Source organism: Papio anubis, chromosome 16, assembly GCF_008728515.1.
Source record: "Papio anubis isolate 15944 chromosome 16, Panubis1.0, whole genome shotgun sequence".
Classification (NCBI taxonomy): domain Eukaryota; kingdom Metazoa; phylum Chordata; class Mammalia; order Primates; family Cercopithecidae; genus Papio; species Papio anubis.
Window position 1 is genome coordinate 89,334,396 of NC_044991.1, and position 273,746 is coordinate 89,608,141.

Genomic DNA, 273,746 nt, shown 5'->3' on the forward strand with positions numbered 1-273,746 from the left:
AGCTACACTTGGCTTCCCCAGGAGCTTCCTGCCTAGAAACAAATTTTTGCCACTCTGCTTCTCAAATGGGATATATGATTCATATACCACAAAATTCACCACTTTATATAATTCAGTGGTTTTTCATATGTTCAGAAGGTTGTGCAACTGTCACTGCTATTTCCAGAACATTTTCATCACCCCAAAAACCGACCCAGTCCCCGTAAGCATCAACCCCCTCTTCCCCCTCCCCCGGGTACCCACCCATCTACCTTCTGTCCACAGGGATCTGCCTTCCAGACAGATCCTGTAATTGGAGTGTACGCTATGTGGCCGTCTGTGCGGGTCTTTAGTAGCCATGCCTGAGGCGGCCGACACTGCGGTCCTTAGTTACAGAAGGGACCGCAGGTGAAGGTCAACCCCCCACCGTCAGCATGTGTGGGCTGCCTCGGACACAGGGTCTTTGTGTATCCCCAGTAGCCTCAGAACACCTGACCCAGAGACAGCGTCAGTAAGCACTGGCAGGGCAGGTGCACAGAAGATGGTGCGAGCACGAGGAGCCTTTAGGCTGCTCCTAGTTTGAAACTACTTTTTTTTTTTTTTTTTTTGTGAGACAGAGTCTCGCTCTGTCACCCCGGCTGGAGTGCAGTGGCCGGATCTCAGCTCACTGCAAGCTCCACCTCCCGGGTTCACGCCATTCTCCTGCCTCAGCCTCCCGAGTAGCTGGGACTACAGGCACCGCCACCTTGCTCGGCTAGTTTTTTGTATTTTTTAGTAGAGACAGGGTTTCACCGGGTTAGCCAGGATGGTCTCAATCTTCTGACCTCGTGATCCGCCCATCTTGGCCTCCCAAAGTGCTGGGATTACAGGCTTGAGCTACTGCATCCGGCCTGAAATTGTGTGTGTGTGTGTGTGTGTGTGTGCTGCCATGGAACTGGGCTTCTACAGGGGATGCTCAGGGCAAACTCCTCTTTGCCCGTGTCCAAGTGGAGGGTGGCAGGGCCCCAGGGCACCCAGACCCCACCCGAATTGCTGCAGGAGAACTGCTCGAACCCAGGAGTCGCAGGTTGCAGTGAGTGGAGATCGCGCCACTGCACTCCAGCCTGGGCGATAGAGTGAGACCCTGTCTCAAAAACAAAAAACAAACAAAAAACCCTAAGTGGATTCTGCCGTAGGGCGTGTGGCCTCTCAAGGCCAGGGAGGTCGTTCCTGCTTCGTCCTCGGCTGGCGGTGGCAAGGCTCCTGCCCCTGCCCCGTCTTCACGTAACTTCACCCCGTGTGTGTCCTCTTATCTTCTGGACCCAGTTGTGGGATCTGGGCCTCTCTCAACCCAGGATGGCCCCATCTTGAGATCTTCAGTTACATCTGCACAGACCCCATTTCCAATAGTGATATTCTAAGGTTCTGTGGATGTGGATGGGGGGGCATGTTGTTCGATCCCAAGCCACGTCCCTTTCCATCTCTTTTTTTTTTTTTTTTGACGGCAGTGGGTGGGGTGCAGAGTCTTGCTCTGTCACACAGGCTGGAGTGCAGTGACGCAATTTTGACTCACTGCAACCTCCACCTCCCAGGTTCAAGCAATTCTCCTGCCTCAGCCTCCTGAGTAGCTGGGATTACAGGCGCGTAGCACCATACCCAGCTAGTTTTTGTATTTTTAGTAGAGACAGTTTCACCATGTTGGCCAGGCTGGTCTCGAGCTCCTGAGCTCAGGTGATTCGCCTGCCTCGGCCTCCCGCAGTGCTGGGATTGCAGGTGTGAGCCTCCATGCCCGGCCCCCCTTTCCATCTTGCTGTCGTGTGTGCTTCCCGGCACACGTGCTATGCTGAGTTCAGTCTCATGTAGGGCCTTGGCCTCCTCACCTCACCAGTGCGGCGGCTCTGCCCTCGGGTCCACCCCAGGTCCCGCCATGCTTGTCACCTCCACCCCTGCCCTGGACAATGGCAGTGGCCTGCTAACGGCTCCCCTACTTGGTGCCCGGGCCCCTCAGTCTTCCCATGTGGCTGCGCCAGGGAGCCAGGCCCCTCACTGGGAGTCCGTGGTGCCCACAGCACTGGCCCCATCCCCCCTTCCTGTGTCTCGGCCACGCTGAGGCTGCTCCCCAGTGTTGCTGATCCCTGTGACCGCGTTCCCTGCCCAGACACCCCGTGAAATGCCCTCTAATCAAAAAGCCAAAGACAGCCACACCCACTCTGCACAGCTGGGCCCACCACCCTCTGTCTGTGCACTTTCCACGCTATTCACGTTAGCCACCATCCCCCACCCTCCCGCCTGTCCTGAGCTCCTGGAGAACAGAGAACTCGTTTGTGCCCAGAGCCCAGGTTGGCGCTGGCCCCAGGAGGGAGTCCTGAAGGGCAGACATGCTGAGGCAACTGGATTTTCTCGTCAGTGAACACACGGGCCAGGAACCTGTCCTGGTGCCACTAAAAAGGCAGCAGAGCCGTGGGGTGCAGCAGCACTTGGCAGGGGCGGGGGCAGCTCTGCACGCATGGCGTCTGCCTGGGGACCGCAGGTGTCAGGCCAGGGAGAGCCAGTGCTGAGAGGTCACACATGATGGTTCCCTCTACAGAGTGTTCCAGAAACAACAACGAGGAGAATGGATTGGTGGTCCTGAGGGGCTGAGGAGGGTGGCAGGGTGGAGGTAGCCATGGACAGAAAAGGGCCGTGCCGGGGTCCTCGGACCGTCATTCTGTGTGTGGGTGGTGGGGCCACGAGTCTGCACATGTGAAAGGATCCTATTGGCTTGATGTTTCAGGCTGGGAAGATGACCAGCTCTGGAGGTGGAGGGTGGCGATGGGCACGCGGCAGAGGGAGAGCCACTGAACCGCATGCTTCAGATAGCTCAAGTGGTCAACTTCATGTTTATCACCACGATAAGAAATATGACATAAAACGAAACATACACAGCCGCACGAGTGCAGGGGAGTGGGAACCTGCATGCGGCTACGGCGTGTGTGCTGTGGTCTTGGAGGGTGGCTCACCCAAGCTCCCCTGTGGGGGAAGCCGATAAAGGGCACATGGGGTCTCTGTAGTGTTGCATCCAACGGCCTGGAATCTACAACAACCCAAAAGAGGAAAGTCAAGACGTCGGGAGCCCACTGCCCTCTGGCGAGCCCCTGGAGGCTCTGTGGAATGTTCGGGCTGCATCCTCCCCAGCCCTCCTGGGACTGTCCCCTCCTGGTGCTCTTGCTCGGTCTCTGCTGGAAGAAGGCAGCATGAGGTCAGCTGAACACAAAAGCAAACTTTTCTGCAGGCTGCACACCCGTTGGCATTAGGCTTCTGCAGGAAACATCCCTCCTGGGCTTTGCCACTGCCGAGGGTCCTGGATCTGGGGACATCTCCGGCAGCACCACCAGGCAGAGGCCGTGTGGAGGGCACACAGCAGGCCCAACCCTGCCTGCTGTTCAAATAGTTCATATTCTTACCGCCAGGACTGGCTCCATAAACAGCCCCACCCCCAGGCCAGGGTCTCCACTTCTGAAAGGAGCCAGACAGAGAGGACCCTAGGCTCCTCCATGTGACATGGGGGTAGCCACACAGGCAAGACAGAGGCAGGGTCCCTGGATGTGGCCTAATGACCTGATGAACCTATGAGGTGCAAGGCAGACCTGCATGGGAACCACCACCCCTCCCCAGGAGGGGGTGCTGGAGACAGGGCTCGTGAGAGACAGGGCTACCTGATCGTTTTTTCTTTCTTGTAATTGTCTGGTTCCTTAGGGAAAAAAAATTGCTTCTTTGCAAAAAATCAATGGGTCCCAGTGGATCCATGATGTTCCCCAGAGCCAGGAAATCATTCTGCTTTCTGCCATGACCTCCAGGGGGACAGGCCTGGCCGTGGCCCGGCTGGGTGTTGAGGGTGGGGACCGAGTGTCTCACTCCCTCTACCGTGTTCCCTCCTCAGTCCAGTGGAGATAACAAGACCCACTGAATGAGCCAAGGCCATGCCTTCCCCTCCTGGGCTTGGAGCAGGCTCCCTTCACCCTGCCTGGGCACAGATGGGCACCTTCACTGTTCAGGATCCTCTGGGCTCACAGGGGCCCTGGGTGTTACCGGGGATCCCCAGCCAACAGTGGAACAGAGCCTCATGGGTCTGGTGGCTAGGCCCCCCAACCCCTGTGTGCTGGGCAAGCCACGCCCCCAATGCCCAGCCTGCCACCCCCTACCAGGCCCCAGGGTCCAGGTCCCAGGAAGCCACTCCCTCAGTCCCCCACCCAACCCCAGCGCTAGCGCTTTCTCTTCCTCGCCAAAGAACTTCGTGGCTCCTTAAAACTGAGCGCCCCGGTGGCTCAAGCCTGTAATCCCAGCACTTTGGGAGGCCGAGGCGGGTGGATCACAAGGTCAGGAGATCGAGACCATCCTGGCTAACACGGCGAAACCCTGTCTCTACTAAAAATACAAAAAAATTAGCCAGGCGTGGTGGCAGGCGCCTGTAGTCCCAGCTAGTTGGGAGGCGGAGCTTGCAGTGAGCTGAAATCGCGCCACTGCACTCCAGCCTGGGAGACAGAGCAAGACTCCGTCTCAAAAAAAAAAAAAAAAAAAAAACTGAGCACCCCACCCCACCCGCAATGTCCCTGTCAGTGGAGGGAGGGCCTTGGAGGGAGAGAAAAGGGAGTGGGCAGGTTTGCTCAGGCAGGCGCAGCCCACGCCGCTAGAGTGGAATTTTGGATTTACAATGAAGAGTGCCCTGCATGGGAGGTGCATACTGAAACATTATTCGTCCTGACAATGAAGTTCAGATTTTGAAGTTCAGGGTCCCACATCTTGTCTGGTGACCCTAAGGAGCGTCCTGCATCTTATCTGGTGACCCTAAGGAAAGGAGGTGGTGACCCAAGTGAGGAGGAGGTGGTGACAGGGAGAGTGGTTTTGACACTGATTTTCCTTAGTGGTGCCTGCCGGGAGGGGGTGCCGGGAGATGGGGCCACCTAGGGGAGAGGACGGCCAGGGGTTTGGGGGAACAAGGTACACCCTTCCCCGAAGCCTCCCCTGCCTTCTTCCAGCCCCTGAGGGAGTGGTCTGGAGGGGCTGTGGGCAGGGGCCGAAGCCTGTCCCTGCTGGGGCCACTCAAGGCAGGCCACCTAGGTGAGACCTCTCATGGATGCCTCCTGTGGACAGAAAGGATGGCACCCTCCTCTCTCCAGAGCCTGCTGTGTTGGAAGATGCCTTTCCTGCTGGCGACTATAACAAACAACACATTAGTATCTACCAAAAAATAATCTAACTTCCACTTTTCATTAATCAGAGCCACAGACCTCTCGTGGGTGGGAGTGACCTGTTCTCCCATGAGATAGAGGATGCCAGCCTGGACAGAGTCTCAGCGGGATGCCAACCTGGACAGAGTCTCACCCGGCAGGATTTTTCCCACTCCAACTATAAAAACGCATCTTGTATGGGCTTTAGGAGAGAAGGTGGACTTGGTAACTTGTAAAACATTAAGCCCCAGGGCTAGCTTCCGTCAGGGCTGGATCCAGGTGCTCAGACGACAGCATGGGGAATCCGCCTGCCCCAGCTCTCGGCTTGGTTTTCCTCCGTCTTGTCTGCTCCAGGCAGACTCCCTAGGCGGCCTCGGTGAGGGTAGCCTTGAAGGCAGCCAGGATGGCTTTTCCAGCTGGAGAGGGCACCTCCTTCCCGGGTTCCCAGCCAGGACTGCCACCCACTGGCGGGGCTGGGGATGTGATGTGTGTCACCCCAGACCCATTGTGGTAATGGTGCTGAGCCATGCCTGAGACTCACATGAACCCTGGAGCCCAGGGGTGGAGTTGGCCCTACCGAGCCCACCAGAGTGAGGGGGGAGTGGTTCCCCAGGGAAAACTGCATCTCCTGAGCAGGTGCCTGAGGTGTCCCCGAGAGCTGAGGGGTTCGGAAAATGGTCCCAAGTTATCTGCATGATGTTGACCAGGCCAATTAACCTCCTTCAACGAGATGGGTTTAGCTGAGGAAAGCGCTCAGAGCGGTAGTGCTGTGGGCCGGGAGCCGTTCTTATTACTATGGTCTGAGCGCGTCACATGTGCCTGGCAGCAAGATTATTCCTCCCAGGCGGGCGCCAGAAAAGGACCCCTGAACCTTGGGCCTGCCCCTCCCTGCTCCAGCCCTGCTGGGCTTCTACCCCTCAACAGACCCCTGTGTGTCCTCAGAGGGAAACTGAGGCCCCTCTGGAGCTTGATCCTTGACCCTGCCTCCTGTTCTAGGATCCGAAGACCCTGGATGTTCCCCCCAGCGCCAGTCCCTGTGTGTGCCATCAGGTCCAGGGAGGGCTTTGGCCCCTGAGGGCATTGGGAGCAAGACATCCCTCCATCCTTACCAGACTTCAATGGGGTGGGGTGGGGGTGGGGGGCTGTTTGGTCCACAGGGGCTGAGGGACCTGTCTGAGGTCACACCACTGGGAAGTGGCCCCAGTCAGACCGACCTTCCAGTTCAGCCGACTCCAGACCCCGTGCTCATTTCCAACCCATGAGAAAGGAAAGAGAGAGGGGGTGGGGAGAAGGTGACCCTCCAGGGACCTTGGCGACCTCCCCCAGCCTCCTCCAGCCGGCCACCTCCAGCCCTGCCTGCCGAGAGGCCCAGCGCTTAATGACGTTAGCACGGCACTATCCGCTGCCAGCAGGTGTGTGCATCACCAACAATGGAGCAATTTTCGGTAATGATGGGGAGGCCTGCAGCGGGCGCCAGAGCCGCTTCCTGCCCGCGGGGGCGAGGGTCCTGCTGAGCTGCAGCCAGACAGGGAGAGTGGTGCCAACTGGATTCGGAGGGCCAGGCAGAGGCCACTCAGCAACCGCTGCTCCATCCACCCCCGAGCATGGCCAAGCCCATTCTGCAGGGGGAAAAGCTGAGGCCCAGGGACCCCCGGCCTGGCCTCTTAGATGGACAGGGATGGGAAGGGACAGGGCTGGCATCCTCCCAGGAAGTCTGGATTCTAGTCCCAGCCTTAATGCAGACCTGCTGGGTGGCCTGGGGCGGTCCCCATCCTCCAGGCCTCAGTTTCCCTTCCAGATACACTTTCTGCCTGACCTGGGCAACTGGCACCTCGGGCTCCACAGCCTACCCCTTGCTTCTCCCTTTTCTTTCCCCCAATACCTGCCCCAGCTCGGCTGAGTGGGGCCTTGTGCCCAGCACAATGGAGGGACCCCAGTGGCACTCCATGGATGCTTCCTGTGAAGATCGGCGGAGCTGAGGTCCGGTTCTGAGGCCCACAGAGGCTTCCTGGATGTCCCACTCTGCTCTCCATCCCGGGGGATACCCCCACCAGCAACCACAAACAGTGGTGTCCCCCAAGAGGGCACAGTCCATGGGAGCAGGGGGAGCTGCTTACACCTGCCACACCGTGGTGCCCAGAACACAGTAGGCACTCAGGGACAGCGTGATGGAGCCAAAAGAGCATGGGCTTCAGAGTCACACCTGGCGTCCAGTCCTGGCTGCACCCCTGACTGCCAAGTGTGGCGTGGGACCGAGGTGTCACCAGCCTCCCAAACCCTGGTTCTCACATCTGTAGAACGAAGAGCATCTGTGCCTCCCAAGGTGACTTCAAGGGCATAGGGTTCCCCACCTGGACCTGGCACCCACCCAGGAGAATGCCAGTAAATGTTGGACGAAAGCTTCTTTTTTTTTTTTGAGACGGAGTCTCGCTGTGTCACCCACGCTGGAGTGCAGTGGTGCGATCTCGGCTCACTGCAAGCTCCGCCTCCCGGGTTCATGCCATTCTCCCGCCTCAGCCTCCGAGGAGCTGGGACTACAGGCGCTGCCACCACGCCCAGCTAGTTTTTTGTATTTTTAGTAGAGACGGGGTTTCACCATGTTAGCCAGGATGGTCTCGATCTCCTGACCTCGTGATCCACCTGCCTCGGCCTCCCAAAGTGCTGGGATTACAGGCTTGAGCCACCGCGCCCGGCCGGACGAAAGCTTCTTCTTCACACCTCCAGGCCTGGCTATAAGCACTGGTTGGGCTAGGGGCCCAGAGAAACAGTGCCAGGCAGCCATGTGTCCCCCAGGTCAGGGCTCCAGAAGCCTTGCCTGGGGCCCCAGTTGTCCCTTGCCGTGGCGCTGGCTCACCAGTAACTGGGACTTTCCTATAGGATGGAAGTGGGGTTGCCTGCTGGGCACCCTGAGAGCTCAGGGGCTTCATCCCAAGCTGGGAAGGATCCTCACCCAGCGTGTGCCCAGAACCTGTCCCAGGGACACCCCAGAGCCAGCACGAGGCAGGTGAGATGGCCAGACACACAGCCAGTGGCAGCCTCTGAGGGCCTGGGCTGGGGAGACCCTGCTGGCCTGAGCCCCTATTTCCTGAGGACCGCCCGGGGCCTGGCTGCAGCCCTGTCTTCTGCGGACCGAGGGTTTCCATGCTAGGTGGCTAGGCCGCCCACATGCACCAGGGCATCCCCCTGTGTCCCCGGCACGCCCTGTTCCTCGGGGACTCAAGGCTGGCTGTTTGTTGGTCCAATTCACAGAAGCTCAGGGACCACGTGTGTGCTTGCCCTGTGCAGCCCACTCCCCACCACCGTGCCTGTCATACAGTAGGTGCTCAGTAAACAGCAGTGGCCTGGGTGGAGAGACACCCAGGCAGCGGCTCCAGCTCGGGGCCCGCAGGCTCTGTCTCCCCTCCCAGAGGCTCACTGCTGGAGAGAGGCCCGCGTGTGTTTGTTTGTTGCAGAACTCGGGCCCAATAGACTCAGTGTCTTTCTTCTCTCCTCCTCCATCCCGCACAGGAGCTCCAGGGAGCGGCAGTTTCCAGAGATTGAAGGCAAAATTGCTTGAAAACCTGTGCTTTTATCCTCCAATTTGTAGCCATTTAGCAGGGCCGGGTGGAGGGGCAGCCGGGGCTCTGCTGGGCTGTCGGCACAGAAGCGCCCATCACTGCAGAGAACGGTTCTTTGTCCTTTCCCAGACAGCTCTCAGCTACGGGACCAACACCCGCTGCGGGGCCAGGCTGGGTGGTGGGGGGCCCGCAGGGGAGGCCAACGGCCAGTCTGCTGGAGGAGCCTCAGGGCCTCCCAGAGGCAGGAGGGGCACCCCACTCTGAAAGTGACATCTGCCATCATGGTTCCAGCTCCACTTGGGACTGTGCCCAGTCCCAGAGGCAGAGGTGCACACAGGCTGCGACAAGAATTATGAAGGAAGGCCCAGGTGTCCCCAGTCTTGTCTCTCCCTCTGTCACTAAGAGGGGTCTTGTGTGGCTTCTGCCCAGGAAGAGGAGCCTGCTCAGAGGGATCACTTGGGTGTCTGGGAGGCAGTCAGAGGTCCGTGAGCGGGAAGGAGAGCGGGGATGGTGGGAGAAGGAGAGCGGGGATGGGGGGAGAAGGAGAGCGGGGGTGGGGGGAAGGAGAGCGGGGATGGGAGGAAGGAGAGCGGGGCGGGGGAGGAGGGGTTGTGGAGGTTCAGATTCTGGGGAAAGTTTCCAGGGAGTTTGAAAACAAAAGTGCAGGTCTGCTTCCAGCTTCGGGGCGTGAGAAAAGGTCTGGAGGTGAGGCATTTTGCTGTTAGCTTCCCCCTCTGCAGTGCTGTGAACTCGAGTGGCTGGGAAGCAGTGCTTTGAGGGGGAGACGCAGGCCAGGCCTCCCTGCCCAGATGAACCCCCCACCCCACCCCCAGCACTGGCTGTGAGAATAGCCAGAAAATGGCAAGATGCTCTCCCTGCGGTAGGAAGGAACGATGTAAGTGCATGTCCAGCAAGGCTGCACTATTGGAAATACAGTGGGCTCAGAGATGTCAGGGCCCTCGAGGCTGGAGCTGAGGGAGGGGATGTTGGGGAAGGTGGTACCTGGCCCACCCAGTTTGCATCTCACCTAGCTTGGGCTTGTCTAGTTTCCAAGTGGCCTCTGAGTACCTGGTGTGGTCCGGCGTCTGCCTCCTTCTCCTGGGGCCCACGGAGCAGATGCAGCCGCCTTCAGGATTGAGGCTCACAAGCCGCAGCAGAGGGCACCACCTTCCCTCCCTCCATCTTCCTCCAAGTGTCCCCATCCTGCACCCTCAGTACCACCTCCAGGCCTTTGCCCAGGACAGCTCCTCTCCCAAAGATGCATCCGTTCTGGGGCTTATCCCTTCTAGCAACCCCTCCAGCCTAGCTCCAGCAGGCAAGCCCAGACCCTCCGCTCTGGTCACTGCAGTCCCTCTGCCACCCAGCCCCTGCACACACTGGGCATGGCCATGAGCCTCCCTGGGCTCCGAGTCTTGCTGGGGTGCAACCCTGCTCCTGACCAAGAACGATGAGGCACCTGTCCTAGGGGCAGGAAGGCTGCACAGGGCAGGGGCTGCATGTCTGTGTTCTCAGCACCAGAGCGGGCCCCTCCGGAGCAGGGCATGGGCTGCATCTCCTCACCCGCCAGCCAGGTCTTGAGAAGTGCAGGGGTCTGGCAGTAGGGCACATGAAACCCTTCTTGGGATTATACCCTGGTGTGGCAGGCTGGTCTTTCATCCCCACTGCAGCCCCCCCCCACACACTTAGAAGAAAACACAGAGACCTCAGCCTCACGCATGTCTCTGAGTGGTTTCTTATCTCCCTGGAGTCTCTCCTCAAAGCACGAAGGCTCTGATCACCCCACAAAGTCCTCAGGAATCAGCACCAATAAAAAAATACACTTTATTGTGACCTCACAGTTTGCAGGGCAGCGCAGCGGGCACAGGCAGAGGAGCATGCAGAGCGCGTGGCACGGGTGCACAGGACATGGCGAAGCGGCCCCTGCCTGGGCACCTCCTCTGGACCACCCCTGCCCGCCTTGGGACCCTCAGGCCCGGCCGGGCCCCCTCCTCCCAACAACCCCCAGAGGTCCTGGCCGAGCAGAGTGGCCAGGGCAGGCTTGGCCGCCAGGGCCAGCATGAGCCCAAAGGCGGGGTGGGCAGAAGCAGCTGGCACAGCTCAGCCGGAAGCCTTAGCAGCGGGAGGAGGGCGTGGGAGCCCACACCTGCCAATCCAGCCCTGAGCTCCTCAGCAATTTTGTCTCTCTTGATTAAACATCCCAGGAACATCAAGTTCACAGACATGTTTTCTCCTTCATCTTTCTGAAAACACCCAGAATGGAAAGCAGAGAACAGCTTCAAGGTTCCTAGGGCCCCTTGACACTTTGGGGGCAGAGAGAGTCGGTGGGAAGACAGGTGAAAGGGCCAGGGCCGAGGCTTATGCAGGAGACAGAAGGCAGCAAAGGCAGTGTCCTGGGCTTGTCCGGGGAGAGGGACGGTGTGCAGGTGTGTGCAGGGGTGTGCACGTGCAGAGCGAACTGCTAGGGCAGGAGGCCTGGAGCACACCCAGGCGCTTGCTTTGGGAAGAACACCAGTAACTGCGAAGGGTGGACACCGGCGGGGGGTGGGCAGCATGTCTGAGACCTCCAGACTGTCCCTCCCAGTGGAGCCAGAGTGTTGGGGGCAGGGCCGGCCACCCAGCCTCCAGTCCAGCCAGTGAGGGGCCCTCTGGCCAATCCAGGAAGGTGCCTCCATGGCGGGGCAGGTGGCCCAAGAGAGGCTGCTGTGGCATTAAGAGAGGGCCACAGACACGGCGGGGCTCACCCCTGGGGGAACGAGCCAGGTGGGGGGCAGCGGGGCCAGCTGCCCAGGAGACCTGGGCTGAGAGGGGCGTGGCTGAGGGAGGCTCTGGCAGGCCGCTCACTTCCAGCACTGCTCCAGGGAGCTGTGGGGCTGGATTTTGAGCTTCTGGGGGCAGAGCAGCTTGGTGAAGGCTCGGCGGAAGCTGTGATGGCACAGCGGGTAGAGGACAGGGTTGACTGCCGAGTTGGCCCACAGGAGCCAGAAGGAGGTTTCGTACCAGTAGTCAGGGACGCAGTGGCCGTGGCAGGCGGCCCGGATGATCATCAGCAGCGTGTACGGGGCCCAGCAGAGCCCAAAGATGCTCACGATGACGGCCAGTGACTTGGCCACTTTCCTGTCTCGAGACAGCCGGAAGCGCTGGGTGAAGCTCTGGGACACCATCTTCATGCGCTTCTCCAGCGAGGCCGAGGATGCCGACGGCTTGGAGCCCCTCTTGAGTGAGCGCGGCCTCTCAGTGCCCCTCGAGGAGCTGCCGGAGCTGGAGGTGGGTGAGGCCGCGGAGCCGCCCCCACCGCCACCCCCGAGGGCTGTCTCCCCAGCCTCAGCGCCTGCGGCCGCCTCACCCACCCCGTACCGATGCAGCGGCATGGCCTCCCCGTGCCCCTTCTGCCAGCAGCCCCAGCAGCCAGGCGGTGGGGGTGGCGAGGGCTGGGCCTCGGGTGGGGGCTCGGGGCCACCTGCCTCTCGAGCCCCATCCAGCCGGAGGCGGGTGCGCCTCTGGATGTTCAGGTAGATGCTGAGATTGAAGAAGGTGACGCTGAGGAAGGGCGTGAAGAACTCCAGGGTGGAGGCCGTGATGAGGAAGTACCAGTTGTAGAAGAACTCAGCGTAGCAGTGGCCCTCGGGGATGGAGCTGCCCCCGGACAGGTACTCCCAGCTCAGGATGGCCGGCCCGTACAGCAGGAAGGCCAGCACCCACACCAGCAGCATCTTCCGCACCGCCCGCCGCGTGTTGCCCTGCTGGGCCCTGTATGAGACCTACAGACAGGCAGGCTGGTCAGGGGCGGGGCGGAAGGAGTATTGACCTGGGTGTGCCCCTGCAGCCTGTGGGACCCTGTGTGGGCCATTCCCTCAGCAGGATGCTCCTCCCTTCCCCGCCTGTCCTCCCTCCCTCCCTCTTTCCCCTCTCTTCCCCTAACCCTCCCCACTGGGGTCCCAGGCTAGTGCCCTGCCACACTCAGTGAGAGTCTCAGAAGCTCCCTGGGACCAACCCAAATCCTCACTCTCTGTAGGCTGCCTGTTTACCACCCCCCTACGAGCTGTGAGCTCCCTGAGGGTCCTGTCCTTGGCCCCTGCACCCCTGGGACCAGACTCAGCATGGGCCCCAGACCACACGCGCACACAGCTGTTTCTGACATGATGCATCCTGATCCTGCAAAGGCCCGAGCCATCTCCAGAGGTTGGGGTGGGAGGTCCAGCCCCACTCCTGCGCAGGTGCTCACACCCGTGGGAGCTGGAAGTGCAGGAATGAAGCCACAAGCTGGCCCACTGCTGGGAGACATCCCCCGCCCCACCACAGAACAAAGCATCCCAGATCGACATCAGGGCCTCTGGGACAGAACAGGGAGGGAGGGCAGGGCCCTCCCCAGGGCAGAGAGCAACCAGCTGGTGGGGGCAGGGGGCAGGAGGGCCAAGGGATCCCATTGAGGGGTCCCAGGTAGGACAGCTGGAGTAGGAGGACCTGAGAACCCCTGCCACCCTCCCCCATAAGCCTGATGGCGTTTACCTTGGTGAGAGCGGGAGCAATGTTTACAGCTATTGCTAATGAGAGGTGGGCAGAGCACCCCCATGCCAGGCTCTCTGCTTGGCCGCTTTACCCTTCGTGGCAGCTCTCCTTGTGCCCCATGCCTGATGGCTCCAGGAAAGGAGGGAGAGACCACAGGGGGATGGGCTCAAGAGGACCCCAAACCCATGCTCTTTGCACCCTGTCTCTTGGCCTTTCTAGTCTAGAACGAAACAGCCTGCCCTCAGTCCTGCAGAGGCCCCATAAAGCCCTGTGGAGGTGAGCTGCCAAGGAGATGAGAAGGGGAAGGAGTGACTTCAGCAGCGGCTCCATGGGCTGCATGGCCCTGATACAGGAGCCCGGGTGGGGCAGAGTCCCTGACTCAGGTGGCCGCTCCCACAAAGGGAAATCTGTGGAGCCAGGATCTGCCGCCTGCCTTCCCGGGGCCTGTGTGTGTGTGCACGCTTGCACACACACACATGTGTGAGGGATGTCACCCAGGGCCTCTGGCCCCAGATCCTCCCTTAACTCTGGAGACTGTGGTCACCCAGGGCCTCTGGCCCCAGATCCTCCCGTAACTCTGGGGACTGTGGACCTGCCCCAGGGCGGGGGCTGCAGTGACAGCCCTGCCTTCAGGAACATCTGCATCCAGATTCCCTGCCTCCTGCCTGGGCCAGGACAGTCTGGCTGCAGCCATGGCCCGGAGTGGGCAGCTGGCCATGGAGTGGCCCATGTGTCAGCAGCAAAATCAGTGGGACCAAGCCCACTTCTGCCCACAACTCAGAAGCGGCCGTCCCCACCCTGATGCCTCCCATGGGCGTCCTGACTGTCCCTGCAGGAGTGAGCAGGGGCTCCGCAGCCCGGGACTCACGGCTCGGGTGACCGACAGGAAGCGGTCGTAGCTGATGAGCACGATGTTGAAGGCGGAGGAGGTGCACAGCAGGTAGTCCACCACCAGCCACAGCTTGCAGAGGCCCCGACCGAAGGTCCAGCGGCCGGTCAGCACATAGGGCACATACAGTGGGATGCAGAAGGCGCCTGTGGGGAGTAGGGCCACAGTGGGACCATGCAGCCAGGGGACAGGGGACAGACAGACCTAAGCACAGACACCACGGAACCTGGGCTGCTTTTCTGGGACCAGCCATCCTCATCTTACTGCCCCCTCCACCTGGTGTCAGCCACAAACTCTGCCCTGCCACCAGCCTTCACCCCCACATAGCTCCCAGCACCTCCGGTGTCCCCTGGGCCTGGGAGCAGGAGAGACGATCCAGGCATGGGGAACTCTGGCCACCACAAGACCCCAAGAGCCTGGAGTCGGGACTCCCTGGACTTCTGTCCAGCCCTCCCAGCCCTCAAAGGAGGAAAGAAGACAATTTCCTTCTCCCCTCCCCCCGCTGGACTCCAGCCCCTACCTTGGCGTTGGACAGCCCTCCCTCTCAGCTTAGACAACAGGAAAGGCTTTCCCGGCTGAAAGGGCACTTGGTTGCAGCCGCCAGCCGCCAGCCGCCACTACTACTGCCAAGCGGGCTTGGAGCGTCTGGGAGACGCACCTCACAGCCCCAACAGGTGTCTGGCACTCCAGCCCCCTCCGCGTGCCCCGCCCCCCCAGCCGGCAGCAGAGCCTGGACACGTGAGAGCGCGCTCCTTCCAGCGTCTCCCCCAACCCCCACCTTCCCTACGGTCCCCTCCCCCAACACAGCTCTAAAAATCCCCCTTCCATGTCCCCTCCCCCAGACCTTCTCTAAACCTCCCCACTGCGCCCTCCGCGCGTCCTAAGTCCGCAGCAGCCTTTGTTTGGCTACAGCGCAGGAACCAGGGCTGCACCCGCTGCCTTTGCGCCTCGCGCCTCGCCCAGTGCCTGTGTCCCCTCCCAGGGACATCTCTCTCCAGCCCCTGTCCCGAGGCCTGAGTGGCAAGGAACTTCGCCTGTGCCCCCCACACCATGGGCTCCGGACACCCCCTTCCCAGGCCGGGTCCCCTGGTGGGGCGTGTGCCTGCGGGAGCCACCCAGGTCCGTGCTCCAGTCCCCGCTGGCCCGGCCACGCTGGGCGCCCCTGGGTCCCACGGCGGCCGGGGGCTGGGGATTTACCCACGAGGAAGTCGGAGATGGCAAGGTTGAGCAGGAAGAAGTTGTTCTGAGTGCGGAGGCTCGAGTCGGCCACGAAGGCGAGCATGACCAGCGCGTTGCCCAGCACCGTGGCCACGATGAGCAGCGCCATGAGCGCGGCCAGCACCGCGGTCCAGGCTGCCGAGAAGCCGCGCGCCCCGCCCGCCGCCGCTGCCTCGCCCGCCAGCGCCCCCGAAGCGTTCAGCGGTCCGTCGGGCGGCGCGCGCTCCATGGCCCCGCAGGCTCACGCGGCTCCGGGACGCGGGGCAGGGCGCCAGTCGAGAGGTGGGCGGCCGGAGGGGCCCCGGCCCGGGAGCCTCGTCTTTGCGGGCCCTTGGCCGGGTGGGGTTCCCCGGGGGGCGCCCAGCGCATGGTCCGGGGGGCTGGGGCCGGGGCCAGGGCGGGCGGTGCCGAGGGGGCCGGGGCCAGATCAGAGCCTAGTGGGGCCAGCAGCGCTGCTGCTGCAGCGGGAGAGAAGCCGGAGCCTGAGCCGCTGCCGGCGCGACCGAGCACTCGGAGCGCAACGCGCAGCCGAGTGCGCCCCGCGCCCAGCCCACCGCCCCGCGCGCCCCGCGCAGCGCCCCCGCCATTGGCTGCCGCCCTCGCCCCGCCCCCGCCCCGCCCCCGCCCCGCCCGGCGCCGGCAGCACCACGGACAGCGCCGCGTGCCCGCCAGGCAGGCTGGAGCCCAGCCCCTGCGCTCACGGCAGCTGGCTGGGAGCCCGGCCGGGACTTGACCGGGTCTGGGGGCTCGCCTGCGGTCAGCCAGCCCGCGCGCTCGGAGTCGGGGTCTGGGTTGCTCGGCCTTTCCCGTGCCCTCGGCCCTGGGGACCCCTACCCAGTCATCATGGGGAGCCCTGGCGCCTGTGGGGACCCGGGGTGGGGGTGGGGGAAACGCCTGCACCTGCGCTCCGGGGAACTTGCCCTGTGGGGCATTTCCTCGGTGCATGTTTTGGGAATGTGGGTCTCCGGCGGAAGGAACGTCTGGAGAAGGGATGGGGAGGAGGGGGTCTTGGAAAGCCGGTGCCCAGACCAGGGGTCCGCTCCACCTCCCGTTTGCACGGACTAGGGGTGCCAGCCTCCCTGTGGACAGGGCCCAGTGCAGGGTCCAGGGTGACCTGCAAGGCGCAGGCAGATGTGGAGTTACATAAGGGAAGATGAGGCGCCGCGCGGACCCAGCCGGAGGGGAGCGCGTCTAGCCCGGGTTCCGGCAGCCTCAGGCTGAGGAGGGAGCAGCAAGCCGCTTGGAGCCCAGCCACGGACCCCCGTGGACAGAGGGGCAGTCGCCACTGCAGCGGACAGACGAGGTCACTGCGCTCAGGGCGCAGGTGGTGGCTGTGTCAGCGCCTGTGGGAAGTGATGGGGGAGGAGAGGAGAGGTGGCAGGAGGGAGCGCCCCCACTACCAGACACATGCGCTCAGATACACCGGGTCAAGGACAGATTCCGCCTGAAACACTCAGGGCAGACAGACAGACATGCCCACACTCAGATACACAGACACCCACAGGCCAGGGAAGCAGCCACCAGAGCCAGGCTGGAGACCCACCAACAGTAAGACACACATCAGACAGCAGGCAGGGAGGGAGCTGAGCCCCAGGAGAGGGAAGCAGCAACTCTGCTCTGTCGCCAGCCGAAGGCAACCCTGGTGCCTCAAAGATGGCAGAGTGCGCGTGTCTAGGGGAGGGGCTGCAGAGGGGACCCCAGGCACTGACGTGCACCGTCAATCCCCTACTTATAGCAGCTTCCCCATCCTGTGGGGACCTACCCCTTCCCCTCACCCCAAGTGGTGCTTCACAAACTTTGGGGAGAGAGGGGCTGGGATTCCTCTGTTGCCACCTCAGGGCTGACTGCAGAGAGGAACCCCCAGACCAGTGGCCCCAGTCAGCCCACTATTCCATGGCTTCTAGGAGTCTGCTCTGAGGGGAGGGGTTCGGCTTCCCTCTCTGACTACTCGATTGTACTCATCCCACTCCACCTGCAAACCCTCTCCTCATATTGGCTCCCCCAGGTTCCCTGCACCTCACCCTAACTCACCCAGTGAGGAGGGGCTGTGCCTGGACCAGGGAAAAGTTTTCAAAGGGAAAAGTTCATGGAACTGGGCAGCAAGAGGCTGTGGGGCCATCAGAGCTGCCACCCAGCCCTGCTGCAGCCCTTGACTCACTGTCCCCACCCAAACCAGCAACTTCTTGTTGAGTGAACTCCTCCCCAAGCCCTTCTCCTCCCCAAGTACCCACTGAGGCTGCAGGAGATGGCATTGGGTGGGGGTTAAGAGGGGGCCCTGGCTCTCTCCTTCCCTGGCTGGAGCCTCAGTGTCTCCATCTTGGAATGGGGAATATAAATTGGAGCCCCAAACAGAACCAAGGATGAAGGGGTCTGGAGGCCGGCCCAGTCATTCTCCCTCCCCACCCCTCCTCCCCTGTCATCCACAGCTGCCCAGGCTTCCCTGTGAACTGACCAGCCCTGGAGAGCCTGGGCAGTGCCGGCCTGGGCCAGATGACCCAGACAGAAGGGGCTTTCATGGTGTTTTCTCTGCCCCACAGCCTCAGGGGGGACAGCTCAGCCCACACCTGCCCCACAGCTGTTCTGAAACCCCTGCGGAGGCTGCACCAAGACCCAGGGGCCCATGGAATCTGGACCCACAGGCGGGGAATCCCACACAGCATGGCATCGGCCAGGAGACCCATTTCTGCAGCCCATCACCACAGTGGTGACACATATCCATCTCATGCCTGTGGGTCACCTCAGGGCACCCTCGTGGGAAGTCAGAAGGAGGCCCTGGGGTTCAACTCCTGGCAGTGGGGACCCAGCTGTGTGACCCCCGGTGAGTTACCAAACTTCTCTGAGCTGCTGTAAATGGAGGCTGCCTGGAGAGGAGAGGGCCTGGCTTGGCCCTGAGGTCTGATCATGACCGTGGCTGGCGGCCGTGAACGCCCCCTATCGACCAGACTCGGTGGGAGTGCTTGGTATCTGACCTCACCAGCCCCTGCAAGGCCATCAAGTTGGGCAGGACTTGCCGCCCTGCAGCGCTGGTGAGCCCCTTGCCCGAGGTCACACAGGCCCACCCCCTCCCATGGCCACATGTCCAGCCCAACCTGAGGTGAGCAAGTGCACCAGGGTGACCAGCAGCCATGTGAGAGGCCCATGTCCTTGCCCAAACAGGAGGGCAGTGTCCTCTGGGCTGGAGCCTGATGCGGCCACGGCAATGCAGAGTGCATGTGCTGGTCCCTGTGTAGCCTGTCTAGCCCTGGGAGGCTCTGTCCCAGGGAGTGGCTATGTTGTGTACCTTGTGATGAAAAAAGAAAGTGGCCAGGGGAGACCATCCCTGGATTCATGGGCAGAGGCCAATGTCCCGTCAGGCTGGTCCGGGCAGGGGAGAAAAAGGACTAGAGATGGAGACAGGAGCTCTGGGTCAGAGCCATGTGGATGGCCAAGTGACTATGGGCCTAGCTTGTTGGTTTCGTATCACAAGCAAACACCCACCAGAAGCCATCCACCCTGAAGACATGACATTAGCAAGCCGCTGTCATTGGCCACCCTCGAACTGGGATGTTCAAGGTGAGTGAGTGCAGTGAGGCCCCATTGAGTGCAGTGGCCACCCTGGAGGCTATGTGTGGGCCGAAGGGCACCGACCCCCACCTCCCAAGGCCCATCTGCTGCTGCTGCCTCTGAATGTCTGACCGCCAACAAGTGTTCAACACCCAGCCCCAAGTAGGGGACATTCTCTGAGGACAGCAAATAGCTGCTGGCGAGCTGGCTCCATGGGTCCCCTTCCCCTAGTCCTCATGGGCCACAGACCTGCTCTGGGTGTGGCTTCTCTTGCCTGTTGAGCCTACCCTGCAATCCAGGGGCCTATGGACTCCAGATCCACAGGCAGAGACTCCTACAGTGTGGCATCTGGCCAGGGGACCCTCTTCCCATGAAGTCGGAGCCAGCATGGCCCCCTGGCCATGGGCCCACCAGGGTCTGGCCTGCCACACCACCCAGGAGCAGCCTCTGGAGGCACACCAGCCTAGGGCACTCACCTTTGAGGCTGGCGCTGCCCTGCAGACAAGGATGACAGAGCAGAGACCTTTCCATGGTGCCACGTCTACCAACAAGAAGACTATAGGCCTTCAGGACCAGGGAAGGAGCAGGAGGGGCCCCGTCTGGCATCCATCAGGGGAATCCATGCTTTCCAAACTCTGGGCTCTGCAGGGCTCAAGCTTCTCCTCTCTGAGGGACACTGGGGATACACTGGGGATGGCTCACTGGGGATGGACCTGCTCACTGGGGATACAGCTGTGGATGGCTCCCAGGCACTTTGAGCTCCTGAGCTCCAGCAGACAAGATGAGGAGCCACCTTTCTGTCAGGGTGAGTGGTCCTGATCAGCAGGAGGAGGTGGGGCCGCTGTTTTCAGAAGAGGAGGGTGGGAGGGGCTGAGTGTGAGACTCAGGGCCCTCTTGGGCGCCATGGCACCCCCCGGCCCGATTGTTTCTGTGCGTGGACAAGTGCGGCCACCCCAGCCTGAGAAAGTCCAGTGGCCAGGGTGCAGGGAAGGAGCGTGAGCCTCCAGGACCTGCAGTGGCCACAGCCGAGGTGGGAGAGTGCAGGAGGGAGGGAGGGAACGCATGCCAGGTGGGGCCCCAGCTCAGCTGCCCCTGTGCCCTGACCCCCGATCCTTCACAGGCCCTTCCCCAACACATCTCTCTACCTCCCGTGCTGTCTCAGCATCTGCTTCCTGGAGGACCCACCTTGACACGGCCCAGGTTCCAATTTTGAAAGGGTGGCCAGGGAGCTTCCACTGAGGAGACACATGAGCAAAGGGGGAAGAGAGGGAGGTGGACATTGGAGGGAGCAGAGTTCCCGGAAGGGGAACAGCAGGAGTGAAGGGCAAGGGGTGGACCACGTTTGTGTTCCAGGGACAACGAGGAAGCTCATGCGGCTGGAGCTCAGGCGGGGGCATGGGAAGTGCGTTCCAGGGGCAGGTCTTGTAGCCCCTTGAGCTGCTGCAAGGATGCTGGTGTTTTCTTGGACAGGTGCTCCAGGAGGGCCTGGGGAACACTTTTACGGGACCCCCTGACTGCATTGGAGAGTGGTCTCTAGGTGGGTGAGGACAGAGAGACCACAGGGGAGGCGTTGCAAGACTCCAGGTGGGAGGCGATGGTGGCGGTGGCAGTGGGGGCAGGCAGACCTGGGCGGATTGTGACGTGGGTTGGCATGTGAGGTATGAGAGGGCAGAGGAGGCGAGGGGCCCAGCCCAACTCCATCATTTGGGCTCAAACGCCTCAAAGGAGGTGCTGACAATGAACCAGAGGGAGAGGTTTGGGGGATGAAGAGGTGCCCTGTTGAGGGTGTCGAGGTTGAACTGCCACGTGGATGTTCAAGAGATAAGACTGGTCAAATGGGCAGTCAGGGGCTGGGCTGGTGGCCATGCTGGTGTCACAGCAGCGGACAGCAGGATGCTGTCCCATCACCCTGTGCCGTCGGGAGAGCAGCTCTGCCACCAGCATCTCTGGTGCCCAGAAAAGACCCTTCTTTTTGGAGCCGATGGTGTGCCCAGGTGCTGTCCCTGCAGTGCTCTGTCTCTGCTGCATGGGGACACAGCTGCTGGTGAGTAATATGGGGGTGAGGCGCAGGGCCGCCAGGGCCAGTGCAGGACAATTGTCCTGCTGGTTACAGCCAAGGCACCTGTGGGGGTCTGGGGCCAGCACTGTGCCGCCTCTTCCAAGGAACCCATATTTGCTTTCTCTCTTTCTGCAGGAGCTCATTTGAATTTGGGAATGTAAATTTTTCTTTTTTTGTTCCATGCCTTTTTTTCCCCCGTGACATTCTGAGCCAGCTCCGGGTGCATCCTGACGAGCTCAGGGCCTGGGTGTGACAAGAATGGCGTCTGAGGCCACCGACTTGGAATAAAAAGTTGAGTCTGGTTTACCTGCCTTTGCAGACCAGACAGAATTGGGCTCAAGGCTTTGGTGGTGGGAAGGACAGAGAGAACGGGAGAGCCAGATATTAGTTGCTATAGTTTGGTTGAAAGTGACAGAGCCCAACTCCAAAGGGCCTAAGGACAAGGAGCATGTGCTGTTTTCTGTGCCCACGAAGTCCAAGGCAGTGAGTTTCAGGCACAGCTGCATCTGGGCTCAAGTACAGCTGCTCCCTCCGTCTCATCTTATCCTGTGTGCGCTTCAGCCTCAGGCAGACAGTATCTTCCTGAGGTCTCTCCCTGCAGCTCCAAGTGACTCCCCTGTCCCCTCCTCCATCCCCAGGCAGGAAAGGAGGCTGCCTTTCAGCTAACAGAACCCCAGGATCAGTCGCTTTGGCCTGGCACTGGCCTGACTCAGGCAATCGTGATGCCTGAGCTCACAACAGTGGAGTCAAACCCTGGCTGAGGATGCATGAGAAGTGGAGGGGGAGTCGTGGTGGTCATCCCTGCAGCTGCCTTGGGGTCCCTGTGAGGAGCCCCTGCTTAATCTCCTAGCAATGCCTCAGGGGTCCAAGTGCCATCCTGCTGGGACAGGGGGCCTGGGCACAGACAGCCTGGCCGTGGTGGGGGTGGTGGGGAAAGTGTGACTGCAGAGATGACCCTCTCTCAGGGCATCTGTGTCTCTCGCTGCCTGGCTCCTGTGAGAAGTGAGGCTGAGAGAGCAGGCAGAGGGGCAGTGACGGGTGATGGCAGCTTGGCAGGTCTCAAGGGGCCCAGGCAGGATGGCTGTAGAGCCAGCCGTGGTCCATCCATAGGAAGAAAGCCTGCAGGCCCCTCGGGGTCTGCTCCCTGCTCACCCAGGGCTGATACAGCCAGCTTAAGGGACAGGGTCGCAGGCTGGGCATGGAGGCTCATGCCTGTACTCCCAACACTTCAGGAGGCCAAGGCAGGAGGATTGCTTGAGGCCAGGAGCCCAAGACCAGCCTGGGCAACATAGAGAGACCCCGTCTCTACAAAAAATAAAGAAAGAGGCAGGGTCACACCCACACCACAGGCCAGGACAGCGGCCCCCAGAAAACCAAGCTCCAATCACACCTCAGCTCTTCCTGCTGAGCCCGGGGGCCTGCTGAGCCCCGGAGCCTGGGTCCGAGGGCAGAGGTTGGGGCAGGGAGAGTGAAGAACTGAATGGAGCCTGACCCAGCACTCTTCCCTCCTAAGGATGGCGCCTGGTGGAGACATCAAGCACGAGAGAAGGGGTGATCCTAGGAGGGCTCCCTGGAGGAGGTGGTGCCTGCAGGAGGTCTTGAGGACCCAGGTCTGATCCGAGGGTCAACAGCCCGGTGAGTGCAGAGGCTGCTGGAGAAACTGGAGGAATGAAAAATCTTTGCCTGAGGAAAGGAGCTCCTACCTCCCCAGAAAGTCCCTCCGTGTGAACCAGACTGTTGCTGGCGCGCAGTGTGCACCTCCCAGGGCTGGCTGAGAAGTATTTGCTGAATGAATGGAACAGATTGCATCTGTGCAGCCTCCCTCCGTGGGCTAAGAATGAAGACGTGATAGAGAAAACAGAAAAGAAGACAGAAAGCAGAACGGTCTCCACTGTGCTTTTCCAGAACCCTCCGAAGGACCAAGAGGGCTCCAGAGCATCTGGGACCTGGCCCCAAACCCAAGTCCAGCTGTGGGGGGCCCAGCCACAGCCCGGGAGCCCTCACCCCATCCCTAAGAGCATTTGGTGGGACCTCCTGTGGCTATAATCCAGCAGAGCAGCACTGCCTGGGGGTCTCCGAGCCAAACCCAGGCCATGAGCCCCCATCCCTGCCAGTGCCTGGGGGTGAATCAGGCCCTGAACAGTGGTAAGCGTCAAGCCAGGGGGCTGCTGGGCCAGGCCAGAAGTAGGGACAGGCCCTGGGGGAGGGGGATGTCTGGAACCTCAAATTGGTTGGCATCCAGCTCCTCCTGCTTCCCATGCCAGGGTGCCCTGAAACCCTGCCGGTGTCTGCCCCGAACACCTTGCCTACCCCCTCAGCCTACGTCCCAGCAGTGGGGACCAGGCTTGGTGACCCTGGTCCATCCTGCAGACCCCCAGCCAGGGCGCAAGGCTAGGCAGGCCAGCTAGGGGCCAAGTGCTCCCGACTGCTCCACACACGGGCCGGTGGGGCCCTCCCCTCCAGCAGCTGAGGTCAGCACAGGCAGGTGCCTGGTGGATCTAGTGGAGGGCGACAGACAAGAACGTGGGGTGTGTGGCCGGCACACACTGCCCAGGGCTGCTGGAGGGCTAGCCCCATCTCTGTCCACCCCCCTGCCTCCCGCCTGGGTGGGGCAGTCTGTCTGGGGAGGAAGCAAGGATGGCCACGGGGCGGGCACACTGGAGGCCCGGGGTGAGTACTGGGCAGGCCGGCCCCCGTCCAGCTGCTGCCTGGATCCACTCTCGGTGTAAGGCTCTCGGTGTAAGGCTGAGAGGCCGGCTTTACCCTGGAACCTGAAGCCTGGTGGGGAGGTGGCCCCTCCTCCTCCCTCTGTCCCCGCCTCCTGTACCTCCATGCCCCTCCCCAGACACACGCCCCTCAGGCTCCGCCCCACCTGGCACCTGCCCCCGTGGGTGCCTCCTTCCAGAAGCCTTCAGGGTTACTCCAGGTCTTCCCATTGCCTGTGCTGTTCCCGGAGCTGCTGACCATTGTTCCAGGTAGTTTATGCTCTCACCCCTAGGGCAAACACAGCCCCGACCCCTCCTGGAGCCCTAGGCCCTCTTCCCCTGCAGAAGGTCGGAAAGAGGCGCCCGGTGGAGGGGCTGAGCGGTGCAGGTGGGCTCAGGGAGCCTAGTCCTGGAGGAGGAGTCTGGGCCCTACGAGGACGAGGACGGAGATGGGGACAGGGACGGGGACGGCCCTCTCTATTGACTCCCTGGAGTCCTCCAGATCCAGGGCAGCTCCTAGGGAACTGGTGCCTGCTGGAAAAACTAACCCAGATTTGATCAGATGCTGGGGCTGGGATCCAGTGAATGTGGGCGTGCCCCTGTGTCCCAGGTGAGGAAGGATGGGGGCTCCCAAGAAGCAGGCAAGGGATGCATGCGTGTGCGTGCGTGGGTCTATGTGCCTGTCAATGTACACGACTGTGTGCATCCGGGTATGTCTGTGCGTGTCTCTCTGGGCTATGTGTGTGTGCACATGCGTCTGTGAGTCTGTGGGTGTGTCTGAGGGTGTTTGGTGCGAGCTGTGAGAGAGGTATTAGGAGGAAACTGACACTGTCCCCTTCCGCCCTGCAAGGGACAGGTCAGGGTGGGAGAAACAGTCCCTCCCTCCACAAAGCCCTGAGCCAGGGCAGGGGTCGAGAATTGCTCTAGAGGCAGACCCCTCTTCCCCTGGGTCTGGCACGGCCCACTGCCACTTGCCGCCCGCACACACACACTCACCACACCACACCCGCCAGCCCACACACTCAACACTCATCCCACACCCACACACTCACTCATCCCACACACACTCAAATACACGCTCATCCCACACACACTCATCCCACGCACTCAACACTCACACACACACACACTCAACACTCACACACTCATCCTATGCACACACACACTCATCACACACAAACACAGGCTCATCCCCCCACACACTCACACACATCCCACACACTCAACACACACTCATCCCACACATACACTCACACACTCAACACTCATCCCACACACATACTCAACACACTCAACACACACACTCATCCCACACACTCAAATACACACTCATCCCACACACTCAGCACACACACATTCATCCTTAATGCATACATCACTGCCACAAACACACGCCATCTCACACTCCACACTCTATCCCACCACCCCACACACTCCTTATCTCTCCTAAACACACTTTATCCTACATTGTGACTCCAACACATCTATCCCATACACACACTCCCCCATTCCTATACACACACACCCCCAACACACACACACCTCATCCCACACACCTACCTCACACACCTCATCCCCACTACCACACCTATCCCCACAAACACACAAAGACTCACACTCACATTCATACTTCCCTCCATTCCACACACACACCACACTCACACTCAAACACATACACACTTCCCTTCAATTCTATGCACACACTCAAACACATACTTAGACACTCCCCCCTTCCACACACACACACACATCACTCCCTCAATTCCACACACACATACACACTCCCCCCATTCCACACACACACTCACTCACACACACATCTTCCTCTTCCTTATATATTAAATATTTTCTTTGAGTTCTATTACTCTTAAATATATTCTCTCGAGTTCTATATTTCATTTCTTACATATTTTCTTTTACATATAACATTTCAAGTTCTCTCTGAGACTTATTTCATAAATATTCTTTATTCTATATTACATTTCATTTCTTATTACATTTCTTTTGATTTACATAACATTTTCTCTCTTTTGTTCTATATTCATAAATATAAGCATTTCTTTGATTCTACATTTCATTTACATATTATTTCTTTTAATTTATTATTAAATATTTTCTCGACACTTATTACTCTTACAGTTTCACAGATTTTTCGACTCATACCATGCACACACTTCCCTCTAATTCCCACACACACTGCCCATTCCACACCTCCCCACACACCTCCAAACACTGGCATCTCCCTCAGACTCCCACACACACTCACACACCACACACCTCAATTCCACACACACACATACACACTGCCTACTCTACACCCCACACTCTCTCCCATTACTTGTCCTCCCTACTCCCACACACACACACTGCTCCTATTCCCACACACTCTCACACAATCACAAACACTTCTCCCCATTACACACACACCCTCCCCTCACTCCTACTAAACACATACACATCCACAAACAAAAAGCATCTCTCTATTCCCACACACACTCCACACACCTCTTAATTTTACACACATATATTTCTCTCTCTATTCTACACACACACTTCAAATATACATTATCTTCTCTTTTCATTCCATTAATAATTTTCAAACATACCTTCCCCTAATTCTACACACTCTACCCCACACACTTCACACACACACATACAAACTCACTTCCACACTCACACTTCACAATCATATGCACACATACTCCTAATTCTACATATATTTCTTCTCACTTCACATACTCTGTACTCATTCCATTTTAAAGACATGCATACTCCTCTAATTCCCACACACACTTTTACATTCACATTTCTACTCACATTTTACAAAACACTTCATACCTTTATACCTCCCTATACATACATTCTCTAATTTTACACTTCTTCTTATTCACACACATATTCCATTCACACTCTACACATTAATTCTATTAATTTACACACACCACACATTCACATTCACACTCTCACCCACACACACTCTGCCATACACACTTCCACTCACACACACACAAAACCAGAAAACAAGGGAACAAGCTGTCCCGCCTGGGCTGTCCCCTGGGGAGCAGGGGAAAGTGCCTGGGACCGAAAAGCTTTGTAGGGCCTCATGTCGCTTTCCTTGGAACTCACCAATGTGGCATGGGTGCGTCCGGGCTGCAGCTGGGAATCCAAGGTCCCGGGCCAGACCAAGGGCATGAGCAGGGGGCAGCTGGATGCCCGGGCCAGACCAAGGGCATGAGCAGGGGGCAGCAGGGGCCAGACCCGGGCCTTGATGGAGGACGATGGAGGCGCAGCTCCTAGACCCAGGCCAGAGGCTGCCTTTGCAGGACATGGTGGGGCCAGCTGGGCTCTCCCCATGGCCCTGGGGGAAGGGCTGTCCACGTCCCCGGGGCGCTTGTTACCCTGGTGCGTCCCCCTGCCCCCTGCCCTACACTGGCCAACCTCACCTGGATCTGCCTCTTCCTGGTGTCCCATCATCCTCCCACTTTTTCTGAAGTTGCTTAACTGATCCAAGCAGAGATGGGAGTGCCCAAGGGATGTGCGGTGAGGTCACCGGACAACTCCTCCGTCCCCTGGGCTCTGTCCCACCTGTGCAGCACTGGACGAGCCAGTGGCACAAAGACCCTGGTGGAAACATCTGGGGCTCCCTGGTGTGCATCTTGAGTGCCCCCCTGTGTGCTCTTCTGAAGGGTGACCCCAGCCCAGAATGCCCTGATGAGGAGAGGAGGGAGTCAGAGACCGGTTGGGACAGGTGGCCGTCCTCTCCCTGTGCGGCGAGGTGGGCAGATAGCTCAGGATGCTTCATTTACCAGGATGGAAACCTTGCCTGCATCTGAGAGTACACTGGTGGTGCTATCTCCTTCAGGCATGGCTGGATCCAGGAGCCCGATGGCTACCATCAGAACTGGTGTCCCCACCCTGGGCTCAGCCTGCCGTCCTCTCAGGCAGCACTTACCCTTGGCATGGCACCTCCAGGCTGACATCCCAGCTCAGACCTGGGGTCCATGAAGGGCCCAAGTATGATCTGACTGATTATGGCCAGGCGATGAGTGATGCCCAGGCGATGAGTGATGCCCAGGTCCCAGTCACATGCCCTATCTGGGGCAAGAGATGGGCTCAGCCTAGTACCAACCTATGGGTAGTTCCCAAAGGAGGATTCAGGGCTGTTCCTAGGATATGTGGTGGATGCTGGGCAGAGCCCTGGCAATGCTCGCATGCCCTCCAAACAGCTTTCCCTTGCTCTGCCTCCTCTGAGCCTCACCAAGCCCCCAGGAAGTTGAGGCTCGAGTGCCTCTGTGGCCTACTTAGGACCTCCATCAGCACCTAGGACCTCCATCAGCAAAGGCCGGGTATAGACCCCTATGGGCTCCAGGTACCACCCCAACTCCCAGCCATCTGCCCAGACTGACCCACACCCACCTCCTGCAGATGCCCTGGGCATTACTGAACCCCTATTTCCTGAAGCCAGCCAGCTGGTGGGAGCATCGGCCAGCATGGTCCTCCCTGGCCCCAGGGATCTCCCAGCCCTGGGGCATGGGACTCCTGGGCAGACTGCCTTCCCCCAGCTTGTGCAGGCTGGCACCAGGCACAGGAGCCCAGCACAGGGCATCTTATCAGCCCCTCCATCTCTTCCCCAGAACAGGCCCAGCCTGCTCGCCTGGCCTGTCACCATGCCTGGATGGCATCACCTGGCTGACTGCATGCAACTGCTGAAACCCCATGGGCCCTGCTTGCAGTGCCGCACCCTCCTCGCCCAGGACGGCTGCAGAATTTACCAGCTACCCCACGGACCCTGCTTCCTGGGCTGCACCCTCCTCGCCCAGGATGGCTGCAGGATTCACCAGGTCCTCCGCACAGTGAAAATGTGAGCTCCTTGCCCCAAGATGATGAAGAATTTCAAGATGGGAATGGTAGAGTGGTAAATTAACCTCAGGTGCCATGGGACAGCACAGGTTGGGTGCTATGAGCCCTGCATGAAGCTCCCGGTGGGTATAGCTCCGCCTCATGGGTCACCCCTCTCTACCATGACCATGAGGACTGGGCTGGGCATGCAGTGCCCTGCTGTGACCCCTGACGCATAGACCGCCAGTCATCTCCTTCACCCACTCCCTGACCTCCTCTCCCAGGGGTGCAACTGGGGGAGTATACCCATCCCCAGAAGAACCCCAAATCTCTGGCTGGCTGTCTCTTACCCAACTCCCATCCCCAGCTCCAGCTGAGGGCAAGCGCGCTGCTGGGCTCTCCCGAGGAAAACCCATGGTGCCGCCCTCAGGCCCCCGGCAGCTCTTCAACCTGGGCCCCATCTCTGCCCCCATCTTGGCTCCCCAGGCATATTTAAACTTTGCCCCTCCCACCCCCGTGCCTGGCGGATCCCCTGGCACTGAGGCCCAGCCAGTGGCTCCAGCCAACGCACTTGGCTCCCGTAGCAAGTTAAATCTAACCCAGCCCAGCTGTCTCTCCTCCGGCTCCCACCTGCCCCTCCCATTCCCTGCAGGGATGTGCCCACACCCTGCCCACCCTACACAGGCCCTCAGGAAGGGTGCAGAGGTTCCCTAGGGTCCCCCACTTTCCCACGCTAGGAAAGCCCTTTGCCTAGCAGCCTCTGGGGTGAGTGCCCTGCTTCTGGAGGTACCCCAGCGCCCAGGGTGGGGCCAGCAGAGTGCAGCAGGTTTTCAACAGGTATTTCGAGAAGGAGCAGGAACCCACTTCCCATCAGTCAGGGCGCAGCCGGGAAGAGGGAAACTCCAGGGCCAACACTGAAGTGGCCACTGCAGCACCACGCTGGGGCATGGGGTCGGAACACAGCCCTCGTGCCACAGGCATGCCAGGGAATGTGTACCAGGCGCTCTGTCTTGCATCTGCGGCTGTCGGTTCTTCCGAGGCAGGGCAGTTATGGGTCACTTCTGGAGATGTCCACATTTCTGGGCCTGGGATGGTCTAGGCCTGGCTGTGAGGCCATCTCTAACCTGCTCCCTGTAGCCCCATGTTTTGTTTAGGCTGGCAATGCACTTAGCTAAAATGCTGCTATCCTACCAAAAGTGACATAGGATGGAGTTCTGGCCAGTGAGATGTGACACACCCAGAAGTGCTGGGTGTGTCTTCAGGGACAGATCCTCAAAGGGAGCTGACTCATCTAAGGGGCAGCACTTTTGCTCTTCCTCTTTTCCTTCCTCCTTTCTGGTCAGCTGTGCTTGTGATGGCTGGAGCACCAGCAGCTGTTTTGGGCCAGGAGGTGACACTGAGGCTGGAAGCTAGCACTAGGAGAGTGATACAGTAAGGTAGGAGCTGTGTCCCTGAGGATGCATGATACCCTGCCAGCCGGACAGCCTAGGCCTGTGTCACCTGAGAGAAAAGTACATTTCTACCCTGTCAAAGCCTCTGTTATTCTGAGCTTTCTCAGGAATGCAGCTCTAACCAGTCCTAAAGGGCAGGCAGCCATGTTGGCTCAAATGCTTCCCCCAGCAAGGCAGGAAGCCACTCCAGTGTCCTGCAAGAAACTTCATAGAGCCGGGCGCGGTGGCTCAAGCCTGTAATCCCAGCACTTTGGGAGGCCGAGACGGGCGGATCACGAGGTCAGGAGATCGAGACCATCCTGGCTAATACGGTGAAACCCCGTCTCTACTAAAAATACAAAAAACTAGCGGGGCGAGGTGGTGGACGCCTGTAGTCCCAGCTACTCGGGAGGCTGAGGCAGGAGAATGGCGTGAACCTGGGAGGCGGAGCTTGCAGTGAGCCGAGATGGCACCACTGCACTCCAGCCTGGACGACAGAGCGAGACTCTGTCTCAAAAAAAAAAAAAAAAAAAAGAAACTTCATAGAAAAAGGACTTCCATCCTCATATGCCGGGGGTCTGCATCAGGCCCTTCCTGGGCCCTGGAGCCTCCATGTGCCCCTGAGTGGGGCGGGTGCTGGTTCCTGGGCCCTGGAGCCTCCAAGTGCCCCTGAGTGGTGCGGGCGCTGGGAAGCCTAAGGCTGGGGAGGGCCCCTGTTCACTTTGTTTAGTTTTCTCAAACCCACTTGACTGAGGAACCCCTTCCTCCAGAAACAAGGAATTACAGCCGGAAAGACCTCTGGGAAGGCCGCCTTCTCCGCCCTTCACTGTGGGGTGGGGCGTGTCCCTGAGCTGCTGCACTCAGAGGAGCTGGGCCTGGCCCTGGGCATGCAGCAAGCACTCAGGAGAGGCTGCGGCTGCTGCCAGCTCTGTGAGTGGGAAACTGGGGGCCTTCTCCCCTCTCCCCAGCTCCTCATTCCACCCACTCTGGAGCTGTGGCCTGAGCCCCACGCTGGCCCTCTGCTCAGATGGGCCTGTTCCCGGGCAGGTCTCAGTGCCCAGGAGTGGAGAGGGGGGCTGCGGAGACAGGTGGGGTCACCCCAGGAAGAGTGGGTTTGCAAAGCTGCAGCAGCAAGGAAGCTGTGGGGTAAAAAGTTTATAAGAGGAACACTATTTTTTTCTTTTGGCAGAATTTAATGGGTGCAGATTGTTCAGGTCCCAAAGATATGGGGAAAAAAAAAAGAGAAAGAAAAAGCCCTTTGCTGCTGCTATTGATAACTTGTCTCGCTTCACGTGGTGGGTTCAAAACTAAAAATACTTCCTCCCAACGGTAGGGAAGCCAGGGCTGTCACGTTGCAGAGGAGACTGGAGAGCTGCGGTGGGGAGGGGTCAGCTGCGGCCACGTGAGGGCCAGGGCCAGGCCTCAGTGGCCACCCCTCTCTGGCTGCCCAGGCTGCATCCACACAGAAGATTCCATGGCTTTCCATAAAAGAGAGTGGGAGAATGTCCTCTCTAAAGGCCTGGGGAGTGCCTGGGGAGAGGAGACAGCCTCACCCGGGGCTCACCAACCAGCAGCTGCCAGCCAGGCCAGCAATGCCAAGGCACCCGGCGTTCCTGGAAGCCAACCCCTGTTTGATCTAATGGGGCAGCTGTGGGTGCAGACCTAGATAAAGAGATAAACCCAGACCCAGAAACCTGGGGGAGGAGGTAAGAGTGGAGCGGGGGAAAGGGCGGTGGGTCGTGGGCGGGACTGGTGCTGCCAGGCCCTGGGCAAGCTGCTTCTGTGCTCTAGGCCTCAGTTTCCCCATCCAAAAGGTGGGAGCAACAACCTCTCTTCCGCCTCCTTCACAGTGAGGGGAAAGGAAGCGGGATGACATAGATGTGGCTGGGACTGCTGGACCCCGCACGCCAGCCCTGGGAGGCATGTGGGTCATGAAATCCTCCCACTGGTGACCTGCCCCGTGGTGAGGGAGGGAGAGAGCTTCTCCCCTCCTCGGCTAAGAGGACAGAGGGAGGATCCTAGAAATTCTGTCAGGAAGCAGAAATTTGGTCTGAGAGCAGTGCAGGTGGGAGCAGACCCCCCCAAATCACCTGCAGGATGAGCATTTCTCAGGCTCTGGAGAGCATGTGTGGGGGTCCAGCAGCCACAGCCATGGGAACTCCTGGGCCTGTTGTTCATGCGTGGATCCCGGTCCGGGAGCCTGGGTGGAGCTCTGCCTTGTGGACAAGCTCCCGGCCAGGCCTGGTCCACCAGACCTCCCCATGCCTGGAGTCCCTCCTTGTGCCTGGAGCTGTGCTGGGCCCTTCCTCATTGCAGGGCTGGGGGAGTCCCTTAACCTGTCTGGGGCTCAGTCTGCTCATCTGTAAAGTGGGAATGATAGCACCTGGTACCCACTTGATTGGCTGCTGCAAACATGAAACGACATGGGCCTGTAAATCACAGGGCACTCGGCCACCATCATCATCATCATCGTCTTCATCATCATGGCCCCAGCTCGTCCATCTTTGTTGTCTTCCCCACTCCCATCTTTCATCCTTGCAGAACTGTGCCTCTCGAATTGGCCTCGTGACCTAGCAAATATCATGATGAAGATGCCTAAGTTGGTCTCAAGGCACCCTCCTTATTACCCACCAACCGAGGGAGGATCCTCGCCTAGTCCCAGCAACTGGCCCCAGGGAGGAAGTGCCCTTCCCAGTCGTGGAACGTCTCCAGCAGCGCTGGCTGATGGCAGACTACCCTTGGAACTCAGTTACTGCATCTGTGAAGAGGGGTGAAACCTCTGTTCCAGCCCAGAGGCCATCTGAGATCACATCCCCCACCGCCAAGGCCAGGGTGGATCTCCCTGCTTGGCCCTGGGGTGGTCCCTGGGCAGATGAGAGGGTCCTTCTACCTGGGCCTCTGAGGCTGCCCTCACTGGAGAGCTCATGGTCAAGGGGTGGACAGGCAGGTTGGAGTCCCTCAAGGGCACAGGGGTTAGAGTCTTATAGACTTAGGGTGAGGGGCATGGAGAGTGGTGGGCTTCTGGGACCCTGCACTGGCCCTGGCCAGGCCCACAGGGGAAACTGTGCAGTGCGGTCATCTCCGTGGCAACTGGCCTCATCGTCCTTGTCCTGGCTTGGGGGCCGAATGCCTTCCCTTCCCTTTCACCGGCTGGAGTCGCTTTCTTCAGAGGTAACCATGGCAACCCCTTTGTTTCTGAGGCCTGCCCGCCCTCCTCCCCGTTTTCTCTTCAGGAGAGGCTCATCCAGCTCCTTCCTAGTCCTGGCACGTCTCTAGTGGCGCCGGCTGACAGTGGCCCACCAGTGAGTGGGGCCAGTCCCTGGGGTGGGGGAGAATGGCCCTGCTGGGCCCAGAGATGTGGTCTGGACCCCGCCCCTGCCACAGGGGCCGCGTTCATTGGCTCACTCATGCCCTGACATTGATAGAGAGTACCCGCGTCTGCCACGGGGCCACAGATGGGGCGAAGGCCTGTCCCTGCCCCCACGGTCCTGCTAGGGGCAGCCTGGAAGTGGGGGGACAAGGCCTGAGGAGGGGGTGCAGAGGCCCAACGGGGGCTGGCTCTGCTGCAGAACGTGCTGTGGGGTCATGGGTCATTCGCCAGGGCTCTCAAGGCCACAGGGAGCCCAGGACTCTTGGCTCTACCTCAAACGGGCTGAAGCAGAAACGAGCATGTGGTTCACATAACTGAAAAGTCAAGGAGGGCACCTGCAGAGGTGCAGCAGGGTCCACGTGACCTGGCCGTGGTTGCTTCGGCTTTCCTCTGGGCTGGCTTCATTCTCGCGCAGCCCTGTTCTCTGGTGGTGGGATGTGGAAGAGTGGCCCCTTCGCTGTCTTACCTAACCCAGCTCTGGAGAGGTCTGTGGGCAGATGGGAGAGTCATTTGACTTCAGCTTCCCCTCTGGTCTGAACTCCGACCCTACAGCAAAAGTCCCAGGACTGAGCCTCTTTGGCTAGAACTGGGTCACAGGCTGACCCCTAAACCAACTGCTGGGACTCTAGGTAGCCAGCCTGGTTCATGCCACTCCACTCACCTCAAACCAGACCCATGACTTAAATGAGATGATGACAGGGGAACCCTGGTTTGCAAATGAAACTCCGGGTGCACACAGACTCAGAGAGGTTAATTAATTTGTCCAAATCCACACAGCTGGTAAAGAATGCAAGCTCCAGGTCTGATTCCAGAACTTCTGGGCTTAACCATGGAGCCACTGTAGGTCAGTGGGAGTCCAAAGGGCTTTAAGTATGGTAGTGAAACGATCAGGGATGCAGCTGGAAGGCTAAATTGGCGCTGGATTTTGGTTGGCGGTAAATGGCATGCAAAGGAGGCGGATATTCAGGATTTGGTAGGACAGTGGGAGCAGCTACGAGCCAGTTATCGCAAGGTCCCCAGCATTTGTGGGAAAAGGCCCCCCGGGCTTTGGGTAGCCGAGAGGTGGGCCTCGCAGGCCCGCACCGCCGCCAGGACGCAATGCACCTGCGGGCGGAGCGCCCACGCCCCGGGCCACCTGACTCACTGTTTGTCAACTCTGCTCTCCGCAGCCACGCCCTTTCCTCCTTCCCTCCCTCCCCTTTTGGCTCAGGGGCTGCATAACCCCGCCTCTCTCCTGCTGTGACTGGCTGTCCTCGCCGTCACTCCGCTACGTGGGCGGGGCACAGGTAGAGGCCCCTCCGCGAAGGGATTAGCATAGTCCCGCCCCCCGGCGCGAGCCTCGGGCCGGGCGCTGATTGGGCGGGCGGCGGCCGACGCGGCGGCGCCGGGCGCAGCCAGTGGCAGGCGCGGGCTGTCAGTCGGCGAGGCGGCGGGCCGCACTTCCGCCTCGGTGTCAGTGGGTCGCGGGCCTGCGGGGCGGGGGCGGGGCGGCAACGAGCTCGGCCGGCAACCGAGGGACCCGCGTCCAGGTGAGTGGCCCCCGCCGCCGCCACGCGAAGGCCCGGGACCCCGGCGAGCTGCGGGACCTGGGCCGCGGGCTGGGGCCGGGGTGGGGAGGGGAGGGCGGGCCGGACAGGACCCGGGTCCGCAGGCCGTCTCCAGCCCCGGCCCCGGCCTCGACCCCCACAGGGAGGCGCGCCCGGCCTAGGCCGCAGCCTGGCGCCCCGGGAAAACTTTGGGAGGAAAGTTGCGACCGGGCCTGGGGACTGGGCCTGGGTCCCGCGGCCCCCGCACCCCTCCCCCTGCGGTCGCCCGGCAACTGCGGTCCCGGGACCCGCGACCCGGCTCCCCGAGGCCCCCGGCCCCGCTGCTGCCCCGCCGAGCAGGAAGTGGGGACGGACGCACCTGCTGGCGGACTCGGCCTCTCTCACCAGCTCACCGGGAACAGGGAAGGATTTCGTACGCATTTAGGGCGATCCTGTAGGTGAGGAGGGCGAGTTCCGCCGGGAGGAAGGGCAGGGAGACGCAGCCCCACTCCGAGCCTGCTCTTCTTGTCCCGCAGGCCTGTGTCTTCCCAGGGAGGGTGCCCGCGGGCCCTCGTCCATTCCTCTGGGCTCTGTTTTTGTTTTTAATTTATAAACCTTAGCAGACTACACACGGTTGACAACTTGCTACCTAGCACCTATCTTTGGTAATGTAATTTTAAGAGGTTCCATCTTTCGTCAGTTATATTTTGGTACTCAGAAGAATACGTCTTTAGACTTTCCAAGTTTATAAGCCCAGGCCAAGACTGTTAGGTCGTCACAGCACCTCAGCCTCCCCGCTTCATCGGGGGATCGGCGGCCAGGTGGTGGGTGTCGGGGTGTTGCAGGCTCTCCTGGGGTGAGGGTCACCTCCCAGGGGCGTTTTTATCCGAACCGTCCTCTAGGACAGGCCCTGGCCTGGCTCCGGCAACTTTGGGATGATTGCCCGGTACGCCTGGAGAAGGGGTCCCGTTCGGTTTGGTTGGACAGACGTTTCTCGAATGCCTGCTGCGGGCCTGGCTGGGTGCTGTGCGGCCTTCCCACCCGCTGGATTTGTGGTGAGGACAGCAGAGAGTTGAGCAGCCCGAAACTGGCGCAGGGGCCACATGCTGGGTAGCCATGGCCGTCCCTGCTGCCCTTCCTAACTGGTGCCCAGGGCCCCTTTTCCGGCTGTCAGCCTCAACTCCTTCGTCGGACACGTAGCACTTTGCTGATAAGAGGAGCAAAGCAGATCATTTTCTTGTTTTATGTTTTGAGATGGAGTCTCGCTCTGTCACCCAGGCTGGTGTGCAGTGGTGCGATCTCAACTCGCTGCAACCTCCGTCTCCCGGCTTGAAGCCATTCTCCTGCCTCAGCCTCCTGAGTAGCTGGGACCACAGGCACCGGCCACCACGCCTGCCTAATTTTTTTTATTTTTAGTAGAGATGGGGTTTCACCAAGTTGGCCAGCCTGTCTCGAACTCCTGATCTCAAGGGATCCACCTGCCTCAGCCTCCCAAAGTGCTGGGATTCCAGGTGTGAGCCTCCGTGCCCTGCCACGAAATCATTTTCTACCTCAGTCTCTGACACCTAGTACATGCCCCGGAATACCAGTTCCCTTCCCCTTGTTGAGGACAGGAACTTCGTCGGAGGCACTTCCTCCCTGCCCAGCCCAGTGCCTGCCACAGTGTTGTCTTTTAGAATGTGGCGAAGAGTGAGGGAGTGACTGAGTCTCCCTCATAGACTTTACCTTGTTTTCTTCATGTGTCCATCTATTAATGACGGCTCTTACCTGAGCAGACAATAATATTTAATACTGATTGTTCCAGTACTGTTACGAGCATGTTGTATTCTCTTTCTTTGTGTGATTTTCCCACTCGACAGGTGAGCTTCCCACTCGAGTGTAAACAGCCCACTCGACAGGTACTGACATTATCGTTAGGTCATTCATGAGGAAGCTAAGGAACAGAGAGGTTAAGTAACTTGCCCAAACCACACAGCAATAAATTATGAAATATGAATTTGAACCCAGGCTCCAGGGTTCACACTCTTAAACACTACCCTGTACTGCCTTTTAATATCAAGATTTTCATTTAACATTTTTGTTTAGAATATTCTAATCATGCTGCATTACTGTGTGTCAGAATTTTGGTTTTTTGCTACATATAGAACTAACACACTTTCCTTTTTTGTGAACCTGAGTGTTTACAAAGCCATTTCATTTCTTCTGAAATACGGTAATTTACCGTTTGGCTATTCAGGATTTTGCCAGAATACCTTCCCTGCCACCCACCTCCTTTGTTACTGGCAGATTCAGTGGTGGTCTCTGTATGAAGAGGGAGGGTTGGGAGGCATGGGTGCTGACAGGTGTGCAGTCCAGAGTCTGAGGTCTCCGTTCTGAGTTCAGTTCCAGTGGACTTCACACATGGCCTTAGAGTACACACGTAGGACATTTTTCTTCCCTGCCTCGAGTGCATTGAGAGGGTCAGACTCTGCTGTGTTCCACATAGTAATGAGGGGTCCTGTTTGAATGTGAAAAAATGCCACTTGACTTCTATCCCAGTGTCTCTTCTCCGTGCCCTCCAGGAGGTACCAGCAGATGGGTCTTGGATTTGTCCTTAAAACTTGCTCGGCCGGGTGCGGTGGCTCAAGCCTGTAATCCCAGCACTTTGGGAGGCCAAGGCGGGTGGATCACAAGGTCAGGAGATCGAGACCATCCTGGCTAACACGGTGAAACCCCGTCTCTACTAAAAATATAAAAAATTAGCCGGGCGCGGTGGCCGGCGCCTGTGGTCCCAGCTACTCAGGAGGCTGAGGCAGGAGAATGGCGTGGGCCCGGGAGGCGGAGCTTGCAGTGAGCCGAGATTGCGCCACTGCACTCCAGTCTGGGCGACAGAGCGAGACTCCGTCTCAAAAAAAAAAAACTTGCTTGACTTTTAATGGAGTTTTAGTACATTCAACCAATTACAAAAGTGACAATTTGTATAAGAGAACTGTTGACACATTTTAGGTTCTTATGCTGTCTTCACACAGGGAACCTGCCGCCTCCTCAAGGTGATTTCTTTAGTGTCCCCGTGCAAGCCGTGTCTTGTCTGGCTGTGCCTTCCTGAGTCACAGCATCTTTGCGAAGGGTGTGCGCCAGAGCAGGGCTCTGGGGTCCTGTGTGGGTTCCCACTGGCTCCTGCCTTCAGTGTCTTTGCCTGCAAGACGGATTCTTGTGTGGAATCTGTGTGAAAATGTAGCATCAAGTGTCCGATGTGTCGTGGCTGCTTGGGACACCCTTGGTTCCACCACCTGCTGAACCTGGAGCCGCTCAGCAGTGCAGCAGCCACACCCTCAGGTGTCGCAGGGTCTTTTCATAAGTCTGCCCCCCGCTTGAATGGTCACTTCTTCAAGAGCGACTTGTTTCAGACAGAACACAGCTCTGTCAGGCAAGGGTTTTCTCGGCTTCCGTGCTGAGGGGCACCTGTGTGTGTGGTGTCAGTGGCGCCGGGGCCTCTGTGGGCAGTGCGGCTGGGCGTGGGCTGATTTTCTCCTAATCATTGTCATACTTCCTGTTTGGGTGTTGACATTTCGTTTAGTGTTTAGCACTGATTGTCAAGTACAAGGTTTAATTCCAAAATGTAGTACATTTTCAAGTTGATTTATAACCTTATCTACACTGAAAGGAAGTCAGTGTTTGAACATGACTGATTATTAAAAGGAACTTAAGTCCTGAGTTAATATGGTAGGTTCTGGTTTGATGGTTTAAATGTACTTTCCACATATGCTAGTTCATTTGTATCTCTGCTGTCACTTTGCTTTTTCAGAGTGTTCTTGCTGGTAAGTTTCAGGCATGGTGTCACGGCCTCTTGGGCTGCTGGTTTGGGCTAGGGTCCCACTGTGGAAGTGTGGCAGTGTCCAGGCCCACCCCTGCAGCTCTTGATAAGAAACATCTGTTAAATGGTTCACGGCACTGTTTCCGTGAACTTTTTGGCACTTCTTTCCTTTTCCTTCCAGATTCAGAAAAGAACTTGGGATCATTTAGCAGAATTTCACAGCATCCTCGTTCTTTCAACTGGAGCTTCTGTGGATGCACATCCCGTGACCTCTGAGTTGAGCTGAGCGGTGGAAGTGAGCTTTTATAAGGGACTGGATCTGAGACTTGTGCCTGATGCGTGTGGCTGTTTCTCTTTGCTTGCCTGCTTTCTTCAGTGGAACACTTGCTTGATTTATTTTGAGAAACAAACTCTGGGGTCAGTCCTGTTGAGCTAGTGGCTGGCTCCATAGTTTGGGGCCTGAAGAGGGGCCTGCACCTCAGGGCCTGTGGCGGTCGTCGGGCGTCTCTCCTGGGTGTAAGGTGTGTGCTTCTCACCTGCGCACTGCGGGCCTAGGCGCTGTGGCCCCGACGCTGAGGCAAGTCGGGTGGGAAGGGTCTGAGGGGCTCTTGGCTGAGCAGACACTGAGCACATTTCTTTATCAAAGGGGCTGGGACTGTAGCCTTCGGGGTGCGCAGAGAACGCTGCTGTGGGCTGAGACGAGGAGTTCTTGGGCAGCACCAGGCAGGGAGGACTGCAGCGTGTCGGGAGTTGTGTGGAGTTTTGGTTCCAAAAAAGACGGAGGCAACTGTAGAGGAAGGAGGACTGTGGTGTGGAGGTGAGTGCCTGTGCCTTGTACTGAATAAACCTAAGGCTGATCCAAGGCTGAGCATGAGAAAGAGCCCGCTGTAACCTGGGACCTCCTGCCGCTGTGCTGGGCCGGACAGCGGCTTCCGTTATTGCCTTAAAACCAGGGTGCCTGTGATTCAGTGACATTTCGGTGACTCTGATAATGGTGGCGATAATGATGGCAGGTGTCAGGTGCGCGCGGGGCGTGGGGCTACCCTCTTCTTGTGAAAGAGGACATGGGCTGGATTTGTGGTGGTGAGCTCCTGCGAGCGCCCTGGCTCTGGCTTGGCCTCTCTTGATGATATGGCAGAGCCAGGAGTCTCGCTGTAATCATCACCTGTCTTCCAAGTAAGTGTCACCTGTGAGAAATGCTGGAACACCTGAGTGGAAGCAGAGCTGGGGCGGTGCCTGAGCTGGGGCCGGGGGAGGGGCCCCAGTGTAGAGGCAGCTGAGGAGCCCCAGCACCTGCCCCACAGCTCCCGTCCGGCAGCTCCGCCTCTGCACTGGTTCAGCCGTCAGGGGAGAAGGCTCCTGGGTTAACATCATGGAGTTTTCACCCCTGCTTCTCATCAGAAAAGCCGGGGGAACTTTTTAAAAGTGCGGGTTCAAGGCCCAGCCCCAGCTTCGCTGAGCTTGGGTTTCCCTGGAGGGGCCCAGGAAGACATGTGTTTACCAACCTCAGGGGTTCTGGGGTGGGTCCTCGGCAGGGAGTCCAAGTGCTGGAGGCCCACTGCGGGGTCAGGACCCTTTTTTAGATCAAGGACCCCTTTGAGAACTTCATGAATATGAATAATCTGGGTCATTGTTCTGGGGGAAAAAAATGAACACAAATTTTTTTCCTGTTTTTTTTTTTTTTTATTTTTTAATTTTTAAAACATTTTTTATTTTTGCAGAGGTTAGGGGGATTAGAGATTCATGGTTTTCCCTGACCTTGATTTGCAGCCCAGCCTGTAGGTGCTCAGGAAGTATAGTTGGCAGCCGCGTGGGCAGCTCTGATGTTAGGGTGACAGTTTTCTCAACACAGTGGGACCCGTTAGGGCTGTGCAGGATGAAGATGGGCACGATGGTGAGGAGGGCCTGGAACTGAGGCCACAGAGAAGGAGGCGGCCAGCGGGCAAGGAGGCACTTTAGCCAACCAGCCACTCCTTGGCTGGGCAGGTGCTCTGGGGATGGCCAGGAGCCCTGCAGGACAGCATCCTCTCACCCAGCACACTCCCTTCCCTCTGCTGTCTTAATTTTCCTCCCGCTCCCTCACCGAGTCCGCTGCCCACTGTGGCCCCTGCTGGGATGTGAGATGTGGGTACAAGGCGTCTCCTTCTCCTCTAGCCACAGCCGCAGGCTGAGCTGCTCTCAGGGCCGTTGGTTTTGATCATCAGAGATACACAGTGGTGGCTGGTGGGGGGCTGACCGGCGCTGCTGCTGCCCTCGGAGTGCCCGCTCTGCCCTCCAGCGTGGCTTTCTGAGAGCAGGGTGCCTGTGAGCTGTGGGGCATGTGCCCTGTCCATTGCCTTCCAGTCTCGTGGGCCACATTGGAACAGTTTTTTATTGTGTTGCATAAGGAGGAGGTTGATTAAAAGAAATGTTTTTGTACAGAAGAGCTTGCATTCATCTTGTGTGTTTGGAAATACGTTGTACTACATTACAAGGTAATGTTCCTCGAGGTGCGTGATGTATTTTCTTCTGTTGATATTCCACAGGAAGCAGTTAAGTCAGCGACAAGACTTGAGGGAGTTGACTGTGGTGAGTGGGGTGCTAGGCGCCACTTCCGGGATGTCGGGCCACATTGGCCACGAGGCCCAGTGGGAAGAATTGCCACTCCCCATCGCTGCTTTTTGGGACCAAGCCGGGCTCACCTTTGCCTGCCTCTCAAGGTCGCCCTCTTGGCGTGGAGAATGGTAAACAGTGGGCTGCTGCCGTCTGCACAGTGTGAGAGGTTCGCCTACCTTTCCCCAGTGTAGAAACTGTTCCTGCATGAATTGCAGACCGATTCAGAGCCTTCAGGTACGCCTGGCAAGTTTGCCTGGCTGGCACGCTCAGCACAGGGCCTTCCTGAGTCAGCGTTGGGCCATTTGTGTGTACACGCTGGTGTCTTAGGATAAAGGGCTGAAACCTGTTCTTTTTTTTTTTTTGAGACGGTGTCTTGCTCTGTCACCCAGGCTGGAGTGTAGTGGCACAATCTCGGCTCACTGCAACCTCCGCCTCTCGGGTTCAAGTGATTCTTGTGCCTCAGCCTCCCCGAGTAGCTGGGACTACAGGCGTGTGCCACCTGTAAGTTTTTTTATATTTTTAGTAGAGATGGGGTTTTGCCGTGTTGCCCAGGCTGGTCTGGAACTCCTGACCTCAAGTGAACCGCCCACCACGGCCTCCCAAAGTGCTGGGACTACAGGTGTGTGCCACCTGTAATTTTTTTGTATTTTTAGTAGAGACAGGGTTTCACCATGTTGCCCAGCTGGTCTCAAACTCCTGACCTCAAGTGATCTACCTGCCTTGGCTTCCCAAAGTGCTAGGATTACAGGCATGACCCACTGCCCCCAGCCTGAAACCTGTTCTTCAGCTAAGAGATGTTCCATTCTGTGTGGTGTTAGGTAGCTGATTTTGTGATGAGCCACATATAGCCTGACACTAAGAAAAACCATACAGACCTGAAGAAAGCGGAGAGGTTGTTCAGGTTAAACAGCGCAGACCTAGAGGCAGCTGGTCTGCGCTCAGAACGGCTGTCTCCTGGAGCTTCGGATGCAGTTGGACTTAACCTTATTTGGCTAAAGGATCAAGAACCAGTGTTCAATAAAGGTCACTCTTGATTCCATCCCATTGCCACCAAAACACAGTGCATTTAAGGGCAAAGGCCCGAGCGGCCAGTCGTGCGTGCCTCACTCGTGACGGGCTGCAGATGGTGACGAGGACAGACAGCCATGCACGTCTCCCTTTTTAAGAAAGGTTATTGTTGTGAATGGCATATGACTTGTTTATTTGATTCTAAATTTACACAAAATCTGTAAAAATAACCATTAAGCTTTTACAATGACAGGAATATTAAGACTTGATTTTTTTTTCTCAACAATTGGCAGAAAGCGTGTTTCAGTGAGCACAGACGGAGCAATCCAGGGAGGTCTGGGAAGGAGGAATGGGGCCTGGCCTGGCGGCATCCTTGACGGCACTCCATCGTTGTGGGGTTGGTGTTTGAGAGGTAGCTGTGGCACGGGCCGGCTGTCATTCCCGCGTCTCCTCACAGAGGCCTGGACCTGCGCCTGAGACTGGCAAAGCCCCTTGCTCTTGCTGCTGCCGCCGCCTCCATCTTCCTCCACCCTCTGGTGGGGCTGGGCACAGGCAGGGCAGGGTCTCGTGATGGCTGAGCCCCATGGGGCCCCGAGACGCTGTGTCCAGGATGGATGCCACTGCCGTGGGTGGCTGTTGAAGTGAAGTCAATTTAGCTGATTAGCATCGAGCATTCACTTCTCCCTCCCCTCACACCCGCCACATTTCAAGTGTTTGTAGCCACCTGTGGCCTGCGGGGACTACACTGGACAGATGACATTTCCAGTGCCACAGGAGAGTCTGCAACTCAGCTCTGAAGCTGTGAGATGTTGAGTCTTTGTTTTAGTTAAGTTTTGTTTTTTTGCAAAAGAAACGAGATTGTGGCCTGGTGGCCAGCTGGGTGTCAGTGGGGCGAGGGCCTCTAGGCATTCGGGTGGTGCGTGGGCTGAGTTTGCAAAGTGGGTGTGTCAAGGCTGAAATACTAGCTGAGAAGCGTTGCCGACGCAAGGCTTGGACACTCAGGGAGGGATGAGGTGTCAGAGAGGCCCTGATTGGTCGCTCCTGCCCCAGGGCTCAGAAGGTGCTGGGTGAAGAGAGCTGCGCCCCTGCCCCTTAGCCCCTGCCCCTCAGCCCCTGCCCCTCCTCTTCAGTGCCACACGGAGGCGCAGGTGTCTCACACCAGCTTCTCCCTGGGTGTGTTCATGTCACAGCAGGCTTTGTCTTGCCCTCGGTGATTTCATGTTCCCATCCTCCAGCCTTGATCTGGGAGACCTTCTGTTCTTTAATTGCCACAGAGAGCTAATTCTGTCCATTATGTTAAACTTGGTGACTCTGATGCTCGTAGGTGACACTTGTTTCCCTTCCTAGTGCTCTGGCAACCTCGCAGCGTTATGGGAGCATCTTTCCAAGCGTTTGAGTGGCCAGGTTAGGCCCTGCCAGGTGGCCGACTGCTCTGGGGAAGGAGAAGTCCTGCAGGGATGTGACAGTGGCTTTGGTTTGCTCCTTGGCCGATCTCAGCCTGACCTGGTTCTGCTCTGCACTGTAGTTGGGCTCACGTGTTAGCCTTGACCTTGAGCGGATGGCAGGTGCTCTTCAGTACGCGATGCTGCACCGGGAACTTTGGCCCTGGAAGCTGGTTTGATGTGCACATTGGCTTAAGCGAGTGTCGGGGTGGCCAAGCTTACCTCTTGGCTGAGACACTGAAGATCTTCCTGTGGGTCCTCTGGGGTCGCTTGCTCTGTGGCTGTGCTGGATGTGACCTCTTGTGGGGCAGAACCGGGCCTGTGGAACCCATTCCCTGGGGCTGCCCTGGCACCTTGGCTTATGATTGCTGCCCCCACGCCCCAGCTGCCTCCCTGCGAAGCTCAGCGGGGCCATGGGGACCGAGGGGCTGTAGCTCCCTGGCCGTGCCTGACCACAGTGTGATCCCCACAGGAATGAGTTTGAAAGTTTCTGACACGTGGCTTTGAACTGTGAGGAGGAGGAGCATTCTTTGAAGTGGAAGGTTGGATGGTTTCCTTAGGGTCCTTTCTTTATTTATTTTCTTTGTTTTCTTTCTTTCTTGAGCTGGAGTCTCACTCTGTTGCCCAGGCTGGAGTGCAGTGGCGTGATCTCGGCTCACTGCAACCTCCTCCTCCCAGGTTCAAGCTGTTCTCCTGCCTCAGCCTCCCAAGTAGCTGGGACTACAGGCACCTGCTACCACACCCGGCTAATTTTTGTATTTTTAGTAGAGATGGGGTTTCACCATATTGGCCAGGCTGTTCTCGAACTCCTGACCTTGTGATCCATCCACCTTGGCGTCCCAAAGTGCTGGGATTATAGGTGTGAGTCACCGCCCGGCCCCTTAGGGTCCTTTCTAAGACAGAACCTGTCCTTGCTAATAGTGGGAATGTTTTCCCTTTCAGCAGAATGCCACATGGGGCTCTGTGCACAGTTGTTTGTTTGTTAGCTCTGCTTGCTGATGTATTTTTAAATTATTAAATAAAACTTATATTTTCTTTTTTTCTTTTCTTTCTTTCTTTTTTTTTTTTTTTTTTTTGAGACAGGGTCTTGCTCTGTTGCCCAGGCTGGAGTGCAGTGGCTAAATCTTGGCTCATTGCAACCTCTGCCTCCCATGTGCAAGTGATTCTCCCGCCTCAGCCTCCTGGGTAGCTGAGATAAAAACGCGTGCCACCATGCCTGGCTACTTTTTATATTTTTTGGTAGAGACAGGGTTTCACCATGTTGGCCAGGCTGATCTCGAACTCCTGACTTCAGGTGATCTGCCCGCCTCGGCCTCCCAAACTGCTGAGATTATAGGCGTGAGCCATCGTGCCCGGGCAGAACTTACATTATTTTCAATAATTTAAACTTAGAGTTAGAATCTTCATGTGATCAGTGCACTCTCTGTGTCCAGCATATCCGGGGTGCCCTGCCTATTTCTGATGGGCGGAGTAACAACGTGTAATTGAACTTTCAGCAGGTTGCCCGTGGTAGTCAACACCGGATCCCCAGTCTCATTCACCGACTTCCTGAACCTTCAGATCTGCTTTGTTTATTTATTTTTTAAGAGACAGGGTCTTGTTCTGTTGCCCTGCCTGGAGTGCAGTGGTGCAATTGTAGCTCACTGCAGCCTCCAACCCCTGCGGTCAAGTAGTCCTTCTGCCTTAGTCTCCCAAGTAGCTAGAACTACAGGCACGTGCCACTGTGCCCAGCTAATTTACTTTATTTTGTTTTTTGTACAGACAGTATCTCACTGTGTTGGTCAGGCTGGTCTCAAACTCCTGGGCTCAAGCCATCTGCCACCTCGGCTTCCCAAGGTGTTGGAATTATAGTTGTGAGCCACCGCGCAGAGCCCAGATCTGAGAAAAATATAGAGATGGGTTTGTAAGACTTGAGTCCAAGTCTTCATACCAGTGTTAGGATATTTTGAGATCCTGGTGGGATGGGGACGGCACCTTAAAGAAAGCGTGCTGGGGTCCTTTTCAAGGGACTGGTGGGTCCCCTGGGTTAGGGGAACTGAGACTCGCTGGGGCCTGCAGGGGTGGTGCCCTTGGGGCCGAGGAAGTGCCCCCTCTCCCCGCAAAAAAAAAAAAAAAACTCTTACTGGAGAAGGAGAAAGGGCAAGAGGCCAGCAAAGATGCTCAGCATAGACTCAGGCCCCGAGGTTTTCTCTAGAAGTAGAAGAGGGAGAAGTTGACCAGAAAAGAGCCCATTGAAACAGACAGAAAACCCCAGCAAAGGTTGTTCTTGAAATAGTTTCTCCGGGGATGGTTTTCTGAGTGCGAAGTGAGATCTGCGCGTGGAAGAGCATATTCAGGAAATAAACTCTGCCTTCCGAATGCTTGTTTTGTTTTGTTTTGTTTTAGAGACGGAGTCTCGCTCTGTCACCCAGGCTGGAGTGCAGTGGTGCAATCTTGGCTCACTGCAAGCTCCGCCTCCCGGGTTCACGCCATTCTCCTGCCTCAGCCTCCTGAGTAGCTGGGACTACAGCCGCCCGCCACCAGGCCTGGCTAATTTTTTGTATTTTTAGTAGAGATGGGATTTCACCGTGTTAGCCAGGATGGTCTCGATCTCCTGACCTCATGATCCGCCTGCCTCAGCCTCCCAAAGTGCTGGGATTACAGGCATGAGCTACCGTGCCCAGTCGCTAAACATTTAACTTTCTGTATATTCCTCAACTTTTATAGAGTACTCAATTATGAAGCCTAACTTTTGCTTTTTAGAATTATTTTATTTTACTTTTTAAATTTTTATTTATTTATTAATAAAATAAACAGCCTCTGTTGCCCAGGCGGGAGTTCACTGGAGCGATCTCAGCTCACTGCAACCTCTGCCTCCCGGGTTCAAGCAATTCTTCTGCCTCAGCCTCCCGAGTAGCTGGGATTATGGGCATGGGCCACCACGTCCGGCTAATTTTGTATTTTTAGTAGAGAAGGGGTTTCTCCATGTTGATCAGGCTGGTCTGAACTCCCAACCTCAGGCAATCCGCCCGCCTCAGCCTCCCAAAGTGCTGGGATTTCAGGCCTGAGCCAGTGTGCCCGGCCCTACCCAGGCCTCTGAGAAGTCCAGAGGTGGGCAGATGGGAGGAGGGTCTGAGGTCCTGGCTGGGGCAGGCACTCCTTGACCCCATGGGGCCATCTGTGTTTTCCAGCACGCCCTGGTCCTCCTGTCTTTTCTCCCTGCCCCCAAGGCTCACTCTGAGCTCAGCCCCAGGGTTGCCCCCTTAGAGACTTGCCCAGGAAGGGCTCTCCTGGGAGCACCTTCGTGACTGGCTTCATGAGGGCAGGACCACCACAGTTTCCACTTCAAGGCCTGGCGCCAGGTCAGCTCTCTGTGAATGTGTGTTGAATGAATGAAGAGGATCATCGTTGTCCTGCACTGATCGCCTCTATAGTTGGGTGGTTGTATGGGCCTGGATAAGGCCTCTTCATTTTTCTGGGCCTTGGTAAATATAGAAGGAGACGCAGGGCATGGTGCCTGTTACCGCAGCTCCTTCAGGAGTGACCTGGAGGCTGTGTTGGAATTCACTGTCGCACGTGCAGATGTGGGGGTCGAGGGCCCTGTGACCTCTGGGTGCTTCTTCGGAGGTTGACGGAAAAGGCCTCCCCAAGGGGGTCTTCGGTCTTGGTTGGGCCACGCAGCACACACACAGAAACAGGCGATGTTGGTGTCTCGGTTGGCCAGCCACGCTTGTGTCTGACATCTTGATCCTCATTTTAAAGATTTTCCATAAGCTGTGATTGATTTACCTTTGACATTAGGACTTTTGTTATAGGCAGGGAAGCATTTCAAAAAAGGCAAGCGGGCCAGGTGCGGTGTCTCACACCTAGAGTCCAAGCACCTTGGGAGGCTAATTTGGGAGGATTGCTTGAGTCCAGGAGTTCAGCACTAGTCTGGGCGAAATAGAGAGACCTTGTCCCTACAAGCGGTTTTTTAAACAATCAGCCGGGTGTGATGGTGCGTGTCGTGCGTGCCTGTGGTCCCAGCTACTCGGGAGGTGGGGGTGGAAGGATGGCTTGGGCCCTGGAGGTCGTGGCTGCAGTGAGCTGTGATTGCACCACTGCACACCAGCCTAGATGACAGAGCAAGACCCTGCCTCAAAAAAAAAAAAAAAAAAAGCAAGCAAAAGGGAGAATAAAATGGTTTCTAATTCTAACTTGCTTTCTATTCTGGGAGGCTTTTCACATAGTGCAGAGCAGTGGATTTTTTTTTAGGGTTCTCTCAAAAAGATATTCATACTATCGTGCCTTTTTTTTTTTTTTTTTTTTAAAAGACAGATTTTTGTTCTTGTTGCCCAGGCTGGAGTGCAATGGTGCAATCTCGGCTCACTGCAACCTCCTCCTCCCGGGTTCGAGCGATTCTCCTGCCTCGGCCTCCCGAAGTGCTGGGATTACAGGCGTGAACCACCACGGCCGGCCTATTGTGACATCTTAAAAATGAGCAGGAATCCTCCTACCATCAGATACTTACTCTATTCAGATTTCCACTGTCTTATAAATGTCTCCATCAAATCTTATCTGCCTATACGTAGGCCTTATTTGAATCCTGCTTCAAACATCATTTTAATTGGTATGCCTTTTTTTTTTTTTTTTTTTTTTTTTTGGAGACAGGGTCTCACTCTGTCGCTCAGGCTAGAGTGTAGTGGTGTGACCATGGCTCACTGCAACCTTGATGTCCCAGGCTCAAGTGATCCTTCCACTTCAGCCTCCCATGTAGCTGGGACCATAGGTGGGCACACCACCACACCCGACTAATTTTTGTGTGTTTTGTGGAGATGGGGTTTTGCCATGTTGCTCAGGCTGATACCCGATCTCTGGGCTCAAGCGATCCACCTGCCTAAGCCTCCCAAAGTGCTGAGATTACGGGCGGGAACCACCGCACCTGGCTGGTATGTCTTTTTTTTAAAGATAGCTTTTTTGAGGTATAATTGGCATATGATAAATTGCTCATGTGTAACATGTATGATAGGTTTTGATACGCATGTGCACCCATGAAAACATCACCATAATCAAGATGGTGAGAAGCCTTCCCTCTCCCTCTCTCTCTGTCTTTGTAATTGATTTGTTGGAGACTCTGGGCTTGGTCGTGCGTGGGTTTTGCTGATTGCATCCCCATGTTGGCATGTAGTCGAACATGGTGTGCCCACGCCCACGAAGTAGCCACTCGGTCAAGGTCACGAGGTTTCCTTTCTCCTCCTGGGTGCCTGCTTTTTCAGTGTGGTTGATTTCCTGCGGAGGCCGGGTCTGCTGGGCGAGGCACCCGCGGTCCAGGTGCTGCTGCCGTGTCCCCGTGGCCTCTGGTCTCTGTGCTTCCCTAAGTTGGGAGGTGTGTTAGGCTGTTCCTGTGTTGCTATAAGGAAATACCTGAGACTGGGAAATTGATAAGGAAAAGTAGTTTAATTAGGTCATGGTTCTGCCATACGGGAAACATGGCGCCGGCATCTGCTCAGCTTCTGGGGAGGCCTCAGGGAGCTTTTACTCGTGGTGGAAGGCGAAGTGGGTGCAGGCGCCTCACGTGGCTCGAGGAGGAGTGAGAGAGGGTGTGGGAGGTGCCAGACGTCTTTAAACAAGCAGATCTCATGGGAACTCATCCTTGCCCAGGACCAGGAGGACGGCACCAAGCCGTGAGGGATCCACTCCCGTGACCCAAACACTCCTGTCAGACCCACGTCCAGCACCGGGATCACATCTCAACAGGAGGTTTGGTGGTGGGAACACATCCAGACCACGTTAGTAGATAAAGCTAGAAACTGGGCAAACCTGGGCTCAGTGTTCCTGGCAAGACTGTTTCAGCAGTGGCAATGTGATCTCTCCCCGGGACGCACCCGAGGCTGTCTCTTGGGGGTCAGTGCCTGGATACATGAATTCCCCAGTGTCATGTAATGATGATGGTCACGAACCTGTGTGCCTTGTTCATCTGTTTGCTGGGGTGCTTCCATAAAGCGCAATTTCCTCACCTGTTAGCTGGCGACAGTGGCACAGCAGTGTGTGTAGGGAAGGCAGGATGCTGTCCCCTTGTTTGCCAGTTTCAAAATAACTTGTGGACTTACTGGCATCATCCAACATGACCAGTTAATCTCCTTTTTAGTATCTTAGGAACTCTGGACTTGAATGTATTCACTGTGTTTCAGCCTCTTCTCGTATACTGGTGCTCAGATTGTCTCCTCTTTCTTGTGGGAGCTTCCGTAGGTTCATCCTGCGTCATTCAACGAGAGCCCCTGGCATAGGCTGTGTTGTGCTGCTACAGCAATGCCACAGGCTGGGCAGTTTAGAATGAGCAGCATTGTGCAGGCGCCTCGTTCTGGAGTCTGGAAGTCCAGTTCAAGGTGCTGGTGTCTGCTGAGGGCTTTCTTGCTGTCATCCCATGGCAGAAGGTGGAAGGGCAAGAGAGGAGGGAAGAGAGGGAGGGAGGGAGAGAGAGAAGAGAGGGAAAGGGAGGGAGAAGGAGGGGGAGGCAGAGGGAGGGAGGAGAGGGCACACAAAAGGGGGCCAAACTCACCCTTTTATTTATTTTTATTTATTTATTTATTTTTTTTTTTTTGAGATGGAGTTTCGCTCTTGTTGCCCAGGCTGGAGTGCAGTGGTGTGATCTCGGCTCACTGCAACCTCTGCCTCCTGGGTTCAAGCGATTCACCTGCCTCAGCCTCCCAAGTAACTGGGATTACAGGCGCTTACCACCATGCCTGGCTAATTTTTTTGTATTTTTTTTAGTAGAGACAGGGTTTCATCATGTTGGCCAGGCTGGTCTGGAACTCTTGACCTCAAGTGATCCGCTCACCTTGGCGTCCTGAAGTGCTGGGATTACAGGCGTGAGCCACCACGCACGGCTGACTCACCCTTTTATAACAGACCCTTTTATAAAACAGCATTAAGCCATTCCTGAGGGCAGAGCCCTCACAGTCCCACCACCTCTCAAAGGCCCCACTTCCTAGCCTTGTCACATGGGCAGTCAGATTTCAGTGTGTGTTTGCAGGGATGCACATTCCAACTCTACACCCCAGTCTTCCTGGGCAGCTTCCTTGCTACCATGGCAAGAGGAGCCCAGTCCTGGATTCAGCCACATCTCCTCAGGGAGCCCTGGCTCCTCTGTGGCTCTGAAGAGGGAAGCACATCGCTGCAGTTGTGAGGGGGACCTGAGTGAGAGACAGCGACTTCTCCTGCCTGCAAGGGCAAGCACACCTTGGCCGTGAGCAGGGCTGTCTGCACCAGCCTTCAGGGGCTGCCTCAGGCTGGCTGGGAGGGAGAGAGGAACTGGGAGACACCGGAGAGTCTCAGGGGAGGTGGTAGCCGTCCTGTTGTCTGGAGAGAAGCAGCTGCTGCTGCCCCGTGCGGCTATGGCAGGGCTGCAGGATGAGCTGCTTGGGGGGTTGCCCAGCACTGGGGGTCGTTCTCGCCCCTGGCACCCTCACCCTCAGAACTGTGCAGAGAGCTCTGGGCTGGTTTTTGTATTTCTGACACAAGTAAGGATGCTGATTTTGGCCTCCTTCTCTTGTCGTTCATCCAGCGCTGCTTTTCCCGATGGGAGACACTAATAGGCATGAGTTCTGGAATATTGAGCTAAGGTAGTTGTGAGAAAATGTAAGTTTACTTCAGTTTATCCTGGTAGCAGCTAACTTACATAGCAGTCTCAATTCTCTAGAATTGATGTTGGTTTCAGGTAGATGTGAAATTTTCGACATAATTTTCCGTTTACTTATACAGCCATTTGTTCCAGCCTCTGGTGAATGTTTGCAATGATTTTCAGCAAAACTTCCTGAGCTGTGTTTGAACCTCGGATGCTGAACACCTCGCTGAAGCTAACCTGCTTTCTGACTGCCCCCATGACTTTTTTTTTTTTTTTTTAGATGGAATCTCGCTCTGTTGCCCAGGCTGGAGTACAGTGGCGTGATCTTGGCTCACTGCAAGCTCCGCCTCCCGGATTCAAGCGTGTCTCCTGCCTCAGCCTCCCGAGTAGCTGGGATTACAGGTGCCTGCCACCATGCCTGGCTGATTTTTGTATTTATAGGAGAGACGGGGTTGCACCATGTTGTCCAGGCTGGTCTCTGAACCCCTGACCTCAAGTGATCCGTCTGCTTTGGCCTCCCAAAATGCTGGGATTACAGGCATGAGCCACCACACCCTGCCTGCTCCCATGACTTTTCCCAAATTAATGTTTTATTGTTTTCTTACATAACTGTAGATAATGCTTTTAATATTATTTTAATTTTATTTATTTTAATTATTTATTTGTTTCGAGGCAAAGTCTCACTTTGTCACCCAGGCTGGAGTGCAGTGACACAGTCTCAGCTCACTGCAGTCTCCACCTCCTGAGTTCAAGAGAGTCTCCTGCCTTACCCTCCCAAGTAGCTGGGACCACAGGCGTGCGCCACCACGCCTGGATAATTTTTATATTTTTAGTAGAGACACGGTTTCACCATATTGGCCAGGCTGGTCCCAAGCTCCTGGCTTCAAGTGATCTGCCCACCTCAGCCTCCCAAAGTGCTGGGAGTACAGGCGTGAGCCACCATGCCCAGCTGATAATGCTTTTTAGAAACAACTCTTCTTATAGGGGTGACTTATTGGTCTGTTATTCATTGATTGATCTTATGTTATAAATGCTTCCTTTCATTTACTTTTTGAAGTCAGGTTTGTGATGTGATAATTTATTTTACTAATTTGCTTACATGTAATTTAGATTGAGTTTAGGATGGTGAATGGGTATTTTTAAAATGTTTTTAAACCACGAAACTTCTGGAAGCTAAGTATGCCCAAATTTTGTTCCCTTTAGAGCTTCAGTGTCCGCTGGATTTTTCCAAGAGAAAGTCCGTGGAATTCCTTACACTGTAGATGTGGATCAGATACGATGATTCAGTAGAAGAGCACATGTCAGGGGCAGTGGAGGCTGGCTGCTGAAGGATGAACGGAGAGGAAGAATTCTTTGATGCCGTCACAGGTGAGTTGAAAGAGAACCAACTAGGGACGTACTGGAAGGGTGAGCATCCCTGGATTTAGATGTTGGGCCTGGCATTTGGGGTGTAAAGATGCTCAGTAAAGCAGTGCGTGGAGCATTCAGGATCCCAAACGCGGACTCTTCAACAAAATCTAACGTCCATCCCAGAGGTGGGAAAAGCCTTGCCTTCGGCTGACAGGATTTAAGTCTTCCCAAGAGTGTCCTGGGGTGCAGATAGTTTCATTGGTTTCCTGAGATAGCCATCTTTTTCTCTTATTCCTGCATCATGATGAGAACATTCTGGATATGATGGCCCTGTCTTGCCTGGCACTGCTTGACGCTCCCATCAGACAGCAAACCCTGGCTCCCTAGCCACACTCATAGCCGCAGAGCACAGTTATTGTTCTGTTTCGCACGATGGTTTAAAGTGGCGGCCTGCAGCCTGTGGTCTAAATGAAATCCTGTGGCTTGATTGAAAAGAATGTATTTTGGCATCTAGTCACTCTCATGGGCATGTGACAGGCTGGCTAGAGGGAAGGGCGGGCAGGGCGGGCAGGGCTGGCAGCTTGGCCTCCCAGAGCCGCCCCTTCTCCTGGCACAGGGAAGAGCCTGAAACCCTTTGAGCTTGTGTCTGTCAGGTTCTCACATTCATTCTCCACTCTTCTGTGCCTCAGAGTTGGCATCTGGAATTCTGCTTGTTTTTTCTGGAAAGGACCATTGCTGGTGGGCAGGGGCATCAGGAGATTCCCTTGGATGTTCCCTTGTCCTTAGGTGTCAGGATCAGAAAGGGGAGTGGCTTTGGAAATGCGGCCACAGGCCGGGAATTAGTGACCATCTTTAGAAGCACTTCTGCAGTTACTGCCGCGCAAGGATCTGTCAGGGTCTCTGTGGCCACGCCCCAAGGACACGTCGGTGGCTCCGTTGGCACCTCCAGTCTGTGGCCCTGCTGGAGTGGGTGTGTCAGGAGGGTCTCTGTGGCCATGCCCTGAGGACACGTTAATGGCTCTGGTGGCACCTCCGGTCTGGGGCCCTGCTGGAGCGGGCTGAGTGTTCCGAGGCTGTGCTGCTCCCATACCTGCGCTGGCAGCCCAAGATGGTTGACTTACTCTTATTCAAAACCCTAGGAGAAGGGGATGCTGCACTCCTTACCGGCTTCAAAGTCTGAATTTCTAAGTCATTTTCCATGATTTCGTAGCCGGATTATCTGCAGCGTGTTTTCCTCAGATGCACTCTCAGAGGAGGGTCTGTGGAGCTTGCACCTCATCCGTGGTTGTTCTGTGTTCTCTGCTGAACCCCACACAGTGGAGGGCTTGTCAGGCACTCACATCCTCAGGTTGCCCTTGAGTGGGGTGCCTTGTCTGTCACTGAGAGCGCAGCTTTGAGGTCCCTCCTCTCCTGGGAGTCTCATAGGATGTCCTTTTTGTCTGGGGTCTTGGTGTGACTGATACTTTCCCAAATACCTCTGAACTGTTTTTTTTTTTTGAGCCAGAGTCTTGCTCTGTCGCCCAGGCTGGAGTGCAGTGGCATGATCTCAGCTCACTGCAACCTCCTCCTCACGGGTTCAAGCAGTTCTCCTGCCTCAGCCTCCCGAGTAGCTGGGATTGCAGGCGCCCACCACCACGCCCAGCTAATTTTTGTATTTTTAGTAGAGACGGGGTTTCACCACGTCGACCAGGCTGGTCTTGAACTCCTGACCTCAGGTGATCCGCCCACCTCGGCCTCCCAAAGTGCTAGGATTACAGGCATTAGCCACCGTTCCCGGTCACCTCTGAGCTTTTTGAGTCAGTTTGCCGTGACTTCCCAGAGGCCCCAGCAGTGTGTGATGTGGTGCTCAGATGGACTCCACTGTTCTAGGAGCCACAGGGTGTACAGGGCTGTGGGACACTGCTCCTGCACGGCAGGGCCTCTCCATGTGTCCCCAAGCGTGAGATGGAAGGGACAGATATCTAGGTGACAAGAATTTCTCCCCTCAATTCTTGGCCTTCAAAACAAATAATGGAAGGAAAAAACCACTTCATCTCTTAATGCAATGGAATACCTGTGTTAGAGGCAGACTCTTGACTCCTTCACCGCCTATAATATCCATCTGACTTTGTAACTCTGATTTCAAAAGTATGTAAACTAAGCAGTTATTAAATGAATGGTCTCGTTAGGCATTTAATTTGTCTTAAGAATCAGTGCCATTCAAAGGAAAGGTTTGGAGGACATGAACAGTGTGTATGGGATTAAGGGCTATGAACGCAGAGGGACTAAAAAAAGCGGGGTTTCCGAGGGAGCCGATGATAGGAGATCTCAGCTTCCTCCTTTGCTCGTCTGTATTTTCTGTTTTTCTACAATAAATGCATGCGGTGTCTTAGAATGTTATTAGGCCATCCGTGTAGTGTTGGCTGAGTCAGAGGCTGCAGTGGCTGCCAGGGGTGTGCTGCTTTATTCTTCTGGACAGGGGCAGGTCCCACCCCCCGGAATTCCCTTAAGTAGGGAATGTTTTCAAGATAACTTCAGAGTGAGGAGTTAGAGATGTTGCTTTTGGGACAGAGCGCAAAACATGAGAGGTGGCAGGCTATTTCAGACACCGTGGGCCATTTCAGGATTCCTTTTTAACCCATTCTCTCAAAATCACGATGTCATCCACCCCAGCACTGCCTTTATGGATGAACTCTGCCGTGTGGAGGGATAGGACACAGCAGCTTTGCTTTGTTCTCGTGGAGCCTGTAGCAGGCTTGTCCGCATGTCGGGTCCGACCGCAGTTGTCTGCCTGACCCTCCTGGGCCTGTGCCCCTTACGTGGAGCCCTCAGCCCCTGGAAGCATTGGGTGGTCGCCGGCTCCTGCAGGCCCAGAGCCCCCACGGAATTGACTCATCGCGGGGCCCCAGCCCCCACTCCACCCGGCTCTGGTGCAGAACTTGGCCCTTCCAGCGACTCAGACTGACAGGGGTTGAAGGGAGATGTATGTTCCTGTTCCCTAGTCGCCCGTTCTGTCCTGGGGAGGGGCCCACCCCACCAGGGCAGCGGCCGGCCGTTCTTCTCCAGGACTTTTGCTCCAGGAGCACGTGCATGGCTGGATCTCACGCAGATTCTACAGAGCTCCTTCTCCAGAGTCCCCTTCATCTGGAGTCCGCTCTGAGTCCAGCCACATGTGTGGCGCTTCCATGACTGGTCCCTAGCTGGGTACGGGTTCGTGGTGCCTTTGCCTGCCACGATGGTCTCCCTCGAAACATTGTCAGCAGGCGTTTCAGACCAAGGTGCAGAGCTTGGTCACAAGCCCTGAGCCACAATGGGCACGTTGCAGCCTTGGGGTGGGTTTGAATCCGATAGAAGTGCCCCACCCAGAGCATGCAAGTCACAGATAAAAATGACGAAAGGTTCCCGTGGGAGATGAAACTCGTGGCCTGGAACTGGACCTCAAGTCACAAGTGTGGGAGGAGCCTGGGCGCTGGAGCTCGCTGGGAGTGGCCTTTAGGTGGGAAGCTCCCTGGTGTGCCCCTGTTCTCTCTGCACCCTGTCTACTTCTGTCTACTTCTGGGGAACCAGAGTTAATTCTTCCACATGTGTCCATTCAAACAACTTAGAGCTTTAGTCATCTGCTTGCATAGTCAGAATTCTTGGAGGCAGGCTTTTAAAAAATCTTCCAGGTCCAGCGAAAATTACCATTTTCTTGTTTCGCACAGGCTTTGATTCTGATAACTCTTCTGGGGAATTTTCAGAGGCACATCAGAAAGTCACGGGAATGATTGACTTGGACACCAGCAAAAATAATAGGATTGGGAAAATTGGGGAGAGGCCCTCTCAAGAGAATGGAATTCAGAAACACAGGTATGTTCTCTCACATCTATTGTTTCTAAAATGCGTCTGTAATCACCCCAAAAACACTCTTCAGGGTACCCTCAGCCCTCACGAGCATTGAGCTGGAGCGGCATCCCCACAGCTGCCTGGCCTTCCCGTCCGGACAGCCTCCTGTGCCCGGCCAGCCTCCTGTGTCCGGCCAGCAAGCGTTCTGAGAGACTCCATGCCTCTCTCGGCTCCGGGAATCAGCAGATGGCAATTTTATGAGCAGTGCCTTTCCCCATCTAAGAAATGCCGCAAACAGTACATGGCGTTTTGATCATCAGACCCCTTGCTGATTTCCTACAGATACTCCTGTTCTTCCATGGGCAGCCAAGTTCATTCTCTGTCTCATCGGAGTTCTGTTGCGGTGTGTTCAGCTCTGACCCCTACAGGACGAGAAGGGTTTCATTTGCTTGATGTAGCAAGACCCCATTCCCTTTCCTCCTCCACCACGTTCGTTTTCATGTAGGTAGAGTCCGATGACAGTGGCCATCATGAGAAGTCTTCAGTCCTTGGCTGGGCGTGGTGGCTCATGCCTGTAATCCCAGCACTTTGGGAGGCTGAGACAGGTGGATCACTTGAGCCCAGGAGTTGGAGACCAGCCTGGGCAACATGGCAAGACCCCACCACTACAAAAAAATTAAAATAATTAGCTGGGCGTGGTGGTGCACGCCTGTGGTCCCAGCTACTTGGGAGGCTGAGTCAGGAGTATCCCTTGAGCCCAGGAGTTTGAGGCTATGGTGAGCTGTGATGGCGCCACTGCACTCTAGTGTGGGCAACAGAGCAAGACCCTGTCTCAAAGTCTCAAAAAAAACAAAGCAAAAAACAGGAAGAAGTCTTCAGTCTTTGTTGATAGAAGCATGAGCCGGGCGCGGTGGCTCATGCCTGTAATCCCAGCCCTTTGGGAGGCCGAGGCGGCCGGATCATGAGGTCAGGAGATCGAGACCATCCTGGCTAACATGGAGAAACCCTGTCTCTACTAAAATACAAAAAATTAGCCCGGTGTAGTTGTGCACATCTGTAGTCCTGGCTACTTGGGAGGCTGAGGCAGGGGAATCACTTGAACCTGGGAGGCGGAGGTTGCAGTGAGCTGAGATCACGCCACTGCACTCCAGCCTGGGTGACAGAGCGAGACTCCATCTCAAAAACAAAAACAAAAAAGGCCGGGCCCGGTGGCTCAAGCCTGTAATCCCAGCACTTTGGGAGGCCGAGACGGGCGGATCACGAGGTCAGGAGATCGAGACCATCCTGGCTAAAACGGTGAAACCCCGTCTCTACTAAAAATACAAAAACTAGCCAGGCGGCTGACGGGCGCCACTGTAGTCCCAGCCTCGGGGAGGCTGAGTGGGGAGAATGGCCTGAACCGGGGCCGAGGAGCTTGCAGTGAGCTGAGATCAGGACACTGCACTCCAGCCTGAAGCGACAAGCCGAGATCCCGTCTCAAAAACCAAAACTAGAAGTCAGGACAAGTGTCAGGTGGGGCAGGCAGTGGCCCTGGAGCTGGTGGCATTGCGTTGCGGGCTCCAGCCACAGCTGCTGATGTGTGTCTCAGCTCCAGGGAGCTGCTCCAGCCTGGCCTCAGGCTCTCCTTCGAGCTGCAGGCCCACACCCCTGCTTGGTGGGTCCACTCGGGCGCCCACGTGTGCATCTCACCTGTTGTTTGTTCATTCTCTCACCCCACAGATATGGGAGCCCCCACCCCTGCTCCTTCTGCGTCCCTGTTTTCTAGCCCTGACTCTGTGGCCATTTTCAGTGCTGTTGGGTCCTTCAGTTCTTCTGTCTTCTCTGCCACATGCCTGTCTATCCAGCCACCCGTTTCCAGAGTGACCTCTACATCCCTGCCTTTTATTCCAGCTGTTGTGCAGAGGCATTTGTGTATATATGTATTTATTGTTTTTGAGACGGAGTCTCACTCTGTCACCCAGGCTGGAGCAGCTCCAGTGGTGCGACCTCGGCTCACTACAACCTCTGCCTCCCAGATTCAGGTGATTCTCTTGCCTCAGCCTCCCAAGTTGCTGGGATTACAGGCATACATCACCATGCCTGGCTAATTTTTGTATTTTTAGTAGAGACAGTGTTTTGCCATGTTGGCCAGGCTAGTCTCGAGCTCCTCCAGTGATCCACCTGCCTTGGCCTCCCAAAGTATTGTGATTACAGGTGGGAGCCACCATGCCCAGCCCAGAGGCGTTTTTCAAAAGACAGATCTGAACCCCCTACTCCATCACCCTCTGCCTAAAACTCAGGCAGGATGGCCACATGGCCGGCCTCACACTCCTGGTCCTACAGAGCTGTGAATGGTGCCCTGTTCTACTGGAAGAAATGACCCAGCTTGGACAGTGCACCATGTGGTCACTCACCTCTTAGGATGAAGGCCAGCACCCTCACCTAGGCCCTCGGGCCCAGGCCTGAGCCCTGTTGCCTCCTGCCCCAGCTGCAGGGGCCTCTTTCAGGTCCTCTGGTGCATCAGCTCCCTCTGCTCCCTTGGCCTGGGGCCTCTCTTCTCCTCCTTCATGTCTGTAGCTCCTGTGCATCCCATCTCCATGCAGGGTTATATCCTTGGGGGATGTGACCTGGCCCTCTGCAGAGCCACATTCCCCTCCTGGTAGCACCCCCGAATCACAGAGTATTCCCTGAATGAGTGCATGGATGATGGCAGAGCAGAGCTGGGTGCTGGCTTCCAGCAGCCCGGGCCTGGCACTCAGCAGATGTTCATTTTATTTTCCACCCTGCCTCACAGCTGCCATGTCCTCTCCCTCCTGCCCCCTGACACCAGTAGTGTGTCCTGACCCAGCTGCCCTGATGTGGCATTCCCGGGGCATAGCTCAGGAGCAGAGCAGGCAAAAGCATGTGCTTTCATCACTCCAGAGGTCAGTGTCGGTGTCAAGGTTTTGCTGGGTGCGAGGCAAAACACCCCTCAAAGCAGCTTCCATGAAATGGGAGTTCAGCAGGAGAGCCCTGGGGTGTCCCTGGAGGGCTGTGAGCAGCAGGGAGCCCTGGGCCCCCACTCTGCAGCACCTTCTTTGCACCCTCCTCTGTGGTGTCCTGTGTGGGTTTGGCACGCCTCTCCCCAAATCCAAGTTTATGTCTCCATTCAGGCACTCCCCTCCTAGATGGAGACAGTGTCTCATTCCAACTCCATGTTCCTGGCGGGGAGTCCAGGGCCCCGGGTCAGTGGTCCCCAGGTCGATCAGCGGTGAGCAGTGGTGGGGGTGAGGGTCTCCTGGTGCAAGCGTGATGGCGTGGGCTTCCCCTTGCAGCCGACTGGAAGATTACCTAGAAAGAAATGCTCCTCAGGAAGGCAAACACGAATCTAAAGGACTGAAAAGCTTTTAGTTTGGGTCACTCTTGGTGCCCTCGTGGCCTGACCTCTGCCTATGGTCTGGCTGCTGCCCCAAGGACCCACCAGGAGCCCCCAGAAGGCTGTGAACTGTGCAGGCAGAGGGACTCCCTGCTGCTGCCCTGTCTCCCAGCTCTGGGAGGAAACAACAGCACGGCCACTGTGGGGCCAAGACTGCAGAGCCAGCCATCTTTGTTGTCATGACCATTCCTGGGAGGTCCTGGGAACATGGGTGTGGAAGGCCTCTCGCAGCAGCCATATCCGTGTGTCCCTAGGCATGCCAGAATGCAGAAATGCCAATGTTTAAGTGTCAGAATTAAAGAGAAATGGTCATTGAGTGCAGCCACCTTGAGTGGTCGGAGTCCTGTGTTGAATTCACCCACACACACCCCTTTCATGCCCCACAGGACGTCACTGCCGGCTCCCATGTTCAGCAGAAGTGATTTCAGCGTGTGGACCATTCTAAAGAAGTGTGTCGGCCTGGTGAGTCCGGGGGCCCATGCTCACGCGTGGGGCTGCACCACTGACTCCTGGGAAGGTATTGCAGTGCTAGTGATTTAAGAAAATGCGCTCTTGCCGGGCACATGCCTGTAATCCCAGCACTTTGGGAAGCTGAGGTGGGTGGATCACCTGAGGTCGGGAGTTTAAGACTGGCCTGGCCAACATGGAGAAACCCCGTCTCTACCAAAAATACAAAATTAGCCGGGCATGGTGGCGCATGCCTGTAATCCCATTTACTTGGGGGGCTGAGGCAGGAGAATTGCTTGAACCTGAGAGACGGAGGTTACAGTGAGCCGAGATTGCGCCATTGTACTCCAGGCTGAGTGACAAGAGTGAGATTCCGTCTCAAAAAAAAAAAAAAAGAAAGAAAAAATGCACTCTCATGTTTATAAACAGCATGAGATTAAGACAGTAAAACAGGCAAAGAACAAGCACGTCAGGGGAAGAGGTGTTCTGTAGGTGAAACGGGACATAAGAACCATCCTGCAGGTACCCGTCCAGCCCTGTGTCCTGTGTGAGGTGGGTGGGGCTTCCGTGGCACCCTTCATGGCCACATGCTGAGCTGCAGGAGGGGCGTCAGCCTTTGTCAGGAGCTCAGGGTTTGGGACAGAAAAACTAGCTGGGTAATGAGGGCCCAGAAGTTATAGACTTTCCCTTTCTTTTTTTTTTTTGAGACGGAGTCTTACTCTGTCGCCCAGGCTGAAGTGCAGTGGCCGGATCTCAGCTCACTGCAAGCTCCGCCTCCCGGGTTTACGCCATTCTCCTGCCTCAGCCTCCCGAGTAGCTGGGACTACAGGCGCCCACCACCTCGCTCGGCTAGTTTTTTTTTTTGTATTTTTTAGTAGAGACGGGGTTTCACTGTGTTAGCCAGGATGGTCTCCATCTCCTGACCTCGTGATCCACCCGTCTCGGCCTCCCAAAGTGCTGGGATTACAGGCTTGAGCCACCGCGCCCGGCCAAGACTTTCCCTTTCATGATCTTTCCTGACTGTGAGAACAAGCGGTGCCTCACGGGGGCGGGGAGTGTCCTGCGTCTTCTGTACCTTACTGGGTCCTGGGCCGGCGCTCAATGACTGAAAACTCAAATGGCCTGGGGATACACGATGTCACTCTTGCTCAGACCACGTCTTCTAGTGCCGGTGATTTTTTGCCCTTATGTTTTAGTCCTTTTTTTTCCAGAGGGAACTTCATTTTTTCTCAACTTTTTATTTTGAAATAATTTTAGACTTAAGGAAAATCACAAAATAGCACAGAGCATTCCTGTAAACCCACCACCCAGCTCTCCTGATGCTGCCATCTCTTGGAGTAACCATAGGTCAGTGACCGAAGCAAGAAATGCATCTTAGCTCCACGTGTCACTTGTATTTCCTCAGTGTCCCCAACGTCCTTTCCTGTCCCAGGACACTCATGGCATTTGGGCTTCTCCACTTGGTGACAGCTGCTCTGGTCTGTTACTTAGTGGACTTTTCCTTAATTTGAGTTTGTCTGATGTTTTCTTCTTAGAATGAGGTTCTGTGTTTTTGGCACACACAGTAGTGAGGTACCCTTGCCAGGCCTGGTCTGAGGGGCTCTGTGATATCCACGTGTCTCGTTAGGGGGACTGTTAACCTGATCACTTGGTTAACCTGATCAGGGCCTGGTCTCAGGGGCTCTGTGATATCCACGTGTCTTGTTAGGGGGACTGTTAACCTGATCACTTGGTTAACCTGATCAAGTGTCTCCACTGCAGAGTTGCTGCGTTTCTCTTTGTAATCAGTGTTTTGGGGGAGACACTTAGATTCCGCTTGCTAATTGTGGCATCCATTGGTGGGTTTTATTGAAATCATTCTAATGGGGATTTTCTATTCTCATTCTGTCTTCTACCTTTATTAATTGGAATTGTTCGGTAAAGGAGAGCTGTCCCTTCTCCCCTAATTATGTATTTATTCAGTTATTTATTTGTATTAGTATGGACTCATGAGCATGTATTTTCTGTGAGTTGAATTCCAGTATAGTCCTTATTTATGTAATTGCTCAAATTGTTCTACCTTTGGCATTGAGAGTTCTTCCAGGTTGGTTTTCCCGCTTCTGCTGAACCCCCATCCTTTTCTGAACACTTATTTCAGGCACGAAAGGGTACTCTAGTTCAGCTTATATTTTCCCTGCCTTAACCCTGGAATCAGCCACTTCCCCAGGGAGCCCATTCACTGGGTAATGGTGTTTAGAAACCACGACCTGGTGCTGGGTGAGCTCATTGCTGCTGAGGTATCATTGCCTGCAGGCCCTCTCAGCAGATGGCGCTGGAAAATACGAGTGTGCTAATGCTCATGCATACACATCTGTATTTCTGTATATATCTGTATGTTTCTTTTAAAATAAACCATTTGAGATTTTTTTTCTCCTTCAGCAGTGTTTTTTGTACATTTTTGACTATGTGGCTAATTCAGGTCTTGACAAAAATATCTGTCTTGGTATAGATGATGAAAGTCTTTTTGTGAACTTGACAAACCACCTAATTTTGACTCTTTTAAATTCTAAGACAGGCTGGGTGTGGTAGTAGCTCATGCCTGTAATCCTAGTGCTTTGGAAAGCTGAGGGAAGAGAATCGCTTGAGGCCAGGAGTTTGAGACCAGAGCCTGGGCAACACAGTGAGACCCCATCTCTACAAAAAAATTTTTAAAATTAGCCAGGTGTGTTGGCACATGTCTGTAGTCCCAGTTACTCAGGAGGCTGAGACAGGAGGATGGCTTGAGTCTGGGAGTTTGAGGCTGCAGTGAACCGTGATTTCACCACTGTACTTGAGCCTACATAACAGAGGGAAACCTTGTCTCTTAAAAAAAATAAAGATTCTAGGACCAAAAGCATCTTTTCAACAACATGAAATGATGTAAATTGCATTCCCTAGGTGAGGGTTGTGGAGGGATTGAGGTGAAAGTTGCATGTGAGCGTGTAGGACTGGCAGGCGTAGTGGAAAGGTGCTGGGAGGGGCCTTGCGGGGTGGCTCCACCCCTCACACTTCACTTCGAAACACTCCCCTCTGGAGGTTTTGGTGGCACTCCTCTCTTTTTACTACTTCTCAGCTTGTATTGAAAAAACACAAGCACACTTAGCAGCATGGACAGTCCCAACACAGACAGACGTGGACAGACAGTGGCGAGCCCATGTCCTCATAGCTGGATCCACAGTGATTGGCTGTGGCTCTTTCTGGATCTGTACTGATTGGCTGTGGCTCATTCTGGATCCGCAGTGATTGGCTGTGGCTCGTTCTGGATCCACAGTTATTGGCTGTGGCTCATTCTGTTTGGTCCACACCCCCCTGCTTCTCTCCTCCTCATATTTTAATTCCAGACATCTTATTGTTTGTAAATATTTCTTACATATACTTAAAGGATAAGGATTCTTTTTTAATGTGACTATGATATTATTATACTTTAGAAAATAACTTTAGAAAGTTATTTAATATCATCAGATACTTGCTCTGTGTTCAAATGTCCAGTGGTCTCACGTGTTGCTGTCTGCTGTTTGCAGTCCTGTGTGGACCTTGTTTGTGTCCCTCTGTCAGGAAGCCTTTTTGTTGCTCTTTCTCTGAATTTAAAAGCTGTGGGCAGGTCAGGCGTGCGGCAGCTCATGCCTATAATCCCTGTCAGAGGCTGAGGCAAGAGGATCGCTCCAGGCCAGGGGTTCAGAACCAGCCCGGGCAACAAAGTGAGATCCCATCGCTACAAAAAATAATTAGCCGGGCATGGTGGTCCATGCCCAGGCTCCCAGCTACTCAGGTGGCTGATACAGGAGGATCGCTTGAGCCTGAGAGGTTGAGGCTGCAGTGACCAGTGATCACGTTACTGTGCCCCAGCCCGGGTGGCAGAGCGAGACCCTGTCTCTAACAAAAACAGCTGTGAGCACTCAGAGCCTGGGTCCATTAACTCAGGAGGACATGCTAGTTGGAGCTGTGCCAACGTGATCACCCTTTATTGATTGCCAGGGATATTTCTGTGGTGAGAGGCTCCACTTCCTTTGCTGTAAATGCAGTTTATGTAGGAAAGTCAGGACCAGTGAGCGATTCTTCCTCCTTATTGAAGTTTTCACATAATGTGTTCTTTCACTGGTGTCATCCAGTGTGACTCATGTAACCAGCTAGTTTGTCTTTTGTTTACCTCCTAGCATCTAACTTATTGATGTCTTCCAGTCCACAAATTGTTCCATCTTTGGTCAGTGAGAGTCTATTCAAGGTGGCCTGGAGTCCTTTACAAAAGGAGCTTCAGGCCTCTCCTGTGCATTTACTGTCTGGGGTGTGGAATCAGCTACTTGTCCAGGGAGAGAAGGAGAATTCAGGACCACAGCCAGGCTCTGAGGAGGCCACTGGGGTGGTCTTATTTCGAGGGCTGTTCCTACAGCTAGGAACTGTGTTTTTGTTTGTTTCGGTGATGCTTCCAATTTGGGCCAGCAGGCTCCACCTCACCTCTGCGGCCTCGTGTCTGCATCTCTTTTCTCCCTCACTGACAGTCCCAGTTTTCGGCAGCCCTGGCGAGGATAGATTTAGACCAGCACGTAGTTGTGACTCACTCACTGCCCCACATACCTGCGGGACCAGCTCTGCTGCTGACAGTGTCTTTGCTGAGATAGCGCATGTCTGTGGCTCCTGCAGTTGCCAGTTGTCTTTGTCCTCAGGGCGTATCTCAAATGCCTGCTTTTTTTTTTTTTTTTTTTTTTTTGAGAAGGAGTCTTGCTCTGTCACCTAGGCTGGAGTGCAGTGGTGCAATCTCAGCTCACTGCAACCTCTGCCTCCTGGGTTCAAGTGATTCTCCTGCCTCAGCCTCCCGAGTAGCTGGGACTACAGGCGCCCGCCACCATGGCTGGCTAATTTTTTTTTTTTTTGTATTTTTAGTAGAGATGGGGTTTCACCTTATTGGCTAGGCTGGTCTCGAACTCCTGACCTTGTGATCCACCCACCTTGGCCTCCCAAAGTGTTGGGATTACAAACGTGAGCCAACTGCGCCCTGCCAAATGCCTGCATTTCCAAACCACCTGGGTGCTTCTTCTCTGGGTGATTGTGCCACCAAGGGAATGATGTAAGTTCATTCGTTTCATTTTTGATATTGAGAGATGACTTTTTTTTTTTGAGACGGTGTCTTGCTCTGTTGCCCAGGCTGGAGTGCAGTGGCACAATCTCGCCTCACTGCAAGCTCCGCCTCCCGGGTTCATGCCATTCTCCTGCCTCAGCCTCCTGAGTAGCTGGGACTACAGGTGCCCGCCACCACGCCCGGCTAATTTTTATATTTTTGGTAGAGTCGGGGTTTCACCGTGTTAGCCAGGATGGTCTCGAACTTCTGACCTTGTGATCCACCCGCCTCGGCCTCCCAAAGTGCTGGGATTACAGGCATGAGCCACCGCACCAGCCCGAGAGATGACTTTTTAAAATTTAATTTTCTTTTTTTTTTATTTGAGACGGAGTCTCGCTCTGTCCCCCAGGCTGGAGTGCAGTGGCCAGATCTCAGCTCACTGCAAGCTCCGCCTCCCGGGTTTACGCCATTCTCCTGCCTCAGCCTCCCGAGTAGCTGGGACTACAGGTGCCCGCCACCTCGCCCGGCTAGTTTTTTGTATTTTTAGTAGAGACAGGGTTTCACTGTGTTAGCCAGGATGGTCTCAATCTTCTGACCTCATGATCCACCCGTCTCGGCCTCCCAAAGTGCTGGGATTACAGGCTTGAGCCACCGCGCCCGGCTTAATTTTCTTTTTAAATTATGGGTCCTGCGTCAAATTTATCACGTAAGGTGTATTCCAGGAGGGTTGGGTTCCTGTCCCTGTGCCCTCCTGGTGCTTTCTGCTTTCCCCACAGGTGACCAGGAGCCACGTTTAGGGCACATCTTTCATGCATCACACAGCTGATTCTGTGTGTATCTTCTCCCCACTTCTTTATGTAAATGAGAGACTTTCTCCACCTTTTCAAATTCGGTGGTATATCTATAGCAATATGCAGTGACTTCTTAATTAATTAATTAATTATTTCTTTTTAGAGACTGAGTCTTGCTTTGTCACCCAGGCTGGAGTGCAGTGGGAGGATCATGGCTCACTGTAACTTCAATCTCCTGGGCTTAAGTGAACCTCCTACATGAGCCTTTGGAGTAGCTGGGACTACAGGCACCCAACACTATGCCCAGCTACTTTTAAAAAAATTTTTGGCAGTGGCTCACGCCTGTAATCCCAGCACTTTGGGAGGCCGAGGCAGGCGGATCATGAAGTCAGGAGTTCGAGACCAGCCTGGCCAACACAGTAAAACCCCGTCTCTACTAAAACTGCAAAAAATTAGCTGGGTATAGCACTGCATGCCTGTAATCCCAGCTACTCGGGAGGCTGAGGCAGGAGAGTCTCTTGAACCCAGGAGGCAGAGAGGTTGCAGTGAACTGAGATCGCGCCATTGCACTGCTGCCCAGGTGACAGTGCGAGACTCCAACTCAAAAAAAATTTTTTTTTTTGTAGAGACAGGGTCTCACTTTGTTGCCCAGGCTGGTCTTAAACTCCTGGCCTCAAGTGGTCCTCCCCGCTTTGGCCTCCAAAAGTGTTGGGATTACAGGCATGAGCCATCTCGCTTAGCTGACTTCTTAATCTTTTAATGGCATGGCGCTCCCTCACATGGCTGCCCCCTCGCTCATTGGACTGGTGCTCTGTTGTTGGACATACGGGTCATTTTTGGTCTTTCATGGATCCAGTCGTGCTGCAGCAGAGAGCCCTGCGTGTGTGTTTGGCCGAGGCTCTGGGGGGTAAAGAGCCCTGCGTGTAGGTTCCTAGAAGTGGGGCTGCTCGGTCAGGGGCAGATACCCATAGAGTTTGCTGGAAGCGGCCCGGTCCTCTCTGTGGGGCTGCATCACTGTGCATTTCCACAACAGCCAGGGGGCTTTCTCCAGGTGGGAGCTGCACGCAGTTGCAATACCATCTCTCCTGCCTGAGCAAGGCAGCGTCTCCCCAGTGCTCAGGGCCGCCGGCCGCACTTCCTTCCTGGCCTCCCTGGCCCCATCTCTGGCCGCTGTGGACTGTGGCTGCTTCTAGTTCACCAGGTGTTTAGAGCATGGGAGGGCTGTTGACCCTGGTCTGGAATGTAAATTGCAAATGCTCCTCCATCTGTCTGCTTTTCTGCTCATTCTTTCGGGGCTTCTTTCTTTCTCTCCCACGTGCTCCTGCAGTGCTGAGCTCTGATCATGAGGGTCACATCTCTTCCTGCTTTCCTCAGCAGCCACATTCCCTTGTGCAGTCTTGGCCACACCCACGTGCTGGGGCTGCCTCAGTTGGAATCCAGTTCTAGCCCCTCCTAAGCCCACAGTCCCTGTGTGTCCGGTGCCATCTGGGGCCTGCTCGCCCCTGCAGCAGCCTGAGCTGCAGGCTCTGTGTGTCTGCCCTGTACTCTCAGCCTCGGTCCCTGCACTTGTCTTTGACCCAGCGTCTGAGCAGAGCCCCCCTCCCAGCACGGACGCTGAGTTTTGGGAACTTGGGTCCTCTCCTTATCCCTCTCCCTCTGCCTCTGCTTTGGCCACCCCAGACCCTGCTCCTTCCTGAAGAGCCTGCCCTGAGGTACACAGCTATGCCTTCCTGGAATGCATGCTGCCCAGCTGTTGGGATCCCTTTCCTAGAAGCCCAGCAGGAAGAGTGGCCCCTGTGGGCACTTGTCCCCTTGGCACCTTCCCAGCTTCCACCACTAAGCCATGCACCTGCTCTGTGCTGCCCGGGGCCTGGGAGCAGACACCTGAGGCACCTTTGCCAACTTGGAAGGCCTTAGGGGAAAGCTGCATGGAGCCATGTTATAGGAGACCTCATTTGCCAGGTTCAGGCATGTCCGTGGCGTCCTGGAGGGGATGGGAAGCCAGGGACGATTTTTAATGGCGCGGGTGGCTCTACTTTGGGACCACTACTTTGTTTTTTGTTTGTTTGTTTGTTTTTGAGACAGAGTCTGGCTCTGTCTCCCAGGCTGGAGTGTAATAGCACAATCTCGGCTCACTGCAACCTTCACCTCCTGGGTTCAAGTGATTTTCCTGCCTCAGCCTCCCGAGTAGCTGGGATTACAGGTGTGCGCCATCATGCATGGCTAATTTTTGTAATTTTATTATAAACGGGGTTTCACCATGTTGGCCAGGCTGGTGTTGAACTCCTGACCTCAAGGGATTTGCCCACCTCGGCCTCCCAGGATGCTCATATTATAGGCCTGAGCCACCGTGCCCAGCCTGGGCCACTACTCTGGAAGTGGGGTGGAGAAGATGTGGAGTGGGGGAGGGGGCGTGGGTGGGCCCAGGAGCCCCTGTGGCAGTCTGTGTGTCGGGAATGGGGCAGTGGGCTGGGGAGGCAGAGAGGATTCAGGGTGTCACGCCAGAGACCTCTGCAGGCTCAGCGCAGATTGTGAGTTAGGTCTGATGGCAGCGAGGCTCACAGGGCAGGGCTGATGGGGCAGGGAGTGGCTCACCTATGGGGGGTTTGAAGATCCGGTTCAACCCCAGAGTCTGTGGCTCCATAAAGGAATGCTCAGAGCAGGGGCATGGACCAGCCCCGCGGTGTCAGGAAGGCAGCAGTAACCAGCGGGTCTTCCCATCTTTTCAGGAGCTCTCCAAGATCACGATGCCAATCGCCTTCAACGAGCCTCTGAGCTTCCTGCAGCGGATCACAGAGTACATGGAGCATGTGTACCTCATCCACAGGGCCTCCTGCCAGCCCCAGCCCCTGGAGAGGATGCAGGTGGGCCTTAGGAGTGCCAGGCGGGAGTTTGTCACGAAAGTGACACCCCTTGAATGTCTGGCCACACAGTCTTGGGGCCCCGGGCATCTGTGAGAAGGGCTCGCACAGCTCCCCCCAGTGTTCAGTGCCATCCTGCCTGGCAGCCGTGGCATTTGTCCAGGTATGTGATGACAGAACTTGCAGGAAATGCCATTGAGCTCTCAGTGGCCCCAAGAGCTCCCTGCTGCCGCCTCCCGCCGGGAGTCTCCGCCTCTTGGAACGGAAGGTGGTGGCGGGCTTTGCCCTCAGGCTCCTCTGGGGTCCTGTTGTACCACCGCGCCCCGTGTGTGTGTATGTGTGTGACTGTGGGCTGGGCATGCACGGTGGCTCATGCCTGTAATCTCAATACTTTGGGAGGCTGAGCGGATGAATCGCTCCTGGAGGTTGAGACCAGCCTAGGCAACACAGTGAGACCACATCTCTACAAAATTTTTTTTTCAAATTTAGGCGGGTGCAGTGGTGCATGCCTGCAATGCCAGCTACTTGGGAGGCTGATGAGAGAGGATCACTTGTGCCCAGGAGCTAGAGGCTACAGTGAGCTATGATAACGCCACTGCACTCCAGCCTGGGTGATGGAGTGAGACCCTGTGTCTAAAAAATAACAAAATACAAGTGTGTGACTGTGGGCGCACATAGTGCGTGTCCCTGTGCGCGTGTGTGCGCATGCCTCTGTGAATGCGTGCTTGGGGTGTGCGTGTTGAGTGTGTGGCCTTGTGTGTGCATGTGAGACAGAGTGACTGACATTGTTGCAGCGTCTGCCAGGAAGGGCACGGCCCCGGGGGTGGAAGGCAGCACCCAGTTCCTTCTTTCTGTGCTGTTGACGGAGTGGCGGGTGATGAAGGGCGTTCCCTGGAAGTCCTATAATCTCAGACACACTGCTTGGAGAAAATTGAAAAATCACAGGAACAAATAGTGACAGAAACCAGGTGCCCACCGCCCTCCACGAGAGGCCGTCTTCTCCGGCGCATTTCCTAACTGAAGCTGTTCCTGCCCGTCCTGTGGATTGTTTACAGTCTGTGGCTGCTTTTGCTGTTTCGGCCGTGGCTTCCCAGTGGGAGAGGACCGGCAAACCATTTAATCCACTCTTGGGAGAAACGTATGAATTAATCAGGTAAGGGAAAAAGGCCCATCATAAATATCTTGTAAATGGAATTCCTTGGATGACAGATGAGTTTGATTCTTTCACTAGCATTGATTCCACTGCTCTGAGAATAAACTGTTTGAATTAAGAGCTCACTAAAGCGTTTGGATGCTGTAGGCGAGATGTTTCACACACATGGGGTGTTGTGCTAACAGTGCCACGGTGTCTGAGTGAGTGTAAAGCATTGGCAATGAGATATTTTAGTGTGTTTGACTCAAGCGTGGAGACAGCGTGTACCGTAGACGCTTCCGTGTGTGTGCAACGTCTGTGAAATGTGTAGGATTGTTGTGAGCTTCACCGAAAATGGAGATAGGTACTAATGAGCAAAACTAGGCTGTTTTACCAAAGTATTCAGTGAATGCTATTGAAAAAGCAGGTAAATCCAGAGACAGGAATGATTGCAAAGAGGAGTTTCACTGCCAAGGCCATGTTTGCCACCACACAGCCTCCCCAGAGTTTTAGCAATGGTCAGACGGCCCTGGCCAAGGGAGAGTTAACCAGACCACGCCTCATCTCCAGACATCCCTGAAACTTCTTCCTGTGGAACTTTCTTCTAGGCAGCGTTGCTGTCCCTTCCTAGAGTCCCCTCAGCTTCCCTCTTGTCTCTGGTGGCCCTCACCTTACAGACCTGAGACTGACTCCAAGTCCCAGAACTCTGACCCCAGAGGTCCAGCCAGGCCCCATATCACGTTGTCTGCGGCTGGGCCTCTGGAAGGACTGGTTGGGGTTCTCTTCACCCACCTGGTTGCCCCGGGGACTGCTGTGGTTATTCACAGAATCATCCTGGGATTCTGCCCCAGTGACAGTGCCTACCCAAACCAACAAAGGAAGTCAGAAGCAGGCCAGACCGCAGCATGAGTGTGGCAGTGTGGTAATTCCTCAGCCATCGAGCAGCCTGGCTGGGACTCCGGGTGGCTGTGGATGAGAGAATAGATGTGTGTGGCTTCCTTCAGGGCCGTTTGGTGATGTCTAAAATGATTTTTATTCCACTGCCTGTGGACCCCCTCATTCTCTTGTAGATGCATGCGGGTGCCCACGGGCAGATGTGTAGGGAGAGTCAGCGGAGCACAGTTGAGCCCCTGTCTCTGTGACAGGGCTAAGCTATGGTACTGAAGGAGGGAGGGGCAGGGCACTCTCAGCTGCACCCTTCACTCCTCCGACTGTCTGGTAGCCCAGCACACAGAGCTCGCTCCGCCTGCCTGGGGAGAAGGAGCTTGCTGGTGGGACGCCCTTCACTCCTCCGACTGTCGAGGTAGCCCAGCTCACAGAGCTCGCTCTGCCTGCCCGGGGAGAAGGAGCTTGCTGGAGGGGCGTGGGTGGTTATCTAGACAAGCCTGCTGTGCAGAATGCAAGCTGTTTGCTACAGGGTGCTGGGCTGCACGCCTCCCTGCCCAGGAACAGAGTGCAGACAGGAGGGAAGGCAGGCTCCTTTATCATCTTGTTTTATTATTTTTCTATGAAAAAGGGAGTTGAGCCAAAACAATTAGCCTCTTATTTGGATTCTGGTTTAGTTGATATTCTGTTGGGTTATTTTATTATGAAGTCTGTTTGTTTTTTAATTATAAGAATGTGCTCTTTATAGAAAATGTGTAACATTGAGAAGGGTAGAAAAGATAAATCAGGCATAATCCCATAAAAGACAATAGCTGACTAGGCTCATGCCTATAATCCCAGCAACCTGGGAGGCCGAGGCAGGAGCATCACTTGAGCCCAGGAGTTCAAAGTTACAGTGATCGTGCCACTGCACTCTAAGCTGGACTACAGAGCCAGACCCTGTCTCTTTAAAAAAACAAAGATAGCTGTCAGCATTTTGTTAGACTTTCCTTTGTGTGTGTTTCAAAATATGATGTTAATTTGTATCCCTTTTTATTTAACAGTATGTCATAATTTTTCTGTGATATTAAAAACTTTTTCTAAATTACAGTGTTTCATGGATTCTAAGACACATTTTTCATGTTGCAGCACTTCAACATGTCAGTTTCGTACTCCTTTTTTTTTTGAGATGGGGTCTTGCTCTGTCCCCCAGGCTGAAGTGCAGTGACATGATCACGGCTCACTGTAGCCTCAACCTCCTGGGCTAAAGTTATCTGCCCATCTCAGCCTCCCAAGTAGCTGGAACTACAGGCATGTGCCACCATGCCCAGCTAATTTTGGTATTTTCTTTTTTTTTTTTTTTTTTTGAGACGGAGTCTTGCTCTGTCACCCAGGCTGGAGTGCAGTGGCGGGATCTCAGCTCACTGCAAGCTCCGCCTCCCGGGTTCATGCTGTTCTCCTGCCTCAGCCTCCCGAGCAGCTGGGACTACAGGCGCCCGCCACCTCGCCCGGCTAGTTTTTTTGTATTTTTTTAGTAGAGATGGGGTTTCACCGTGTTAGCCAGAATGGTCTCGATCTCCTGACCTCGTGATCCGCCCGTCTCGGCCTCCCAAAGTGCTGGGATTACAGGCTTGAGCCACTGCGCCTGGCCAATTTTGGTATTTTCAATAGAGATAGTGTTTTGCTATGTTGCCCAGGCTAGTCTTGAACTCCTGAGCTCAAGTGATCTGCCTACCTCCGCCTCCCAAAGTGCTAGGATTACAGGTGTGAGCCTCTGCGCCCAGCCCAAGTCATAGTTTCATTTGCAGCATTTTTTTCTTTCTTTCATAAAATAATGGTGTGCAGTGCAATTAGTGACATCTTTGGTTCAAAGAAGTGCAGTTCCTTTGAAACTTCAGGTCACTGTATGGGACCCTTTATTGTATTTTATGTGTTATTAATGATTGAGAATTTTTTTTTTCTTTTTCTTTCTTTTTTTTTTTTTTTTTTGAGACGGAGTCTCCATTGGTTGCCCAGGCTGGAAGGCAGTGGCATGATCTCGGCTCGCTGCAGCCTCCGCCTGTGGGTTTAAGCAATTCTCCCTGTTCTCCGCCTCAGCTCCCCGAGTATTTGGGATTACAGGCGCATGCCACTATGCCCGGCTAATTTTCTTGTTTTCAGTAGAGACAGGGTTTCACCTTGTTGGCCAGGCTGGTGTTGAACTCCCAACCTCGGGTGATTCGCCCACCTTGGCCTCCCAAAGTGTTGGGATTACAGGCGTGAGCCACCACGCCCGGCCATGGTTGAGATTTTTATCAATAGTGAGCAAGTGGTTGTGGGATTTGGTTTGCTTCAAATGGGCTTTCTTCTGGTGTGTAAAGAGTTTAAAAGTGTGGCCAGGCGTGGTGGCTCACGCCTGTAATCCCAGCACTTTGGGAGGCCGAGACGGGTGGATCACGAGGTCAGGGGATCGAGACCATCCTGGCTAACCTGGTGAAACCCCGTCTCTACTAAAAAAAATACAAAAATCTAGCTGGGTGAGATGGCAGGCACCTGTAGTCCCAGCTACTCAGGAGGCTGAGGCAGGAGAATGGCGTAAACCCGGGAGGTGGAGCTTGCAGTGAGCTGAGATCCGGCCACTGCACTCCAGCCTGGGCAACAGAGCGAGACTCTGTCTCAAAAAAAAAAAAAAGTTTAAAAGTGTGTGCCCATGTTTGTCCTAGAAAGTGTGAGTGTCAGCACTGGCTGTCAGACCATTTGGGGAGGAGCTGTTGTTAGTAATACAGGCTTTCCTGTACTTCTGTATATAAATCACTATGCAGTTTGGAGAAGCAACATAAATGTCACAGCTTCAAATTCTAGTGTTTCTGGCTCATCCTGGCTGGGTCAGCTGCTGGTCCTTACCCACACGCTGCCCATGCGTGAATGCCAACTTTGTGTTTTTCGTCTGATTTAGAAGTTGGCTGGCGCTGGGCAGCCGAACACCTGTTCTCTAGATGTCATTGCCTTTGAGCAAGCAGGATAGTTTGGACAGAGTGTGGCGTGGTGACAGCAGGGTCCAGCAGGCGACTGTGGGTCTTGGCACACACTGTAGGGAGCAGCCCTGCTTCTGCTTCTGGGAAAGGGGAGGCTGAGGCCTGGACAAGGGAAAGACTGGCCACGAGAATCACTTGTGCGGGAGTCTTCTGTTCTGAATTCATGCAGAGTGTGCTTCCTTTTCTCGATATTTCTCTTGAGCCTGTTGCTGCTGCCAGCCTTCCCGTCCTCTGGTCAGCGTGCTGTGCCACCGTCGGAGGCATTCACGAGATTGGCTCTTAGAAAATGATTAAAATGTCTTGAAGAAGATAAATCAGGCTGGGCGCGGTGGCTCACGCCTGTAATCCCAGCACTTTGAGAGGCTGAGGTGGGCAGATCGCCTGAGGTTAGGAGTTCGAGACTAGCCTGGCCAACATGGTGAAACCTTGTCTCTACTAAAAAATACAAAAAATTAGCTGGGCATGGTGGCATGCACCTGTCCTATCTACTCAGGAGGCTGAGGCTGGAGAATCGCTTGAACCTGGAGGCAGAGGTTGCCGTGAGCCGAGATTGCGCCACTGCACTCCAGCCTGGGCGGCAGAGATTTTGAGATTCCATCTCAAAAAAAAGAAAAAAATAAATCAGAATAGGAAAGAAGTTCTAGATGATAGAGAAGAAGCCTTGTGAGTGAAAGGAATGCAAGCCACCTGGGCTGGGTGGAGCGGGGCGTGCCACCAGCAGCCTTCCCCAGGGGCTGCACCCAGGCCGGAGCTCTTGCTGCACAGCCGGAAGCAAGCTATGCACCTTCTTCATGCCGACACACGTCGTCTGTCACGCGTTCACTTCCAGATCGTCCTTGCCAGTGTCTGCCATGTGCTGTGCGTCTGTGAGACCTTGGCAGTCTGTCAGGTTAGGGGCCATGGACGTGAACCAAGTCCTTTCCCAATACCCTGGATCCCTACAGATTCCCTGTTACAGCTAAAAATACACATTCCTTTCTTAGACAAGTATTCATTTTGTAAATTACATACCTTGGTAGTCAACCTTTTAAAATCTAATTTTTCAACTTTCCTTCCTCTGTAATGGTTGGAAATTCTGATTCCAGTTAAGTTGGTAATTATGTGGTTTAGCTTTTCTAATTTTTAATGACTACACCTGTAGGTGTATTCACAGTTCCGGAACAATTAAAAGCTGACATTTTGATTGAAAAAGAGAGTATACTAAAAATCCTGTTTCCTGGACAGGAATATTTTGGGGTATGAGCCATTCCATCTCGGAAATTTCAGGGGCCTGGTAGAAAGGCGAGGAAGGGGCACCCTCTTCAGAAAGGGTTTAGTGTCCTGAGTTCCTAGGCAGTGGGGGTCCCTCGGGGTTGAGGGTTTGGAGTCAGGGGTCTGTAAGGGTCACTTATCGACATCTCTGGGCACCTCTGGCGAGACACCGCTGTGGCTCGGGTGGTCCCATGGAGAGCAAGCGGGGCGTTGGGGTGGAGGCCCCCTCCTGCACCATTGCCCTCTCTTGGTGGGTCAGATGTGCTCTGGAAGCTGTGTTTATGTGTGTGTCTGTTGCCAATGTTAGGCCGAGTGCAATGTCGGAGAGGCGGTGTTGGGTGTTTCTGCCACATCTTGTGGCACGGAGGGCCCCTGCTTCCCAGCATCCCGTGAGGGGCTCTGCACGATGTCTGAGCTGCCCTTTCTTTTATTTTGCTGCCATTAATGTGTCTGTTTCTTTTTTCTTTTCTTGGACCTAGGGAAGATTTAGGATTCAGATTTATATCGGAACAGGTCAGTCACCATCCCCCCATCAGTGCGTTCCACTCGGAAGGCCTCAACCATGACTTCCTGTTCCACGGCTCCATCTACCCCAAGCTCAAGTTCTGGGGCAAAAGCGTGGAGGCGGAGCCCCGAGGCACCATCACACTAGAGCTGCTCAAGTGAGTATTGGTGCGTCCTGCCGAGAGCCGCCTCCTGCAGAAACTGAAATGGGTGCTGGTGGTGTGGGGGAGCCTTCCTTCCGGAGGAAACCCTGTGATTTTTCTCCTGAGGTGGTGACCTCACCACAGCAGAAGCGTCTTCAGATGAGCTTCCTGACCAGGGTCCCGTGTTGCTGGGGGGCGCCCTCACCTCTGCAGCTGGAATTCGCACCCCTTTCAGTCATCATTCATTGTATTCCTTGTCTTTTACTGCCTAACAGCCCCAAATGTAGCAGCTTCCACACCAGTCTGGCAGGGTTTCTGAGGGCTGGGGACCGTGAGGTTGCGGTGGGGATGAGGGTTCGGTTACCCATGGTGCCTGTGTCCCGGCTCCCCTTCTTGCCTGCTGGCAGGGCCCCTTCAGGGCTGCTTGCTGCAGGGTCCTGCCTCCCACGGGGGAGAGAGCTGAGAAGGAAGCCAGGGAAGTGGCCCTTTGCACACTCCCCCATCCTGTGCTCATGTGGCAGGGGTGACTTAGGGTTGGAATTTGAAACAGCATTGGAGGGGGCCCTCCGAGAGGCCGCTCACTGCCGCTCTTCACTCTCAGCCTGAATGCTTCCCAAGCCAGTGTCCACCAAAGACACCTCAGAGCAGAACACAAGTCTCCAACAAACGCCGGCCCCTAAGACCTGGCAGACACAGACCGGATGCTGGCGTCCTCCTGGGCCACCAGTCCGGAGATGCGAGTCTTGCCAAGCCACTGCCTACGGTCTTGTTGTAGGCACCAGGTCCTAACAATACATACAGAAATAAGTAATAAACGACACCTTGCCTGATGAAGCATTTGATGTGGGTTTTGCTTCACATTGGCCCTGCCTGGATGGTGGCTAGAAGGTTCCACAAGGACCTGGAGAAGCACCTGAGAGTGTGTCCCGGGGCTGGTGCAGCCTTGTGCCTGTTGTGCAGTGGCCTTGCTTTCTTAGGAGGAGGCGTGCAGAAATGAAAAGTTGCACACCTTGCTGATAAAGTTGCACACCTTGCTGATGAACGCATTTGGGTTCCACCCCCAGGAAGTTCAGAGAATTCCACACGTGTCACACACTGCCCTGCTCTGAGTGGATTTCTGCCTTCACTGTGGCTCCTCCACATAGCCCCTTAGAACATGGGGCTGCTGATCTGCTGCCTCACATTTGTGGGGTGTTTTCTTCTTGGGCGGGGCCATTTGGGAGGATGAGGAATAAAAGAAACAAGTATGTGGAGTGCGGTGAAAACCCTGCACCCCTCCACAGCCACGTGCCGGCTCCTCAGATAGCCAGGGCCGCATGCCCAGGACCCTGCATTACTGCCATGTGTGTTTGGGGAGGTCGCTTTTCTTTTGACGACTTCACAGGAAAGCCATTTCTCTTTGTTCAGTCTTCTTTGATTGCTTATTAACATGTCTTGACATTTAAGTAGAAAGCTTTGTAGATGCTACAAAGGAAAGAAGAAGTACATTTCAAACGCATGCTAAATACACGGCCTCCGTCGCAGGGGCTTCAAAGCAGCATGCTGCTGTCCTGCGGGCGCCAGCTGCTGTGACCCAGCACTGCCTGGTTGTTGTGTCTTAGGTCACGTCGTGTCTTGCCTTTTCTGCGCTCTGACCGCTTGTTTTCTGGTGTCTTCACAGACATAACGAAGCCTACACCTGGACCAACCCCACCTGCTGTGTCCACAACGTCATCATCGGGAAGCTGTGGATAGAGCAGTATGGGACAGTGGAGATTTTAAACCACAGGTGACAGCACCCCACTGTTGGGTGAGAGTGCGAGGCTCCGGGTGGGGATGGTGAGCCAGGGAGCGTGAGCGTCCGGCTCCTGGTGGGCTTTAGCTCAGCCTCAACGAGCTGCTGCCGTGTCCCCGCCCGCCCAGGCATAGCAGCTGCCTGGACTTGACTCTGACCGGTGTTGGCCATGGGTGCTCCTCGTTCACGGCCTCATTTGTAGTCACGGTCGTTACTTGAAGGCTTTGAGCTATGCCGAAGAGCTGTGTCATTGCCAGGTGCAGCGCGGTGGCCGTCCGCAGCCATTGGCCACTGTCCAGGCTCGAATGCCCTGTTCCTGGAAGCTTATGACTAGTGGGCTTTGCCTTTTCACCACTTTAGTGAGGTATAATTGATGCATCATACGATTCACCTGTTCTGAGTGGACACTTAAGTGATTTTTAATAAATTGACCGAATCATGGAGCTATCCCCACAGCCCGTTTCAAACACTTCCATCGCTCCAATTTCCAACATTTCCAGTTTCAAACACTTCCATCGCCCCAAAGGCCCACCGCACCCATTTGCAGTCAGTCCCTGCCTGCTCCAGGGTCCTCCATCGCGCTTCTCCCGTTACAGAGTTGCCCTTTCTGCCTGTTTGCTGTCTTGCAGCAGAAACCTGTGTTTGTTTTTCCCACAGAACTGGACATAAGTGTGTGCTTCACTTTAAACCGTGTGGATTATTCGGAAAAGAACTTCACAAGGTGGAAGGACACATTCAAGACAAAAAGTAGGTCCTTGCCAGGTGGTTCATGGGGCAGCACTGCAGCCTGTGTGTCCACGTTAGAGGGCTCAGGTGCTCCTGGGCCTGCATGTGCCGACGTGCACGAGACGCGGGTACACCATGCCATCTGTTCATGGTCCAGAAGTATGACTCCTTTTTGTTTTGGAAAGACATTTTGTTATTGAGCATACAAGGAAATGAAGGGTATTTTTGAATGTAGTTTCTAGGTGGCTTGTTACTGGGGCCATCTTCTTTTGATAACATTGTCTCGAGAAGTCAGCCGTTTTCACTGGGAGATGAGACGAGACTGCGTTTTGCGGCAGAGCTGAGGTGGGAAGTGTGGCCTTGCGCTTTCCCTCCCCCGGCAGGGCACCCCATGCACACTGTCAGGGAAGACTCAAATGTGTTAGCTGGTGGGGTGTCCGTGTCACGTGACCGGTTCACTCCAGTCTGAATCAGGGACTTTCACAAGTTTTTGTGAGCAGAGAAATGGTCAGTACTGTTTTAGCAAATTTTTCAGTTTTTTTTCTCTCCATTTGGGTTAATTACTTTGTAATCTGGGTCTCAATTTTTTTTTTTTCCAGTAAGGAATTTGAGCCCATAGAATGTCATGAAGTTCCTTCTAGTTCCTAAAATTTAGACATTTCCCGTTAGAAACTAGCCCCCAATGTAAAACAGGGCCAGGTGCAGTGGCTCACGCCTATAATCCCATCACTTTGGGAAGCCATGGTGGGCAGATCACCTGAGGTCAGGAGTTCGAGACCAGCCTGGCCAGCATGGCTGTCTTTACTAAAAATACGTCTCTACTAAAACCCGTCTCTACTAAAAATATGAAAATTAGCCAGGTGTGATGGCGCACATCTGTAATCCCAGCTACTCGGGAGGCTGAGGCACAAGAATTGCTTGAGCCCAGGAGGTGGAGGTTGCAGTGAGCCAAGATCATGCCAGTGCACTCCAGCTTGGGCGGCAGAGCAAGAGGCTGTCTCAAAAAAAAATAAGACAGTTGGTGTTTCTGCTCTGTCCACCCTCTAATATATACCAGAAATGTACCTGTTTCAACAGCCTTTAAATAAAATGGCCAGGCTTATGACTGACCATTTCTCCCATAAAACATGTGAGAATCAACGTGTGGACCTAGAAGGGACAGCAGTCTTTCAGTGCCTTGACGCCTCTGCCCCTTGGAACTCAGCCCAGGGAGCAGCTGGCTGTCTGTTTCCAGAAATGGGTGGGCGCGCCAAGGCCAATACTCGCTGACCCTCAGTGAGTGCATGTAGAGCGTGTTTTTCCAGAACTGGGTGGGGGCCCTGAGGCCAGACTCGCTGACCCTCAGTGAGTGCATGTAAAGTGTGTTTTGGTTTTCCGGTTTTCCATCCTAAATTTAAGGGTGCTCTGTCCTTGGAGACAGAGAGTTGTCCCCAGGTTGTCTGCTAGGTGAGGCCTGGCCCAGTTCCCCGTGTCTGTGTGCCGACTCTGTAAGGGCAGAGAGACACCCTCCCCTCCTGGGTCCTGAGCCTGTCAGAGCTGCACTTCCAGGGGGTCTGTGGTCGCAGTTGACTCTTCCCAGCAAGAGGCGAAAAGAGAAAGAAAATGGAGCCTGGCACTATTTGGCGTCATCCCTTTTGGAATCGAGAGCTCTAGTGGCCACTCTGCAAAGGTCTCTGGGTTGTTATTGATGAAAACAGGCAGGTGGGGAACCAAAGATCAAGCAACATTGACTGCACCGATGGATAGAAAAGGGCTGAAGGACACACACAGCACGTTCAGCATGTTGAAAATGATCAGTGGGTGCCTGCAGCTTTACATTTTAAAACACTCGCTCTTTTTTTGCCCCTTCCCATCTCCTGTAGCCCCGAGGGCCGGCTGTCCTTTGGGTTTCCATCCCTTCCCATCTCCTGCAGCTCCGTGGGCTGTCCGTCCTTTAGGTTTCTGGCCCTTCATTTTCCTTTCCATGGTGTGTATCAGGGCTCGGAATGGTCCCAGAATGCAAATTTTCATCTTTGCATTTATGTCCAGAGATGTCCCAAAATGCGTAAGAAAGCTTGCCTGAGGGGGATTTATTCCAGGGTCGAAATTAAGGTCCTACGTGTTTAGACAAATGGTTTGTAATGACTAAAACTTGGCTTTAAAAATCCCATTTAATTACAGCAAAAAGAAGCTCTTTGTGATCTATGGAAAATGGACGGAATGTTTGTGGGGCATAGATCCCGTTTCGTATGAATCCTTCAAGAAGCAGGAGAGGAGAGGCGACCACCTGAGAAAGGCCAAGCTGGTAAGGGCCGGGGCATCCCCGGGCAGAGCTGAGCCCTGGGCACTGAGGGCTGTCAGGCCGCTGCTGCCTTTAACTCACCTGCCAGGGGCGCAGAGAGCCTTTGGGCCCCAGCAGGAGAGATGAATGTGCAGAATTTGTCCAGTTGAACCACATGTTGTGGGGTCCAGTATCAGTGGGGGTGGGTTATCTGTATTTCTTTCCGTTGTTTTTTTTTTTTTTTTTTTTCCAACTCAGGGTCTTCCTCTGTCACCCAGGTTGGAGTGCAGTGGTGTAGTCATAGCTCACTGCAGCCTCCAGTTACCAGGCTCAAGCGGTCCTCCCTCCTTAGCCTCCCAAGTGGCTAGGACTATAGGCATGCACCACCATGCCTGACTAATTTTTATTTTTTTGTAGAGATGGGGTCTTGCTATGTTGCTCTTGAACTCCTGGGCTCAAGCAGTCCTCGCACCTCGGCCTCCCAAAGTGCTGGGATTACTAATAGGCATGAACCACAACACCCAGCCAATTTATCTATATTTTGGTTGCACAGAGGCTGCTGCTATAAACTGTGGGCCCCAGTGCCCTAGAGTCATACATAGTCACTGGCCCCCATAGCTGGAAGTATCTGAGGGAACCTCAGGCAAGGCCATTTCTTTGTTTTTTTTTTTGAGACGGAGTCTCGCTCTGTCGCCCAGCCTGGAGTGCAGTGGCCAGATCTCAGCTCACTGCAAGCTCCGCCTCCCGGGTTCACGCCATTCTCCTGCCTCAGCCTCCCGAGTAGCTGGGACTACAGGCGCCCGCCACCTCACCCGGCTAGTTTTTTTTGTATTTTTTAGTAGAGACGGGGTTTCACTGTGTTAGCCAGGATGGTTTCGATCTCCTGACCTCATGATCCACCCGTCTCGGCCTCCCAAAGTGCTGGGATTACAGGCTTGAGCCACCGCGCCCGGCCAAGGCCATTTCTTTTCTGGAAACTCCAGGTTCTGGGTCCTTCTTAATAAATCTTCTCGCTTTCTTTGAGTTAGCCTAGACATATTTTTAAAAATCAAGTGAATTTCAATTTTTTGTTTTTAGTTGTGAGTACCAGATAATATATTCAACAGCCAGAAAGTATTGGCAAGGCTTTTCCCCCTAGAGCTTTGGAATACTTATTACCTTAAAACTAGTTGTTCTTGAACTTAAAAATAAAAGCGATAGTTCAAAAGAGGTGTCATATTTTCTACATAATGAATTGGAATGTACCAAGCCTGAAATGTTCGATATTTATTTAACGGAAACGTTCAGCCTCCTCCGGATCCCAAGTGTTTTTTATGTTGTAGTATTCATGTACTGTTAGACACCTTTTCTAATCACCCTCTTTTATTTAAAAAGGAAACTTCTGCTTACACACTAGACAGACCTAGAAGGGTAAATCCATTTAGTGATGTTTTTTGATGCTTTCCTACTCCTTGAGGTGACCTAGAAACAGGAGAGTTTTCTGTGAAGGCTTGTCCTTGAGCCGCAGCTCCCCCCCGCCCAGCCTCGGGCCACGCGGCCTACAGCCAGTGTGAATACAGCCCTGCTGGTGCAGGAAGCCCTGGGCTTGGACTCGCTTGTTTTCAGTCATCTCCTTGCACAGCTGCATCTGGAGTCATTCTCTCCCTTTTCTAGGACCCATTGATTTTGAGAAGCGATGTGGCAGGTTTTTTCTTTCCATCAGGATGTAGAGAGTCTGAAACCCCCACACAGGAGCCATTTCTTGATGGAGGCAAAGCTGCGCCATCTGGAAAGCTCTCAGTCCCAGAACCTGCCTTCTGGAGAGGTGCCGTGCGTGAGAACGAACGTACTGCTTGGAAGCACCGCCGCGTAGTCGCGCTCAGACTCCGTGAAGTGCCATGTCACGTGTACCGCGTCTCCCGAAGGGGAACACGCCTGGCCACTGACCTCCTGTTGTCTCTGCTTTTGGTATCAGTTAGAACACACAGCACAGCCCCACGAAGGGAGTGTGAGCTGCTTTAGGGACTGGGGTCCAGCTCCTCTCCATACAGTGATGGACAGACAGTGTCATAGACTGGAGAGGAAATTCGATTTTGTCCTTAGTTTAGGGAAAAAAAAGGCCGGGCGTGGTGGCTCACGCCTGTAATCTCGGTACTTTGGGAGGCCGAGGCAGGTGGATTGCCTGAGGTTAGGAGTTCGAGACCAGCCTGGCCAACATAGTGAAACCCAGTCTGTACTAAAAGTACAAAAAATTAGCTGGGTGTGGTAGTGGGTGCCGGTAATCCCAGCTACTCAGGAGGCTGAGGCAGGAGAATCTCTTGAACTCGGGAGGCGGAGGTTGCAGTGAGCCGAGATCGCACCACTACACTCCAGCCTGGGCAACAGAGCGAGACTCCGTCTAAAAAAAAAAGGGCCGCCTGGCTCTGCTCAGGCATGGTGAGTGGTCTGAAAGGTGCTCTGAGAATAGCTGTCCTCCTGGCCAAGAGCGGCCTGGCCATGGGCAGCCACCCAGCAGGGTTCTGTGTTTCAGGATGACAGCTCTGGGAAGGCTGACAGCGACGTGGCTGACGACGTGCCTGTGGCCCAGGAGACCGTGCAGGTCATTCCCGGCAGCAAGCTGCTCTGGAGGATCAACACCCGGCCCCCCAACTCTGCCCAGGTCTGTGTCCCTCTGTGGCCTGACGCCCCCGCTGTGAGGCCAGGCCTTACTGCCTGCCCACATCAGACCTGCCCCTGAGCCCAGCACCTCGGCTCTTCCCTGTCGTTGGGTCCTTGTGTGCCACCTTGCCTCAGCCTGTTGTCCCAGAGCAGACGGAGGGGCCTCTGCCCGTGTTGAATTGGCTTCTGTTGTCCCTGGAGCTGTGTCCCGGCCCTGTGCTTGCCTGCCTTGGGGCCCGCTGTTGGGGCCAGCACCGCTGCTCCAGACACACATGCTTGTGCTTCCCCTGGGAACATCAGACAGACGCAGCCATTGCCGGCCAAGGCCCACACCGAGTGCATCTTATCAAAAGAGCCTTCCAGACCTGTTCGGGAGATTGCTTTTCTAACTTGTCAATTTAGATGCTTAAATGCATTGTGATATTTATTTTTGAAAATTGCACTTATAATTTTTATTAAATATAAACTACATGTCTTATGACAAAATGTGATATATGGTTATATGATAAATATCACATGTAATATTTTAGTATCTTTTATAAATTCTTATTTATATATAAAATATATGCAACTTACGCAATTTTTTATGTCCCATAAACAGAGCAGAACGTGTAAAATACAGAAAAGGAAGCAAAATCTTCACTCTAAACACGTTATCTCAACAGTCGCTGTTATCATTTGATTAGAGTATGAACTGCTTTAACAATGCTGTTTTCTTTTTTGATAGAGGCAGAGTCTCGCTCTGTCACCCAGGCTGCAGTGCAGTGGTGTGATCTTGGCTCACTGCAGTCTCCAAGTTCTGGGCTCAAGTGATCCTCCCACCTCAGCCTCCCAAGTAGCAAGGACCACAGGCGTGTGCCACCATGCCAGACTAATTTTCTATTTTTTGTAGAGAGGAGGTCTTGCTATGTTGCCCAGGCTGGTCTCAAACTCCTGGCCTCAAGCAATCTTCCTGCCTCGGCCTCCTGAGTTGCTGGGACCACAGGCATGAGACACTGTGGCCTACCAACGATACTATTGGTATTTTAAATTTATTATTAGGAAAATTGCTTATGTATCTTTTCAGGGAAGTCTCTTTAACGATAACTTGTGCTTCCAGCCTTTGGCTCAGCATATGTGTTGAGTCCTTCTGCCTGCCAGGCCCTGTGGGCCTGGGCTCTGGGACCAGGCGGATGAGGTCCCAGCAGGGAGGTGGGGCAGGTGGTTGACTCACACCTGAGAGCCAGGTGGTGCCTTGGGTGCTAGGGAGGGCATCTGAGTGCTGTGGCTTCAGTCATAGGGTAGGGGTGGGGGTGTCTAGGGATTGCATTTGGGTGGAGGGGACAGCCAGGGCAGAGCCCCCTGGAGTAGACTAGTGTATGAAGGCTAGAAGGCCCAGGGGGCCATGAGGATGAGGGTGGGGGGAGTGCAGGGGTCTCCAGATGACTTCAGTATTTGTTATGAGTGACATGGGGCACCATGAATCATTTGAACAGGGAATGACGGGTGCGGTTGATGTTTCCTGTGGCCTTTCTGGCTGCTTGTTGATATGCTGTGAGGGCAGCAACAGAAGAGGGAGGACACGGGTGGCGGCTGGAGGGCCTGGCTGTGGCAGGAGGACCTGAGTGGAGCTGGGGCCCTGAGGGCTGCAGAGGCCGGGAGGCTGTGGTGCAGAGACCGGGAGGCTGTGGGTGCAGGGTGCTGCTACAGGCCTGCTCGGGTGTGCTGTCCACGAGACACTGAGCAGACAGCTGCAAGCCAGAAGTCAGGCAGAGCAAGGCTCTGGTTGTCCTAGGCACGAGGGGACTGTCATGCCCTAAGCATTCCGGTTTTTAATGTGACAGATTAACTTGCTCCCAGGGCTGAGGCTTTGGCAGCTGCAGGGGTAAAGAGGAGGAATCGGCCGGGCGCGGTGGCTCAGGCCTGTAATCCCAGCACTTTGGGAGGCCGAGACGGGCGGATCACGAGGTCAGGAGATCGAGACCATCCTGGCTAACACGGTGAAACCCCGTCTCTACTAAAAATTACAAAAAACTAGCCGGGCGAGGTGGCGGGTGCCTGTAGTCCCAGCTACTCGGGAGGCTGAGGCAGGAGAATGGCGTGAACCCGGGAGGCGGAGCTTGCAGTGAGCCGAGATCTGGCCACTGCACTCCAGCCTGGGTGACAGAGCAAGACTCCGTCTCAAAAAAAAAAAAAAAAAAAAAAAAAAAGGAGGAATCTGTGGGCAGGTGTGGCTGAGGGCAGGGAAGGAGCAGGTACAAGCTGAGGGTTTAGGAGTGGGAGACAGCGTGGCCGAAGTGTTTCCAGCAAGCTGGTGACAAATCTGTCAATGAAATTGTGAAGATAGAAAAAGAAATGTGTGTGAGTTTTGCTGTTACACCTCAAAATGCAAACATTACAGCCACAGTGCATGATACGCACTTAGTGAAGATGGCAGAGGCATGGAATTTGCGGGTGGAAAACGTGAGTGGAAGTAGGTTCCCATGGTGGCAGTCAGGTAGCACCTGTGGGGTTTCAGAGGCCCACTGGGGGTCTTGGAGCATCGTCCATGGTTCAGAGGCCCTGCTGAGGTCGCATCTCTGTGCCTGCTCCACAGATGTATAATTTCACCAGTTTCACTGTGAGCCTCAACGAGCTGGAGACAGGCATGGAGAAGACCCTGCCGCCCACGGACTGCCGCCTGCGCCCTGACATCCGCGGCATGGAGAATGGCAACATGGGTGCGTCCCTGCAGTCAGAGGAGGGAGCTGGGGCCAAGGGCGCCCTGGCTAGGGTGGGAGAGCACAAAGCACTCGCTGGCAGAAGCCAGGCTCTCCCCTACAAGGGGAGCCTGGTCCCTCTCCCTAAACAAACAGGCAGGCTGCAGGCCTTCCAGCTAGGCTTCTCAGACCATCTGCGGTGATGAGCTTTAAAGATCTCTTGCCTGCCTCAGACCAAACCTTTTGTAAATAAATTAAAATTACATTACTAGAAAATGAAATGAAAAAGAATACATACAAAGTACAAGTCCTAGGCCAGGCGTGGTGGCTCACGCCTGTAATCCCAGCACTTTGGGAGGCCAAGGCTGGTGGATCACCTGAGGTCAGGAGTTCGAAACCAGCCTGGCCAACATGGCGAAACCCTATCTCTACTAAAAATACAAAAAATTAGGCAGGCACGGTGGTGTCCAACTGTAATCCCAGCTTCTTGGGAGGCTGAGGCACAAGAATCACTTGAACCCAGGAGGTGGAGGTGACAGTGAGCCGAGATTGTGCCACTGCACTCCAGCCAGTATGACAGAGCGAGACCCTGTCTCATAAACAACAACAAAAAACACAGTAAAAACAAAGTGCAAGTTCCTCATTTTTTATTATTAAACAAAAGTTAAGATTACATTTTGAAAACTGCAGGTGTTCCACCGTGAGGATCCGTGTAGCCCTCAGTGCAGTCACTGGCCCGTGTGTGGCGTATCCTGCAGCCTCACACTCTCCTGGTGGGCTCTGCATGCAGCATTTGTCTGTAACGTGGCTGATGAACAACTGTCTCTCTCACTCACTCATCTCGATGGAATCCGCAGGGAACCTCCTGGCTGAGGAGGCATATCTAAAGTGTCCTGGGTTTTGAGTTAGTGATGTTTCATTTATTTATTTTTAGAGTCGGGATCTCACTCTGTCGCCCAGGCTGGAGTAAGGTGGTGTGATCTCGGCTCACTGCAGCCTCAACCTCCCAGGTTCAAGCGATCCTCCTGCCTCAGCCTCCCAAGTAGCTGGGGCTACAAGTGCATGCCACCACACCTGGCTAATTTTTGCAGGTTGTTTTTTAGACAGAGTCTCGCTGTGTCCCCCAGGCTGGAGTGCAGTGGCGCGATTTCGGCTCACTGCAAGCTCCACCTTCTGGGTTCAGGCTGTTCTCCTGCCTAAGCCTCCCGAGTAGCTGGGACTACAGGCACCCACCACCACGCCTGACTGATGTTTTATATATTTTAATAGAGATGGGGTTTCACTGTGTTAGCCAGGATGGTCTCAATCTCCTGACCTCACAATCCACCCGCCTCGGCCTCCCAAAGTGCTGGGATTATAGATGTGAGCCACTTCGCCCGGCCAGGGTTTTTTTTTTTTTTTTTTGCCCAGGCTGGAGTGCAATGGTGTGATCTCGGCTCACTGCAACGTCCGCCTCACAGGTTCAAGAGATTCTCCTGCCTCAGCCTCCCGAGTAGCTGGGTTTACAGGTACCTGCTACTACGCCCAGCTAATTTTCGTATTTTTAGTAGAGGCAGGGTTTCACCATGTTGGCCAGCCTGGTTTCAAACTCCTGACCTCAGGTGATCTACCCGCCTTGGCCTCCCAAGGTGCTGGGATTACACTGCACCTGGCCTAATTTTTGTATTTTTTATAGAGATGGAGTTTTGCCATGTTGCCCAGGCTGGTCTTCAGCTCTTGGGTTCGAGCGATCCGCCTACCTCAGCCCTTGGAAGTGCTGGGACGCAGGCATGAGCCACCGCACCTGGCTTGAATTAGTGATGTGTTCGGAGAGAAACCCAGCTCACGAGGAGTGTGACTTGGGAAGGGATGTAACTTCTCATGCTTTGTATTCAGAATATATGGCCAGTCCTTCACAGAAGCCACATGGCAGTTACCCTGGAAGGTTAAGGCTAAATGGAGCTCGTCTTTGGTTGAAAGATGGGCTCTGATTTGCACAGCCCGTGGTGGGGCTGGCTTCCCGTCCTGAGCGCCTGCTTGCACACTAGGGCATCAGGTGGTGCTCAGGCCCTGCCTGTCCTTCAGACTCCTGCACCCGCAGACTTTGAGTCGCGCTGTCGTAGAACGTGCAGCACACGCAGCCCCCCCACTCTGCTCAGCTCCATTTGGGAAGGGCCCCGTTGGCGCACTGGCAGCTGGCCTCGGCAGTTGTGATTGTGTTTGGTTTCCCAATCACAAAAGCTGTTGTCTGTGGCATTCCAGCCACAGTGAGACATGCCATCTAGAGATCTAGGTGCACGGGGGGTGGCAGGGTACGGTTCTGAGGTCTCTGTCTAACCTAAACTGTTTGTTTCTATCCTAGATCTGGCCAGCCAGGAGAAGGAGCGGCTGGAGGAGAAACAGAGAGAAGCGCGGAGGGAGCGGGCCAGGGAGGAGGCGGAGTGGCAGACGAGGTGAGTAGGTGGTAGCCACGCAGGCTGGGGCAGCAAGGAGTGAGGAGGCCCCACACACACCTGGGGACAGCCAAGAGGCCCCACACACACCTGGGAATGGTGGGGAGCACCTTCTCTCACCCCCACACCCCTGTGGCTGGACAGTTGCTGTTCCATGGCTCCATTAAGGTAGTGACACCATTGGTTGCCCCTGACCCATGTGGTTCCCACTGCCCAGGTGAGAGCCCATCCCAACTTAGTGCACACTTTGCCGAGACCATCCGGCTGGGGGTGGCCTGTGCAGAGTGCCTGTCACCTCAGACCTGGGTCTACTGCCGGGCCTCATGGTGTGTTGGCCCAAAGCTTTCTTCTCAACTGTGGCAAAGTTAAAGAGAAAATGTTGCCTGAATGTGGCTGCTCCCTTTAGGAAAACACAGCTGGTGAGTGTATGGTTGAGGTCCCCCAGGGCCACAGCCCCTGTGGGTCGGGAGGTGGCACCGTGTGGAGGCCGCGCCTGTCACACCAATACCACATCTTCCTGTCAGCGCCACTCAGGCTGATCTTCACACTGTGACCTGGAAAGGTTTTGTGAAAATTAAATCCCGTGTGCTGTGCCGTGGCATCTGTGCACACGGAGGCTGGGACGATGGCATGGGCCCGCGTGGGTCTCACAGAAGCATCAGCTGCCAGGACATGATTCCTGTTTCTGTAACTGTCCTAAGCTGGCTGTAGTTTATTCTTTAATAGTCATAAGAGAAAAGAACCATCGAATAAGGATTCAATCAGTAATGTACTGTAATAAGTATAATTTTAAATGTATTTATAAGTAAAAGGTTTTAGTTCGTTAGAACAATCTTTGGGTATTTGTGAAGCATCTTAATTCTGTTAGGCCACCTACTTGGTAGGATTCATTTTCAAGGCCCAATAACAATGGTATCCAGTGATTTACTTGTGGCTGGCATTTTGAAACCAATTCTCACTGTTTGGGCTTCCAATTTAATTTAATACTAGGCTTTGAATGGTTTGATATTTGGAATTTGCCCTTAATCCAGAGAAAAATCAGCTTTAAAATAGTTAACCTTTCCTCATTGTTTTGTTTTGTTTTGTTTTGTTTTTGAGACGGAGTCTCACTCTGTCGCCCAGGTTGGAGTGCAGTGGCGCAGTCTTGGCTCACTGCAAGCTCCGCCTCCTGGGTTCATGCCTTTCTCCTGCCTCAGCCTCCTGAATAGCTGGTATTACAGGCATGAGCCACCACGCCCAGCTAATTTTTTGTATTTTTAGTAGAGACGGGGTTTCACTGTGGTCTCGATCTCCTGACCTCATGATCTGCCCGCCTAGGCCTCCCAAAGTGCTGGGATTACAGGCGTGAGCCACTGTGCCCAGCCTCTTCATTGTTTTTTTAAAGTGTTAAAAAATATAATGTGAAAATAATGATCTTTTATCCTTTGAAGAAAATGTCTTCTCCTTTGTGAGTGCCGGCCCCCCACCCCACCCCCAACACTAAGGACACCCCTTGGGCCCTGAGTGCCAGTCGGGCACTGTGGATGGCAGCTGAACCAGCCCCAAGGACTCCCCTTGGGCCCTGAGTGCCAACTGGGCGCTGCGGATGGCAGCTGAGCCAGCCCCAACACCCGGGCCCTGTGCTACCTTCTCTTTGCCTATAATGTCTTCCTTTGTCCTCAATTAAAAAATCAAATACTTGGTTTGCTTCAAATGAAAGCAAATATGAACAGTGTAACTGCTTTTGCCTTGAAAAGGGAGAGGCATTATTTAGGCTCCAGTAACTTCTCTGATAAGCGCCCAGTGTGAGGATTTTGTGTTGAGTTAAACCCTCCAGATTTTGTTGGGAAGTGAAATGGACATGGGTGGCTGCATATCTTTAGGTTCCAGCATTCACGTGACCGCAGGATCAGTAATCCTCCATTGAGGTTGTTACCCTGGGCTGCATTTTAAAACCCATGGTACTGTGATGGTGCTGAGTTGGGGGAACACACTCCTGCCCCCAGAGCAGGGCTGCGTTTTCCTTTTGGGCTGAGCATCTTCTGACCCCTCCCTTGTGTCCGGCAGGTGGTTCTACCCAGGCAATAACCCCTACACTGGGACCCCCGACTGGTTGTATGCAGGGGATTACTTTGAGCGGAATTTCTCCGACTGCCCAGATATCTACTGAGGGCCTGGAGGGGCCTGGGGCCCGGGACCGGAGGCTGACGAGGCTGGACTTCCTCGAGTGGCCACTCTGAGCCTCGTCACAGCAAAAACCAACTTTTCTAACGACTGTGTTCGCGGCGACAGCACCGTCCCTGATCAAGGATGTAATTCTAATTCACTGTTGATTGCCAAACATTTCACTCTCTGCTGTACCGTCTCTTCATAAAGCTTCACTTGGGATCATCGTCTTCATTAAGGTTTCAACAGGGAAATTCTTCACAGCGCCCTTGTATGTGGCAGAAATCAGCTGGGGCTTGTTTAGCTTCCAGCTCACTCTCAGTCATAGAATGTGTAGCTAAAGGAAGTAGTGGGAAGGGGTTCATGTTCTCCTTATAATGCAGTGGCAAAAGCTTCTGAAAGTCTTTTAAACTCGAACCAGTGGGGGAAAGATGGATCTTGAAAATAATCCTGCAGAGAGCTTGATAAAGGCCAGGGATTGCCTTCTAAATTATGGTAATACAGAAGTGAAGAGTTTCAGAGCATCAGATTGAGTGAACAGTTGTCAGATTCTGTATTTTTTAACAATCTTCAATAATGTAAAGATTACTTTTAAAATATTTAAGTTAAAACTACTTGAATAGTATTTTGCTGAAGAGCAAGATATGCATTAATCACCGGTTTTATACTGTCCAAAATGAAGCATCACCGTGACAACCCAGAGTGGGCAGAAGCATCAAGAGCATGACAGGAAATCCTAAGACTGCTCCCGCCTCAGAGGCGTCCTGGCTCCAACTTGCGTGCCCTGTCGTCAGTGAGGCCTGGCTGTCACCGCACACCATGTCCATGTCTTCAAGGGGTTCATTTCTTTTTACACGTCGCGTGTACCCATAGCACTGTTGTGTTTCTGTTTTTCCCAGTATGCATGTTTAAAATAGAAGTGACAAGAATCACATCCGGTTGTGTGCTGTGGGACGGTCAGAGGCAGAATCTACTTACAGTGGTGTAATTAAAGTTATTTAACCAAAAATAGGTATGTGTCCATCTCAGCATTCACCTTTATCAAGTGACTGATTTTCTTTCTTTTTTTTTTTCTTTTTTTTGAGATGGAGTTTCGTTCTTGTTGCCCAGGCTGGAGTGCAATGGCACGATCTCGGCTCACCGCAACCTCCACCTCCTGGGTTCAAGCGATTCTCCTGCCTCAGCCTCCCGAGTAGCTGGGATTACAGGCATGCGTCACCACGCCTGGCTAATTTTGTATTTTTAGTAGACATGGGGTTTCACCATGTTAGGCTGGTCTCGAACTCCCAACCTCAAGTAATCTGCCTCAACCTCCCAAAGTGCTAGGATTACAGGCATGAGCCACTGCGCCTGGCCGTGACTGATTTTCTTTATGTAGAATTGTCAACACGAGAGATCACAGTGGAGCACTTTGAATGAAGGACTGTCGGTTGTGTGCATGCACACACACTCAACGCACAGCTGTTTGGAGTCCAGGTTACTAAGGCCGGCACTTCTGAATGACAGGTGCCACCTGCGTGTGTCTTGGTTTGCACACCACACCTGTGATGGAAACACTTCTAGAAGTGAACATGTGTTTTGAAAGCTTGATTTTGTAGCTTTGGAAGCTGGAAGCGATGGTGTTTGGTGCCAAGTCCTGTGTGGCTTTGGAAGCTGGAAGCGATGGTGTTCCGTGCCGAGTCCTGTGTCATCCTTGGGACCTGCGAGCTCTGTACCAGCCACTCAGACGTGTCTGAACAGAAGCACTTGGTGACTTGTAACTGGGTCTGAGGATTTAGGATTGTGGCATTTTTCAAAGAGGAGACTTGGAAATCCCCAATGGCTGGAAGGTGGAGCCCATGTGCCTCTGGTGGAGGTTACCTGCTTTTCCACACTGCGGCTGTGAACCAGCTCATTCTCCAAGAAAGATTAAAAGCTGAGAACATCCAAAGGTGAGACTCAGACACATTGAAGGTGCTGCATTTAGGGAAGTTTAACGGCTTCTTACTGATCGTTCCAATTCTTACTGGTTAAGATAATTTGCCAACAGGTTTGTTTCCAAGTCCTCTCCCAGCACCAGGCTCCTGGTATTTCAGGGGCTCCTTGGCTGCATAGATAGCCCCTCTTCTGCTGTCCCTGAGCACAGACACCAAACCAGAGGTGGAGGAAGAACGGTAGGAAGGCTGATTGCAAAGGCAGCTGTGTGTCAAAGATTATTTTAACTTTTTATTATTTGTTATTGTTTCTGCAAATGCTAACACGTAAACTATGACCTAACTTTTGTCACCTTTGATATCTATTGAATGTTAAACATCTCTATTTAATAAAGTTGGCCAGCACTTAATGTGTGCAAAGTGATGGCCTTCTCGTGGGCCACGTGTTTGACTGTGAGTATGGCCTTGACCAAGGGTCTTGGTGCTTGATTCACTTTTAGAGATAGGGTCAGTTGCCCAGGCTTGAGTGCAGTGGTGCAATCATAGCTTATTGCAGCCTCGGCTTCCTGGGCTCCAGCGGTCCTCTAGCCTCAGCCTCCCAAGTAGCTAGGACCATAGTCGCATGCCACCAAACCCAGCTATTTAAAAAAAATAATTGTAGAGACAGGATCTCACTGTGTTGCCCAAGCTGGCCTTGAACTCCTGGGCTCAAGCAGTCTTCCTGCCTCAGCCTCCCAAAGTGCTAGGATTACAGGTGTGAGCTACTGTACCAGGACCTTGGTTCTTTTAAAATTAATCTTGTTATGTAGGATGTCCTTACAGAATGAAAAACCTAGCAAGTTTATTCCCCAACAGAACCTAATACCTTGATTGGATTCTATTGCTAATTGAAATTAGAATTCATTTCCATGGTCATTGGTTCAGGGTATATGTATTGTGAGCTGCTGGAGACAGAATGGTGAACAGGCGTGCCTCCCGGAGAGCTGTATGTGAAGCACATGTTGGCATCGCTGCTCACCAGGCTCACCCGGGATGATGGTGTGGATCTGAGTCGCTAGCCACCTGCGACGTCTGCCCTGCCCTAGTGTCCGAGGCCGGTGAGGGGTCAGGTGTCACCAGCACCTGTAGCCTTCTCACTGGGCGAGTCTGGGGTTGTGGGAAGTGAGGACAGCCGGCTCTGGTCCCGGGCCCTGATGGGCATCCAGCGTTTTGCTGATGCAGGCTTCCCTGAGGCCAGACCCTCCAGAGACTGCTGTCTGGGCGGAGATTGAGCCAGCGTCCCAGAGGCCTTGATCGTGGGGAGGCGCCTGTGTGCGCCATGTGTTTCCCAGCCTCTATTGGCAAGTGGGAAAGCTGGCACAGAAGAGCGGTGCCTGCAGGTGCTCCCGGTCACCACCACCGCTCCCAGACACCATCTCCAGAACTCACGGCATCTGTGCTGGTTGGAGGGTCAGGGCTACAACTCTGCCCGACAAGCAGTCTGCTGCAGGGGACGCAAATGTCAGACCCAGCAGGGCCCAGCACTTGAAGTGCCACATGCCACCCTGGTGGCCTCCGGGCACCCCACTGTCCACGTGTCTGAGCATGGAGCTGTCCATCTGGGGCACTGGCCTTAAACACCAAGGACCTGCCACGGTTTGCCAGACACATCCGAACACAAGGTCAGGAGGTTCGAACAGGACGAGAGAAATTCCTGGAGGCCCCCTCACAAGGCGTCCTGCGTCCTGCTCTTTGGGGAAAATTTCTCCCCAGCAGAAATGGGAATTTACAAGTTTTAAAGGTTCTTGTCATTTCCGTGAAGGAAAACAAAGCAAAGACAATTACAGGTTCCGATGAGCTTCCCACTGCTGGGCGACAGAGTTCACAGGGCGTGGGCAAGGGGCACAGCTGGACCCAGAGGAGAGTTCGATCCATCCGAGGGAAGTCATGATGGTCCCAGTTTTCTCTGATGGGCACGTCTGGACTTGCCTGTGTGTAAAGTGGGCACAAAAGACGGGGCCCCTGCGGTGGCTGAGAACTTGGCTGTGGCTCCTGCTGCTCGCCAGGCAGCGTGGGAGCTGGGTCTCCCTTGGGACCCCTCAAAAGATGTCCCTCGGCCGGGCGCGGTGGCTCAAGCCTGTAATCCCAGCACTTTGGGAGGCCGAGACGGGCGGATCACGAGGTCAGGAGATCGAGACCATCCTGGCTAACACGGTGAAACCCCGTCTCTACTAAAAAATACAAAAAACTAGCCGGGCGAGGCGGCGGGCGCCTGTAGTCCCAGCTACTCGGGAGGCTGAGGCAGGAGAATGGCGTAAACCCGAGAGGCGGAGCTTGCAGTGAGTTGAGATCCGGCCACTGCACTCCAGCCTGGGCAACAGAGCGAGACTCCATCTCAAAAAAAAAAAAAGAAAAAAAAAAAAAGATGTCCCTCATCGTCCTCTACAGGCTGATGTAAAATTTCTGGGAGGCAAAAGCCACGTTTGCCAATTCTGGGTACGAAGTTCACTTTGCAGTCAGTCCTTCGCTTGGTGAGCTTTGGGAGCCAGGCTGCTGTGGCCAGATGTTTAGAAGCACGATGGTGGCTCTGCAGAGGGCGATGGCATGCAGCCGGGCGCTCCTGTTGCCCACGCCTCCCAGGCCCTCACCCCTCACCGTGCCTGCGCCTAGCTGCTCCTCCAGCGCCATTCATCCCAGCAGGCAGCATGGACACGGCAGCTGAGAAAAGATGCCAGCAGAACGCGCTTATTTTATAATATTTAATAACTCAGTGCCAATCTGCATTAACACAGTCATCCTCAGGTTTTTCAGAGGGCTGTGTACACATCTGTGAAAATAAATGTTAGCCTCTAAGTTTTGAATGAAGATTCTCTGAAGACGGGCAGCCGGTGACCTTTGTTTTACATTGAGCAATTTTTCACCATCTCAGCCGCTCTGGCCATTTTGAAAAGGGCTACAAATCTGCTATGCATGAGTCCTCATGCCCAGTTATCAGATGTTTGGACCGTGTGTTCCTGAGGATTGGCCAAGCAAATGCTCATTTTCAAAAACTGCCCTGTGGGGAGGAGACTGGGGAACACTCGTGAGACCTGTTGGGTGGCACATGCAAGGGGTGGAGCGCCCAGGTTCTCCAAGCAGCAGGAGGCTCTGATGGACTCCCCTCCGCTGGCAGGGGGAGGCTACTGCTAGAAGCAGCGAAGTGCCTGGTGCCACAGGTTTCAGCTGCCTGCCTTCTGCCGTAAGTGGCCCCAGCACCTCCGTGCTTTTCAGGAGTGTGAGCTGAGCAGACACGGTCATCCCAGTGGTCACTGTGGCTGGGGCAGAGGGACACACGGTCCATGAGACGTCCATGCTCTCGGAATGCTCCAGGTGTGTGGCCGTGGGGCTCCACCATCATTGCCTGAGCCTGGAGCCAGAGGCTCATCCCACACTGCCTGGTCTGCCCCACAGAGCATCAGCGCCATGTCAGATGAGGAGAGCAGCTCTTACCAGAAACCAAGCCTGCCACCCCACTGACGCTGACTTCCTGCCCTGCAGAACTGTGCAAAATTAGTTTCTGTTCTTTGTAAACTGCCTGGTCAGTGGTGGTGGTGTGGCAGCACAGATGGACCGATGGTGGACCTCGATGCAAATGGCAGACTCTGGGTGCTGACCTGGTGTCGGTGCAGCTCACCGAACACCCAGGGGAACCAGAACTGTTCGCCCTCTGCTCAGTTGTGACTTGTCTTAGACATTTTTAAAATGTTAAAAAAAAAAAAAAAAAAACGCAAGGCGTGGTGGCTCACACCTGTAATTCCAGCACTTTGGGAGGTCGAAGTGGGTGGATTGCTCAAGCTCAGGAGTTCGAGACCAGCTTGGCCAACATGGTGAAACCCCATCTCTAATAAAAATACAAAAATTAGCTGGGCCTGGTGGCTTGCACCTGTAATCCCAGCTACTCAGGAGGCTGAGGTGGGAGAACTGCTTGAACCCGGGAGGCGGGGGCTGCAGTGAGCTGAGATCAAGCCACTGCACTCCAGCCTAGGGGATAGAGTAAGACTCCATCTCAAAAAAAAAAAAAAAAAAAAAAAAGTTTAAAAAACCCTACCCCTGCCTAACGCTTTTCCCAAGTAGCCGTGCCATTGGCGTTCCCAACTTTGCCTGGCACCTTCTGTCGTTTGCTTTTAGCCCCAGCAGGTGTATTTCTTTTTTTTTTTTTTTTTTTTTTTGAGACGGAGTCTCGCTCTGTCACCCAGGCTGGAGTGCAGTGGCCGGATCTCAGCTCACTGCAAGCTCCGCCTCCCGGGTTCACGCCATTCTCCTGCCTCAGCCTCCGGAGTAGCTGGGACTACAGGCGCCCGCCACCTCGCCCGGCTAGTTTTTTGTATTTTTTAGTAGAGACGGGGTTTCACCGTGTTAGCCAGGATGGTCTCGATCTCCTGACCTCGTGATCCGCCCATCTCGGCCTCCCAAAGTGCTGGGATTACAGGCTTGAGCCACCGCGCCCGGCCAGCAGGTGTATTTCATTGGCATTTCTCTCATGAAGAATGGTATGGAGCAGCTTGCCACAGTGCCTTTGCCGCCTGTGACCTCTTTGGTGAAACATCCGGAGGTGTCTTCTGCTGACATGGAGGCGCGGCCCGGGCTTTCACCCGAGGAGCCTGCAGCACGTGGAGAGCGTCAGGGTGTGCTTTCTTCACAGTTTGGGGCTTTCTTGGGACAGGGTCTCGCTCTGTCACCCAGGCTGGAGTGCAGTGGTGCCATCACGGCTCACATCACGGCTCACTGCGGCCTTGACCTTCACGTCAGCCTCCCAAGTAGCTGAGACTACAGGCGTGCACCGCCACGCCTGGCTCTTGTTTCATTTGTCTTTTTGTAAAGACGGGGTCTCACTGTCTTGGTTAAGCTGGTCTTGAACTCCTGGGCTTCGAGGGACCCTCTCACCTTGGCCTCCCAAAGTGCTGGGATTACAGGTGTGAGCCATCGTGCAAGTCCAGGGCTTGTTTTTTTTTTTTTTTTTTTTTTTTTGCTAAACAGGATGAATAGAAATCTCCTTTAGGGGATCTCTTAATCCAAATCCTTGAGTTGAATGCGCGTGTCCCGGTGAGGCTGTTCCTCTAGATGATGCAGGCATTTTGCAGACGTCCTACCAACTGCCATCAGCGACCAATTAGATAGCGACAGCTGCGCCTGTCACACAGCCCTTCCAACCTTGCATGTGCTTCAAGTCCGAGATTCCAACCTTGCGTGTGCTTCAAGTCCGAGATTCCAACCTTGCGTGTGCTTCAAGTCCGAAAGATTTAGCGTTGCGTGTGCTTCAAGTCGAGATTCCAACCTGCGTGTGCTTCCAAGTCGAGATTCAACCCTAGGTGTGCTTCAAGTCCGAGATTCCAACCTTCGCGTGGTATTAGCTTCAGATCCAGAATTCCAACCTGCGTGTGTGCTTCGTCGAGATTCTGACCAGAGAAGCGGCGTGTGCCCTGCACTCGTGGCCACAGCTGGAGTCCTGGGCTGCTGGATGGTCCAGGTGCCACACCCACCGCCCTTGAGCCACCAATGGCTGGCAGCAGGCACCCACAGTGGCCTCTGCGATGCCTGTCTGGCTGCGGCTTGTTTCCTCACTGCGGCGTGCTCATAGGAATGTGTGAATTTCACTTGAAGTGTAGGTAAAGCGTTCTGGGGTTTTTTGTTTTGAGCCGTCCCAGGCCACAGGGCCACGAGGAACTGGAGGAAATGGTAAATCCAGGGCCCTCTTGGCCACTTCGTTGGCCTCTGCACACTTGGCCCCTGCGGACCCTGGAGCTGCTGCTTCACTGTCTGTGACGTCAATAAGTGACACTTGCCTGCCACCCTCTTGCCAGGAAAGCCGGGTTGGGTTTTCTCATTTCCACCTTTTCCCTGTTTTACATGAGGGCACGAGGACGGGGCTGCAGTATCAGTGGCGCACCTATCACCAGCGGGCCCCAGAGCTTTGTGTTAGCCCCTCTCAAGCCCTTTAGCCTCTGGACCCCTTAAATTCTTAAAAATTATACAGGACCCCAAAGAGCTTTTGTTTATGTGAGCTTTATTGACATTTACCATACTAGGAATTAAGAGGACATTTAAAATTATTTAACTACATAAAAATAACAAACTCACTACCTGTTAACACACATTTTAAAATGAAAAATAGCTACATTTTCCAAAACAACATGAATGGGAGCATTATGACAGTCAAAAGCTGGCAACTAAACGTAACTGGCACAAGCTCTGCCACTGAGACAATGGAGGGCTGAGCAGTAGGCTCCCTGCAGAATGAAAGGACTGGAGCTGCCAGCATCAACACCAACGCATCTCCCAACAAGGGTGAGTGAAAACATACACCTAAAGACCTCAGAGAGCTGTGCATCCACTCGGAGGGTGAGCCACCAAGCACACGCTGACCCCGGGGAGCGCCTGAAGTGAGCAGAGTATCTGAAGGAAAGAAGGAAGTGAGCAGTGGGCAAAGAAGAACCCGAGGACCCTGGCAGGGTCTCAGCTGCAGACATCTAGTCCTCCTGCTTAACGGGTGCCGAGGCCACTGCACCTCGGGGGTCTCACGAAGCTCCTGACCTATTTTTATTACTATTATTATTTATTTATTTTATTTTTTATTTTTGAGGAGTCTCCCTTTGTTGCCCAGGCTGGAGTGCGGTGGCACAATCTCAGCTCACTGCAACCTCCACCTCCCGGGTTCAGGCGATTCTCGTGCCTCAGCCTCCTGAGTAGCTGGAATTACAGGCATGTGCCAGCACACCTTGCTAATTTTTGCATTCTTAGTAGAGTCGGGGTTTCATCATGTTGCCCAGGCTGGTCTTGAACTCTTGGCCTCAAGTGATCCGCCCCCTCGGCCTCCCAAAGTGCTGGAATTACAGGCGTGAGCCACCGCGCCCGACCCCTCTAAGAGCCCCCGCCTGGCGTCGCTGTAGGCAAATCCCAAAGAACGTGTCCCTCTTCAGCAGCCGGCTGGGGCGCCACAAGCACTCTCTGTTGTCTTCGCTTTAGTTTGTGTCAAAAGTGACTCAAAGTTACACAACACTGGAGAGCGACCTTTCCATCCAGGCGCCCAGAGGATAAGCCCCTGCCCTCCGGGACCCCTGCCCTCCCGGACCCCACCCCTCTGGGACTCAGGCCTTCCCTGACTCCTCCCCTCCCGGACTCACCCCTCCCAGATCCCTTCCCTCCGAGACCCTCTTCCCTCCCGGGCCCCCTCCCCTCCGGGAACCTCTCCCCTCCCGGACTCACCCCTCCCAAATCCCTCCCCTCGGAGACCCCCTCCCCTCCCGGGACCCCTCTCCTCCGGGACCCACCCCTCCCTGACCTCTGCCCTCCCCGACCCCTGCGGGACTAGATGTATGCAGCTGAGACCATGTCACGGTTCTCACCCCTGCTCTCCCTTCCCGGACCCCTGCTCTCCTGGACGCCTGGACTGCAGCTCCTGCCCGGGTGCCCGAAGCGCTGAACCATGGTCACTTCGGTGCGTAGCCCTGGTGCCTGCCGCCCAGAGCCGGACCGCACTCCTCGGCTTCCGCCTATCCCCTGGCACAGTCACACGAGTGACAGCTCTGCCCGCCCGGGCTGGCGACGCCGAGGGGTGGGCTTGGCCCGACCTCAGCAGGTCCCCAGCGCGCTTCTGAAACCCGCCTGCGGTCCTTGGCGCCGCCTCTAGGGGCCGCCGCCGCTCCCCTATGACACAGCAACAATAGGGGCCGCTCTGGCCCACGCGCCTCCCGGCCCGCGCTTCCGCCGGAAAAGAGGCGCCGGCGCGGGGGCGGACCGGGGAGGAGCGAGTGCGATGGACGGTCGCCCTTGCCAATCGGTGGCAGATTGGGGCCGGCCTCGAGGCCTCCGGGGCCCAATCGGTGGCGAGAGCGGCAGGCGGGGCGGGCCGAACGCGGGCTTCCGGCGGGGCCCGGCAGGCGCCGAAGAGGAAGAGCCCGGACGGCGCCTCTCGTACGAGTGTGGGCGCGAGGCAGGTGCGGGGGTCGCAGGTCCTGGGGCTGCCAGGGGCGACCGGAGGCGGGGGCAGGGGCTGCTGGTCCGGGGATGGGGCGGGGTCAGCCAGGACGAGAAGGTGGCCGGCGCGGCGGGCGGGGCCTGCGGGGGCCGGGCCGGGTGGGGGCTCTGGGGTTCGGGCGCCGCCCCGGTTCCGCCTGCGGCCCTGAGCGTGGGGCTCGGCGGGAGCTCGGGCGGGTCTACCCCGCGGAGCGGGTCGCCGGGGCGGCGCGTCGAGGCTGGTTCCCCGCGGAGACGGCGTCACGCCTGGGGCCGGCCCCATTAGGCTCGGCGGGGCTGCCCCGGCCCAGCGCCGACTGCGGGCGGTGCGTTCGGCGGGCGCGGGGGAAACGCGGAAAGCAGCCCGGCGTGTCAGTGTGGACGGGGCCTGCGCGGCCTTAGGCAGCTCTAGGCGCCGGCCCCCTGCTCCCAAACACCCCGGGGGGCGGGAGCTTGCCGGACCGCAGGCGACCGTGACCGCCGCGTCTCAGCGTCGTCTCCGCGCTTTCAGGATGACGACCTCAGGCGCGCTCTTCCCAAGCCTGGTGCCAGGCTCTCGGGGCGCCTCCAACAAGTACCTGGTGGAGTTTCGGGCGGGAAAGATGTCCCTGAAGGGGACCACCGTGACCCCGGATAAGCGGAAAGGGCTGGTGTACATTCAGCAGACGGACGACTCGCTTATTCACTTCTGCTGGAAGGACAGGACGTCCGGGAACGTGGAAGACGTGAGTGTCCCAGAGCCGCAACAGCGGGACAGGCGACTTCTCGGATCCTCGGAGTCCTCGCTTTGGAGTTCGCGGTGGGGGCTTGGCCGCATCTGGGGAACGCTCGTGAGGCCGTCATCGGCTGTCGTGCTGATGGCTCGTCCTGGTTTCCGCGATGACAGGGGCGTCTCGGCCACTGTGTGTCTTGAACTTTCCGTGTGAGGTGCCTGGGGTTGGAGGTGTGGCCCTGGAGAGCCTAGAGCTCTCTGCCTGGCCGCTTCACTCAGTCTTCTTTGTTCTTCAAACTTTAAGTTGTTTTTTGTTACATTGGAGAGCAGTTCAGAGTTGACCTTTTAACTACTCTAGGAATGTTGTTCCCAACACGTCTCAGAAACCCTGTTGCTATCTGAAAGGCCCATTTCCCTGCTCTCTCCCCCGCGCCTTGCCTTTCATGGGCTGTCTCTGACCCTGGTTTCTCCGCCTGGTGGAGACCCTGCCAGCGAGGGATCTGGCGGCTTAGCTGCCTCTTGTGCACCCCACCCCGTTAGACCTAGGGCCTGGCATGCTCTCCTGAGACTGGGCACAGTGGTGCCATCTGCACCGCTGACTCTCTGTTCCTGTGGCTTGCCAGGACTTGATCATCTTCCCTGACGACTGTGAGTTCAAGCGGGTGCCGCAGTGCCCCAGCGGGAGGGTCTACGTGCTGAAGTTCAAGGCAGGGTCCAAGCGGCTTTTCTTCTGGATGCAGGTACGGGGCAGCTCTTGGGGTTTTGCCTTTTTGTTGCCCTGTGATTCAGTTAGGAACTTGCTTGCAGTGTGGTGCAACTGGCTGTTACAAACCAGTGGGCACCGGCCACACGGCCTGAGATGCCACCCCAGGACTGTGGTGCATGTTCCCTGGGGCCGAGGTCCTCTCCCAGAGTACAGCGGCTCCAGGCTGGGCTCCGGGTACCCAATTGCGGTGTGGAATTTCCAGCCAGACAGGCATGCTGACCCTGGTTCCAGCGATGCCCAGTGCCCTCTCTGCCCCTTGCTGTGGGTCACTGAGGCCCCCGCAGCAGAGGCAGGGGCTCCTGTGTGGCTCACAGAAACGAAGCATTCTCCTCTCCCTCTGCACAGCCCTGCCCCTTCCCTGGCAGTGTGTCCTGGAGGCCAGGGGTATCAGCGCCCAGGGCTTCTCTTACCCACAGCTGCAGAGCGTCCGTTGGGTCCAGAGGCCATTGCTCATTCTGCCATCTGTCAGTGACCATTGAGCTTGTTGCTGTTTTTTGTGCTGTTACAGGCAGTGTTGCAAAGAATTGCCTGGTACACAGATTATTTTTCATAAACCAGTATAATCTGGAGGTGAAAACTGGTGGCGGGCCTGTGGTCAGAAAGCGTGTGCATGCGTTTGCAGTGTGGAGAGAGAATGCCATGCCCTCTGCCAGAGGTGGAGCTGCTGTCCCCACCCCCAACCTTGGCCCTTTCGAGAGCAAGGGTGGCCCTGTCTGAGAGGCCTCTGGGGGGCAGATGGTCCGTGTTGCTGCTCACCTCTGCAGGTACTGTGCACGTGGCCTGGGAAATGAACAGGCATAGCCGAGTTCCAATTAAACTTTATTTGCAAACACAGATGGGGAGCACAGTTTGCCACCTGCTGGTGTAGAACGTGTTTTTCCACGGTTTTGCCAAGAAGTAGTGTCCAACTGTTACCACCCTCTCCCCTTTTTTTCCCGGTTTTCCTGTTGATGACTTTTAAGTCCCTGTCCCCGCTTTGCCATGAGGGCAGGGACTCCCAGTGTCCCTGGCGCCCTGCAGCCTCCATAGCTGTTGGAGGTGTGCGTGGGTGCTCTGCTCCCAGCTCTGTGTGCTCGCAGGTTGATGCTTCTGACCCTGGTCTGTGCACGTGTGGGGACACACACGTGTGCTCGATTGTGAGGGCCTGCCGTGGCTCTGGGCTGTGGTGTGCTGAGCGGGCCAGTTCGCTGCCTTCCACTGGTTGAAGGAAGGAGACGGGTGTATAAAGAACCACACCCCAGAGGGCAAGAGGGTGAGAGGACTTGGCTTGGCTTGGCAGCAGCCAAGTGCCTTTGGAGCCCTAGGCTCCCCATCTGTGAAATGGGTGGAGGGGGACAGGGCACACCCAGCATTGCGGCAGACTGGGACAGGGCGCGGAGCATTGTGCTCAGAAGGCACCACTGCCGTCCCCTCACCTGCTGGGCTGAGTCCTGTCTCCTCAGCACTGTGTAGCCAGGTACACGCGCCTGTGCCTCTCAGGTCCCTCCTCACCTGTAAGCCAGCTCAGGATGGCTGTGGTGGCCCTCAGAGTGAGCTGGCACCGGCTCCTGCCCTTACGTGTCCTTTCTCTGCAGGAACCCAAGACAGACCAGGATGAGGAGCACTGCCGGAAAGTCAACGAGTATCTGAACAACCCCCCAATGCCGGGGGCGCTGGGGGCGAGCGGGAGCAGCGGCCACGAGCTCTCTGCACTAGGCGGTAACTGTCAGCTCTGTCACATGAGCTCAGGGTTTCCTGGGAGGCCGGAGTCTACTGTGGATGACTCGCTCCCTCCGCACAGGTTGTTTGGAAGTGGAAATAGAAGATTCTAAGTTAGACACCCTGTTAGCTCCCTGGGTCACTCCCTAGTCCCATCTTCATGGGGTAGGACGGGTCTGTGTCCCACCGTTGCCTCACTTCAAGTGGTGCCGCCTGTAGAGTTCAGAGGCAGCCGAGTGGGGTGCTCAGCAGAGGCCCAGGCAGCACTGTGGGGCCGGAGTGGGGCTGGCCGGGGCGGTGCTGTGGGGCCGGCGTGGATCTGGCTGGGGCAGGCCCCCCTGAGGTGCAGTGTTTTCCAGGTGAGGGCGGCCTGCAGAGCCTGCTGGGGAACATGAGCCACAGTCAGCTCATGCAGCTCATCGGACCAGCCGGCCTCGGAGGACTGGGTAACATGCGCCACCCGGGCTCTCAGGCAGCTTCCGCTGGGAATGCTTTGAGGCCCTGTCTGTTTCCTTTAAACTTTTGCTAGCTGTCTGCGTGGTGTCGGGGAGCCTGTGTGTCCGCAAGCTGGCTCCCCTTTGGGAATGCGCTTGTTTGCCTGTGGCTAGAGCTGGGTGGGCGCAGGCTTCTGGGCCCCTGGTAAGGACCCCGGCTGGGTACTTCCGAGGAGGACGGCGGCTGAGCGGCGGGGCTGGGGGACTGGAGGGAGCTGGGGTTCCTGCCCTGGGTCCCTTGGCCCCATATGGCTGTCTGCCTGCTGCTAGTTGATGGAGTACAGACCCGTGTGCTTGGCCCTTCAGAAATACTTGTCCCTTTGGGTGGGATCTGGACTGAATCTGCTTTTAATCCAAGCACATGAATTGTGTCATGGGATGGAACAGAAGTGACCTTGCTCCCAGAACACAGCTGCACGTGTCTGCCCGCCCCCCGCCCCGCAGCTCCTCCAGGCCTGTGGTCCCCACCGCCCCGCTTCACCCCGCGGCTCCTCCAGGCCTGTGGTCCCCACCGCCCCGCTTCACCCCGCGGCTCCTCCAGGCCTGTGGTCCCCACCGCCCCGCTTCACCCCTTGGCTCCTCCAGGCCTGTGGTCCCCACGCCCGGCCACCGCTGGCTCAGGCCCAGGTCCCCACCGCCCGCTTCACGTGTCAGAACTCATGGGGTGCCTTTGCCCGGCTCCTCCAGGCCTGTGATTTTACCGCCCAACTGCCCAGCGGCTCCCTGGCTTTGATGTTGGGAACTCCTGCTCCTCTGGCCTGGGAAGGGGCAGGCTCTTCCTGATGGGCTGGAGGGCATAAGAGCTCACATTTCCTTGCCCCCGCAGGTGGGCTGGGGGCCCTGACTGGACCCGGCCTGGCCAGCTTACTGGGGAGCAGCGGGCCTCCAGGGAGCAGCTCCTCCTCCAGGTGAGCGCCATGGCTCCAGCCCCGCCATGCGGGCGCCACGGTGTTATGGGAGGGACAGCGGGGAATCCTGGCCTGGCACCTTGGACCCTGTGAGTAGGCCCTGCTGTGTGGGGGCGTGTCCGCTCCAGCGGTGCCCTCTGTCTTCGCAGCTCCCGGAGCCAGTCGGCAGCGGTCACCCCGTCATCCACCACCTCTTCCACCCGTGCCACCCCAGCCCCTTCTGCTCCAGCAGCTGCCTCAGCAACTAGCCCGAGCCCTGCGCCCAGTTCCGGGAACGGAGCCAGCACAGCAGCCAGCCCGACCCAGCCCATCCAGCTGAGCGACCTCCAGAGCATCCTGGCCACGATGAATGTACCTGCTGGGCCAGCGGGTGGCCAGCAAGGTAACGTGTGCTGTCGCCCGGAGCTGGGGGGCATGGAGCCTGCTGTCCCTGGCAAGCTGACCTTCCAAGGCGTCTGCCTCTTGTGCGCGCCTGGGGTGCTGGGGCCATGGGCTGAGCCCCTGCTTGCATACCCTCCATGTGGGCACTTAGGCTGCAATCGAGCTGATGGCCGTGTTCTTGTGTCCCAGTGGACCTGGCCAGTGTGCTGACGCCAGAGATCATGGCTCCCATCCTCGCCAACGCGGACGTCCAGGAGCGCCTGCTTCCCTACTTGCCATCTGGGGAGTCACTGCCGCAGACCGCGGAGGAGATCCAGAACACCCTGACCTCGCCCCAGTTCCAGCAGGTAGAGGCCGGGCCCAGGGTGCCCTCCGCTGTGTGCTCAGGGAGTGGGCAGGAGGGAGGAAGAGGCCCTGCCCCACCTTCACCGTGGCTGTGCCTCGTGTGCCTGACCCCCAGAGCTGGCAGCTCAGCAGTGCGGCTCTGGGCCGCAGCCCAGGGTGGAGCTCAGCCCTCGCCTGGCTCTTCCTTGCAGGCCCTGGGCATGTTCAGCGCAGCCTTGGCCTCGGGGCAGCTGGGCCCCCTCATGTGCCAGTTCGGTCTGCCTGCGGAGGCCGTGGAGGCCGCCAACAAGGGCGGTAAGTGGCTGTGCCTGCACCTCCGGGCCAGAGCCAGAGGCAGGGTCCATTCCTGTCCCCCTGGATTTGCGAAGTGGGGCTGAGGGGGCGAAGGTCACAGCCCTTCTGCCCTTGATCCCACTGCTTTGATCCCCAGTTCTGGGCAAGGGTTAGACGCCACCTTGTGTCTTTAACGTGTTCTAGATGTGGAAGCGTTTGCCAAAGCCATGCAGAACAACGCCAAGCCCGAGCAGAAAGAAGGCGACACAAAGGACAAGAAGGACGAAGAGGAGGACATGAGCCTGGACTGAGCCACGCGCCGTCCTCCGAGGGACTGACTCGGCGCTTGCAGTGCGTTGCACAGCCTCACCTCCCACCCACTGATAATAAAGTCTTTTCTTTTACCCGCCAACGCCTCCTTTCTTTGCCCAAAGGAGTTTTGGCTGGACAGATGCTAGCCTGAGAAGCTGCTGTAGGATCCCAGAGAAACTTACTTGACCTAACGATGGAAAATGGTCACCCCAGGAAGAGTCTGGTGCCTCTGTCCAGGCCAGTTCCAGACCTGTCTTGAGACTCCGTATTTAAGTCAACATTCAGTTACACAGAAGTTACTTTTTAATTTTTAAGGAGGAACCAGTGATTACAAATCTCTCACAATTAAAAATCGGTGGAAGGGCCAAGTATAAAAACATTTTGCAGTATTTTATTCTTTCATTTAAAAAGATATAATTTAAACCATCTCCAGAAACAAGATCTGTCACCCATAGAGCCTAGAATCCCAATAAACACCTATGAGGTGAGCACAAAGGGCAGTGAGAGGAGTCACCTGCAAGGGCCTAACCAGAGGCCAGGGTTGGCAGTGCCCTAGGCGGCTGGGCAGCCACTGGCCCCCACTGCCCCGTGGACCTCTGCAGAGCGAGTTATGGTGACGGGGGCCCGGTTCACTGTCAGCCGCCTCATGCAGCCACGGTAGGCGGGGGGCCAGGGCTGCATGGCCGTGGGCTCTGGGGGCGCAGGGAAGATGGAGGAAGGCTGGTTGGAGGGCAGCTTGGGACCCACAGCCCCTTCCCAGACATATGTCCCCCACCCAGCCTCTGTCTTGTTCCACACCACAGGAGGGTGGGAGGGGGGTGGGTTACCCAGCCTCTAGTCCTGAGGGGCAGCTTCCCCACGCTTGATCAAGGCTGCACTCACCAGGCAGGCCCCCGAGGTGCAGAGGGGCTGGGGCACCAGCCGCAGCCGCCAGCGAGGGGCCCACGGTGTGGTTGCTCTGTGCGTCCACCTCTAGCCGGAGCACGTTCCCGCCTTTCATCACTGTGGGAGAAGGTGGACTCCTGAGGCCAGGTAGTCCCTAGCCAGGCCTCTCTCCAGCCCTGAAAGAAGCTGCCCCACCCAGAGTCCCGCTTGACTCCCTCTCTGCAGAAGGGTGGGGGTGGGAGTGGCAGAGTGCCCTGGCCACAGGAGGGGCCTCACCTGCCAGCCGGTGCCACTGGCCGTCACACAGCACTGAGGGGCGGGTCACTGATGTGGAGAACTCCCCTGCTCCATCGTCCGCCCGCAGCAGGACCTGGCGGGGTAGGAAGGGAGGGTCAGGGCATGCCCCCAAGGTCACCAGAATGGAGAGGCAAACCCAGCCCCGGTGTGCCACCCCTGCCAGGCTTACTTGCTTCTCAGTCACCTGCAGCTGCAAATAGGGGGGTGTCCGGGCCTGGCCCAAGTGGAAGATCAGGCCGGTGACTGCCAGGGGCCGCACCTCCAGTTCCAGGCCCACGTCAGGCAGTGTAGCTCCTGGGAGGTCTGCAGGGAGAGGTTGTGATAGAGAAGGAAGGGGGGGCCCCTCCCCAGAACCTCCCGGAGCCCGCTGCCCTGCCCTGCTGGGGCCTGGGATGCCAGCACCCACAGACCTAAAGTGATAACTCCCCCGCTGCCTGGGAAGAACAGGCCCGCCTCCAGGGGGCCCGAGATGCAGGGTGTGACCCCTGCCATCCGTGTGGGGGCCCCCAGGGGCCTCCCGTGCAGCCTCAGTCTCTTCACACAGCCGCTAAACCCGACGGTCACCTATAGGGAGCAGACGGGGCAGGGATCAGGGCCCAGGGCAGCTGAAAGGGGTGAACAGTGGGTGGGGAGTGAGGGCCGGGGCAAGATGGTTCTCACCGGAAGTTTGGAGCTGTGGTTGCTGGCCGGGAGGCCCCCCACAAAGAGGGTGTGGGGCTGGGGGTGCTCTGCCCCCTGGTGCTGCCAGCGTGGCCCCTCCTGGCTCCAGGCCCGGGCCCCGTCCGTCACCAGCAGGATCCGGTTCTTCTCCCAGCGCACGGAGACCTGGGGGCAGGAGGCGGGTCAGGGTAGGGCCGCCAGGCCCTGCCCACCTTCCTTCTTCTTGGCCCATACCTTGTGCCAGTGGCCAGGCCAGGAGCGCTGGCGGCTCTGGGCGCGGAGCCGAGTCCCAAGGCCTTCCATCTGTGCGACGAAGTGTCCATTGCTCAGGAAGAGTGCCAGGGAGGGGCTGCTGGGCCTCAGGCTCGCAGCGAAGAGCAGGAGGCCTCGGGGGCTTCGCGGGAGGACGCGCATGGAGAGGCTGGGCCTAGAAGCGGAGCTGGCGTCAGCCTGCGCGGCCCCTCTCAGCCCACCCCAGCTGTATCTGGCCTTACCAGTTTCTATGTGGGGCCAGGATGCCCACAAACTCCAGGTGACTGGACAGGGAACCCCCAAACTGGTAGGTGTCTCGGGTGGTCCTGAGGTGTGGGGGCAGCATGCAGGCGGGATCCTGGGTGGGCTGACGACTGCGGCGGGAAGCCTGGGGGCATGGATGGTGAATGCAGGCGCTGCCCGCGCGGGGGCCACCCTTCCAGCCACACCAGCTCTGCCCGCTCACCCCTGGGGCGCCCACCTTCCGGGCGGTGGTCCGCAGTCCTCTAGGCCCCAGGTCCACGGTCTGGGCTTGCAGGGTGGGTGCACAGCCCGTGCTCACGTTCACGCTGCCCAGGTTCTGCTGCAGGTCGAATACGCGCTGTGGGCCCAGGAGCCTGTGCAGGGCGGACAGGCGGTCAGCACTGCAGAAGGCCAGCTGGGGCCTTGCCCCCCAGTGCCCACCGGGCTCACCGCCGCACGAAGATGTTGCTTATGCAGCCACTGAAGTGAAAGGTGTCAGGCTCAGGCAGGCCTCCCAGGAGGAGACTCGGGGGCCCCTCAGGCTGCGGCTGGGGCTCTGAGGGTGGTCCCCGGTGGGGCTTCATCTGCTGGAGCTGGTCGTCGACATAGAGCCAGACCCTGGGGGGCGGAAGGCCGGAGGTTCGGTTCTTCCGTACCCTGCCCACCCCCACCTCAGAGGAGACAGAGGTCCGGGCAAGTGCAGGCGGGTGTCCCTCCAGACCTTCATATGAGGGCCCAGCGGCCAGGCTCACCCTGTGGCATTGCTGTAGAAGGCGACGTAATGGGGGGCGCCATCGGCGAAGCCCCCCTCAGCTATCACTTCAGTTCTCAGGAGCTGTAGGGTCACATGGCCCTGCCGCAGGGACACCTGGCATGGCCCATCCTGGGGACAGCAGCCAGGTCAGCTGGCCAGTCTGGGGACCCAGACTCATTCCAGCCACCCCAGTCCCGACTGCCCCGATGGCCACTGCGGGTTGGGGAGTGGGCACGGGTGTGAGGTCTCACCGGGGATGCCCGGTAGTAGAGCAGGGCACTGTCCTGGGCACTGTGGAAGCCAAAGCCGGAGTAGACGTCGCCAGTGAGGGGCGCCACATTTGAGAGCGCCAGGTGAAGGAAGCCGTGGCCGTGGAAAGTCATGGCGCGCCCCACCTGCGGGGAGGCCGTCCCTGAGTGCCCGCAGGTACCCCTGCATGTCCACAGATGCCACCCCCAGCCCGGGAAGGGCTGCTCACCAGCAGGTCAGCGGTGCAGCCGGCGCTCACGCCTGTCGTGTTCAGCCGCTTGAGGTCCACATACTTGCCCAGGGCCTTGATCCCTTTGACGCAGCCACGGACTGAGCCTCCCATGGGGAAGAGCCGTCGCAGGCTGTGGGGATGCGGGGATGCGGGGACACGGGGACACGGGGACACAGGGATGTGGGTCAGGGCGCCGCCTCTAAGCCCAGCCTCCCACCCCGACAGCCTGGCCTCGGAGCCCCAGCTGCAGAGTGCTCACCTCGGGGGCAGCTGGTCGGGCGGCGCGCCCCCCAGGTAGTAGGCGTCGGCCAGTTCCAGAGCATTGTCCTGCTCCACGCTGAACACCGTGGCCCGCTCCACACGCACCAGCACACGCTTGCGGCTGCCCCCAAGCAGGAACACCTGGATCTGCAGGACCAGTGCGGGCTCCAGGGCCAGCTGTGTCCCTGTGGCCTGCCCCGCCCCCATCGTCCCACCTCCTCTCCCTGCCACCCTGGCCCCACCCTGGCCCTACCGCCTTGCTGGCCGAGGTCAGGGGCGGTGGGGTCTGCAGCGGGACAGCCTCTCTCAGGCCAGCGCCAAAGTCATACAGCAGCACAAGGCTGCCTTCTCGCACGGCCAAGCACAGGAACTGGCTCTGCAGAAACAGGGCAGGGTTAGTGTGGGGCAGGATCAGTGCAAGTGGGGACAGTGGGACAGGTGTGCCTGGCATACCTGCTGCTTCAGGAAGAAGAGGACCCCACTGTAGGATACGAGTCGCAGCTCCTGTTCAAAGCGCTTGGTGGTGCTGATCTGACCATCGAAGCTGATGCGGGCAAAACCGGTGCCATCCAGGTAGGAGCCGTCTGTGAGCCACGGGTCCCCGGTCGACTTGGAGCTGCAGGTCAGAGGTTCTGGGGTCAGCGGAGGGTGGGATGGGTGGAGACGGGGAGGGCAGGCCACACGCACCGGGCACAAGGCCTGTCCACAGCCGTGTCCAGCTGGAAGGTCCTCTCGAAGTTGTAGAGGCTGACCACCTCCTCATTCAGCGTGTCCATCTCGATGCAGCCCCGGTAGCCAGGGAAGCGAAGCAGGGGAGGGGGCTGTGGGCACAAGGCTGGGTCAGGGCACCTGGCCTGAGGCATCTCCCCTCCAGAATGGACCAAGGGGACTTCAGACTACAGCAGGATGGACTGAGGCGAGATACCAAGGGAACCCACGGCTCTCCAGGACACAAGTGACTCGGGGCTGTGGAGCCCCTCCCAGGCTGCCCCCGGCCAGGCGGGCTCACCGTGAAGGTACTGGGGTAACCCCCGACGTAGAAGACAAAGTCGTCTGGCCGCAGGTTGAGCAGCCCCTCTGCCCCAGGGGCCACCGTGTCACCCTTGGTTTCCTGGATCATCTGTCTCTCCACTGTGACAGACATGTGGCCAAACTGGAGAGTCCTGAGGGCAGAGGCAAGGGTTGGTGAGTGAGCACAGAGAGGCGAGGGGTGGCGGGTGAGCACAGAGAGGCGAGGGGTGGCGGGTGGGCACGGAGAGGCGAGGGGTGGCGGGTGGGCACGGAGGGGGGGGGGGGGGGGGGGGGGCATGGAGAAGTGAGGGATGGCGAACGGGCATGGGCCCTACAGTTGGAGGCATCCGGACTCTCTCCAGGGCCTCCCACCTGTCCAGGCTGACAGCTGCAAACTGCTCCCCAATGTCCTCGTCAATGCTTAGGACTGCAGGGCCCGCCTCGCCCAGCCGATACACCCAGTGCACCTTCTTGTCACGCAGAGACACACCCATGTAGTCCCCAGTGGCCTGCAGCAGTGACAGACACACAGTCGGGACGGGGACCAGGTACCACCCATTTCCAAACAGATGCTGAGCTCGGGCCCCATCCACCCAGCCAGCCTGGTACCTGGCGGCTGCCCATGTACATCACAAAGTGATCCTCAGTACCCTGCCCAGGCTCAGGCTCTGGGCCCTGCAGGTAGAACTTGAGGGCAGTGTAGGCAGCAAGGTCGGCAAGATCCCGTGGGGTGCGCAGCTGCACCCCTGAGCGCCCGTTGAACTTCATGGGCACCTTGACCTGCGGGGCACAGTCCATCAGCATTCATCACCACCCTCCCTGATGTGCACCTTCCCCTGGGACTCTCACCCACCTTGCTGGCAGCCCCCCGGGCCTGGGCAATAAGCTGCCGCACACGGCCGATGCTGGCGGACAGGACCAGGCTGGCGTTGTGCGCCCCACGGTTCTCCAGGACACTCAGCTTGGCCAGCAGCTGGGGCAGCGTCTTCTCCAGGCTGGACACTGCACAGAGGGAGGGGTGGCCCTGAGACCTTTGCCCCCCACCCTGCCCCGCCTCCCTCAGGGGCACCGCGAGGGCCATGGGCACACCTGAGCGGCCTGCGTCGAGCACCGCCTGGCCCAGGTCCTGGCCCCGCAGGCCCTCATACTGGCCCTGCCACCGCTCCACGCTCTCCTGCATGGCCTGCAGCTGCGACTGCACACGGGCGGCCATGTCCTGGGCTTCAGCGGCCACAGCCTTGGCGTGTGCGATCTTCTTGCTTGTCTCGTCTGTGGTGGGCAGAGGGCAGGCTCAGCAGAGGCCAGCAGGGACCATTCTGGCTTCATGTCCCCAAGACCTTTTGTCGGGCCAGCAACAGGGACATCCAACCCCCTACGGATCGTGTGAGACCCTCACACCCCGCAATGCAGTGCAATCCAGACCCATCCCACCAGACGCCCCCTCCATGCCAGGACAGGCACCCAGCCTCCCAGGCCACAGCTGGTCCCTGGACATGTGCCCTGTGTCACCTCCCACCGCCTGGCCCCACCATCTCTCCTGGGCTTGCTGGGAACAGCCAGCAGCCTCAGGGGTCCCTCAGAAACCGGGTGAGGCCACATCATCCTCTGCTCCAAGCCTCGCAGGGTGGGAGCCCTGGTCCTCCCCGCCCAAGGTCTTGCCAGCCCCTTGGTTCCAGCCACGCTGACCACTGTGCCCTCCTGGGCGCTCTTCCTGCAGGGTGCGCCCCAATACCCCCGCCCCAGGCCTACAGGCTCCCACCTACACCTCCACTTCTACCCAAAGCACTTCCAAGCCTGCCAGCCTCCCGACGGCTGGGGCTGTTGTGTGCTATCTGCAGCCCTGGCACCTCCCTGGCAGGCGTTCTGTGTCTGGCCCCAGCTGCCCACTGTGGGGGTCTCTTCAACAGTACAGTGAGCGGTCAGCAGCCATGTGTGGCCAACGCCAGTGTCACTGAGCCTCGTGGTCGGCCGGCTGCGGGAGCCGCGCCCAGGCTCCGCGTACCTGTGTCCATGGCAAGCATGGCCTGCGCCGCCTGGATGCGCGCCTCCAGTTGGTCCTTCTTGGCCCGGACGTCTCGGAGCTGGGTCCCGGCACCCTGGAGGGCAGCCCACACTGCGGGGGAGGCAGCTTCAGCTCCCAGGCAGCTTCACCCCCAATATACAAGTGCAGCCCACCTCTACCTTTCTGACCCCAGGAGGACCCAGGCTGACACACAGGCAGACAGACGGACAGGGACACTCAGACATGGAATCCCTTGGCCTGTGGGGAGGTGTTGAGTCTCAGCGCAGCCTCCGTTCCCACTGCAGGCATAGCTGTCCCCATCGCACAGATGAAACAATAGAGGCTCAGAAGAGACAGCCCTCTGGTTCTGGCAGCTCACACCGTTCTCATTGCGCAGCTTGGCACACATGTGGCCCTCGAGTCAGCAGAGCAGAGGCCACGTACCATCTTGCCCTGTGCCCTGTGCCTCAGCTGGTGCCTCAGTGGCAGCCAGTGCCTTGCAGGAGGCTGCTCCTCCCTGGGCTCCCCTGCAGGGCTCCCTGGGGCTGACACACAAGCAGCTGGGGAGCCACCTCCAAAGCCCTCCCACCCCGAGCCACGCTGCGGCGACCCACAACCCCACGCATGCATGTGGCTGGGGGCTGAGGGTCCCTGGGAGCTTAGATGCCCAGCAGGCCCAAGGGCCCCCATCGGAGCCCAGCACTCACCGAGGCCCAGCCTCCGCTGCTCCCGGAGCACGGCCTCCTCCAGTGCACTGCTGTTTGCCAGGAGCTGCCGGGCTCGGTCCACCAGGCCCTGCCGCACCACTGTCTGTGGATGCAAGGACAGACCGCGGCTCAGACGCGTGGGCCGGGGCTGCGGGAGGTGCAGGCGGTGGGGGCGCTCCTGCTGGGGCTGAGAGGAAGGTAGGGGCCTCACCGCCCACGTGTGGTCTGCCTGCTGCAGGGCCTGGCCAGCGGCATCCTCGGCAGCCTGCACGGCCTGCAGGATGCGGCTGTAAGCGCTGGAGGCCTCGATGGCCCTCTGGGTAAGGCGGTCCTGGTTGATGTCCAGGATGATGCTGTAGTGGAAGGGAAGGTCGAAGGAGCAGGTAAGCACAGGCTAGCAGACACGCTCGGCCTGGCTCTCCAGCCTCCTGCGCTCACGGTCAGCCACACCCACGCCCGCCTGCCAAGTTCCACCTCCAGGCCTTTGCCCATGCCTGTCGTCTGCTGGGTGTACTGCTCCTGCCTGCTCCTGTCACTCTGGGCCCCAGCTTGCCATGAAGCTGAGGAAGGCCTGGCTTCTTTGAGGACAACGGCCTCAGCCCCTAGGAGCGTTCCCAAGGCCCTGGGCCCTCCCAAGGCCCAGGCTGCATCCCCAGGGTGGGCGCAGGGCCCCTCCTCTCCTGGCCACGCACCTGGACAGGTTGAGCGCCAGCTGGTCCAGCTGCTGTGCGTGGGCCTCGGCGGCCTCCACCAGACGCAGCTTGCTGCCCGCTGGGGAGAAGCTCTGCATCCTCTGCAGCAGTGGGGTCCGAGCCCCGTCCAGGCTGGCGGCGAGGCGCTCCAGCTCCTGGAAGTTGAGTGGACTTAGCAGCCCCTCATCCTGCTCACAGCCACCTGATCCACGACCCTGAGGGTGGGCTCTGCACGCAAGTGCGCACACAAAGCTGCCCACGGGCCTGGGAGGGAGTTGGCCATGGATGGGGTGGTGACAGGGGTCAGGGGCTGCACTCACCTCCTTGGCCTGGTCCAGGCTGTGCAGCAATCTGGAAGACCGCCGGCCAGGGTGCTCATTAGCCAATGCAGAGGGCTCAGGGTGGCATTTGTTCCTGGGACAGTCTCTTGCCTTTGGTTGAAGGCAATGCAGGGGAGTTGGGGACAATGAAGGGTAAAAAAAGATTAAAGGATATGATAGGGTGGATAGGGAAGGAGAAGGAAAGAGAGTGGTGGAGGGGTGGAGGGAAGGAGGGGGGAAGGATGGACAAGGAGGGGAGGGAGGGGACAAGGGTGGGGGAATGATTAAAACGATCTGACGGACGGACGGTGATGATGACCATGACAACATGACGATGATGTAAACGATGGAAATGCGTGATGATGCAACATGATGACAAAGATGAAACATGATGGTCGATGACGATGAAACATGATGATGGCATGATGCAAAGATGACCCGCCATGATGACTTTGTCGATGGCTGATGATGCATACCTGAACGATGATGATGTGATGATGTGATGTGATGATGATGCATGGCGTGACCCGGCACGATGATGCGATGCTGACCGAATGATAAAAGATGATGATGATGTGATGATGATGATAAATGAATGTGATGATCTTGATGACACGAACTACGATGTGATTACACCTGCCGATACTGATGACATGATTACGATGAAACAGGAGGAGGAGCAAGGGCAAGTCCGGGGTCCTCACCAGGGCTTCCTCCAGGCGCTCCTGGTTGCGGCTGTTGAGCTCCTGGGCCTCCCGCGTGGCGTCCACTGCCCGGTTCAAGGCCTCTCGAAGGTCCATGAGACCGGCCTCATGCTGGGCCAGCCGGTCGCGGGTGTGTATGGCCAGTGCCTGGTTCTCCTCCCAGAGGCTGCTCAGCTGCTCCTGCACTCGGGCCAGCACTAGCCGAGACCAGGGTGAGGTTGGTCACTTTGGAAGCCAGGCTCCTTTGTGACCCCTGGTCTCCACTTGGTGACCACCAGTCCCATCTGCCCTGTGATACCCACCTGATGCCACTCCACACTGACCTCCCCCTTGGAGCTCCCAGGTCCCTGCCTCTCCTCACCCCGCCTGCCAGGGCCAACACCACTCACATCTCTGCGCTGCAGCCAACTCAGCCTCAGCAGCTGCCCGCGGGGCCCCCAGGTCCCGGGCCCGCATCTCCCAGAGCAGCCGCTCCACCTCGGCCAGCGTCCGGCGCAGCTGCTCACCTGACAGAGCCGAGGCATTGGCCAGCCCCAGGTGGCCGGTCTGGGACATGAGCTCTGTGGGGCAGGGGGTCGTCAGAGCCTGGGGCCACCCGTACTAGTGCACCTGCCTGCTGGCTTCCAAGCCTAAGACCCCAGCCCCGCCACCCTTGGCAGGCCAGCGGCCCAGAACCTGAGTGCACCTGGGTGGCCCCTAGAGCCCCTGGGCCAAAGGCCACGGCTGCCCCAACACCCTGACACCACTCTGCTCAGCTGGCTTCCGAGGCCTTCTCGTCCTTCCCCTCGCGGCCTGGCCCACCCTGCCCCCTGGTCATCTCTCTCTGAAATGGCACCCCCTGCCAACCCTCAGGCTGGGCCAGCAGGTCCTGTTAGGCAGGCTCAGGGAACCAAGTCTCTCCTAAGTCCTGTGTCTCAGTGTGTACTACGGGACATCTGTGAGCGTGAACATCTAACCAGCACATTTCCTGGGGAGGCTGTCGAGGGGTCTGATGTCTCCTGGGGCCACCTGTTTGGCCACATGGCTGTGTTGCCGACCTCCCGACCCTGCCCTACTGTTCACTCGAGGCGCCGTCTCCCATCTAAGCAGACAGACCCTGCCTGTTCTTCCAGGCCGAGCTTGGCCAGGCACCCCCGCCCCTGCCCCAGGCAGCCCTCCTGGCTCTGAGCCCTGAGCCTGGCTGGGCTGGCCCCTACCGCTCAGGGTGCGGTCCACAGCCCGGATAGCCGCCAACAGCGTCTTCGCCCGGCCCAGCGTGGCCTCGGTGCCGGCCAGCAATCGGCTCGCCTGCTCTCGGGTCCCCGTGGCCTGTGGAGGCAGAACCCACTAGCCCACGCCGCTGGTAGGCGAGGGTCAGGGTGGCAAGGGAGGGCCTGGGGTCTGGGGGCGCTGAGGGTCCCAGGGAAGAGGGACTTCTTATCTATTTAACTCTCTGTCTGATGACTTGTTATTTATCATTTGTTACTTACCTAAAAAAATTAGTTATTACTTGCCATTTATTACTTCTTGTCAATTTAATGAAACAGTTACTCATTAAGACATTTGAGGCCAGCCACAGTGGCTCATGTCTGTAACCCCAGCACTTTGGGAGGCCAAGATGGGCAGATCACCTGAGGTCGGGAGTTCGGGACCAGCCTGACCAAAATGGAGAAACCCCATCTGTACTAAAATACAAAATTAGCCGGGCGTGGTGGTCCATGCCTGTAATCCCAGCTACTCAGGAGGCTGAGGCAGAAGAATCGCTTGAACCCAGGAGGCAGAGGTTATGGTGGACTGAGATTGCACCATTGCACTCCAGCCTGGGCAACAAGAGCGAAACTCTGTCTAAAAAAAAAAAGACATTTAAGTGATATTATACACTGTAAACAACTGTATTAAGTAGTTTAGATAGTAATTCAGTGACCTGGTCAACCCCTAAGATTCTCGAGCTCCTGTCCCCTGCACTGACACATGCACAAGGCATGAAGTAACATCTGCTGAATGAGGACAAGCGAACCACGGGAAACACAGGGGAAAGCCTCCCAGGGCCCTGGGGGGTCTTGGGGCTCCTGCCTGGCTGTCCAGCTGCTGTGCATCCTGCCCAAGGCTTGTGCTTTGCTGCTCCAGCACCTCCAGCTGCTGTGCCGTCTCGTGGCGGGGCCCCAGGGGGCTCCGGAGCTGGCTCTGTGGAGAGTGGAAGGTGAGGGCATACACTGGCCCGGGTTGGGGAGGGAAGGCCGGGACGCTCAGTACCTGCAGGTCAGTGATGGAGGCGTTCAGCCTGTGCAGACGGGCCCAGGCCACAGAGCTGGCATTGATGCCACGCAGTTGCTCGCGGATGGCGGGGAGGAGGGTGCCGGCCCGTTCCAGGTCGTCCAGGAGCAGGACCACACAGTGGTCACACACTGCAGGCAATGTGGGTTCACAGGTCAGTGTCATGGGGTCAGGTCAGGGGAGAATGATCAGCTGGGGCCCTGGGGTCATCCGGGTGGGGAGGGCTCAGCCAGAGGGTCATGAGGTCAGCTTAGGGACACAGGACCCGTGGGGAGGTCCCAGGGTTCTGGCAGAGTCATGGGGTCAGGTAGGAGTCTGATAGGGGTGAAGGGCATGGGGTCACCCAGGGAGAAGGTAGCACCAGCACAAGGGGTTGGGGCCGGCACCAGGGTCATGGGGGAAGCCAGAGGAATGGGTCAGGGTGGGGTCATGAGGTCATCATGGGGTTGGCACAGGCGACTGGGCTGGGATGAAAATGAGAAGGTTAGTGGAGGTCAAAGGACAGCATGGGGCTTCCTGAAAGGTCATTACAGGAGTTAGATCAGCAGGGAACTGAGTGGGTACCAGGAATCCACAAAAGGATGGGGAGAATATACAGTGGGGGGGGGGGGAGGGGGGCGGGGCCAGTGGAGGGGTGGGGCCAGTGGAGGAAGTGCAGCCAGTGGAGGGGCAGGGCCAGTAAAAGAGGTGGGGCCAGTGGAGGGGTGGGGTCAGTGGGGGAGGCAGGGCCGGCAGATGGGGTGGGGCCAGGGCACACAGGAAGGCTAAGGACAGTAGAGGGGTACAGCCAGCATTGGAGCCACAGCGCTCCTCAGCATGGAGTTGGACAGGCATGGGTCTCTTGGGAAATGGAAGGCAGCTGGGACCACTCTGGGAGGTTGAAGTTAACACAGGGGTCACCAGGCAGTGTAGGACTTCGATTCCCACTCCACCCAGGTGTGGGGAAGTGGGGTGTTGAGGACGCACCTTCACAGTGGACGCTGTGGTCCCCAGGCCCACCTGGAACAGGCACCTGATGCTGCTGGCTGCAGGTGTCACAGCGTTCCCCACTGAGCCCTGGGGGGCAGGTGCAGCGGCCCGTGTGAGGGTCACAGCGGCCCCCAGGGCACTGGCAGCCTGCGGTGGGGGGCTTGGGTGAGCATGGCCGGCCTGGGACCTTGGGGCGTCCCCCATTCAGAAGTCCCCATCCACCCTCCTGTGACCTGCCAGCACTCACGCCTGCAGCCCTGCTCAGGGAGCCCCCAGTAGCCAGGGGCACACTCGCGGCATTGGGGTCCCATGGTCCCTGGTCGGCAGTGGCACTGTCCGCTCTGGGGGTGGCACTCGGAGCCCTCGGCGGCCGGTCCACAAGCACACGGGCGGCAGCCCCCGCAGCCTTCGAAGCCAAAATGTCCCTCCTGTGGCACAGGCTGTAGTCACTGCCCTGCCCAGCCCTCAAGACTGTCCCAGACCAACCAGGAGGCCAGGGGTCCTGCCCATCTGGCCCTGGCCCCTGAGGCTCCGCCCATCAAACACCGCCCCTCAGCCCCACCTATCAGCCTCTCCCCAGGCCCCAACTCCAGTCCCCAGGCCCCACCCACCCAGCCCTGCTTACCGCACAGCCTCACCTGACAGCGGTCACAGCGCCGCCCAGTCACACCCGCCTTGCACAGGCATTGCCCGCTATGGGGGTTGCAGGCCTCTGTCCCACATGGGGCACAGTCGCACCCTGCAGAAGGGGTCCATGACTGCAGCCCTGGGCCCTCTCACCCCCTAGGTAGCCCCTATGCACCCCACTAAGCCCTCACTTCACTGCCTCCTGCTCTGCCGGTTCCAGGCCGCCGGACCACCCAGCTACCCACTCCTGTCCCAGCCTGGCCCCACTCCCCAGCTGCCTCTGCTGGGCCCGAGGGACCTGCAGACTCCCCACCACGGCCTGCTCTGCTCTGATGGCTGATGGCTGGTGTCCGCTGCCAGTGGCAGGGCATTGCTGGTGGTGTCTAACCGTGAGGGGACCCTGATTGTGGGGGGAGAGGGGATGTGATCGTGAAATGGGGGGGCCTGATCACAAGTTAGGGGGAGGGTCTGATGGTGAAGGGAGGGGCCTGATCACAGCGGGGTAAAGTCTGACCATGGGTCGGGGAGGGGGGATGTGATCCTGGTATGGGGAGGGTCTGACTGTGGTAGGGAGAAAGGGTGTGATGGTCGGGGGAAGGCCTGATGGTGAAGGGGCCTGATCGTTGGGGCGGGAGAGCCTGATCATAGCGGGGGAGAAAGGGTTGACCATGAGCACAGAAGGCTGACTCCATCTTGTCCTGGCTGGGCCCCAGCATCAGGCACACAGCCTACTTCTGGGGTATGCCCAGCAGGCCTCCCTCCTCCCTGCGCAACCCTCCCCAGGGTGCATCCCTCCCAGCCCGACGCCTACGGGTGCAGTTGCCGGGCAGCAGCGCGTTGCCATAGAAGCCGGGGGCACAGATCTCGCAGCGTGGCCCAGTGGTGTGGCGCAGGCAGCCACGGCAGGCACCCGTCAGGGGGTCACAGTCGCTGAAGAGCAGGTTGGGGTCACCATTGCCGCTGCAGTCACAAGGCTGGCAGGAGCTGCCCAGCACCAGTGGGTTCCCGAAGAAGCCGGGCGCACACCTGGGAGCAGGGTGGGGAGGGGCCATCAGTGGTCAGTGGCCCGTGGCCCCCACCCTCGTGTATCCTGGGGTCAGCACTCAGGCCCTGCCCCACTGCCCTGGCCCCAGCTCACCGCTCACAGGAGGCGCCTGCATAACCAGGTTTGCAGAGGCACTGGGTGCGGCCACCTCGCAGGACACAGCCCTCGGCAAAGCTGCAAAGACCAGCAGCATCAGTCACTAGGAACCTGGCAGTGCCCGGGCCCGGGTGAACACACTGTGCCTAGGCTGGAACACACGCCAGGCGTCTGGGGTCCAGACCTCACGGACACCCCCAGCTGTCCAGGCCTCTGCAGAGGGCAGTGGGAACCCATCCCGCTGCGGGGTGAAGGGAGCGTGGCACCGTCAGGGCCTCATCCCTGGAGGAGCTTACTTGTTGGAAGGCACTGAGAGGGGGCAGGGGCAGCTGACACAGGGGGCACTGGGGTCCTCCCTGCTGCTCACAAAGCCAGCCTGGCAGCGCTCACATTGAGCTCCTTCGGTGTTGTGCTGGCAGTCCTGGGGCAGAATGGACAGTCAGTGCTATGGTAGACACACACATCCTACTGCCAAGTCTGTGCAGCTCCCACCACCCCTGCCTCGGACTCTGTGCCCAAGGCCAGATGGTCCTCCGCTGGGCAACACCCTTCCCCAGACCTCAGCTGACCTGGAAGTGCAGTCCCTAGTCTTCCCTGGCACGCCTGATTGTGCCTTCAGTGAATGTGCCCCCCGCCGGCCCCGCCAGCCCCCACTCACCACACAGATGCCAGAGCCAGGGAGGCAGCGGTCTGAGTGTCCGTGGCACTGACAAGGGACACATCGGCCCAGGAAGAGACCTTTGACGTCCCGATAGAAGCCGGGGGCACATTCCTGAGGGCATAAGGGGACAGGTGGCATCAGCGATTGAGAGGATGAGGGGCCCCACCCTGCAGGCTCACAGGTCAGACCCTCAGGGATCCTGCAGGCACAAGGCACTGGGAACCCATGGAGTGTGGTCACTGGTGGGTCAGACGCTGGTCAGGAACTCCTGGCCTCAGCTGGCTGGAGGTAGGCCAGCACCTGGCTGCTGTTTGAGGACACGGCTCTCAAAGTCACACAGATGTCCTGTCTCAGGAATGACCAGGCCTTGGGGCTGGTGACCACCCCCTCCACGTGGACCAGGACCTGCTTTTTCCACTCCTTCTAGGAGATGTCCAACCACAAACCTCCTCATACAGAAGGAGCAAAGTTACAGCAGACAGACAGATTAGCAACTGGACGGACGCACAGTGGGCAAGGGACAGACAGAATGACAGGCAGACGCCAGGATGACAGGCAGTGAATGACAGGCAGATGCCAGGATGGTCAGTGGGGGATGTCCAGGTGACCCAGTGGGTGGGGCCTGGAGTAGGTGGGGAAGGGGTATGGAGGGTGTGTGCATGGAGGGGCAGTCGGATGAGCAGCAGGCAGACAAGGGGCAGGCAGATGGACAGCAGGGGATGGGCAGGCCCATGAGTTGGCCAGCAGCCTGCAAAGGGCAGGGGCAGGAAGAGAGGCGAGTAGGGAGACAGGAAGTAGAGGCAGCAAGGAAGGGAACACAGGGAAGATGCTGGAGGGAAAGGCGTGCACAGGTGAGCCGCCTCACAGTCTGGTGTTGTCCTGACCTCACCTGGCATGAGTCCCCCCGGTAGCTAGCGGGGCACAGGCACAGCTCCACATTGCTGGCCAGGGTACCCTGGCCTGCTGGGCTGGCCACCTCCAGTGCCACCCTGCGCAGGGAGACAGCCGAGGAGATCTGCGAGAAGAGGGCACGGATCTGCAGCTGCTCCAGGCTGGCAAGCACCATCATGAGCTCCTCACGGGACACAGTGTTGCGAGTCTCCGTGTGCCGGAAGTTCCCCTGTGGGTCCAGGATGGCACCTCAGTGGGGCCACACTCAATGGGACAGAACAGGAAGCCTACAACAGACCCCCCAGCCCTGTAAGGGATGGAGGGGCACAAAGACCACGGGGCAGGAAGAGGTACACACAGGTAGAAAAATCAGTCTCCCATGTGGTCAGAGCATCTAGATCCCTGCCTCACACCACACACCAAACCAGCTCCTGATGCCTTAAGAATTGAAATACGGCTGGGCGCAGTGGCTCCAGCCTGTAATCCCAGCACTTTGGAAGGCTGAGATGGGTGGATCACGAGGTCAGGAGATGGAGACCATCCTGGCTAACACGGTGAAACCCTGTCTCTACTAAAAAATACAAAAAACTAGCCAGGCGAGGTGGCGGGCGCCTGTAGTCCCAGCTACTAGGGAGGTTGAGGCAGGAGAATGGCGCAAACCTGGGAGGCGGAGCTTGCAGTGAGCTGAGATTCAGCCACTGCACTCCAGCCTGGGTGATAGAGCAAGACTCTGCTTCAAAAAAAAAAAAAAAAAAGAATTGAAATACACAAAGAGAACAGTCAAGCTTCTAGAAGAAAATACAGACGGGTCCTTTCTGATCAAGTAGTGACAGATACTTTCTCAAACAAGATGCAAAAACGCTTGCTGCCAAGGAAAAAAGGATAAATTCAAGTTACATTAACTATAAGACTGTTCATCAAAAGACAGCTCAGGCTGGGCATGGTGGCTCACGCCTGTAATCCCATCACTTTGGGAGGCTGAGGTGGGAGGATCACCTGAAGTCAGGAGTTCAAGACCAGCCTGGCCAACCACCCCGGCAAATCCCCGTCTCTACTAAAAATACAAAATTATCCGAGCGTGGTGGCGGGTGCCTATAGTCCCAGCTACTTGGGAAGCTGAGGCAGAAGAATCACTTGAACCTGGGAGGTGGAGGCTGCAGTGAGCCAAGGTGCACCATCACTCCAGCCTGAGACTGACAAGAGCCAGACTCCATCTCAAAAAAAAAAAAAAAGCAAAGGAAAACCAGATGAGCTGTGAAATGGGAGAAGACGGTTGTTACTCTGAAGTCTGACAGAGGGTAAGCACCAAGAATAACAAAGAACTCCTCTAAAAGGATGGAAAAAGACCCACAAGTCAAAGAGAAATGGGCAAAAGATGCTAACGAGCAGTGCACGGAGGAGGAAGCCAACAGCGGCTGAGCAGCTGCTCACCCCTCAGGGATCAGGGACTCGCAAAGCAGGTGGGAAGACGGCATCACACCCCAGGGTGACCCTAGCGCGGAAGATGTCTGACAACAGGTGTGTGCACTCCCCCAGCCCCCGCCCGCTTCTGCTCCTGGGCTGTTTTCCACCACAGAGAATAGGCACAGCAGTACTGGGACCCCTTCCGGCCTTCTCGGGTGTGCTGAGGTCTGGGAGGGACCCGGGTGCCCAAACCAGCTCCCCTCACCTCCACCAGCTGCAGCTGCCCACGGTGAATGTGGCCAGGCATGGGGTATGCCGGCTCCAGGAATGTGATGCTCATCTGGTTGCCCTGGGGAGGCACATGGGTAGGTGAGGGTCGGCCCGGGCCTGGACCACGGAGCCGCTGGGCCACGCCCACCACACCCACCCAACCACGTGGCTGAGCTGCAGCTCCCTCACCTGCAGCACCACATCCGGCCTGCTCTCCGTGGGGACAAAGACGTCTCCCCGCTGGGTCTCCGAGTGCAGTTCATAACGGAGGGTCCCACCATAGGATGAGACCTGGAGGCGGGACAGACAGAGGTGACCCGGCCAGACCCTGGCCACAGGCTCAGAGCCCATCAGCAGTGGTCTGGGCACCCCAAGCACAGGGCCCCCGAGCTGGGCCCGGATACTCGTCCTACCTGGGACAGGGCCTGGGCACCCTCGTGGACCCTCATGGAACTCCCCCTCAGTGGACAGAGCCCCACTCCTGGCTCCCAACCCTCTCAGGCGTCCTGGCCATCCTCAAAGTGCCTCCCCCAGACCTGATGCCCTGCTTACCCGGTCCCCCAGGTAGGAGGGTGGGGCCTGCCAGTACAGCTCGGGGAAGGCCTCAGGCACCGCCTCGGGCACGTGCCGCAGGTCTGCACGGAGCATCTCCGACCCTGGCCGCCGCTCGTGGGGCACCACCTGCCGGTCAATGCTCAGCAGCACCCAGCCCTCCATGTCCACGAACTGTGGGCACATACATGTGGGTGCACACGGGTGGACGCCCACACATCACAGCACCCCATCTTTTTTTTTTTTTTTTTTTTTTGAGACAGAGTCTCGCTCTGTCGTCCAGGCTGGAGTGCAGTGGCCGGATCTCGGCTCACTGCAAGCTCCGCCTCCCGGGTTCATGCCATTCTCCTGCCTCAGCCTCCCGAGTAGCTGGGACTACAGGTGCCCGCCACCTCGCCCGGCTAGTTTTTTGTATTTTTTTAGTAGAGACGGGGTTTCACCGTGTTAGCCAGGATGGTCTCGATCTCCTGACCTCGTGATTCACCCGCCTCGGCCTCCCAAAGTGCTGGGATTACAGGCTTGAGCCACCGCGCCCGGCCTACAGCGCCCCATCTTGCGTCCAGTCCCACATACGCCCTCCCCGAGAAGGCGCTGCCCTCAGTCCTACAGACGCACCTCCTGGCGGGTGTAGGACGAGCTCCGGCAGCGCTCCGTGGCCCCAAAACAGAAGCAGCGGGTGCAACCTTTGGGGTTGGCAGCATCCAGGGAGAAGGTCCCAAGGCTGCACTGGTCACATCTGGGGCCCTGCACATTCTCCTAGGGATGAGAGGACAGTGAAGGTGGTTGGCAGGTGCCAGGTGCCTGACCCCAGGTTCCTGGTAACCACTTGCCCGTGGGGATGACTCTCCCAAAAGCTTCCGGGAAGCCCCAGCTGCCCAGAAAGGCCCATAAGGACACTGTTTCAGCTGAGGCCGGAGGCAGAGGCCAGATCCGGGCCCAGCCCTCACTCACCTTACAGTAGCACTGTCCTGTGAGGGGGTCACACACACCAGGCGCAGTGCCCGCCTCGTGACAGTCACACGGGCGGCAGTGGGGGTAGCCATGGAAGCCCGGAGAGCAGGTATCACAGCGGCGCCCGGTCACGTTGGGTCTGCACCTGCGGCAGGGACAGGAGCTGAGCCCCCTCCACTCCCGGTCACTCACACCAAAGTGAGACCTTGTAGGCACCCCCCACCCAGGCAGCATCCTCCCAGAAGTGGAGGAGAGGGCACTGCTGCACCCAGGGAGCACAAATGGGAGCAGGGCGGGTGCCAGGACCTGCTGGCGCAAGGAAATGCTGTCCTTAAGGCTGCCAGGGGCCGCGGTGATCCCGCTCTGGGCTCTCACTTGCACTGGCCGCTGTCTGTGTCACAGGTAGGGTCTGTGAGCTCCTGGACGCCGGGCCCTGAGCAGTTACACTCCTCACAGCCGACCAGGGGGTGGCAGCCAAAGGTCTGGGGCTGGCACAGCAGGCACTCAGGCGGGACGGTGCGTGGTGGGCAGATGCACTGTCCCGTGAGCTCGTCACAGAGGCGGGCGCCGCAGTCACAGGCTGTGGGATGGGCACAGGGTTTGCTGACCCGTCTTCCCAGTCCCGACCCTCTCAGAGGCTCTGAATGCAGCCCTAGGGGATGTGGTGGTGTGGCAGTGTGGCGGGGGCGGGGGACAAGAACAGGGACCCCTGCCCTGGGAGCTGAGCCTTGGACAGCTCCTGACGTGGGGGCAGCTGCTCAGAATCAAAGTCGTCAGGGACTGTGGACCACCTGCTAGTCTCTGAAACCTTCTGCACAGCCCACAAGCTGGAGTCCTGGGCCCAGGCCTGCAGACGGGGCAGCAATGCTGCCCTGCCAGGCTCTACAACATTCTCCTGACCTCTGTGCCTTGCTTTCTGGTCGACCCATCCCCCTTGGGCTCTAGCACCAAGTCCTCGCCACTGGGCACCCAAGGACTGGGGTACTCACGCCTGCAGTTGGGGAAGCCCCAGTATCCGGTGGCGCAGCGGGAGCAGTCACGGCCAATGACGTGGGCACGGCAGGGACACTGGCCCCCGAAGGGCTCACACGTGGGGCCTGTAGCACCTACTTCGTGGCAGCCACATGGCCGGGCTCCGTTGTTATAGAAGAGGGAGAGGGAGGCAGCAGCATTTCGGCAGAACAGGGATGAGCTGCTGGGGCTACATGGAGGGGCGAGCGGTGAGGCTGGCTGCCGGGCCAGACCCCCACCCTGGACCCCTGACCTGCCAGAGCCCAGCCCACCTGATGTGGTAGCCCTGGGCTGCGCAGTGGCTGATGAAGTCATAGGATTTGTCCAGGGGCTCCTCCCGGAGGTAGCCAAAGCTGTAGACGTTCTCAGGGACCACGAGGACATAATCCTAGGGGGTGAGGCCTGGTCACTCTCCCGTGGGCCCAGAGCCTGCAGCAGGGAGGCCCCCAGAGGCTGGCTAGGACCAGGGTCCTGGAGGCAGCTCAGAGTCCTGGCAGCAGCAGCACAAGCCAGCCCCGGGCCCTGGCTGCCCAGGGGAGGCCACTCCAAGCCAAACAGCAGCTTTGGGGGTGTGAGGAGGCAGCAGCATTGATGAGACCTCCTGGTGTCTCCCACATCTCTGCTGGTCACGCCTTCCTCCTCCCTCTCCCTCCTGGAGGCCCCACCTCCTCCAGGAAGGCCACCCTGACCAGCAGGTTGCAGGGTGCAGGGTCCAGGGCCCCTCTGGAGCCTCACAAGGTGGATCAGGAGGTCCCCAAAGGCACGAGCTGCTTTGCTGGGCACAAGGCTGGGCCTCAGCAGGCCCAGGACGGACCCAGCCCAAGTGTACCAGAGTGGTATGACAAGTATAAGAACAGCTGGTGCCTGAGCAGGACACCAGCTGGGACTCACCAGCCAGAGCCAGCGGCCCTCGGGCACACGCACAGTCACAGTGAGCTCGCTGTGGGTCACGTCCAGCAGGGCCTGGCCCTCACACACCACCAGCGTGCGGCAGCCGTAGCCATGTGGACAGAAGCTGGCGTTGGCATGGCCTGGGTGGGGGAGAAAGACAGGGTCAGGCGCCCATTTCCAGTGCCCCCAACACACCCAGAGGGTTGAAGATGGCAGCGTCTGGGCAGCCAAGGAGTGCCCGCTAGCCAACGGCCACAGGCATGGGATGTGCCCAAGAGGTCTGCAAGGCCAGCTCCTCATGTCAGGGGGGTTGGCCGCGTCATGACCTACAGATGTCACGCAGGACACCTCTAGGTGCTGGTCAACTCCATGTGCGGGACCCCAGGCTTGGCCAAGCCAGAAACCAGACAGACACAGGGCCGCACGTGCTGCCAGCGGCATCCTGGGGCAAGTCCTCAATTCGCCACGTGCCATGGAGCACAACGGGGCTTCCCAGCGCACGAGACAGAGGTGAGACCCAGGCTTTTCCGGGAATGTGGGGGACGGGTGGGGGCTGCAGCCTGCAAGGGCAGCTAGTTTGAGAACTGACAGCAGGATAGGATCATGTTGCCTGTCGCTCAAAGTAGGCAGCACAGGTCACGCTGTGGCGCAGGCGTTCCAGCCTCATGGTGTGTGGTAGCCCCTCCAGCCCATACCCCAGACACTCACCCTGCCACACGCGGCCGGCGTTGATAAGGACTTCCACGGGGAAGGTGGGGTGGGCTGGCTGGTAGCCGTGCAGCAGGAAGGCGTAGCGGCCCAGCGTGGGCACATGGGTGGTGAAGACCACGGTGGCCTGCAGGGATGGGCCCCAGTGAGCAGCCTGAGCTGTGAGCCCCGGCTGCCCCCTGGACCACCTGCCCTGGGTTGGGGCCCAGAGTCCTGCCCTGACACCCCCGTCCCTCTAGAGACCGTGGCCCTCACCTGGGGCTCACGCAGCAAAGTGGGCTCCACATCAGGGTCCACGGCAGTGGGGGGCCGAGGCTGGGGTCCGGTTGGGGATGTGGCTGGCGTGAGGTCCTGTGCGTGGGTCAGCGGGAGGCCAGGCGGCAGCGGGATCACCTGGCAGTCCCTGAGGATGATGGGCTGGGGCGGCTTTGGGAAGCGCGAGGGCAGACAGGCAGCACTGGTGAGAGCAGTGGATGAGTCAGAGCCAGCCCTGCCACCGGGCCCTTGGCCACGCCCCTCCCAGCCCCACTACCTGCTGGGACCAAAGGCTCCGTGGCTGCTGATGCAGCGGACCCGGGGCTCCACGAACTCCGGGCTGAACTCCTCCATGGGCACCAGAGTGACCCCGTGCTGCAGGCAGAGGAACGAAATGCTGCAACGCCCGTGGGGCGGGGAGGATGGGGAGTGCAGGCGGTACAACGCGGGGGCCGGTCACACAACTCAGACCCAGGAAACTGCAAACCCAGGCACCCGACCGAGCCCGGCTCTTTGCAAGAAGCCCTTGCCCCTGTTCCGGCTGCACAAACCCCAGCCCTGAACCAGCGTGTGGGCCAGTTCCTGGGCCCACAGGCCTATGTGGCTCCTCCCACGGCCCTCTTCCTCCCCCTCGTCCTCCCATCCACCACTGTTCCCCCACCCTTATCTCAAGTGCTGCTTGGTGCCACCAGGCCGGGACAGGCCTAGCTCTCCCAGGACCCAGCCCAGGCCAGCGCTCAGTAGGCACAAGCCGCGAATAGGTGCTCCCTCCCCGTGCGGCCACACGAGGTTGGTGTCTCGGAACACAGCAACTTATCCGCAGACACAACAGTGGGAGACGCGGCTGCACAGAACATGTTGTGTGGCATTTATAGAGAGTTCCAGGCCAGGTGCTGCGGCTCCTGACTGTAATCCCAGTATTCTGGGAAGCCCAAGTGAGCAGATCACCTGAGGTCGGGAGTTCGAGACCAGCCTGGCCAATATGGTGAAACCCCATCTCTCCTAAAAATACAAAAATTAGGCCGGGCGCGGTGGCGCGAGCCTATAGTCCCAGGTACTTGGGAGACTGAGGCACGAGAATCGCTCGAACCCAGGAGGCGGAGGTTGCAGTGAGCCAAGATCTTGCCATTGCACTCCAGCCTGGGCGACAGAGCAAGACTCCATCTCAAAAAACAAAAAACAAAAAAGAAAGTTCCAGAACAGGCAACCAACCAATGCTGTCTGTGCCAGGAGGTGGCTGCCCTGGGACCTGGGGGCATCTAGAGTGGGGCCACGTTGTTCCTGGGCCTGGGAGCTGTGACTGGGAGCTGTGACTGCAGGTTCTTTCCTGGGCACATGGAACAGCTCGGGGGGACATCAAAAGGGACTGAATCCACAAAGCACTTGCAGGAGGGGTTCCAGAAGAAACATGCTGGGCACGAGTGGGTGCAGCTGCCAGGGGGACCTGGGACCCCAACTGTCCTCTCCCCTGTCATGCATGTTTCAAATCTTCTGAAAGAAGCTGACCCCTCGGGGTGGGGGTCTGAGAGGTCTTTACCAGGTAGAAGCGTGCCTGCTCAGCTGTGAGCCTCACGCTGGCCTCTGAGTCCAGGTGGAAGACGGCCAGGCGGTCCTGGGTATCCCGGGCAGTGCCCCGGCACAGGGTGCTGTGGGGGGAGGGTGGTCAGCAGGTGGGGCAGCCCCGGGCGTGCCCTTACTCCAGCCCCACCGGCTCCTACTCACCTGTACAGGCAGGGGTGCAGGGAGAGCAGCCCCTGCTGGGGCGCCCGCTGTGGGGTGTGCACGGCCACACCCACCTCCTGGCGGGCATCCTCATTGGCATACTCCACCACCAGGGCATAGCGGCCCGGCTGTGGCACTGCCACCTGAAGCTGGACATCCACCTGCAGGGAGGGCAGGGTGACGGGCGGCCCACAACCCTTTGCCCTTCCCATCTCCCTCCCCTCCTACTCCAGCACCTCCCTGACCTCAGGGCCTGCCCCTCAGCTGAGTCCCGCCCTGGCGATGGGACAGCTCCAGGCAAGTGGTGGGGGCTGGGCTGTATGTAGAGGCCACAGCCGACCCCATGTACAGACAGGCACCGAGGTCACACACGCAGGAGGCAGGAGGAAGGGGCGCCCTGCCTGGGTGCTGGGCTCCATTGCCTTAGGCAGTGCCCTGCTCCTATAACCTGCCACCGCCACAGGACCCCCAGCCCCTGGGCCAAGGTCCTACAACACCCATTGCTCCGTGGGGTCCCAGGACACTCACATCACTGCCTGTGCAGGTGACCAGTGGTGGGTGCGATGGGCTGAGCTGCTCCGTGGGGCAGGGCCGGGGCAGGCTGTTGTCCTGGCGACACAGGGCCTCCAACCCCGCAGCCGAGGGGAAGCCATCCAGGGGGAGGTGTGTGTAGAGGAGGCAGCTGGGGGGACACAGGCTGTGGTCAGCCCCAGGTCCCCAGAGAGCCTGAGTAGGGGAAGCCAGGCACAGTGGGGGTCCAGGCAGCCCTGACCCCGGTCCCACCGCACGCATGAACCTCACTTGTCGCCAGACTGCTGGGTAGAGGGGCGGTACGTGCAGGCCTCGGTCACCCGCAGCTGCAGGAGTGCCGCCTCGTAGTATGCGCTAGGCAGCAGAACCACGTAGTCCTGCAGGGTAGAGGTAGCGCTAAGAGTGGTGGGCCCCACCCCCTGCCCCTGCTCCCAGCCCTCACTCCAGCCCCTGCCTCACCAGGAGCACCCCTTCAGCCTCCACAAGCAAGGCCCAGGTGCCAGGGTTCAGCACGAAGGGCTCTCCGAAGCCCCTCTGGGGCACAGTGACGAAGGCAGGTTCTGTGCTGGGCGGGAAGGCCACGGGCTGGCTCTGCGCTGTGCCTGGGGGAGGTAGGGGGTGAGACTCCTAAGCCCAGCCCTTGGGGCCACCCCAGGCTACACCCCGACAGGGTGGGGGATAGGCTGGTCCTACCACCTACATGAGCCAGAGGAAGGTGGCGGGGCTTGGGAGTGGGCTGGGCTGGGTAGGGCAGGGCAGGGTGGGGCAGGGTGGGGCAGGGTGGGGCAGGGGCTGCGGCCCAGGGACCCCCACTCACAGTTGGCGCAGGCGGCCGACCTGCCCTCCTCTCTCACAGAGACCCGCCCGCTCACACTCATGGCCCCCCGGTTGACGTATCGGAAGACAAGCCAGAAAAGGTCGGGGGAGGTCAGGTTCAGCCTGGCCACGATCCTGGGCTGGGTGGGCATGGAGTGTCAGGTCACTCTCCCTGACCACCACCAGCCTGAGGTCCGGGCCTTCAAGGGGCCTGCCCACCCCTCCCTGCCAGCCACGCCTGGCTCCACGTCTATGCTGAGCCTGGGAGGGGGTCACAGCGCCCACCTGGACAGGTGCCATTTGCGCGTAGCCCCTCCAGCTGAAGTTCTCGAACTCAAGGGGGTTGAAGCCGAAGCGCACAGCGTGGCCCTCAGGTGTGGCGGCCTCCTCCAGCTCCAGGCGCAGGTGGTGCAGGTCCGGGACGTAGTGATCCCTCACAGGCCTGGCCACAGCAGGGGCTGGTTAGGTGCAGCCTGGCTATCCCACCTGGCCCTGCACAGCAGCCCCGAATCTCCAGAAAGGGCAAGGCCTCACGTGGGCCCATGGTGAGGGACACAGAGGGGCCTGGAGGATAAGCTGCCTGCCCCGCTCCCCGCCATCCAGTGGGGAAGGGGTACCCACCGGCTGCAGGTGGGGCCCTGGGTGTTGGGGCGGCACCGGCAGGCACCCGTCCTCGGTTCACAGCTCTGCCCCAGGGCACCGCCAGCGTCACACCGGCAGCCTGCGGGGAGAAGGTGGGAGGTGAGAGGCTGCCCAGCCCCCACCAGCCTCAGGGGCCCCTCACAGCCAGACTGAGAAGCCTGCCTGGGGCTCTCCGGGCGATGGAGAGTCCAGAGGGCGAGGGTGAGGGCGAGGGTGAGGGTGAGGGCGAGGGCGAGGGCGAGGGCGAGGGTGGGGGCGCTGGGATCCGTTAGTGCCATCTGCCCGGGTGCAGGACAGGGGAGAGGAAGCCACGCATCTGGGTGGGAGCTGCGCCCCCTCTCCCACACCCTGGCACAGGCTGGCACCAAGGGGCAGCCATTCATCACCCAGGCCTCATGCTGCCCAGGCTGCACTTGCCCCTCCGGGCCTCGGGTTCCCCAGCATAAACTGAGGGAGGCAGGGCCGTGGTCCGGGACGAGCGACGAGGCACTCACTGCGGCAGCCGAAATAGTCAGCCTGATCCAGTCCAAAGAAGCCGTCCCTGCAGGCTGCACAGGCCTGGCCACACACGTGGGGCTTGCAGAAGCACTGGCCGGTGCCCTGGGGGCCAAAGGAGGTGGTGAAGCGGGGCAGGGGAGGGTCCTGATCCGCGTGCCCCCAAATCCCCCACACCTTGGTCCTCAGACTCACTGGCTGGCACTCAGCAACTCCACCCAGCGTGCCCCTGGGGTCGCAGCTGCAGCCTGCGGAGAGCAGAGCGGGACTCAGACGCTTGGTGGGGCAGGAGAGCCTGGCTCCAGCCCCCCGAGGAACCCCCGTGCACTAACACCCCTCCAGAGCACACTCATGGGCGCAGCCCCCCAAGGAACCCCCACACCCCAACACCCCCTCCAGGGCACACTCATGGGTGCAGCCCCCCAAAGAAACCCCATACCCCAACACTCCCTCTAGGGCACACTCATGGGTGCAGCCCCCCTGAGGAACCCCCATACCCCAATACTCCCTTTTAGGGCACACTCACAGGCTCTAGCCCAAGGAACCCCCGAACCCCAATACTCCCTCAGGGCACACTTGCACCCCCCTGAGGAACCCCACACACTTCCCTTCAGGGCACACTCATGGGTACAATCCCCCGAGGAACCCCATACCCCACCACTGCCTCTAGAGCATACTCAGGGACTCTAGCCTCCCCAGGAACCCCTGTACCCCAACACTCCCTCCAGGATACACTCACGGGTACAGTCCCCCAAGGAACCCCTATACCCCAATACTCCCTCCAGGGCACACTCACGGGTGCAGCCCTCGGGGTTGCTGGGGCTTAGTCCCCAGAACCCAGGTTTGCAGCGGTCACAGCTTGGCCCCTCCACGTTAGCCCGGCACACACAGGGAGCCTGTGCCTGGGAGAGGACAAGACGGCAGGTCAGAGTGGCTCCCTGCTCTCCCACCCACGAACCTCAGCCATAGAGCCCGGAGAAGGGGTAGTAAGGGCTGAGAGCCCTCACCTGCCCCCACCCCACTCACAGGAGTCACCTGCAGTGGGGGCAGAGGACCAGCCTAAGCAGCAGACAGGCCCTGGGGTTGCCATGACAACTGAGCAGCAGGCAGGAAGCCCTGGTCTCACCCGGCTGGGGATTTTTAGCTTGACCTGTGTCCCCACCCACCTCCCACACACGAGCAGATTTGGGCTCACCTCAGGAAGGGCAGGATCCACCAGAGCCAGACCAGCAGGATGGCAAGAGCCAGCTGTGAAGAGAGGACCAGGCCTTGGTCATTCCCTGGTGACCGACCCTGAAGGCCAAGGGAGGCCCAGCCAGAACCCACAGTCCCACGGGAGCTGAGGACCAGCACAGGTGCCCCTCATCCACATGGACAGCCTGAAAACACACACCTCCCTGCTCCCTCTGCAGCAACAGACGTGCCACCCCACCACACAGCACCTGCTCATGGACACGCACGCAAACGTGGATACCCGTGGACATTCCACACACAGTGTGTGACACACATCTGAACAAGCACACAAACGCACGTGAAAACGTGCCTACTACACGTGTACCAACACATGCACACACCTGTGAAAGGACATGAACATGCACACCCACACTTACGAGAAACGTGACACGTGCACCCACTTACACGACACACAAACCCACTTAGGCAACACGTGACACGTGCACCCACACTTACGTGACACGCAATGCGCACACCCACTTATGCGACACACAAACCCACTTAGGCAACACATGACATGTGCACCCACACTTATGCAACACACAAACCCACTTACGCAACACACACCCACACTTACGCAACACATGCACCCACACTTATGCAACATGCAACACATGCACCCACACTTACATGACACACACACCCACTTATGCAACACACACCCACACGACACACACCACACACACCCACTTAAGCGACACACACACCCAGACTTACGCGCCTCACGACACATGCCCCCACTTATGCGACACACAACACATGCACCCACACTTACGCGACACACAAACCCACTTACGCGACACGCACACCCACTTATGCGACACACAACACATGCACCCACTTACGCGACACACAACACATGCACCCACTTACGCGACACGCACCCACACTTACGAGACACGTGACACGCACACCCTTACGTGACACATGACACACGTACCCACACTTACAAAACACAACACACGCACCCACACTCACAAGACACGAGAGGAGATGCACAGCACGCAGACACGGGCAGTACACAGACACTCCCGCACAGCATCTGAACAAGGTACGAACACAGAGCATGGGGACGTAGTCGCAGTACACACAGCACATAGATGCATGTGAACAGCATCACAGGAAGGCAGGCAGCATGTGAACAGCACATAGACCCACAAACAGGCCCGGCACCTGGTGCACACAGCCACCTGCCCACTCACCTTCGCAGTAAGGGAAGTTGTAGGCACCTGGCACACATGTGTCACACCGCAGCCCCGTCACGCGGGGCCGGCAGCTGCACTGCCCACTCCGGGGGTCGCAGGCTGCGTGCAGGGAGCCTTCGGCAGAGCAGTGGCAGGCTACGGACAAGGATAGTTGTGGGCATGCAGTGGAGACCGCACCCGTCTCCCCCCACTTCCTCCCTAGGCACTCACGGACACAGCTGGGGAAGCCATGGAAGCCGGGGCTGCATTCCTGGCAGGCAGTGCCTGTGTAGCCGGGGCGGCAGCGGCACAAACCTCCTGCCCCGCAGAGCTGGTCCAGGGCTCCCCGGGGATCGCAGGTGCACGCTGCGGGGGAACAATGGGGTCAGGCCCTGGCGTCATGTGGGTGGCAGAGCCCCTTCCTGCCCTGGCCCTCTGCTCACGTTGGCAGTTGGGGAAACCGTGGTAGCCAGGGTGGCACTGGTCACAATGAGGTCCAGCAAACCCAGGCTGGCATGGGCAGCGGCCGGCCTCGTCACAGCCCTCGGGCAGGGTTCCTGCAGGGCTGCAGCCGCACACTGCAGAGTGGAGCAGATGTCATGGTAGGCCAGGCCCACGGGCCTCCCCTACCCGTGCCCACATGGAGAGGTGCCACTCACACTGGCAGAGAGGGAAGCGGAAGTAGCCAGGGGCACAGCGATCACATGTGGCCCCCTCAAAGCCCTCTCGGCACCTGCACCGTCCTGTGTCAGGGTCACAGCGGTCATCGGCCACTCCAGGGCTGGAACACTGGCAGGCTGCAGGGAAGGGTGGCCCACATGTTTGGTTAGAGTCACCAGGCCCCTCGTATCCGCCTCGAGAGCAGGTGGAGGTTCAGCGGGGACAGGGGACTCACGCTGGCAGCCGGGGCCATAGAACCCTGGCACGCAGAGCTCACAATGGGTGCCTTGGAAGTTGGGTTTGCACACGCAGCGTCCCACTCTCGGGTCCTTCCGGCAGGCGTTGCCCTGGGTCCCTGCCGCACTGCAGTCACAATCTAGAGGGTGGGGACAGGCAGGGGAGTCTCAGATGCCCTGTAGACCCCAGTACGCCCCTCCTGGCAAAACTTTCCTCTCCACAAACTCATTTTCTTACACTTTTACACGACATTAACTAGAAAATAAAAGAATAAAAATCCCAATAAGGGAGAGGCGTGTTTGGGAAAACAGTGGCATGCAACAAAGTCAGGCCAACTATCAAAACGCTTAATGAGTTATTTGTTATGTAGATTCCAAGTTAGCTGCAAGCATTAACACAAAGAGAAAATACAAACAAACCAAAACAAGCTGCAAAGCAAATTATAGTTTCTTTAGAAACAATATCGGGCGTTGAGAAGAAGGTAGAAAGAATGCATCAAATGTCTTAGGCATGAAAGGAGAGTTGTGAACATGCTTCAGTTTTTGTACTGATACAAAAATAAAGGTTCAATACTTGTCAGAAGTGTAAGAGTAACCATTGGTCAGACCAGAACACAGAGAGCTTGCAAACTCTCCCCAGAGAGGAAACGGTAGCAAAAACAAACAAACGCACCAAAATCAAAGCACATTTTCTTGCTCTAACTTGTGAGAGTCAGGAAAAGAAACATTTCAGCAGAAAAGGAGAAATGATAAGAGGGCAGGCGCAAGCCCGAACTGACAGCGGCAAGGAGGATCGTGGGGCTGGGCTGTCTCCTTCAGAAGATAAAAACCGAAGACGTCAGCGTGACCAAGAGGAAACTCCAGTCATAGCCTCTTGAAAGAGAGTACCTTAAAACAACGCCTCAGGTGGTAAACCGAGAGCTCTGTGCAGGGAGCTGGGGCGGACGCAGACACGGAGGTGAGTGAGGATGGAAGGCATGGTGGTAATGAGACAGAGGGAAGCTCGGGCACACCACCCAGTGGGGCAGCAGAAACCAACCTCTAGGAGCAGGTAACGTGCCGGTGTCCCGGGGGTGAGGGAAGCTAAAACTACAAAACGGCAAGGAGAATTTGGCAAAACCGAGTCAGAGAGAGACAAAGACTGATGGAGATACATAGTTAGAACGGGACTGCTCAGAGGGACAGAAATTAAGCATGGCTACTGTGGGTTTGAAGAGCATAATGAACAAGCCTGCTTTGTTTTTTTGAGATGGAGTTTTGCTCTTGTTGCCTAGGCTAGAGTGTAATGGTGCCATCTTGGCTCCACCTCAAACTCTACCTCCCAGGTTCAAGCCATTCTCCTGCCTCAGCCTCAGAGTAGCTGGTATTACAGTCATGCGCGACCATGCATGGCTAATTTTGTATTTTTAGTAGAGACGGGGTTTCTCCATGTTGGTCAGGCTCGTCTCAAACTCCTGACCTCAGGTGATCTTCCCACCTCAGCCTCCCAAAGTGCTGGGATTACAGGCGTGAGCCACTGCGCCTGGCCACAAGCCCGCTTTAACATGCCAAATCGGTACTTCATAGAGAACACACGTTCCTGTCCAGTGTTGCTGGAACAATCGAAAAGTGGTCACGCTCTAGATTAGAAACAAAGAAAATCTCAAATTCCAAAGACAAAAGGCAGAAACTGCCAGGTGCAGTGGCTCACGCCTGTAATCCCAGCACTTTGGGAGGCTGTGGCGGGTGGATCACCTGAGGTCAGGAGTTCAAGACCAGCCTGGCCAACACAGTAAAACCCCATCTCTACTAAAAATACAAAATCTACCCAGGCGTGGTGGCGGGCGCCTGTAATCAATCCCAGCTACTCAGGAGGCTGAGGCAGGAGAATCGCTTGAACCTAGGAGGCAGAGGTTGCAGTGAGCCAAGATTGCGCAACTGAATGCCAGCCTAGGCAACAGAGACTCTGTGTCAAAATAAATGAATAAATAAATAAAATTTTAAAAAGTCATCACATTCTAGGTTAGAAACGAAGAAAATCTCAAATTCCAAAGACACAGGCAGAAACTGCCAGTGTGCCAAGTCTACCCACAAGGCAGCAAAACCAGAACTGAACGCCACGCAAAGGACAGGAGGGAAACCTCAGCACCTTCAACAGTGACAGGGCGAAAGAAAATAAAACCCCAAACGATAGACTATTAAAAAAAAAAAAAAACAGCAATGAGGACACCCCACATCTCAAACTACAAGAAACCTAGCCAAAGCTATACTCTGAGGGAAATTTATAGCTTTAAACTTAAGTTTCCCAGCCTCAGGACTATGGACATTCTGGGCTGGATAACTCTTTGTTCTGTGAGCAGGAGTGGTCCCGGGTTGTAGGATGCTCGCAGCATCCCTAGCCTCTACCCACTGGATCAGTTACATCCCTCAATCATCACAACCAAAAACGTCTCCCGACATCATCAAATGCTTCCTGTGGATCAAAGTCACCACTGGCTGAGAACCACCGCTTTAAGTCTTTTTGTTGGGAATGAAGACAGACTAAAAATAACAACTCAAGAAGCTATATATATATAAAAAAAAGGAATAAATCAAAGAAAGTGGATTAAAGAGACTGAATATTAGAAAGGAAAATCTCTCCTCCCAACTAAAGAAAGAAAAACCTCAGCAGGTCTTAGCAAGAGAACTGCAGCTGTACTTCAAACAGACCAATAAACTCAACGAACCTCTGTTAGGTCTGTTCGATCAAAAAAAAAAAAAAAAGAAAGAAAGAAAAGAAAGAAAATAAAAATAAAAATAGACAAGAACAGAAATGAACAGAAATTTTAACTTTATAACAGGCCACTGTGCGTAACTTTGTGTCAATACATTTAAAAATCAAAACAAAATACACAATTTGCTAATACAAATAATCAAACCTGACTTAAGATAAGGTAGAAAGGCCGGGCGCGGTGGCTCAAGCCTGTAATCCCAGCACTTTGCGAGGCCGAGACGGGCGGATCATGAGGTCAGGAGATCGAGACCATCCTGGCTAACACAGTGAAACCCCGTCTCTACTAAAATACAAAAAAAAATTAGCCGGGCGAGGTGGCGGGCGCCTGTACTCCCAGCTACTTGGGAGGCTGAGGCAGGAGAATGGCGTGAACCCGGGAGGCGGGGCTTGCAGTGAGCTGAGATCCGGCCATTGCACTCCAGCCTGGGCGACAGAGCGAGACTCCGTCTCAAAAAAAAAAAAAAAAAAAAAAAAAAAAGATAAGGTAGAAAAATGGCTGGGCATGGTGGCTCACGCTTGTATTGCCAGTACTTTGGGAGGCTGAGGCAGGTGGATCACTTGTGGTCAGAGTTTGAGACCAGCCTGGCCAACATGGTGAAATCTTGGCTCTACTAAAAATACAAAAAATTAGCCAGGCGTGGTGGCGGGCACCTGTAATCCCAGCTACTCGGGAGGCTGAGGCGGGAGAATCACTTGAACCCGGGAGGCGGAGGTTGCAGTGAGCCAAGACTGCGCAACTGCACTCCAGCCTGGTGACAGAGTGAGACTCTGTCTCCAAAAAAAAAAAAAAAAGATGAGGTAGAAAACTGAACACAATAGCCACAGAATACATTAAAACCTTAATCTAAGATCTCTGTTGAAAAACAGGTATCAGGACCAAAGGGTTTTGTAAGTTTGACCAGACTTTTAACAAGTAGATAATTTCTGTGATTTTTAAACTGATCGGGAACATAAAAAAGTGTGGATCATTTCCCAAGTATTTTTCAAAACCAAAACAATCTCACTTGTGAATTTAGACAAAATAAAATATTTATGTTCAACACTGTGTCCCCGTTAGGAAAGACAGTACAGTTCATTGTAATGAACACGTTGAAAGTGAATATTATACAGTCACAGGTAATTACTGCGTGCTTACCATGGCCCAGTAGTGAAAAGATACATTGTCAGTAGTTTACACCAGGGATTAGCAAACTAGTCTATGGACTCCTCGCTCGCTCGCTTTTGTAAATAAAGTTGTATTGGAACGCCACCAAGCCCACTGGTGAATACATGTTCTATGGCTGCTTGCAAGCTACAGCTGGCAATGGTAGAGCTGAGGAGTTTCCCCACAGGGATCACACAGCCCTGAGTCTATGACATTTACCGTCTGGACCTTTTCAGACAGTTTGTTGACCCCTGGTTTACACAACTGATGAAAAACTAAACATTTTCACGTAAAAAAAGAAAACCATCACAGAACCAGCAGACAAGACAATTCCTGGGTAAGGGAGCAGAATCTAAATCCGACCCAACCAGAGATTCAGTAGAACAACATGGGCAGATTCACCTAAAAATTTACAAAATCAGAACACAGAAAAAAGCTCCCCAAAAAATAAGGAGCAAATGACCCATCAGGAGAAAAACACAAATCTTATAAGAAATAGGTGATACAGGCCAGGCGCAGAGGCTCACGCCTGTAATCCCAACACTTTGGGAGGCCGAGGCGGGCAGATCTCTTGATGTCAGGAGTTCCAAACCAGCCTGACCAACATGGAGAAACCCTGTATCCACTAAAAATACAAAAATTAGCCAGGCAGGGTGGCGCATGCCTGTAATCCCAGCTACTTGGGAAGCTGAGGCAGGAGAATCACTTGAACTCGGGGGCAGAGGTTGCGGTGAGCTGAGATTGCAGCATTGCACTCCAGCCTGGGCAACAAGAGCGAAACTCCATCAAAAAAAACAAAAAAACAAAAAACAAAGCAGTAGAAAAGTCAAGAAGATTCAAGCTTACAGAGTAGTCAAAGTGCAGCTAAAAACAACGCAATATCGTGCCAGGCACGGTGGCTCATGCCTGTAATCCCAGCACTTTGGGATGCCAAGGTGGGCGGATAACCTGAAGTCAGTTCGAGACCAGCCTGACCAACATGGAGAAACCCTGTCTCTACTAAAAATACAAAATTAGCCGGGCGTAGTGGTGCATGCCTGTAACCCCAGCTACTCGGGAGGCTGAGGCAGAAGAATCGCTTGAACCTGGGAAGCAGAGGTTGTAGTGAGCCAAGATCACGCCATTGCATTCCAGCCTAGGCAAAAAGAGTGAAACTCCATCTCAAAAAAAAAAAAAAAGACGTAATATCAAATACAATCTAAGACCCCACTCGCTGGGAAAGATGCCATGCTTTTACGTCCTGTCATGAAAGGGAAAAACCCTACCAACTAGACTGTGATATGCCATCAAGCAAAAGACGGGTCCCAATTCCAGAAACACTAAAAAGCGAGGGAATGTGGCTCTAACTTGAGAATATTTTTTGTCTATCAAGCTGACAGTGATAGACTCTGCTATGCGGTAATGGCAGTGATTTGGTCAGCAGGTGCCGTGCTGCTCTGTGACTGTGACTGTATGCTGGGAGACTTTTTTTTTTTTTAATTTATTTTTTGAGACAGACTTTTGCTCTTGTTGCCCAGGCTGGAGTGTAGTGGCGCAATCTCAGCTCACTGCAACCTCTGCTTTCCGGGTTCGAGCGATTCTTCTGTCTCAGTCCCCGAGTAGCTGGGATTGCAGGCATGTGCCACCACGTCCGGCTAATTTTTGTATTTTTAGTGGAGACATGGTTTTGCCATGTTGGCCAGGCTGGTCTCGAACTCCTGACTTCGTGATCTGCCCGCCTCGGCCTCCAAAAGTACTGGGATTACACGAGCCACTGCACCCAGCTGACTTTTTTTGATTTGGTTTTTTTTGTTTGTTTGTTTTTGTGTCAGAGTCGCCCAGGCTGGAGTGTAGTGGTGAGATCTCGGCTCACTGCAAGCTCTGCCTCCCGGGTTCATGTCATTCTCCTGCCTCAGCCTCCCGAGTAGCTGGGACTACAGGCGCCCGCCACCATGCCCGGCTAATTTTTTTTCATATTTTTAGTAGAGACGGGGTTTCACTGTGTTAGCCAGGATGGTCTCGATCTCCTGACCTCGTGATCTGCCCGCCTCGGCCTCCCAAAGTGCTGGAATTACAGGCATGAGCCACCACACCCAGCCTTTTTTTTTAATTTATTTTTTGAGATGGAGTCTTGCTCTGTCACCCAGGCTGGAGTGCAATGGTGGATCTCAGCTCACTGCAACCAGGTTCAAGCAATTCTCCTGCCTCAGCCCCCCAAGTAGCTGGGATTACAGGTGCACGCACCACCACGCCTGGCTAATTTTTGTATTTTTAGTAGAGACAGGGTTTCACCATGTTGGTCAGGTTGGTGTTGAACTCCTGACCTCAGGTGATCCATCCGCCTCGGCCTCCCATAGCGCTGGGATTACAGGTGTGAGCCACTGTGCCCGGCCAGTTTTCTACCTCATCTTAATAATGCTTTATCACAGCATTATTTTTTAAAAAAAGAACCTCGGGCCGGGCGCGGTGGCTCACACCTGTAATCCCAGCACTTTGGGAGGCCGAGGCGGGCGGATCACAAGGTCAGGAGATCGAGACCACAGTGAAAACCCGTCTCTACTAAAAATACAAAAAATTAGCCGGGCGCGGTGGTGGGCGCCTGTAGTCCCAGCTACTCAGGAGGCTGAGGCAGGAGAATGGCGTGAACCCGGGAGGCGGAGCTTGCAGTGAGCCGAGATCGCGCCACTGCACTCCAGCCTGGGCGACAGCGCAAGACTCCGTCTCAAAAAAAAAAAAAAAAGAACCTCGATTTCCAACCACTGGGGGTTGTTTAAATACTTAATTAGTCCCTATGAAACGGACCATAAGACAATGTGTTTACAGGACTGTGGCTGGGACATAATCATAGGACAGGGTGCAGAGCATGACGACGCTTGTGAAAGAGAAGTGCTTGTGTACAGAGAGCATTCAGGCGCTGTGCAGAGGTGGTGGAATTGTGGATAACTTTTTTTTTTTTTTTTTTGAGATGGAGTTTTGCTCTGTTGCCCAGGCTGGGGTGCAGTGGTGCAATCTTGGCTCACTGCAACCTCCGCCTCCCGGGTTCAAGCAATTTTCCTGCCTCAGCCTCCCAAGTAGCTGGGATTACAGGTGCCCGCCACCATGCCCAGCTAGTAGAGACAGGGTTTCACCATGTTGGCCAGGCTGGCCTTGAACTCCTGACCTCAGGTGATCCACCTGCCTTGGCCTCCCAAAGTGCTGGGATTACAGGTGTGAGCCACCGCGCCCGGCCACCAGTTTTCTTTTTTGAGACAAGGTCTCACTCTGTCGCCCAGGCTGGAGTGCTGTGGTGTGATCATGGCTCACTGCAGCCTCAGCCTTCCAGGCTCAAGCAATCCTCCCACCTCAGTCTCCAGAGGAGCTCAAACTACAGACACACACCACCACGCCCAGCTAATTTTTGTATTTTCTGTAGAGACAGGGTTTCACCATGTTGCCCAGGCTAACCTTTTTCTTTGGCTTTATGCCTACCTATATTTCTGAAAGTTTTCCAGTGTGAATATGCATAATTTGCATAAGAAGAAATAAACCAAAAATAAAGTGACCAAATGAAAATTCTCCTTTTCTCCACGAACTTCCTGTGGGGCTGCCCCATGGCTCCAGAGCAGGTCAGGGACCTGGGGGCCTCAAGGACACTTACTCACAATCTGGCCGGCTGGCAGCACCTGCTCCCTGGTGTCATTGGAGGATGAGGGTGTCACTGAGGGGAAGAGACACGCATGTTGGCCAGGTCTGCTTAGAACCCCAGCACCCCACACCCCCTGCCACCCTCGGTCTCTCAGCACAATCAGAGATGCAGGCAGGACAACAGGGTCCATCCCAGGGAATCCCCCACCCCCCGCAGGGCTCCTGGAGTCCAGCAGGCAGTGGTGTCTGTTCAGACGCCCCTGGCAGGTGCTCACGGTAGCAACTTGGGAAGCCCGTGAAGCCCTCGGCACACACGTCACACCGCTCCCCGGAGAAGTTGGGCCGGCAGTAGCAGCGACCCGTCAGGTCCTCGCAGGTGCCATCCGTGAAGTTGGACTCGCAGTTGCAGCCTGGGCAGGGGCAGGAGCCGGGTAAGCCTGGAGCTACCAGGACCCAAGGGGTGGGCTCCAAGATGGGGCAGTCTCTACCTCCCCGCCAGGGCCGTGGGGACGAGGGCTACAGCCAGGCCCCCTGGGGGGACATGAGGGCTGGGGACCTGCCCCGTGGCCTGGAGGTTCCTTCCTGGGCTGGCCTGGAAGCTCAGTACATCCCCTCCAAAGCAGCCCCAAAGGCCCAAGAACGCCTCTTTCCGGGCAGACCCTAAGACCCAGGACACTCGCCCGGCTGAGCCCACTCACGGCGGCAGACGTGGGGCGAGTCAAGCGGGTGGTCAGGAGAGCGGTAGAAGCCTGGCAGGCAGCGCTCACAGTTGACGCCGGTGGTGTGGTGCTGGGGGTGCAACGGCCATTGAGTCCAGGGAGGTCCCTGCCTCGTCTCAGGGCCAGCCCATCCCCAGCCCTCTAGCCCAGCCCACCTGGCAGTCGATACAGACACCCCCGCCCTGATAGGTGCCATCCAGGCTCTGGCTGGCACGGCGCTGGTCCACCTCAGGGTCGTAGTAACAGTCGGTGGCGTGGCCGTGGCAGTTACAGGCTAGAGAAAGGGGAGACCAGCTGTCAGCATGCCCACCATGGGCCCAGGCACCGGGGCACTCTCATGGGTCAGGGTGTGGGCAGGACACGCAGGTGCGGGAGGAGGTACTCACACTGGCACTCATTGGCACTGTTGGCAGTCGCAGGCTTCCACGGCTGCTGGTTGAAGCCGGGGCAGCAGCGGTCACAGGTGCCCCCGCAAGTGTTGTGCTGGCAGGTGCACTGCAGCCTGTGGGGTACACAGGAGGGGGGCTCAGGCCCATCCTGGAGGCAGGTGGCAGGTGCTTAGTCCCTTCCCCAAAGGGGCCTGGGATCCCCTCGACGGCTTGGCTTGCCGAACGGACACGGCCCCCCGCTGCTCTGTTTCTCCAGCTGTCAGGCAGGAAGCGCTGGCCCAGACTCGGCATCCCCCAGCCAGTGGCTCTGGCGCAGCTCTCCCAGGCTGGGGTAATGCACGCAGGGAAAGAGGCGGTGGAGGACAGGGTCTCACAGTGGCAGAAGCTGTGCAGGACCCAATCCCAGGGCACACCAGAAGCACAGAGATAAACCCTGCTAAGGATCTTGCAGAGAAACAATGTGGCAGGTCAGCAAAAAGAGCCCTGAGAACCTCACAAAACAGAGTAATCTAGTAGAAGCCAGAGAAAAATGTTAAAAATGGTCATAAAGAAATCTAAAACATAGGCCGGGCACGGTGGCTCACGCCTGTAATCCCAGCACTTTGGGAGGCCGAGGCGGGCAGATCACAAGGTCAGGAGATCAAGACCATCTGGCTAACAAAGTGAAACCCCGTCTCTACTAAAAAAAAAACAAAAAACAAAAAAAACAACTAGCCAGGCATGGTGGCGGGCGACTGTAGTCCCAGCTACTCGGGAGGCTGAGGCAGGAGAATGGTGTGAACCCGGGAGAAGGAGCTTGCAGTGAGCCGAGATCGTGCCACTGCACTCCAGCCTGGGCGACAGTGTGATACTCTGTCTCAAAAAATAAGATATATAAAACATAATAAAAAAAAATAACACTATGGAAAACAGGCAGATGTGAAAAAGAACCAATCAGAACTTCTAGATATGAAAAATGAAACTATAAAATTAAAGACTCAATGGATGGGCTAAACAGCAGACCAGACACAGTGGAAGAGAAATTTAGTGAAGTGGAAAAGGAGCTAAAGAAGCCATCCAGAAGACCACTCAGAAAATAAAGAGAGAGGAAATAGAAATTATGAGAAGGAAACCAGAAGGTGTTCCTGTATCTAACTGGGACTTCAGGGAAGAAGAAGTAGGAAAGGGAGCCAACAGTCAGAGAGAAAGAATGGCCAAGGATGGTCTTGAATTAATAATGAACGCATGGCCAGGCACAGTGGCTCATGCCTGTCATCCCAGCACTTTGGGAGGCCGAGGCAGGTGGATCACGAGGTCAGGAGATCAAGACCATCTTGGCTAACATGGTGTAACCCCTGCCTCTACTAAAAATACAAAAAAAATGGCCAGGCGTGGTGGCTTATACCTGTAATCCCAGCACTTTGGGAGGCTGAGGCGGGCAGATCACGAGGTCAGGAGGACTGAGACTATCCTGGCTAACACGGTGAAACTCGCCTCTACTAAAAAATACAAAAGGCCGGGCGCCGGGTGGCTCAAGCCTGTAATCCCAGCACTTTGGGAGGCCGAGGCTGGCGGATCACGCAGGTCAGGAGATCGAGACCATCCTGGCTAACACGGTGAAACCCTCGCCTCTACTAAAAAATACAAAAACTAGTCAATGCGGGTGGCGTGGCACCTGTAGTCCCAGCTACTCGGAGGCCGAGGCGGAGAATGGCGTGAACTGGGAGGTGGAGCTTGCAGTGAGCCGAGATCGCCGGGCCACTGCACTCCAGCCTGGCGACAGATGGTGACCTCGCCTCAAAAAAAACAAAAAAACGTAAAAAAATTAGCTGGGTGGAGGGCGGATCGCCTGTAGTCCCAGCTACTCGGGAGGCTGAGGCAGGAGAATGGCGTGAACCCGGGAGCCGGAGTTTGCAGTGAGCCAAGATCGGGCCACTGCAGTCCAGCCTGGGCAACATAGCAAGACTCCATCTCAAAAAAAAAAAAAAAAGTGAGTCCTGGAGCAACAAAAAACTGGACCCCCTCGGCTACCAACACAACAAATCTGCAGAACGCCAATGGCAAAGACCATAAAAATCCTGGAGAGGAAGACGCACCCACAGAGGATTAAGAACGCAAGGACAACGACCTCCTGGGCACCTGGAGAGGTGAAGACAGTCAAATCATTTCCAAAGTGCTGAGAGACAGTTGTCAACCACGAATTTACAGTCAGGGGCTCAACTATCATTCAAGAGGGAGGACAAACACTGCTTTCAGACACCCGATAGGTTGTCACAGAATAAAAATTACAGGGTGCATTTAGAAGGAGGAAGCAGCAACCCAGGGGATGATGATGGTGATGGTGGGGATGACGGTGGGACGGTGATGGTGGTGATGGTGGGGGACGGACCCGGTGACGTGCAGTGGAGGATGACTCCATGGTGGTGGCGGATGGTGGGGACGACGTGATGGCGGATGGTGGGGACGATGGTGGATGATGGGACGGACGATGCAGGGGTGGATGGATGGTGGAGGTGGATGGACAGTGGATGGAAGGAAGGATGGATGGGGTGGATAAATGGATGGATGGTGGATGGTGGATGGATGGATGGTGGATGGATGACGGGATGGATGGATGGATGGGGATGGTGGGGGTGGATAATGTTGATGGTGGTGATGGTGGGGGTGATGACAGTGATGATGGTGATGGTGGGGTGATGACGGTGGGATGATGATGGTGGTGGTGATGACGGTGATGGTGGGGTGGTGGTGGTGATGGTGATGGTGGGGGTGATAATGATGATGGTGATGGTGGGGTGATGATGTTGGGGTTGGGGTGGGAGTAAGGTGATGGTGGAGGTGAAGAGGCAGAGAGGAGCTGGCTGAAGACACGGAGTCTCCTTCCCTGGAGGAGAGGTGGGGTGGTGGGTAAAGGGTGCAGGGAGGACACGGGCAGGCTGATCTTTTGGGGCACTGGTGTGTGACCAGGTGCTGGTAACAGAGTCTGTGGTTCCAGGAAAGATGCCCAGTCACCCCTGTTTGCACCTGCAGGGAGAGCTGAGCTCAGTCCACACCCAGGTGTGGTGAGTCAAGGGATGGCAATGTCTTCCCTGCAGGCCCATGCAAGCCCCGGCTCCTGCAACCTTCCTCTCCTCAGAGGCCCATTTGGCTGCCTGGTGGGTTCCACTCCCAGCTGTCACGAGCTGTGTCCCCACTTGGCACTTAATTTCCCAGGACAACTTAGCTCTGCTGAAGCTCAGCAGCCTGAAGCCATGCTGGCAGCAACAGGTGCCCAGGGTGGGTTCCCAGGGCCCACAGCTCCTGGAAAACAGCCCACGTCCTCCAGCTCAGGAGACTGTGCCACTCCTCCCCTCAGCCACATCCGAAGGGGCCAGGGCTCCCGCCTCTGCTCGGCACTGGCCATGGGAATGGAAGTGAACCTGTCCTATCTGAGCTCCACCCGCCTCCCCACCTCCCCTGTAAACTGGAGCGTGGACAGAGCCGTAAGACCCCAGCAGAAGGCAGGGGGCAGGTCCTAAATCCAAGCGCATGAAATTGGGCTGCACGGTTTCAGGAACTAGATGAGCCCTGGCGGCTCTCTGCTGGGGGTCCAGGAGCCTCGTCACACGCTCAGCCTCGGCTGCACCACTCTGAGTGGCTTCTGTCCAGCCCCATGCCTGCACTGCCACCCTCGGGTGTTACACCCTCCAGGTTGAGTACTGGTTTGCGTGTTTCTCAGCTGCCTCCCAGAACAGGTGCTCCTGTGGCTGGACTGGGGTCCCACCCTCTGTTCCCATTCCCAGGAAAAGGGCCCAGCATGTGTTAGGCGCTCAACACACAGCTGCTGGCTGAAGGAACAGAGGGAGGGAGGAAAGGACGGATGTGCCCCAAGGCTGCTTCTCCGCAGAATGAGCCCAGCCCTACCTTACTGAGGATTCTGGGTGAGGCCCAGGAATGTGCAGGTGCCAGCACCAGGGCCGCTGCCCATTCTGTGCGGGGTTCCCGGGAGGTAGACGCTCTGTAGTGCCCTTGGCTGCCCCCGAAAGCAGGCACACAGGGCATAGCAGACGTGGGGTTTTGGCTACCCCCACCCCGCCATCCCCATCCTGGGCCTTGGTCCCTGCTTGGTTGGAGTGAAGGTGAGGGCTGGGGGCAGCAGGGAAGTTGTCTGTTGTGTCCTGAAAGGTTGGGGGAGCTGAGTGGGCACCCCTAAAGTGAATGAGGGCTGCCTCGGCAGGTAGTGGGCACCTGTCCATTCCAGAGCATGCAGACGTGGACTCGGGAATCAATCATCCTCATCACTGACTCTCCTCACAGGGCCCCGGGGGTCCGCCATTGTGGGAAGGCCAGCTGGCCTGGGAGTCCGGAGAGCCCTGCCTCTGCCAGCAGCAGGGCAAGGCTCCCCCAGACCAAGATGGGGCACCCTGGGGAGGCTGCACACGCCCTGGCCTCCACATCGCCTCACAGATGAGAAACTGAGGCCTGCGCAATGGTGGTCAGTTCAGGTCACACAGAGAATAAGGTCGTGGTGGGCCATGGAACCAGGTCACCCACCCTCAGGTTAGGCAGGGGTGACAAGGACAGGTAGGGAGCTGAGAACTGCACCTGAACGGGGCCTCCCCTGAACGGGGCCTCACCTGAACGGGTCTGTGGGGTCTTTGGCATCACAGGCATCCGCGTGGCCGTGGCAGACACAGCGGCCTCCGATGCTGATGTCCTTGATGCTGTAATAATACTGCACCCGCAGGCCCCGTGAGCGCCAGGCAGGCAGGCCTCACCCACCCCAAGGCCCGGGTCCACCCGGCCAGTCCCCCTCCCCTGTCTGGGCCACGGGCAGCTCACCCGGCGGGTGACCGTGGGGTCTCGCAGCGCCTTCCCCATGAGGTGGCCCAGCAGCGTGTTGGTGCGCAGGAAGCGCAGGCGGACGTTAGTGGCCTTGGTGAACTCACGCAGCAGCGGCGAGTAGGAGAAATTCATGGCGCCTGGGCGCCCATTCACCAGGGACACCACGATCTGTGGGCGGTACACGGTGAGGCCGGTGTGGCCCCAGCCCCCAGCCCCTGCTCGGCACTACCCATCCTCGGCCCACCTCTCCCTTCTCCAGCCCCTGTACCGCGCTGCCCTTCCCCGGCCCACCTCTCCATTCTCCAGGGGCACGATGCGCGAGTACTCGGTGGTGCAGATGGCCGCGTCGTCCCGTGTGATGCGTTCCAGAGTCTGTGGCCCAAACCGCTCCAGACAGTCCCTCTTGGAGGCTGCGGGGAATGGTGGGAGGGGAGGGCGCTGGATCACCAGGAAAGCCTGGGCCCCCGCAGTGCCCCGGGGCCCTTGATGTCTCTGGCCCTTGCCACTGAGGCTCCCATAGGCCAAGAGGCCGTGTGACAGAGACCACAGCTCGGGGGCTGAGGGGGCCTGACCCGTTGGACTGCACTGCCCTCCACCGCTCTGCCTGGCATGCTTTGAGAGCGAGTGACTCCCCCAGTGACTATCCTCACTCCCTTCCTTGGGGACAGACTGCCCATCACTGACCTGCCCCTCCCCCATCCTCAGGCCAGGAAATTTTTGGTGACACGTGACCAGGCCTGCCAGCACTCATTCCCACCAGCATGACTGGTCAGGGTGGCATGGGGCCAAGGATGGCCAGCGTACGGGTGCTCGGACACCAGTACTCCTGACAGGTGGCTGAGCTGGCAGGAAGTGAGGTGGGAGCTGTCAGGGCCTTTCTGTCACCACGGGGAGCAGCCAGCACATGAAGTCATCCAGAGGCAGCCAAGAGATGGCACCAGAGATTCCTGGCGCCATAGCCCTTGGACCCAGCTGTGCCCGACGCCAAGGACAGAAGCCAGTAAATCCCCATGAGCCTTCAAGTCCTTGTCTGACAGTCATGACCACAGCAGCTGGGTGTGAGGGCAGGGCTGGGTGTTCGGAGACCTTCAGAAGCCTGGTCATGGAGGGCCTGCCCAGGGACCCCCCTGCCTCGCCCCCCAGGCCCCGTGGCGGCAGAGACTCACAGGCAAAGAACTGCCAGGGCTGGTAGGTGCGGCCGAAGTCCATGGACCGCTCCAGCACCCAGAGGTCCGGCCGGGGTGAGTTGGCAAATTTGATGAGGACGTAGGCCACGTGGAAGACCTGCGGGCCGAGAGGGCGTCAGGGGAGCCAGGAGCACCTGGATTCCCATGCTGTCAGGGGCCTGGCTCATTTTCTGCCCCTCAGGTGAGGCCACAGCAGGGGATGTGGTACCCTCGCCACACAGGGGGCAACTCTGGGTTTGCCTGCATGGGGCAGACGAACCCAGGGGAGAGGGCTCCCCAGGGATGGAGATGAGCCCCCGGGAACCAGCCCTCCTGGAAGGGCACCCCGCCTGTGCTCAGGACCAACGCACTACCTCCTCCCCTTCCCTGCTGCAGGAGCCTGGGGTTCCCCATGGTCCTGCAAGCTCTGTGGCTGCAGATGGAGCAAGTTAGGGAGTGGCCTACCCACGGCCCAGGCAGGGACTGGCCAGGGTGGGTGCAGGAACATACCCCAGTGTCCCCACAGCCCTCATGTCCAGCCAGGCCCAGTGGCCAGACAGTGGTCCCTGCCACCAGGCAGGTCCAAAGGTCTAACCCCCTAGTCCCTGACAGGTCAGCTGCTCCTAGGATGGGGCCCCTGCTCCCACCTCACGCCGGGCACCCCTCCCCCAGGCTCCGCTCACTCCCCTGCTGACCAGTCCACAGCCAGGGGCCCACTGAGCCCCCGGGGACCGGGCTGCAGGGAGCAAGCGGGGCTCAGCCTTGCAGGCAGGGGGCCCTCTGGAAGTTGAGCCTGCCTCGGAGACTCCACCAGCCCAGGCACTGGGGCGGTAGCTCTGCTGTGGCCCTGTGAGTGTCAGGGCAGCCCTGACCAGGGCAGAGGAAAGCTGCTCCTTCTCAGGCCCCCGAAACCCCAAGACCCTGCCCCAGCCCCGCCCTGGCTCTGCCCATTCTCCCCGTGTGTCAGTTCGACCTCCACCAGGGACAGCCCACGTGTCTGTGTCCCGGGGTTGGGGGAGAGCCTGGCTCAGTCTTCACAGGGCGCTTTGTACACCTCCTCAGAGAAGGCTGCCCTGATTGCAGCCCCTCCCCCTAATCCTCAGCTTCGGACACCTCCCCAGGCCCAGGCCTGTCTCTCCGCACAGGCCAGGCCTGCTGGCTCCCCTCAGGCCTCTGATTAGCCTGGGCCTCCCTCCCTCCCCTACCAATCCCCCACCACCCTGCCCTCAGGACTCCAGGCCTGAGCCTCCCCTGCCCCCAGCAGACAGTGCTACCCAGCCTCATCTCTGCTCCCACCCAACATAACCCTGGGCCTCCATGCCTGCACCTGGGGGTGCACACACACCCGCTGGCCCAACAGTGAAACACCGCGGGGGCGGCTCTTCCATGGACCCAGGACAGGCCCCCTCTGAAAAGGTCTCTGGTCCCTAAAACAGCCCATGACCTCATTGGTAAGAGGCTGCACCCAGGAGCCGGGGGGTTCCAGAGGCACACAGGAGGGGGCAGTGCCCAGGCAGCACCCCACCTTCACACTCATGCAAGCCAGGGCTCAGCCCCTGCTGTGGCCAAGTGCTCCCACCCGCCATAGCCTCTGAGGGGAGCCCTAGGCACCCCCTACGTGGGGGCAAAGGAGGGAAGGTGTTTCCAGGCCCTGTCACAAGCCTGGAGGCTCCAAGGGAGGGTGAGCCCCTCCCCAGCCCCTCTCACACAAAGGGGAAAGGGCTCTCCCAGGCAGATCCCAGGCAGAGGCTCCACAGGGACCTGGCAGGGAGGCGGAGGAAATACGAACCTCTTCCCCGCCTGTACAAAGAGGCCCAGGTGCTGGGGAGAGAGGCAACTCACGGACCCACGGCACAGGGGTGGCCTGCCTGTCTCAGCCCACACCACCTCTGACAGGCCCACAGGGTCCGCGATGGAGACCTGGGGAGACCTCAGTACTCAGCCCAACTGTTTGCGGGCGGCAGTGGGAACCAGTCCCTCCTCTGCTCACAGGTGGGCCCCCAGGTAGGCCCTGAAAAGGCCAGCAGGCCTCCGAGGGTCACGCCACACCCCAGGGCCACCCACTGCACCTCTTCAGGACCCTGACCCGCCGGTGCCCGCTCCTCTGGAGGGTTTCTTGCCACAGCAGGTGCGCCCGGGAACAGCTGGGTGCTGTTGGCCAGGTAGGCCTGGGAGCCTAGGGCCCCAAGCAGGACAGTAGGGTCCCCCAGAGCTGCACAAGACCTACAGTCACCCCACCGGACTGAGCTGGACTGAGACTGCTGTGAGGCCCCCCTGGAAACAACACAGACTCCTCATTGCTTCAGCCCTTGGGGGCACTGGCTGCCCAGACTCCAGGTAGGGGGCAAGGCTCCAGGACTCCAGGCACACCAGGTCCAAATCCCACCCTTCTCGGAGGGCTTGGCGCTGCTTCCGAGTCTCCTCGGAGGGGGACTGTGGGAGCCAAGCGCAGCCTTCCAGGGTGGGGGCGGAGCACAGGCCTATTCACCGGCTGCCAGGCTGAGGTCATCGTCTACCTCCCTGTGGCTGGGGGGGCAGGGAGACATGCCCTGTCCAGCAGGGAGGGGTCTGAGCCTCCTCAGGGTCAGACCCTATACCCAGCCCCACACCTGGGCCTCAGCAGCCCCATGGGCCTGACCACAAGCATTCCAGAGAGCCCCAGGCGGGGGCCAATGGCCCCTGTGCCTGGACAGGGAAGGGTCCGCTCGAGGTGGACGGGGCACAGACACAGGCAGTTCTCGGGGAGCTGGCAGCACAGCCCCTCCCACCAAGAGACTAAAGGTCCGGACTGAGCCCCCTGGGAGCCGCCCCCGCTGTTCCCTGAGCGCCTGGAGGCTGCGCTCTCCTCAGGCCCATCCGTCCTTCCCCCTCCCCTTCAGCAGGCCAGTCGCATTTTTCCCAGCTGAGAGCACTTGCACAAATATTGACTCGAAGACACTGATCAGCATGATGAGGGGGACACAGAAATTTCGCCCTCTCCACCCCTGGGACGCGCAGGAAGATCCTGGCCTCCTGTCTGTCCCTCATTCCAACCCCCCGTCTGTCAGACGGGGGCCCTAGACAGCTGTCCTCGAGGGCCTGGTGGCTGCACAGATGCTCACAGGAAGGGAAGCCCGCACTGGAGGGCTCCCATCTGTCTCTGACCTGGTCGCAGCTCCCAGGGCCACACTGGCCGCCCTCGCCATGACCCGGAGCGAGCGCAGACCCCGGGCTGCGGGACCGCCCTTCCCCCTCCACGCCCCGCTCAGCTCAGCTCAGCTGCCAGTGCTGACCTTTCCGCTGCTACATAGTTCTGTGCAAAAGGAAAAAAAAAATTCTTTTAAAGCAAAAGCCAAACAAAAGCCGCCTGAGTTATTTTTAAAAATCTGGCTATTTTGGGGCAGGCACGTCTCCAGGACAGCAGCCGGACCCGCCTCTCAGCCACTGCACCCCCCAGTCCCCCCATACCCGACCTGACCTGGGAGGGTCATGGCTCCCAGAGGAGGCCTCTGCCCAGTGACCACTGTCTCACAGGGGGTCGACGAGAGCCCCAGGACCACAGGGCCCGGGGCCCAGGCAGGCTCCAGGTTCAGGGGTCGTGTGGACCTGGGGCGGACACTTCCCCTCCCTGGGCACAGGGCAGTGGGAAAAGCTGCAGAGAGGGGCATCAGGATAAAATGCCTTTCATGAGGGCATGAAGTCTCGAGCGCCCTGGGAGGGAGGATGCCAGCTGTTCCTGGAGGGCAGGCAGCAGCCACTCCGCAGAAATGCCAAGGCCCCCACCAGAGCTGCACCACACACTGGCGCTCCAAAGGCAAAGCTGCGGAGGGGACTGGGTAGGTGCTGGGGTCTGGGCAGCACGGTGAGGACTACAGAGAAATGCTGGTGGGGCTTTCGGGGGCCCTGGGGATGGCATGGGGCTGTTGGCCAGCAGTCTCCTAGGCTGAGGCACCCACCTCACCATAGGGAGGGCTGTGGCTGGAACCTCCAGAGGAGGGGAGGGGGTGCTGTCCTGTGCCCAAATCCAGCTCTGCCCTGGCCCATCTTGGGTTGGGGAGACCAGGGCCAGGCCCAGGTACCCACTGTGCCGGGTGAGGGCCAGTCCAGCCTTCCCCGGCAGCCTGAATCACAGAGGTCTGTGACTCAGCCCAGGCCCTGCAGGAAGAAGGGCATTGTGCCAATTCCCGGGGCAGGAAAAGTCCCTCCTAGCCCCAGGCATCCGGGCGAGCACCCTGACCACGCCGCTCGGACAGGGCACCGGGGCACCCAGCCCCCTCGCTACCCAGAGTCCAGGGCCAGCCCAGCCCTTGCCCGCTCCCGTCATGTGCCTCCCCTCGAAGAGACCCCATCTGGATACACAGATAAGCCCCACAGCAGGGCGGGGCGGCTCCACCGACCCCCAGCTGGGTGAATAAGCACAGCGGCCACACAACCTATCAGGGGTCCGGAAACACGCCCCACGCAGACACCTCTCCCAGAGGGACGTGGAGTGGAAAAGCCGGGGGTTTCCACAGCAAGCCCACTACTGGGAAGAAAAATAAAAACGCCAAGGCCAGAACCCCGGACGCCAGGGTTGGACGTCGCCATGCCCAACTACAGATGTGCTACGCAGGACAGGGAAACTTCCAGGAGTGGGTGGGGGGACAGGAACTCCACAGCTGGAGGGAGGGCATGGGGTCCCAGCCAGGGGGCTGCCTGCACCTCAACAGAGCTGGGCATGGGGTGGATTCAGGGACCCCAACCACTGCAGTCCAAGCTCAGGGCTCCCTCCCTGCAGCCCGGTCCAGGTCAGGCCAGATGGTCAGCCGGGGACACAGGAAGTGGAGATTATCCCAAGGGGACCCCTCGGCCTGAAACCCAAACAGTTTAGTCTCCACTGAGCTGTATTACCAGAGGCTAATGTGGTGGCTCTTGTTCAGAAACAGAAAACAGGAAGCCTTTGGGGGCCGCCTGGGGTCTAGGTGGGCGCTGGGGCATCTCTGTGCCCTGAGTGCCAGGTCTGGCTGTGCAGCCACCAAGGGCAAGCATGACAGCGGGGGTGCGGGGAGAGGAGCAGCCCCAGCCCCACCTTGGCATGGCAGCCCCTTGGGCCGCGTCCTCCTTCCAGGACAAGTAGAGGGAGGGTCTTGCTGTCTACCCTGTGCCAGGGGAGGGGAGTGGTGCCTCCCAGGACTCCCGCCATACCCCCAGGGAGCCCCACTCAAGTGGCTGCGTCCGGCCCAGCCAGTGCACCTGTCCCGGCTGCCGAGCTGTGTAACTAGAGCCTAGAGCCTGGCCGCGCTGCACTTCCTGTCCTTCCCTGGACAACCCACTGACCGTCCTGGGGCACTGGCCACATGGCTGAGTGCCCGACCAGGCCCAGGGAGCCAAGCCAGTGGCACCCTGGACCAGAAGGCCTGCCCAGGGCCCCAGCCGGCCAGCCAGAGGGCAGGCAGTCCTGAAGGGTAAGGCAGTCTGGGTGTGCTGGGCCTCCGGCAGGCATACTCACCGCATTTACAGAGGAGGAACCAGCCTGGGAACCCAGACTCCAGACGGCATGGCCAACCCCACAGTCCTCAAGACTCCAGCACTGGGACCTTGGGCACTCCACACTGGCCCTGACCCTCTCATAACCCCACCTCAGTTTCCCCAAGTGCCTAGGGAAACTCACACTCCAGCGGCCAATGACTTCAGCAGAGCTCTGCCTCCTCGTACCCCCACTTGGAAGGGACAGCTGACTGCCTCCCCTCTCCAGCCCTACCCCAGTCCACTCTGCCCTCCCATGGCTCTCCGCCATCCCCAGGGGCACAGGCCCTCACCTGGCACTGCTCACCCCCAACCAATACTAGACTCATGCCCAACTGTCCCCCCAATACCCTGCTGGCCCCAGTTCCCCTACACCTTGACCCCTACCTGGTCCCCACCTAGGCCTCCCCATTTGCCCTGCAGCTCTGGGCCTCGGGGGCTGGGACAAAGCCGCTGCCGCACCTGTGGCACCTGCACTGTGGCCTGCTGTGCAGAGGACAAAGCAGGGGTCTCCCTGCAGGAAGGAGGCCCCCCCCCCATCCTCACTCCTCATCTGAGGGAGACAGGAGGCATGCCCTCCTCTGCTGGGGAGAGCCCCGCCCCCACGGTTAGACCACCCAAGGGCCGAATGGAGAGGGAGGGGACACAGGCCAGAGCCAGCCCCACTCACTCTGCCCAGCTCCTTACAACCTGGGCCTGCTGGGCTAGCATGCTGGTGTAGTGGGCCAAGGGCCTGGATCCTGCAGCAGAGCCAGGGGGTGGGGGCGCTCAAGCCAGGACCTGCTGGCCACGTGCCTGGGCAGTCATGAACGTGCTCACCCTTCCCTGGGCCTGGGGCCTGGGGCCTGGGTGTGGTTCTCGGAAGAGGGAGCCTGAGGTCAGTGATGTGACCACTCAGTTCTAGAAGCTTCCGGAGGACGCAAGGAGATACGCAAGAACCCCCTAGAAGGACCCCCCGGGGAAGGTCACGTCTGGAACTCGGAAACTGCCCCCTGAGTCACCAGTGACCAGTGCTGGAGCCTCTTCCTGAGCCCCACCCTTGGGGGGAGAACCCTCCACGGCTGGGCGCAGCAGGAACCAGGCCAGGAGCCCAGCTGGCACTCCTGGGGCCAAGGCTCAGCCACTCCTGGGTGGACACCACAGGGACTAGTCTCCCCTCCCCTGCGCCAGCCCCTGCCCCACCACGCAGCAGGGGCGTGAGACCCGAACCGTGATGCAGCCCACCCCGCCCTCCTCAGCCTTCCAGGAGCAGGAAGCCTTCGCGATGCCCAGTGCCAGCCACCCCCACCCCCCTCCCAGGGCATCCGCTCCAGATCCCAGAACAAAGGCTGCTGGCAGCTACAGGGGGAGTGCCGGACCCACCCGCTGCTCAGCCTGGCTTCCTGATGGAAGCCCCAGCCCCGCCCAGGGTCCAGCCCTGAAGCCCAGGAAGGACTGTTCTCTCCACCCAGCACAGGAGTCCCTGCCCCACCCCGACCAAGGCTGGCGGCCCCCATTTGAACAGAGACCTTGAGTGACCTATCCACTGCCTTGGTCTTGACTGACTGACAAGGAAAAATCTCGGCGAAAAACGCTAAAACAAAGAATGAACTCGTCAACTCAAAAGCGCGTCAATCTCGATATCCACGTCATCGTCAATCAAAAATAAATCAATAAAAGATCATCATCAAAAATAAAATCAATCGTCGTCATCAAAATAAAAATCATCAATCACGTCAATCAAAATAAAAAATCGTCATCACAAAAATCAAATCGTCAATAAAATCATCATCGATAAATCGATCAATAAAAATCAAAATCATCATCCATCAATCGAAATCAATCCAGGAGTCATCGTCGATCGATCATCAGTCATCAATCATCCTCATCACCATCGTCATCAAAAATCGAAAAATGTCAAAAAAATGAATCGGTAAAAGAAATCATCGAAATCGATAGAAATCGATCGATAAAAATAAAAATGTCAATCTAATCAGGAATATCAATCATCTAAATCGTCGAAATCATCCAAAGTCAATCAGTCGATCATCAATCGGTCATCAATCCCGATAAATATATCGATCAATCAAAAATCATCGAAATCGATCAATGTCCAAAAATCAATCAATCGATCAATGTCCATCGAAATCATCGATCAAAAAATCAATCAGTCTCATCAGAAAAATCAATCAATCGAAAAAATATCAATCATCAATCCCGATCAATCATCCAGTCGAAAACTCAAAAATCAATAAAAATAATCGATCAATCCGTCATCATCAATAAAATCATCAAGACTCATCAATCAATCAATGGGTGGATAGGTAGGGGGTGGATGGGTGAGCAGGCAGAGGGATGGGATGGGATGGATGGGATAGGTGGGGGGGTAGGTGGAGGGGCTGCTTCCCAGGTGGAATGGAAAGGGTTCCTTTTCCCTCCATATCATTTTACAGTTGGTGAAACTGAGGCTGGGAGGCAAGATGCTCACATGGTGGAACCTGATTTCTGGCCCAGAACAATCTAAAAGCAAACTGGCTTCAGGCCTGAAGTCTCCAGCCCAGTTCAGAGATGTGCACCGAGGCTGAGAGAGCCCCAGAGCCAAGGGGTGGTGAAGCCCACACTTGTGGGTCTGAGTGTCAGTCCCATCTTCCCTGACCCCACCCAGGCATATCAGGCACTGTGCCCACTGGCTCTGCAGCCACCTTGGGGTTGCCGTGGAGACCAGGCCATCTCCCCTCCCCCAGCCGCGCCAGTTCCTCAAAGGAGGAGGGGTGGGAAGAACCCAGTACCCAGTTCCTAGCTTCCCACCAGAGCAGCTGAGAATTCACATCCGCTGCAGCCAAGAGGGGGCCTCTGCTGCTGTGCCAGAGAGATGAGGGACCCCCAGGCTCCAGCGGACAGGGGAACCAGATGCGGGGAAACCCATTGAGATGAAGGTAAACAGGCAAAGCCACACCCAGACCCAGGTCAGGTCAGGCCCAGGGGCCTGGCAGGCAGGCAGGGAGCCCAGGACAGGCAACCCCTCCCCAGCTCCCCACCCTTCTCCATAGGGCCCTAGAGCAAGTTCAGGAACCCCTGGAAATTCCAGGCCACCTGTTGGGGCTTGAGCCCTCCCCTCACTGCCTGCCCACCCCCGGGCCAGGCCTGCAGGTCACCAAGGCTGTCAAAGGTGCCTGCCCCTTGGGGCCAGCCCTCCAGCCAGGCTGCAGGGAGACCTCCTCTATCTCCGACACCCTCGGGACAATGGCAGGGACAGAGACTCAGACAGGAGTGAAGACCCACGTGTCACACACTGGGACAGCGACCAAGCCAGCCGGGACGCAGACCTCTGGGTCAGCCCTGGAGCCCCCACTCCAGGCACTGGCTGCTCTCAGGCCCAGCCTCCTCCACCTGCCCCATCACTGTCCCTGACTCAAGAAGCACAAAGATTACTGGCCCGTTTTACAGGCCAAGACCTCAAGCCCGGGTACCTAGGCCAAGTCACCCCTTATCTGGGGCTGCTCAGGGCTGGCACCGAGGCAGGCCCACCTTAAGGGGTTCACTCTTCGCTTGGAGGCACCCAGCTTCAGCCTCCTGCTTGTACAGGGGCCTCCAAGGCCAAGGAGAGCCCAGAGCTGGGGACCAGAGAGCAGACACCCTACCCCGCCTAACCCTCAGCAGCCGCCACCTCGGCACAGGTATCCCAGGAATGTCCACTTCCCTCAGCCTCCTCTGCATTCCTGCGGCCCCTCCCGCACCCGCCAGGAATTCCTTAAACAGCAGGGCGCCTGACGCAGGGGGCACCACCGCACTGCTCACAGCACCTCTGCCCTCCTGGCCCCAAGCTATCTACTCAGCACCCCCACCCAAACTCTGTGGCCTCTGGAAGCACCCCCATCAGCACCCCCTTTCCCTGGGTCATGGGGATGCTGAAAGCACAAACGGAAGGTGACCACTGTCATGCCTTTGTCCCCTCCCACTGAGTCCAGCCTCCCAGGCCCCAGATCTCGCTCAGGGTGGAGACCTCGCCTTCTGGTCCAGTGGCCCAAGGTAGGCCCGACAGCCACAGACACAGAGACGGGCGCTGTAGCAGGCAAAGAGGGCCCCTACCTGGCCCAGGTCCAGGGTGACGTTGACCTCGTTGTACTCCAGGCCGCGGGACAGGGGCGGGCTCTGCCACCAGCGCTCTGTGCCATCGATGGCGTTGCTCGCGGGGTGTGCCCTGTTGCTGTTCGCAGCCGTACAGATGTCACAGTACTGGCCCTGCAGAGGGAACAGAAGGGTCAGACAGCTGAGGAGGGCCGGGGACCCCCTTCCTCCTCCAGTCACCCTCCTGCCCTGAGACGAATCCTGGCCCCACTGAGCGGGTTCCACGCCCAGCCTCTGCACCCCCCTCACCCACTTGCTCAGCAAACGTGTGCTAAGCACCTGCAGCTCCTCCGACTCAGGGCAGGTGGCTCATGTGAGCTGCTCATGGCACGAAGGAGGAAAGAGGAAGAACAGGGACGGAGCGGGGCATCTGCCTTGGGTGGGAAAGTCTCGGTGGGCCTCTCTAGGGGGGTGGCGTCTGAGCCCTACATGGTAAGTGAGAGTGTGCTCTAGGCAGAGGGGGCGCCAGTGCAACGAGCCCTGGGGGCAGAGGCGTCTCACAGTAAACCGCAGGTGGATCAATGTGTCTAGAGCCAAGGGGGCAAAAAGGGGCAGGGGCGGGGCAAGGCATGGCCACCCCTCCCTGCTGGCCCTGCCAGGGGCTCCAGAAAGGCTTGGACAAAATGCAGCGAGGCAGGGGGCAGAAAGGGGAGGAAGGTAGAGCTGCAGACAGAAGGACCATCAGGGTGGGGATCCAGGCGGCCAGACCCCGCCCCACCTCCAGATCCTGCCCACAGGCTTCTGGATTAGGGTCTCCAGAGAGACAGAATTAAGCTGTTGCGGCGGCCTATGAGGACCGGCCCCAGGGTGGAGGTGTGGGCAGCGGCAGGTGGGCCTGGGCCTCCTGGCTGCCGCTTCGGAGTCCTGGGAAGAGGCCAAGTCACAGCAACCGCTGAGCCTCAATGTCCCCATCTGAAGAGTAGGGACAAGGCTGCACCTGCCTGGGGCCACCATGAGGATGAATGGCTCACACACACAGCCTGGCAGCTGCTTCTGTCCCGGGCCTGCCCTGCATGGGTGAGTGGGGAACAGAGGAGGCTCCCAGCAGGGTCCTGGCCTACATCCTGGAGGGGAGGGGTAGTGCTGGGAGCCGGGGCGGGGACCAGGAGAGGGGGCAGAGCCGGGTCCTGGCTGCCATACCCCCCCAGGGAAACCAGACCTGCTGTTTGTTCACACAAAGGCATCCTCCCAGGCTTGGGGTTGAGGCCCCTGAGTCTGCAGCCCCCAGTGTGGCCACTGCTGTACCTCCTTTACTGCATGTCTGAGATCTGGAATTATCTGGGGACTTCGCTGGGGTCCCCCAGAGCTCTGCAGTGGCAGGGTCCACACCCGCCTTATTCCCACTGTGTACCCAGCTCACCACCTAAGCAGTCTCGTGGATGGGGCTAGAGCAACTGAAGACACACAGTTAAGCACCACGAGCCCTACCCGCAGGCCGCACTGCCAAGCTTAGATGGTGACCCCCAAACTCAAGAGTTCACTGACAGCACGGCACACACAGGTCCTGCTCAGGGTGGGGCCGGGGGCGCCTGGAGAAGGTAGGTGTGGGCAGGGCCCTCTGGCTGGGGCAGCCAGGCCTTCCAGGGAAGGTTGCTTGCTGGTCAAGACCCTCCCAGACACACAAGCAGCAGAGGGAAGCGGAGTGGAAGGCTGCGGGTCAAGGGTCAAGGGTCAGTCTCTACTCTTCCAGGAGGTCAGGGAAGAAACTGCTCAGTCCCTGCCAGGGCCAGAGTTGGTCCAGTTATTGGGAGGCAGTTCCAGTCCCCATTCGGCCGCTCACTGAGCCACAGAGGACAGGGCTGGGAAAATCAGGCTCCTACCACCTCCGCTGCGGAGGGTCCCATGAGAATAGAGCTAGGAAACAGCAGAGGGGCTGATAAGGACTTCGCCCTCCAATAAGTCACCACGCTGGCCTGGCTGCCCAGTCCCCACCTTCCCAGGCTGGGCCGGCCGGGGATCCCCTGATGCCCACCTGAGGCTGCAAGGGCCACCACCTCCCCCTGTACTCTGCCTGCACCAGCTGCCCAGCAGAGTTCACCCCAACCCCCATCTGGGATGCCCAGCTAATGTGCGTCTCCTGCAGAGGGTCCCTGAGAGCCCCTGGCCTGCAGCCTTGAGACCGCCCTGCCCGGCTCCAGGCCCCAAAGCCTTAGTGAGCCCCCTTGGATGGAGCTGCAGCTTCATCGCCTGGGCACCTCCTGTGCCTGCCTGCCTTGCCCCACCCGCGGCTCTACTCCAGACTGGCTGGCAAGGCCTTCTCACATGCCCAATCCGCGGCCAGGGCAGTCAGCAGACCTGTGGCTCTCAGATGAAGAAGGCGTCCAAGGTCACAGGCCATCCAGCTTACGTCTACCAGCCAATCTTTCTACATATCTGGCAGCCTCAGAACAGGGGCACTCACTGCTCGGGGCTCGAGACTTTGGAAGAGAAGGGTTCGCCTCTATTGTTAGAAATGAGCTGGGCGAGGCCGGCTGGTTTCTCATCCACGTCGGCTCTGAGGCGTGGAGCACCATAGCCCATAGCTGCCACTGAAACTGTGGCCGCTTCCCAGGCTCCTCAGGCCAAGCTCACAGTCTCAGGTGATGGGGGCCGGCACGCTGTGCCCATTTAAAAGACAGGGAGCTTGAGGCTGACAGAGGGAAGCCACACAGCTGAGGCAGAGGAGAGGGGCGTTGACTACAGGCTGGCCCTTTACTCACGAGACGGGGGTAATACGCCCCCACAGAGGAGACAGATCCGGGAGGGGGCCTGTGGCCCCCAGCCATGCAGCACAGGCAGGTGGTTGGGGGTGTTCTGAGGTTCAGAGGGCATCTGGAGCCTCCCCTGCCAGAACGGCAAAATCTCAGCTGGGGACGCTCAGCCAGGCCCTCTGAGGTGCAGTAGCAGGCAAGGAGACAGCCACAGGCCCTCCCTCCTGAGACCCGGCCCCTCTGAGTCGACCAGATAAGGGGGCAGCCAGGAGGTGCCCAGATTCCCACAGCTAACCCCCGCTGGACCCTGTTCTGCCAAGTGGGCTCCAAGAAAGCAGCTTTCCCAGCCCAGTTCCCCATCTGAAGTGTGGGCTTGAGACCTCCTATCTCAGAGGACTGTGCTGGGCTTAAGGAGAGAATAGTGATTCAGGAGGCTCCTCCTCAGCCCCCAGGGCCAAGGTGGTGGGGCAGGCAGAAGGGGCAGGCCCAGCCCAGGCTCCTCCATTCATCCCCACAGTCTTGCTCCAGGGCCCTCTGCCCCCACCCGGCAGATCTCCAGCTACTCGCTCCCTGCTCCCAGCCTCTCCCTTCCAGGACATGGAGGTACTCAGGGGAGGAGACAGCTCAGGTTACACGAGCCCTCTGCCTGCCCCACCACCTTGGCCCTGGGGAGGGGGGAGGAGCCTCCCCGGACTCCTGGGCTCACCATTCTCTCCTTAAGCCCAGCACAGTCCTCTGAGATAGGAGGTCAAAAGCCCACACTTCAGATGGGGAACTGGAGCCCTGGAAAGCCGCTGACACCTGCTTGGAGCCCCCCAGCCAGAACAGGGTCCACCGGGGGTTAGCTGTGGGAATCTGGGCACCACCTAGACTCTCCCTAAGGTGGGGCTGAGGTGGGGAATGGGCCTAGAGCGGCCGGTTGGGAGCCCTTGGAGCTGACTTTGCTGCTCCTCACCCAGGGCTGACCCCAGGCCCAGCCTAAGTCTAGAAGGCCAGGAGCCTTGGTTTCCAGGTTAGGTGTCCATGCATGGAGCCTGCCAACAGAATCTGCCTACAGGTTTAAGGCTTCTTGGGGAGGAGACATGCACCCCAGGGGTTCTTCAGGGCCTGAAACCACATCTCCTAGGGAGAACGAAGCCCCCCGGACCCTACCACCTGCTGGGCAGAGATTCTGCCCCTCCTGGGAGCCACGTGTTCCCAGCCCCAGTTAAAACTTCGCAGCTGGCCCTACCCTATTTTGGAGGTCTCGCCGAGCCCTAGACCCCTCTGAGAGGGGGCCGTGGGAGCCTCAGGTGGCTGGCCCCTCCCACCCCATCCAGAGGCCAGCAGGTTCCAGCCTGTCCCGGGTAGGGCGGAGCTGCGCCCCCTCCCCACCGGCAGCAGCCGGCGGAGGCCAAGTCCCGCCCTCCCCGGGATCCCGGACTTGGGGCCGCCAGGGACTGGGCCCGGCCCCCCTCCCGCCCCGGTCACCGCAGCCGAACTGGACTGGCGCCCGGCCGCCCCCGGGTCCATGCCTGGGACTTGAATTCCGCCTTCCCGGAGGGACGCGAAGTTTCCCGGCCGAGACGGAGCAGCCGGGTCGGGGTGCCTTCTTGGGCCCCCAAAATGCGGAACCAGAGAGTCCGCACCTGGACTCGCCCTGGCCCACGACGCTCCCCCTGGGGTCGGGCCGGCGTTCCGGGTCCGAGTGCCCCGGGAGGATGCCCCACGGCCCGCCCTGCGCTCACCTGGATGGTCTGGTTGGGGTCGCCGCCGGCCACGGGGCCCCCCACCAGCTTGCAGTAAAGGTCCTCGGTGGGGCGCGGGGAGCCGCGCGCCGGGGCCTCCTCCCCGCAGGTTGCGGAGGCGGCGATGCGGGCGCCCTCGGCCAGGTTGAAGTAGGGCGGGTGCAGGCTGAAGCCGCCGCCCGCCTCCTCCCGCGCCCGCGCCGTGCCCAGTAGCGCCAGCCCGACCAGCAGTAGCGGCGCGGGGCCCCGGGGGCCGCGGACACACAGTGCGCTCCCCGCGCAGAGCCGCTTCGCCATCTTCCCGGCTCCGGGCCGCGTCCCCGCGCTCCAGGGACAGCGCGCGCGGCGGGAGCCCGGCGGGTCTGAAGCCAAGCAGCCGGCAGGGCTCGCTCCGCCTGCGGACGTCAGGCCCCGCCCCGGCCCGCCCGAGCGCCCGAGCCCCGCGCCCCGGGGAGAGGTCCGGGGAGGCGGAGGGGGGGGTGGGTAAGGAGAGAGGAGGGGGAGGGGCGGCCGGGCGGCCTTAACCCTTCGGACCCCGGCCCGGCCGCCTCCCGGAAGGGGCACCTGCTGGCCTCGGGCCAGGCCGTGGGACCACGGCGCCGCCGCGCCCCCAGCCCAGATCGTAGCTCCGGGTCCCGGGTGCGACCCTCGCGCTCCCCACGGCGCTCTGGCCCCCAGCGCGCCCACCAGCTCCTCCCAGCCCAGGGGCCCGCTCTTTGTTCCCCTAATTTGGTGCACCTCTCGGCCTCCCCGCTCCTCCCCCGACAGCGTCTGTCCTGCTGGTTGCTGGAAGGTGCCCTCTGCAGCCGCGAATGACCATCTGCAGAGGAACAGGGGGAGCCTAGGTAGGGACCCCCTGCTTCCTGGGGTGATCAGGTCAGGTTCAACTCGGCCTGGCTCCTGCCTGCCCCAGCAGGGCTTAAAAATACTCTCCGATAGGGAAATGGGGCGGGAGGGGCTGGCCTGCAGCTATAGCCCCCTTTAGAGGACGGGGGCGGTGCTCATGGCCCCACAGCCTCCAGACTGGCTCCTAAGAAGGTGGGGGGACTCTGGTCACAGCTGCTGAGCACCTGTGCTCCGGGGCCCCGTGGACTCCACCAGCTCTGTCGGCCTGGCCTCCAACCCACTGCACAGCCGCGCACACCTTCCTGCCACGGTCGGCGGCTCGAGGACGCCTGGCAAAGGGCACAGGACCTAGAGGCCGAGATCAGGTCTTCGTCTGCCTTTGGGTGCCTGCGGCCCTGGGTCTCCTCCTTCCCTTGGGCTCCGGGGCCAAATCTGCCTCCAGGGAAGCCCCGAGGGGGTGGTGGCGGGGTGGGGCTGCAGCTGCCGAGCTGGCAGCAACCCCCCGTCTCTGAGCCAGGCCAGCTGGGCGGGCCATGGTCCCAGATGGGCTGTGGGCTCATCTCTCACTGGGTTCCCTGGACAGTCCTGGGGGGCTGGGTGGGTTTGTTGGGCACTGGTCAGCGGTTCTGGTGGGGGTTCTGAGCTAGCAGCTGTCCCTGGAGGGTACACCTCCTTGCACACCTTCCTGGCGCCCTGGCCTCCTACAAATCTCAAGTCCCAAGAGGGTGTGTGGCTTTTTCTCTATGGAGTCGGGAGGGCGATGTGACCCTCTCCCTTCTACTTTCCGGCCTGGCAATTCTTCCCTAACTCCACTGTTAGTTCTCCCACCTGGGGGAGTGAGAAAGGAGGCGGCTCCCCTTGGCAGGAGAAGCTCTGAGTGGGGGAGGGGCTAGCCGGAGAGGGGGCGGGAGACATCGAGGAATCGTCAGTCCAGGTGCAGAGTCCAGCTCTGAGCTGCTTTAGATCCCGTGTGAGGCAGAGAGCGGCCTCTGGGCAGTAGCGAGTCCCCACATGGGGTTTTGACCCCAGGCAGTGTGCTCTGGCTCTGGGCTCCCCCTTGACAACTTGGGGCTCTGACAGCCTGGGGGACTGGAGACTCCTGAGACCCTGAGTGCTTCTTGGGATCCCTGGAGGGTCCTGTGGTTGGAGGGGTGGGATTGCGAGTGGTGGGGGTGGGGGTGGGGTGGGGTGGGGTAGGGTGGGGGTGGGGGGAGCCCTTTAAGCCCCCTAGCGGCCAGACCAGGCCAAGCCGCCAGGCCTCTGCCGTCCCCCGGGCACTGTCCAGGAGGGGAGCGGGGGCCGGCCCTGAGAATGCGCTGTGTCAGTCAGAGCCGCCAGCACCAGCAGAGTTAATCACCGGGCTCACTGCTTCCCGGCAGACAGCTGCCCCAGGAGCAACTGGCAGGCAGGCGGGGAGTGCAGTGGACAAGAGAATGTGGCCAAGGGGCTGGATGAAGAGCCCACACTGCCCCCACCCTGTGCCTGCTGCTGCACGTACTGGGGAGGGGGCAGCTGGGGCAGGAGCTGAGCATATGGAGGCCTGAGGGGCTGTCCCAGCCGGGCTACACACAGGGGGTTGGGGAGGGGCAGTTCATCTCTGCCCACCCCCACCCCCTGCTGTCTTTGTCATGCTTCCAGTGAGTCATCACCAAACGGACCAGCGAGCATCTCTCCTGTCTTTCTGAGTCCTGTGCAGCCCAGGCACCTCTTCTATTTACAAATGGGGAAACTGAGGCCAAAAAGGCCGGGGTCAATCAAGAGCACACAAGTTAGTAAGGCGAGAGGAAGCTTGTCCGTCATTTACTTCTTACTCCTATTTACTGGGCATCTTTCGGGCACCTGTCCCTGATATAGTCCTCCTCCCTGCAACAGGTCAGACAGCACCCCACCCCCAAACACGTTCTGTCCTGAATCCACAGGAGGGAGCTACCCAGTCTGGGAGTGGAGGGGAGGGGAGCGTAAAAGGAGGCGGCTCACCAGGGGAGGGCCGTGGAGGAGCCTCTGTCCCACCAGGCTCTGGCTGCCCTCCAGGGACAATCCAAGATCTAGAGCCCCTGCCCACCCAGCTCCAGGGTGACGGAGCCCCAGAGGAGGTGGGTCGGGGGCAGGGGTCAGTGGCAGCCCGAGCGATGTAGGGGCACTCCTGGCCCTGGTGAAGGGGTCTCAGATCCTCCCCAGCCCCGGGACAAGGCCCACTGAGGAGCCCCCAGTGCTACTGCAGTGGCATTCCTGAGAGTCCCTTTCTCAGGGCTGCTGGGATGCCCTTCGAGGGAACCAGCCGGTAAGAACCTCCACCCTACTCAGCCACACCTGCAGGCAGCTGTGGGGGACCCTGAGGGCCAGGCCACAGGCACATCTGACTCAGCCGTGAGTCTTGAACTCCTGACCTTGGGAGCCTCCTGGGGACACAGCTGTGCTGAGGACATGGGGTGCCCCCTCGCCCACTCTCAGCTGCGTCACAGGCAGCCACAATCGCTAACAGATGACTCTGCAGATCCTCCTGTCCCAGAGCCCAGGGTGCAAGTGGGTGCTGCACCCTCAGGAGAAGCTCCCAAGAGGAAGCGGGGGCTGTGCAGGGCTGTACAGGAAGGAGGGCTGGAGGCTGGGCTCCTGCTAGGGCAGGGCCTGCGGGTGAGGCCCTTGTGGCTCCCTCTAGAACTGGGAATGTTGTCTCAGCGGGATGAGGTCTGGAGGAATGCCAGCACTGTGGTTTGGGATATCAGAGGCCACAGTCCCTTTCTCAGGGCTGCTGGGATGCCCTTCCAGGGAGCCGGCCGTTAAGAACCTCCAACCCTGTCCATGAAATTGAGAAGCTGAGAGCAGGCAGCAAGGCTGGTTCGGAACTGTTTGCATGGGCTGGCTCAGTCCTCTGGGAGGAGGACACAGACCAGCATGTGCCGGGAAGACAAGGATTCATCAGGATTGCTTAAACCCAGCGGACTGGGAGAGCTTCTGGGCCTCTTGGCCTAGGAGGCCCCCACTGCCCTCAGCCGGGACAGACTACTCTAAGAGCCAGCCCAGAACTGCAGACCCTTGGGGGCTGGCCTCAAAGGAATGGAGGCAGGGCCCAAGGAGGCCCTGAGCCATAGCCAGACCCCTGCCCCAGGCCTGGAGCCCGCCTTCCCCCAGGGCTGCCACCTGCCTCCAGTCTCCGAGGGTCCACAGGTTCCTGCTGCCAGAGGGATGGGGCCAAGGGAGAGTCGGGCACTCCTAGGCTGGGGAGGGTCTGGAAACGGCCGGTTTGGAAGGAGTGGTGCTTTTTCCTCCCCGGCTGTGACCCCAGCTAGGCCACTACTGGGTTCCTGATGGCCTCTGGGATACGTGGTTGTTGGAAGGCACAGAGGCCAGGCTCTGGGTTGATGCTAGCCAGGAATGGAGGATTATGATCCACCGCTGCCCGGCCCCTGGCCCCTCTGCCACTTGCTGTGTGTGCCCAGCTCACGGGCCACACAGCCCCAGGCACCACTCATGGGGAGGCCCCTCCACAGACTTGGGGCTCTTCAGAGCCTTCCAGGCCAGGCACCATGCCCGGAGCATGGCCACCACCTTAGTGCACCAGGAGACAAGTCACCCATGCAGGTCATATGCCTCATGCCTGCCCACTCCCCAAGACCCCTGCAGGCCCGACCCAAAGGCCGCCACTGGGTTCATACATAGGGGATTTGAGATGGGCCCCCATGCAAGAGGGGGCACAGACAGGCTTAGGTGGTGCCCAGTGTGGGAGACCTAGACAGGGTCAGCATCCTGGCTCCTGGGCTCTCCACATATGCTCCGAGAGGCTCCTCTCGCCCACCCAGCTCCTTTTCTTCCCAAGTGGCAAGGAGAAGTGCTTGGACCAGTGCCCTGTGCAGGTGGGCCCGGCCCCATGACAAGCAGACAAACCTGGGGTGCTCAGAAATGGGGGGGCCTCGTGGAGCTCTGTAGGGTGGTCTGCCTGGCAACCGCAAGTCCAGAGTCCAGGATCCCACCTGGACGCCCCTGCCCCGGCCTTGGCGTGTGTAGCTGGGTGTAGGGGAGCCTCCACCCCGCCAGCCTCTAGGAGGGAAGGAGCGGGGGGCCCTGGGAACTCCCAGGGAGGGGGCCTGGGACCTCCCTGGTATCTAACCACCTACAGCTTGGCAGGGAAGAGGCCAGTCCAGTAACAAGGCGGCTCCCAGGACCCCAACCCATCCCCTCCCTCAAGTGGGGGCTCCTGTCAGGGCACCTCTCAGCACCTTGCTGGGGTGTGAGGCAGAGTCCAGGACTCCTGCCCCCAGATCTGTGGGGAGCCCCAGAAAAGGCATCACCCAAGGTAAGCATGCAGTGGCACACGGCTGCAGCGTCCACCCCGATGCTGGGCATCTACGTTTCCAGGTGTCACCTTAATCTTATTTAACTGCGGTCCCCCTACCCTGTAACACCTATTCTTACCACTTGCCTGCCTCAGGCCTAGACTGGGGAGCCCTAGGGAGCCCCAGGGGAAACAGGGGGAATGGGGGCGCCCCAGCATGCTGGGCAGGGTGACTAGGGACCCTGAGCCTCAGCCCCTGGGGTCTGGCCTGCCTGTGCCCTCCTCCCCCACAGGACCATGGCTCCAGCAGGCCCTCCCCTGCCTCTGTTCTTGCCTGGCTGAGCTCTGGTTCTCATAGAGAATGGGGCGGGGTGGGGGGTGGGGGGTGAGGGCTCTGAGCTTCTCCAGGAGGTGCCCACAGACGGCCTTATATGGCCAGAAGGCTTCGAAGCCCAGGAGGAATCTGACTTCCCAGGAGGGCCCAGTGGGCAGAGCCAGAGCCCGGGCAGGAACCTGGGACTGCGCCCTGGGTGGGGCCAGGGCCCCCATGAGCCCACTCTCAAATGTCTCCCATGAACCCAGCCTCCTGGGCTAAGAGCCCCTCAGAGGCAGCCAGCTTGGCCCGGCCCCTCACCCACCTTGGGACATCTGGTTGGGGGTCCCATATGGACGGGAACACCTGCAGCTCTGCAAAGGCCTCCCTCATCCCAGTCGGCTTTCCCGCACTGCAAGGACAACGCCCAGGCCCCACAGTCAGCCGCTTCCAGCCACATGAATGCCCCCAGAGCTTCATCCCCTCTGCGGGCGCCCTGGTGGGGCCCAGCAGCCCCTGCTGTGTGCTTCAGCTAGCCAGGGCCACTGGGGTGGAGGGAGGCATCCCCCTCTCACTCCTGCCTCTCCTGACTCTCCCTCAGGCTTCTCATTCTCTGCCTCTTTCTGTCTCTATCTCTCTCTCTTTGTTTCTCCGTTTCTGCCTGTCTCCATCTCTCTGTCTCTGTATCTCTCTGTCTCTGTATCTCTTTGTGTCTATCTTTGTCTGTCTCTCTTGCTGTCTTTGTGTGTTCCCCCTGCTACTGCCCTGGACCTGCCAAGCTCAGCCAAGGGTCTTAGGGATTACAGTTGTGAGCCTCGGTAACTTATTTATTTGACTGGATCGAACGTGGTGCTTGGCTTAGTCTAGGGGCTGGTGCCATAGCAGGGACACAACAGGCCACAGTTCCTGCCCAGGAGCTGGTCCAGATTCTGCAGTGAACCAGGATCCCAGGAGTGGCGGCTCCCAGGCTGCACACTTCCACACCGAAAGTGCTGTCCACAGCACGGCTGGGCCCTCTGTCCTCGCGCCCTCTGCCCAGGAGGCATGTTGCTGCCCCCAGCTCACGGAGGATAGTGCAGCGTGTCCTTGGGCATCCAGGATGAGATGTCCTGACCCACGTCAGCCCCCTAGATGCAGCACACAAGGCAGAGGCAGCTCCGTGTGCTTACTGCTGCATCCGAGTCCAGTGCTGGACTGCTGGACCATGGTGGCCGCATGACCCATCACCCTCTCCCGTCACCTTCCCACAGCCCTGGGACCCACATCCTCCCACACCAGGCATGGCAGGCAAGGGCCCGGTGCCCAGACTCCAGCCTCCTTTTATGCCCACCTGAGGACCACGGTGTGTAGCCTCCAACAGAATCAGGAAGTAAGACATTAACAACTGCAGGCAGGATCCTGCAGGGACCGGGACCCCCATGCAGGCGCCACTAGGATACCAGCTGGCGGGTGTCAAATCTCAAAGGATTGACTGAACAACTCAGAGGTTGTTCAATCTCAAAGGATTGAACAGAGTTGCACACGGCCCAGCAGCTCCACACCTGGTAGCTGCAGAGAGAAGCGTAAACATGTGTCCACACAGACACTCATGGGTGAACATGCACGGCAGCGCCAGGCACCAGAGCCATCAGGTGGAAATGACCCGAACGGCCTTCCAGAGTCGACTGGGGAGAGAAACGTGGTCCGTCCACACAGTAGACATCAGTCGGCCGTGGACAGGAACAGCACTTGGTGGACTCTTGGAGGGGCTGCCCGGGGACCAGGGACCGGAGGCCTGGGATGTGCCATGACCACTGGCCCCTCACCAGTGTGGAGGGGGAGAGGGAGGAGCGTGGGGCTGAGACCAACAGCCAGGGAGGGCATGGATGCTGAGTGGTTCAGACGGGCGGGTGTCTGGGGGTCTTCAGGTGGAGGTCAGTGGAGGCAGATTACTTTTTGGTGCTTGTGGGCCACCCACACAGCCTGCCAATGCCAGCTGGACCTGTGCTCATGCACAGAGAAGTGTGGGCCTGTGTTTAGGGCCATGACAAACGCAGGACACCCAACCCTACACGCTGACTCAGCCTGGAGTGGGAGGGTCTGCCAGGAGCCTCAGTTACTGGGCAGGTCCGGGGCCTGACTCCCATCCCTGAGAGTCTCCATTGATTCAAAGCGCCAAGCAACACCTCAGCCACCTCCACCTATTGTCACCCCAGTTTCACAAAAGGCAGGCTGAAAGGTGGGAGGACGGCAGTGCCACCAAATGCCCTGGGCTGGCAGCCCCAGCTCCAGCAGGAAGATGCCCCAGCTGGGCCCCCCACGTGCCTGCCCAGTGCCTACCCCCTGGTGGGAGGGGGAGGGGGTGGGCCAGGGGAGGAGGTAACCCCAGCATCCCACTGGGCCCCCGATGTGTGGAAGGGCAAAGTGGTGGGTGGGCCCACTCCAGGCCTCTGTTTGCCACAAGTTCCAACATGAAGAAAATATTTGCAGCTCTCTGGGGAGCTATTTCCTGGGGGAATGTAAACACACGGAGACTTGGAAGGAAGGCTCCCGCTCCACAGATGGTGCTGGGGTCCACTGGGAGCCCAGGCTCCCTCTCGCAAGGGATCTGGACCACCCTTGGCAGCCAGGTCGGAGGTCTGTACGTGGCCTCCCACGGGGGCTCTCTCTCAGAACCCCAGGGAGTGGCAGTGGGGATGGTGGGCAAGAGAGCAGCTGCCACGGAGCCTCCTGGTGGTCAGGGCAGCGCCCGTCGGCCCCGTTGCCCGCCGCCTTTTCCTTGTTCCACGAAGGGCTTGCTGTGCAGCTTGAGGTCAGAGGCGCAGCCCCCGCCTCTAGCCCCCTGAAAACCTGGGGGGTTGTGTTTTCTTGACTTGAGCCCCTCTGTGCCTCCCTCCCATCTCTGTGCAGGAAACCCAGGCAGCCCGTGGAGCCAACTTCAGGCCGAGTGCTAAGCTGGCTACCATCTCCTGAGAGGGATCTGCTCTTGTTTTTCTTTTTTTTTCTCTTTTCTTTGATGGAGTTTTGCTCTTGTCACCCAGGCTGGAGTGCAGTGGCGCGATCTCGGCTCACTGTAACCTCTGCCTCCCAGATTCAAGCGATTCTCCTGCCTCAGCCTCCTGAGTAGCTGGGATTACAGGTGTGAGCCACCACACCCAGCTAATTTTTGTATTTTTAGTAGAGACAAGGTTTCACCATGTTGGCCAGGCTGGTCTTGAATTCCTGACCTCAAGTGATCCACAGGCCTCGGCCTCTCAAAGTGCTGGGATTACAGGTGTGAGCCACGCCCCGGCCCCCTTGTTGTCTGCATTTTACAGATGGGGAGGCTGGGTTGGAGGTGAAGTGTGGCTGTGTCCTGTCGCTCCCCCCGCCCCCCACCCCCGTCCCAGGGCTGGTGAATCCCTGCCTCATCTGCAAGTGGCTCCTCCCCACACAGAAAGGCGAAAGGCGACCTCCGCCTGCATGTTCCAGCAAAGGCCGACTGGCTCAGCTCCAATACGCCGAGCTCGGCAGAGCCTGGACAGGGCTCCCCAGGCCCCACAGCAGGCTGGCGCAGGCCACTGGCTGGCCTCCCTATCTCCACCAGGAATGCGCTGAGCCCCTGCACCCCTGCCCACCCAGGTGGAGGAATGTGGCAGGGGCCGCTGGGAACTTGGAGCCTGGAGGAGGGCTTTGCCTCCTGGAATTCCCCAGACCTGGCACCAGGCGGCTGCTCCCTCAGGACCCGCCTGCCTCGGCCTGTCCCCAGGCGGCCGCACTCTCAGATTCTCCTCTTCCCAGGCTGTGGGGACCTGCAGAGGGACTGGGCCATCTCAGTTCTCGCTCTGTGAAAGTCCCCTGCTCAGAGAGGCCTTCCCTGGCCACCCTGCCCCTGGAGCCCCTTCACCCAGGCCATGGCCCTTCAGAGCCCCTAAACAGGTGCTGGTTGGACAGTCTGGCTGGACACTGCCCTGAGGTGGGGCTGCTTGGCCCCCACTCCCTAGACGCCAGAAGCACTTCCCTCCAGTCGTGACAACCAAAAATATCTTCTGAGTAGCCCCGTGTCCCGGGGCAGTGAATCTCCCTGGTGAGACCCACTGCCCTCGACCCTCCTGAGATGTCAGTTGTCCCCTGCCCTAGGCTGCGAGCTCCCTGGGCACAGGCCTGTCTGTTCCGTGCACCAAGGAGCCCCTGTACCCACCACGGGGCTTGGACATGGTGGGTGCTCTGTGCTCTGCGGTTCCGGCTCCTGACTTGGAATTGTTCGGTAGAAACCGTACTTCACGTGCCCACACAACGGATCTGTTTTTCTCTTTCTTATGGCACTGGACGAATTACGTGCGGTATCTGATGCGTTATTATACAGGAGGTTTCGTGTGGGATGATTTCGCCCAGCTGTAGGCTGATGGAAGCGTGCTGGTGTGTATAAGGCAGGGGGGCCCAGCTGTGCTGTGCCGTGGGTTAAGGGTATCAGTGCATTTCAGCTGTCGGTAGTTCCAACTTACCACGGGTTTATCAGGACGTGACCTCACGGGGCGTCGAGGAGCACCTGTGTTTGTGGAGTGAATCAATCAATCAATACTGGTTCTCAGGTAGCCTTATCATGCAGACCTAGAGCTCAGAGAAGGTTCCTAGCTCCTGGTGCAGGCTCCTGAAGCTGGGGACAGTGGCCAGCCAGGGGCTGCCCTGTGTCCTGGCTGGAAGGATGGTTGGGGAGCCGGAGGGCCTGGCCCATTCCTTGCCCAGTCTTGGCTCAGCGCCTCCCTGGCTGGGAGCCTGGGAGAGTCTGAGGGCTTCACGTGTTGAGTGGGGACGATGGTGCCTCCCTGCTGGGTGGGCGTGAGGCCCCGAGGGGAGTGGGCAAAGCAGCCCCCTGAGGTAGGGGCCCCAGGAAGCGCTGAGAGCTGGTGGCGCTGTAGGAGGGAGGTGGGGGCCGCGGCTCTGCCTGCCTCCCAGGCCGGGTGCCAGGTTCTTGGCAGGAACCCTCCTGAACCCTGCCAGCTTCTGGGCGCCTCCCACCCGCATGGCCAGTGGAGAGGTCTGCGTTTGAGAGGTCTGCATGGCACACAGTGGCGGCCCTGGGGTGCAACCCCATCCCCTCTTTGGGGTCCCTTTGCAGGGCTGCTTAGTCTCCATCCCCTGTGGCCCTGTGGAGCCACCTGCAGAAGTCCCAGCAGATGAGGCCTCCTGGCTGCCCCTCAGGGCTTGCTGGGACCCACAAGACCTTCCAGGGCCTTGGAGCTCCAGCCGGGCCACAGAACTGGGAGCCTTGAGGAGCTGGGAGAGCCAGGCTAAGCAAGACAAGCCTGGGCGACTCACCTGGGGCAGGAATTTGGATTCCATCACTTTCAGCGGAGGCTTTCAAGGCATAACAAAGCCCTGCCTCTGGGCCTGTTTCTGCAGCGCAGGCACATCTCGCGGGCCTGATGCTCTCAGAAGCAGCTGGGCTGGGCTCAGGGAGGTGGGGGCGGAGCAGGAGTCCCAGCCGCCTTCCTCTGGGGCCTGTCCCAGGCTCCCGGCTGGGTGCCACACTGCTGCCTCTGAACGTGCCGTGCCCAAAATCCTGCCATTCCCACTGGGCACGCCCTCGAATCCTCACTCCACGACTCCGGGGAAGCGACTCTGTCCCCCTTGGCCTCAGTCCCTGCTCTGTCAATAGGCTGAAAACTGCCCTCCCCACAGGGCTGCCATGGGGTCTCTGTGGGGCCCCGACAGGTGCCAGGCACCTCTCAGGCCACAGTTCACAGGTAGAAGGATGGAGCCTGCTGACGATGGCTCTCCAGGCCCTGCTGTCCTGCCCTGGCACTGGGGACCTTGTTCCATGGAGCCCTGCGTCTGGCCGGCCACCCCCTTCCCCTGCCTGCTTGCTGGCTTAGACAATCTGCACATTTCCCAGAGGGCAAGAGGAGCTAGGCCCCCTGAGAGCCAGTCCCAGGCTCCTTCCTGGACACACAGGTAGACAGAGGCGGCCCATTTTCTTTTTTTCTTTTTTTTTTTTTTTTTTGAGACGGAGTCTTGCTCTGTCACCCAGGCTGGAGTGCAGTGGTGCAATCTCCGCTCACTGCAAGCTCCGCCTCCTGGGTTCCCGCCATTCTTCTGCCTCAGCCTCCCGAGTAGCTGGGACTACAGGCACCCGCCACCATGCCCCGCTAATTTTTTGCACTTTTAGTAGAGACGGGGTTTCACCGTGTTAGCCAGGATGGTCTCGATCTCCTGACCTCGTGATCCGCCCGCCTCGGCCTCCCAAAGTGCTGGGATTACAGGCATGAGCCACCGCACCCGGCCAAAGGTGGCCCATTTTCACTGGGAAAGCAGCAGCAAAAGTAAAAGTAGTAAAAGTTAGTCTTTCTCTGTGTCTGCATGTGCGCCCCGTGTGGACTGGACACTGCCTTTCATAGTGCACCCCTCATGGGGTCCCTGGCAGTCCCTTTCCTTATAAATCCTCACCTCCACCCAGGGTTAAGGAGGAAAGGTTCTGCCTCCAGATGGGAAAACTGAGGCTCAGAGAGGAGAAGGGCTGGGTGTGTGTGGCGGTGACACCAGAAACAGGCCTGTCTGGTTTCCAGGTCTCTGCCTTAATTACGGTGCTGCCCTCGCTCTGGAATGCTGGGGCCTGGGGTCAGAAGTTGGCCTGGAGGCCGGGCGCGGTGGCTCACGCTTGTAATCCCAGCACTTCAGGAGTCCGAGGCAGGTAAATCAGTAGGTCAAGAGATCAAGACCATTCTGGCTAACACGGTGAAACCCTATCTCTACTAAAAATACAAAAAAATTAGCCGGGCGTGGTGGCGGGCGCCTGTAGTCTCAGCTACTTGGGATGCCGAGGCAGGAGAATGGTGTGAACCAGGGAGGCGGAGCTTGCAGTGAGCCGAGATTGTGCCACTGCACTCCAGCCTGGGGGACAGAACGAGACTTCATCTCAAAAAAATAAAATAAAATAAAATAAAGAAGTTGGCCGGGAGCCGGGACTGGGGCTCCGTCTACATTGGGGTCAGAGGTCAGCTTGGGCCCAGGTCAGGATATAGGCCCACAGGTCCTGGGTGGGGACAGACCCCAGTCTCTGCCCTAGGCAGGCCTGGAGGCGGAGTGGGCCTTGCTTCCGGTCTCCCCTTCAGCTTCCTCTCTTTGAACCAGTTTGGTTGAGTTGGTCTGGCGCCCGGCCAGCATGGGAGCCCTCGGTGTGTCCACTGGGATGGAAGTGCCTCTTTTCCTGTCATTTGGCTCAGACTTCAGCCAGCCCCCAGGAGGTGTGGGGAAACGACGGGACATTGGTGGATGTTTCCGACTTCTCCAGGTCTCCCTGCTGGGTTGGCCTGTACTCCAGGGAGACTCATGCTGGGACCCAGTACCCAGTGCTCAGGCCCGGCCAGCCCAGTGCTCTGCCTGTCTTCACCATGTCCTGGAAAGGGGCATGAGGAGGCTCCAGGCAGGTGGATCGCGAAGGTACCCTAGGAGTTCGAGACTCGGACCTAGTGCCAGCCATGGTGAAACCCTGTCTCTACTAAAAATACAAAAAAAAAAAAAAAAAAAAATAGCTAGGCGTGGTGGTGGTATCTGTAATCCCAACTACTCGGGAGGCTGAGGTGGGAGAATTGTTTGAACCTGGGAGGCGGAGGTTGCAGTAAGCCGAGATTACGCCATTGCACTCCAGCCTGGGCAACAGAGCCAGACTCCATCTCAAAAAAACAAAACAAAATGAAACAAAACAAAACAAAAAACAACAACAAAAAACTGGGTATAGGGGCCGGGTGAGGTGGCTCACGCCTGTAATCCCAGCACTTTGGAAGGCTGAGGTGGGTGGATCACGGGGTCGGGAGATTGAGACCATCCTGGCTAACACAGTGGAACCCCATCTCTGCTAAAAATACAAAAAATTAGCTGGGCGTGGTGGCAGGTGCCTGTAGTCCCAGCTACTCAGGAGGCTGAGGCAGGAGAATGGCGTGAACCCGGGAGGTGGAGCTTGCAGCGAGCCAAGATTGCACCACTGACTCTAGCCTGGGCGAAAGAGTGAGACTCCATCTCAAAAACAAAACAAAACAAAACAAAAAAACAAAAAACTGGGTACAGGAGGAATATACCTCAATATAATAAAAGCCATATATGACAGACCTACAGCTAGTATCATACTGAATGGGGAAAACTGAAAGCCTTTCCTCTAAGTTCTGGAATATGACAAGGATGCCCACTTTTATCACTGTTATTAAACATAGTACGGGAAGTCCTAGCTGGAGTAGTCAGACGAGAGAAAGAAACACAGGGTACCCACATTGGAAAGGAAGAAGTCAAATTATCCTTGTTTGCAGATGGTATGATCTTATATTCAGAAAAACCAAAAGACTCCATCAAAAAACTATTCAAACGGATAAATTCAGCTGCAGGATACAAAATCAACACGCAAAAATCAGTAACATTTCTGTATTCCAACAGTGAACAATCTTAAAAAGAAATCAAGAAAGTAACCCCATTTACAATAGCTACAAATAAAATAAAATAGCTAGGAATTAACTTAACAAAGAAGTGGAAGATCTCTACAATGAAAACTAACACATTGGCTGGGCACGGTGGCTCACGCCTGTAATCCCAGCATCTTGGGAGGCTGAGGTGGGCGGATCACCTGAAGTCAGGAGTTCAAGACCATCTTGGCCAACATAGTGAAACCCTGTCTCTACTAAAAATACAAAAATTGGCTGGGCGTGGTGGTGTCGCCTGTAATCCCAGCTATTTGGGAGGCTGAGGCAGGAGAATCGCTTGAACCCAGGAGGCAGAGATTGCAGTGAGCTGAGATCACGCCACTGTCCTCCAGCCTGGGAGACAGAGTGAGACTCCACCTGAAAAAACAAACAAACAAACAAACAAAATAATCCCCCCAAAAAACCCCTAAAACATTGATGCAAGTAATTGAAGAAGACACATACAAAAAGTGGAAAGATATTCCATGTTCAAGGACTGGAAGAATAAATATTATTACAATGTCCACATTATGCAAAGCAACCTACAGGTTCAATGCAATTCTTTTTTTTTTTTTTTTTTTGAGACGGAGTCTCGCTCTGTCGCCCAGGCTGGAGTGCAGTGGCCAGATCTCAGCTCACTGCAAGCTCCGCCTCCCGGGTTCCCGCTATTCTCCTGCCTCAGCCTCCCGAGTAGCTGGGACCACAGGCGCCGCCACCTCGCCCGGCTAATTTTTTGTGTTTTTAGTAGAGACGGGGTTTCGCCGTGTTAGCCAGGATGGTCTCGATCTCCTGACCTTGTGATCCGCCCGTCTCGGCCTCCCAAAGTGCTGGGATTACAGGCTTGAGCCACCGCGCCCGGCCGGTTCAATGCAATTCTTATTAAAACATCTGGTTGGGCGTGGTGGCTCATGCCTGCAATCCCAGCACTTTGGGAGGCCGAGGCAGGTGGATCACCTGAAGTCCGGAGTTCAAGACCAGCCTGGCCAACACAGTGAAACCCTGTATCTACTAAAAATACAAAAAATTAGCCGGACATAGTGGCATGTACCTGTAATCCCAGCTACTTAGCTAAGGCAGGAGACTCACTTGAACCTGGGAGGCTGAGGCTGCACCGAGCTGAGATTGCATCATTGCACTCCAGCCTGGGCAACAAGAATGAAACTCTGTATGAAAAAAATATAGATATAAATGACATTCTTCACAGAAATAGAAAAATACAATCCTGAAATTTATATGGAACCATAAAAGACCCAGAACAACCAAAGCTTTCTTGAACAAAAACAACAAAACTAGAGGAATCACATTAACTGACTTCAAATCAGACTACAGAGCTATAGTAACAAAAACAGCATGGTACTAGCATAAAAACAGACACACAGACCAATGGAACAGAATAGAGGAACTAGAAATAAATCCATACATCTACAGTAAACTCATTTTTGACACATGTGCCAAGAACATAAAATGGGGACAGGACAGTCTCTTCAAGACATAGTGCTGGGAAAAATGAATATCCACATGCAGAAGAATGAAACCAGATCCCTATCTATTGCCATATAAAAAAATCAAATCAAAATGGATTAAAGACTTAAATATATTGGCCGGGCGCGGTGGCTCAAGCCTGTAATCCCAGCACTTTGGGAGGCCGAGATGGGCGGATCACGAGGTCAGGAGATCGAGACCATCCTGGCTAACACGGTGAAACCCCGTCTCTACTAAGAAATACAAAAAAAAATAGCCGGGCGAGGTGGCGGGCGCCTGTAGTCCCAGCTACTCGGGAGGCTGAGGCCGGAGAATGGCGTGAACCCGGGAGGCGGAGCTTGCAGTGAGCTGAGATCCGGCCACTGCACTCCAGCCTGGGCAAAAAAGTGAAACCCCGAAAAAAAAAAAAAAAAAAAAAAAAAAAAAAAAGACTTAAATATAAAACCCCAAACCATGAAACTACTAAAAGATAAATTGGGGAAACTCTCCAGGACATTGAACTGGGCAAAGATTTATTGAGTAATACCCTACAAGCATAGGAAACCAAAGCAAAAATGGACAGATGGGGTCACATCAAGTTAAACAGTTTCTGCAAAGCAAACTATCAACAAAGTGAAGAGACAACCCACAGAATGGGAGAAAATATGTGCAAACTACCCATCTGACAAGGGATTAGTAACCAGAATATATAAGGAGCTTAAACAACTCTACAGAAAAAAAAAATCTAGACTGGGCACAGTGGCTCACGCCTGTAATCCCAGCCCTTTGGGAGGCTGAGGCGGGCAGTTCACGAGGTCAGGAGATCGAGACCATCCTGGCTCACACGGTCAAACCCTGTCCCTACTAAAAAATACAAAAAATTAGCCGGGCGTGGTGGCGGCGCCTGTAGTCCCAGCTACTCGGGAGACTGAGGGAGAAGAATCACTTGAACCCTGGAGGCAGAGGTTGTAGTGAGCAGAGGTCACACCACTGCACTCCAGCCTGGGTGACAGAGTGAGTCTGTGTCTCAAAAAAAAAAAAAGAAAAGAAAAGAAAAGAAAGAGATTATGTGCACTACCATGTTTATCACAGCACTATTCACAATAGCCAAGATTTGGAATCAACCTGTGTCCATCAACAAACAAAGGGGTAAAGAAAATACGGTACATGTACACAATGGAGTACTATTCAGCCACAAAAAAGAATGAGATCCTGTCATTTGCCACAACATGGATAGAACTGGAGGTCATTATGTTAAGTGAAATAATCCCAGCACAGAGAGGTAAACTTCACATGTTCTCATTTATTCGTGGGAGCTAAAAATTAAAACAATTGAATTTGTGGAGATAGACAGTAGAAAGATGGTTACCAGAGGCTGGGAAGGGTAGTGGAGTGGGAGGTGGGGGGCAAATGGGGATGATTCATGGGTATAAAAAAAAGTAGAGGCTGGGCGCGGTGGCTCATGCCTGTAATCTCAGCACTTTGGGAGGCCGAGGGTGGATCACAGGTCAGGAGATCCAGATCATCCTGGCTAACACGGTGAAATCCCGTCTCTACTAAAAATACAAAAAATTAGCCTGGCACGGTGGCGGATGCCTGTAGTCCCAGCTACTTGACTCGGGAGGCTGAGGCAGGAGAATGGCGTGAACCTGGGAGGCGGAGCTTGCAGTGAGCCGAGTTCGTGCCACTGTGCTCCAGCCTGGGCAAAAGAGCGAGACTCCGTCTCAAAAAAAAAAAAAAAAAAGAAAGAAAGAAAGAACAAGACCTAGTGTTTGATTGCACATTTTAAAATGACTAAAAGAGTATAACTGGATTATTTGTAACACAAAGGATAAACGCTTGAGGTGATGGACACCCCATTTCCCCTGATGTGATTACTATGCATTGCATGCCTGTATCAAAATATCTCCTGTGCCCTATAAATGTACACACCCACTATGTACCCCAAAAAATTAAACATAAAAAAACTTTTTCTTTTTCTTTCTTTTTTTTGAGACGGAGTTCACTTCTGTCACCCAGGTTGGAGTGTATGGCATGATCTCGCTCACCACGGCAGGAAGCCCCGCCTCCTCGGTTCACGCCATTCTCCTGCCTCAGCCTCCTGAGTAGTTGGGACTACAGGGCCGCCAGCACCACGCCTAATGCTGTGGCTTTCTGCAGACCTGGCCAGGACAGTCTCATCCCCGACCCTAATCTGCCCTCCTGCCTCCCAAAAGTGCTAGATGAGGCACAAACCACCACCCAGCCAAACATAGTGCCAATTTCTTTAAATTTCAATTTCTTCGCCCAGCCATGACAAAATGGTTTAGGCATGTTTGTGTGTGTGTTGTTTCCTGTGACTGGAAGCCTCAGTAAACTCATTCATTAGTCGAGTAGTATTTTTGTAGGTTCAATTGGATTTTCTACATAAACGATCATGCTGTTTGCTAAGAACAGTGGCCTCTTCCTTTCCAATCTGGATGTCTTTTGTCCTTCTCTGCCTTATTGCCCTGGCTAGAACCTCCGGTATTGTGTTGAATGGAAGTGGTGAGAGCAGAAATCCTTGTATTGCTCCTGGCTTTAGGAAAGCATCTTGTCTTTACCTATGAGTAACACATTGGTTGTATCTTTCACAGGTGCCCTTTCTCAGGGTGAGGAAGTTTCCTTCCATCTTTACTTTGCTGAAAGCTGTTGTTTTTAAAAATCAGGAATGGATGTCGGATTTTGTCAAATCCTCTGATCACCTGATCTTGAGATGATCACGTGGTTTTCCATTTTAGTGTGTTATAGGGTGAATTATTTTGATTATTTTTATTTTTATTTCTTTTAGACTGAGTTTTGCTCTTTTTGCCCAGGCTGGAGTGCAATGGCACGATCTTGGCTCACTGCAACCTCCGCCTCCCAGGTTCAAGGGATTCTCCTGCCTCAGCCTCCCGAGTAGCTGAGATTAGAGGCATGTGCCACCATGCCCAGCTAATTTTTTTGTATTTTTAGTAGAGATGGGGTTTCTCCATGTTGGGCAGGCTGGTCTCGAACTCTCGACCTCAGGTGATCTGCCCGCCTCGGCCTCCCAAAGTTCTGGATTACAGGCGTAAGCCACTGCGCCCGGCCCTGTTTTGTTTTTTGAAACGAAGTCTTGTTCTGTTGCCCAGGCTAGAGAACAGTGGCATGATCTTGGCTCACTGCATCCTCTGCCTCCTGGGCTCAAGTGATTCCTGTGTCTCAGCCTCCTGAGTAGCTGGGATTACAGGCGCTCACCACCATGCCCGGCTAATTTTCTTTTTCTTTTTTTTTTTTTTTTTGAGACAGGGTCTCACTCTGTCACCCAGGCTAGAGTGCAGTGGTGGGAACAGGGTTCACTGTAGCTTGGACACCCTAAAGCATCCTCCCATCTCAGTCTCCCAAGTAGCTGGGACCACAGACAGGCACCACCACACCTGGCTAATTTTTTAATTTTTTTTTTGAGACAGAATCTTACTCTGTCACCCAGACTAGAGTACAGTGTTGCGATCTCGGCTCACTGCAACCTCTGCCTCCTGGGTTCAGGCAATTCTCCTGCTTCAGCCTCCCGAGTAGCTGGGAGTATAGGCATGTGCCACCATGCCCAGCTAATTTTTGTATTTTTAGTAGAGACAGGGTTTTGCCATGTTGGCTAGGCTGGTCTTGAACTCCTGACCTCAGGTGATTCACCCGCCTCGGCCTCTCAAAGTGCTGGGATTTACAGGTGTGAGCCACCATGCCTGGCCATAATTTTAAAAATTTTTTGTAGAGATGAAGTCTTGCCATGTGTTCCCAGGCTGGTTTCAAACTCCTGGGCTCAAGCAATCCTCCCACCTTGAACTCCCTAAATGCTGGGGTTACAGGTGTGAGCCACCATGCCTGGCTTCCCTTAACATTTAAGCATGCCCCTTACATACGTATGTATTTATTTATTTATACATATCTGTCTCTCCTTTATTAGTAGCTTACCTTTTTTTAAATTTTGAGATGGAGTCTCACTCTTGCCCAAACTGGAGTGCAATGGTGTGATCTTGGCTCACTGCAACCTCTGCTTCCTGGGTTCAAGCAGTTCTCCCACCTGAGCCTCCGGAGTAGCTGGAATTACAGGTTTGTGCCACCACCGCTGGCTAAGCATGCCATTCATAATTCTGCTCCACTTCCACTTCCTGCTTGCACTGAATGTATAGACGGCCAGTGGTCTTCTCAGAGCATCCATCCTGTCCTGTACATGCGTGTATGCAGCTTTGTCAAATTCCCTAGTGTACAGAAGTGGGTTTTTTTCCAGTCTCACTCTGCCACCCAGGCTGGAGTGCAGTGGTGTGATCTCGGCTCACTGCAACCTCTGCCTCCTGGGTTCAAGCGACTCTCCTGCCTCAGCCGCCCGAGTAGCTGGCATTATAGGCACGCGCCACCATGCCCGGCTAATTTTTGTATTTTTAGTACAGCCGGGGTTTCACTATGTTGGCCAGGCTGGTCTTGAACTCCTGACCTCAGGTGATCTGCCTGCCTCGGCCTCCCAAAATGCCGGGATTACAGGCTTATGTTTTTATTGTATTTTTAACATTTTTAACATTTATATATTTCTATAATATATATTTTTATTGTATCATTTATAATATTTTTGTATTCATATTGTAGTTGTCACATCTGTTAGTTTTTTAGAGTGCAACTTACTACTGAACATGTTTCAAAAGAAGTTCAGTGAGAAAGACAAAAGCCCATGTCCTCAACAGACCCCTTAGATTCTTCTTTCCTTCTCTTTTCTTCTCCTGAGCTCAGGCAGCTGTGGTGGAAGAGACAGGACCTCCTGCTGGGGCAGCACCAACCGCTGGAACAGGCTCAACAGTTCCCACACTGCCAGTGAGGTTCCTGATGGTGACACTGGCCAGGCCAGAAAGGTTTGACATTTACACTAGCTGCTTCAGTGAGAGCATTGATCCTGTCCTCTGTGACAGTCACTTCACTGTCATGCAGGATGAGGGCTGCGTAGATGCAGGTAAGCTTGGATAGAGACCAAGATACGGGCTTGCGGGGCTGCTGGCTGCTGGCTGTGGTGCTAAGTGCGGGATGAAATGAGGGCCTCACCCCAGGACAGCCTCGGCTTCCCTGCTCCCCACTTTAGCAGCAGCTGAGGAAATTCGTATCTATTACCGTAACTGGGATCCTTTTTTTTTGCGATGGAGTTTTGCTCTTGTTGTCCACGCTGGAGTACAATGGCACCACCTCGGCTCACCGCAACCTCTGCCTCCCAGGTTCAAGCGATTCTCCTGCCTCAGCTTCCCGAGTCTAGCTGAGATTACGGGTGCACATCACCACACCCAGCTCATTTTTGTATTTTTACTAGAGATGGGGTTTCACCTGGCTGGTCAGGCTGGTCTGGAACTCCTGACCTCATGTAATCCACCCGCCTTGGCCTCCCAAAGTGCTGGGATTACAGGCGTGAACCACCATGCCTGGCCCTGGATCTTTTTTACTTCTCTGCTAAAATTTTTTTCACTGTATGGAGGATGTTATATAAAAACTGTTACATTAATGGCCTTATCTGCTAATTCTAGCATCTGTTTTAGTTCTGGAACAATTTCCATTGATTGCTTTTTTTTTCATTACAGGCCGTATTTTTCTGCTTCTTTAAATGCCTGGCAGTCTTTGACTGGATGCCACGATGTGAGTTTTACCTTACTGAGTGCTTGATACTACTGTATTCCTATGAATATTCTTCAGCTTTTTTTCTGGGATGCAATTACATTACTTGGAAGCAGTCTGATTCTTTCAGGTCTTGCCTTTATGATTTCTTAGGTGGGACCTGGGAAACATTCAGGGCAGGGATAATTATTCCCCATGACTGAGGCAAGACCTTTCTGAGTACTCCATCCAATGTCTTGTGATTGTCAGTTTGGAAAAGTTGAGGAAAGCAAGTACTATTTCCAGTCCCGTGTAAGCAGAGTAATCTTTCTGGATGTTTTTTTCCCCAGCCTCTAGGAAATGTACTGACAGTACTCTCCTGACCACTCAAGGAAGACCCTCTGCAGACCTCTGGAGTTCCTTCTGCTATTCTGTCCCTTCTAGTCCTCTGGCTGCCCCTGTCTCTGGCTTTTTAGCCAGAGAGAATTTTTTTTTTTTTTTTTTTTGAGACGGAGTCTCGCTCTGTCGCCCAGGCTGGAGTGCAGTGGCCAGATCTCAGCTCACTGCAAGCTCCACCTCCCGGGTTCATGCCATTCTCCTGCCTCAGCCTCCCGAGTAGCTGGGACCACAGGCGCCGCCACCTCGCCCGGCTAATTTTTTGTGTTTTTAGTAGAGACAGGGTTTCGCCGTGTTAGCCAGGATGGTCTCGATCTCCTGACCTTGTGATCCGCCCGTCTCGGCCTCCCAAAGTGCTGGGATTACAGGCTTGAGCCACCGCGCCCGGCCTAGCCAGAGAGAATCTCTTAACCCCCCAGGCCTCGCTGGGCAACCCACACACAGACATAGATGGGAAGGTCAGTTGTGCAGATCTCCAACTGCAAACATCAAGACATCTCCGTACACATGCTGAGGGTCTGGAAAGAGCACACATCTCAGGGCCTGCATGAACAGAGTGACCTTCCTGAAAGACAATGGCCTCAGTGACCTCACTTCTGATGCCTGGTTGCTGGAGTTCAGGGCAAGCAACAGCAGACACACCGCCCACATGAACATGTGGTTTCCAAGCCGGACAGAACTTGCAGCCTCAGTTCCAACCAGGTCCAGATGTTACACCTTCCCACAGTCGGAATGAAGTTGGCCTGACTCGGACGGTGCTGTCAGGGATCCTTGGTGCCTTTATTTAATCCTGCGTCCAGTGTGCCTACTGTGTGCAGCCCCACGGGAACGCAGCTCCAGCAGCCCCAGGTCACAGGGAAGATGCCAAACAGTTCCACAAATCAGTGTCTAATGACAAGCCGATTGTCACGAGAAGTGGGTTCTCTGAGAGCCCTTAACCATGTAAGCTGACATGGGCTTGGGTCAGCGAAAGAATGTGGGAGCTGAGACTTGGAGCTCAGTGTGGAGTAGGGTTGTCCAGGCAAAGGGGTGGTGGGGGCACCAGCTGTGTTTCCAGAGGCTCCTGTGGCTTAGCCTATGGGACTGCTATAGGAGAGGCAGGATGTTCGTGGTCCTGAGCCTGTCCTTGTGGGGTCTTGTCTCATCTGGAAGACAAAGTCCCAAGAGGACATTTAACTGAGGGACTGCCACGCACACTCCCACAAAGGTGGGGTGGGGGCGACTCTGAGATGTTAGTGTCACAGTCTGGGATTTTTGTTTTCTCCATTAACGGACCCTTGGCACCAGGAAAGGGCATGGCATCAGCACTTCTCAGTCAATACTGCTCCACGGAGGAATGGGATGGGGGAAATTGGGAGGGGTTGGGGCAGGGAGAGGGCTGTGGGGCTTGGCCAGGCCCCTTCCCTGCTTTCACCTTGTTTTTTTTTCTGAGGCGGAATTTCACTCTTATCCAGGCTGGAGTGCAGTGGTGCAATCTCGGCTTACTGCAACCTCTGCCTCCCAGGTTCAAGCAATTTCCTGCCTCAGCCTCCCGAGTAGATGGGATTACAGACGCCCACCACCACGCCCAGCTGATTTTTTGTATTTTTAGTAGAGATGGGGTTTCACCATGTCGGCCAGGCAGGTCTCGAACTCCTGACCGCAGGTGATCCACTCACCTCCGCCTCCCAGAGTGCTGGGATTACAGGCTTGAGCCACCGCGCCCGGCCACTGGGCCTTAGTTTTCTGAGGCTAGTTCTACATCTTAGGATCATGTCCCCCTCCCAGAGAAGAACCCCACATAGGCCCCGCTGCTCCTTCCGTCTGCGGCTTGGAGCTTCTCCTAGCAACAGGGTTCAGGCTGCTAATAAGGCCTTCCTCAAGAACCCACCCATAACCAACGACCACACTTCGTGGGTCCATCTTTGTATCATCTTTACTTCCTTGGAGCAAATTCCCAGCAGCGGGTTTGCGGGGTCCAAGAGTATGCACCTCTAGCACTATGACAAAGGCGGCCAAAATGCTTCAGGGAAACGGTGCCCCAGTTTGCATTCTGCTTCCCATGCCCTGCCCTGGGAATCTGACTGGTGAAACATTGGATGGCAGAGCGGTCGGGTGCTTCCGACCCCGCGGTGGGCCGGGACCTTTTCCTAACCTCAGGAACCGTCTGAATTTCTCTTCTGCCGAGTTCCTGCGGGTGTCCTTCGCCCACCGGCCCGAGGGAGTGTGAATAGCAGGCACCACAGGAGCAGGCCTCCGCTCGCAGAGGCTCCGTGCCTGGGCAGGAGCACCGTCCCACGCCCCAGGTGGCCGCAGGGTGAGGGGACCGGGGGCGCTGGAGGCGCACTATGGGGGGGGTACGCCCGTATCTCTGGCCCGGTCGGCAGCGGTCAGCGAGGCTCAGTCCCCGCCCCTTCTCCCAGCTGCTCATTCGGGGCTCCCGAGGCGCTCACAGGGGTCGACTGCGTCCGTGGAGCACAACCCAGGGGCTACGCTAAGACGCCACACAGGGTGACCACCCCCAACAACGCCCCACGCCTCAGGGTCAGTACGGCGGATCCTAGAGCCTCCTCCGCCGGAAGCGGAAGTGCGTCAGGGCGCCGGCCGGCAAGAAAGCACCGCGCAGACTCGCTGTGGCGGCGTGACCCGGAAGCGCTCGCCGAGGCCCCGCCTTGCCCGCTGATATTTCTGCCGGGTAACTAGCCGCTTCCTTTCTCTCGCGCGCGCGGTGTGGTGGCAGCAGGTGTGGTGCGCGGCGCTGGCTTGGGGCTCAGGGCTGGGGCTGGGGCGGAAGCGGGGGCTTGGACGCGGGGGACGGGGTGCAGGGTGCGGTGTGCGGCTGCGGCCGTGACCCTAGGGGCGGGTTTGCGCCGGGAGCCGGGGCACGGTTCCGGCCGTCCTCACGGCGCCGCGCGGTGACTCCGCAGGCTCAGCCTCGAGATGCAGAACGACGCCGGCGAGTTCGTGGACCTGTACGTGCCGCGGAAATGGTGAGCGCCCTCCCCACGCCCGGGTCACTGCGCCCCCCACATGCCCCTCTTCCGTTTTTACCGAACCACCACGTCCCGTCGCCTGTCGTTGTCCCCCTCACACCCCTCCTGTCCTTACCCCGCCACGTCCGTCACGTATCCTTCCCCGGACGTTCCTCTTTTCCATGCAGACCCTCCCAACCCTCCACGTCCCCTCTTTCATTTTTACCCCCCTGTTCCTTCTGCTCACTGCTGCCTTTCTCCACAGCTCCGCTAGCAACCGCATCATCGGTGCCAAGGACCACGCATCCATCCAGATGAACGTGGCCGAGGTGAGCTGGGAGCCCGGGAGGCGGGAAGGTTGGGATGTATGTGCCGGGAAAGGCAGGCCTGTCCCATTGTGGAGGAGCCCCTAGGGTGAACGTAAGGCAGAGACTGGCTTTGAGGATTGGTGTTTCCCAAACTTGGGGGAGTGGTTTCTGACCCTTCTTCTTTTTCTAGGTTGACAAGGTCACAGGCAGGTTTAATGGCCAGTTTAAAACTTATGCTATCTGCGGGGCCATTCGTAGGATGGTGAGTGTTCCCTGGGCTTTGCTCATCACTTCGGGACATCGTGGACTTGACCCTGCTTTACCCTGCGCATTTGAGTGTGTGATGGTGCCTGAGTAGATTTGCTCGCAGAGTAGTTTGAGCCAGCTGGACTGGGCTGGCTGCCTGCTGCTTCTTGGGGGTGGAAGAGGGGTGCTCTGAGAAAACACTCAGGCAGCAGACCCTGCCTCCCACTAGGAGGTCCCCCCCATCTCACGCCATAGTCAGGCTGGAGGCTGCCCCTCGGGAGAGGTGGCTCCCCTTCTGCGCCTGTTTCCATTCGCTCAGCGGGGGAGACACATGGGCTGGTGGCGCAGCTGACCTGCCATCTCAAGCAGCCGGGAGTGGAAATATTCTTAGTGTTTTTTTTTTTTTCTTAAGGGTGAGTCAGATGATTCCATTCTCCGATTGGCCAAGGCCGATGGCATCGTCTCAAAGTAAGGTTGGGGGGCTCACATTTGGGCAGAGTGAGTGGACTAGGGCTGCTCCAGAGGCGTGGTCCTAACGTTGTTCTTTTCCCCTGGTTCTAGGAACTTTTGACTGGAGAGAATCATGGAAGTGGAATATTTGTCATAAATAAATAGTGAAAACCTACCTGTGCAGGTTCGTTCTGTGTCTGTAGGCCCAGGGTTGAGGTTTTGCTGTCAGTGGGTGACAAGGGTGGGGTACGGTACCCAGTTAGTTGAAAGGAGACAAGCTGTGAAACGTATTGCAAAACCGAGGTTTAAAGGATACATTATCCATTTAGAAACATCTTAAGATAAAATGACTCAAACGTTCTGAGGTCAGAGACTCGCTTATGCACATTGACATCCACAACTGCTACCGACGTGGAAGCAACACCAGGCCTGGTTTTGTGGAGTCACAGCCCAGCTGAACACCTCAGCTCCCGACACCTGGGTGTGTTCTAGGGGATGACACACTTGAGAGTGTAGTTTGGTTTAACTACTGGCTTTGTTGCAATAATCCTCGAATACCACACAGTGGCAGCTCTTGGCATCATGACAATGGACATACTGAAGGGAAGGCTTCACACTTCACATAGACCGGTTTGGTTAATAACTTTCACTACATAAATACACAAACTTAAATTACTGTGCTTATCAGCCATTTCTTGCTTTCATGTGTAGAAAGAACCATGAAGACGGGTGTCCCTGGAGGGCAGGTTGTAAACTGGAACAGTTACTAGGAATTCAGTCCCTTACATGTTCATAACATGGGCGAGCTGTTGAGATGGGATCTGGGTGGCAGGAGAGGTTGCTTTTCAGAGGAAAGCTGCCTGGGACCCAGCATGGGGGAGCAGCTTGGAAGTCGAGTCCCCTCTGGGTGCACGTTGGGTTCCAGGGGGTCATCCTTGGCCTGAGGGCTGCTCGATGGAAGGGGATGCTCCACAGTAAATAAGGGCAAAGGCTTTGGTTTGTCCTCATCCTGCAGTCTCTCCTACACACCAGCCATCTCTGGGTCTCAACCCCAGTGAGTGGCTGTGGAAAAGGAGGGCCAGGTGGGTGCTGGCAGCTGTCCTGCACCACTGCTGGGGTCAGGTGGAGTTGCTGGTGGAGTTCCGTGATCACCAGAATTGGCATCCCCTTTCTGCGGAAGCACCAGTCTGCACAAATAGCATAGAATGTATTGTAATGGGCTAGAGACAAAGTCATCCCAGTCTCTCCAGGGCCAGGGAGGTTTAAAGTAGTGGTAGGAAAAAGCTTGGTGGCTGAGGCAGCGGCCAGTTTTGAGACCAGCTGACCCATGAAGAAACACTCAGCAGTCCTTGGTTATTCAGTGTTTTGATGAGGCAGCTGCTGGATTGCTGGGCCATGTAAATTCCTTGCAAGAACTTCAGACAGATGTGGAAAAGCTAGAGATGGGGTCCTGCACAGAAGGGACATTGACCACCACTTGGAGTCCTTTTAGCATGGTGGGCTGCCCTGGCCGAGGTGGCTAAGACAGCACCTGTTTCCTGCCTCAGAAGAAAAAGACTGATGCACTGACCCTTTGAGGTTGTGTGGGGTGTGGTCAGTGCCCTCCTGCCTGAGGGTCAAGTGTGTTTTCAGGTCAACTTTAGCAGACCTCATTTAACCATTTTTTGTTCCCTTAAAAAAAGACCCAAAAAACCAAATCCCAATAAATATGTTATTTTTCTCCATCACAATATTGCTTAGAAAAATAAGAGCTGGCAAGCAGCGATTGTCCTGGAGGCCCAGAGTGTCTCCTGGTGAGAGGCAGAGGGTAGAGCATGGCATGGTATGGGCAGCTGTCTGTTGCACCCAGTCGGTCTGTAGGACACAAGGGCGTCAGGATTTCACAGTGACACGATGTTTGAAGAACAGAGGTCCAAGAGTCCAAGAATGAGATCAAAATAAATCAGGAGACTGCTCCTGCTAGTTTAACTGGACACCAAAAGCTCCATTTAGGACGCAGTGAGGTGGGCGGAGAAAGCTCTGGAGGAACTCGGCTTTGGGTGGCAGGGAGCCAGCGGCACAGTCGATGTTGGGAGATGCTGCTGAGGAATCCACACCCGAAAAACCAAATCTCCAAGATGAATACCTAAATAAGTTAAACTCAGCCATTTCAGTGTGTTCAGTGAGGTCTAGAAACCCAGATCTCCACCCCAACGCTGTGGTGGCTGCGGTGGTTTACAGAAGGCGAGGCGTGGGGAGACAGACTGCAGCCGGCTCACTGCTACACGCTGTGAACCAAAGATCCTGGTGCCAGGCTGGTCTGAGGCACGTGAAAAAAAATACCAATAACAAAACCCCACATTTAGTTATGTAAAAATCCAGGCGAATTCTCAGAAATCCCCTTGGAGGGACAGTGCATTTGGGGATGAAAGCGACGTCACTTTCCAAGGAAACAGCAGAGGCAAAAAGGAGAGCCGTACCAGCGGAGGCCAGGTGCCTCCTCTGGCGGGTGCTGGGGGCACTGGCAGGAGGCAGCGCGGGGCTTCAGTGAGACACTTCCCTGGCCGGCAAGTGCACCTCGGTGCCCTGAGCCTTCTGTGGAGCCTCTGCTAGAACTGCTGGGTGAGGCGCCTGTAATGAGGTAACACTTGGTTCTCGGGAAGATACAGGGCCAGCTCCAAGGCCACGAGCACTGTGAACTCAAACCCGATCAGGTCACGCCTGTTGAATCGAAACCTTTCTTCTAACTTCTGCAGGGGAGAAAGAAGGGTTACACGGGAGCCTTCCCTCTTCCACGTTTCCCGCCCAGCCAGCCCCATCTCAGCAGTGGCCCTGGCTGGATGTCATGACCCTGCCTGCAGTGCCTGCTGAACCCAGCACTCACATCAATGAGCTGCTTCACGCCGCTCTTGCGCAGGTCACTGCTGATCTTGGCGGCCAGTAGCACGCAGGCGCCGGCGCACAGCTTGCGGTTCTGTTTGCTGAGCTTGCCCTGCAGGACCAGCTTCTCAAAGTACACGTAGGCCATGGCCACCGTCACGGGCTCCAGGCTGCACTCCTCCGACAGGCTCCGCATCTCCCGCTTTAAGCTGTGGGTTAAGACAGAAGCCATGTCCCTGGGGCTCTGGCTGGGGCTGAGGCGGCAGCCCCCTGCCACCACCAAGGAGGCTCGAGCAATGTGGCTTTGGGCTGCAAGAAACACCACTGTATCCTTCAGGGCAGTAACCTCCACTGTACCACGTACAATGCCCAGGGCAGGGTGCAAGGGCAGCGACAGGCAGGCTGGGTCTTGGCTTCCCCCCTCCCTTGGGTGGGCGCCCACAGCAGGTCCCACCTGTGCCTGGTGGGTGGAGCCACAGAGGACAGGCCCTGCTCTTGGTGGGGGGCAGTGGCCTCTGATGAGGGGCAGTTTTAGGAAGAGCCTTGAAGGGAGGTGCCGGGGTGTGGGGTGAGCCACCCTCTGGAACACTGGGGCAGAGGCCAGGCAAGGCAGGCCCCCAGTACAGGGCCGTGGCCAGGAGTCCAAAGTGAGCCCAGCAGTTTCGCTGCCTTCAGCTCACTTTCCTCTGGTCACAGGAGTTCTCAGTGTGGCAAGATGTGAGAGCAGAGGCACGTGGATGGTCTTGGTGAGCACCCAGCATGCCTGGACGGGGTGCTTTGTGGGCCAGGGGAAGGGCCACGGAACCTGCTCAGTAAAATAGCACACACTGGGAGCGGCTGGGCACGAGAGAGGCCTTGTCCTGCTCGAGTTTTACAAAGATCCTGGGCTGCTGCGAGGGTTTGGCTGAGAGGCCCGGTGGTGTGTGGGGGGACGAAGTGTGATGGGGCCGCGGGGGGCCTGGCTTGGCGGGCAGTGGAGGTGGGGGAGCTGCTGCTGGGGGCCTGGTCAGAGGTGGGAGGGAGTTGAGGATGGGCAGCGGCTAGACTTGTCAAGCTGGAGAGAGAATCTACCAGAAACTGGAGAGGCTGGCAGGGCCTCCCAGGACGATGAGATGGTCTGAGAGGGTGTCCTCACCTCCTGATTTTGCTCAGCGTCAGTTTGACGTGTGGGAATTTCTCCCTGAAGGTCTCGTTCATGTCCTTTTTGAGGTCTGAGGGCTTCACGTATTCTATCACTGTGGTCTGCAACAGACAGTGGACAGGGTTGGGCTGGCCCCTTCCACAGTCCATGGGTCCCACCTGCCCGGTACCACGATGGATTTCTCACCATCCTGGGTTTGCAAACATGCATAAGGTGTGGCTTGAGAGGCCCCGAATCTCGGAGAACAAAATGGCTCAAGAGAGAACCCCAGAGCCCATGCATGCTTGGTATGGGGAGAGCCAGGCTGCCAGGTGCTGAGGGCTGAAGGGCAAAGGTCGACCCCAGCTGGAGTGGCCAGCACTGCTCCCCGGCCTGCCCTGCACACCACCACTGTCTGTGGTGCTGCAATCTGGGATGGGGGCACGTCACGCCCCTGGGGCGGCTTTGCCCACAGCCTGCCCTGCACGCCCTGAGTGAGGACAGGTGTGCAGCGGCCTGTGCCCAGGCCCCAGGAGTGGGCACTCACCATGTAAGACGCAAAGATGAGGACGCGCTTGTGCTTGCCGCAGGGCCACTGCGGGTCATCCAGGAGGTTGGGGTTGTACTCCAGGGTGTCCCCCACATCGCTCCCTGTAAGAGAGGCAGCCCCTGACCCACCAGGAGTCTTGAGCAGTACCCATCTAGCCCCAAGGTCTGGCAGGCCGGTGCCATGGCGGGACAAGGCCGAGCGGGGGAGGGGCTCCAGGCCATGGTTCTCGCTCTCCCGAAGGGCCCAGGGCTTAGAGCAAGAAAAGGATGTCCTGAGAGGAGGGGCCCTCCCTGGAGTCATCTGTGGATGCAGCTCCTCCCCACTGCCCGGCTCAGGCCAAGCCCAGGGCCAGCGATTCGGTGTGGAGCTGTTCCTCTCCTGAGTGGCCGCCACCTGACCCTCTTCCCCAGGCTCCATCGTGCACAAAGGGCTACAGATTGAAAGGGGCTTGCTGGTGCTGCTGCAGTCCCTGGGCCGTGGTTAAGGCACGCGGGCCACCCTGTTCCGGGCTGTGGTTAAGGCACGTGGGCTACCTAGTTCTGTGCTGGCTGCTGCTGACTTGGTGGGGGCAGGTTTATGTCTTGACCCTGGCAGAGTCCGGGGGACACTGGGCCGAGGTGTGGGTAGCAGGCCATGGCTGTCAGTCTTGTGTGTGACCAGGGCGTTGGTGGGGTACAGGAACTTCGCATAAGACACGACCTAGAAAAGCAAACACATCTGGCCTCAGCTCTGCTTCCTGGGACCAGAGGGCAAAGTGAGCTCTGCCTGCCTCCCGCTGCAGGAAGCCCAGAGGCACACGCCGGGAGCCCTGCGTGGAAAAAACAACTCAGATCAAGCCGCTGAGGCTGCGCCTGAGCTGGACGCTGCTCCTCACATAGCTAGAACATTCCAGAACACCGCTGTGCTTTATCTGGGTTCTGCAGCCTGTAACGTTCTCCCTGCCTCTGAAGACCACTGACCACCAGCACAGAGGCTGGAGGGTTGGCGAGCCCCACCCTGCAGCGGGGAGGTGTCCAGGAGCATCCGGCTGTAGTGCAGAGAGCAGACCTCAGGCACGGCCAGGCTGCCGGGGGAGTCTGATGGGCTCTAGGGCCGTGTTCTCAGGGCTGCACGGGCCCACATCCACTCCACCCTTGCGTTTTATGTGGAGTGAAGCACAGCTCCACGTCTGCCTCGTGGGCACTGACGTGTGGGACTGCTCCCACCTGCCTGCCTGGCCCTGATGGCACTGGATGTCTGCCTGCAAAGAGGCTCTTACCTTCCCATCTGCTCCCAGCTCCACACCTTCCAGCTCAAAGACCATCTCGGAAGACACAGAGACACCACCGGACGGGTGCCTCTGCTTCTGGCTGTCCACCCTCAGGTCACTGCAAACATGGGAGAGGCAAGGGGCTGTGGCCTGTGCTGAACTCAGGCTCCGGCCGCCCAGCCCACCTGTCTGCTGGCCCGAGGCGCGCTCGGGAACAATGTCAGCACCACCCCTCGGGAAAGAAAGGCGGCCCTGGTGTGACCAGGAAGGTGCACGTCAGGAGTGCTTTCACGGAAGGGGGGTCTTTGAGCCCTGCTTCCCCAGTACAGACACCGGCTGGTAGAGCCCCCGGGGCAGCGCCCACCTTCACTAGCCCTCCAGGGGCACGTGCCCACGCCTGGTCAGGTTTCTCCACCGTTTTTACGCCAGGGCCACACATAATCCCCACCCCACAGCTGTTTCCTCCTTCCCTGAATTACGCACGGATACAACTGCGTGAATGGTCACAGGGCCATGTGGCTCTGTCCACAGAAGGTGGGATAGCCCGGCCACCTGTACATCGACAGCGTGAACAGAAACCGGCCCCTCTGGAGAATGAGGACCTGAAACGGCCCCGGGTTCCTGAGGAGCTTTGGTGGAGGTTGACGTGCTAAGCCTCACATGAGCCCAGGGGCAGCCTGATGGGGACGCAGCCTCACCTGGGGGCGCAGTGCCCTCTGATGCCTCCTGGGCCTGGTGGGGACCAGGCCTTGCCTTCTGCCCAGACGCATACCGCATGCGAGGCAAGGGCTGAGTACTCACCTGATCCGCAGGCCTTCCCCATAGGGCAGGACCGAGAAGGCCGCACACAGGGACCGCTTGGCACAGATGAGCACAATCCTGCAGGGCGACAGAGTCAGGGGAGACAGGGGCTGGGGGGCAGGGGTCAAGGTGCTGCTGCTTCCAGAGCTACAGACATTTCCATGGAAAATTCCTTCTGCCTAAATTCAGGTGCCGGGAGACTGCCCATGCTGCCCAAGGGGACTTGGGCCCAGGAGGCTGGGTGGCCAGAGCCACTAAGCCTGGCCCCCCAAGCTCTCAGAGTGGATTCCCTACAGGAGCTACCAGGGTGCCCCTCCCTGGGACGCGGCTGCACGTGGGCAGGCACAGCAGTGACATCCTGAAGGCTCCTCCCTGACCCAGTGCGGGTGGGGCTGGCGGCCTCACCTCAGGATCTTGGCTCATTCAGAGATGAGAGGCAGCCAGAGGGGACAGGATGGCAAGGCCAAGGGCTGCCTCAAGCCAGACCTCAGAAGTCCTCAGTGGTGCGGGGCTCAACGCCACCAGAGGGGGCCTGATCCAGGTCCATAGAGAGGCTGGCCTGGAGGCTCCCTTCCAAGGCGCTCGAGCAGTCAGGCTCCGGGCCAGGGAGCACAGGCAGAAGCCACTGTTTCTCCTTCCTTAGACACTGGCTCTGCCCTGCCTGGGCCCAGGGTCTCACCAAGGGGACAACAGCGGGAGAACTTCTCCCCCTCTCTGGCTTGGATGACGGGAGCCAGGGCTGGCACTCACGTCTGCTGGAAGCTGTATAGGACTGACGGGGAGGAAGGGTCCATTCAGACCCATAGTCACCATAAGGAGGATGCCCGGCAGGGGGAACTCCAGAAGGAAGGGAGCGCTCTGGACCTCAGAACACCTCAGGACATGCAGTGAGGGGAGTACGGGTCCACAGGAACGCCCCCTAGACACCCTGACACAGTCTCTCAGGGTGCACCTGGGCACGGCTGCGGCCCTCCGCCAGCTTTGGGCAGCCTCTCCTCCGTGCCCCCAGCAAACCCCAGCCCTCCTCCCCACACATCTCACAGCCACGCCCGTTTCCGTGTCTCCAATTTTCCTTCATGTCAGCACTGTTGCTGGACGCCGGCGTCCACACGTGGCCCTTCATGTAGGAGCCCAGAGAGGATGACCTCGCTGTGGTGACACCAGGGACCCGTGGGTGCTTGGCTGATGTGGAGCAAAGAGTGTGGTGGGGAGGAGGGTCCACCTCTAGAGGTGTGGGATGTGGAGTGGGCGGAAGTCTTGGGAGCGGAGGGAAGATTGCTTGGCTGACACGGGCAGGACCCTGTGGGCCTCTGGAGACCACAGCCCTGGCCCGGCTCCTGGCTCGGCCTTATACCTGCTGTTCCTGGTGTCGTACTGCCTCATGTTCTTGATGAAGTGGGTCTTCTTCAGGCCTTTGTGTCTTGGTGATCCAGATGTGTGTTTGGTTCTGCAAGGCAAAGGACACAGGTCACTCTTTTCCTCCCAGGACCCTCTGGCCCCGCAGGGGTCAGTGGCAGCCCGAGCGGAGTTGTAGAGCTCGGGGCAGTTGGGGGCGTGTACCTCTGTGCTGGAGCACATCCCACGGCATCTTCCAGAAACTCCAGGGAGCAGCGTTGGGACGTGACTCGCTTCCTGCAAGATGACAATGGGGCCTCAAAACAGGCATGGGGCCACCAGCCCAGGCACCGCCTCTGTGGCCAGACACCGAGTGCCGCCCGCCGTGCAGGGAAGGGCCACTCTCCAGCCCAGCTGCACACCCACAGGCCGAGGGGCTTCCAGAGCCCGTGCAGACTGACACAGGGAGGAGGGGCACCGCATGCCTCGAGAGGTTCCTGTTTCAGAGGCACTGAGCTCTTCTCTGGGGACCAGCGGCCCTGGGGACAGGTTCCTCAGGCACAGCACAGCGCAGCACAGCACGCCAACCTGCGCTGCCCACCAAGGGTCGCTCGGCCCCAAGCAACACCCTGCTGGGGGCACCGCCAGCTCTGACAGGCCCATCCCACCCAGCGCTGCCTGAGGCTGGCGCTACCTGCCCCTCCCTGAAGCACAACTTGGCATCGGGGCACCAGGGCGCAGGCAGGCGGGGTGGGCACTGGGCAGCCCTTGCTTTCAGGCCACCTTCCCGTGGCTCGCAGCTCCCTGCATCAGCCACACCCTCCCACCTCAGCGCCGTCACGGGGGCTCCTCCTCAGTCTGGAACATTGTGTTCCTGCTCTTCCGGTGGCCACCTCTTTCGGAACTGTTTGGCTCACAGGCGGCCCCGAGGGAGGCGGCCCCGAGGGAGGCTGCCTGGATCGCGCCATTCTGTGACCTGTTCACGGCACTGGTCACTACAGCAAGGAGGTGTCCCCGCCTTACCACCCACCTGCGTCTGCCTCCCCTTCCAGAGTGCCGGCCCCATGGATGGGACAGGGTCTGTCCCCGTTCACTGCTGTCCTCAGTGCCTGCCCTCCTGCCAGGAGCCTCCCAGGTGTTTCCCATAAGTGAAACATGCAGGCAGATATTTGTTGGCTGAATGACTGTACAACACACTTCCCTGAAGACCCCCTCAGGACACAATGCCCACTGCTCCTCAGACCCTCGACCCTCAGGACCAAGTAAGGCCATCCTGATGTGGAGACATGATGTGGTTCAGTAACTCTCAGGGCCACGCAACTCCAAGCACAGAGCTGTCTTGAACCCGGGTCTGTCGGCGACTCCAAAGCTTTGTTCTCTCCCTTATACTGGGAGCCATGAACACGTGTACCTGGGCACCAAGGCATTCCAAAAACATAGCTTAGGAGATAAGGTCCAATGCCAGTTGATGCAGTGTTGCAGTATTGGAAAACCACTCCAATTGCAATGACAATGATGGGGCGACGTGGTATGGCACATCTGAGGAGCCTGCCTGCCCTGCAGGGCTGTTGGCCCCCAGAGGGGAGCGGTTGGTGGTGGTGGTGACAGTGGTGGTGACAGTGGCAGTGGTGATGGTGATGATGGTGGTGATAGTGGCAGTGATGGCAGTGACGGTGGTGATGACAGTGGTGATGGTGGTGGTGACAGTGGTGGTGACAGTGGCGGTGGTGATGGTGATGACGGTGGTGATGGCGGCAGTGATGGCGGTGACGGTGGTGATGGCGGTGGTGGTGGTGATGGCGGTGATGACAGTGGTAGTGGTGGTGGTGATGGTGATGATGGTGGTGATGGCGGCAGTGATGGCGGTGATGGTGGTGATGACGACAGTGGTGATGGCGGTAGTGATGCGGCCCTCTGTGGGGTGCTGTGTGGTTTATTAAATGGAGCAACTTGGCCCCTGGGCTTGGCATGGGGCGTTCTCAGCGTGTCAACAGTAGCCTTTTTATTAAGTGTGAGCCAATCTGGACTCCTGGGCAAGGGCAGGTGTACTGCTGGGGGTCACTTCTGGGAGCCCTCCAGGTGCCAGGCCAGCGCCATCCTCAGGGTCCCACGGGCCTTCCCCCAGCAGGACCCCGGCTTACACACAAGGCCTGGTGCGCTCAGGCCCCCTCTCTGGTGGAGCTGGCCTGGAATCCAGGTCCCCACACCATGCCCTCGCCAGGAGCCTCCCACCGAGAGCCAGTGTTTGTCCCAAGGCGCCGGGTTGGGCACAGCCACAGTCCCACAGTGGGTGCTGCCTGTGCCAGCGAGAGTGCCACAGTCACCACCTCACCAACACTCGACGGCGCACAGTAGGGGCAGTGACAGCCACACCCACTCGACAAGTGGCACAGAGAGGCCTGCCCTTGCTCAAGTCACACAGCCAGTGTAGTCCTGGTTGGTACCAAGGCTGTCACCTTGACGCCAACACTGATGCTGTCATTTTTTTTCTTTTTTTTTGAGATGGAGTCTCGCTCTGTTGCCCAGGCTGGAGTGCAGGGGCGCCATCTCGGCTCACTGCAAGCTCCGCCTCCTGGGTTCAAGCAATCCTTCCTCTTCAGCCTCCCGAGTAGCTGGGATTACAGGTGCCCGCCACCACGCCCGACTAAGTTTTTTGTATTTTTTAGTAGGGATGGGGTTTCACCATGTTGGCCAGGCTGGTCTTGAACTCCCGACCTCAGATGATCCGCCAGCCTCGGCCTCCCAAAGGGCTGGGATTACAGGCGTGAGCCACCATGTTTTATTTTATTTATTTATTTTTTGAGATGGAGTCTCATTCTGTTGCCCAGGCTGGAGTGCAGTGGGTGCCATCTTGGCTCACTGCAACCTCCGCCTCCCAGGTTCAAGCGATTCTCCTGCCTCAGCCTCCCGAGTAGCTGGGACTACAGGCTCCCACCACCACGCCCAGCTAATTGTTTTGTATTTTTAGTAGAGACAGGGTTTCGCCATGTTAGCCAGGATGGTCTTAATCTCCTGACCTCGTGATCCGTCCGCCTTGGCCTCCCAAAGTGTTGGGATTACAGGCGTGAGCCACCGCGCCCGGGCCTTTTTTTTAAAAAAAAAACCAAATGCTGGACTGATTATGGGGTCGGGTCCTTTTTTTTTTTTTTTTACGACAGAGTCTCGCTTTGTTGCCCAGGCTGGAGTGCAGTGGTGCGATCTCAGCTCACTGCAACCTCCACCTCCCAGGTTCAAGCGATTCTCCTGCCTCAGCCTCCCAAGCAGCTGAGAGTACAGGTGCCTGTCACCACGCCCAGCTAATTTTTGTATTTTTGGTAGAGATGGGGTTTCACCATGTTGGCCAGGCTGGTCTTAAACTCCTGACCTCAAGTGATCTGCCCGCCTTGGCCTCTTAAAGTGCTGGGATAACAGGTGTGAGCCACCGTGCCCAGCCGGGGTCAGGTCTTGATAAAACTACCCTAAGCAGAAAATACAGAGTCGCAAGTTAACTTAATACACCTACCTACGGGCATCACAGCTCAGCCCAAACTCAGCAGGCTCAGAACACTTGCACTTGCCTGCAGCTGGGCAAAGTCATCTCACACAAAGCCTATCTTTTTTTTTGAGACCGAGTCTTATTCTGTCATCCAAGCTGGAGTGCAGGGGCTTGATCTTGGCTCACTGCAACCTCCACCTCCCAGGTTCAAGCGGTCCTCCCTCCTCAGCTTCCCAAATAACTGGGATTACAGGTGCCTGCCACCACTCCTGGCTAATTTTTGTATTTTAAGTAGAGACGGGGTTTCAACGTGTTGGCCAGGCTGGTCTCGAGCCTCAAATGATCCACAGGCCTCGGCCTCCCAGTGCCAGGATGACAGGCGTGAGCCACCGTATTTATAACAAAGTGGGAAACAGCTCCTGTAATTTGTTGGATACTGTACTGAAAGTGAAAAAGAACGTGGTTGTAGGGGTACCAAGTACAGTTTGAAGTCAGGAACTTAAGATGTAATTAAAATTTTTTAAAAGGCAAAGGCAACAAGAGCTTGTTGAAAACAAGCTAGGATTGAAAACAGAAAATCCAGTAAAACGCCTGGTGCCTCACACTGGCCCCATCACCAGACACAGCTGTGCACCCGCCCAGTCCCAGCTGGAGGTAGGGGCAGGGGACCAGCCGGATGGCTGCAGGTGGGTGAGCAGCTGGCCAGAAGAGAGCACTTGGGCGATGGGACCAGGAGGGGCTGGGGATGCAGTGGGCTGGCCTGGAGAGTAGGGTGGGTGGGGAAGGAGGAGCTAGGGCAGGCAGCAGGCTCTGAGGGCAGCGGAGGGGCACAGCACCCAGTTGTATGCTGAGGGGGTGTGTGTGGCAGATGCTGGCTGTCCCGAGAAGCCCAGGTGAGTGAGTGCTGGCCTGTGATGGGTAAGGGCGGGCAGGCTGCCCCAAGAAGAGCCCAGCGGAGGCTGGATGGGCAGGGACCGTACTGGGGAAAGAAGCCGGTGAAGGAGGAGATTTGGGGACTGTCCCCAGATAGGTGTTCGTGTGTCCTGCCCTACAAGGCTGGGCCTGGAGGCCCTGAGGACCGGCCTGTGTGTCTTTCTGGAAGCTCCTTCCCACGGGTAATTACCAGGGGATGCCTGGGTATTTGCATGCCTGGGACCTCATTTGGAGGCCCGTGAGGGCCCCAGCAGAAGCCAGGGGCCCCGTGGCAGCCTGCCTGGCAGTACCATTGGAGCCTCTGGCCCAGGATGCAGAGGAGCTGCAGGGGGAGGCTGACGCTGCTGCCGGCAGCTCCTCCATGATTTTCTGGTCGCTGCAGGAACGATGGGTTTCTCTCTACCACGCTTTAAAATCTGTTCCCAGCGGGTTCTTCTGCAGATTTTTCTCTGTGATTTCCTTCTCCTTTCTTCTTTGTAAGCATCTTATTAGTAAACTAGATCTGCACAGTTCTAGGAGGGAGGCAGCATTCTGACCCTCATTTCACGGGTGGGTAAACTGAGGCACAGAGGTGTTTAGCAACTTGCCCGAGATGACATGGCTGGTAAGAAACAGAGTGGGGGCCTGAGCCCGTGTGGATGGCGGGGTCTGTACCCGGCGGCTGCTCTCCACTGTTTCTCAGGGGTTCATTTTCTGAACCTGGCCCTGTTGCAGGTCACGTTTTTTGGTTTGAGTCCAGAAGACTCTGATAATGCTGAAGGAGGTGCCTGCCCATGGGTGCAGGGCAGGGCGGCCAAGTGGGGAGGACGCCGCTTTGGCCTTCCCTTCCCCTCTGCCTCCACGGGAGCTGGCGCTGAGGGAGTACGAGGGAGGTGCTTCCCTTCCAGAACCAGGCTGTCACAACTGCATGTGTCACCACAGCAGGGTGCTGCTGCTAGCGGGACGGGCACTGGCATGTGCAGAGGGGACCCAGGCCAGCGTCCATTGCTTGGCCCCTCTGGAGGATGGGCTGGGAACCCATGAGACGGACCCCTGCTCGCCCCGGGCTCCACAGAGAGGTGTCCGTGTGTCTGGCAGACACAGAGAGGATCACGCATGTACACATGCACCACCTCACACCTGGCTGGGAGCAGCACACATGCCAGTCAGCAGGAGGCAGGACACGCACGATCAGGGGACGGCATGCACAGCATGGCTGCACGTGCACACAGACGCCACGCGGGTTGAGAGGCTCGTCACATAGTGACACAGGTCACTGTCTCAGTGTGGGCGAGGGGCTGAGGAGGGGCACCAGGCAGTGGCGGCTGGCCTGTGTCTCAGCAGGGGAGTGGCTACAGGGGGTGTGCCCAGGCACACGTTCCATGTGCTTCACTCATCCTGCATGCACCGGACCCCTCCATCCAAAACATGCCAGGAACAAGCGAGCAAAGCAGAAAGAACAAGGCCCTCAGCAAGGCCCACACCCCACACCCCACGCCCCACACACTGGGGCAAATGCGAGTTCTGCTGAGTCCCAGGAGGCCCCGCTCCTGCCCAGCCATGGCAGAGTTAGACCGGCAGCGCCGACTCGTGGTTCCCCCCACACGGCAGCGACGTGCGCGAAGCTGCCTCCATCTGACTTTTGGGAAGAAGGGGTTGGGGGTTGGGGCGGCAGGAAGGCTGCCCTCCAGATCTGCGGACACACCTCACTCTCAGCGCGAAACGGCGGGCCACCAACGCCTCCACCCAAAGTCACGCTCACAGACAGGAAGAGAAATCGGCTATTTATTAAACACTGTTTCCAGTGTTCGGTACATTTCCTTTCCTTTGTAACGGAATAAATGCCCAGAAGAGACTGAGGCCTGAAGACCCCATCCCCATTAGAAACCCAAAGCTGTGTGGAGGAGCCTCTGTGAGGCTCAGAGGGAACTCAGGAGGCCCGGCTGGGCGAAGGGGCCGTTGAAATGACCTTGACAGTAGGTCTGACAACGTGAGGATAGCTGGGAGCCTCTGCCGAATGACTGCGCTTCTGTCCCATGGCGTGCCCGCTCCAGCACTGGGGAGACTGGAGCCCTCCCTCGCCGGGAAGGTGCGGGCAGTGGTTTTGTTCGGCTGCTCCCAGCTCCAAGTGTGGGCAATGGTCTTGTCTGACCACCCCCAGCCCCATCCCCTGGCCTGGGCACCTGGCATGCCATGGACCCTGGGGCACAGCTGTTGAATGCGTGGCTGGTCTCGGGTGCCCTGTCTCATCAAGTCCCAGGTGAAGCAAAAACACCCAAGTCCAGCACTCCCTGCTGCCTCACCCAGAGAAAGCATCCATGTGGGGTCCGGGGCGGGCGGAGTGGGAGGTGTCGCGTGGCCTCTGGGCTGCAATGGGAGATGGGCCCCCAGGCTCTGGCCTCAGCTGACCACTGTCAGCTGCTTGCCAGCTGGAGAGCAAGAAACCCCCAAATCAGGCTTGTAAACAAGGCGCCAGATGCCAGGCTGAAATTGGTTTAACTTGGACAGCAGCTTGGCAATGCTGAGTGGCTCCTGGCCCAGACAGCAGCCTGTCCCACAGCTGCAGCCCAGCCCCAGGCCCAGGCCTTTCCCCAGATGCATCTCGGCACACACCCTCCAGAACTGGGGGCTCTGCTTGCTGATGGCTGCATGTTGGCTCTTTGCTGGGCCACATCTGTCCGCAATTCGGGGAAACTTGTTTGCTTGAGGGGATGCCACTCCCACCTCATTAACGCTGTGACACTCACCAAGGGCTGTTGTGGGTTAAACTGTATCGCCCCCAAGAGAGGGTGAAGTCCTAACCCCAGTATCTGTGAATGGGACCTCGGATGGAAAGAGGGTCTTAGCAGACGTCATGAAGTTAAGATGTCACGGGGTAAGTCCTAATCCAACGACTGGTGTCCCTGTGAGGAAATCACCACGGGGAGACACGGACACGTAGGAACAGTGAGGCGCGGAGGCGGAGGCGGAGGCAGAAAATGGAGCCACAAGCCCAGGAGCGCCTGGAGCCACCAGAAGTAGGAGGAGGCAGGAAGGATCCTCCCTGGAGCCTGCAGAGGGAGCGTGGGCCTGTCCACACCTTGAGGTTGGGCTTCTGGCCTCCAGAGCTGGGAGAGGCCACGCTGGTGCTGTGAGCCACCGGGTTTGGGGCAGGGGTCAGTGGGGAGGAGACTGCAGGTGGAGCACCCCGGCACCTGCTCAAACTCAGCTGGGGAGGCCCAGAGATCCTGCTTGCTTTTGGACATTAGGCAATGGCAATGTTAAAAGTGAAAATAAACCTGATTGGAAGTTCTGTGAGGAAAACAAGGATTCTAACGATTCACTCACTGGCTCAACACAAAGTGCCACACCAGGCTGAGCCTCCCTGGGAAAGAATAACTATTAGGGACTGAGATGTGACTGTTCCCTGAGCAGCACTGTTGTAACAGGAGGCTCCATTTGGCTGGGTGTGGTGGCTCCCACCTGAAATCCCAGCACTTGGGAGGCTAAGACGGATCACTTGAGCCAGAGTTTAAGACCAGCCTAGACAATATAGTGACACCGCATCTCTGCTAAAATAAAAACTTAGCAGGGTGTGGTGGTGTGCGCCTATAGTTCCAGCTACTTGGAGGCTGAGGCAGGAGGATAACTCGAGCCCAGGAGGTAGAAGCTGCAGTGAGCTGTGATTGTGCCACTGCACTCCTGCTTGGGAGACAGAGAGACCCTGTTTCAAAAAAAAAGAGGCTCTGCTCACCTCACACTGACTCCTGCCACATACTTCACCGAGCCCTGGGCACGCATCTGACCTCTGACCTCAGGAAGGCCGTGCTTAGTGTGAACCTGATTCTCAGAGGAGATTGAGGCTCGGAGAGGCTCGGAGAGCAGTGTCACCTGTTCAAGGTCACAGAGGTACTGAACAGTGCAGCTGGGATTCCAAGCCAAGTCTTTTCCCAGAGCCCAGGTCAAACCACCACACGCATGAGACCAACATCAGGGCCATCTTCAGGACTTTCAGAATTCTCTCCATTTCCTGAAACCAACTCATCCTAGAACTCTTGAGCCAGGAGCTAGCAGCCCCTTTTGCTGGGGCAGCCACACTTCCCTCGCCCAGCAGCCAGGCCCAGGGAACACAAGGAGAAATGGATGTCCTCACACTGGGGGCTGCCTATCAGGGGAGGGGCCACGGCCCTCGGACCCAAGGTCAGCACCACGAACTTGGCAGCAGAGCCCCAAGAGGGATGCCTCCCCACCAGGAACAGCGTGGGGTTCAGGAAAGACCTGAACAGGGACGTGGGGGCCGAGGAGGAGGGAAGGGAGGAGACAGCCCTGGGTGAGGCAAGGGGTGGGGGCGCTCGGGCCCATGGTGGGTACGGCAGGAGGACCCCAGGCACCCAGCCCATGCCGCGTCCCATCCTGTGCCAGGGATGCCAGCCACAGCGCACCCTCTAGGATCCCACAGGGCAGTGAGCATGCTGCACTCAGGACTGTCACCACGGAGGCTCTGGGCCTGCAGGGGGTGCCTTCTCAGTTACGGGCACTTCCCCGCAGCATCGCCCTGCCCTGCCTCCCTCCACTGGAGTGGGCTCCACTCCATGCCAGGCCTGGTGCACACAGAGGTGCATGAACTCTGTGGAAGGAGGGCCTACGACAGCACCCGGTCCGCCTGGCGTCACCATCCGGTTCTGGACACTCACATGCAGGACTGAGGGAGAAAGCTGCTTCCATGTCAAACAGCAGGGCCCAGGGTTAGGGAAAAGCCCAGCACACCTGCAGAGCTCGGCCCGCTGGGGTGAGCCCACTTCCCATGGAGCCCACACCTTGGGGCCTTGCCCCCCCGCCCTGGAGAGTCGCCACGTAGTTCCATCTCTCCCGCTTTCCCGAAGGAGCCGGCCATGCCAAGTGCATGGGGCCTGGCTGCCACATTTGGGCAAATCATCCCTCTGCTCCAATCACCCTCTGACCCTCCCTGGAGCAGTGGCCAGGCATGTCCGTGGGGGGACATCTTGTGGACAGGTCTGGGTCTGCAGGCGTGCTCAGCCTGGCTACGGCTAGGAACACTTCCAAGGATGGAGTGCTCTGCGACCTGCGTGTGATGCAACCTGCATGTGACATCATCGTCTTTGAGGACAGAGTGCTGTGTTCTGGGCCCAAACTTCCCCAACCAAAGACCTTAGAGGAACCCAATGCCTCAACCTGCCTGAAGGCCAGGGGTGTGGGGCGACTCTGATGACCTCTAGGTAACCAAGGAGGCCATGCCAGCCTTGACCCAAGAGCTCTGTGTCAGCCCCCTTCAGTGCACACCTGCAGGGGCTGCCTCTGGGAACAGCGGCCCAGCAGGCACTTGGACCTGTGGACAGTGGCTTCCTTTGAAAAGGAACCGCAACAAGCAGCCAGTCCTAGGCTGAGAGCCTACAGTCACTCCCGGAGGTGAGGGCTGCGGGGGTGGGGTGGGACAGCCCCGGGGCGCAGGAGGCAGGGTCACCCAGGGCCTATGGTCTCTGGGAGAAGGACACAGGGTGTCGGGCAGCGAGGGGCCATCTGGGCAGGGGGCACACGCTGGACAGGCAGGGCTCATGGTTGGGGTTACCCTGGGATGGGCTGAGGTAGTTCCCAGAAATGGAATTAAGGCAGGCGGAGCAATGGCAAACCCAAGGTGTGACGGGCCCAAGGGTACCGAGCTGAGAGTGATGGGGGGTAGAGCGGGGATCAGCAGGGAAATGACAGGTAGAAGGTGCCAGAGACCAGTGGCTGTGGGACGGGAGGTCTGAGGAGACTCTAGGAACAGGTGTCAGTGACAGTGCCAGGAGGACCCCGGCCCACTTGCTGCATCTGAGGAGGTGGGCACGGAGGGTGTGGCCCGGTTCAGAGAATTCAAGGAGATGCACAGGGCTTTCCATGTGTCCCTGTGTCCTGGGCACTGGTGCCAGTGGATGGGGGTGGGAGCATGTCCAGAGCCCACAGGGCTGAGGGTCTCAGGGGTAATAAGGGCTGAGTGAACCCTAAAACCCATTTCAGAGGGCTGACAACATGGAGCCCCAGACCCCATATCCAGGGGCTGAGAGAATTCAGGGGACAATGAACCCTACATGTGTGGGGGCTGAGGAAACCCTCATTGAGCCCAGGAACCCCCAGTTCTGTATCCAGGACTGAAAAGGCCCCAGGTGAACCCAACCCCTGTGTCCTGGGCTGATGAGGGCCCAGGTCACCTGACCCTTTGTCCTGGCCTGAGGACCCAGGCTGACCCTGACCCCTGTGTCCTGGGTTGACAGGGGCTCAGGTCACCTGAACCTCTGTCCAGGGCTGACAAGGCCCCAGGTGAACCCAACCCCTTTGTCCTGGCCTCTGTCCAGGGCTGACAAGGCCCTAGGTCACCTGACCCCCTTGTCCTGGCCTGATGAGGCCCCAGGTTGACCCTGTGGCCTGGGTTGATGAGGCACCAGGTGGCTTGACGCCTGTGTCCTGGCTTGATGCGGGCTCAGGTCACCTGAACCTCTGTGTCCAGGGCAGACAAGGCCCCAGGTGAACCCAACCCCTTTGTCCTGGCCTGATGAGGCCCCAGGTTGACCCTGACCCTTGTGTCCTGGGTTGATGAGGCCCCAGGTGACGTTGACCCCTGTGTCCAGGGTGGACAAGGCCCCAGGTCACCTGACCCCCTTGTCCTGGGCTGATGAGGCCCCAAGTAATCCTGACCCCTGGTCCTGGGCTGACCCCGCCCCCGTCCCCGTCCCGGTCCCTCTACCCAGCGTCCTGGGCTGACCTGGCTGGGCCCCCACTCACCTCTGGCGCTGCCCGTCCAGGCCGAGGCCTGTGGGCGCCTGCGTGGGGCTGAGCAGGCCCTGGGGCGCGGGGGTCCTGGCGGGCAGCCCGGGCAGGCCGGCGGGGGGCTCCGGCGGCGGCGGCGCTGGCGGTTCGCGGGCCTCGGCGGGCGGCGGTGGGGGTTTCTCTCCGCCCGGGCCCAGGCTCGGAGGCCGCCCGTCCAGGGAGATGTTGTTGAGGAAGAAGAGCGCGGCCTGGCGGCGCCGCGAGTCCCCGCGCCTCCGCAGCGCCTGCGGCGGGGCCCGAGCGGCCGAAGTCGGCGCAGCGGGAGGCGGGGGCCTGGCGGAGCCGGGGGCTGGGCCCGGGGCTCCACCGGCCGCGGCCGCGGCCATCCTCAGACTGCGCCCGCCGCCGCGAAGCGCCCCGCCCCCTGCCCGCGCGCCCGCGCGCCCGCCCCCCATTGGCCGCGGCGCGCCCACATGCAAATATGTCTCCGTCGCGCTCGCCTATTGGTCAGCGATGTGCCGCGCTCGGGGCGCTCCCCTGGGTCCTAGAGACCGTCGGGCGCGGCCGCAGGGAGTCGGGAGCTGCGCGCCTCCCCGCCGGTTCGAGTCCCCGTCTTGGGAGCTGCGGCCGCGGGGCTCCGGCCTTCTGTTCCCTTTGCTGTACGGCGGCTTTCACGGTCAGCCTTCATCGAACGCGCATTTTAAGGCTCCGGACCCAGGGCGGCGTGGGCGAGGCCCAGCACACTTTCCTTTCCGGAGGTGTGTCTGGGCGGTGCTTCAGCAAGCGCAGGGTGGCCCGTCGAGGAGCCCCACCGCTTCCCGGAAGGGCCGGCGTTCCACCTGGCCTCCTTCATTGACAGAAGGGACTGAGGGTCTGAGTGGAGAAGGCACCTGCTTGTGATTGAAGCCCGGGCAGAGTCCTGCACTTCCTGCAGTAGCAAAGTGACCTTGAGCCTGGCTTGTGCCCACGCCTTTTTCTGTCCCCGGGTGTCCCTGACTTCAGAACCTGCGAGCCGGCGCCACCGAGATGCTCAGGGCCTGCCTCTGGAGCCCGGGAGCCTGTCTGCGGTCTGGAGGGGAACCCACTGTATCTTTGTGGAGGGACTCAGGGCCTTGCACCCACCTGTGTGCCACCTGCCTGCTCTGTCCAGCTTTCTTTTGTGGGTTTACTTATCTTTAAAGAGGGACAGTGATTTCAGCCTCAGGGTGTTGTCAGGATGAAACTGGCTCAGTGAGGGGATCGGGCTGTGGCTGGAGGCCAGACACATGCAGTGGTCAGCCTGCAAATGCACTGCAGTACCCCCGCACCTGCCGGCATGCGCCCAGCCTCTCCTGTGCTGGGTGCTGGGGAACCGGTGGGACCGATAGGCACAGCGCTGGCCCTAGGAGCACCTGGTGTGTGGGGAGGCAGCATGATGGGTCAACAAGACAGTGGGTGAGTGGGCAAGACAGGGTCTTCATCACCACCGCTAGCATGGGCCCCTGCCCTTCAGGCCCCTCCCTGCCTCCCACCTGCCCTGCTCCCTCCTGTGGGCCTTCACAGGCCACCACTGGGGCTCACGCAGCACACAGCACCTCCGCTTCCTTTCCCTCTGCCCTTCCAAGTTGGCCTCCAAGGCCTATGCCAGGCCTAGGGGAAGGTGGACAGCTGTCCCGTCCGGGAGAATGTGGGCCTGGGTGGCACGGCGGAGGGGCGGCTGCGGATTGTGGATCCACAGAATGGGCTGCTGACTGTATGTGCCTGGGGGGTCCCGTGAGCGGGGAGTGAGTGCGACCAACAGTGTAAGGTGCTGAGGCTGGGGCAGGCACACAGTGGGCCCTCCATCCCTGCTGGCTGTCACCAGAAGGAGGGGCCTGACAGCAGTGGGTGGACCATACACCAGTGGCTTGCAGAGAATCTGGTGTCAGATAAGAACAGAAAGGGGCAAGTGAGGGTGGAGGTCAGGAGGCAGGAGGCCGCTGTCCACGCTGGCTGCAGCGCCAGGCCCTGGCGATTGGCTGTGCTGAACTTTGAGGGACCAGAAGGAATGCTGAGGCAGGAAAGGGGTCTCTTCCTGGGTCTGCTGAACCCCCTTGCTAGGCTCCCACTGCCAGGCTTCTCCCCTCCCCAGGGTGGCGATGGGTGGCCAGAAGCCAACCTGGCCTGCAGGTGGTGCGTAGGGAACACACGGCTTTTGTTTCATGTGATTCTGGAGAAATTAAAGCAACCTTTAACACACCTGGGCTTCCCTCTTGGTAATTTAGTCCCTCTGGCCTCTCAGGCCAACAGGCAGACAAGCCACAGGCTGCAGGTGGGAGGCAGTGCCCCTGAGCCAGGCCTGCACTCCAGTGTGGCCCAGGCTTCACCCAGCCCAGTTGTTGGCCTGTGTCCTGCCATCCCTGTAACGCGTGTTTTTAAACGCCCAGCTCACCTTGGTGCTGTGGCTGCAGAGGGTCCTGCTGATGAGTTTCACTCCTGATTTTCCTTGGCTCTCAGCCTGAACTCTGAGCAGGTGTCAAGCGCAGTGCTCTGTCTGGATGTCCCCGACTGCAGGCCTGGCCCTCGGGCTGACTTCCTAGTTTCCCCCTTGACCTGACACCCCTCCATGGCCCCCACCTTTCCTTTCTGCCTGATCCTTGTCCATTTTTCTAGAGTTGGGGTTTCAGCAAACTTCCCAGAACATCCTAGCTCCTTGCCTACTCAGCACACTCCTGTTCATGCCTCAGAACCCACATTCGGGTTGCAGGTGCCACCTGCCTTGACCTCCCAGGGACACCTGCTCTCCTCCCCGTCCCCCAACACTGGCCATGACTTGGTGCCATTGCTCCTTTGCCCACCACTCCCTGATGCCCAGCAGAGGTGTCAGTGCCCATTGTCTCTGCCCTGGAAAGGGCAATTCTCAAACTTCACATTTAGGAGAATTATCCCTGGGAGCTTCTTAAAACACAGACTCCAGGCCCACCGCCAAGGTCCTGGTTCAGTGGATCCGGGGTTGGGCCCAGGAATCTGTTTCTGAAGCTCCTCAGATGGGAGGGACTGATACCCATCCTCCCTGGAGGAGCAGACAGCCCTAAGTGCTCCCGGTGGAGTCCTGGCGAGCTGCCCTGTGGCTACCAGGCCAGGGACTAGTGAGGAAGGGCAGGTGCACACGCCCGCTGCCGTTGCCAGGCACTTCCCTGAGGGCGCCGTGGTCCCTTCCCGCTGCGGACTCTGCAGAGGAGCTGGTTTCATTCTGCCCTCCCGCGAGGGGGTGACCTCCCAGTCCCTGGCACAGTCAGGGGTGTCCTGGGGCCCGGGCGGGTGGAGGCCCAGTTGAACTCGGCCCTGCCAGACACACGCATGATTCTTCAGGTGTTTATTCTCCATCACTCAGGGGACCCCGTCTGCGAGGGTGCTGCTGCCCACCGCCTCCCTCCACCCTCACTGCCAGACATCTGTTTGCTGGGAGCCCACGAGGGGGCGTCCAAGACTGTGCTCGGAGCTTGGTGGGCAGGGGTGTGGGTCCGAGTGGTCCGTTGCCTCCCAGAGCATGGGCACTGCGTGGGAAGGGCTGCAGTGCACAGCAGTGGTGCGGCTGGGCTGGAGCCTGAGTGATCCTGCCTCCAGTCCCCACACCCCCCAGGGAGCAGGTGCTGGGCTGTGGGAGGGGCCACAGAGCATTTCCCAGGTGGCTGGAGACAGGGTGAATCGCCAGCCTGAGACCCCTCTTGGTCCTTCAGCCCTTCTTGAAGTGGGCCAGGATGTGCCCACCACTGGCTGTGCAGGGCTGCCTGCTGGTTGGGTGGTGTGGCCTCTCCAGGCCCTGGTGGGCAGGTGGAGGGCCGCCCTGGGCTCACTGTGGGTTCGGTGCAGACTGGGTAGGTCTCCTCCCAGGGGCTGTGCGGGGCTGCCTGCTGGTTGGGTGGTGTGGCCTCTCCAGGCCCTGGGGGGCAGGTGGAGGGCCGCCCTGGGCTTGCTGTGGACCCTGGTGCAGGCTGGCTAGGTCTCCTCCCAGGGGCTGCTGTTGGGGGAGGGACTGTCGTCCTTGGTGTCCCTTGGGCTCCTGGGGCCCTCAGTGGCTGTCAGCTTCTTTCTCCCTCTGGATGGCTTTTTGGAGGCTATGGGAAGTGGTTGGAGGTCAGGCCAGAGCTGCGTGCCTTCCTTTGAGGCAACACTGGCTCTCACCTAGGGCCTCCTGGGTCTCCTCTGGGCGTGGGGAGCTGGGTGCTTGGGGAAGTTTACTGGCCACCCTTGTTCCTACAGAAACCAGTGCCCAGAGCAGGAGTAGCCTGATCTGAGGGTGAACGCTGAGAACTGGGTGGAGGGTGGACACTCTCCCCATTGTGTGACCCCGAAGACGGCGCTGACCCCAGTGGCCCCCTTGCTACCTTGGAGGGAGCCAGGCCATAGTGGCTGGCCTGAAACTGGCTGCGGGCCTCAGCGGTCCTGCCCCCGGGCTGGGGCCGCAGGGGAGGGGCGCCTGGTCCCCGAGACGGTCCGGGGATGGGGATCCTGCCGAGATGCTGGGCTCAGGCCGTCTCTGGGGCACAGTGAGCTCAGGCTCTGAGGTAAATGGGTCACGTTTGGATCCTGACCCAGCTCCCAGACCTGTGACCTTGGGCAAGTGACCTCTCCCCTCTCAGCCTCCATTTCTGCACCAGCCAAACCGTGATGATCCCACCTGCTGGGCAGGGTCGTGAGGCTCACAGGCAGCCACAGCTGCACCCCCTCTCCCGGGGCGCCAGGCACGAGGACACTGGCTTTGGCGCTGAGCTGTGCCCATGCTGGGCAGGGACCTGCTCTCACTGACCGCCATGTCTGTTTCTCAGGAACCCCTGCCAGCGTCCCTGGCCCCGGCTCAGCTAGGAGCACAAGGGGGTGCTGGCTCACAGACTGCACCCCCCGGGGCCATGTCCACCCACTCAGCAGGAAGTGCCTCGAATAAGGGCCGTGCTCGTCTTCACTGCCGCTCTGGGCAGATGCAGGCCGCGGCCGCCTGCCAGCAACAGTGGCACGTAGTGGCAGCGCCACCCTGCCCGCTGCCTGTGGGCCCTGCCTGCTGCCTGTGGGCCCTGCCCGCTGCCTGTGGGCCCTGCCCGGACAAACACCAGGGCCGTATGATTAGGTGTTCAAAGTCTCTCATGGGCTCCTGGACCCCAGCTGGAGCTGCCATTGAGCCCAGAGCAGGAAGTGAAACGTTGTCCTGATACCCTCGGACCAGGGCCGAGGCTCCTGCCAGCCTTGCTAGGAGGAGCTGGGCCCAAGGACACTGCCCTTGGCAAACACTGGAGAGCCATCCGCAGTTCCCCAGGGGAGCAAATGTGCCCCATGTCCCTTGGAGCTGTGCCCTCTGCGCTGCCCCTATCTGCAGGTGGACAAGAGGGATCTGCTCCTCATGTCAGTGGCTTATCCTGTGCACCAGGACGCCCTTCCTCCCAGGACGATGGTGGGGACAATGACCATCCCCTGGCTCCTTCTCGCCCTGAAATCTCCTACGATCCCTAATGTCAGCCCCCTTACAGGCGAGGAGACTGGGGCTCAGATTTGGAAGGACCTGACACTAGGCTACACAGTCAGAGGCTACACAGGAAGGACTCACTCTGGCTGCCCCTGCCCTTCTCTGTGGGGTTCATTTGGGGAGGGTTGAGGTTCATTTTTGGCTCCATCATTCTGAGGCTACCATTCTCCAGGCAGCCAGGAGGGGAGGTGGCACTGAGGAGAGGTGGGTGCTGTGGCTACCCTCGCCCCGCCTCTCTGCACCTGCCCCATGCTGGCTGTACCTTTGTCCCCGGGCTCCGAGGCCTGCTTCCTCTTCCGTGGCAGACCCTGCCCGTGCTCCTGGGCGCAGATACACCCGGGCCCCTCCCCAGTCGTGCTCTGGTCCGCCTGGGGAGAAGGGGGTGTGGTCAGGAGGAGGAGCACCTCCCGGCCTGGCCCTGCGGAGTATGTGGCCTGGACCCACCTCGCTGCCTGGGGTGTCTGTCTCATCCAGTTCGTCGGACTCTGGTCTCAGCACTTCAGCCTTGCTGGGCTCTGAAGGAAGCAGGGTGTAGGATCAGGCCAGGCTGGTGGCCCCAGGAGTCTCCCAAGCCTGCCAGACTAGGATGGGTGGAGACAACTCTGCAGATGGGGAAACTGAGGCACAGAAGGCCAAGTGACCTGCCCCAGGGCACCTGCTGACAGGAGGCAGACTGGAGTTTGGGCTCAGGCCCAGTGTCCCCGTCAGCTGGGGTGCCTGCCCCTGGCTTGGATGCTGTGTGATGGGGTACTCAGCCTGCTTGCCAACCCTAATTGCTAAGGTGCTTTTCCCCCTCACTGAGTGTGGTTAGAGAGGCTCCTGCCGGGCCCTCAGCTTCCTCCAGTGGCTGCAGGTGGAAGAGCCAAGCCCTGGAGCCTGGAGTTGCCCTGTCAGGTCAGCAGGGCAGAGCTGGGCCTGGAGACACCTCTTCTCGGTGGTCACTGACCACCACCCTCTCTCCCCATGGGGAAAACCCCTCCCAGCTGGACTCTGACCCCAGGTGCTCACTGTACCTGAGTGGCCGTCCAGATCAGGCAGCTGTGGGTGGGGAGGCAGCTGTGGGGGGGGAGGTGGCAGAGGCCTCCCTGTGTCTTCATCTCCTGTCCTGCCTGGAGAGGACAGGCTGAGCTGGGACCCTGGAAGTGGGCGTGAGGGGTCCTGGGGGGAGGCAAGCAGGTGGCTGGAGTTTATTTGGGAGACTTCCCTGCCCCCAGCTCACCCCTGGATGGCCGGTGGGACCCCTCTTGAGGCTGCAGCTGGTGGGCGGGCCCGCCTTTCCCTTTCTAGCGTGGATGAGGCAGCCTTGCTTTCTCCCTGGGAACCAACTTGGTGGGCAGAGGGAAGAGAGCAGCCCGAGGTCCGGCTGGAGGCTGGCCCGGGATGGGGGATGTGGAGGCTGAGGACAGGGTCTGAGCCAGGGCCGGGGTCCTCACCACGGGAGTGCGAGCCTCCTCCTGCTCTGGTGCTCTGGTCCCCTTGGTGCCATTGCTGAGTGCCTGGGGACTGCGAGTCAGGGGTCCAGACTGGGTGGGTGGCTCGGGGCTGGGAGTGTGGGCAGTGGCAGGGCTGAGTGACCCATGCTGGCTGGCCGGCTTGGGAGTGTCCTGGCCCCGGGCCCGGCCCCACTCCGAGAGGTCCAGGGGCTTGTCTGGGGCACAGTCCTGTGCTGCTGCAGCCTCCGTCCTCTGGGCGCGGCCTGGGCCTACAGGCTGTGTGTGCCGCCCTCCAGGCAGGCCTGCTGCTGTGGCCAGAGCTGCCCTGGCCCCCTCACTCTCAGGGCCCTCAGAGTCTGAGCCGACTGGTGGGGAGGGCGGCATCTCCCTGGGTGTGGGCTGGCCCCTTGGCCTGACACTGCCTACCCTGGCCCGAGCCCGCAGCTGCTGCTGGGCCAGGAGCAGGTGTAGTGCCCCCTCCAGGTGAAGGTCCTGCATGCCCGCCAGGGCATTGGGCAGCCCCAGCAGTTCTATAGGCTCCTCCCAGGCCTCTGCTTCTCCAGCCTTCAGGTCCTGGAGCCGGGGGTCACAGGGGGCTGCAGCAGGGGCCAGGGGGCTGCTGTGGGGGCTCCGAAGGTGCAGGGAGAGGGGGCGGTTTAGGAGGCAGAGCCGGTCCATCTTCGGGGAGTGCTTCAGGGTCTCATGGGTCATGGCAGAGGGCCGGGAGGCCCGCAGGAAGCTGTGAGGGAGGAGAAGCCCAATGACCATGGCTACGTTGAGCTGTGACCGTCCCAGTGAGCCCTGAGAGGAGGAGACGACAGGCACCCACTCCACAGGTGAGGAAACTGAGGTCCAGAGAGGTGGAGCAAGCTGCATGGGTCCCATGGCAGGCAGTGGAGGGAGGGGAGGCTCAGCCCCCAGCTCTGGAGGCCGTGCTGTGTGGACCTGGCCAGAGGTGGCCTGTGGTCTGGGCTCCAAGGCAGGGCCAGATGCCGAGGCCTCCGTGTCTTTTTGGCGGAGACATCAGCCCCCTGCTCCTCACCTGGAGGGTCCTAGCCACCTGCCCACCCTCCACACCCTACTTGTTCTCACACAATGTCCCCGTCCCCTGCCCCCACGCCCCACACCTGGCCACTCCGGAGTTGTCCACCTGGGAACTTTGCTCCTGGCTGGGTGCCCAGAAAAAGTCAAGCCAGAGAAGGTCAGGGGCTGTGAGGGATAATCAGAGGGACTGCCCTGGGACCAGGGTGAGAGAGGAGCTTGTCTGAGGCTGCTCTGGATGGGGGTGGGGCAGGCGGGCACCTGTCCAGAGAGAGGCCACGCTCATACGCTGGGCTGGGTGGGCTGCTCCTGGCGGGCAGTGGTGGGGGCGTCCCATTGGTGGGGCCACGGTCAGCAGGGCAAGCCTGGGACCCAGGCCGTACCACGGCGATGGTCCCGTGCAGCTGGTTGGAGATGCGCTGGGGGCTCTGTGAGGATGGGTGGGTCAGCCTGGGCAGGGGCATGTGTGGCCTCTACTGTGGCCTCTGCCGCCTGCCCTGGGCTGCTCCCACTCTGCCCCTGCTCACTGCCGGACCCACCCACTCAGGGCTGCGCCCCCACCCACACCAAATGGAGCGCAGTGGCTCCTGCCCGGGACGAAGGAGGGGCACATTCGGGGTGAGGCGCATGAGAGGCTGGCATACTGCAGGTGCAGCTGCCTCCAGCCTCCTGCCTGCGCTGGCCCAGCTGTGCATGGTGGGCTCCAGGTCCCTGCACTTACCATGTCTGGGGCCCACGACTCAGGCAGGGTGGCCCCTGGTGAGATTTTGGCCACTGGAGATGCCCTGTGCCCTGCTGGCTTTTCTGTGGGAGGAGAAGCCAGGGGTGGGAGAGGGGCGGCGGCTCAGCCCCAGGGGGAGGATCCCTGGTCCTGCAGGGGCCCAGCCTCTCAGCCTCACCCCATCCCCACAGTACCTTCTCCCTGTAGGCCCGCGCCCTGGTGGTCTTCCTCAGCCTCCTCATGGCCTCCTGGTGGCTTCTCTGTGATGGCCTTCCAGCCACCAGGGGAGGGGAGCAGCAGGGGTGAGGGGGGATCTGAGGTTCCCTCCTTGGCCAGGGGCTTGGGCCTATCTCTGGAGGGGAGGGAAAGCCAGGGAGGGTGAGGGAGAGTAACATCCCAAGAGATGATCAGAAAAGCCGGGCCCACTCCTGGGTGACCCCAGGGGACGCAGTGGTCCCGACACTGCCTGAGAGCCCTCCATGGGTGGTTCCCCCAGGGACATGTGCCAAGTGCTGCTCAGGGGCTGCTGGGGAATGGGGTGTCTGAGCCCTGGGACTCCTTCTCACTCACCCCAGGCCCCGAAGCCGCTTCACCTCCTCCTTCAAGGTCTTGTTCTCTTCCTTCAGCCCGTTCATCTCATTGGCTGCAAAAGGCACTGATTAGCAAAGCAGGCAGGGGTTGGGGGGGACAGGGGCTGGGGTGGGGTCAACACAGCACCAGGGAAGCCCCTCAGCAGTGCCCCCAGCACGTAGCCCAGGGCCTGGCAGGCAGCAGGTGCACCGTGGATGCTGCTGCATGCGTGGCTGATTGGATGCTGCTGAATGAGCCGCGCCGGCCTCGAGGGAAGGGGGCTCGCCCTTGGTCATCAGGAGGGCCACGGGGCCTCAGGACTGCAGGACCTTCCGCATCACAGGAAAAAGGTCACGCCCTGTGGGGGCAGGGATGCCCCCAGCGCAGGGGAGGGAGGCTGTGTTGAGGGAGGGCCACACCAGCGCCAGCTGGGGGCTGTGTGTCTGTCTGTAGATTGGGTTGTGAGGTTCCCCCAGTGGTGTGGGGCCGATCGCCCTGCCTCCTTTCCCCACACTCCCACATGGACTGAACAGGCCCTGGGGTCGCCTGGCCCCGTGGGAGAGGACCCCGGCTGTCTGGCGGGTGGGGCTCACTGAGGATGAAGATGTGCTGTAGGTTCTGCAGGTGGGAGCTCTGAAACTCCTGCTGCCGCTTCCTGGCCAGCTCCTGGGTGACCAAGCAGCGGTCGCACAGGCCGGCCCGCAGCCTGCAGGGATGGGGACACAGGGAGTCTGAGGGACGGCATGGAAGCCAGAGGGCCTGGGACCCACCACCCCACTGCCCGGAAGTGCCCCTGCCCTTCCCAAACTATTCCGTACAGCCCCAGGCCTCTTCCCACCCCGTGGGCTAGGGGTCCCACGTTTCACTGAGTTTGGGGAGAAATCTTGAAAATGCAGTTTACTTAAGGCTCTGAGATGTCCTGCAGTGGAGAAACCTTCCTAGTTCAGTTTGTCCTGCACTTTCCCAAACTTGTTCTCCGAGGAGCCCTGTCATCTTCCCCTCCCCTGAGCCCACCGGTCCTGGCCGCGCTGTGAGATGTCCTCCCAGGCCCACCTGTTTTCCAGCACCCGAAGGTTCTCCTTCAGTGTCTTCTGCTGTTCCCGGAGCTGGTGGTTCTTGGCAAAGAGCTCCTCGATCCTCTGGGCGTCCCTGTGGCAGGAAACAGCTAAGGTGGGGTCCTGTTCCATCCAGGAAGACACATGCTGTCCCCACCATCCAGCCTGGGGGGCCAGTGCCATTTGGCACCTGCAGCCTTGGTCTGGGGCTGGATCCTGCTCAGTGCCCCTCACTGTGGGGACTTGCCCTTGAAGTGGGCCCTGTGGGGCAACGCCTAACCCGGCGCCCCCCTAATCATCTGCACGCCCCTCTGTGACGTCTGTCTTGTCCACGCACCACTTTAGCGCCATGGTGCAGGCAGAGCCACAGCCAGGTCTATAAGCCCGGAACGCAGGGAACCTGCCTGCCTGCCAGCGTATGACCAGACATGACCCCAGCTCACCATGAACGTACTGTTGATATTCTGATCATGATCCTGGGGTGGGAGACACCCTGAGTAAAGGGCTTGCCCCGCCCCTGGGAGGCCAACGCACCTGGGTTCAAGTCCTGCTCACCATGTGACCTTGGACGAGTGACTCCCCCCTGCCTCCACACTGAGCCTCAGTTTCCCCTCTGCACCATAGGATGGTGGCACACCGGAGCTTCAGGGGGATGAAATGGCCAGTGTGGCCCTGCGGAGAGGGGCCCTGCTTGGCCTGACTCACCGGCACCTCTCTGAGTTCAGTTCCAAAAGCTTGTTCTGCAGGCCTGGGGGAGTGAGCAGAGGGGCAAGTGGGGGGCGGTCAGGCCCAGCTGCTGCTTTTCCTGCAGCCTCCCCACCACGGGGTCTGGGCAGAGCTGCAATGTGGCACTCTCGTCCCCTGCACCCCCTGGGGGAGCCCTGCCAGCCGGGCCCCTGTCTGTGCCTAGGCCTAGGGCTGCCTGAGCCTTGGTGGTCTTGGCCCAGTATCTGTCGCTTCCCCTGGGGTCTCTGCCTCTGGCATCTGTCTGGGGGTGTCTGGGGGTGAGCAGGGACCCCGGGACCGCAAGTGACCAGCCACCTGTGAAAGGCAGAGGGACCAGAGGGCCATTCTGTGTGTGTGTGTGTGTGTGTGTGTGTGTGTGTGTGTGATAGCTAGTGTTGAAATAAGATGAGCTTTTGGGGCAGACCCCATCAGACCTCCTCCTTGCCATATCTTGGGATCCAGCCTGGGCCTGGCTAACCCCAGCAGCCCCACCTCTCTGGGTTGCCTGGGAGACAGCCAGGTCCTTGGACCTCCAGGTGGGCACGGGTGCTCAGTGGAAGGACCAGGGGAAGGTGCTGGCTCTGGGACTGGACTGGGGGTGGTGGGGGGGCTTCGGCCCTGTCCCTGGTGGGGGAAGTGGACAGGGGTGGGGCCTGGGGTGTATCCTAGAAGGAAGAGAAGAGTTGCATCTCAGTGCGTTGACATGTTCTGCATGGGTCCAGAGAGCCATAAGCTCCTGTTTCTGGAAGTGGCTGTCTCTGCTGTGGTGAGCTCAGCAGGCCGGCCAGAGTGGGCTCTTCTTTCTGCCACATGGCCAGCCCCATGGGCGAACAAAGCATGGGCAGCATGCAGCCTGCGGGTGGCAGGTGGCCATGAGGTGTTGGTGGCAACCCTTGAAAGTGCCCCTCCCCCTTGGGGCCACACTCTGGGAGTGGCTCGAGGACATCCCAGCTTGAGGTCAGCACTTGCGGGGCCCAGGCAGGGCGTCTGTCCACTTTGTCGCTCTGGGTCAGGACTTGGGTCAGGACTTGGGTCAGGACTCCCCTGCCTGGGCTGAAAAGACAGGGTCCGTCCCCTGACTTGTTGGGAATTGGAGGTGATCATGGGTGCACCCTGGCCTGCCCCGGCCCTTAGGTGAGGGCTGTGGAGACCCCTCCCTAGCCCGGCATCTGTCCCTGGCCCCTCACCCAGGACTTCCTTCTCGTGGATCTCCTTCAGCCTGTTCAGTGACTCCGTGAAGCTCTCCATGGCTCCCTGTGGCCCTGGCCCGGGCCCCTCTGCACGGGGGTTGTGGAGATGCTTGCAGCCTCTACAGCCCCTCTGTGTCCATCCTGAAGAGGAGGAAGAGGGGACAGGATCTGCTCAGGAAGCGCTTGTGGGCTGTGGAGTCCAGGAGAGGATTGGGACTCCTTGTGTCTATGTGGAGCAGACCCCACGTCATGTGGTAGGGCCACTCATGGGAGGTGGGCTGGAGGCTCCGGAACCCCACGGGCAGGCACAGAGATAGTACATTGTGTGGCTTCCTCCCACGCATATGTGGACGGGAGCCAGAGGGCAGGGTGCTGGCTGCTGTGCAGGAGGGGATGGAGGGGCCAGGGGGCATCTAGGGGTGGGTGCCGGCCCCTCTGAGCCGCCCCGTTCTCCCCAGGTATCCAGCCCATCAGTGCCTGGCCTGTCCCCACATAAGCCCTGCCCCTGGACCTCAATGGAGGGACAGGGAAGCCTGGCGAGAGCTGGATGGTGCCAGTGGCACCTGCCCAGATGTGACGCTGGGAGTCAGACCTCACCGGCAAGAGCCCCTCAGACCTGACCATGCCACTGTACACACCCCAGCCCCAACACTACGGTCACAGCGGCTCCTTCCCTTTCACCGGAGCCCTTGTATTCAGTTCCCTCCTGGGATCTCTGTCCCCCTCCAATGCTGTGGCAGCTTCAATCTTGTCACATAGGCACACACACACACATACACACACAGATAGCATGTACACACAACACACATGCACACACATGCAAAAGACACACAGAGCATGTACACACACAGCACACATGCACCGACAGACATGCACACACACAAAGCATGTATACACGCAACACACAGGCACACACCTACAGACACACACATACAACACATATGTACACAGACAGAGATGCCCACACACAACACACAGAGATACACAGACATGGTTACGTGCTGACGCAAATCTGTGCAGACATAGAGACACGGCTACACACGCAGTTGCAGGTACACAGAAACACACACAGCCACAGCAGCCCCCTCTACCCAGAAGCAGCTCCCACACGCAGAGGCTGGAGGGTTCCAGGAAGGGGTAGAAGCCACTACCTACTCCTGGCACCTCAGTGCCTTGACATGTTCTGGATGCAAGTGTGCATGTGTGTGCACGCCCGAATGAGTGTGCATGTGTGTGCCGTGTGTGTGTATGATAGCCAGCGTGCATGTATGTGTACCGTGTGTGTGCACACCCGAACGAGTGTGCATGCCTGCATGCTATGTGTGTGCATGCCTGAGCCAGTGTGCATGTGTGTGCTGTGTGTTCACGCCCGAGCTGGTGTGCATGTGTTTTTGCCCTGTGTGTGTGTGCTGTGTGTGTGCACGCCCAACCTACCGTGGAACCACTGGTGCATCACCTGAACAACTGTGTCGGCCTCCTCCCTGCCTGGCCTCCCCCTCAAACTCCCCTGAACCCCCTGCCTCCCCGCATCTCCTCCAGAACCACTCTCCAGGGTGACCATCCCTGGGAAGCTCTGGTCTCTGCTCAGATGCGCACTACTCTGCTCAAAATCCAACTTTGGGCTTGTGGCTGGAGGCCATACCCAAGGCCTCGCAACGGCCAGCCCAGCCCAAGTGGACCACAGAGGGGAGCAGCCAAGGCTGCATCTGGGTTTTCAAAGGTCAGCCTGCAGACGCCCACATGAGGGTCCTCTCTGCAGCAGCATTCTACAGAACCGTCCCAAATGGGACCCCCAAACCCCATCCCATGATGGGTGGAATGGCGGCCACCCAGCCCCATGCCCACCCCAGTGTGGCGGCCACCCAGCCCCATGCCCATCCCAGTGTGGCGGCCACCCGGCCCCACGCCCATCCCAGCGTGGCCAAACCACCCGAGACAGACTTGAGGGTGCATTGAACACAGAAAGAGGCACTTGCCCTGGGGCCCTGGAAGTTGGATAGTGGGTGTCTTTGGGGCTGAGGCTGGGGGTGCCTGTGACTCAGGGTGGCAGGCCTTGGGACCCCGAGAGAAGTCACGGGGCCTGGGGTGGGGATGGTGACTGGAGCCCCTTGGAAGGAGACTCTCCTAATTCCCGCCGAGCCCTTGCACCTGTGGTCAAGCGTGTTAGTGCTGAGCCTGGTGGGGCAGCGAGGGGTGTGGGACAGAGTGTGGCCCCTGTTTGGGGGTGGCCACAGCGTCCCCAGGGGCCCCTGACAGGGCTGGTGGGGCTGCATGGAGGGCGGAGCCTCAGGATGCTGGTCTCCAGAGACTCAGTCCACAGACCTGCCTGGGCTTTGGGACCTCCAGCCACCCTCAGAGGGAGTGGGGGTGACAGTTGGCGGCTCTGTGTTGGGTGGGTGAGGGATCCTGGGACCAGGAAGACTTGGAGCTTTCCTGGTGGGAGGCTGGGAGGGAGCCAGAGCTCCCTGGGAGGGATGTCTTTGCCGGTGAAGGGGGCCAACAGGACGTTGAGCTCCAGAGGTGGGGACAGCATGGAGCCTGCCGGAAGTACGTCACGTGGCCAGCATCAGTGGTTCTGACCCCCGTTTCCCGAACTCCATACACACTGAGACCTTCCCGACAGCCCATGGAATCTTGACCACACCACGAAGACCCCGCTCCAGATGGGGAAACTGAGGCTCAAACAGCTCAAACCTCCCGTCTCAGTCACCCAGTGGGAAGTGGGATCTGGGTTGTGCCTGGCTCCTGGGCTGTGGGTCCTGCGTGCTCTGCCTGTGTGGACTGGGGCATCTTCCCCATGGCTCTGGTGCACCCAGCTGCACTGGCTTTTCCTGGCCAAGGGGCCCCCGGGAGGAAGATGTCAGAGCCAGGCCTCCCTAGGCTCAAGCAGCTGAGGAGGGCCAGGAGGGGGCTGAGCTGCAGTTCCTGAAATTCCACCCGGACCTGCCCAACAGGCCACTCTTCACTGGCCCCCAGCACCTGCCATGTGGGCTGGGCCGACGCCCATAGAGGAGCCGCCCAAGGGAGCCCATGGTACCTGTGGGCCTGGGAGAGGTCTGCACAGGAGAGGTGGGCTTCCTTCCCAGTGAAGTCACCATGCTACAGAGGCCGGGACTGCGCCTCTGCTGTGCTTCCCACTCACAGGATCCTTTCTGTGCCCCAAACCACCTGCAGGCCCCGCCTGGCTGCCACTCTCAAGGCCCCCAAAGGACTGCAGAAAGAGTCCCCATCCCACTGGGCAGGGAACGGCCCAGACACATGCCCGGAGCAGGGCTGGTGGGCGTCTGGAATCGCTGTAGGGTGCACCCTGCTGGGGACCCTTGTTTCCCAGAGGCCCAGAGTTGGGGTGGGCCTGGGCAAGGCCACTGGGCCCGGTGAGTGACAGTGCCTGGGGCTGGGGGGACTTCCCTCAGGGTGAGCAGGTGACAGAGGTGCAAAGTGGTCAGGATCAGTCTCCCAGGCTCCGGCGCCTCTGGGACAGCCCCAGTCCCAGCTTTTACCCTCCTAGAGTGCTGGAGAACTCCGGGGAAGGGATGGGAGATGGAGGGAAGTTGCAAGCCCTGATGCTTTTGGGGAGAAGAAATGAACCGGGATCGTAGAAATTCACCCAGACCTGCGCCCGCAGCCTTGTGCCGGGGGTGAGCAGGGGAGTCAGTGGGGCTGACTTTTTCTTCCCGAGTCAGCGTTCTTGGGGTTTGTTGGGCTTGCCAAGGGCAGCTAGAGGTGCTGAGGCCGGGGAAACTCGGAGGGAGGGTCTCCTCCAGGCCTGGGTAGGGGCTGCAGTGGGACTGTGATGGGGGAGCAAGCCTGCCGAGGTGGGGAGGGGCTGGGCTGAGACTCTTGGGGGGCTTCACAGGGCTGGGGTGAGACAGCTGGGGTCTGGTCCAGGGTAACCCTCAGCCACTCCTCCCACTCCCAGCCCTCCCACTCTGGGAGTCCAGGCTGGAGGGTCTCTGCAGGTGCTGAGCCCCCTGGAAGGAGTGAGGGAAGGGGAGGGCGGGCTAGTGAGCCGCTGTCCCACCTGCGGCTCACAGCTGGGCCATGGGAGGGATAGGTGTGAGGGGTGCATGGCTGTCCCCCTCGACACCACCCTCACCCCACCATGCCTTGCCCTCTGCTCCATTTGCCACTGAGAACATGATCCAGAGGTAGGGTCTTGCCCACGGTCAAAGCTAGTGAGAGCCGGGCTGGGCTTTGGCTAGCCCAGGTCCGCACCTCTGCCTCCTGCGGTGAGGTGCTACTGGTGCCAGCACCTTTGCCTTCCAGGGACTGCTCCTTAAAACCAAGAGGCGACGTGCTGCTCTCACCAGTATGGAACAGAGCCCATCCAATAAACTGGTGCCTCTTATCCCCCAGCCAGGACCCAGGAGAGCCCTCCATGGGGAGCCTAATTAGGCTGGCAGACCACCTTCCACCTCATGTCCTCACCCAGGGAGTGGACATGCACTGTGGGCCCTGCCTGTCCCTCAGGACTCCCACCTCCCTCTGAAGGCCCCCAGAGCCCCCACCTGCCCTCCTACGGTCTCCACCCACCCTCCTAGGGCCATCTGGAGTGGCCACTCAGAGCGGGCAGAGGTTTGCTGTTGTTAATCCAGCCTCACGGGTTCTCAGAGCCCCAGCACAGAGGGTACACCCCCCACCGCCCGCTGAGCTGGCTGGGGTGGGGCAGGGGTCACATTCCTGAAGGGTGCTGGCTGGAGAGTCAGTCTGGGCAGAGGGTAAAGGTGTGGGCTTCCCAGTCGACGGCCCTGGTGGGGCTCTCGGACCTGTCTCTGGTCTCTATGCCACCTTGGGCAAGTTGCTTTTCCTCTCTGAGCCTGTCTCCTCACCTGGGAGTGAAGGCACCCCACCCCTGTATCGGGCTGCTTAGAAGCTCCTTACAGGTGGTGCCTGTGCGCCCAGGAGCTCCGTAGACGGGGGTGCTCAGTGAGCAGCAGAGGGAGACCCCGAGTTCACCTGTGCCTCCCTCATGTGGGACCCCGGGTGTCCAGCAGTGCTAACAGCAGGACACTCTGCGCTTGGACAAGGTCAAATCGCATTGCCACAAAGGCCTTGTGCAGGAGGACGCAGCCCTCCCCACACGCAGGGCGCAGGTCCGGCTGCTGACAGTGACGACACGCATCCTCGGACGGCTGCTCACTATGGACTCCACTGGGCTCACGGCATCTCTGTGGCTGCGCCCAGGAGAGATGCCACCTGCCTCCCACACACAGGCCAGGGAATCACAGGCCCAGCCGTGGCCCCGGCAGGACTGGGCATTGTCCGGCCAAGTGGCAAAACCCGCAGTGATGCCTGTTCTTGCCCTGTCCTTTGGGAGGCCGGGCCCCTGAGCATCTCTGCGTCTGAGCAGGCGGCATCCAGGGCATCACCGGGCTCCCCGCCTCTCCCAGGGCACTCAACCACAGAAGCTGCCTGGGCACCAGTGCTCCAAGGATATCTGCCGGGCCGGCTGCTCTTCACCCCAGCCACTGCCCCCCCAGCAGGCCCTTCGGGGCAGGAGTGCGGAGCTGGACACTGGTACCCTCTGTCTCTGAGGCCTAGGCTGTCTGTGTGTCCATCTGACTGACTGCCCACCTATCCAGGAGCAATGGTGACAGGCGCAGCAGTAGCAGTGGCAGTAGCAGTGGCAGTGGCAGTGGCTGCTGTTGATCACATGCTGCTCTGTGCCAAGCACCACGCCCAGGCTTTTTCCCACTTGCATGGGCACTGAAACCATCCTGCAGTTTTGCTGAGGCAGCCAAGCTCAGAGCGGTGCCCTCTGCACCTTGACCCACATCTCCCCAAGGGATTCCCCTGCCCCCGTCCACCTCCTGGCTGCCCCCGTGGAGCACCCACTGCATTAGCTAGGCTGGGCACACACGTGGTCGGGGCCCACCTGGCCTCAGAGGAAGTACTGATTGTCTCATTCTACAAGTTTGGACACTGAGGCTTGAAGCAGATCAGAGATGAGCAGGTGGAGCAAGATTTGGACTGGATTGGCCTCAGAGTCTGGATTGGCCTCAGAGTCTCCTCCTACCCTCTGCGGTAATGAGCAAAGCCTCTCCCATGGAGACTTCGGCCAGGTCGCTTGTCTGGCCGTGCCTCAGTTTCTCTGACTGTAGAACAGATGTTAGTGATGAGTCCTGACCCGGGCTCATGGGGGCTGTCAGGGCATCTGGTGGGTGCCCCAGGGCCAGATCAGGGACAGGCAGTCAGGGCCAGCCTGGGGGTGGAGCTGCCTCACACTCGCCCATGGAATGGCTTTGGCAACCCTCACTTTGTAGATGGAGCTGAGGCTCGAAGGTGTCATCTGTCCACAGTTACCAGCGTGCAAGGACACAGCCAGGACACAGCCAGGGCCTCCTGGTGACTCCCCAGGCCAGTTCAGGGTGGGGGCGGGGGCAAGTCTAGAGAGATGTCTCTGCCAGGGCAGTTTCTGATGTCCTCCAGACACATGGACCCACAACAGACATGTGCACACGCGTGATGCCCACACCCACATGGATGGACAGCAGCATCCTAACTAGGGGAACATACACTGGTGCACAGTCCAGTGAGCAGCCGCCTGCGCTGCCACAGCCAGCCTGCCCTGCTGTGCACACAGCCGCCGCAGGGGCCCCGGGACAGCTGCACATGCAGGTCGTGTGTGCACATGCACTCGTGTACCCCACACGCACATGCCCCCCCCACCCCGCGCACTCGTGTGCACACATGCACAGAGGAGCCAGCCGAGATGTCCCTGCAGCTCAGGTAACAGCAGCCCTGCAACCTGACTCCCTCCCGGAGGTGGAGGTGGGCCGGGCTGCTCTCCTGCCCTGCCTGCTCGCTCCCTGAGGCCTGGCCCGTGGGGGAGGGGGTTGAGCAAGGCCCGCCTTTGTGGCTGCTTCCCCACAGACACAGCGGCAGAGGAGTCCCCTGCTCAGTGCCCAGCTGCGGACGCTGCACCCCTGCACCACCCTCACCTCTGTGGCTGCGCCCGCTTGTCCTCTTGTGAACCTGGGTGGCGGGGCAGGGCAGGCCCAGGGTGGAGGGTGAGGCCACCAGCCTGTCCCTGATGCCCCAAGCCCCTCAGCAGACCAGGGACACTTCCTGGGCCCTGGTGCCAGACTAGGCCTGGCCTCTTCGCACCCAGCTCCTGCCCGGAACGCCCACTGAGCTCTCTCCGTTGCTAAGCCCCTGGACCAGGAGCAGCCTTGTGCCACCCCTTAGGGAAGATGTCCAGTCCCACCAACCCCCACGGCTCTCCTCGCAAGAGCCCGAGCTGGGCCTCCAGCCTCTCTGGTGAGTGCCCCAGCCAGGGATTCCAGCCTACCCGGCTGCTTGAGTGGCCTGGCCCTGGGGTCCCGGGTACTCACATGGCTCCTGGCCCTGCCTCGACCTCCCTCGACCTCTGAGCGGAGCCCCCCACGCTCTCCACGGGGAGAGAGAAGTGAGCGGGGTGTGAACCTGCACAGGCAACAAGACAGGATTTTGGCCAAACCCGCTTGACGGGTTTTCGATTCTCCCAGCCAGGAGCAGAAAGGAGGCAGAGACTGCCCCGAGCCGCCAGGCGGGTTCTGCCATCTCGCAGAAAGTGGCCGGACAGGTTGGGTCTGAAGCCACATAGAGGGGATTGTTTCCTCATAATCACCGCGAGGAGGCTGGGCTGCCGGCAGGAGCCAAGCTGGTTAGCACTGAGAATCCAGTTTGGGACCTGGGACACGGAAGAGCCCGGGCGGGGAAGGGTGGAGGGCTTGCAGGGGTGCTCAGGTGAGGGGCTGCAGGCGGGAGTGAGTAAACGTACTGTCTTGCCACCTTGGGACAGGTGGCCTCTGGTGCAGAGTGGCCCCTCCTGCTGTTCACAGCTCAGCTCGCTGTGGGCTGACCATAGGCAGGCAACAGTCTCCTTTCTGGCCTCAGTTTCCCTGTCTGTAAATTGGGGATAATACTCTCAAGATCTGTCCCTGCCAGAGCCCAGCGGACGGAAATCCAGCAGCTGCTATGGGAGCGGCCTGCCCAGCATGCCCCGCCCTGCCCGGGAAAGCAGGCCTTCTGCTCGAGGGGGACTGGGCGCGTGCTGGGCCTCCGGTCTGCGCAGTCTGCCCGGGGTTCGTGAGTGCTTGTGGGCTTCTCCGGTCTCCAGGTAGGCTGGGTGACCCTGGCCAGGTGGAGCCCAGGGGGGCAAATAGTCTGGGGGATGGCCTGGCCCTGGATGGCACGGCCCAGGTGCTGGAGCAGCCGTACACTGTGGTCTCACGTGTGTTCCCCAGACAGCAACGCTGTGGCTGCAGGGCACAGCCCTGAACCCCCGTGCCCCACCCGCTGTGTCCTCCCCACGACTCCTCCCCACCTCTGCCTCCGCCTCATCCTCAGCCTGTCTTAGCTCTGCACAGAAGCAGACCGGGGGTTCCCGAGTCCTTGGGACCACGATCCCCAGGGCACCCGAGGGATGCACGGGGCTCAGAGGAGGAAGCCTGGGAGCCTGGCCTGCAGCCCCTGCCGTGAGGGGAGGACGGACCTCCTGCTCCCTGGCAGGGCCCCTGCTGGTGGCTGGTGGCCCAGCTCTGGGCTTGGGATGAGGGCTGGTCGTCTCTGGCCCCACGATGCCCTCCCACTCAGGGCTGGGCTCTTGGGAGGAGGTCATGGTCAGCATGGGCCACTCCAGCTCTGGCTGGCCTGGGAGCTTTGTGGAGGCCCCTCCTCCGGCCACCTCCCTGCTTCTGGCTGGGCCCTTTGCGAATGGGTTCTGCTTGCTGCTGGAGTGTGTTTTGTGTGTACCTGTGTGGGGACTGTGTGCATGTGTGAGCGTGTGTGTGTGGATACGAGTGTGTGTGCATGTCTTACGTGTGTGTGCCTGTGTGTGCATGTGTGTGTGTGTGTGCACATGTGTGCGTGGACACGTGTAGCTGCTTTGTGCTGTGGTCTGGATGTTTTTTGTGTCTGCCCCAGATTCTCCTTGAAATCCTAACTCCCAAGGCAATGATGTTAGGAGGCGGGGCCTCTGGGAGATGGCAAGGTCCTGAGGCTGCAGCTCTCTGGAGTGGGGTCAGTGTCCTTCTACAAGTGGCTCCAGGGAGGTCCCTTGCCCCTTCCACCATGTGAGGACCCGAGTGGTGCCATCTATGAACCGGGAAGTGGGTCCTCTCTGGACATGGAGCGAGCTGGTGCCTTGATTTTGAACTTGCAGCCTCCAGGTATGAATGCGAGCTCTGCTCTGGGCTCACTGCCTATGGGGAGACCTGCCTCACGAGAAGGGGTCCCTCTGCGGCTGCCATGCATGGCTGCTTCAATCAAAGCTGCTGTCTAACACCATCGGCTCGCCCTCGAGTTCCTCCCTTGGCAAAGCCAAGCGCCCTCCTGGACTGAGCCAGTTTTTGCGCCTGCCTGCCCTGGCTCATTGGCCAGGGACCCCACCCTGCCGTGTCCCGGCCTTGGTGATACAGGACAGAGGTGTCCGTGCAGGCTGTGCCTGTGGCTGGGTCCCCAGGGGGAAGGTGGCACCCCAGGTCAGCAACCTCCTACCCTGAACTCCAGGCAACATCGTCGGCCCCCTGGTACTACACCTGCACCGTGGACAGAGAAGGAGGGAAGGCTAGGAGAGGAGGAGGGCGAATGTCGCTGGAGGTCGGTGTCCTACAACCATGGGTTTGTGTGCCCCCTTTGTTCATTCATGCAACCACCCAAGACCCATTTCCTGGCCGCCCACCAGGCCCTGTCCAGGCTCTGGGCACATGGATGGCCATGAAGGTGACTCACACATTTGGGGGACCTTTGGCTGTGAGAATCGGGCACATAGAGGGCACTGTCCGAGCCTCAGTTTACTTGTCCCTTGCAGGGCTGATGAGGATGAAAGGGGGTCCTGTCCTGGTACCACTCACCTGTTCATTCCTTCAGCCAATGTCTGTTGAATCCTGATCAGTCAGGAGCTGGGGGGTGTGATGGACACCCAGGCACCGGTGTCCAGGTTCACAGGAAGCGTCGTGTAATGAGACAGCAAGCCCTCAACACGTTGTTGGTAAACTGTGGCCAGGTTTCAGTTTGGGGGCTGCTCCATCGCCCCATTATACAGCTGCGGAATGAGGGCCCAAGTGTGTGTGTGACCTCCCAGCCCCAGCAGCCACCCCCAGCAGCCACCCCCACCTGCACCTGAGGGGCTGGGGCTGCTGGGCCTGGGGAGGGGGACCAAGAGGGCTCCCTATGGCCCTCCATGCCTGCTTCCTGGGCCAGATGGGGGTACAATGCCCCACCACAGGGGTAAGGCAGCTCTCGGGCCTTTTATCCCTGAGCTGGGAGGGGTGGGAGATAAGCTTCAAAGGCATCTCGCTGTAATCGCACCTTTAAAAGCCGGCCCTGCTGCCTGGTATCTGTGTTACTGGAGTGATAGATAAAGGGTGGGGTGGGCAGTGCAGGCCAGCCCTGCAGCCCTGGCTCCCAGATAAATGGGTCACCTATTAGCGTGGCCCTGCAGGAGTGGGGCTGCCTTTTGTGATGACGGGGCCCATCCCCACACTCCCCGCAGACAAGCCCTTGCTGGCCTGGCTGGGGGGCATCGTGATGGCAGTGCTGTGTGCCCATGGGGCCAGGCTGCGCTGGGCAGGAGGGGTGCAGATGTGGGCCCTGCCTGGGCACTTGGGAGGGTGGAGGCTTTCTTGCTGGGGGGAAGGAAGAAGCCCCCCATCTTCCCTCCACGTGGTCTCACTGCTAGTCACCCCATTTTATGTTCTCATGGTTTTTATTAGTGTAGCTTCGTGGGGTATAAGTACAATGATGCTGCATTGAGACGTTGTGCTGTGTGGACCTGGGGCCTTTGGTGCATCCGTGGAGGGTGCAATGCACACGGCACCCCCGAGCAGCCACCCGTCCTCCCTTCCCTCCACCCTGCGAGGCCCCATTGTCCGTCTGTCCACACTTGGCTGCACGAGCACTCGTGACTTAGCTCCCCCTTATGAGTGAGAACCTGCAGTACTTGTCTTTCTGTGTCCGAGTTGTTTCACTTAAGATAACGTAGGCACCCTCTTTTAAAAATTACTTTTTGATAATATAAGAACTGCAAGGATGCCCCCCGCCCCCTCCTGCGAAGCACTAGACATGACAAATGAGACCAAAGTCTCCTTTTATTGTCGAGTCTCGTCCCCTCCCCAGGGAGCTGCTGCTTGAGGTGAGCGTGCTTCCTGCTGGATGCGTCTCCGTGTAGGCACCTGCCTGAGTGTCAGCCCTCTTAAGGTGAACCGCTCAGTGTCATTCATGCGTTCACAAATGTGTGCCGCCATCATCGTGATCTGATTCCAAAACATTTTCTTCACCTCCAAGAAAGCCTTGTACCTGGCAGCACTCACTCCGTCTCTATGGGTTTCTGGACATTTCATAAAAATAGAATCGAACGGCATTTGGCTCTTCATGTCTGGCCTCTTTCTCTGAGCACGATATTTCGAAGGTTCATCTGGGCCTCACTCTTGTTCCTGGCTGAATAATATTCCAGTGCATGGCTGGACCACAGTCATCAGCTGACAGACACTTGGTGGTCTCACCTTCCCACTTGTGTGAATAGTCCTGCTATGAACATGGATGTGCAAGATTTTGGTTGAACACTTGTCCTCCATCCTCTTGGGTGTGTATTTTGGAGTGGAATTGATGGAGCTTATGGTAACTCTAAGTTTAACTTTTTTTTTTGAGATGGAGTTTTGCTCTTGTTGCCCAGGCTGGAGTGCAGTGGCATGAGCTCAGCTCACTGCAACCTCTGCCTCCAGGATTCAAGTGATTGTCCTGTCTCAGCCTCCCGAGTAGCTGAGACCACAGACATGCACTCAGCTAATTACCACGCCCAGCCAATTTTTGTATTTTCAGTAGAGATGGCGTTTCACCATATTAGTCAGGCTAGTCTTGAACTCCTGACCTCAGGTGATCTACCTGCCTTGGCCTCCCAAAAGTGTTGGGATTACAGGTGTGAGCCACCGGGCCCGTATTTTTAAGAAGTCTAAATTAATAGGAACAATTCACAATTAACCAAATATCCAACTTTCATATAAAGACAGGATTAGGGCGAGGCAGGCGAGTCTCTCACTCTCGGGGCTGTGCGAGTGTGGGGTGGAATCGGCATCAGGGTCCCAAGGTGTGGCCAGAGCATGGGCCTGGCAGGGGGACCCGGGCATGGGGGACCCGGGCATGGTGCCGGCATCTCCGGTCTCTGTCCTGTAAAGGTTTGCCCATGGCTCCACCTCATCAGATTGCTCTAAAGATAGGGCACAGCGGCACACAGGGCCCAGGCTGGGGTGGGTGGGCCCCTCCCTGAGACCTTCATCTGCCTGCGAGGTGAGGACAGCCATCAGCCTCCTCAGAGCCTTAGGGTCTGATCCCTCCTGGACCGGCCCACAGATGCCCACTGGACTGGAGTCCCCTGTGGCTGCTCCTCTCCCTTTCCCAGCCGGCTCCTGGGCATCGGAGCACCCCTCTGCAGGGAAGCCCTCCGTGACTGTAGGTAGGTCAGTCCTTCCTCGCACAGGCCTGTACGATACAAGTCCTTGGTAGAGACTGTGTGTTGGCTCGGGGGTCTTCAGGGTACCACCTCCTTGAGGCAGGAAGGGTTTGCCCATTCATTGCTGAGTCTTGGCCCCTGACATGTGGTGGACTCCATAAACATTTCTTCCTTTCTTTTTCTCTGAGACAGGGTCTTGCTCTGTTGCCCAGGCTGGAGTGCAGTGGCATGACCATAGCTCGCTGCAGCCTTGAACTCCTGGGCTCAAGTGATCTTCCTGCCTCAGCCTCCTGAGCAGCTGGGACCATAGGTACATGCCACCATGCCTGGCTAACTTTTAAAAAATGTTTTGTAGAGATAGGGTCTCACTTTTCTGCCCAAGCTGATCTTGAACTCCTGGGCTCGAGCAATCCTCCTGCCTCGGCCTCCCAAAGTGCTGGGATTACAGGCGTGAGCCACCGTGCCTGGCCCCGGTGGGCTGTGTCTTACCCAGAAAACTCAAGCCCTAAGAGGCAAAGCCTAAAGGTTCCTCTGGGCTCAGACGAGATGAGCCCTGGTCGGTGAGAACTGGGGAGTGGTTTAGGGGAGGGCTGTGTTTCCTGAAGAGCCGACAGAACCGTTTTACTCTGGCTAAACTATTTGTGCCTATGCCTTTGTTAAAAATTGTGAAAATTAGGGAACATGTGGAATGGTGACCCTGTGTGTGGAACGGGGGGGCTGGCTGGGAGGGGTCTTCCCATGGCCAAGTCCTGGTTGGGCTCTTGCCTGGGGTGTGTGGGGTGGAGGCTCCGGAAGTGGGGCAGAGGTGCCTGGGCCATTTTGACCTCTGACCTCAGCTTCCTTTTTGGGACAGTGGGGCTGCCCTGGTGTCTCTCTCTTGGAGGCTGTGGGGTTAAATGAGAGGGGCTGTGTGCCAGGGGCCCAGGGCTGTGCTGCCCACCGAGGGTCCTAGCGACACTCCTGAGGTGGTTCTTATTTCGTCACCGTTTTCCAGGGCAGTGCCAGCCTTGGCAGACGGGCCAGACAGAGGTGGGATGATGGCTCAGGCCAGCAGGGGCTGCCACGGGGCAGCGATGGCCACCTCAAGCCTGGCCAGTGCTTCTGGACTTCCTCTCTGCTGACTTTGTCCCCTGGCTAGAAACAGCCGTGGCAGTGCTCCCAGACCAGGCGTCTGCACAGAGTGGCCTCAGCTTCCTCGAGCTGTGGGAATTTAACGAGAGTAAAATGGGACCATAAATCTCTGTCGGTCGGGATAACTTGATCCATGATTTTGGAAGGCAGGCCACAGCGGGGACGAGGAGGTGTCTGTGACGGGAGCGATCCCCGGACTGAGCTGGGCTGTCTGCTGGCACGTCACAGATAATAAAACCGCGTCGTCCTGCAGCACACGGAGACTGTGTCAGATCGAGATGTCGTAACCTGTGCCTTGTGGCCAGGAGCCTGGTGTCGGGGAGGTTTCGTCCATACATCACAGATCCCGCACACATCATAAAGATACTTTAATGGTCTATGTGTCTTTAAAGAAATACTAATATTGCTGTTTTATGAGAAACCAGAGTTGAAAATATTAGAAGTCAGAATTTTATGGCCTAAAAGAAAGTTAAATGATGAGGATGTGGGAAGGGAGACTGAAGTATTCATCACTGCCTGGGCCAGCGTTCTGGATGGGGACAGGGCGGGGGAGGGGCCGCCCGGCTTTGATGAACTTGGCCGGCTCTGGCAGCCTCTGCGTGAACCTTCGGCTCAGTTAGAAGCCTCCTCCTTGGGAAGGGTTTGGAAAGCTGAGATAGAGGACGAGGGTGTTGGGGTTGTCCAAACAGTCGCGGGGCTTGGCAGTGGGGCGCACGGCAGGAACAGAGCATCCAGGAAGTCCGGGCCCTCCTGGTTTGGGGCATGATCAGGGAGTGTGGATGGGGACACCCAGAGGACTCGGTTTCACCCAAGCTCTTTCCAGAAGGAATCCTCCTGGCTTGCCACATGCTCCTTGTCAGACGACAGTTTCCTCTGGTGCAGGTTTAAACTTTTATGTGGCAGGTCATCTTGAATGCCCCTCAGAAAAGGAGCAAGTGAAGGGACGGTGGAAGGCACCGTGGACACCTGGGGGTGTCGGGGGCGAGGTCCTGGCCTGAGCCATGCAACCATGTGTGGGGCCGAGTCCCCCAGACTCAGAGACAAGCTCCTTCCACCCTGGAATCTGCGTGCAGCAGGCGCTGATGAGTGCCTGTGGACGAGGGATGGACTGACCGGGGTGAACGCGCCTGTGGGAGAGGGATGGACTGATCTGGGTGAACGCGCCTGTAGACGAGGGATGGACTGATCTGCGTGAACGCACCTGTGGGCGAGGGATGGACTGATCTGTGTGAACGCGCCTGTGGGCGAGGGATGGACTGATCTGGGTGAACGCGCCTGTGGGCGAGGGATGGACTGATCTGGGTGAATCACTTTTCTTCCCTAGCTGTGCCCCTTACCCACAGCTGCGCTCCACGCTGAAGTCAGTGGGGAATCTGGGGCCTGAGGGCTGTTTGCAGCTCTCTCTTGCCCCATTGTGCCTGCGTGAGGACCCCGGGGACAGGGGCACACCCAGGGCAAGGATCTGCTAAGGCTTCGCTCAGGTTTTAAGATGATTATTACTAAGGTGAGATTTCCATGAAATGAAATCACTCATTTTAAGGGAGTCAGTTCCGGGGTGTTTAGTGCATTCACTCTGTCATGAGCCAGCACCTTGACCTAGTTCCAAAACATTTTCCTGCCCCCAAAAGGAGACCCTGTGCCCATTAGCAGTCCCTCCCCTTCCCTCCCTCAGCCCTGGCGACGCTGCCCTGTGTCTGTCCCCAGATTTGCCAGCTGGGTGTTTCGTATCGCTGTATCCACACTACGTGTGGTCTCTTGTGCGTGGCTTGTTTTCCTGAGCACTGTGCTTTTGAGGTTCACCTCCGTGGTAGCTTGTGCCTGTGCTTCGCTCCCATTAAGGTCTGGGCTGCATGGGTGGACTGCGGTGATCTGCTCATCCGCCGATGGGTGTCTGGGTGGCCTCCACTTTCGGCTGGGAAGAGGCTGCTGTGGGTGTCCGGGTGCGCTCCTGCCTTTGGCTCTTTTAGGTATTTTGTTCAGGCTTTGAGACACGTTTTCTCTCCCTCAGAGGAGCACCTGTTGAAGAATCACGACCTCTATTGAGCATTTACCTGCTCACAGACATTTTACTGAAGAATTCACAAGTTCATATAAGAGCACACTTCATCTCGAGTGTCCAGTTCGATGAGTTTTGACAGATACAGACAGTCGTGTGACTCCAGATCACAATGTAGGACGTTCTGGTTGCCACGGGCTCCTGGGTGCCTCTTCCTAGTGAATTTCATCCTATGCCCTGCTTTCTATTGCAGGAGATTAATTCTCTTCTAGGATTTTGTATAAATGGAACCACACTTTCTATTGCAGGAGGTGGGACTTGACCTTAGAGGCAGGGCTCAAACTCTGGACCAGATTGAAGACTGGCTGAAACAGGGAAGAGGCACCTCTCCATAAGATGCCCACCAGTGCCAGGCCAGTTTACCATTGCCACGGCAACACTCGGGAGTTACTCCCCCTTTCCATGGTCATGACTTGGAAGTACCAGCCTTTTACTAAAAATTCAGAATGCAGGTACGAATATGAGTGCAGCACTGCCTCTGAGCAGCTGCTCTGGGCTCGCCGCCTAGGGGGGAGTCCTGCCTCACAAGGAGGGTCCCTCTGCTGCTACCGTGCACAGCTGCTGCAATCAAAGCTGCTAACGCCACCGGCTCACCCTTGAGTTCTTTCCTGGGTAAGCCAAGAACCCTCGTGGACCAAGCCCCAATTCTGGGGCTCACCTGCCCTGCACCTGTGCTCTGTGTGGCTCTGATGTCTGCTGGAACAGGGGACTGGAGGCCTGTCTGTGTGGCACGTGTGCCTTGTGTGGGTGGCACTCTGCTCACCCATTCACCTGCGATGGCCATCCACATCATTTGCACTTTTTGGCGATTGTGAACAGAGCTGCAATAAACATCCGTGTGCCAGTTTTGCAGGAGCACAGGCGTGGATGGCCAGGCCCTGTGATAAGCGTCTGTGTAACTTTACAGGAAACTACCCACCTGCTCCCACAGTGGCCATGCCATTTTGCTCCTACCAGGGTGCGGGAGCGTCCCAGTTGCTCCAGCCTTTTCCGACACTTGGTATTGTCTGTCTTTTTAATTTTAGCATTTCTTGTTGGTATTAGTCGCAATTTAAAGATCAGAAAATGGAGGCTCAGAGAGGCGAAGCGACCTGTCCGGGCTGCACAGTGGGGAGGGCAGGTCAGAACCTGCCCATGACCTTTGGACTGTGACCCCACCTCTCAGACAGAGCAGGTCTGTGCTGGCTCCTGAGGCCTCAAACTGACTGCAGAGGCCTTCACTTCACACCACAGCCCCATGCCCCACTGTCCCTTAAAACCCTCAGTGGCCCCCCTGCCTCCAGCCCATCCCTGCCCTTCTCCTCCCCGTTTCAGCCATGCTGGTGCCTTCCTCTCCCCAGGGCCTTTGCACGGCTGCTCCTGCTGCCCCTCTGCCCTGGTTATATCCTTCCCGTGAGCTGGGAACAGCTCACCTTGGCTGGCGCGTGCCCTCAGCATTCGTGCAGAGTGATGCCTTTGAAATGACAGCAAGTTGATACCTTTCCGTCCTGCTGAAAAGTGAGACCAGGAGGGTGGAGACCAGGCCTGTCTTGTTGGTTCTGGGGGCTGTGCCTGGCAGCTGGTTGTTGATTTGGGCAGCACGAGTGCGGCAGGGAACACCCTGACCAGCCTCACCCTGTCTAGAGATGGGAGGAAGTCAAGGGTCCACCTCCAGAGAAAGGTGCTGGAGGAATTATTAGTGGACACTTCAGCCTTGAGGAGAAGCAAGATAACCAGGACAGCGTTTCCAGCCCAAGCGGGGGACATCCTGGGAGAGACCCCTCTGAAACTTCAACAGTGCCCCCACGGGGTGGACAGGGACCCCACCTCAAATATGGGCACTGGGGTCTCGAGGTAGCCTGGATGGTTCCCTGGCCTCCCCAAGGCCGTGGGAGGAAGGCCCTGGAGCAGGGGTCGGTGTCTGCTGTCTGGGGCCAGGCAGGTCGCTGTGCTCTGGGGGACACTGCCTGGGCTGAGGCTGAGGTCTGTGTGGTCCGTTGCGGTCCACGTTGCTTTCCTAAACACACACAGTTACATAAACGATGATAACACTTCATAAACATTTTTCTAACATGTGGAATGTTTGACATGAATTTCAGCTATTTTAAAATGAGTAAACAATTGTCAATGTCCTGGCCGAGAAGCCACAGCGCTTTATGGAAGATCAAAGGCAGGAGAAAGGTCTCTTCTTTAGAGAAGAGGAAGGGAAAGAGACCCATCCTGTCCGTCTGACGGCAGGGCCTTCGGAGAGCAGCCCTGGGCTTGGGCTGCGGGCGGAAGGGCCAGTGGAGTCGGGAGGTGAGCGCCCCTTCCCGTAGCCACTGACTGCCCAGGGCTCAGCAGGCAGGCAGGGAGACGCCTCGGGACTCAGGGGTGAGGGGTGTCGGGTGGGGGCCATATGGGTTTGTGAGCCTCGCAAGCTGCCGGGCCCTGGCCAGCTGCCCGCCTCAGAGCCACAGCTGGCACCGGGGAGCTGGCAGCCAAGCGCTGTCCTTCCAAAGACGTGGTGCTCCAGGGCGCGTGGCCCACGACCACCGCCGGGCTGTGGAGACACCTGGGTGGAGTCCTCACTGCCGGCCCGGCCTGCGCTGCCTGCTCTCGGCCTCCCTGTGTGTCACGCGATGTCGTGTGCTGGGGTTGGGCGGTGGCCGTGTGAGGCCTGTGAGGACACTCGCAAATGGGAGAGGGAGTGTGCGTGGTGTCGGCACAGGGCAGTGGTGCAGAGTGACCGGGCCAGGGGCCCCCACACTGGACAGCCCTTCTGGCGCAGCAGTGGTGCCGGAGGGCTGCCCAGAGCTGGCAGAGCGTGGCTGGGGACAGCAGGGCCTCGGTGGAAAGGCCCCCGTGCTCTTGTGCAGAGAGAGAGGCCACCACTGTCGCCAGGCTCGGGGGGGCCTCATGAGGGCCCGGCCCCCCCCTTCTGGGGTCAGGTGGGGGTGTTGCAGATTCCACTGGAAAATGTGGGTAATTCCACTGGAGAAGCCTGGCCTGGGTGGATTCGACAGGTGGCGCTTCCTCGGCCTCTCCTGTTACCCTCTCTCTTGGTGCCACGATGCTGAAAGACACACAGAGCACAGGGCGTTGGTGAAGCACCGAAGTTTACCTGTGCTGTGCTGACATCGCACACTCAGCTTTTGGCGTGACTCCCTCCCTACCCCAGGCTCACCGCTAGGGAGACAGTTGTTTATCCTTCTACAGAGGAAGATACTGAGGGTCTGAGAGGCACACAGCAGGGGTGGGGGAGTGTCACTCGTGTCACCGGAAGATATGCTGAAGTTCTAAGCCCTGGCACCTGCGAGTGGTCCCTTGGTCCCCAGTGACCTCGTGTGGGCATAGGGGCTTTGGAGATGTGGTCAAGTTGAGATGAAGTCTTGGAGGTCTGACTCACATGGCGGCGTCCTCACAGGAAGCTCACGTGATCCTGGACCCACAGGGAGCGCCTTGGAGAGGAGGCGCAGCCCGGAGTGAGGCCGCCCAAGGCTCGCCAGAAGCAAAAGGAACCTGTAGCAGGGCACCCTGTGCTCCCAGCAGCCCACACTTAATGTGTACCCCAGCATCTCACAATACCCCTGCAGCCTGTATCGGGGCGCATTTGCGGCCTGGCGCACACCTTGATGTTGGGATCCTGGCCTCCATAGCTGGGAGAATGAATTTCTGTTGTAAGCTGCTCATTTTGTGGAGGCCTAGGAACCTGAAACCATCCAGAAAGGCACTCCATAGACATTCGTGAGAGGATGAGGAAGTGCAGAATCCTTCAGTGTGCTCTCTGAGTCCACCAGCCAGGACTCAGGGCTCCAGGTGAACCTCACGGCCTGGCGCTTCCCAAGTCTTGTTTGGAGGCTCAGCGCTGAGCCTGCAGGCGCCCTGAGGCTGGGCTTTGGGCTTCTCGCTCCTCATGCCTGGCTCCTGAGTTGCTCTCTGGGCCTCTCCTTGCTGGGGGCCACTCCACCTTCCCAGGCCACTAACTTCCAAGCTGTGGGTCTGCCCAGCTCACCCTGACCTGCTCTCTCTCTCCCTCCCTGCAGGGTGGGACGCCGCTCCTACTCCACATCACCTGGCCCGGCCTGCTCCTGCTACCAGCTCTTCCCAGGGTGGCCTCCAAGCAGGTGTTCAGCCAGAATGGGACTCAGTGGTGTGTGCAGCTGTGTCCACCAGCAGGGCCTGGCTTGGGGACCCAGAGCCCTGGCTCCACACCTGTGAGCTGGAACACCTGCCCAGCAGGGCCACATGCTACTGGGGCTGAGGGTGCAGACACTGTCAGGCTTCCCCCAGGTTATTGGATCCCTGTTACTGGGTTGAGACACGCATGTCTCCCCAGCTGTGTGTACTCCAAGCAGCCTACCCCTAAGTGCACCCCAACATCTCACACCTAAGTGCACCCCAGCAGCCCACACCTGTACCCTGAGCAGCCCACACCTGTGTCCCCAGCAGCCACCACCCGTCACTTCTGAGAATTGCTCTAAGAAACCAGAGCCACCTTACCAGGAAGGGCCTGGGAGCTTGTGTCTTCCCACCTGCCCCCCAGGCAGCCCACAACCAACGGCTGAGCAGTGTTGGGGTAACACCCGGCCCCTGCCTCTCAATGGGAGAACCTCTGTGGTGCAATTCACCCTCCAGGGCTCCCCGCAGGAGCAGACTGAGGCTGGACGCTTCCGGGACCCCATTCTTGCCCAGCCCTCCCTATGCCGCCCTGCCTCCCCATCCTGCCTGGCCTCCCTCACCTTTCTCCTGAATGCAGCCTCAATGTGTCACCAGATGCGTGGTCTCAGGCTCTGCTTCTGGAGAACCCGACCCAGCACGACAGAGGTCCCAGTGTGGGTAGACGCCGCTGTGATGGAAGAGTGCACGTTCATGGTGACATTCCTGGAGCTGTGATGGCTTTTTAGTCCCATGCGTTTCCCTGGTCAACGGCGCCTGAGCGCTCAGTGCCCGCCCTGTGGGGTCGTCTCCTGGAGCAGCAGCCGCATTCTGGAACAGCCTGGCTGTCCTGCTGGAAAGTGGGGTATCCACTTCCAGGGGATCCCCCCAGGGGTGTGGACTTTGCCTGGTTGGGGACAGGGTCTGCCTTGAGGCAATGGCTGTTTGCTGCCTGAGGGATGTCCATGTCACCTGAGGGGTGGGTTCCTGACCAGGGCCCAGAATGTTCTTTTTACAGAATTGACCACTGCTTTGGTATCCACCCAGGTCTGAGGTAATCCCCTGGCTCAGGACACCCGTTCCAGCCCCAGACCTCAGTCCGGAGGGAGATGTTGTCAAGGGGACGATGCGGGCGTGGCTGGCCCGCCACTTCTGGTGATGCCGGGGGCCCAGGAGGAGGGAATGGGGTGACCTCTAGGGGACAAGGGGGACTTGTGCATCTTTAAGCAATTTTGAGCGTGAGTTTTTTTGGTGTGTGTTTTTAATATTTTGCAAATGATTTTATAAAAGTAGCTCTCTGGGAGGGAGGCCATGGAGGATGGGAAAGGGCCCAGACTGAGCTTCCCCAAAGATGTTGAGTGTCACTGCAGAGCCAGCCCCTGGGAGACGCCAGGTGGAGGATCTGGGGTGGGGCTGGGGGCACAACGGGAGGCCTCACGGTTTGCAGCGAGCAGAGGCGGAGGGTCCCGCCTACCTTGCCTGAGAGCCCTGGTGTCTGCGCTTGGGTGAGTGTTACTGATTGGTTTGCAAAGTCCCACGCCATGTTGGGCAAGGCCGGGGTCAGCTCAGAGTGCACGGGAGAACCTGGGCTCGTGGCAGAGTTGCCAGGCAGAGCCCGAGCGTTCACCCCAGCACAACGGGCTTTGCGTTTACTGGGCGCTTGTTCTGTTGGGACGCACCTAGGACCCCTGGGGGGATGCCTGGCCCAGGTGTCTGGAGTTGAAGGGGCAACTCTGGGTGTTCCACTCAACTCTGTCCTTTAGAGGGGCTGGCAGCCTTAGGGGTGTTCTGCAGGCTTCGGGGGCTTTGGAGGCTCCTGCAGCCCATGTCTGAAGGGCTATTTGGCACTCCTTCCCAGCTTGCTCCCCACACAAGGGCCCAGTGCCCCGCCCTCTGCTCCCAGGGTCACCAGCGTCCAGGCTGGTGTGCTGTCCTGTCCATAACATCTAGCCCAGGGCCCTCCTCTCCTCCAGCTATTCCTCCTCTCATACCTTTGGGGATCCTCTTCCTGAACCCCCCTTTGCTGGAGACTCCCCTAGGCCATTGCTCCCGCATCCCCTGCCTGGGTCTTAGCTGGGCCTAGGAAAAGACAGTGCACGCCTCCTCTTCCTTGGGGGCAGTGGTGGGTAGAGCCTTCCCCGCGTGGGCGAGGGCGGCGAAGGCACAGAAAACCCTGCCCTGTGCCTTGTGACCCTGAGAGGAGGGGGCGAGCCCCGGGGGCAGGGTGCAGGGAGGCCCCTCCCTGCACAGAGGATGCCTCCTGAACACTGATGGGCTGTGAGGACTCCGCATGTGTCTCTCTGAGTCACTGCAGCTCCCTGAGGTGCCGGCACCCATGTAAACCCATTTTGCAGGCGAGCACATGGATTCTCAGAGAGGCTGAATCACTTGCTGCAGGGCATGAGGCCACTGGGGCTGAGAGCCAGGGGTGAGTCCAGGCCAGTCTGCTCACGGTCAGCCCTGGGTGGTGGTCAGTCAGGGTCAGGGTCAGTCAGGGTCATAGTCAGTCAGGGTCATGGTCAGGGTCATGGTCAGCTGGCTGTGGTTGAAGCAAGACTTTCAGGTTCTCTCTGGCGATAAGGGTGCTGCAGGCCCCCAGGTGGGTTAGGAAGCCCCACTGTGGCAGAGAGACGTCCCTGGACCCTGGGGTCCAATGTGCTTTCCGTGCAGGTTGAGGAACTGATGCCATAAACTGCTTTCTTCACTTTAACAATATTTCATGGGTGCGTTCTCTCATTTTTGAATTTCACGCTATAATTTTTTTTTTTTTGAGACGGAGTCTCACTCTGTCACCCAGGCTGGAGTGCAGTGGCGCGATCTTGGCTCACTGCAAGCTCCGCCTGCCAGGTTCAAGCAATTCTCTGCCTCGGCCTCCCGAGTAGCTGGGACTACAGACGCCCGCCACCTCGCCTGGCTACTCTTTTGTATTTTTTAGTAGAGACAGGGTTTCACCGTGTTAGCCAGGATGGTCTCGATCTCCTGACCTCATGATCCGCCTGCCTCAGCCTCCCAAAGTGCTGGGATTACAGGCGTGAGCCACCGCGCCCGGCTCACGCTATAATTTTTAAAGCTGCATGAAGTCACATGGGATCCATGAGCTGCTCTGGTTGGGCATTGGGGCTGTTTTCCCTTTTATCTGGGGGTGTCATAAACAACCTGGAATGAGCATCTTTATATGGACATCTCCAGGCGCATCTCATCCGAGCTTATGTCTTGGGAATGGTCCCCAGAAGTTGAACCTGTGGGGGCTACGCCACACTCGTTTCTTTCTTCTTAAAAGAGACCTTGACTCCTGGTGATGCTGTGCCCATTTCTAAGGCTCTTTACACACCGACATTTGCCCTGCGGGAGTCCTCCCCTTGACCCCTGTAGCAGACCTGAGATGATCTATTTCTGCACATTCTCACCAATGCGGGCATCACATCTTTTTCAACTTTGCCAATTGCTGGGTAAAACAGTATCTTATTTTAATCTGGATTTCTCTCTTTTTTTTTTTTGAGACGGAGTTTCACTCTTGTTGCCCAGGCTGGAGTGCAGTGGCACAATCTCTGCTCACCACAACCTCCGCCTCCCGGGTTCAAGCAATTCTCGTGCCTCAGCCTCCTGAGTAGCTGGGATTACAGGCGCGTGCCACCACGCCTGGCTAGTTTATGTTACTAGTAGAGATGGGATTTCTCCATATTGGTCAGGCTGGTCACAAACTCCTGACCTCAGGTGATCCGCCTGCCTCAGCCTCCCAAAGTGCTGGCATTACAGGTGTGAACCACCACGCCTGGCCCTTAATTTGGGTTTCTTAGATTACTTGTGAAGTTGATCATTTGTCATATTTATCTGTCACTTATATTTCTTTTTTGGTGAACTGCTTTCACATTGTCTGGTGTCTTTTTTCATGATGAGGTTTTCATTTTTTTCTTATTGACGTCTAAAAGCTCTTTACATTTTAAGCCTAATAATACTTTATCATATATGTTGCAAATGTTGTAGCCCATTGATGTTTTCCCTCTCATTTGTTTGTAGTGTTGTGGGCAGAAGGGTAAACATGGATGTAGACATGCCTGTCAATCTTCCCTTCCTCTGGGCCTCGTGCCGTGTGCATCGGGGACAAGTTCCACAGGTGGTGAGGGCAGGGTTGGGGCCCGCGGCCTGCTCTCCAGAGCTGCACAAACCTGGCCAGACGGTTCCTGACTGGGGCCTCCCAGGGCACATCCTCCTGTCCCTCCTTCTCTGTGCTCGCTGCCGACCACCACCCACAGCAGCAGCGCCGGGAGGGACCGGGCGCCTCTTAGCAGCAGCCTCCCCCAGGCCTGGCCTCAGCGTTCTGCCTGGAAAGCCTGAGTCTCCACTCCCTGCTGCTCGCTGCCACCAGGCCGCTTCCTCACCAGGCGCATCAGCAGACGCCTCCCCCTGGCAGCAGACACTGGCACGACCCTCACCCCGCCTGGGTGGCCAAGCTACTCTGGGGAGCTGGCTGGAAGACTACGTGGAAACCCCAGCCCATCTACCACTGCGTGGCGGTCTGCCTGTGGGCCTGGGGACTCTGATGGGGAAGGCTCAGCGTCTGCACGCTGACTCAACCCTTCATCTGTGGGGCTGGAATGACAGCCACAGGGGTCTGGCTGGCCAGGGTTGGGATGGGGAGCAAAGCCCCTGTCCCCATTCCCCGTGGGTTTCATGGAGGAGACTGAGGGTGTGGTGTCCCAGACCCTCCCCTCTCCTCCTCCTGCCCCTTGGGGAGGGCACCAGGGGCAGCATCCTGCCCCTGCACCCAGCTGTCTTTTCCCACCCACACCTTGGAGCCATGTGCAGCCTCCCGCCCACCCACAAAGATGTAGCCCTGGCCTCAACCCAGCCCGGGTCACAGCACATTTGTCCGTGTGGTCATTCATTCGTATAGCAACTACGAATAATCGTCTATAGCCTGGCACGCCCTCGCTCGTGGGCGTGGAAATGGGGAATCAGGGTTCCATGGAGCCATCTTCTCTGGCTCAGTGGCCCCCAGTCACACTGGCTGGTCCCTGGTGAGCTGTGGGGCCGGCGCAAAGCTCACGTGGACCGTGAAGACCTGGGACAAACAGAAGAACCGCTCGTCACGTGTTAGGCTGATAATGTGCTGAGCTGATGACATTTCCGATGCGCTGGGTTAGCATATATTGTTAAAATAATCTGTTTCTTTTTCCTTTCCTTAGCATGGCCACTGGTATGTTTGAAGTCATACACTGGGCAGCGCTGGCCTGGACAGCGAGACAGACATCTGACAAGCGGGCCAATGATGGTGACATCTTGGATGATAGTCACTGATGCGACGGAAGTCAGTGCCCCGCCTTGCCCAGCCACAGGGTAGACCCTAAGTGGCTCACCCCACCTGGCCCATCCTGCCTGCTCTGTCCCTCCCAACCCTGCAGTGGGCAGATTTCTGGGGGGCAGTCTCTGACCCACTGTGGCCCAGGTACAGAACCCCGCCTTCAAGTCTCTGGGCCTCAGTTTTCTCATCTATGTGATGGGGACAAAGATGCCACCCGGCCATCTCATCAGGCTGCCGAGCATCTCGGAAGAGCCCTGGCTGTGAGGTCAGAGGCCCTTTGTCTGAAAGGTCCAGGCCCATATGGGTGCATGGGTTGTGGTCTTGGGTGATATTAGCAGAGCTCAGTCCTCTCTCCTGGGCAGATGACACCAGAGGAAGGGTGGAAAGGTGGTGGAGAGGCCGGTGGCCTGGTGTGGGCTGTCATAGCAGAGTGCCGCAGACCGGGTGGCCAAAACAGTGGAAATCCGTTGTCTTGTGGTTCCAGAGGCCACAAGTCTGCGTAATTGAGGCATCGGCTGGCCTGGTTCCTTGAGAGGGGGTGAGGGACCTGCTTCCCATTCCCAGTTTCTGGTGCTCTGCCACAGCGGAAATCCATTGTCTTGCAGTTCCAGAGGTCCCAAGTCTGGTAATTGAGGCATCGGCCGGCCTGGTTCCTTGAGAGGGGGTGAGGGACCTGCTTCCCACTCCCGGTTTCTGGTGCTGTGCCGTGGTTTCTGCTGCTCTTCTGCTCGTGGAAGCATCATGGTCTCTGTCTTCAACTCGCACCTGCTCCCTGTGCCCGTCTGTGCCCGATTTCCCCTTTCTCAGGGCCCAGGCATCTTAGATAAGGGTCCACCCCAACCTAGTACGACCTCATCTTAGCCAATTACATTACCAGTGACCCTATTTTCAAATAAGGCCACTTTCTGGGGTGCTGGGGAAAGGACTTCAGCGTGAATATTTGGGAGACACAGGTGCACACACATCACCTGGGGTATGCGAGAATGAGCAGCTCTGAGCCCTGGACCCTGTCTGCAGGAGCTCCGAGTCCCATGGCACTTGCAGTTGGTTGAGAATGGGGCTGGGAGCGTCAGCGTCAGGGTGAATTGGTGCTGGGGACACTTGTCTCATCCCTGGTTCCCACAGGCTTTATTACGATGCACAGTTTCCCGAGAAACAGAGTCTGAGATGGAAATTTTTGTGCAAGGGACTCACTGAGAGGTGCTCCCAGAAGAAAGGGGCAGTGGGATGCAGGATTGGGAGAGCTGAGCTGGGAGGCGCTCTCAGTCACAGCCCAGTCACAGCCCCAGAGCCTGAAACGCACCCCAGAGTCGGCCCCCCTCACTCATAAGGGGCGTCCCTGCACCCTCCTCTGGCAGCCATTGGCTGTGGTGGCCTCACAGGTGGGGCCTGGGGATCTGTGTTCACACTGCCCAGCAGCAGACCAGGCACACGGTGGGCTCCGGACTGTGGACACTTGCTGGCTACACGTGGGGACGGAGCGGGTCCTTCCCTGCACGCTCCATTCATTGATCCATGCAGGGATTCACTCATTTGTCCACTCACTGGCTCCACTCAGCACACCCCATTCGCTCAGCTCAGCATGGGCAGCAGAGGGGTCAGAGGTGGTGAGGGCAAGGCGAGGGCCCACAGCCAGCTGGCTCCTGGCGGGGGCCTCTCTGGGGCTCATCCTCCTGCCCCACCCACCTCCCTCCACCTCTGTGCTTGCTGCTGACCATCACCCAAAGAAGCAGGCATTTCTGGGTGAGGTGGGTCCTGGCCCCCTCTGGCCGAAGGTGTTCCCCGGGAATGGACAGCTGTGAGCAGGTGGAGGCACACACAGAGCCCCTGGGCTGTGCAGGTGAAGAAGCCGCGTGGAGCCACACAGGAGGCAGAACACTTAGGACCTCTTCCTGTGGGCAGAGACCCAGTGCCCGGGGAGTCCTGGCTGGGTCGTACCCCCAGGCTCACCCTGGCTCAGGACGCCGGCACCCAGAATCCTTGGGCCACTCCAAGCCCAGAGACACCCAGGCCCTTCTTGAGCTACACGCAGCTTTCAAACGCCCATAAACGCCCATGTCCTTTGACCTCCTCCCACCCAGGGGGTTTCTCTGCTCTCTCCCGTTGAATCTGGCGGCCTCCACCCCGCCCCAACCCTGCACAAATGAGTGAGCGTCCCCAGCCTTCTCAGCCCTGAGCACCATCGCATACGGCACTGCGGGCGCTTCTCCACTGTCTGCGTCAGCCCCGGACAGACGGTCCCGGTGGGACTGTGTCCCTTTTACCTGCGCGTCCCCATCCCCTGGGCCCGGCCGACTCCGCGCCATGCGTACGGCGGGTGAAGGATGAATTTGTGAAACATTTCAGATACGTCACACTTGACGCCGTGTTAGCTCCGTTTCACCTTTTTCAGTTCTTGATATTCCAGAAGCCGCAAGAAGATGGAAAAGGCTCGGGCCCCGGGTCTGGGGAGGCACCCAGAGACCTTCACGGTTTATCATCTGTTCTCAGAGAGGCACTGAGCTGGGGCATACCTGGCTCCCAGTGAATCCCGGCGGCCCCGGGTCTGGGGAGGCACCCAGAGACCTTCACGGTTTCTTATCTGTTCTCAGAGAGGCACTGAGCTGGGGCATACCTGGCTCCCAGTGAATCCCGGCGGCCACTCAGGAAGCTTCTGCTGAGAGAATGAGGGAAAGGACCCCCCAGGAGGGTCTTTGCTGAGCAGAGGGCCCGCGTCCCCACCTGCTGCCCATCCATCCCGGCCAGCGGCTCCCATACGCACTCCTGCCGCTGGGGGCCGACTGCGGCCCCAACCCTTTTTTCCATGAAAACTGCCCTTTGGTTTATGGCTGTTTCTTGTTTCTGGAACCTTTGTACCAGGATCCCTGCCCCTGTGTGTGGCAGACGTCCCCGAGGTCATTCACCCCGGCCATGCTGCCTGGGGCTCTGGGACCGGCCACTCCTCCTGACCACATAGCTGCTCTTCACCATCCTGCCCGGAGGCTTGTCCTGCCAGGGCTGGCAGTGTCTTCAGGATAAGGCTATGGCCCCCTGGGGTAGTTCCTCAGGCCATGGGGAGGATGCCCAGTGGGTGAGAGCTGTGAGCTGGATGGTGTGGACCTGACCGTGAGCAGCCACTGTCTGGGCGGGCAGATACTCCAGGGCGCTGGGCTGTAGCTTCTCCCTCACCACTAGCGGAGGGCGGCCTGCGCTGGACGGTCCGGCCTGTGTGGTCTGGGCCCTGCAGTCCCCATGGCTTCCCAGGCAGCCCCCTAACCTCACTCTGGGTGGGACAGTGGGGACTATGCCCAGGGGCAGGCGGCCTCTAAGTGCATAAGGCGCTGTGCCCCTCTGACTTCCAATGTCCCCGGAGGGCGGACTGTGCCTAACTTGTGCTGGTCATCAGTGTGCAGGGGTGGCCGTGCAAGACCAGGCAGGCACCAGGTGGACAGTCCTGCAACGGGAACAGGACGCCCCTGCCCATGAGCATGCACTCCCTCCTTGTGCCAGGCCCCCTCCATCCTCCTCCCAGGAGCCCCTCACCCCTCCCAGGCCCTCCTCCCTCCTCCCCCAGGTCCCCTCCCAGGACCCCTTCCCTCCCCACCAGGCCTCCCTCCCTCTACCTCCTAGCACACCTTCCCTCCCCTCCTCTCCCCCTCCATCAGACCATCGTCCTAGAGACAGGAATAGCCACCATCCCCTGACCCTGAGGAGATGGCTCCCTGTGTCCATTGTGGTGGGGGGTCAAGGGGACAGAGTGCCTTGGCAAGGACCTGGAGACAGAGCAGCCACCAAAGGAGCTAAAGCCAACGCCTTCCCCCAGGTCAACGCCTTCCCCCAGGTCAGGCTCTCCGAGCCTCAGCTGTGGCTCTTCAGCACCCCAGGCCCACCCGCTCCCCACTCCAGCCCTTCCTCCACCTGGGGGGGCCTGGTGGGGCCCAGGTCTGTGGGGTCCTATTTGACTAGTGCCATCTTGGCATCATCCCTTAACACACGGTGGAATCAGGGGTCTCACCTGGGCCATGGAGGCCCGGGTGGTGACATTCCGATCAGGGCGGGTGGAGGGAGTGCAGGCCGTCCCAGGCCCCCGACCTGGCCCGCCCCAGGCCTCACAGACTCTTGAAGGATGAGGGATGAGCGCATGGGGAGGGTGGGCCTTTGTGACGGCAGAGAGAGGAGATGGAGAAGAGAGAGAGAGGAGAGAGGGAGAGAGAGGGAGGGAAAGGGAGAGAGAGGGAGAGAGAAAGAGAGAAGGAGGGAGAGGAGGGGGAAGGAGAGGGAGAGGGGGAGAGAGAGGGACAGAGATGGGGGAGGGAGAGAGAGGGAGAGAGTGGGGAGAGGGAGGGAGAGAAGGAAGAAGAGAGGGAAGGAGACAGGGAGGGAGAGGGAAGGAGAGGGAGGGAGAAAGATAGGGCGCGCGAGAGAGATACACGGAGAGCAGAGGAGGGCAGAGCAGAGGCCTGCCTACCCTGAGGAGGGCAGAGGGTGGAGACGAATTTGCACCTTAGTCGTGCCCTCGGGCTGTCCCCGTGAGAATGCCAGGATGGTCCTAACACCCAGCACCCCAGCACAGCAGGCCCAGGTGTCTCTTGGGCTCAGGTTCGCCTCAGGGCCCTCTGGCTCTTGGAAGCCCCCAGCCCTCCTCAGTCCTTCTCCTCAGCCCTCGCTGTGCCCAGGCTGTGTGAGTGAGAGGTGGGTGTCCGTGTTATTCTAAGGGTGCTGCTGTCCTTTGGGGGTGACTTCTTACTGCCCCCGCTATTCAAAGTAGAAAACTGAGGTTCAGAGAGGTTCAGGACCTGCCTGAGGCCACACGGCAATTACCAGCAGACCGGTGCGCTCTGGAGCCTCTTCGGGGTCTCCACCCAGATCGCCCTCCAGGGCCTCAGGCGGGGCTCCTCTGCAGGTTCCTGTGATGCAAAACCCTGGGGAGGAAACAGGACCGTTTTCCAGGCAGGGGTCAGGGTTCCGGGGAGGCAGGCTGGGCGGGATGTGCTGGGAGGTGGGAAGGCCCCGGGTCGGGTCGGGTTGGAGTCAGGGCAGATCTGGGTGTGGCTGGGGCTGTGGAGGAAGTCTAAGGGGGCAGGGAGCCCTTTACTGCACTGCCTCGGTGACATTTCACCTGCTCTGTGATAAGTGGCGATAACTGGTCACCTGCCCAGCTGTGCTCACACCCTCAGGCCAACCCACTGCAGCTCCATGTGGTCCTTGGCACACGGACTGGCTGCCCTTCACTAGGGCTTGGCCACTGAGGCCCTTGCAGCAGCCCTCGAAGGGGACCCCGGTGGGTACTGCGTGGTCCCAGCTTCCCGATGGAGCTCTATTGAGCACCTGCTGTATGCCAGGCTCTGTACAGGCCCCTTTGTATGGTAACAAATGTGGTCCACATGGGACCCATCCTTCTGGGGCTGGGATTCAGTGAGAACTGCAAACTACCAGTGACACCAATAACTAAGGAGTTGTGAGGGTGGCTGAGCTCCGGGAGGGGCACTGAGGGCCACACAGACCCACGTTGGCCTGGAAGGATGATGGGACCCACAGGGTGGGGGACACAGCCAGGCAGAGGGAGCCCAGGTGGGAGAGGCGTGGAGCCCTGGCCTGGGCATGTGAGGATGGGCAGGTGGGGGGTGAGCTCAGGGGGTCTGCGTGGAGCATGTGGGCAGAGCCTCGAGGGCCACTGAGGCGGGAGTCTGGGGGCCCTGAGGAGCCATGGGGTCCTTGCGGGAAGGGAGTGGGTAGATGGCAGCATGGACTGGGTGGGGAGAGAAGGACACTGCCAAGGTCACCCAGATGGGTTTGCAGACCCCAGGGCGGAGGGGTGGGGTCAAGTGAAGGAACTGCCACCCTCTCTGGAGGCAGGTGCGGCTGACATTGGCTGCCTGGGGACACCAAGGACGGCCCCAAGGTCCTCTGGGGTCACATAGAGGTCCTGCTGCCTGAGTGGGGAGCGGGGTGGGGGCTGATGGTAGGGGCCTCCCATGGGCCTGGGGGTCAGGACATGACCCCTGACCTTCCCTGAGCACCAGCTCTCAGTGGCTCTGGGGGAGACCCTGCTTTTTTAAAATTTTTCCTTTTTTTTGGTCTGTAGCTGGATTTAACTGTAAAGAGCAATAAATTACAAATCTGGAAAAACATCCCTTGTCCCCGCAAAGGACACGGCTGTCCCCAGACGACAAATGAATTAACATTATTGAGTATTTATAACTTCCGCCGGACAGAACTTACAGATGTTACTGGCAAATCCTGCCTGCCTTTGGGGTATTTTTAGAGCCTATTGTCCATCCCTACGAGGTTCCTCTAACCTCGTCTCTACCAAGGAGGCAGCGTACACTGTCTGGGCCCAGAGGATGGGCCCGGGGTGCCCCAGCTCCTCTGCAGAGCTGGAGCGGCCCTGGCACTTGTGCGCACATTCATCCATCTGCAAGGGGACAGAGTGCGGGGAGAGGGCAGGAGACCCCGTCTTGCTCTGCAGGCAGGCTGAAGAAGGTCCGAGCAGAGCTGAGGCCAAGTGGCAGCCCCACCCGTGAGAGGGGATTCAGGAGTAAAGGCAGCAAGGATGTCTCAGGGACCAGCTGAGTGGCCAACACTGACCATCAGGCGGGCACATGGCTGGGAATCTTTGTTGGCTCTGTAGACAGGGAGGCCGAGCCACAGAGAGCTTACCCTGGGCCCTCCACATTCAGTGGCAGCTGGGACTTGAACCCTGGCCTGAGCCATTTCCCAGCCGACTGCACTCTGCCGGACATCTGCCTGCCAGCAGACCTCCAGACGCTGTCCTGGACCTGGACTCAAGGGCCTCCGACCTGGCGCTGAGTTTTGGGCTTGGGGGCAAGGCCTGTGCTGTGCCCAAACCTCCCTCGTGGCCGCCCCTGGGGCTGTGCTGGGAATTCCCTTGGCCCCCACAAGAGCTGGGGGGTCTAAGTGTCTCTTGGGCTTCCAGTGCGTGGATGTACAACTTTATTTGAGTATTTAATTTCCCCTCTCATTCATAAAATAAACAAAGGAGATTTATCTGAAAGTGACTGTGAACTCTTCCAGGCTGTCTGTGGAGTCTGGGCCCACAGCGCTGTGCGCTGCCCACAACTCAACCCAAGTAGTCTGCTTGCAAGGGAGGCGCGGGCAGGAAGCGGACGGACCCGGTGTTTTCGTTAGGGAGGTTAACGGGCTGGGATGGAGGGCCTTAAATCTTTCACTAGAAAATCCCGGTGAAGCTTCAGAGGAGGCCTGGGGGAGAGCCGGGCCGCAGAGCAGCCATCCGTCAGCAGAGGCACCCACTCGAAAGCGCTGTTGATTTAAGGAGGCCAAGGTATTGAGGGTTTTCTGTGTTTATTTTAAAATCTGCAGAAAAACTCATTAGCACTCTCCCTAACTGTTTCTGGAAGCGGCGATCTCGGCTCGGGCTGAGGGCTCAGAAAAGGCCGTTGGACGTGGAGGCTCACGGAGGGACCAGCCGTTTCCCCAGATCCTTCTGGAGCCCGGGCCAGGGTCACCAAGGGGACGGTCCCTCAGCGCCATTCATCTCGGCTGATCTTATTTCAGCCGAGGCTGGGATGGGCTGTCCTAGCCCAGCCAAGGAAGTGACACCCTGTGTGACTGAGGACGAATTCCTGAAGCCATCCTGCCTCCCAGGCCCCTTCTCTGCACCCCCTCAGCTCTCCCTGAGGCAGGGAGATGGGCCAGGGGGCACCGCGTTGAGGCTGATGACCGTCACCCATCCTCTGAGGGGATGCCACCCCCAAATCATCTGAGCTCAGGGCCCCAAAGTCTCTCAGCTAATTCACGCTGGTGTCCCATCTCGGGCTGGCAGGACCATTGTCCTGGCCTCGTGCTGGCCAGTGCCTTCAGCTGACCTCTGAGCTTTGCTTGGGGGAGAGTGCCCAGTGGGAGGTGGGGAGGCACCTGGTGGCGGCCCCCAGCCCCTGTGGGGGCTCCTCCCCAGACTCCATCTGCCCTCAGCACCTCCCTTTGGAAAGGTTGTTAGGAGACACCTGTGTGAGGAATCCGACGGGATCCGGGCCTGGGGCTGGGGGTCCTGACCATGCTGCTGGGAAGGCTTTTCTGTGTTTCTTTCAAAGCCCCCAGAAAAGCTGCTCTGCTGCCTTCCACACCCCTGGCTGCCTTTCACACCCTTCCACACCCCTGGGATTGTTGCTGGAGACCTGGCCGGGCAGCCTCTGCGGGGCGGCTCTGGCTGAGCAGCTGCCCAGCCCGGCCTGGGTCCTCCTCGCCCCTCCCTGACCCTCCAGGGCCGACAGGGACAGGCTTGTCGATGTGCCCCCTGGGGCCTGCATGGGCTTTGTGCAGCAGGAGGCTGGTGGGGGGCGGAATGCAGTCCCCAGGAGGTCATGGTTATCAGACCGGGGGCGGTGGGCCTGGTTCACTGGTCTCTCTCCCTTTCTGTCTCTCCGTCTCTTTCCCTGTCTCCATGGCTCTGCCTCATGAGCCCCCGTCCTGGCCCCGCAGAGGGGCAGCCTTGCCCTCCCTCCCGTGCACACGGCTTGACTGGACCTGTCCCCATCCCTGTCACCAGAGCCTCTTGGAGGTCAAGATCAAGGGCCCTGCATGTCCTGGGGTCCTGCAGACGACTAAATGAAGGGGTGCAGAACGAGGCCTCAAAATGGCGGACGCTCGACAGTGTTGGCGGCAAATTATTTGGCACGTTTTACACACAAGCATTACAATTTAGAAATGATGAGTTTCGAGGTCAAAGGGGAAGCCCTCGAAGTAAGTAAAGGACTGGGTCATTGAGGCCTCCTCCCCACAGCCTCACATCATTTCCACATTTCTGGGACCCAGAATCCAGCAGACTGGCCCAGCCGGTGTCCACAGGCTTCTCAGAAGGGCGTGCGGCCTGTGCGCGGCTCCCGCCTGGGCTGGGGCCAGGGCTGCTGTTCCCCTGGACGGACTGCTGGGAGCAGCCTCAGAGTGGCCGCCTGGGAAGGGCCTCTCCAGAGACCTTTCCTGGCTGGGCTTCCCCGGGCTCCTGGCAGCGTGGCAGGCCCCTTGCTCTCGAGCTCCGGCACAGTTCTGGGAGAGTCCGGTGACTGGCAAAGATGGGTCCAGCCGAGCCTCCCCCGGCCCGGAGAGGCTGAGTGGGCTCAGCACCTGCACCTCCTGCTGCACCTTGACGGCAGCCGTGGGGAGCGAGGATCGGGCCTCCCACAGGAGCAGGGCAGTCTGGAGAGGACGGAGACCACCGCCTGGCACATTCTCTTCCTGGCTGCCTCCCGCCTGGAGCAGTGCCCACCCTGAGGGGGCAGACAGCCCGGGACTGGCAGAGGACTCACCACAGGTCCTGGAGCCCCTCCACAGTGTACCCAGGAGCACAGAGCGGCGGGCGCGAAGCGGCCTCCCCACCACCCGTGGCGGGACAGCACCAGCCGGTGCTTCTGGGATCCCTGCGGGCCAGGCAGGTGCTGGACACATCACCCGGATGGAGCTCACGCTGCGGCCTCCACACACCCACCCAATCACTAACAACCCTCCTCTCAGAACCTGCTTCCGGGGACCCTCTTCACACAGGCCCCGGGGACCCTCCCCACACACAGGCCCCGGGGACCCGCACTCCCCGCAGGCCCGGGGACCCTCTTCACAGGCCCGGGGACCCTCCAGCCACACACAGGCCCCGGGGACCCTCCCCACACAGGCCCGGGGACCCTCCCCACACACAGGCCCGGGGACCCTCTCGCCACACACAGTCCCTCCGGGGCCCCCCTGGTCCCGGGGCCCTGCCAGGCCCTGGGCCGGGGCCATTCCTGAGGCCAGGCCCCCCAGACCCTGGGGCCACCAGGCCGGGGCCCTTCCCTGGGCCGGGGCCCTGGGGCCCTTCCACAGACCCCTGGGGCCCTCCACCTGGGCCAGGCCCTCCCCACAGACCCCGGGGTCCGCCACCTGACCCCAGACCCTCATTCCCTGAGGCCGGGGCCAGACCACCTGGTGGGCCACTGGTGGTCCCTGGGCCCCAGGCCATTCCACAGGCCGGGGCCCTGGGCCCGGGGCCCTCCACTGAGCCGGGGCCACAGACCCTAGGGGCCAGGCCCTAAGTTCCCTGGGCCCTCCACCACAGACCCCTGGGGCCACTATTCCACACAAGACCCCCAGGGTCCTCCCTACCTGGTGGGGCCACTGGTCCACCTGGGCCCCGGGGCCCTGGGCCAGACCCTGGTGGGGCCACAGGCCCCAGGGCCACCCCCTGGGCCAGACCCGGGGCCCTCCACACAGGCCGGGGCCCTGGCCACAGACCCCGGGGCCATTCCAGGCCGGGGCCCTCCGGGGAGCCCTCCACCTGACCCGGGGCCACTCCCCAGACCCCGGGGAGACCCACTGGTCCCGGGCCACCTGGGCCGGGTCCCCGGGGCCCTGAATGGGGCCGGGGAGGCCACTTCCAGTCCCCATTCCCTGGTCCCCCTCCACGGGCCCCGGTCCCTGAGGCCGGGGCCCTCCCCCACCACGGGGCCGAGGGCCACTCCCCTACAGGCCTGGGGACCCTCCCCACACACAGGCCCGGGGACCCCCCTCTTCACACAGGCCCCCGGGGACCCTCCCCACACACAGGCCTGGGGACCCTCCCCACACAGGCCCCAGGGACCCTCTTCACACACAGGCCCCGGGGACCCTCTTCACACAGGCCCCGGGGACCCTCTTCACACGGGCCTGAGGACCTTCCTCACCTGCCTCCTTCAGCCTCCCTGCTGGCCTCCTTGGGGTGTGTCCTGGGTGAGGGGACATGGCACGGCTACAGGGCTGGCCCGGGAGCCTATGAAGGCCGCCTTCGTCATTTCCCTCCTGGTTCTCAACGCTGATTCACTGGAGAAGATTTAGGAAAAAGAACTTAGAAAAAGCTTTAATTGTCGAGAGATAACTATTGTTATCACCCCCTCCCTTCCAGATCAAACATCATTGCACACTAAGTGTTTGTCCACACAGGGGATGGATGAGACCCCGTACATGGCTTGAGACCCCGCATTTCCGTGGTGTGTCTGCGTTCTTACATCCTCCCAGGGCACCGATGGGTGAGGGCTCCTTGACACACGTGCCTTCGAGCCACCTGGGCAGCCCCTCTTGTTTGGAATTGCACCATTCCCGTTGTCCCAGGGCAGCCCAGGGGCCGGCGATGACTCCGTCTGTTAGAGACCGGGCAGCGGCCGGCCTGGGGCAGGGGATGGCCCCTGGGGCGGCACTGAAAGGAGAGCCCAACGCCTCTCATCGCAATGTCCCCACACCTGATGTATACGCACATTCGGCTCCCAGGTGCACACACTGTCACACAGGTTGCCCACACAGCCAGGGACCTCCTGGGAGGCCTGGGCTCCTGACCTCCAGGCAGGAGGGCTCTGGGCACCGGGATCCCTCCTGCTGCTATGGAGGAGGCATCGGAGGGCCTCGACCCCTGAGCACCATGTCCCGGGCTGGACACGGAGGAAGGAGGGCCATCGATCTGAGGAAACAGCACGGGTGGAGACTCTGACATGTGATGGGTCTGGTCCCTGCACCTGAGAGTGGACGCAGGTGTCAGGACCCGGGGGCCTGAGGCCACGGGGCAGCCAGGGCCGGGCCAGCTGTGTGGAGTTGCTGCAGCAGACCCTGGGCTGCGAGGGAGCGAGGGTTTGGATGCAAAGAAGAAACAGAACCAGATTCGCATCATGGAAATCCAAGCTGGGGCCAAGTGCAGGGGTGTGGGGGATGGGCTGCGGCTGGAGCTGGATGAGGGGTGCGCTGAGAGGAGGGACTCAACTGGGGTTTTACCGGGACCAGGGAGGGCAGGTCTCGGGGGCCTCCCCACGCAGGGAGACCCCAGGCGGCTCATTCTAGGCCCACCAGCTTGCTGGGCTGTGGAGAAGGAAGACCTGCATGGAGGAGGAGGTGTGGGGATCCCTCAGTGCACCCGGCCCAGAGTGCAGTGTGCAGGCCCTGCCAGCTGAGGTGTGGCCACGGCTGGGCTCCTGGCTCCCCCACCCCGCCTTCCTCCTCCCCCAGGCCTGTGGCCCCAGTGCGGCCCGACGCCGTCCAGCAGTGGGGCCAAGAGCGCGTTATCAGATAATAAATAAGGCGGCTGGAGCCGTCCGTGTCAACATCTTGGCGGCCGCACAGGGCACTGTGCGGGAGGGGGCTGCCCACCAGGGACACCCCCACCTGGTGGGAGGCTGTGGGCTTAGGCAGCCTCTACTGCTGAGGCGCCTGTCGGGGGGGTGGACGTGGGCACCCTGGGGTCTATCCCCAGCCACAGCCTCACAGCCTCGGGGGTGCCGGGTCCCTCAAGTGTCACTTCTTCATCTGTGGGATGGGGGTCCTCGCGTGGAGGCCCAGACACGGCCCAGAGGCAGACGTGGAGGGCTTGGGCCTGGGTGCTTGTTCCCCGGGCCTCACCTTCCACCTGGTGGCTTAGCACCTGGGGGCCGTGTGGAGATGGCCCAGCCTGCACAGGTGGGTTTGCTGCTGAGCGCATGCTGCAGCTGGCGGTGCCGGGCTGGGGGCCCTGGTGTGTCAAGAGCCCCACTCAGCCTCCCTCAGGGACCCCACCATGCACACACCAGGCCCTTCCCCACCGTGGGCCCTCCGAGGAGGAGGCTGGGCCCCAGGGTGCCCGAGGGTCACAGTGCCAGCTGCTCCTGCCACGGGGAGCCTGGGTTGGGACACCAGGTACTGGCCAGCTTCTGAAGGCAAGTCTGATGTCCCCAGAAACACGGCCCCTGAGGCTGTGGATCCGGCCTCGCTCTCAGGTGAGAGCCTGGACTTGAAGGCCATCCTGCCTCCCTCCTACTTGGGCCGCTCTCCACCTTCTCTCCTCTCTGCTCACTCAGCCACCCTGCCTTCCCCACCTTCTCTCCTCTTTGCTCACTCAGCCACCCTGCCTTCCCCACCTTCTCTTCTCGGCTCACTCAGCTGCCCTGCCCTCCCCACCACACACCAGGCCCTGACTCAGCCCACGTCTGACTGGCTGTCCCCGAAGGTTGTCCATACACCCTGGAGGAGGCAGCCCCCCGAGCCCACAAACTGCCTGTGAGACTGTGGCACCAGCATAGCTGGGTAAAGATGTCCCCTTCCAGACATGACACCGGTGTTCCTGGTGGCAGAGTAACCTGTTTGACGATGGTGACAACAGGAACTGTTTTTTTCGGAGGGACGTCCCTGTTTGGTCAAATAAGGAGGTACTTTTTGTTAACAATGTTCCTTTTCTTTTTTTCTCTTTTTACACAGAGTCTTGCTCTATCACCCAGGCTAGAGTGCAGTGGTGCGGTCAGCCCTCATTGCAGCCTTGAACTCTTAGACTCAAGCGATCCTCCCACCTCAGACTCTGGAGCAGCTGGGACTACAGGCGGACGCCACCACACCTGGATTATTTATTTATTATTTTTGGTAGAGACGGGCTCTCATTATGCTGCCCGGGCTGGTCTCAAACTCCTGGGCTCGAGTGATTCTCCCACTTCAGCCTCCCATGTTCCCTCCTTAATAAGCACGTTGCATGTTTCAGACAAGCCTTAGGGGCTTCATGTTCACTTAGCCATGAGCTGTCTTTTGCAACATCAAAGGAGAGACTGACCTTCTCCCTGAGCCCACCCCTGGAAGCTGTGGGCCCAGCACAGTGGAGATATGATGGGTCCCCAGGTCTCAGCCGCCCGGTCGGGTTTAAGCCTGTACAGAGCGGCTCTCGGGATCCGGTGTCCATGTTTGGCCAAGACACACCTACGGGGGTCAAGGAGCACCATGTTGGTTGGTCGCAGCGAGGTCCAGGAATGGTGGGAGAGTGAGGACGTGCCAGCCTCTGGGCCTGCTTTGAGGGCGAGGGCTGCAGCCTCAGGGCCTGGATGCTTTCAGGCTTGCTGCTCTGCTCTGAATGAAGTAATAAATTAAGGACTTGAAGTGGGAGGGCTCTATAAATGGTTCTGGGTCAAGAAGCCCCAGCTGACGGGGCTCTGCGTCTCTCTTCTTTTTCTATGCCGCCCACGCTCAGTTTTGGGGCTTCACCAGGGCCTTCTCGCTCCCCCAGGGTGCCCAGGATGGAGCACTGTGGGGCTTGATGGACACTTTCTGCAGGCTGGAGGGGCCACTGCAAAGTCCTTGGGGATTTTCCAGTGCGGCACCCTCCTCCTCCAGACTGCCTGGGCATCTGCTTTAGTTCAAAAGGTGATGGGAAGTCAGTGTGCCCAGGTCCAGATAGTGCAGGTAAAGTGACCTTCCTTTTAGTCCTGTTGCTCTGATAAGGGGCTGGGCCACTTTGCCCGCCAGCCTCCAGCTTGTCTGGTTGTTTATGGTGGGCTGGGCAGAGTGCAGGGTAGGCTGGTGGGAGGGAGAGCGCACGGCGCCTGGCAGCTATATTAAGGCTCTGGTCCTCATGGCTTCCGCCCTAAGAGGAGAAAGGCTTAAATTTAGCAGCAGTGACCATGCCCAGCGGTGGAACTGTCAGCCGCCGTCATCCCGGACACATCCCTAAAAATGGAATAAAAACAGGGAAACGGTTGCTTCCCTTTGCTCATGGGCAAATCCTCCTGTTCCCTTTGGGGACCTCCCTTCGTGGATGGGGTGCGTCCAGGGCCAAAGTCCCCCAGTCCGGTCAGCACCTGGACTCCTTTCTCTCTGCCTGTGGGGACCCTGCCTGTCCTTCACGTCACCCACAAACACCTCCAGGAAGCCTCTCCAGGTAGGGATTGGTGCCTGGTGCCGCCTCCCTACACTGGGGCCTCCCAGGGACCCGCCTTCTACACAAGTGCATGGATTACAGATATGGCCACGGATATGTGGCACCCCCTCCCCAGCAGAGGTGGGGAAACTGAGGCTGGAATGGAAGCAACGTGGCCAGCTCCACTGCACCCAGCACTGTGGTCTGGGGACGCCGTGCTGTGCCCTCTGACTCTGGCACCTTGAGTCACCTCTCTGAGCCATGGTTTTTCTCATTGGGGAAGAGGAAAACCAGCGCCAGCTTCCCGGGAGCGGCGAGTGCGAGGATGAGGCGCGCAGTGCCCACCCAGCAGCGGACATGGGGAGGCGCTGGTGTGAAAACCACGACACAGAGTCGCCGGCTGCCTCCTGCTCCAGGTCCTTGGCCCAGGCAGCTCTGCGTCTTCCCCCTGGATCCCCCGGGACGTCCTCAGGCCTCCTTCTCTCTGGGTCTGTGGCCCCCTCACGCCCTCACTCAGGGTCTGGGGTGCTGAGAACAGGCTGGGCTGGACTTACCTTCCATAGAGAGGTGGATTCCCAAGGTCAGCCCTGCAGGTGGTAGAGGCAGCGACCGTCCCACCTGCGAGGGAACAGACTGTCCTTCCCCAGCCGTGGCCTGGGCTGGAGAGGCCTGGGAGGTCACTGCCACCCGTTTTCCCATTCAGGGACCCAACGCCCAGCACGAGCCCTGAGGCAGACGTGCAGGAACCAGTATGGGGGGCGACCCTCAATCCCCCGTGCCTCAGTTTCCTCACTGTGCACAGGCACCCGGGAAGGCAGCCTGAGTCTTCTGGGCTTGGAAACAGGACAGTAGCAAGAGAACCCCAACGGCGCCCAGATGCCACATGCGACCCTTATGGGGACACAGGGGCCGCCTTGCCCCAGTCCATTTCCCCATCCCCAGGTCAGATGAGCAGGGCAGGGCAGGGACTTGAACTGGATTCAGACCCTGAAGCCATCATGGTGCAGGGTTTCTCAAAGTGTGGGCCCCCAGGCACCCAGCAGGTTTGAGGGGTTCCTGTTTAAAATGCTCACTCCCGGGCCCTCCTCAGATCCCATGGAGCTGAAAATCCCCCAGCATGGCTCCCACTGCATGGGCTGGAATGAGGGGCCTTGCCTGACTTTCTTGAGCCAGGTCCAGCGGGGGGCAGTCGGCTGAGGAAGTTACTAGAGCTGCTCGCAGTCCCCACCCCAGTGCCTGATAGGACAGAGGAGATTGGGAGAAGACAGGGAAGGCTTCCAGGAGGAGGTGGGCTTGGCTGGGAGGACGCTCTGAGCAGCGACGCAGCCTGGGGGAATGGAAGTATCCACCAGCCCAGCCCCTCTGCTGCACCTCCGGAACAGGCCCCAGGCCTGTTGAGCGCCACTGCCGAGCCTCACGCCTGCCTTGCCCGGCATCCCTCTCCCAGCCGCTGGGGACCTGGGGGGCACTGGTGGTCCTGAGCATCATCAGGGCCTGGAGATGTCCTTGAGGGCACCTGGGGGGATGCAGGGGGCCGGGGATGTTCCAGAACGCAGAGGATGGCCGGAAATCGCTAGGAGGGTGGTGACCAGCAGGCGGGGCAGGGCTGGGAGACCCCACGGGTGATGGGTGAGGGGAGATGGGAGACTCCACGGGTGATGGGTTGGGGGAGATGGGAGACCCCACGGGTGATGGGCAGGGGGAGGGAGAGTGAGGTTCAAGGCTTTATTTCACTTTTCCTGTGGCTTCATTTGTCTTTTTTAGAAACGATGACATCACATAGAAATGGGCTGGAAGAACTTCTAGAGGGACAGCTCCAGGACAACTGGACGCGCTCCTGAAGCTGACGCCAGACACGACTGGTTTCCAATATAGGGCAGTGCACTGGGGGTCTAGCTGGCTCACAATGTTAAAAATATTTTTGAATCAAATTGGAAGACTTAAAATTCAGGTTTCTGGCATTGCTGGAAAAATCAGGGCTTGTTGGTGAAGGGCGGCAGCCGGACGGAGGCGAGGACGTGCTCCCCGCAGGGTGCTGTGGCCGCCTGCACCACTCCTCCGCTCCCTGTGGCCTCCCGACATGACATCACAGGCCATCCACAGCTGTGTTGGGTAGGGTGCCTCTTGCCAGCGTCACCCACTAAGGTATCATCCAACCCAGTGTGGAAGGGGCTTGCAAGGGAAAGAGGGGTCACTCACAATTCTCCTGGGACAGGAGACTAAACTGCCCGGCCCCAGATACGCCAGGACACGTGGCCACGTCATCACCAGCCCCAACAGCGCTTAGATGGGTCAGGACAGGGCTCCCAGACAATTCACTCTGCCTGTCAGAAATGGTCATGATACACAGATTCCGCCAGAACAAGGCCCATTCCCATGCCCTCTGGAAAAACCGTACAAGTGTGTAAGTCTGTGATGACTGCAATGTGAGCGGCTTCCCCTCGGCGGAATCCTGGCACCGTGCGCGGCCCGCACTCCTATCCTTGGCAGTCCTGCACCCGTTGCGGGAAAAGTTCTCTGCACCACAGGTCCGTCCATCCACGTGGGCAACGAAGGGCAGCCCAAGGCCTCAGGAGGCCCATGTCCAGCTGCTCCCCTCATTCCTCTCCCCTGCTTGGCCTCAGGTGCTTCACTTGGAATCTTGGTTTTACACCAGGAGGTTGATTGTTTTCCCACAACTGCTACAACTTGTAAACATATTGACGGTGAGCGTTGATGACGGAATTCAAGTTGGCGGTGGTGCCCTGCGTTGGCCTCTGCCGCAGGAGGCCAATGTGGTCCGGAGCCTTGGGCTGCACCTGGGGAGTCCCTTGCTGTACGTGGGGTGGGGAGTTGAGCCCTTTCCCCACCAGCCTTCTTGCTCTGGGGCCCGACTGCTGTCTGCACAGAAGGCCTCCCCACCGCCGTGTGGAGACTCCAGGAGACCCAGTCTTTTTGGGTGGGTGGGCCTGCTGGTCTCTGCTGTGCTGCAGCAAAGCAGGCACGGAGGTGAATCAGTGGGTGCTCTGTTCCGGGCTGTTCCCCTGACATGGGCTGGCCTGGGGACCTAGGCCAAGGCCAGCGCACACCAGGCCTCTTGGCGCAGAGGCCCCCCGAGGCCAGCCTGGGGACTCAGGGCTGTGGAGGGGAAGGCAAAGTCCTCAGGCTCGAACTTGAACTCCAAGTGGCCGGGGGCAAGGGAGTCATCCTCCTGGCCAGAGGCCTGCAGGGACAGGAGAGCATGAGAATGCGGGGTGGGGGGTGGGGGGTGGGGAGGCAGCTGTGGCCTCTTAGGTCAGGAGCTCCCATGACCGGGATTTGCCCTTAGGGACCCCTTGATGCCCTGGAATGGCATGGAGGACCCCTCGTGAGGGACTGGGGTTCCCCCATCTGGCACAGAGTCAGCTCTAGGGGAAGGGCCACCATACTGATGGCCGAAGGCCGCCAGTGTGTCCAGCCCACCTGCTGGAAGAGGTTCCAAGGGGCTCTGATGGGATCTGACTTGGCCGAGGAAGCACAGGGGCCCCAGCTCTGGGCACCCCAGCCCGTCCCCTTACCTGGGGGGCCATGCCGGGCCCAGGGCACATTGGGGACGCCAGGCTGGGCTTGGGTTTCGAAGTGGCTGCCGAGTTGTCAGTGCTGGGGACAGCAGATGGGGAGGCTGACGCGTTCGTTGTGGATCCTGGAAAGGAAGAGCGGGTGTTTACAGAAGGGCCAGGTGTGGCCTCACTTCCCCTTCCTGCCACGTGGCCAGGTCTCCTCTGGCTCTGGCCCAGAGAGGTTTGGAGACTCCTCACGGTCACACCGTGGGCGTGGGTGGTGGGGCCGGGCATGGCTTCCTTGGCCCCACCTCTGCCCCTCCTGCCCACATGCTGTCACCACCCTGGCCCCCCACACCCTCCAGCAAGGTCACCACAAGGCAGAGCTGAGGGCATTTGGACTTCCAGAGGACTGTGCTTGAACCAAACACACAGGTCTCTCATGACGGAACTGGAGGCACCGAAGGCCACGCCGCAGGAGGGGGCCGACCACAGGGCCTGGCCACGCACCTGAGGAGCCCCTGGTCTTGGTGATGGTCTTTGGCTTCCGCTTCCGTGTCTGGATGCTTTCCTTCTTCATGGCCAGAGGCCGCGGCACCTGGCAGGGGTGGCGAGGGTGGAGGCTGGTCCCATCCCTGCTCACCCCTGGGCTCCTTGCACAGCACCCCCTCATTTCAGTCCCCCAGAGCCGGTCACTCTTGGAGCTGGCTGTGTCCTCACAGCCCTGGTGGGTCAGCTGCCAGTTGGGCTGGGTGAGGGGGAGCCCGTGGAGCTGGATTCCCATCCCCCTGTCCGACAGAGCTGCCAGTGGCCAGAAGGCACCAGGGGTGCCCAGAGGGCAGGAGCAGTGTCCTTGTCTGGCCCAGGCTGAATGGCTGTGGTGAGCCTCAGTCAGTCCATCTGTGCCATGAGCGTAGCAGGAATAGCCCAGGCCCCCGGGGGTGGCGCTGCAGTCAGCCGGGACATGTGTGTAAAACAGCCCAGGGGACAACAGCCATCCGGCCAGCCCCTCCCCAGCCTCCTGGTCTGGGAGTAGGGAGGGCGCTCACTAGGAGGCTGGACAGAGGCCTCCCCACCCTGCCCCGGGGACCACGCTCACCCCGTGCAGCTTCATGTAGAGGCCGCAGGCATTGCACACGGGCTCCCCCTCCGAGTTCCGCCGCCACAGCGTGGTGTTGGTCGTGTGGCAGTTGGTGCAGCAGAGGCCGGCGCGGCGGGATGAGGACTGTGGGGACGAGGGAGACTGGAGTGAGCCCCCAGCCGTGTGCACGGCTGGAGCAGGAGGAAGGAAGCCAGACTCAGGTTGGCCTTGAGGCCACGCAGGACCCGGTGAGAAGGTGTTTGGAGCATGAAGGTCGTGAGCTCTGCAATGGACCAGCCTGGCAGCTCTGCCTGGACACGCCCTCGAGTCCTGGGAAAGGTAACTTTACCTTCCTGGGCCTCCGTTCTTCCCCCTGCCCAGTAAAAAGGGGGTGATAACAGACCCACTACAGGCCGGTTGTGGGGTTCAGAGCCCGTGGGGGCCGGGCACCTAGACACGGCAGTGGTTTTCCTGTTGTCTGTTTTAGCACCAACCCTGGGCCTGGACCCCGCGATTCTGCAGTGGAGCAGCACCCCAAGGCCACAGGGCCCCCCCAGAGGCCCGGACACAGCAGGCATCAGGGCCTGTGTTACCCCTGTGCACCTGCCTCCCAGGCCGGGGGCCCCATCGGACAGCGTCTGAGGGCTCTGGGTCCCACCTGCCTATGTCTCCCCATTGCTGTGCACTGCACCTGGTGTTGGAGCAAGACTAGACCCATCTGGAACCATCCCGGAGCCCCAACATTGCCTCCCTCCTTCCTGTGGCTCTCAGTAGAGACTGACCCCCAATCTGGCAGGTCCAGGTCCAGTCAGAGGTCCCGAACCTCCAGGGCTCCCGTCCGTGAGCTCAGTTGGGGCTCAGGAATCTGGACTGAGGGAGGCCTGGGAGGCTCCGAGCTGGCTGCCTGGGGAGTCCCTGTTGAAGGCAGACCAGGGGCCTCCCACCAGCTCACGCCGGCCTTTCTCCTGCTGGCCTCACAGGTTGGTGCTTGGAGGGAGGTGGTGTTTGGGAGCTCCAGCCCAGGGCTCCAGAGGCACCTCAGACTTGAAGCCCTTTCCCGAATCTCAGCGCACAGCTCTGCTGGTGGCACCACCCTTCCCAGCCACCTGTCCCCAGACCTGGTTCTCAGCCCCTGCCCTGACCCCATCGGTCCCCTTCCCTCGGGTTGCACAGCCCCCGCCTGGTCCAGGTTCCTGGCCCGTCTTGCCAGGATCACAGTGGTGGCTCTGCAGGAGCTCTGTCCTGCCCTCCCGGCGGCAGCCAGGGCCAGACCATCAGTGTGCCTCAGGCACAGGACGCAGCCTGTGAGGACAAGGCCCCCAGGCTCAAAGCCATGCCCCCAGATTCTCTACCAGGACAGAGCCAGAGAGCAGTCACAAGTGAGCCAGCCACGCTAGGGGAAAAGAATCCATCCTGAACGAGGTCTGAGTGGACCCAGCCAGCCTTAGCTTCACGGTCTGTTACTGCCGTGAGCAGACACAGCCAGCCTCGGTTTCCCCATCTGTTATAGCCTGCCTTGGTTTCCCTGTCTGTTATAGCCTGCCTCAGTTTCCCTGTCTGTTACTGCCATGAGCAGACACAGCCAGCCTCAGCTTCCCCATCTGTCATAGCCTGCCTCAATTTCCCTGTCTGTTATAGCCTGCCTCGGTTTCCCTGTCTGTTACTGACGTGAGCAGACACAGCCAGCCTTGGCTTCCCCATCTGTTACAGCCTGCCTTAGTTTCCCCATCTGTTATAGCCTGCCTTAGTTTCCCCATCTGTTGTAGCCTGCCTCGGTTTCTCCATCAGTTACTGCCCTCTATGATCAGATGAGGGCCTGCCTTGCTGACCATCTCCTGCCCACCCTTTTCCAAGCTGCTGCCAAGGGCACAGGCCTCCCTGTCCAAGGCCTGAGTGGGAGAGTGGGGCCTGCCTGCAGCCCTGAGCACCAGCCAGCCCCCAAACTCAAGACCTCCTTGACCCCCAGCCGTGGCTGCAGGCAGTTGCCAAAGGCTCTGGGAACGCTGCCCCTGCTTCGTCTGGGGCCTCCTGTCTCCAGACAGGACCCTGCCCTGCACTCCATGACAGAGGCAGAAAGGAAAGGAAGGGGTCCGGCCAGTGAGGCTGGGGAGGCTTGAGAAGTGCCTCAGCTTGCAGCTCCTGGCCTGACTGGGGGAGGACAAGGTCCCCTACCTTAGGCCAGTAGCATCCAGCCACTCAGGGTCTCCAGGGGTCTCCCTGGGGGGACGTTGGGGGTGAGACTTGTGCTCACGCTGGAGGGCCCAGCCCAGGCCCCAGCAGAGCTGGAAGGGAGATGGTGCCTGGCCCCGGCTGGATGGGGGGCACCCTTCGTGCAGGAGCAACTGGGGTCACCCAGGGCCCCCAGCTGGTGTCTCTCCCTGGGATGCCCCCGCCACACCCTGACGGGTCTAGAAGCAGCTACTGTGACTGGACAGGATTTGAGTCTGGTCCAGCCTCCCTCTCTTCTATCCCTGTCGGGTGCCAGGAGCTGTGGCTGCTTCCTTGGTAGCCTCAGGCCACCGTCCAGCATGAGGCATGGTCTCCTTCCCACGTCTCGGACAGCCACCCATCTGTCTGTCTTCCTGAAGTGGAAAGAAATCTCCCCCAGGGCTGCCAGACGTATCGACCCAGCATGCCCAGGTAAATGTGAATTTCTGATACATGATGAATCCTTTGTCTCCTGCAGTATTTGGGATATGAGGGCTAAAATATTTGTGTTTATCTGAAATCACGTGGAACCGCGTGTGTCCTGGAGTGTATTTGCTGACTCCCTCCTTGTGCCCCAGCAATTCCTGCCTTCAGACCGAGAGGCATCCATGGCCCAAGGCCCATCCGCTTCTCTGAACCAGCGGGACCCTCAGGTCTGGGACCAGCCATCGCCCCTTAGCACACACAGATAGGGGTGCACACACGTGAGCACACTCCACACGTCCCCCCACAGCTGCAGCACGCCCAATCGGGGCCACATCTGAGACGCGGGTTGTGGAGAGAAACAAGGTGGGGCGCGTGCAGGACGTGTGTGGGTTGGGACAGCCCCCAGCAGAGGGCACACCCCTCACCCCGCACCCCTGTGAGTTCCAGGGAAACACCTGGAACCCACCTTGAATGTTTTCACAGTAAGCATGTTTCATTTCTATCAAATTAGGAAAACGGGAAAAACACAGACCTCACAACAATTTCCAAAATGCGTCTTCACCTACCCTTTCCTAAATCTTCACCAGATCACCATTGTACGGGTGGGAGACTGAGGCTCAGAGGAGCTGAGGGACCAGAGGAAACTGGGGAGGCCCAGGGTGGACAGAACCGTCCCCCTCAGCCAGATACTCTGGGGACACAATCCCAGCAGCGTGGCCGCGCTGGGGCTCCCTGTGCCACCGTACCTCGAGGATGCCTCCATCCGTCTCTCCTCACTGCCCAGCAAGCAGCCCCCAGGCCTCTCTCCCGGCTGTGCTTCGTTTTTCTTTTTTGTCGGTTCTTTTCAACAGAAGTCAAACTTCAAAGCCTGCTTGCGTGCAGCAGAGCCGCTCTAAGCACCAGGCTCTGCGTGCATCTGAGACATCCAAATAAATCAGGCGCTGGGCAGGGCAGGGCCTGGGCCGGTGCTGGCGGAAATTCAAGGAGCATGGGAGAGGGAAGGAGGTTCAGCCTGAGCCTGTCGTGCAGGGATGACGCGCGCACGCCGGGAAACACTTTGGAGTAAAGGTGCAGGTCACAGCGACCCGCAGCGCAGCAGCCTCCTCTGAGATGGAAGACCGGGCTGTGGACAGCCAGAGGCTGCTGTGCCACAGTCTGAGCCTTGGGGACCGGTGAGTGCTGGAATGTCTCCAGATTCAAACAGGTCCCGTCTTGGAGGGAAGATGTAGTAAGCACCTGATACAGCGTCTATGCCCCTTGCTGGCTGGGGGCAAACTGACTTGGGGACTTGGGTCTGTGAGGGGCTCGAAGGAAGGAAACCCTGGGGTTGGGTGGGTGTTAGGTGCCTGACTCCAGGTAAGGGCCAGGCTTGCTCAGCGGGAAGGGACGGTTGGCCCCATGCGACACCGGGCTACTTCCTGGAGCTGGTGCCAGAGGTGGCCCTGGGTTAGGAGGTCTGCTGCCCGCACTGCCCTTGGCTGCCAGGCTCCAGGCTTCAGCCCAGGCTCCAGTGTTCTTGGGGGTGGGCTGCTAGGGGCCCAAGAGTTCCCAACCGTGTCCATGCACACAGCCAGACCACGGGGAGAGGGCACGGTGGTACCAGACGGTCCCCACCCTCCGAGGCCTCTGGTCTTGGCAAGATGGACAGGAAACAGGGATCTCCCCCAGAAGGCATCCCAAAGCCCACCCTGCATCCCCCAGACCAGGGAATGGAGGCCTCATCACGCCAAGGGCCCCCATCAGTCCGTCCTTAGAGCCAAGGCCCAAGCATACAATACCAGCTAATTTAATCTTTACAGAGAGGCATGGACGGTTCCAAGTTCCTCTTCCCAATTCTCAGATGAGAAGACAAAGCTCAAAGAGCTGGGGAACAGTCTACAAGATGCCACAGCCTAGGAGTCTGGGATCCAGCTAGACACAGGCATTGCCTGGATGGAAGACCCAGGGCAGGGCAGGGCAGCAGGAGGGGCTCCCTCCCAGCAGCTCCTCCTGACACCAGTGTGTCCCAGTGCCCAGTTCAAGGCCTGGCAGGGGAGAGTGGATACAGCCAGAGGAGGGGCAACCCTTTGCACGGGCGAGGGTGGGGAAAAGAGATCTGGCTGCAGTCTCATAGCAGCTGGGCCGAGCTCCCTACCACTTCTCTTTTTTAAAAAAAATTAATTTAATTTAACTCAAAATGTAATTATTCAATTTCTTTTCTTTTTTTTTTTTTTGTGATGAGGTCTTGCTCTGTTGCCCAGGCTGGAGTGCAGTGGTGCCATCTCGGCTCATTGCAGTCTCAGCCTCTCAGCTCAAAAGAATCTCCTGCCTCAGCCTCTCAAGTAGCTGGGACCATAGTTGTGTGCCATTGTGCCCAGCTAACTTTTAAATTTTTTGTAGAGACCTGGTCTCCCTATGTTGCCCAATGCTGGTCTCGAACTCCTGGGCTCAAGTGATCCTTCTGCCTCAGCCTCCCAAAGTTCTGGGATTACAGGCGTGAGCCACTGCACAGGACAACTTTATGTATTTTTAGAGACAGAGTCTCCCTTTGTTGCCCAGGCTAGAGTGCAGTGGTGTGATCATAGCTCAGTATACCCTCGAACTCTTGGGCTCAAGTGATCCTCCTGCCTCAGCCTCCTGAGTAGCTGCGACCACAGGTGTGTGCCACCATGTCTGGCTAATCTTTTGGTTTTTTTTTTGAGACGGAGTCTTGCCCAGGCTGGAGTGTTGAGACGGAGTCTTGCCCAGGCTGGAGTGCAGTGGCATGATCTCGGCTCACTGCAAGCTCCGCCTCCCGGGTTCACACCATTCTCCTGCCTCAGCCTCCAGAGTAGCTGGGACTACAGGCGCCCGCCACCACGCCTGGCTAATTTTTTTGTATTTTTAGTAGAGACGGGGTTTCACCGTGTTAGCCAGGATGGTCTCGATCTCCTGACCTCGTGATCCGCCCGCCTCGGCCTCCCAAAGTGCTGGGATTATAGGCGTGAGCCACCGCGCCCGGCCTCTATTTTTTTTTTTTTTTAATAAATTTTTAGTGGAGATGGATTCTTGCTATGTTGCCCAGGCTGGTCTCGAACTCCTGAGCTTAAGCAATCCTCCTGCCTCAGCCTTCCAAAGTTCTGGGACTATAGGTATGAGCCACCGTGCCTGGCTCCTACCCCTTCTTAACCTCAATGAGGGCCACATGGACACGAGGCTGGAACAGCACACCTGGGAGCACAGGCACAGTCACGGGGCAAACAGGCCAAGAGGGGGATGGACTCCTAGGAGCCTTCCCTCCGACAAGCAGGCATGGGAGGAGGCTGGGCCTGCAGAGCCCCAGGCTCTAGGCCAGCTCCAAGGAAGAGCGTGACGGCCGCCCCCAGCCTGCGGTCCTTCTTCCCACATGCTCCACTGGGACCTCCCATGCTCAGATCCTGGTCCCCCATAGCCCAGGGTCCCAGGTTTTCCCCTCAGCCTGTGGCTGAGGGCCATACAGAGCTGCACCGGCACAGGGCGCGAATCCAGCCATCTAGAACAGCCAACCCGCAGGACAGCAGCAGGAGGGCTGGCCTCCACCCAGGGTGACGGCGGGAACTGGCTGATCGACCCCGCACGGAGGCCACACCGCCAGCAGAGGAAGGCTTGGTGCCCAGGAACATACCCTTGCTCAGCCTTCTGACCCAAAGGCCACTGTGGCCTCCTCAATTTTAGATAACTTGCAAACAGCATCAACACCCCAAATTCTTATTTGTAAAATTACTTGAAAGTAAAGGTTTGCCTGGGAAAACGTATAGAACAAAGTAACTTTCAGCCTCTTCCAGCCTCTGGGGACTGTGCCCTGCCTGGGGCAAAAGTCCGGGCTCTGGAGTCCCCCACTCCCTGCTCAGCCACAAGCCAGGAAGAACCAAAAGTGAAAACAAGTTTTGCCCACAGGCATAAATCTGGTGTCCCTCCGGTCCCTGAAGTATGGGTAGAAAGTGCTCCCCGAGGGGACTACAGACCCAAAGACTCTCCAATTTCAGATTTCAACGCCCTTCAGTGAAGTATCCAGCGGCCACCTTCCCTTAAGCCTCTTCCCAGGTAGGGTCACCTTGAGGCCTTGGAGACCGGGGCCAGGCCACAGCCAGCCACCACCGACTCGCAGGGCTGAGCTCCTGGCTCCTGGCAGCAGCCCTTCCTGGATCCAGCACTGAGCAGAGCCTGGCTGGCACCATCGCTCCAGAGCCTGGATTCCTGGTCCCCAGAGCACTCCCAGGGCTGGGTGCTATGAGCTGGTGGCCCCTGGCATCCCCACTGTGATCCCCTGCCCTGCCCTGAGCACTCTCAGAGAAGACCTGAGCCGGCCTGGCCTGACCGACCGGGGTGGGCAACCAGGCTGTTTTTGGCGCATTCCCCTATCCCCCACCCCAGGGGCTCTGGTGTCACCTGGGTGGATTGCAAGAGGTCCCCGCGGGGGAGCACTGCGCCCAGGCCCCCCTCTGCCCAGCCGCAACTCACCAAGCGCTTCTGGGGCCGAACGAGGGGCCGGTTGACGCCGTTCATCTTGTGGTAGAGGCCACAGGCATTGCACAGGTAGTGGCCAGTGCCGTCCCGGCGCCACAGTGGTGTGGACAGGGCCCCGCAGTTGACACACTCACGACCCTCACCCGGGAACTCCTCCAAGAAGTCGGACACTGAGGGGACAGGCAGCTGGTGGGCCCGGGCCCTCCCCTCCCCAGGAGCCTCCCCAGCCTGTGGGCCAGCACCCTCCCCTCCCCAGGAGCCTGGCGGTTTTCGTCAGACGAACAAATTTAAGGCACAAATTTTGTGCCTTACATTTATTTTATTTTAAAATTTATTTGGTTACTTAGTTCATCTTATTTTTAAATTTTTAATTCACATATGATAAAATTCGCTAGGGTTGCTTTTTCAAGGATGGGGTGTTAATAAACAGAACCTAAAGTCAGACACCTGGGACTCCCGCTCCAGGCCCAGGGGCCAGCACTGGCCTCTGCGTGTTTGACCTGCTGGGAAAGCAGGGTGTCTGCACTGGCGGGGAAGGTGGATGAAGGGGTGTCTACACTGGCAGGGGAGTGATGAAGGGGCTTTATCTAGCAGACACTCTTGGGCTCCCCTGGGCTCTCCTGGGAACGTGAACCCCGCTGTCCTCCTGTTCTGCAAAGCGGGTCCATGGCAGGGGTCGGGGGTTGGGAGGGTGGAGGAGGTGCCTTCTGTCAGCTTGGCTGTGGTCGCAACCAGTGTCCTTCCTTTAGAAGGCCAGCCCCGCCTCGCAGCCCCCTGGGGCCGGGCTTCGCACACTGTGCGGCGAGGGGGTGGAGGTCTTCCTGGTCCCCTCCAGGCCCGGCCCGGCGCCGGCGCGAGGGAGGCCCGGGCGCCGAGTGGGGGTGGGGCAGGGATCAATCATCGCCCCGCCGGGGGTGGGCGCCAGCCGTGGGGCTGCCCAGGGCGGCGGGGGCCAGGGGTCCTGCGGATGCGGCTGAGCCCGCTTCCTGCGCCAAGGGACCGGCGGGGTCCCAAAGGCAGCTCCGGAGCTGGGTGTCGAGGCCTCCACGGTCCCGGAGGGACGGGATGGGCCCCTGCGGAGCTCAGAGGCGCCGCCTTCGCCAGAAAGTGACTACGCTGCAACCGGGAAGAGCCGCTCCCTTCACAGGCCGAGAATCCGATTCTCCAAACTGATACTAGGGGAGCGACTGAAACCAGGTCTCAGATTAAAATAAGTAAGCATTCTAGAACCGAGACGAATGTGGCCACTTAAATAAACCGGTGTTTTGGACTTTATAAAAATCGTTTCCAAAACTTTCCAAAAAAAAGAAAAAAAAATCCAAAACGATTAAGACTTTTTAGGCTCCACATTGGCACAATCCGGAATGCTGTTTGGAAATAGATGTTCTCATTAACAGGTTGAAACAGAATTGTGGACGGCTGTTTCCCCCGCGGGGTGTTACCCAGGCTTTCTCCTGTTGCCCCGGGGCTGCTGGTGTGGCTCCTGGCGGGGAGGCTCGGACCGCGGGGGAGGAGGAGGAGAGCGTTTCGCAGGGTGCGGGTTTGCACCCGGATTCGGCCAGCCCCCGGGCCCCGAGATTGTGCACCCCGCACTTACCGAAGGTGGGCCTGCGGCCTGGGAGGCCGTGCAGGACGCTGCCATCGAAGGGCCCGGCAGTCCAGGACGGGGCCACGTCGGGGCTCACG

At 58.2% G+C, this 273,746-nt stretch overlaps 8 protein-coding genes and 6 long non-coding RNA genes across 28 annotated transcripts in view; 6 read left to right on the forward strand and 8 right to left on the reverse strand.

Moving 5' to 3' along the window:
• Positions 1 to 10,529: 10,529 nt before the first annotated feature.
• HRH3 (histamine receptor H3) lies at positions 10,530 to 15,871 on the reverse strand. Its single transcript, XM_009215814.2, has 3 exons — positions 15,315 to 15,871; positions 14,097 to 14,263; positions 10,530 to 12,480 (listed from the first exon to the last, which is right to left on the reverse strand). The coding sequence occupies exons 1-3, from the start codon at positions 15,562 to 15,564 to the stop codon at positions 11,560 to 11,562; spliced, it is 1,338 nt and encodes a 445-aa protein (XP_009214078.1). The 5' UTR covers positions 15,565 to 15,871; the 3' UTR covers positions 10,530 to 11,559.
• Positions 15,872 to 28,758: 12,887 nt separating this feature from the next.
• Positions 28,759 to 30,238, forward strand: LOC100999847 (the record flags this gene model as incomplete). The annotated part of the gene is made up of 1 exon (XR_004178869.1): positions 28,759 to 30,238. It is a non-coding gene; the product is annotated as a putative uncharacterized protein FLJ44790 (long non-coding RNA).
• A 1,041-nt stretch (positions 30,239 to 31,279) lies between these two features.
• Positions 31,280 to 33,820, reverse strand: LOC103887886. The gene is made up of 3 exons (XR_002515036.2): positions 33,748 to 33,820; positions 32,306 to 32,481; positions 31,280 to 31,441 (listed from the first exon to the last, which is right to left on the reverse strand). It is a non-coding gene; the product is annotated as an uncharacterized LOC103887886 (long non-coding RNA).
• Positions 33,821 to 34,680: 860 nt separating this feature from the next.
• Positions 34,681 to 92,858, forward strand: OSBPL2 (oxysterol binding protein like 2). 6 transcript variants are annotated; one of them, XM_031656892.1, is made up of 15 exons: positions 34,739 to 34,810; positions 38,782 to 38,895; positions 52,431 to 52,595; positions 56,261 to 56,405; positions 60,162 to 60,237; positions 68,814 to 68,948; positions 70,001 to 70,098; positions 75,686 to 75,868; positions 77,514 to 77,621; positions 78,285 to 78,374; positions 80,514 to 80,637; positions 83,123 to 83,251; positions 85,826 to 85,949; positions 88,270 to 88,360; positions 90,407 to 92,858. In XM_031656892.1, the coding sequence occupies exons 3-15, from the start codon at positions 52,559 to 52,561 to the stop codon at positions 90,507 to 90,509; spliced, it is 1,443 nt and encodes a 480-aa protein (XP_031512752.1). In that variant the 5' UTR covers positions 34,739 to 34,810; positions 38,782 to 38,895; positions 52,431 to 52,558; the 3' UTR covers positions 90,510 to 92,858. The 6 variants fall into 6 exon arrangements, with proteins under 6 accessions (XP_003904578.2, XP_021776532.1, XP_021776528.2 ...); XM_003904529.5 differs by lacking the exon at positions 38,782 to 38,895 and having other exon boundaries at positions 34,681 to 34,810; XM_021920840.2 differs by lacking the exon at positions 38,782 to 38,895 and having other exon boundaries at positions 34,681 to 34,810; positions 56,297 to 56,405.
• Positions 92,859 to 99,412: 6,554 nt separating this feature from the next.
• Positions 99,413 to 106,378, forward strand: ADRM1 (adhesion regulating molecule 1). 9 transcript variants are annotated; one of them, XM_009215801.3, is made up of 10 exons: positions 99,413 to 100,370; positions 100,901 to 101,114; positions 101,725 to 101,841; positions 103,442 to 103,565; positions 103,925 to 104,011; positions 104,886 to 104,967; positions 105,096 to 105,349; positions 105,538 to 105,695; positions 105,885 to 105,987; positions 106,171 to 106,378. In XM_009215801.3, the coding sequence occupies exons 2-10, from the start codon at positions 100,902 to 100,904 to the stop codon at positions 106,275 to 106,277; spliced, it is 1,245 nt and encodes a 414-aa protein (XP_009214065.1). In that variant the 5' UTR covers positions 99,413 to 100,370; position 100,901; the 3' UTR covers positions 106,278 to 106,378. The 9 variants fall into 9 exon arrangements, with proteins under 9 accessions (XP_009214065.1, XP_009214068.1, XP_009214069.1 ...); XM_009215804.3 differs by having other exon boundaries at positions 105,117 to 105,349; XM_003904526.2 differs by having other exon boundaries at positions 100,227 to 100,366; positions 105,117 to 105,349.
• A 180-nt stretch (positions 106,379 to 106,558) lies between these two features.
• LAMA5 (laminin subunit alpha 5) lies at positions 106,559 to 164,575 on the reverse strand. Its single transcript, XM_031656893.1, has 80 exons — positions 164,235 to 164,575; positions 159,779 to 159,931; positions 150,227 to 150,344; positions 149,352 to 149,470; positions 149,058 to 149,228; positions 148,853 to 148,950; positions 144,255 to 144,370; positions 144,024 to 144,142; positions 143,848 to 143,938; positions 143,425 to 143,559; positions 143,163 to 143,222; positions 135,650 to 135,790; positions 135,414 to 135,551; positions 135,198 to 135,332; positions 134,986 to 135,120; positions 134,773 to 134,910; positions 133,533 to 133,585; positions 133,134 to 133,239; positions 132,533 to 132,585; positions 132,337 to 132,442; positions 131,822 to 131,921; positions 131,486 to 131,642; positions 131,202 to 131,340; positions 130,844 to 130,986; positions 130,655 to 130,761; positions 130,382 to 130,535; positions 129,854 to 130,014; positions 129,669 to 129,777; positions 128,409 to 128,506; positions 128,132 to 128,333; positions 127,877 to 128,003; positions 127,169 to 127,308; positions 126,550 to 126,665; positions 126,256 to 126,467; positions 125,642 to 125,846; positions 125,267 to 125,411; positions 124,931 to 125,071; positions 124,316 to 124,489; positions 123,953 to 124,054; positions 123,759 to 123,842; positions 122,088 to 122,318; positions 121,196 to 121,309; positions 120,834 to 120,958; positions 120,535 to 120,615; positions 120,208 to 120,422; positions 119,408 to 119,508; positions 119,017 to 119,197; positions 118,767 to 118,916; positions 117,780 to 117,931; positions 117,600 to 117,710; positions 116,744 to 116,855; positions 115,937 to 116,107; positions 115,480 to 115,744; positions 114,844 to 114,874; positions 114,524 to 114,678; positions 114,043 to 114,184; positions 113,832 to 113,934; positions 113,125 to 113,235; positions 112,212 to 112,391; positions 111,976 to 112,124; positions 111,732 to 111,902; positions 111,495 to 111,631; positions 111,121 to 111,274; positions 110,799 to 110,932; positions 110,565 to 110,727; positions 110,365 to 110,487; positions 110,110 to 110,258; positions 109,848 to 109,980; positions 109,621 to 109,764; positions 109,368 to 109,498; positions 109,066 to 109,233; positions 108,854 to 108,989; positions 108,615 to 108,760; positions 108,355 to 108,547; positions 108,121 to 108,285; positions 107,871 to 108,024; positions 107,630 to 107,763; positions 107,440 to 107,533; positions 107,161 to 107,280; positions 106,559 to 106,970 (listed from the first exon to the last, which is right to left on the reverse strand). The coding sequence occupies exons 1-80, from the start codon at positions 164,529 to 164,531 to the stop codon at positions 106,831 to 106,833; spliced, it is 11,067 nt and encodes a 3,688-aa protein (XP_031512753.1). The 5' UTR covers positions 164,532 to 164,575; the 3' UTR covers positions 106,559 to 106,830.
• LOC103887884 lies at positions 150,281 to 153,567 on the forward strand. The gene is made up of 2 exons (XR_001891726.3): positions 150,281 to 152,563; positions 153,106 to 153,567. It is a non-coding gene; the product is annotated as an uncharacterized LOC103887884 (long non-coding RNA).
• A 21,707-nt stretch (positions 164,576 to 186,282) lies between the features above and the next one.
• Positions 186,283 to 187,992, reverse strand: LOC110740475. The gene is made up of 2 exons (XR_002515034.2): positions 187,661 to 187,992; positions 186,283 to 186,671 (listed from the first exon to the last, which is right to left on the reverse strand). It is a non-coding gene; the product is annotated as an uncharacterized LOC110740475 (long non-coding RNA).
• Positions 186,381 to 188,054, forward strand: LOC116270835. The gene is made up of 3 exons (XR_004179141.1): positions 186,381 to 186,468; positions 187,666 to 187,811; positions 187,929 to 188,054. It is a non-coding gene; the product is annotated as an uncharacterized LOC116270835 (long non-coding RNA).
• Positions 188,055 to 188,174: 120 nt separating this feature from the next.
• Positions 188,175 to 189,656, forward strand: RPS21 (ribosomal protein S21). 2 transcript variants are annotated; one of them, XM_009215800.2, is made up of 6 exons: positions 188,176 to 188,248; positions 188,433 to 188,495; positions 188,743 to 188,806; positions 188,976 to 189,047; positions 189,444 to 189,499; positions 189,593 to 189,656. In XM_009215800.2, the coding sequence occupies exons 2-6, from the start codon at positions 188,446 to 188,448 to the stop codon at positions 189,600 to 189,602; spliced, it is 252 nt and encodes an 83-aa protein (XP_009214064.1). In that variant the 5' UTR covers positions 188,176 to 188,248; positions 188,433 to 188,445; the 3' UTR covers positions 189,603 to 189,656. The 2 variants fall into 2 exon arrangements, with proteins under 2 accessions (XP_009214062.1, XP_009214064.1); XM_009215798.3 differs by having other exon boundaries at positions 188,175 to 188,248; positions 188,976 to 189,656.
• Positions 189,657 to 189,771: 115 nt separating this feature from the next.
• CABLES2 (Cdk5 and Abl enzyme substrate 2) lies at positions 189,772 to 208,921 on the reverse strand. The gene is made up of 10 exons (XM_003904523.4): positions 208,539 to 208,921; positions 197,621 to 197,692; positions 197,415 to 197,507; positions 196,061 to 196,138; positions 195,269 to 195,377; positions 194,544 to 194,709; positions 194,008 to 194,111; positions 193,476 to 193,582; positions 192,345 to 192,549; positions 189,772 to 192,210 (listed from the first exon to the last, which is right to left on the reverse strand). Exons 1-10 carry the CDS (start codon positions 208,907 to 208,909, stop codon positions 192,070 to 192,072), a joined length of 1,446 nt encoding a protein of 481 aa, XP_003904572.1. The 5' UTR covers positions 208,910 to 208,921; the 3' UTR covers positions 189,772 to 192,069.
• Positions 208,922 to 211,840: 2,919 nt separating this feature from the next.
• Positions 211,841 to 228,573, reverse strand: RBBP8NL (RBBP8 N-terminal like). The gene is made up of 14 exons (XM_009215797.3): positions 228,070 to 228,573; positions 220,733 to 220,876; positions 219,525 to 219,567; positions 218,818 to 218,913; positions 218,358 to 218,470; positions 217,765 to 217,837; positions 217,389 to 217,546; positions 217,195 to 217,277; positions 216,735 to 216,901; positions 215,433 to 216,171; positions 215,013 to 215,157; positions 214,444 to 214,514; positions 214,262 to 214,367; positions 211,841 to 212,599 (listed from the first exon to the last, which is right to left on the reverse strand). Exons 2-14 carry the CDS (start codon positions 220,791 to 220,793, stop codon positions 212,481 to 212,483), a joined length of 1,974 nt encoding a protein of 657 aa, XP_009214061.1. The 5' UTR covers positions 220,794 to 220,876; positions 228,070 to 228,573; the 3' UTR covers positions 211,841 to 212,480.
• Positions 228,574 to 238,984: 10,411 nt separating this feature from the next.
• On the reverse strand, positions 238,985 to 249,228 carry LOC116270836. Its single transcript, XR_004179142.1, has 3 exons — positions 248,385 to 249,228; positions 241,053 to 241,159; positions 238,985 to 239,386 (listed from the first exon to the last, which is right to left on the reverse strand). It is a non-coding gene; the product is annotated as an uncharacterized LOC116270836 (long non-coding RNA).
• Positions 249,229 to 262,074: 12,846 nt separating this feature from the next.
• Positions 262,075 to 273,746, reverse strand: part of GATA5 (GATA binding protein 5) — a 12,404-nt gene continuing 732 nt past the window's right edge. Inside the window, exons 1-6 of the mRNA XM_031656894.1 lie at positions 273,658 to 273,746; positions 272,055 to 272,230; positions 264,981 to 265,106; positions 264,392 to 264,479; positions 263,900 to 264,024; positions 262,075 to 263,565 (exon numbers count right to left, since the gene is read on the reverse strand). The exon at positions 273,658 to 273,746 is cut by the window's right edge and continues 732 nt beyond it. Coding sequence (XP_031512754.1) covers positions 263,410 to 263,565; positions 263,900 to 264,024; positions 264,392 to 264,479; positions 264,981 to 265,106; positions 272,055 to 272,230; positions 273,658 to 273,746 — 760 coding nt within the window. The 3' untranslated portion in view covers positions 262,075 to 263,409. The remainder of the gene's footprint in view (positions 263,566 to 263,899; positions 264,025 to 264,391; positions 264,480 to 264,980; positions 265,107 to 272,054; positions 272,231 to 273,657) is intronic.

Excerpts from the sequence above, each read along its gene's own strand:
- HRH3 (XM_009215814.2), bottom strand. The coding sequence starts at position 15,564 with ATGGAGCGCGCGCCGCCCGACGGACCGCTGAACGCTTCGGGGGCGCTG. Across the intron at positions 14,264-15,314 it reads CATCTCCGACTTCCTCGTGG|GCGCCTTCTGCATCCCACTG; the intron begins GTAAATCCCCAG and ends TACTCCCCACAG. Across the intron at positions 12,481-14,096 it reads TCCTGTCGGTCACCCGAGCC|GTCTCATACAGGGCCCAGCA; the intron begins GTGAGTCCCGGG and ends GCCTGTCTGTAG.
- OSBPL2 (XM_003904529.5), top strand. The coding sequence starts at position 52,559 with ATGAACGGAGAGGAAGAATTCTTTGATGCCGTCACAG. Across the intron at positions 83,252-85,825 it reads GGCCCCCCAACTCTGCCCAG|ATGTATAATTTCACCAGTTT; the intron begins GTCTGTGTCCCT and ends CCTGCTCCACAG. Across the intron at positions 85,950-88,269 it reads CATGGAGAATGGCAACATGG|ATCTGGCCAGCCAGGAGAAG; the intron begins GTGCGTCCCTGC and ends TTTCTATCCTAG.
- ADRM1 (XM_009215801.3), top strand. The coding sequence starts at position 100,902 with ATGACGACCTCAGGCGCGCTCTTCCCAAGCCTGGTGCCAGGCTCTCGG. Across the intron at positions 104,968-105,095 it reads GGGAGCAGCTCCTCCTCCAG|CGGTGCCCTCTGTCTTCGCA; the intron begins GTGAGCGCCATG and ends TGTCCGCTCCAG. Across the intron at positions 105,988-106,170 it reads GGAGGCCGCCAACAAGGGCG|ATGTGGAAGCGTTTGCCAAA; the intron begins GTAAGTGGCTGT and ends AACGTGTTCTAG.
- LAMA5 (XM_031656893.1), bottom strand. The coding sequence starts at position 164,531 with ATGGCGAAGCGGCTCTGCGCGGGGAGCGCACTGTGTGTCCGCGGCCCC. Across the intron at positions 132,586-133,133 it reads CAACCCCGAGGGCTGCACCC|GCTGCAGCTGCGACCCCAGG; the intron begins GTGAGTGTGCCC and ends TGCTCTCCGCAG. Across the intron at positions 130,762-130,843 it reads AGGCTGAAGGGGTGCTCCTG|GACTACGTGGTTCTGCTGCC; the intron begins GTGAGGCAGGGG and ends TCTACCCTGCAG.
- RPS21 (XM_009215798.3), top strand. The coding sequence starts at position 188,446 with ATGCAGAACGACGCCGGCGAGTTCGTGGACCTGTACGTGCCGCGGAAA. Across the intron at positions 188,496-188,742 it reads CTGTACGTGCCGCGGAAATG|CTCCGCTAGCAACCGCATCA; the intron begins GTGAGCGCCCTC and ends CTTTCTCCACAG. Across the intron at positions 188,807-188,975 it reads TCCAGATGAACGTGGCCGAG|GTTGACAAGGTCACAGGCAG; the intron begins GTGAGCTGGGAG and ends TTCTTTTTCTAG.
- CABLES2 (XM_003904523.4), bottom strand. The coding sequence starts at position 208,909 with ATGGCCGCGGCCGCGGCCGGTGGAGCCCCGGGCCCAGCCCCCGGCTCC. Across the intron at positions 197,508-197,620 it reads GGATGTGCTCCAGCACAGAG|AACCAAACACACATCTGGAT; the intron begins GTACACGCCCCC and ends TTTGCCTTGCAG. Across the intron at positions 194,710-195,268 it reads AGCTGGGAGCAGATGGGAAG|GTCGTGTCTTATGCGAAGTT; the intron begins GTAAGAGCCTCT and ends TTGCTTTTCTAG.
- RBBP8NL (XM_009215797.3), bottom strand. The coding sequence starts at position 220,793 with ATGGAGAGCTTCACGGAGTCACTGAACAGGCTGAAGGAGATCCACGAG. Across the intron at positions 217,278-217,388 it reads CGCGGGCCTACAGGGAGAAG|AAAAGCCAGCAGGGCACAGG; the intron begins GTACTGTGGGGA and ends CTCCTCCCACAG. Across the intron at positions 216,902-217,194 it reads AGTCGTGGGCCCCAGACATG|AGCCCCCAGCGCATCTCCAA; the intron begins GTAAGTGCAGGG and ends CCATCCTCACAG.